This window comes from Sander vitreus, chromosome 6, assembly GCF_031162955.1.
Source record: "Sander vitreus isolate 19-12246 chromosome 6, sanVit1, whole genome shotgun sequence".
NCBI lineage: Eukaryota > Metazoa > Chordata > Actinopteri > Perciformes > Percidae > Sander > Sander vitreus.
The window spans coordinates 15,219,728-15,508,085 of record NC_135860.1 but is presented as its reverse complement, the minus strand read 5'-3'; the positions used below and the strand labels follow the sequence as shown (position 1 = coordinate 15,508,085).

At 41.2% G+C, this 288,358-nt stretch overlaps 8 protein-coding genes and 2 long non-coding RNA genes across 17 annotated transcripts in view; 3 read left to right on the top strand and 7 right to left on the bottom strand.

Annotated features, from left to right (window-relative positions):
- The window catches only part of LOC144518981 (transcriptional repressor scratch 1-like), a 4,940-nt gene extending 3,240 nt beyond the window's left edge, over window positions 1–1,700 (bottom strand). Inside the window, exon 1 of the mRNA XM_078251862.1 lies at window positions 1,586–1,700. Coding sequence (XP_078107988.1) covers window positions 1,586–1,700 — 115 coding nt within the window. The remainder of the gene's footprint in view (window positions 1–1,585) is intronic.
- Window positions 1,701–63,629: 61,929 nt separating this feature from the next.
- ino80c (INO80 complex subunit C) lies at window positions 63,630–65,844 on the bottom strand. The gene is made up of 5 exons (XM_078253027.1): window positions 65,564–65,844; window positions 64,931–65,047; window positions 64,719–64,830; window positions 64,183–64,250; window positions 63,630–64,080 (listed from the first exon to the last, which is right to left on the bottom strand). The coding sequence occupies exons 1-5, from the start codon at window positions 65,738–65,740 to the stop codon at window positions 63,949–63,951; spliced, it is 606 nt and encodes a 201-aa protein (XP_078109153.1). The 5' UTR covers window positions 65,741–65,844; the 3' UTR covers window positions 63,630–63,948.
- A 9,342-nt stretch (window positions 65,845–75,186) lies between these two features.
- On the top strand, window positions 75,187–118,465 carry galnt1 (UDP-N-acetyl-alpha-D-galactosamine:polypeptide N-acetylgalactosaminyltransferase 1). 4 transcript variants are annotated; one of them, XM_078253023.1, is made up of 15 exons: window positions 75,187–75,643; window positions 92,854–92,963; window positions 95,803–95,976; window positions 103,824–103,963; window positions 104,086–104,254; window positions 108,857–109,023; window positions 109,454–109,581; window positions 109,695–109,774; window positions 110,390–110,560; window positions 112,595–112,712; window positions 113,026–113,206; window positions 114,740–114,879; window positions 115,055–115,210; window positions 116,146–116,280; window positions 117,220–118,465. In XM_078253023.1, exons 3-15 carry the CDS (start codon window positions 95,855–95,857, stop codon window positions 117,364–117,366), a joined length of 1,854 nt encoding a protein of 617 aa, XP_078109149.1. In that variant the 5' UTR covers window positions 75,187–75,643; window positions 92,854–92,963; window positions 95,803–95,854; the 3' UTR covers window positions 117,367–118,465. The 4 variants fall into 4 exon arrangements, with proteins under 4 accessions (XP_078109149.1, XP_078109151.1, XP_078109148.1 ...); XM_078253025.1 differs by having other exon boundaries at window positions 75,187–75,647; window positions 115,055–115,153; XM_078253022.1 differs by having other exon boundaries at window positions 75,187–75,647.
- On the bottom strand, window positions 78,947–86,812 carry LOC144519692 (uncharacterized). The gene is made up of 3 exons (XR_013502129.1): window positions 86,720–86,812; window positions 86,222–86,422; window positions 78,947–79,635 (listed from the first exon to the last, which is right to left on the bottom strand). It is a non-coding gene; the product is annotated as an uncharacterized LOC144519692 (long non-coding RNA).
- Window positions 118,466–134,309: 15,844 nt separating the features above from the next.
- tmem245 (transmembrane protein 245) lies at window positions 134,310–148,889 on the bottom strand. Of its 2 annotated transcripts, XM_078253020.1 has the most exons (17): window positions 148,226–148,889; window positions 146,491–146,608; window positions 145,728–145,823; window positions 144,974–145,081; window positions 144,548–144,751; window positions 144,292–144,461; window positions 139,306–139,410; window positions 139,129–139,211; window positions 138,940–139,030; window positions 138,725–138,823; window positions 138,504–138,635; window positions 138,063–138,185; window positions 137,260–137,405; window positions 137,043–137,143; window positions 136,763–136,937; window positions 135,838–136,032; window positions 134,310–135,750 (listed from the first exon to the last, which is right to left on the bottom strand). In XM_078253020.1, exons 1-17 carry the CDS (start codon window positions 148,823–148,825, stop codon window positions 135,720–135,722), a joined length of 2,577 nt encoding a protein of 858 aa, XP_078109146.1. In that variant the 5' UTR covers window positions 148,826–148,889; the 3' UTR covers window positions 134,310–135,719. The 2 variants fall into 2 exon arrangements, with proteins under 2 accessions (XP_078109146.1, XP_078109147.1); XM_078253021.1 differs by lacking the exon at window positions 139,306–139,410.
- Window positions 148,890–150,974: 2,085 nt separating this feature from the next.
- frrs1l (ferric-chelate reductase 1-like) lies at window positions 150,975–154,856 on the bottom strand. The gene is made up of 5 exons (XM_078251861.1): window positions 154,328–154,856; window positions 153,831–153,915; window positions 153,499–153,637; window positions 152,556–152,802; window positions 150,975–152,463 (listed from the first exon to the last, which is right to left on the bottom strand). The coding sequence occupies exons 1-5, from the start codon at window positions 154,530–154,532 to the stop codon at window positions 152,291–152,293; spliced, it is 849 nt and encodes a 282-aa protein (XP_078107987.1). The 5' UTR covers window positions 154,533–154,856; the 3' UTR covers window positions 150,975–152,290.
- An 11,275-nt stretch (window positions 154,857–166,131) lies between these two features.
- Window positions 166,132–173,393, bottom strand: alg2 (ALG2 alpha-1,3/1,6-mannosyltransferase). Of its 2 annotated transcripts, none has more exons than XM_078253018.1 (5): window positions 173,243–173,393; window positions 172,207–172,378; window positions 171,934–172,071; window positions 170,520–170,687; window positions 166,132–169,682 (listed from the first exon to the last, which is right to left on the bottom strand). In XM_078253018.1, the coding sequence occupies exons 2-5, from the start codon at window positions 172,375–172,377 to the stop codon at window positions 168,942–168,944; spliced, it is 1,218 nt and encodes a 405-aa protein (XP_078109144.1). In that variant the 5' UTR covers window position 172,378; window positions 173,243–173,393; the 3' UTR covers window positions 166,132–168,941. The 2 variants fall into 2 exon arrangements, with proteins under 2 accessions (XP_078109144.1, XP_078109142.1); XM_078253016.1 differs by having other exon boundaries at window positions 173,224–173,392.
- Window positions 173,394–173,670: 277 nt separating this feature from the next.
- sec61b (SEC61 translocon subunit beta) lies at window positions 173,671–177,205 on the top strand. The gene is made up of 4 exons (XM_078253019.1): window positions 173,671–173,817; window positions 174,285–174,382; window positions 175,743–175,847; window positions 176,623–177,205. The coding sequence occupies exons 1-4, from the start codon at window positions 173,815–173,817 to the stop codon at window positions 176,708–176,710; spliced, it is 294 nt and encodes a 97-aa protein (XP_078109145.1). The 5' UTR covers window positions 173,671–173,814; the 3' UTR covers window positions 176,711–177,205.
- Window positions 177,206–177,670: 465 nt separating this feature from the next.
- On the bottom strand, window positions 177,671–261,525 carry LOC144519689 (uncharacterized). Its single transcript, XR_013502128.1, has 4 exons — window positions 261,136–261,525; window positions 258,924–259,000; window positions 207,130–207,294; window positions 177,671–177,758 (listed from the first exon to the last, which is right to left on the bottom strand). It is a non-coding gene; the product is annotated as an uncharacterized LOC144519689 (long non-coding RNA).
- Window positions 261,526–263,445: 1,920 nt separating this feature from the next.
- On the top strand, window positions 263,446–285,919 carry nr4a3 (nuclear receptor subfamily 4, group A, member 3). 3 transcript variants are annotated; one of them, XM_078253013.1, is made up of 9 exons: window positions 265,711–265,970; window positions 266,599–266,769; window positions 267,737–267,818; window positions 271,021–271,856; window positions 276,635–276,764; window positions 277,515–277,678; window positions 277,782–277,981; window positions 281,356–281,534; window positions 284,052–285,919. In XM_078253013.1, the coding sequence occupies exons 1-9, from the start codon at window positions 265,872–265,874 to the stop codon at window positions 284,312–284,314; spliced, it is 2,124 nt and encodes a 707-aa protein (XP_078109139.1). In that variant the 5' UTR covers window positions 265,711–265,871; the 3' UTR covers window positions 284,315–285,919. The 3 variants fall into 3 exon arrangements, with proteins under 3 accessions (XP_078109141.1, XP_078109139.1, XP_078109140.1); XM_078253015.1 differs by lacking the exons at window positions 265,711–265,970; window positions 267,737–267,818 and adding an exon at window positions 263,446–263,566; XM_078253014.1 differs by lacking the exon at window positions 267,737–267,818 and having other exon boundaries at window positions 265,711–265,974.
- The last annotated feature ends 2,439 nt before the right edge of the window (window positions 285,920–288,358 follow it).

Genomic DNA, 288,358 nt, shown 5'->3' with positions numbered 1-288,358 from the left:
GAAGCAAAGAGGCGGCACTAAACAATGAATCACACTGTCTTCACGATACCTGCAATGGGGCCCTGCTTTGTTATACCTAAAGAAAATACTGTTGTAAGATATTGTATACCAAGACAGTCCAAAAATAATGATCTGATTTTCATTCATAATCTGTTACCATTAACTCATATTCAACAGTTCATCTGTGACTATAAAGTGAGATAAGAGTCATGAATGTAAACTCTGTTTTTGTGGTATCCTGACAATGTAGGCTTGTAGCACTACTGTAGGCATATCATCATGCAAAAATCTGCAGACACTGCAAAAACTGTCATACCTTGACATGGAGCACAAACAATAAACTTATGTGGGCTATGAGCCTGTGATGGGGATACCTTTATATGCAAGCAAGAAAACACTGAACTGGGCCACTGGTGGTAATGTTTCTGGGCACAGCATTGTTACATAAAGGAGAACTAAACAAATGCTTTTTGTGCTGCATCTCGAGGTGGTTGATGGATAATATTGTACAGTTGTAAACTATTATCCAATTTTTTGTCAGTTTATTTTCTATAAAAAAAACATCTACACCTGACCTACAGGATACGAGGAAGTAGGTTTCATGCAACATCAGAAGCATGTTCAGACAAGTACAACACTTTGACTTTGACTGAGCTTTGCCTTTGTTAATTCCCCAAAACCAAGTGAAAGTGGACCAGATATTAATAACCACTGTCCTGTCTTTATCTCTTTTAACCTTACTTAGCCTGCCTGGGGGGGGGGGGGAATCCCCGCTGACTATGAGCCAAAATCTATGAAACATGGGGCGCGCTGGATTGAGTTGATTTCTCAAGTGACCTTTCCTCTCCAGTGGCAACTCCATTCTTACAACCGACCAAACACTTAAATCAAGCTTCAGTACTCCCAGTACAAGTGTTTGTGTGGGCTGGTAACATTGAGCAGGGTGTCATGGTTATTGAGATTGGCAGTTCTTATTCACAGTTTAATCCTGTCGATCTCATCTGATCATTCTTTGAAGTCATGTAGAATCATTTATTTTGCAGTGGACTACTTAGTGCTAGGCTTTGAAGCTTTTATTACCCATCAGAAAGGTAATAACTATGTGATAGCTCTGGGCTGCCTGCCACTGGTCTGTAATCAATGATTAGAGGCTACGTATCTGCCTGGAGTACACCCACATCACCCTACAGGTAGCAACAAGACTGTAATGTTGTTTCAAATGGAAAGGCTACGGTAATATTACAGAATATTATAATAGCAGGTGTAATACTACATGCACAACTGAAATAGACTACGCTCATTATAAATATTGATAACTACTGACACACCATAAGTCCCTGTGTGATTTATACAGTTTATCTTTTGTTGATAGTTAGAGTTCTGCAGAGATCAATTTTAAAGTACAGTCACAGGGAATCCCTCCAGGACACAACAGGTTAAACCGCCTTTTAGGCATAGCTAAAGTCTTTTTTTTGGAAACAGCATTGTTAGGCTCCCTCTCCCCGTCTGTCATCCTCCTCCTCTGTCAGACCGAGTTGTTTTTGAGACACCTGTTAGTGCTCGCTGTGTAGCCAGCCTGACCTACCTTTGTCATGGAGCCGCAGGCTGAGGTCTGTCCTGTGCCGGTAGACGTTCTCCAAATCCGCTCCGGTGGAGAAATCATCTAGTTTCACCTTTTTCACCAGGAACGACCTTGGCATGGTGGTGCGACACCGACACCGACACACACACACACACACACACACACACACACACACTCTCACAAACACAACGACACACACTCACAAACACAGCCGTTTGCCGACGGCCTGGCCAGCGTGCTGATTCACCCGTTACACACCAACAAGACAGGCGAACCGGAGGAAGATTGTCTTCAGATTTTGGAGGAAGCGCGAGCTGTGAGTTGATCCGGTAAAATAGTTGGACGTTCAACCAACGCTTAGTCTTTCTTTTCTGTTTCTGTCTTTCTGGCTGTCCTCTGTCTCCCTGCTTTAGTCCTCCTGCAGAGAGGGTGAGAAATGCAACTTCAGCACCGGACAGCTCCCACCGGGGGTGCCACGCGCACTCTGTGCTCGCGGACAGGGGGCAGAGGCTCGTGAGCAGTCAAAAAAAATAAAAAAATAAACAGTCGGTGGAAGGCACCCTGTAGCGCGTGCAGCGGTCCCGGGCTCCTTTAAAGAAGAGGACGAAGAGATGAGGGAGAAAGAAGAGGAGGAGGAAGGGATGCGAAGAAAATAGGAAGGGGAGAAAAAGAGAGGACGATTTTGGAAGCTTTCAAAAAATGTCGGACACCTTGCTCTTCCCTCTCCCTCCCGCAGAAATAGTCCTTAATTCCCGTAAATGACAACTACTCAGGTCGGTAAAAAATCACAATAAGAGTCCCTGCGGCCAAATGGATCAACAGCTTCCTTCTTTCTGTATCCCTCTCTCTTCTCTCTCTCTTCCCCTCGGTCTCTCTCTCTTTCTGCAACGTCCGCGAGGTGTTCCCGTGAGTGTGCCGTCTTCCGATCAGCTGTTGGCATTTATACGGCGCAGTGTGTGTGTGTGTGTGTGTGTGTGTGTGCGTGTGTGTGTGTGTGTGTGAGTGAGAGAGAGAGAGAGCGAGAGAGAGAGAGAGATGGATAGACACACGGGTAGAGGGAGTGCTTAATTTAATCCATCCCACATCCCCGGGGAGTGGCGACTGGCCCGGATGATTTATTGAAGCTGTTATCACCCCCCTCTTTCTCTTTCTTTCTCTGTCTTTCATTCTTTTTCTCCCTCCTTCCCCTCTCTCTTCATTCTTTGAGTGTGTGTGTGTGTGTGTGTGTGTGTGTGTGTGTGTGTGTGTGTGTGTGTGTGACTTTCTCTGTGTGTAAGGTGAGGCGCCATGTTTCAGGGAGATAAGAATGGAAATTGTTGAAACTCGTCGATTTGATTCAGCTATCGCAGCGTCCAACACGAATTTTAAATACAGTATTGTCCCATTGTGCATGATTTTTCATCCATATACTTCTTCTTTTTGGTTTTTCTCTTCTTTTATCACCTACTAAATCATATTCCATTTTGCTGTTTTTCGCGATGGCATTGATTAAATGGGGGGATATTAGCTAGCATGTTGAGAGCCTCGAAATTATCATTAATGGGGCCCCGAAGCCAAATGGGTGGAGACCAAATGGATTGTTTTACAGTGACTGCCGGATTAATATGGGAGTAGAGTAATATCTGCTACAGGGTCACACTGAGTTCACTAGCAAGGTCTAGGATTGTGTCTGCTCCGTGTCAACATTATGTAAAGAGAACAAACATAATTTTGAGAAATTAATCAAAATTAAATAATATCATTTTAATATAAAATTTAAAAATAAGAGACAAATGTGCTTCTGATGTGTTTGTGATCATTCAGAGGGCATAACAACAAGTTTGATTAAAGCATTCTGGTGATTTCATTTTAAAAGTCATGGACCATCTTAAACCTTGCTTTAAGCGATTTATGTAAACTACAGCCTGGGACTTTAAAAATGAATACTGGCAGGTTTGAAGCCGTTCATAATCTCACTTTATCAGTTTGAGACCCAGAATGGCAGTGTATAAATATATTTTAATTAGTCCCAGGGAGTGAAAGTACACATTACTGAACGGTGATTAAAACATATTGCTGTGTTTTAATGAGGCAGGTATACTGGCACACTGACTCAGGTCTTTGGGCTGTTAGAAAGTTGCTGAACATCTGTTAAAGGTTAAGGGAAGACTCAGATCTACAGAGATAAACCACAGATCAGGTATGCACAGTGAGAGGAGAGTTTGTCGCCACTCGCCCCGTCAGAGTATTGGAGATAATAGGGATTGTTGTTGCAGAAACTTGGACTTACTGAGTTGTCAAGTTGATACTTGAGACTTTAACTTGCACAATGGAAAATTAGACAATATGGGGAATTTATGTAAATAAAATACATAGATTATGAATTCAACTGTGAACTGCATTGTAAATGACTTCAAAGTCATTAGTTATTAATTACATTTTGGAATTGCAACCCAAATAAATACTTTAATTTTCAAAATAAATACTTTAATATTCCATGATATGAATATTTAAGTTTACTGTATTTTTTATCTACCCATTTATGTATTGCTGTGTAAGGTGTGTACTAATAACGAAAGATTCTCTTCGGTCATTCTTTCTATTTGTCGTTTTATTCAAAAATTGTCAGTGTGTGCTTGAGTCTGCTTGTTTGTCAACAGGCGGGAGAAAAATATTCATGAATTAAATATTAAGTATTTAGAATATTTAGAAAGTCGTTTTGCAACAAGAAAGGCAGTTTCTAGGCCAGTCACCTTGTTATTTTTGTTCACGTCATTCTTGAATGAGACTTTTACCTGTTGAATAAATTAACTTGTAATCTCTGTCAGTCAAACAGATGGAGAAGGACAGTGGAGATGTTGTGTTAGACATGTTGCGGAAGTTTTCTTGCGTAGTTGACAATGATGATGAGCTGGGTAGTGGTGATGAAGACTGAACTGACTGAGGCATCTCGGTCATTTGAGCATGATGCATGAATATCTAGGGGCCAGATATATTTCCACTCTGTGCATATTTAGTATTGATTACATGCTTGTACAATGTGTGTGTTCAATGTGTCTGATGATGGCTCATGACTGTGAAAGTATTGTGTGTGTGTGTGTGTGTGTGTGTGTGTGTGTGTGTGTGTGTGTGTGTGTGTGTGTGTTGAGAGAGAGAGAGTGTGTGGGCTTCCAGTCCATCTGTTGTCCTTAATCAGGGGAAGAGCAGATGAGTTCCATCACCTGGAGACTGGCTCAGGGAGGTCCAATTAAACACACGCGCTCATGCACACACGCACAACTGGCTTAACACAAACACAATATACAACCACCTCTACAACAACTGTCAGTCGACTGAAATAACCTACAACATTAACATATTTCATCATCATTACAGGTCACGTGAACACACACACAACCTAACAGCTAGGCACATATGGACAGAAACAAACATGCACACTTGTACACACAGAACCAGCATACATACCAACGGGTCTCAGCACATACACTCAGGCTTGCACATACATAAATGTAGATGTGTATCTAATGAAAAGTGTTATATGTTCTGATTTTGACTAAACACAATCATTGGCATCGGGCATTTTCAAACTTATATCAACTGTACAGTATATTCTTCCAGTAAAGACTGAGCACCAAACTGACAGTGAGTCACTCAATGTGTCTCTATCAGATTGAGGATGTGAGAGTAATTTCTAAAGATGGAATGGACAATATTTCACTGCAGCTCACATGAGTGCAAATTGCAGCCAAAATTGGAAAGCTCTGGGTGTTCTCTTATTGGTGTCATCCTTACACTTCGCTAACAGCACCTCACTTTATTTTTGGGACACACAGGAGATTTTTTTATTTTGTCTGCAGGCCTTGTGAACAACCCAAAAAGGATTGTACATATTTTGAGCTTTTATTGCTTTATGTCAACTGCAACTATAGTAGTTTTTATACAAATAATACATAAGTAATTATGTATTAAATTATATATACACGTATATTTATTATATATATATATAAAGGATAGAAGCAAAAGTCACTCCTACTTTATCCATCATCATCATCATCATCATCAAAGTGAGCTCTTAAAGCTACACTGTACTGTATAACAAAGTTGACAGTGACTGTAGAGCTAAATGTCAGTGAAAGACATAATTTACACCTCTTACTACACAATGATTTTCAGTGTCTGAATTATGTGATAGGATCAATTTGTGTGTGTGTGTGTGTGTGTGTGTGTGTGTGTGTGTGTGTCAAACGCTGCTCTAAGGTTATTTGTGATAGATGTCCTGTTTGGTTTAATTGATGCTGTGCCACATTGAAGGTGGACACATGTGTTGTCAACACCAAACACGGAGCCGCTGCCCAGCTGGTCTGTGTACATGTGTGTGTAGGTGGATGGGGGTGTGTATAAGGTGCATAGTGCATGTGACAGGCAGGCAGCTGCTGCTTTAAACATAAACACACACACACACACACACACACACACACACACACACAAATATCTTATGGTTCACGTAAGATATTTGTAAAACACCGTGCTTTCAGACATAAGACTCATTATCATGCATCACCCCTGACCCTATACAACACACACACTGGTAGAGTCTGACTTCAATAACTTCACTAATCTCTGTAGTATTTAAGTTTTTCTCAGCACCACAGTGAAAACAATAGATGATGCAGAAACTATTTATATGTACAGTAATACAAATCAGTAACAAATTATTTTGAGTGTTCTAATTACTTTTGTTATTTCTATTGTTGGGTCTGGACAATTCAGGCAACATTAAAGGTTTGTTTCTGTCCACAAAAGGTCATAACAGTCGTTGTTTTTACCCCTCCTTTTCTTGCTCGGGTGAGTTTACCCGAGCAGGTTATGTGAGGAAATGCAGGTGGTCTTAGTGTTTGGCATTGAGATTTAAATGAAGAATATACTTCTGTCTCTTTCACTCTCTGTTTGTCTCTTTTTGCCTCTCACTTCGTCTTTTCTGAAGGTGAGCCTTGTTCTGTTCTGTCCTAAAGCTGTTCTGTCGCAGTAACGCTAAATATTGCTGAGCAGCTCTTCTCATCAGGCAGGCACACACACACACACACACACACACACACACACACACACACACACACAAAGACACATGCACACGTACACACACACATGCACATTTGCAGACACATGCAGAAGTGCTGGGCTAGGGGAGAAATGTGGCCTGTTTCTTTGCAGTTTTTGATGACTCCTGCTGTACTGGTGAAACAGAATGCAGCGTACATTAGCACAGGATAGAGTGTCCCAAAACAGAGGAGAGGAGAGGAGAGGAGAGGAGATACCAAGTAAAAACTGCAGTTCCTTCATTGACAGTTTAGAACATAAAAAATTCAGATCTACTGTACGTTAAACATCAGGAGCCATTGTTGACAAAACAATCTCCACACATGGTCCACTTACTCGCTTGCGCTGGAGCTTTCAACACTATCTCACCATCTTCAGTAAGTGATGGAGATTTTGCAGTAGTACTTTCACAGAGAATTATGATTGCCATTATTATTATTATTATTATTATTATTATTATTATTATTATCTTAGCCATGTGTTTTTATTTAAAGCACCAACAAGAAAAAAAACTACAGTATAAAGCCTGTTTGATCAGTTTTCATACAAATGAATATTTACATCCACCAAATGGTATAAATTGGATTTACTGTCATTGCTTGACCCAGAGTACACGCTGTATTACTAACTGTGAAACACACACACATTCTCAGTGTTTTGTCTTTACAGCCTGATCTAGAAAACCAACAAAATGCTTCATTAGTTAAATGAATCTGGAAGAAACAGAGGATTGATGTGCTCTTTAGGAATTGATGAGCTCCAGTTAATAATTTCTTGCAATTGTATAATGTTTAGAATGAATCCATAACAGAAAATTTCACAGTCTGCAAAGTAGGATATGTATTTAATAGATTAATGCCCCTGGCATGTATTTCTGCTGTAGGAACATCACACATATTCACACAAATAAACAGCCCTTGTGCACATACAAACCACAGGTCTGGTTGGAAAAACACTGAAGTAGCCTTTCCCTCTTTCTCTGTGTATTTCCCTAAACTCTCTCTGACCCACAATGGCATTGCTAGAGATATTTCTTTCCCCTCTCTATCTTGGGGTAATTGTGTGAATCAGGAGAGATTGCATTTACCAAGACAGCTGAGTGGTGAGCTGGCAGGGTAATAAATGGCCTGATAACCAGCCCTACTCTGATCCCTCTCAACGCAGAAATAAGAACAAAAAAATCATTACCTGCTTCAGACAGGCCTATCCTGCGATGTCGCATGTGATAAAGAGAGACATATTTCGGAAACACAGAAAGGTGAAGGGGTGGGATTTAAGGAAGGAAGGAAAAATGAAAGGAAGGATGAGAGACAGAGATAAAGTGAGTGAAAGGGTTATGGAAACATTCCAGGTAAGATTTCTATTTGTTTTACATTGGGCCATTTATTCAGTGATTTTTGAGCATAGAACAGATAGATGATAGATAAAACACTTCAACCATGATTTAGGAAAGCAGATGGTTAAGAAGGGTCAGAAATGATCAATTTTACCCATGGGTTTTAACAAGAGTGTATAACTTAATAAAATTATTTTAGTTTTTTGTCCATTCCGCAAGCATATCAAGCAAATCACATATTTGAAAGCAAATTGTACCAGTAAACACACATAAAGTCTCAGTATTGTGTGCAAATGAAAACTTTGGCTTTGAAACTAACATTACTTATTTAGCTTGCATTCATGTACAGTACAAAGGCAGTCACTGCAGCATCAGGTTGATGTTTTTTAGGTTTTGTTTGTTACAGGACTGGATCACATGACTGCGAAGCACGAGTGTGTTTGTGCTGCAGCCAACAATCCATGTAAAATCAAGGCAGGTGTGTCATTACCTCAGGAATAAAAATAGCTTTTAAAAAACACATCCTGCACCAAAGCTGCTATAATCAATATTGATTTAAATAAAAAATAAATAATGAAATGACTTTTCTTACATGTCAAAGTAATGAACCCTCAGAGAATTATCACCTGACCCTGCCGTTTGACTCCTCTCTATTAAGCATATCTAGTCTTTTAGCTAATTGTTTAGTTTTTTTGTTTTGGACCAGAACTTTACTGTTAGGATTCACTCACTCTGCTCTCATAGCATTTTCAGCTGCAACAGACAGCTGTTTATAGTGAAAAGGCTCTAAAACTGTACATTACCTGCAGACAGACACAGTTAGAGCTGGTGAACGTAGTGGAGCATTATGCAGCTAAGGACCCAGATATTTCCACTCAGGAGAACAAAAACAGAGCTAAAAGAGAGTGAAAGATTTGACAGAACTTCAAATGAAAGCTACTGTTGCTCCATATCTGCTGGGTATGTAGAATACGCATATTTAAGGATGTTCCCTAAAACAAAGTATGTTTATGTTCAAGTGACAAAGCCTTTTAGCAGCCATAGTAATTATGACAGCAGTATTATCAGACTGATCTCATGAAGTGGCGTATGTATGACACTCCAAGTCGTATGTCATTATTGGTGTGTTATCAAGACGCATACTCACTTTTTAGTGTGTTTATAAACGCTGTTTGGCCTCTATTGACTTACATTACCTTGCGATTGCGTGTGAATTTTCGCCGTAGCGAGTAGTATGAAAGGGCGAAAATCCGCGTAGGGAGGTTGGTCGGGGTGGTAATGTGTCAAACACAGGACTTTCACCCAGGGGACCGGGGATCGTGTCCCGCGTTTCACGTTTCCTAAACCCAACCCTGTTCTTTTCCTAAACCCAACCCGCGTGTCACGTTTCCTAAACCCAACCGTAGCTTTCTTCTTATACTAAACCCAACCGGTTCTTCTTTTCCTAAACCCAGCCCGTCCACTGTATAAGGTGCTCAAAATGCGTACAGATAACACGCCACTCGGCTTTAGAAAGTGGCGTGTATGTTTACGCGAAGTCATGATGTCATGTTGGTATTATAGAGCGACAAAGTGTGTGCAAGGAGGGAGTCGAGGTAAATGGATGGATCAACTAAATATCAGACTTCAAAACAGTAGGCCGCTGTCCATTTCCACTTATCAAACTGAAGATAGTTCCTTAACCTTATCCACGTTTAATTATCATTGTAGCCATGATGACAAACGTCTCCTAATCTTAGCAAATTGTCACTTTAAACCAAACCACAATGTTTCCCTACCTTAACCAAGTAAAACCTAATCAAGTTGTTTTTGCCCTAAACCTAACCAAACCTTAACCAAAGCGTTGTCACATCATAAAAAAGATTTATTTTTCAACCAGGATTTGCGAAAGCTTTGGGAGGCACAGACAAACGATGCTGTCCTTAATTAGGAAGTCTAGTTTGTAAATGGCCAACTGTTTGCTAATACGTTTACCACATAAACTCAAAAGATAATACGTCAGTGTTGTGTTCATAAAATTGGTTATTGCAGGTTTAACTAATAACAATACAAAGAACTACTGAAAAACATGAATCCTGCAAAAAGTTCAATTATTTTTTAACTTCTTCTACTCAATGCTCTGAACAATAGACTATTCACAGCCCTCAGTGCTGTCGGTAACATGGATCAGATATATTTTATTTATTGAAAATCAGTAAAAGAAGCCAGCATCCTCAGTGGATTCAGAGGCTCAGTGCCCCTGCTTTCCTCCCTCCTCATCTCTGAGGGTTTCCAATATCATTCTCATTCATTTCATTCTTTTATTCCATCCACACCACTCTTATGTCTTAGACTTTTTTTTCATCTCACACACAAGCAATCTGTCTCTCAGACACACACACAGTCACTCATACACACATGTTCACACATACACATATACATGCTCACATGATTACAGCTACACATAGGCACCCTGCAGGGCACGTGCACCACACAAATTCATGCTCAGACACACACAGCCTGTATGTATGTATCCCTAAGGCGGTGCTGTAGTGTCAGTAGTCGCCTGATGTTTCATCAGCAGGACAACGCATTACTATTCTAACACTCTGCTGTTCAAATGTTCTAATGTTTTGTCAATACTGCTAAATCAACTTTATATGCCTCCAGAGGGCAAACAGTTTACAAACACATTTCCGTTATGAAGAAATGAAATGAACTTTGAATGAACCCATTACATAACTATATTTTTTTTATTCTCCTGTAATGTGATTTTTCTGAATACGTGTTAGGCCTTTTCCCATTTTCTGAGATTATTTTTATGTTGTCTCTGCTTTATGAAACAGTACGGACAGAATATCTTGTGCAAGAGCCCTCAGAGGCACCACAACGCTCTGTGTCGCCATATTCAACTTCACTGTGGATTTGATTCAAGTTTTTAAAACACAAAACAAAACATGACGTATAGCCAGAGATGTATAGTATGTATAGTTTTACTTGAGTACATATTTTCGATGAGTTTAATACTTTTACTCCGATACATTTTTTATGTGCTGCATCATTAATCGTTACTGTTGTGAATTCCTCGCGCTACGGAGACTGTGTAGGTTACAATGTGTGTAGTTACGGCTAGAGCTGGGCAATATATTGATATTATATCGATATTGTGATATGAGACTAGATATCGTCTTAGATTTTGGATATCGTGATATCGTAATATGACATAAGTGTTGTCTTTTCATGGTTTTAAAGGCTGCATTACAGTAAAGTGATGTACTTTTCTGAACTTACCAGACTTTTGTAACTGTTCTATTATTTGCCTTTACCCACTTAGTCAGTATATCCACATTACTGATGATTATTTAGCAAAAATTTAATTGTGTAAATATTTTGCGAAAGCACCAATTGTCAACACTACAATATCGTTGCGGTATCGATATCGAGGTATTTTCTCCACATCGCCCAGCCCTAGTTATGGCTACGTTAGTTACGTAAGAAATCCCAGAGATCACTTTGTGTTTCTTTTCATTACGGTCGCCTGTTCAGAATTCAGAGACAATGTAAGTTTGTACTCTTTCTATTTAGCTATTGTTAAGCGATTCCTGAGTTGTTTCAGTCTGCAATGAGTACTGAATGGTAACCGTTGTACCCTGTGATGTGAAGCGGCTAGTTTATCTGTATTTTGCTAGCTTGCCAACTTTCCTGTTCATCACACATGTTACTAGCTAGTGTGTGATACGTTTTTTTTGGGGGCTTTAATTGTTACTTTGCTGGAGAGGAGATAATTGTACATTTTATTTCAGTATTTGTTAATATTTGTTAATTTTTAATATAATATTATATATTTAATATTTGTTAATTCCTTTGGCTACAGCCTTGGCTAAACATTTAAAATAATATAAACAATATGATATTCAAACTTTTGACTGCTTTCTTTAATAACTACATAACACAATACTTGTACTTTTACTTTCAGTACTTGAGTAGTACATTTTAAAATAAACTACTGGCAATACTTAAGTACAAAAAATGTTGAATACTTTAGTACTTCTACTTAAGTGTGGTGCTTAAAGAGCACTTCAACTTCTACTCAAGTCACTTTTTTTGATAGAGCACTTGTACTTTTACTCAAGTATGGGTCTCTAGTACTTTATACATGTCTGCGTATAGCCGTATAAAGTATGTACAGCCAAACGAACCGTCTGGAAGTAAGTTTTGACAGGAAATACGTGAAGGAAAACATCAATTTACATTAAAGAGGAAAGTATGAGAAGGTGAACTGTATCGGTGAGTGTTAAGTGAGGACTTGACTGTTTCTAATTCTGGGACACAGGCAGTAAGGTTAGTCTCCAGGGTTTCCCCCAATGTTTGGAGAGTGTCGTGTGAAAATGTCACTGCCGTTGTGCATTTTGTGTGGCAGTGACCTTTTATGGATCACAAGGATGCAAGAGCTCCACTGTGCAAAGGAACAACACTGTTGAAAGTAAATTATGTTTAGGTTTATACAATGAAAAATACAAACTATCCTGTATAGGTATCATATTTTCTCCTTTACTTCTGCCTGAACATCTTTCCCTCAAAGCTGGAGCCAACTTTCTTTAGCTGTCTTGTTTGTCATTTAAGAAGAATTCCGGCCAATTTTTACGTTAATCTTGATCGCTATAGCTACGCGAGTACTTTCGATAGAAAAAAGCCCGACTAGAATCAGTGCAGGTAACACGGAGAAGCTGCAGCTACGTACTACAAGCGTCCCCTAAGCTAAAACGGCAGTGGTCGGGTCAAGTTTTAGAGTGCCTTTGTGCCTCTTAACAGACACAAAATGCAATTAATATGTCTGTGCCACATGAACAGGGCCCTTACGTGTCAACAAGATGTGTTTTCAACTCAGACATTGTGTGGCTATGTCCTCGTGCTCCTCGTCCATCTTTGTTGACACGTAAGGGCCCTGTTCATGTGGCACAGACATATTAATTGCATTTTGTGTAAAAAACTTGCCCCGACAACTGCCGTTTTAGCTCAGGGGACGCTTGTAGTACGTAGCTGCAGCTTCTCCGTGTTACCTGCACTGATTCGGGTCGGGCTTTTTTCTATCGAAAGTACTCGTGTAGCTATAGCGATCAAGATTAACGTAAAAATTGGCCGGAATTCTCCTTTAACGCTTGTTCACTTTGACAGATTTTAATACTAGTAAGACATTTCACAATAGTTATTTTAAAGTGCCCATATTATGAAAAAATCACTTTTTCTGGGATTTGGGGTGTTATTTTGTGTCTTTCGTGCTTCCACACGCATGCAAACTTCCATCCCTGCTGTTTTGAGTGAGATACAGGTTTCTGAATGTGTCCTGCCTTCAGTCTCCAGGTGAGCTGTTCAAAATCTGCAGGGTTTTCTACGTCAGTAGCTGAGACGAGGTGACATGCTAGCGCTAGCATGCTAGCTTGTTCTCAATAGCAATACACTGCTACAACCAAGAGCGTAAATCCCCCCCCCCCCCATCTAATGGTTGTCCCCCCCTAGAAATATCATTAAAACAATGCTGTGTATTGTAAATAACATAATGATGTATACTTAAAATATCTGTAAAGTAGTAAAACAATACAAACCCCAAAAAAAAGTCCCCCCCTCCCTTGCCTCACAGTGGTTTGGTCCACTGCCTGCTGTAGTCAGGATCTGCACTAGACTCACAATCACATCGGGTAGTGACAGGAATGTAGTAAGTAGGCAGTTCGAGGCAGTTTTATTCACGTTAAACATCGGATGAAGTTGTTCTTTTCTCAAATGTAAATTATGCTGAGTAATTAATGAATTAGTCATGACAAAAAAGTTCGCTTTGTTAGTGTAATATAATGTAACGTTACCTAACTTATTTAATAGCTTGTTGGATAGAAATGCACCCACTTTTAGTTAAGTGGCTGATCAGTTAAATATTTATCCTCTGTCCCAGACGAAACCTAATATTTATGTGGAGGACGCAAGATCATTTTATAATTATAATATGACAGCGTGGTGAACCTATGAAATTAACTCATATTTAGACATCTGATGTTAAAGATTTGTGTTGTTGTTGCCCAGATAAAATGACAGAGAAATGAAAAACACACATAAGATCCTTTTTCAGTACACCAAAACGCCAAGTAAGTACAATAAGTCCTCATATCAAGACAATTTGGTAACATCTTTATAAGAATGGGTGCTTATGGAAATAGCCTACTAACGTCACTATGTCACTGGCAAAGGAGACAGAAAGAACTGAGGAACAGGGAGACCAGGGACAGTTAGGTGGAGAGTCTCAGGTAAGTGTATTGAGCTTAGTTCATATTTGTGGAGGTGTGTGGCTGTCAGTGTGAGCAGATGAGCTTTACTAGTGGCTCACTAATTTACATTATGATCAGCTAATTTAACAAGTGTACAAAAGCATTGTATTTCTTTTATATGGGGAAATATTTTCAAAATAAGTCATTATGTTTTAAGGTATTTTTGTGGCTTGATTGTAAACAACTTAGAAATAAATAAATGGTTTTAAAGAAGAATATTTTGGTCAGTTTAGTCAGCTTTTTCATTGAATCGAGAGAAACACTGAAAAGAAGGATAATGGTAAAGTCTCCATGCTACACTAATGATAGTATTAAGGCTTTCATCTGCGTACACATGTCCTCTACGAGTATAATTGTGGCTGAATTATTTGTGTCCCCTTCAAAAATTGCTCTTCAGAAATGTTAGGTTTATTGTCCCCCCCTACTGTTAGATCAGATTTACGCCCATGGCTACAACACACACTAGTTCACCATAATCTACAAAAGAACTACTTACATGTCCCTATTCTGCAGGTATTCCATGCAAAATTGGAAGTGTGCCCTTGTTTAGAAGAAGTCTCCTGGCTAATCCTGCCTTGTACTAACTGAAGTTGTAGAAACAAACAGATAGCTGATGTGATCCTTACCTAGCTACTGTGCATGTGCGCCTCCCAACAAAGATGGGATAGAAGTGCAATGCCTCACTCTGTAGCTAAAACGGAGAGGTCAACACACAGGGTGAAAAGAGGATCTGCAGCAGTGTGCAGTACAACAAAAATATGGTGTTTTTTGAAAATTAAACCATGTAAACCTATTCTGGTACAACCTCAAAATACAATTATGAACCTGAAATGAGCAAAATATGGGCACATTAATTAATAAAAAGACGGAGTGATAAACTATACTCCGAACAATGGGGATGATAGAAGGTATCACATTGCAAAATCTATAATTCTTGATATGTATTGAATGAATGTAGTCATTACATTACATTTTATTACTACATGAACACAAAAAGCAGTCAGTTGGTAATGGAATATGTACACTTAATTTGCATTTGTGGGAAAATGTTTAGAAATTAAGATCAAATTGAAATCAGTAAAATGGATTTACAGTAGTAGATGCAAGAGAAGAAGCAGTGCCTGAACTATGAGGTCAGTTACACTTTAATGCAAATGCCAAAGTGAGCTGGTGGGTTGGACTACTCATAATATATGACAAATGAACCAATTTAAGAAGATGTCTGAACACTTTCTGAATGATTTGCACCAAGTCCTGGAGAGGAAGAACATGTCTACTGAAATCCTTCTTCTGCATTCTTTGTTAATTGAATCAAATCACTCTTTTTAAAAAGTTGTTTGTGAATCAACCACCATCTTCTCTGGTTTTATGCAAGTCTGCGTTCCATTTTAAGATACTAATGCTAATTATAAAATGACCATATGATCATCCATATGGCTCATTCTAATTGCTTCTCTTGTCATCTGCCATTACACACTGATAATAAGCCACAGCTTTCTGTGTTTATACCTGTTCTCTTTCAGTCCACTGTCTCTGAGTTGAAGGAAGAATCTGAGAACCAAATGAAAATATCACCTGGACTCGTTCCATTGTCTCCACTCTGCCTCACTCCTTATTATCTATTTGCCAATTTCTCTTTTATTATCTTTCTGTTTATGCTTGTTTGTTTGTTTACTTCTTTCTTTCTTTCCGCTCCTTCTCTCCGAAGATGCAGGTTTCCTGCCAAGACATCCGTGTCCTCCATAACATCTCCATGCACTGATGCCAGAGAACTGCAGAGATAAATTAGAAGTGCATTATTTACCAGTGGCCATGGGTGTCAGGGCTAACACTGAAAACTGCCTCATCCAAAATATTTTAAAGGAATAGTTTGACATACTCTCAGAAATACGCTTATTCGCTCTCTTTCTGAGAGCTATAAGATCAGATTGTCAGATTGTTTTCTCATCTAACTCTCAGAAAGTAAATATGTGTATTTTCCAAAGTTTTGTATTGTTTTAAAGATCGCTAGCTATTTAAGATTAAATAGTGAACAGTTTTGAAAGGCATTTGAATACTAACATTCATTACATTCTTTCCTACTTCCCTGGACTTTATTTGGCTATTTGACAAGAGAGTTAGCACTTAATTAAGGAGCATTGTGATACATTACAAGCAGATGTTGCTGCCTGTGGCTGACACTGTGTTCCCTGCTGTACCAAAGATAAATCCCACCGACTGTGGATCCATTAAATTTTTTTTTTATGTGGTCATCCTGCAAATATAAAACAATTGCATTCAGCTAAAGTATCATGTAATTTACAACAAAAGATGCCTCATGAAGCAACGTCTGTTCTAACACACTCTGATTACACTAAAATAATAATTATAGATGCATTCACAGTGCTAATAATGTGCATATGATTCTTGTAATGCTTTCTGAGCACCACAGCAGCTGCAGATGACGAACACAGAAGGACTGAATGCCAGACAGAGTCCAGGTGGGCAGTTGGTTTATACTAAAATATTAGTATTAGCAGTGAAATAACAGCCTTGGAATACAACCACTATATCTACCTATTTATTTATTTAGCTGTAGCCTCAGGCAACAGCAAACCGGTGCCCTGTCAGCTACATCAACCAGTGGAAAAGCCCCTCTGTGTATGTGAGTGTGTGAGTGAGAGTGTGTGCATACATTATGTCTTATTATATATAACCAAGGCAGACACAAGCAGAGCTAAAGCTGAGCAATAATAATTCTCCTCTACATATACTCGCCCTCTCTTCACACTTCCCCCCCTCTCTCTCTCTCTGTGTTCCTCTCTCACTCCCCATCTGTCGCTCACTCTCTCTTCCCTCCTTTCTCTCCACTCGGTCGGTGAAGATGGATCACTCTGTGTCTGTCAGCAGTAGTATCACAGAATGAGAATGTATTGTCTGCTGTCTCAGATAATAAATGCTGCTATCTACGCTACTGTTCCTGGTCATAATAGATGGCCCATATCTACACAGCTTCTGTTTATGAGATTATCACAGCCCTCTGCTGTCCCCCAAGCCCCCGACAGGAGAGATGGAGAAATTACTTTATCGCTAGGGGGCCCCGAAAGTTATCATTTGTGAGGAATTCGTCGAGTGGGAGCTTTGTGAATTGGCAGTTACTGCCACTTCTGCTGTGGTGACACACGCTCTAAGAGTGTAAGCACAGAAGCAGGAGAGGTTAAATTGTTCTGTGATTGCTCTTTTATGCTGCTTGAATCCGTGATGTGTTATTGAGAGAGGCCAACTGAAGGAGGGGAGAAAAAGATTAGCATCAAACCAAACTCTCTCCCTTCGTCTTCACGGTACATCACCATTTATCATTTTTTTTAATCTTGTTTTGATTTCTGTGAGCATGTACTTAGCACATGCGAGTAATCACATATGGATCTCACACTGTCGGGTTTATACACTTACAAAGAGCCTGGTGCTGAGTGCATTATTAAGATGTTTGGAGCTCTTTCCAGCCAGGATTTCTGGCTGCTCATTTAAATCAGTGCAGGCCATGTGATAAATGAATGTCTGGGCAGCAGAGAGAATCGGTCACAGTCACTGGTCACTGTTGGACAGGGTTGCCAGTCATTAAAGAGTGTGTGTGTTCGTGTGTGTGTGTGACATGTATTACTGCCGGTCACTGAGGGAGTCTGTTGACATTTGACCCCAGTCTTGACCGCCTGACCCCGGCCTGACTTCCCTGTCTGGATCCGACTGCAGAACAGAGGGTCTTATTGGCTCGAGCTGCTGACTGATGGTTCTCCTGTCCTCTCTTGGCTAAAAGCCTCGACCTGTGCTTGACCACAACAGAAAAGAGCAGGATGAGCCAACAAGGGCAGCTCCTCATGACCGTCATGTACAGATACTGTGCACTGTGTATGGGGGCCTGTGATACACAGCTAGTGATGTTTCTTTTAATGCCTTTTAGTGTTAGAATTAAGTCTTAACATTCACTCACTGTTGAATAATAAGCAATAAGCGAAGCAGACTAACAACATTCTGTCCTGTATTGGAGAGAGTCTTGGCTAAAATCACTGACCAATACACTTGCTGACCAATGGCTCTTATTGGCTCAGGACCTGAACAGGGGCTTTAATTGGCTGTTGGCCCTGTCCATATGAACAGAAGGGACAGTTGGCTCTAAGCCGCCTGCTCTGCTGCACATGGCTATTAATCTGAACTACTGTACGGTTTTGCCTGAATTTCATCTTCACACAAAGCACAAGTTCCAATTTAAAAAAAGAAAAAAGAATTGCATACATTATTTTTTTCTATAATCTTAGTACAATACATCTGATAGCATGACTGATTTTACTCCAAAGCTATAAGACAGGGGAGATGAGCCCTTTACTAATAATGGCATCATGAGAAAAGAGCCAATGTTTTGGAAACTGACTTCTTTGAGATATATCAGGAGCTTTTGACAAAGAGTTTATAAATAAGAGCGCTGTTTCTATGTTTACCCATTTATAATATGAAATTGTTGCCTTTCTATAAATAGAGCTGAATGCATAGTGACCAAGTCTGACTCAAATTATTGCCAAAAGCTTAAAGTTACATTGAAGTTTAACTTATAAAGGTCATCTGTGCTGCATTTGGCTTGCTGCCATGCAACTCTAAGAAGAAAGGGTTCTTATCTACAGTAGATAGTGCAGCCAGGGATATGACATTTTTTTAAATTTAAAATTTTAAGTGCTGTGTTTTATTACCCATAAAACATGATGGCATTATATCAACATGATTAAAAAATTATAAACCAACACAACTATTATTGTATTGAATTGCTTTAAGGAACAGAACACCCAGAGGACTTTAAAAAGACAGGGCTGTTTCTCCAGTACAGAGTTGCTTTAAAGCTTTCAGTCTGCAGCCGTGGACCTTGAGTAATGTTAGCTTTGCTGTTAACATGAGATGAAGGCTGCCAATCATTTTAACCGTACTGGTAATTGTTTACAGGCATTCAGAGATATCATATGACAATTATATTGTCATGTTTGTCATTGCTATATTACCCAGTTTCAGTTATTCCTGGCGTGTTGGTCTACAGAGCAACACACAATAAAAAGGAAATAGCAAAACAATATATATATATATATATATATATATATATATATATATATATATATATATATATATATATATACACAATATGAACATACACAATGGACAACAACATTATAATACTGTAAATAAATGCATGGGTGAAAGCTCTGAAAAGATATGTATGAATGTCAAATAGTAGCAGTAGTGGCCTCATGTCCTCATCATGCACTCTCTTGCGTCTTTTATTTTAAAACCAATTGTTTCCCCAATAAAAGTTTGTTGTCTTTAGATTAAGTGTTTGTTTTTTTTATATTGAAGTTCAGTCATAGATTCTTAAAGCCAACTGTTCACATCAATCAGAGGACAAATAACTTCAAAAAGTCCCAAATTCTAAGGCAGTTTGCATTGAAGAGATACATGTAAGGTAGTGTATAGTTGAGCCTGAAGCTACTTAGATATCAAGCTTAAATGTTAGGGTATCTCCATTTCTGCAAGTAGTACTTTTTTGCTCTTCAAGTGTTTTTCATTTCTTCATTGCTTAAACAGTCCAGAAAGGCCAAAGTTGTCAGTTATGAGCTTGTGTCAGGATTTCCTAAAGCTTTTAAGCTCATTGTTCAAAGAGGCAATAGTGTGCTGATATTGTAGTCCCCCAGTTGCCCATCTCCTGCTTTCTAGAATAAAAATGTCCCTGTTCTCTAGATCCTATTGCTTTGTAAACCTTGACAAATGTCAGAGCAGGCCAAGTTCAAAGCAGACAGCTCTACATTTTATTGTCATATATATGTTTGTTTACATTTCAGAAAACAGAGCAATGAATATGCACCACATGTCTTTGACACACGCTCATTCAGCTTGTATGTGTTGACTGCATGTGTAGTAATCAGCTAGGGAAACATCCATCTAACTGTCACACTATAGTCCATAGGGAGAGACATACACAGGCTAACACTGAGGAATACACACACACACACACACACACACACAAACCCCCTCATATCTGTCTGGCAGACCATTGGTTACTCATTAGATACAAAGGGTAAAAAGAAAGACTGGAGACAAAGAGCAGCTATGCTCTGATTTCCCCCTCTCCTTTCTCAGCAGTATAAATATATAGTATAAAATTATTATTTTCCTTTATCTGTATCACTCTCGTTTTTACACTATATGTACTCTGTATGCTTGTTTGTATTGAAAGTTAGAACCAAAGACAACATCTTTGTTAAAATCTGTACCCTTTTTATGTTAAGTTTATATCACATACTGTATATTCCCCTTAAACATCAACTTTACAACAGCTATGGCTCCTTTGGCACTAACTCAATCAATATGTCTTCATCGGATGTTGATCTAATGCAAAAATTGTGTGGATTAGTGCATTGTGAATGTGTTATGTAGAGCAAGCCGGTCATTAGTGAATACAACCCGACGATGCAGGACCCCGACACAAGGGGGCTTGAATCAGCCTGAAGACTTCTTACCAAATAAATAATTTGACACAAAATATTGATTAAAAAAAGGATTTTATTGATTTAAAAACAATTATATTGCCTCTGCTAAAGAAAATAGTCTATTCTATTTCTACAGTTGGAACACTGCGTCCATTGCAAAGTAAACTCTGTAGCCTAGCGTAATAATTCACATTAAACTGAAAACTTCCAATGATGGTGAAGTCAGACGAGGTGAATGGGACTTCTTTGAGAATATTCATGTTGACGTTTCTGTCCTCATTCATCCTGTTTCCTTCTTGCACAGGTGCTGCAATTGACACACCTGTAAACACAATGTTACACTGTAATGTAACTGTTGTCCCTATGGCTAAAGTTACTGCGTAGCGATCATAGACTGAATATGAAGATGTAGCGATAGGCGCTCACCAGATCTGCTGCAGTTGCCTGGTTTGGAGGACAGGATCTTGCTCCACTTTTCCCCACTTTTAGATAAATTACCGGACTTTTTTCTGCGAATTGATGAATGTCCTCCAGAGTAATCCGAACTGTGTCCATGGCAACGCACTGTTATACATGGCAACGGTCTGTTATACAGAATTAGCAGACCGCAGAATGCCGTGATTGACCAATCAGAATCAAGTATTCAACCAAGCTGTGTATTTAATAGTGAGTCAAATAATCAGCTACAGTTGCAACTGACATTATAGCCACTCGAGGTGCTGACCCCCGAGACTCTCATCTCATTTCCAACAGACTGAATAATATGGACTATTTGATGTTTGTAGTTCAGTGTGAATATTCATGTAAGACCTGAAGTAGAGAATATTAGTTAGCATACAAATAAGAGGATTAAGAAATGTTTGTAACTTACATTTTGATCACTAATTAGGCACCTGTAGTTGGCAAAATAGTACATATTCATCTTGATTCATCTATATGCTTGACGTTCCACTTCCGGGATTGCTCCGGTGCCGCAGGAAATTCCATCAGATGCATGTATTTTCGCCGATGCCAGTTTCCTTTCGCTTTCTTTGTGTTGGAATTTTAAACTCCGGTGGATTAATGAAGACTATGGTTAACTGCTCCTCAGATCTCTGCATGGTACATTGAGACAGCTAGCTAGGCTATTTGTCAAATCTGAGTTTTCTCTCGCACGACTATTTTACAGCAGCTCCTTGCAGGGCTTAGCGCTGCCCAAGATGATTGTGATTGGTTTGAAGAAATGCCAATGAACCAGAGCACGTTTTTCTCCCATCTCGGAATGCTATGTGGACTAGCCACACCCTTCTCCGCTCCGCAGCGTGTGGATGGTCTGGCAAAGCGAGACTATCTTGATACTAACCCTGTGTAATAAACAGTATTTGGTTGACCTTTTCAGTGCACTTGCATTTAATACAGTAGGTCCCTAAAATACAAAGATTAGGGTTTTGTATTTGTATTATTTCAAGCTACATAGTCTTTATGAGAGGCAAATGTCATCTTACGACAGAGTATGTTTTTTTTTTTTTTATAAAATCAAAGACTGGTTTACGGTGACATTACTTAAAGTCTTGAAGCATTTTTAAGCACTGAACATTTTTTAAAACTCTAGAAACTGCCTGTCAACATCTGGCTGATTAAAGTACTTAATATTGTTGTCATTATTAGATCCATCAGTCACTGTAATCATACAACTGCTGGGATGATGCATATATATGATTAGGAACCGGATCACCGGACAAGAATCGTTATTGGACAATTCTGCAAAACCCCAGATTATGTTAAATAATTACATTTTGTTACATTTAATGTCAAAGTTTTTAAAAAAATTCCTAATTTTTTACAATATCTGTGCATGGCGATGTTATGGTTACAGTTAGGAACACATTGTGCCAATGGCAAATAAACTATGGTTATAGTAGGGCTAAGGTTAGCCAATTAAAACACTTGGTTAAGGTTAGGAAAACAAAACATAGACCTCACATGCAATATGTGATAGGTCAGTTTAGATTAAATTTAGTTATAAGTATAGCTTTGTTTGTTTTTTAGCCCTGGTGTCTCCTCCTTTTCACTTGTTGCAGTGCACCCGTCTGCCTGCCTCATAAATCCTTCAACATGTCACCACATTCTGTCTCAAGTGTCAAGTTTACTGTCTTAGCTAGCCTCAGGGCAGACAGGCTTACTGACATTGTGGGCGGTGAGGATGTCCTATTTAAAGTTTCCTTTACTAATGAGACTTCTAATCAAAATGAAAACAAGCACAAAACTACACACACCTTGTGTTTACTGTAGATGGTTTACTTCTTGTATCATCAAGCTGAATGAGGGATAGAGTTGTGTGTCTCTTCACTTGTATTTTGTCGCTGTTGTATAAGAATATTGCTACTAAATCAAGAGGCTGAACTTTATTTGAACTTGATTTGCAAAAAAGGACAGGATTATACAAGATTCAGACACCATAGAGCAAAATAAGTGTTTATGGTGGACAGTGCTTGCATGTGCCTGAGCAAGCACTGTCCACCTTGTGTCCATCAGTGAGGGAGTTGAGGGCTATCTGATAGCTCTTAGTGGTCTGTAGCATTGTTGGAAATATATAAAGGATGGAAACAAAAGCTTAGCCATCACTGTGGGAGATTCATTCTTCTTAAGTGACGTGCAATGAAGCAATAATTTTAAAAGAAAGCTTGTTGAGAAAAGTAGTTGACCATTAGTGGGATACACAGATGGCTTGATTTGATATTATTTTGCCCCAAACTAACCAGCCATCATGTCATACAATGCTGTGAAGTTGACATTTGTATTGCTTATCACAACATTTTCATGTGTTGAGGTTTAACCCTTTGTAAAGTTGTTATTGCACAATTAGTCTAAACGTAACTTCTTCTTTTAGACAATGATTTAGAAACATTGGTGCTTTTTTTCCATATTTTGCACTTGCAGCTGTAATAAGTGCAAAATTTGTTTTGGACTTTCACTTTGGTCATTACATATACATATAGTCTGCCATAAATGGCATACACAATAACAAAAAACAGGTAGGTAATGAAATTATGAAGGACTTCTGGATTTGGAGATTTTTGCAGCCATAACAATTTTACCACCACACACACAATACTGTATAGTATTGTAGTATTGCAAAGAATTTGAAAACTCTTTTGCAAATGTTTAGAAATTGTACGCAGTCCACACATTTCAAATCAAAGTTAAAAAGTAAAAACTACACCACTTTGGTCGAAATAATCATATACCAAGTATGTCAAAATGCGGTATGCTAGAACTTAGAGGGAAAACACTGTAAACATATTGGAATGGATCCAGACAAAGGCCATTACCATTGCACCATAGCATTAATAATAAATGAACTATTATGGATGGAATCCATATCAGGATAACTTTGTTTAAAAAAAAAAAGACATCAAAGATTTGTGATTATGTTGCCTCTGTTATCTGAGGCTTCTGAAAGAATGAAAAAACATCTGACTGGTTTATTATTTATTTTCTTTTTTAAGCTTTGTTTATTGTTGCATGAATATACAATTGTCCTCAGTGCTTTTTATTGTTTATTATTTCTTTAATGTCAGTTTCATTGTATGTAAATGAGATGAGTGGATCGCCTTCAGAAGGGTCACTGATATAACTGACAGACTACAGAGGATCAAACAATGGCAAGATGTACATAGGCCGTCTGTTTTGAACTACACACACACACACACACACACACACACACACACACACACACACACACACACACCCTTACCCCATGTGGAGCTGCAGGGGGGTTTGGTGAATGGAATTGTTGGGATTAACATGTAAACAATAGTGTGGAAAAGGACACAGACACAAAGACACATGAGCACTGGCAGACACAGTGAATACCAATGTGTGTGTGTGTGTGTGTGTGTGTGTGTGTGTGTGTGTGTGTGTAAGTGTGTGCTTACACTTTTGTTTTTAGGGGGAACAATGCAGTGTCCCTCTCACCTCTCATTTCATGTAGATGATGAAATAACCCCCATCGCACACACACACATACACACACATTTGCAGTACATTAATGCACAGCAAAGAGGACAATAGTATTCTGTTAATTAAGGCCACTTAACTTATGTTTCTTTTTCATCTACACCTGGTAAAATGCTATCAAGACTCAATAAATGTGTAATTGAATCATTCCATCAATGTCTCTGTGACTGTATTCATGTTCTGAATGTGTTGTCTACTTGACTAGCCCTCTTGCATGTGTCAGGCTCTCATCACAGTCATCTCACTATATAGTCATCATGAAGCATCCTCACACTTTACAACATGTACAGTAGAGACATCTGTTTCATTTCCCAGCATTACTCAGCTTGAAGCTTGGGAGGTTATTTCCTGTGTTGAATTTAAGAGGAAATATTGCAGCTGCAGCTCTTTTTTGTTTGAAACTGTCCCTGAACAAGTCTCTGGATTATAGTAATGGCATTACTGAGTGTTTTCTTAGAGAGAAGTGTACAAGGGAAACCCCTGCCTTTATGCTGTGAGTGCTGCATCCTTCTGTGTTTCTATGTGTGTCCTGAAAGATGTTCTTTCAAACATAAATCATACTTCCAAGCGGCAATGAATTCTGAAGAGCTCCCATGATCAAGGTTATTGTCCTTGAGTGTGTATACAGCCTCAGACTGCATCATTCTATAAGCTAAGCTCTCTCTTGCCTTGGGACTTCATTAAATTAAAGGCATGCTGGCATCTCTTTCAAGACCACAGATCTCTGTGAGTACCGCTGAGCAAACTTTCAGTGTCTGTACAGCTCCTGTGAATGTCTTTTTTTTCATGCTCCTGCACACACTGCCAGGCAGCCCCTAACTTTTGTTTGTCTTTGAAGATACTGTTGTCAAAGGGCTTCCAAATGCCAGACAAGCAGAACAATAGAGTCTATGATTTAATTGATTTGACTGAGGGTCTAAGAATAGAGGGTTTTGTGTGATGTACAGATTATAAAGCACTTTGAGGCAAATTTGTGATTTTGGGATATATAGATAAAGTTGACTTGACGTGTCGCTTGGCGCTGATTGATTTAATTTGGTGTATTATATCTAAATGGATGGATGGATGGGCATACTAGGTGTCTGCTTTGACATCACTGGATGCTGTACTGATCCCATCTCCTACCAACAGTCAACGTTTGTTTCTTCTAACCAGGTGGTCTTTCCGTAACCTCGTCACATCAGTTGTCAAAGCATACCCACATCTTCACCACAGAAATCAAGAAATAAAGTAAACAAAGTACTTTTAACCCAAGCAGGAGGACATGTTGAAAACACTCATTCGTTCGTTTTGGAGGGTTTACAATATTTGCATTCACTGGGACTTGTTGCAGCACATGTAGCACATCTCATACGAAGTAACAAATCCGCTCACAGCCATGGCACAAGCAAGAGACATGCATCAAGAGTCTACTATACAGTATTTTACATATGGACTTTGCAAAATATAAAAAAGTGAAATACAACAAAGGGAGAAAGCAAAATCTTACAAATGATAATGTACTGTCGCAACAATATTATTGACATTTTTGTCAAATATTTAAAATAAAATGAAAATGTCTTAAAAGAGAAAAAGCTAACTTAAGTAAACGTGTGAGCACATGTACTTGTACATGCAAAATCATAAATCAAAAAACAGATCTCTAGTCTCTAGTATTACAAAACCAAAATTCTACTATTACTAATGCAGTTGTACAAATATTTATTTTGGAGGGGTGTCTCTGTGGTTTAGTGGTCAAAGTCTAAGACTCTAAGTCATGTACTAAGTAGTCATGACGTTTGAAACCTTTGTTGCATGTCATGCTCCTCCACTCCTAGTCTCGCTCAACTATCAAATAAAGGACAAAGCAAAAACGAAAGATATTTTTTTTATATAGATTTATCAGTTGTGTGTTACAAAAAAGTAGAAAGTGAAAGTGGTTCTCGCCATCCTGATATGAGGGATTCCTTTTTCAGCAGTACACATACATGCACACGAACCTCCAAGCATGTAACAGAGACCAGAACACAGGTGCAAGATGTAGGCTGTGATTACGCTTAGTAATGAACACATTAATCTGTGTGTGTGTGTGTGTGTGTGTGTGTGTGTGTTATGAATTGCAGCTTGGGGGTTGAGGGTAGAATGTCTCTGTGTGTTTTTCGGAGGGCCCCCCTCTGTGTTGCAACATGCTCTTGCACACTCTCCTATACTCCAGATGGTGTAGGTGACTCTCACACATGCATACACACACATTCAAACTGCCAGACAGACATATAGTAAGCAGCGGTGATGTCAATGATTACAGATTGGTGACAGGATTTGATTAATTAGAGTGAGTGTGCTTCAGTGTTCAGCTAAATGCATAATGATCCCCATTATAGCCAAAGACACACATACTGCTGCTCATATGCAAATAGTAAACACATAAACCTTCTCCGAGAGCTGCAGTGAGGATTTACTGTCTTTATGAGCAAGTATTTGTGTGCATATGTGTATGTGGGCTTCATGATACTGGTTCATTATGTCTCCAGAGCAATGGTGGAAGGAAAAAGAGAAACAGACGAGATGAAGTAAATGTAAAGACAAAGCTATTGGGATGACTGAGTAGATAGGAGAGGCTGTGACTACCTCTGAATACTTCAATGTGAATGTTTTAGAGTAGTAACCTTTTTGTTTGTCTAATAAAACGTGTTAAACAGTGAGCTTTAGAGGTGTTGGCAGGTTTTTTTTAAATCTTTGAACAAACCCAGGGTATTTGTTTCCACCTGCTTCCAGTCTTTATGTTAATGCTATGCTAGGCTTTAAGAGGCATGTATTCAAAAGAGAAAGGTATTATTTCCTTGACCTTTACATTGGACTCTTGTTAAACTTAACTTGTCTTGTTGTAGGTTTTATAATGTATTAAGCCCATCAAATGTTTTTTTATTCTTAATCATCCACTTAACTGCCAGGAAATAGATTTTGTATGACACATCCTAACAATATGTGTCCTTGTATTGGCAATAGCAAACATTGGGGGATAAATGAGCATAAAATGTGGAAACTTTTTTTTCCCTCAGTGTGCCCTGTGAAAGCAACCAACTTAGATTGAAAATGTCAAGATATCCCTTTAACAAGGCAGATGCAATCAAATTGTACATTCCCTGTTCAGCAGACCAGGCATTTGGGATTTCTGAGGATTATATTAAAGGTCTACTGTTCGAAGCAAGAACTTTAATCATGTCGCTCCAAAAACTTCAACTACCACTTTTCACAATGCATTTCTCTGAAAATCCAACAATTGTGCACAAAGAAAGAATTTCTGTGCCCTCTTTTTGTTTGAGTGAGTAAGTAAATGGGCCCTTTAAGGCCGAGCTATGTGACCATCGAGACAATGGGGTATTTTACAACTCCCTCCAGCCATTAAGACGGCTATTTCTAAAGCAGTGGCAGCCACTTTACCCGGGGTCCCACATGGTGCTGTGGGCGGATATGGATAGACAGGGCAATTACACTGGACTTTTCATACACACACACTTACGCACATACACATACTAACATGCACTTCTAATAGCACTGTGATTTCAAGAGGTGACTGTGAGACACACACTTACACATACACCGTTTGTCTCAGCTTTAAACCTTCCTGTGTCATCTACCGCGGTAATCTATGGCATCATTAACAGCAGTAATTAACATATGTTATCCATTAACATCTGATATCAAAAATTAACCAGTCACTCTGCCTCTCTCTTTCTTTGTCTCCCTCCGTCTTTGCCTGTTTTTCTTTTAATCATTTAAGAAAATAAGACATCAGCATCAAACCCACCTCTTCAGCAGCTCAACACCTCCTCAAAAATATAGTTTAATCTGCGAGTTCATAAATCCTGATTCTGCTTCTCTGGGTCATAGGAAGAAAATCTGAGATTGAGTGGTATGCCACTTAAAAATGTGGCTAAAGATAGTATTGTAGCTGGCAGGACCTTTCACGGTGTGTATCTGTGGGTGGTTTAGAAGCTCCTTTGAACCCCTGCTGTTATTCTGTAAAGAACCGAGCAGCCTGCAGCCGATAATGGCTCCACTGAATAGCTGCATGATTATACCTCTTTCTGTGAAATGTCTTTTTACCCTTTTCTGCATTTTTGCCTGCATCTCTCCTCTTTCTGTTCCATTCTTCCAGCTTTTATTCTTATTGTTTTCTCCTTTTCTCTGTTGCTTCTTCCTCTTTTTATTGTCTACTCCAACCTTTCTTCTTCCTTATTGACAGAGTTCACTTTACAATCAGACTTTAGCTCAATCTATCTATCCATTCATCTCCCTGTTTTATCCCCATTTACACAATTATCGTGCCTCGCCCCTCCCTAGGACTCTTCAAGCATAGCCATTTGAACAACTATAATCAATTTTGCCATTTGACATCAAGTAGTATGAATCAGTTTATTTGGAGCATACCGTTAAGACAAACCGACATAATATACAGTACATCATGTTTGTGTTTGTCTAACGGTTTAGGAAACCACAGGCAAATGATGTTCTGTCAAAAGTTTCTAGATCCTATTCTATTTTATTTGACCTTCCTGTGGCATTTGTGAAAAATGTATATCCTTTGTGAGATGACCTTGTGTGTGTGTGTGTGTGTGTGTGTGTGTGTGTGTGTGTGTGTGTGTGTGTGTGTGTGTGTGTGTGTGTGTGTGTGCGTGTATGATTGCTGCATCAGTGCAACTAATGCATGCTGCTACACACTCTGTTAAACCCCTTACCTGGTCCATCTTCCCTTCTTCAGTGTCTTCAGTAACCTTCTATTGTCTCTCTGTCCATATTCTGTCATCTGCTAATACATTCTCCTATACACACCACTGGCACATACATCAACACACAGGTACCTACACACACACACACACACACACACACACAGAACACAGTCACAGGCCTTTAAGTGCGCTCCTCAGACACACACATACACATCCTGCCCTCTAACACTCACACTCATAATGCATGCTATGGCATTATTATAACTTAATGCTAATCTTACAGCATTGCATTATTAGCTGTTAATGTATTCTAGGTCACTATTAGCTGCCAACACTAATACTATGGCACTACTAATGCTTAATGCTAATGCAGTAACAGTGAGAGTCCTGAGCTAGCCCACCCATCTAGGATTATGCGAAGCTTTATAATCCCTTGTTAGCTAGCAGCGGAGGCATACATCACACCTCCAAGATAATCTGACAATACACCTCGCCTTGTCCTCATCTACTCCCATAATCTACTCCTTCTGGGATAGTCACTCTATCAGCTACTTTGGTGATAATATGTACACACCACAGTTGTTGTCAGGATGAGCTCCCTTCAGTCTACAGCAAACTACAGAATCACAGTACAAACTGTAAAGTGTATATGTTGGCATTAGCCGTTTTCTGCTTGCCAGAGGGGGTCAAAAGCCATTATACGCACAATATCCACTCAATGTTATGTTATATAGCATTCAAAGCTTTGTGTAGTATATGCCTCAGGGTAATGTCTGTTCAGACAAACCTCTTCTGACTCAGTGGATAGATACATCCTTTCGCTCAAACAAATTTGAGCGAAATTTCTCCATTGGTGTTGTCGGAATCTCCCCCTCCACCTGACGGAAATCATATTACTCTAGAAAAGTATCATGGGAAAGTTAATGTAGTTTGTGGCATCCTTTAACATTATTTAGCAGCCTGTGGGCTGTGTTCAGACCAACAGAGCACTGCATAGCCCTTTCATACATTTCAACGTGGCAACACAAAGACCTCTGACAAAAAATGTTCCAGCAAAAAAGTTTAACCTAGCTCAACTTTGGCAATGGGGCGCCATCCTTACCTTATCCTTACCTGTACCGCGATGGCCAATCAAATACAAGCAAGCACACGTTCATAGTAGGTTACGTTGTAACATGAATTTCATCGTGAAAATATAACTGTTTACCTTACAATCATCGCGAAGGAGGATAGAATGATGATTGCCCACCCCTTCATGGCCACTTGCATTTTTTTTAACACTGCACTGTTTTGGACTATACACCTGTGCAGCCGGGCCTGCTTTGCTGCATAATTACTATCTACAGTACAAATGAAGCTCTACTGTATTACATTAGCCATTTTACCTCTGGCAATATTTACTCAGAACCAGTGAGTATAGCACAGTTTTAGTTTTACCAATTCTGGCAAAATTCAACAACCCTGAAAATGTATCTCTTCTGTAGACAATTAGAGTGGTTTCTCGCATACATTTCTCCCACATTGGGGCAACAAAGTAGTAAGTGTAGTATGAAGATCCATCAATCCATCCATTTTCTGTACTCACCCACTGTTCAGGGTCATGGCGGGGAGGGCGATGAATATATGTCTGGCAACTGGAGATTAAAAAAACAAAAACAAAGACGGGGGACGTCTAAGTCCAGTCAAACCAAAACAAAATTAAGATGAAATAAATATTTGCTTGTCTGAACTTCATGCCCTACAGTATGTTAGGTCAAATACTAATCATACGGGCTGAGTTGACCTTGTTGTATTGTGACTGCTGTATCAAAGTTGCTGTCTTACTCTGGCAGGCAAACAGATATATACTGTACATAAAAATATATCTCGATAGCCAGACATTTAGGTAGGCAACATACATACTTAGTATAGTAATGCCCTTTTCTCTTTTGGTTATCACACCGTGATAAGAAACAGCGGATGGAAAGCTGAAAAGCATGATAGGAGAGGAGGAGAGGACAGAAGAATGGAGGGAGAGAGGGGCAAAGACAGGCAGCAGAGGCGAGAGAAGAGAGGTGAAAGAGGGGCGATAGGGATGAGAGGAGGAGCAGGAGGCAAAAAGGGGGAAGGGGGGAGACCGGAGAGGAGTGGGGAGATAATGTACTGTAGGCTGATTAATGTCAAAGGCACTGAGTCCTGAATACTTATGAAGCAGATGTCAATGGAGCTTTACCCCGCAAGGTTACACAGAGGGAGGGGTGTGATGGGAAGGGAAGTCATGATCAGAGTCGGTAGAAGGGGATGAGGAAATGAAGGTGAGAATGAAACAAAGGAAAAAGTTGAATGAGAAAGTAAAGAGAAACAAACAGAGCAGGGATTGTGACAAGCAGGGAGGTGAGCGAGGCCATGTCCACAATTTGAAAACGCCAATCCAAAGTTTTTCATCCGCACTAGAAGTTTTAGATTTTTTTTTGCTTTAAAAGTTTGCCTTCTCCAATGAAACAGCAGAAAAACAATATTTTTTTGGATTGGTACAGACCACTTGAGCCAGCAACCATACCCCCCTTTGAATGCGAGCAGCTTTCTGCAGTCTTCAAGGCTTTGTTTGTCGTTTACAGCCAACGTGAAGAACAGACTGTACTGCAGAGACATTTTGGAGGTGTCGTGGATCAGATGACAATCAAACAATACTCATACATCAGCATTTTTGAAAAGCTCTGTGTGAGCGTCCACATTAAAAAGCAAATCCAGAATCCTCAGATTGATTCACTTTGAGCGTTTTTGAAAAGACCTGTGTTTCTTGGATGTGATGCCAAAAAAAGGAGACAAAATTATTCATTGAGGACATGAGGCAGGGAGAGCAAGTGGTCTAGACAGTAAACATGGTGTGCGTACGTACACAGATGTGTGTGTGTGTGTGTGTGTGTGTGTGTGTGTGTGTGTGTGTGTGTGTGTGTATGTGTTTTCAAGAACAACAAATCTGTGGACTGAATCAGTAAAGTCCGTATGCCTGAATAAGCCACCACATCTGACTGAACACCACAAGGTGAACATTCATCTTAAGCGAGTGGTTTCAACACCAAAAGGGCAACACATAGCGCAGCTGTAGTGCATAATGTATTCTGCGTTTAAAAAACTGTCACATACAAACAAACAAAAGCCAAGCTACGCTCCTTATCCCACTGATGTACCCCCCCCCCCATTTCTGCCTGTCACTACTTGTAGACAACAATAGACATTACATCCTGTTTCTTATTGATGACAGAGCAGCGACCTTTCACCTCTGACCTGTGGGAGCAGCCTTGACCTCGGGTTTGACCTCTTGGGGCAGTTGTAAATATACTGGGATGCATCTAATGACCCCTGGGCAGGAGAAAGCTCATTGATGAAAGGTCAAGAGCAGATATCCCACAGCCACAGTGACCTCAGGAAGGGACTGGATCTGCTGATTAACTGACCGGACAGTCGATTGAGCAGAGAGAGATGGCGAAGCGAGGAAAAGCTGGGCGTCTGTTATCAAAGATTACAGGTTAGCCCTGCACACAGATCATTCAAAGGGAGCTTTCTGTCTGAAACATGAGTCTTTTAGGTATTGAAACCAGCACAGTATCTTGTTTTCAGTATTGATACAAGCGTCAATAAGATTGAACCAACAAAAATGGATCTGTCTCATGTTAGATCACCTTCTGGGCCACATTAACACTCTTCACGTACTCTTTTATTCTCTGCTGCTGTTGTCTGCTTGCACTTGCACGTGCAGCGATTACCTGATTTGTTAAAAAAATTCACACTCATTTGTTTTTTGTTTTGACATCCATGTGAGAGAGTCACATGAGAATAGTGAAAAGAAATGCTGAATGTTTGGCAAATAATTTTAATGGTAATAAAAATGTATTCTGAAGTAGCCTGTTAATAATGCATTCAGCTCAAAAATCATGACACTTTGCTCACCCTATAAAAGTACATTAGCTGTTAAGTCTCTTCTAATTTTTGTGCAGATTCCCCACTTGAAAGGGATTTGATGCATCCACCCCGAAATAAAGAACTGGATTTCACTCAATGACCAAACACTTCTTTTCCTTTTTTCCTCCTTTTATTTTGGCATACTTCAGTTCAATTTGACAGTTCCATTTGAATGATTGCTTCAGCCAAGGAAGGCATTTGGATTGTTGTAGGTCTTTAAAGATGCTTAAGAGTTTAGTCTTTAGTAGTAGTAGCAGTAGCAGTAGCAGGTGAAAAACCAGCTGCCATTCGGGTGTTTTAGGTCATCAGTTTTGCATGCTTTAGCTGGCAATCACAACAGCTTTTTGAACAGTCTGACAATTGGGCCGCTGTCTGGCTCCCACCTTAGGTACATTACTGCCCCATAGGTGTGCTCACTTCCGTCAGAAAAGGTGACTGCCAAGGGTTTAGTTGTGGAGCAAGAGGGAGTCAGTGCCCTTTTAAACTTGACTTTGCCCAGTTGTTGATACTCTTCAAAGAGCTTAATTCCATCCTCCCTGAGTCCGTCTGAGAGTGCTGTGTCCCATAAGTCTCTGGCCGAACAACTTCCCTCTTTTGCTTTTTGGAAAGCTCTGCGTACCAGAATCACTCCCTTCTGCTTTACAGGAGCCACCAGGCCGATGGAATCATACAGCCCTGATACTTGGCTGAGAAGCTCTCTTCTTGTTAGGGTATTTGGCGTCTCGGTTCTGATTTGCTCTTGTAGAAGATCTTGACCAAGCCGCATCTTTTTCTTCCTTTTGGAGAAATTGATTCCCACCATGACGTGGAGCTTGTCTTCTTCAACAATGTAGCCTAGACCAAGTGCCTTGTTATCATCATCACGCATTTGGTTTGATAGGATCATTGTCTTTATCCTACTCTCCTCTACTTCACCACTGTTCTCCTTCCTCCTACTTTGACCCGACAGGACCCAAGGCTTGAGCTCAAAACCACCAGTTTTCAGGACCCGTTTCACATTTGCGGTGATGATTTCCAGCTGGTCGAGGCTGTTGTAGGATGTGAGAATGTCATCAACATAGCTGTCTTCCTGGAGTACCCACTGCTCTTCATTGAGGTGGGTGAAGGGATGAAGATTAGCAGTCTCATACATTGCTACTTGTGCAATGCAGCCAGCAGGCTTGTCACCAATGTTCACTCTCGTAATAGCGTACTCTACCAGCTCCTCATCCTCAGAGTCTCGCCAGAGGAATCTGTGTAAGTGTACTTCGCGGTCCTCCAGCCAGACTGAGTTATACATCTTTTTTATGTCTCCCAGAGAAGAATAGACTCCACCTCTGAATCTGAGGAGGACGGAGCGAATTTGGTTGAGGACGTCTGGACCTTTCATTAGCAGATCATTCAAGCTGACGCCATTGCACTTTTGGCTGCTGTTCCACACAAGTCTCACTGGGGTGGTGACAGAGTGGGGGTTTGGAGCAATGAGGTGACTCACATACCACACTGGTCCCTTCCAGTTGATAATGTCGTCTTCGGACAATTTCATTGCAGCTTTTCGGTCTACTATGTCGTGCACCTGAGCCGTGTAGGCGCTTTTCCATACAGGTTCTCTAGATAGTTGTTTCTCTGTCCTGAAAAATGTGGCTTCAACTGTCCTCTTGTTATTTGGTAGAGAAGCTGGGTCCTCCAACCAAGGATAGCTAGCATGCCAATGTGGGTCTTTGCTGTGGCTGTCTCCTGTGACATAGGTGAGGCCTTTCCTTACCACCTCAACCTCTCTTTCCTCAGCAAGGGTAATTTCTTTGCCGCCTGGCTGGCAGTTTCCACAGCGACACCCTCCGCACTTTGGCTTTCATGCTGCTCCAATACTATCCCACTTCCACCAGTCCAAGAAGTCATGATTTATGGTTGATGTACATGACTCATGGACCTTGACCATGACCTCTTTGCTTGGTGGGGGATGCTCAGGGTCTCCATCAGTGAGCTCCTCATACTTTAAAGCAGCTAGGGTCTCATTTATAAATGTGGCGTACGCACAAAATGGGGCTGAAAATGTGCGTACGCCACTTCCCACACAAAGGTTGTGATTTATAAAAAACAAACTTGACGGGAGAATATGCGGTTCTCCACGCAAACTCTGACCCATGCGTATGCACATTTTGGAGACAAAATAGGAATTGGCGACGTAGATGGTGAGGTGGTGAACTGAAGTCAGACTGCAGAAAGTAAATGGGAATAACGATTACTCGTAATATTTTCAAGTACTGATGCCTCACGCACATTTTTTCACTCCATATCATCCACATTACCATGAAGATTAAATCCAGCAGTGTTATTTGCGCTTGTACTGAGTGATAATTGTTCCATAAAAACCTCCAACTCAAATTTTAAATAAAACATTGTTCTTAATGTTTAATCAGAATCAGAATCAGAAAGGGTTTTATTGCCAAGTACGTTTTTTAACACATACAAGGAATTTGTTTTGGTGTTGTTGGTGCACGTCACACATTCTTTAGATTGAATATTAAACAATATAAGTATAGGTACAAACACTATAAGTATAAGTATATTCACACAGTATGTATTAAGTTAAAAAATAAAGAATAAATAAAGATATAAATAAAAAATAAAGAGCAAAGAGCATTACAGCAGAGAGAGAACAGTGGCATGAAGGTGGAGTGTCAGAGTGGTTTCCGGGCCTTGTTAATAAGGCTAGTGGCGGAGGGGAAAAAGCTGTTCATGTGACGTGAGGTTTTGGTCCTGATGGACCTCAGCCTCCTGCCAGAGGGGAGTGACTCAAAGAGTTTGTGACCGGGGTGGGAGGGGACAATCTTTCCAGCACGCTTCAGAGTCCTGGTGGCGTATAGGTCCTGGAGCGGCGGCAGATTGCAGCCAATCACCTTCTCTGCAGACCGAATGACACGCAGCAGTCTGCCCTTGTCCTTGGCAGTGCTAGCAGCGTACCAGATGGTGATGGAGGATGTGAGGATGGACTCAATGATGGCTGTGTAGAAGTGCACCATCATTGTCTTTGGCAGGTTGAATTTCTTCAGCTGCCCCAGGAAGTACATCCTCTGTTGTGCTTTCTTTACGAGGGAGCTGATGTTCTTCCCACTTGAGGTCTGGGAGATGGTAGTTCCCAGGAAGCGGAAAGACTCCACAGTGTCAATTGTAGAGCCACAAAGGGTGATGGGGGCAGGTGGGGCTGGGTTCTTCCTGAAGTCCACAACCATCTCCACTGTCTTTAGAGCGTTGAGCTCTAGATTGTTTTGCTTGCACCAGGTCACCAGGTGGTCAGCCTCCCACCTGTAGGCGGACTCGTCACCATCAGAGATGAGTCCGATGAGGGAGGTGTCGTCCGCAAACTTCAGAAGCTTGACAGACTGGTGACTGGAGGTGCAGCTGTTGGTGTATAGGGAGAAGGGCAGGTGGGAAAGAACACAGCCCTGGGGCGATCCGGTGCTGATGGTCTGTGAGTCGGAGACGTGTTTCCCCAGCTTCACATGCTGCTTCCTGTCAGACAGGAAGTCAGTGATCCACCTGCAGGTGGAGTCAGGCACGCCTAGCTGGGAGAGTTTCTCCTGGAGTAGAGCTGGGATGATGGTGTTAAAGGCAGAGCTGAAGTCCACAAACAGGATCCTGGCATAGGTTCCTGCGGAGTCCAGGTGCCGGAGGATGTAGTGGAGGGCCAAGTTGACTGCATCGTCTACAGACCTATTGGCTCTGTAGGCAAACTGCAGGGGGTCCAGGAGGGGATCGGTGATGTCTTTGAGGTGTGAAAGCACAAGGCGCTCAAAGGACTTCATAACCACAATGGTCAGGGCGACGGGTCTGAAGTCATTAAGTCCTGTGGTCCTTGGCTTCTTGGGGACAGGAATTATGGTTGAGGTCTCTTTATGCCCTTTATGGAGGGCATTGGTGGGGAGGCCTAGGACCCTGCTGAGGTGGAGGTGAAGCACAGTGGCTGTAGCTGTAGGGAGGTGTCGTGGGGGATGGTGTCACGACTGTCCTTTTGTCTTTCAAATCGACAGTAGAACTCGTTCAGGTCGTTGGCTAGGTGTCGGTCATTGAAGGAGTGGGGGGTTTTAGGCTTGTAGGTGGTGATCTGCCTAAGTCCTTTCCTGACAGTCGCAGAGTCGTTAGCTGAGAACTGGCATTGGAGCTTCTCAGAGTACCGTCGTTTAGCCTCCTTCACTGCCTTGCTAAACTTGTACTTCGACTCTTTAAATCTGTCTTTGTCCCCACTCCTGAACGCCTCTTCCTTAGTCAGCCTTAATCTTCTGAGTTTGGCTGTGAACCAGGGTTTATCATTGTTGTAACTCACCCTGGTGCTTGATGGAACACAGCAGTCCTCATAGAAGCTGATGTATGACGTCACAGCCTCTGTGTACTCATCCAGACTGTTGGTAGCAGTCCTGAACACATCCCAGTCAGTAAAGTCCAAACACGACTGGAGATCTTCCACAGCCTCACTGGTCCACTTCCTTGATGTCCTCACTACAGGTTTGCAGAGCTTTAGTTTCTGCCTGTACGCGGGGATCAGGTGAACCATGACGTGGTCAGAGAAACCCAGTGCAGCACGGGGGACGGCGTGATAAGCATCCCTGACTGTGGTGTAACAGTGATCCAGAATGTTCTCCTCTCTGGTCGGGCATTTAATATGCTGTCTATATTTCTCACCAACAGCAGTTGTAATTCCTCCAGTTTGTTGGGCAGTGAGCACACGTTAGAGAGGAATATTCCTGGGAACGGTGTGCGTAATCCTCGCTGGCGGAAACGCACAAGCGCACCGGCTCGTTTCCCTCTCCTCCGGCGCCTCGCTGCGTGAGCAAAGGTGAGCGCACCTTTGACCAGAATGTCCAAAATTTCCAGTGAAGGGAGAAGAAAAGTGGGAAATAAGTCCGATAGTGTTGTTCCCCTGAAGTTCACGAGCTTTTCAATGGTGATTTCAATGGTCATTACACTTAAAGTCCTCGTTATCGGTCCAAACTTTAATACTGTTTGCAAAACCTGCATGAAGAAAAGTGTGTTTGCCTATTACACTTTCGTCTTCAAATTGTATCTCGGGGTGGGGGATACCACTAGTTAATGCTGTCATTTTGGCAAGGTGTTAACAATCACAATATGTTGTAAACATATAAATTCTGCGGTGAACCCGTGCGTAATGCTGCATGGCACTGGCCCTGCAGGAGGACTAACCCCCAATGGAAGAATCAGGAGAGAGAGACTTCAGGGACCACGACGATGACTGGCTAATATGCCAATTTAGATTCCCTAAAGCTGTGCTCTTCTATCTATCTAGGATCTATGTACTGAATTGGGTCCAGTAGAGGAGGCATCGCGCCGGAACCATGCCATCCCGGTCCAAATACAGGTCACATACTGATCAGCATTCATGAGGTGCTTTGCATTGACTATTTATGGTTAAAAATGGGCGTGCACAGGGCGGGATAAGAGGCTGATCCACGTACGCACGCTTGTAGGTAATCTGTGATTTATAAAGGGAACATTGCTTACAGGTGTGCGTACACACGGTTTTATAAATCTGACTTTTTTTCGGCGTACGCCATTTTGGGCTTTTGGGCATACGTACACTTATAGTAAGGATCCTACGCACAGTTTTATAAATGAGACCCCTGCTCTCATTGACATTGCAAAGTGTGTTTTGGACATGTGGGCTGACATGCTAAGCTCCTCAAACAACTCATGATGACAACCTCCGACAGTCTTTCCTAGTGGTCCCTCCCACAGCACGAGATCTCCAACAGCTCTGTTCCTCTGTGGCGCTAGCTGACCTTCCCTGTGGCTTATGAGCAAATGTATTTCTTTTGGTCTCACAAGATCCTCCAGTGGGACGTCTGGAAAGAACTTTTGCAGTTGCTGTGATGTCACATGCTTGTGGACTTCCGCAATGCTGTCCAATCCATAACAAATCAACTGGTGTGACTTGAGTGTGCCCTTGGGAGTCTTTACTCTGATTTTTAGAAGGTAGCGCCTTGTCTCCACATGGACCTTCATCCCTACAACTCCATGGACAATGAGAGTGATGTCTTCACTCCTGAGGTTCAGCCTACTTGCAGTTCTGTGAGTTATATAGTTAGTATCTGAAGCCAAGTCAATTCATGTTCCAACTTTCGGTCCAGCATTTGCTATAACCTCCAAAAGCATAATTATCACTGGGTGCTCTTGCAATACATCTTGCTTCAGGAGGCTTTACTGATGCTTTGCAGTGTTGAAAGCTCTGGAAGCAGTGTTGGAGAACACATTTTGGCATTGTTTTGCCAACTCTGGTGGAAGTCTGCTGAAAAACTCCTCCTGCTCCACTGTATATTTCTTGCTGCCTCTATCTTCCTCTGGACCAAATTTACTTCTTCTCTGATCCATACTGCTTTTCCTCATCTCATAATTGGGGCACAGATAAAAATGATGCTCAGGAATTTTCTCATCCTTGCAGCTTTCATTATTACACAGAAATGCAGGTTTGCAGTATGAACCATCATCGTGAACTTCAAGACACTTTTTGCAAGCAACAGAGATACTGAAAAACTGTTGGGTTGCCACAGAACATGGCGAAAAGTATGACAAAAATAAACTGCTATTGTATGAGAAGTGTGCCACCTTCTGCTGGGAGAGGGGGGGTCTAGCGTAAGGCAGCTAACAGGTACAGTGACAAAAAGATTTCTAAAGGGGTCTAACTGTCTCACACTTATAAGAACTCCAGTGAGTTTAACTTTGCCAGGTGTGACATGGTGGGGGTTCCTCCCATGTTTGGTGAATTACTAAAATGTGGCTCTGCTGACATTACTATTCCTCTCTCATCTCTTTTTTCTTCTTCTTCTTCTCTTTCAAATCTCTCCTCTGCTGTCCTCTCCTCCACTCCTTTAATCTCTCTCTCTATTAGTAGTCTATTTACAGCGTATTCAGCCTGACAACACTTACCGCTCTCCAGAGCTTTATCAAGCCCCTGATAAACTCCACGTACACACATTTACATACAGACACACATGCATGCACACAAATGTATGGAGTGTGTGTCTGCAGGCATGCATTTACAGGACATTTGTGTTTGTGTTTAAGTGTGTGCGTAAATTTGTAGAGGTATATAATGCATACAGCTTGAGTTTCTGTGTGTTGTCGGTATGGATATATAAACGTGTGTATACGTGTGTTTGTATGCCTCCGTCTTGCGTGTGTCTGTGCACGTGTGTATATGTTATCAGCAGTGTCCCAGTGTGCTCGCCGAGGGCCAGTCTATTTAGTGTTCATAACAAAGCCTTTTACTGAAGCTCCAATCAGGATTAAACCCTTATCAGCACACACAGACCACAGGACATAGCCAACGAGAGAGAGAGAGAGAGAGAGAGAGAGAGAGAGTGAGAGAGTGAGAGTGTGTGAGTGTGTGAGTGTGTGAGTGTGTGTGTGTGTGTGTGTGTGTGTGTGTGTGTGTGTGTGTGTGTGTGTGTGTGTGTGTGTGTGTGAGGGGTGGGGTAAAGGGGATTATATTGCACGTGTGTGTATTGTATATTGTGTACTGTATGTGTACGTGTGTGTGCATATCATTTGACCATACAAGCTAATGAGTGAATGTGTTTATGTAGGTATGTGTGTCTCATTGTGATTTTGTGTATGTGTGCGTTTTGCATCTACTGCATCCACAGTGTTGCAGTTTATATGAAACTCTGAAACCACATTAAATCCAAATTCAAGGCTGGCAACCCCCCTGTGGGTTCGTTAATTATCATCTGTGTGTGTGTGTGTGTGTGTGTGTGTGTGTGTGTGTGTGTGTGTGTGTGTGTGTGTGTGTGTGTGTGTTCAAAAATAAGAAACCTGTGGACTAAATCAGTAAAGTCTGTATGCCTGAATAAGAAGAGAGAGAGAGAGAGAGAGAGAGAGAGAGAGAGAGAGAGATGTCTTACTCTATTTTAACTCTTAATATAGACAATATGATAGCAGAGAAAGAAAAAAAAGATGCATCCGAGATCAATCAAACAACAGTTAAATGGAACATGTAACAATTATTGAACATAAAAAGGTTTTACTGGAGCCCAATAAAACTTCTTGCAACAGTTCCTCTGTAACACACTTTATATATGGATTTTCATGTTCATACAGAGGCGCTCAGCTCAAAAACAACTTAGAGACAAAGTTTTGTGCGTTTGCGCCTCTCATGGCTGCAGATCCAAGGAGCTATCTCCACAGTACAGTCATCTTTGTTTTTTTCTAGGTCAAAGCTCAAAGATCTGATCTGAGGTCCACAGATCCTATAAAATATACTATATATTGTAGGCCTTTATTATTATTATGATAACACTGCATCTAATTATGCAGATTTGGTTCATTAATATGCATGAGCCATGCCGCCGCCAGGAAAGGAGCCTGCAACAGACACAACAATGAGCCGGCAAAATTAGAGTAAACTGAATCTATGAATAAAAATCAGAGGCCACAAAGGATTATTTACACCCGTCTGTCTGCTTACTGTGCTTACTGTACAATAAAGGTGCGTGACACTTTATTAAAAAGGAAACAAAACAGGAAACAAAACAAGAAATTGTTAAAGCTCTGTTGCTCTCTGCATGTCTTGTGTCTTTTTGTTTAGTAGAATTTATAGATAAATATAAGTCACATCATTTCATCCTGGTTATCTGTCTTTTTTCCCCATTAAATTAATTTCATTGAAAATCAAACATATTATGCTTATATTTTAAAATGTGCTAATTGCACTTACATTTAGTGGCACCGTGTTTTGTTTAGTTATAGAGTTATAGAAGAAAAATGAATTACATCCACAGAGGATCATGTAATATTGTCTGTCTACTCAGAGTCTACTGTATACTAACAGTGCATTAACCTTTAAAGAAAACACAATTTTGAGATAATCCCTGAAGAAGAGAATCACTCAATTCCAATTCCTCCCCAAGGCTTTTGCTTTAAAAAAATCACTGAAATTCAGAAACATCTAAAAAGAAAAACACAAGAAAGTATCTCTTTTCACGTCCACTTTCAAAGATCTGCAGACACAGGAAATTTGGTGAGTTGTATAAGTTTAATTCCCGATAATAATTATTCATATATCATATACTGTATCTCTTAGTTTTGCATTGCACTGCAAACTTAATTCAAATCTATCCCGAAAACTAAATAGCAGGCTACAATATATAAATTCACAGTAAAAGCAAGATAAATATATTTTTATTTGTACCTTCAAGTCAAAGTTATAATTGTGATAAACATAGTTATATTCAGTAGATAAATGATGAACTGAATCTATCAATGTCTCAGTCACAACAAAATCAAATCAATTATAATAAAGGTTGGAAAACAATTATGAAGATTTAATATGACACTTTCTGTCAGCGTGCTGTGTCTGATATACAATAAAGGTACATCAAAACAGAGTGAAAATTGGATGGGCCATCACAGTCCATTTGGATATAGGAACAGAATTAGGCTGAAATGAAACCATGAATAAATATCTGAGTCCTCAGAGAATCATTAACACCTGTCTGCCTGCTAATAACCACTATGGTATGCTAATGTGTTCTGCAGTTATGACCTGCTGGTAGCTTTTAAATGCAGAATAATGATACTCAGGTGTATTGTGAAGATGCACAGACTGGATCAAAAGTCTGCAGAATATATATTTAGTCACATTCAGGCATAGCACTATGGCCAAAAATCACTATGACATTAAACATTGATGAAGTGAATTTATGAATAAATATATCTGCCTCTGTGGAGAGTAAGGTTGACTTACTTCCTCTGTGCTCCCTGTTGCTGAAGGTCCACAGGTCCTGTGGAGCCACATAGCTTGTATTCTCATTTTTGGAACCAACGAAACGCTAAAATTGTGTTGTTTGGGAAAATGTGTACAAACTCTGTCTTGTATGCTTGCAAATACACTGCTTGTGTGTCTTTAACTTAGAAAACAGGGTAAGTTAGAGAAGAGAATATTGAAGTTGTATAATCTCCATAGAGAAAATGGGACATTACAGCCCCAATATTAACAAAACATATCACTTTTCAAAAGAAAGAAAATGAAAATAAACACAAATATAACTCTGGGGCGTATTTAAATAATACAATAAAATCAAAGTCACAACCAACAGTTTCAACGGGAGATGTGTTGTTAAAATGTGTGAATCAAAAGTATGAAAGATTGAATTAACGATGTAGCAGACAAACAATGTGTCATATTCAAATCATTCTTCTGGGAGCCATAGTTGTGAGGTGTGGGTGTGGCATTCAAAGAGGTGTTTTTTCCCCAAATTCTCAGCCTGATTATTTGTTGTAAATTTACGGTAATGAGTTAACGTAAAACATTCTCAGATGAGACAAACATCAAACACACTTTTCACAAAGCAGTTTAGGCGTATTCTTCACACGATGTCCATGTCATACATTGTTAAAAGAAAAAAAAGTTCTTATTTTAATATTTTCTAGGTCTTGCAGGAAGTATAAATCCTTGAAATGAATCAGGGTCTCAATGTTTTCAAATCAAACTGGTGTGATGTTGATTCTTTTAGAGATCTAACACTCAAAGACAGAAGGTGGTCTGAACTATTCAAGTGAGGAGAAGCTACAGTTTCAAGTTATCGGCTTTGTGTGTGTGTGTGTGTGTGTGTGTGTGTGTGTGTGTGTGTGTGTGTGTGTGTGTGTGTGTGTGCGTGTATAGGTGTGCTTGTTTGTTCTAATGAGCGTCTGTCAGTACAGACCTGATAACCACAGAAACACCCGGGGTGATTTTCTGCCCGTGTTCACAGAAGCTCTGAGGCTTTAGAGCGAGGTCAACATCTGGGCTAAAAGAACAACTGTCACACCCTGCAACACTTTAATAACTGCTTTCATTAAAATGTAGTAACACTGGTAGCACTGGTGTTTTCTATATGTGGTTTATATGACTTCTTTTTGGAAGTCTGTAGTGTGCTCGGAGATTCCCTACAAAAATTAGAAGTTGTGCAGAAAGTACAAAACAGTACCTAACTTTTTTTATAATGTATCACTGCAGTGGTGGGAAGTGCATTTACTCAAGTACTGCACTTGCGTACAATTTTCAGGTACTTGTACTTTACTTTTAAAGTATTTCCATTTTCTACTTAAACTCCACTACATTTCAGAGTCAAATGTTGTACTTTTTACTCCACTACATTCAATTGATTACTTTAGATACTAGTTACTTTGCAGTTTTACATTAATAATACAAAATATAATCAATAAAATGTGACGTAATATTATACAGGGGATTTTCAAGCTATAGGGGAAAAGTCAACTAAGTCACAAGTCTTTATAGGCAAATTGCAACTTAATTGCAATGTCTCAGAATGCTGACCATTATGATGGCAGACAAGGTGTGGGACAACTGAGGGACAGCTGGCTTCCATGAGAAGCTATAAGCCAAGTCATCATCATCACCAAGTTTCATTCTTTTGGTCTCCTCAGGTTTGGTTTTGTCAGATTGTGTTGAGGGCTGAGATGTATCAGCATTGTTGTCTGTTGATTGTTTGTTGTCACCAGCCGCAGCAGAACAGGATTTTTGATATGGTGAGTTTTATTGCGTATTTGTTTTCTGTTTCGTTACGCTTAAAAACATGATATAAAAATGTAGTTAACGTCAATGTCACCTTGTGTTTTTTATGTGGTGAAACTTTGTGAACCACTGTTTTACAAAGCTGAGACAAACCACTTTCACTGTATAAACCCATGGATTTAGTATTCAAGATGTGTGCTAATGCAAAGCCTGTCTGTCCCTGTCTTACTTGTTTTTAAGGGGGTCAAAACTTGAACTTTTGTTATTGCTTTCGCTGAACTTGACGTCAATTCTAGTCTTCAGATGCACAGCAGTCAAGTCTTAAGTCCAATAATATTGACAAATAATATAATGTTACATGATGTAACTTTCAATCTTTCTGTAAATGAAGACTTTCGTTTCTCTATTTCTTTTCTAAATGTTTTAATATGCTTAACACATTATACAGATGTCAAAACATTGTGCAGAGAGTGATCCACAATTGTTTCGCATCATTGTTGTACATTAAAGCTATAGTGCACAACTATTCATTTAATTCAAGTCATTGCCAAATGAGTTGATACAAAGCTAATTTAGCCTATCAGCTCCACAAAACTCTCTCGTATTTCTTTTGCGTCACGTTTTTTAATCCACCGTTTCCTCACAAGCCACAAAGGTTTGCGTCATGTGGATATAGTTGTTGTCATTACTTAGAATTCCTCATAGGGGAGACAGAAACTACGCAACATAGCTTTAAATACATATTAAATATATACAGTGGTGTGAAAAAGTGTTTGCCCCCTTCCTCATTTCCTGTTCCTTTGCATGTTTGTCACACTTAAGTGTTTCGGAACATCAAACCAATTTAAACAATAGTCAAGGACAACACAAGTAAACACAAAATGCAATTTGTAAATGAAGGTGTTAATTATTAAAGGTGAAAAAAAATCCAAACCATCATGGCCCTGTGTGAAAAAGTGATTGCCCCCTAAACCTAATAACTGGTTGGGCCACCCTTAGCAGCAACAACTGCAACCAAGCGTTTGCGATAACGTGCAATGAGGCTTTTACAGCGTCCTGGAGGAATTTTGGCCCACTCATCTTTGCAGAATTGTCCTAATTCAGTTACATTAGAGGGTTTTCGAGCATGAACGGCCTTTTTAAGGTCATACCACAACATCTCAATAGGATTCAGGTCAGGACTTTGGCTAGGCCACTCCAAAGTCTTCATTTTGTTTTTCTTCAGCCATTCGGTGGTGGACTTGCTGGTGTGTTTAGGATCATTGTCCTGCTGCAGAACCCAAGTTCGTTTCAGCTTGAGTACACGAAACAGATGGTCGGACATTCTCCTTCAGGATCTCTTGGTAGACAGCAGAATTCATAGTTCCTTTTATCACGGCAAGTCTTCCAGGTCCTGAAGCAGCAAAACAGCCCCAGACCATCACACTACCACCACCATATTTTACAGTTGGTATAATGTTCTTTTTTATGAAATGCAGTGTTCCTTCTACGCCAGATATACTTGGACACACACCTTCCAAAGAGTTCCACTTTTGTCTCATCGGTCCACAGAATGTTGTCCCAAAAGTCTTGGGGATCATCAAGATGTGTTCTGGAGAAATTGAGACGAGCTTTGATGTTCTTTTTTGCTCAGCAGTGGTTTTCTCCTTGGAACTCTGCCATGCAGGCCATTTTTGCCCAGTCTTTTCCTGATGGTGGAGGCATGAACGCTGACCTTAACTGAGGCAAGTGAGGCCTGCAGTTCTTTGGGACGTTGTTGTGGGGTCTTTGTGACCTCTTGGATGAGTCGTCGCTGCGCTCTTGGGAGTAATTTTGGGCGGCTGGCCACTCCTGGGAAGGTTCACCACTGTTCCATGTCTTCGCCATTTGTGGATAATGGCTCTCACTGTGGTTCGCTGGATTCCCAAAGCTTTGGAAATGGCTTTATAACCCTTTCCAGACTGATAGATCTCAATTACTTTCTTTCTCAATTGTTCCTGAATTTCTTTGGGTCTCGGCATGATGTGTAGCTTTTAAGGATCTTCTGGTGGACCTTACTGTGTCAAGCAGCTCCTATTTAAGTGATGCCTTGATTGTGAACAGGTGTGGCAATAATCAGGCCTGGGTGTGGCTAGAGAAATTGAACTCAGGTGTGGACAACCACAGTTATAGTATGTTTTAACAAGGGGGGCAATCACTTTTTCACACAGGGCCATGATGGTTTGGATTTTTTTTCTCCTTTAATAATAAACACCTTCATTTACAAATTGCATTTTGTGTTTACTTGTGTTGTCCTTGACTTTTGTTTAAATTGGTTTGATGTTCAGAAACACTTAAGTGTGACAAACATGCAAAGGAACAGGAAATGAGGAAGGGGGCAAACACTTTTTCACACCACTGTATATATATATATATATATATATATATATATATATATATATATATATATATATATAAATGTGTAATACATAGAGAATGACATTTAGTCAAGAGGCTTTTTCTGTTTATGTCTATGCATGTGACCCTATATATGGAATACTCAGGTGTGTGTGTGTGTGTGTGTGTGTGTGTGTGTGTGTGTGTGTGTGTGTGTGTGTGTGTGTGCGTGGTGCACAGAGGTGTGACTGTGAGCCAGAGGCAAAGGAAGGTCACCTCACGGCTCAGTGGAACAGCGCCTGGCGACTGTGCACAAGGAGCCCAGCACCAGCAGTCTTGTCCAAGGACAACAAAGTGCTTATCCAGGAGAAAAAAACGAGGAAGGCTGTAGAGCTCTCTGATCACACACACACACACACACACACACACACACACACACACACACACACACACACACACCTGAGTATTCCATATATAGGGTCACATGCATAGACATAAACAGAAAAAGCCTCTTGACTAAATGTCATTCTCTATGTATTATAATCTCAATCTGGGCTGTGTGTCCCTGCTGCAATGTCAACAGCACTTTTACACTTTGTACATTTAATACAGTTGAAATGGTTTTTATGGATGTTCATTACAAACTATTAAGTAGTGTTGGCTGGATTACATTTAGCTGCTTCAGTTTCAGGGTGCTGGCATTGTGCATGCTGGCACACTGTCACACTGCCATGACTTACTGGGACACTTGAATAGAGCGAAGCCATCGTTAATGTTATTAGTTACACCTGTGCTTTTCCTACTACAAGTCAAAATACTGTGAAAAAGGTCTGTTGACTCCAGGCGACCATCTCTTTGTATGAAGTGTTTACCTTTGTCAAATTCTCCACTGCAACTTTTTCCAGTGCCTCTGTGTTATCTTTCAGACCAGCCACTGGTATGATTTCTCGATACCAGCCGCTTCTATCTGTGGGTGGTACATGCCATGCAAGGGCTTGTCCTTCCATGATGGTTCCTCTTCTTTCCCTGCCTCTTCATCAGCGGGTTTCTGCGGCCCGATATATTCACTTAGCAGGTCATCACTTGGAGCCATCTTCTTGATGTACTACTGGAATTTTGTAGTTTCATCCAGGATAGTGGCTCTGACACACATTCAGTGGAGAACATTGTGTTTATTCTCCTGGCTTCTACTTCTGTAGTGTACCTCTTCAGGCGGGTAGCCAGAGCTGTGAATCTTTGTTTGGCAGTCTCCAGTGCTTCTGCTATGAACAGTTTGGTGTACTTTCTAGGTACCTCTTTCTTCATCACATCTTCCTGTAGCTCTTATGGCCTATGCCATAAGGAGCACTACCCTAAGTATAAACAAAGTTCAGAGTCACTATCTGTTGTTAATGAATTCCAAGAATGGGTTTAAGGTTTTGATGATCTGAGCAGGACTGAGATCATAAGTCTAAGTCCCCTCTAACGCTCCCCCCACCTACGCATGAAAAAAAAAACTAAGTCACCAAAATCTTTCAATTTTTAATATTTTCTGTAAATTTTGCTTTCCTGCATGATTGTCTAAATTATGTTTAAAAATCCAACATTTGTTTTTTGTTTTTTTCTCTTTTCAAAAATGTCTGCAAATTGCCACACTGCCCCAATTTTCAGATAGAATTACCTCAGTGTTCTCAGTCGTAACAGGTCCTCAGACTCTAAATATAACTTTCATAACTGGACAGGAGTTCCCAGCCAGTGCTTACGGTAAATGACAAAGGTGTAACTGATTTCCATTGTCTCTTGTAGCGTTGCCACCTGGCACCATAGTTTGTAAAATAAACTGTGCAGCAGTACATTCTCAGTCCTAATACCTATCATACAAAGGGCAAGTCTTTTAGTCAGGGACGCATTAAACATCCACCTCAATACTTTTTCTTTCAGTAAGTATAGGTGTCATATAACAACTTTCTATTTCCGTGCAGAACCTTGTTTTGTACAGTAAGTGGAGCTGTCCATTGCCTGCAACCCTCTTCACTCTCCTCAATGCCATCGGTGGTTCAGATGTTGTTTCTCATTATAAAAAACACCTTATTATGTTTCTTATTATCCCAAGCTGCTCCAAGCAACCAGTATGCTGTGTGTGTGTGTGTGTGTGTGTGTGTGTGTGTGTGTGTGTGTGTGTGTGTGTGTGTGTGTGTGTGTGTGTGTGTGTGTGTGTGTGTGTGTGTGTGTGTGTGTGTGTGTGTGTGTTTGTGTGTGTGACTGCCAAATGGAGACTTTATTTGCCTCCAACCTTCTATCTCTTTCTCTCTACTCAGGTGTTTGTCTCTTCTGTCCCCTCATTATAAAAAACTCCCCTCTCTTCTTCCCATGTCTTTCTTTTTCTCCCCCTCCCTCTCCTTCCCCTTTACTCTCAGCCTCCTTTTCTCACTACCCCTCCCTCCCCCCTTTCTCTTTACCTTTCTCTCACTCATTATCTAACGGCTTGAAGCAACCAGTCAGCCATATGTGAGTGAAAACTTCCACCACACACTATTTGCTTGTTTTATATAAAGTCTGCTTTTTGCCTTTAACTTTGCCCTAAACCTTTGGCTATTTATGTTCTTTTTAACAGTAAAACTAATTAAACGAGCAGCTCGCAGCCAGCGTTCAACCATATGTGAATCTATCTCATAATTCTAGCTGAATTTGTGTTTGCCTTAAATCGTTTCTATTGTGTTTTTTTTTTCTCAGTATAACTAATTAGTGAAGGAACTCCCATCAGCCGTGTGTGAACTTGTGCCTTGTTTGTACTGAAACTGTGTTGGCCACAAGCTATTTCTGTCCTGTCCCTCATTAGGGATACCATACTAAGTTGTGCATTTTTACATTTAATGTGTTTTTATTTCTACTTTTCTTAAAGCTATAACCAATATTTATATAGCAATGGATGAAACAATTACATGAAATGTGAAAGGTGTCACACAGAAAATTATCACAAGAATCTGCCGTTCTCAGCTCTACGGAGCATTTTATTGTCTTTTAGTTGGTTGTTTTGGTTTTACTGTCCACAACATCGTTCACTCTGATTGCTCTCACCAGAGAAACAAAAGTGGATTTAGTGACTGATGCTGCAAATATTTCTGTCATTTCTGTTAGTGGAAAGCAAAAAAAAGAGCTGAAAGGAGAGTGAATATTGCACATACATTTACCAGGTGGCCAGAAACACGACTCAAATGAATATCCATGTTGCTCTATGTCTGCTGGACTTGGGAGTAAGCGACTGTTGGCTAACGTTCATCATACCAACTTGATAATATATGCATGTTCTGTTTCTAGCTTGTTGTGCTGCCCCAAAGTGTCCAGAAAAATCAATAAATGCAAATGTAACAATACATTTCTGATCATATATCAAATATGTCAGATGTTGCATTCTCTTTCTCCTTATATACAGTATGTGGCATGGAGTGGTAATGTATCACAGTTTAGTTTAGTATTACATTTTCTGTATTTTTAATTTGAAAAGATTATGTTCCATGGAGTCTAAATCATGTTGACCGCTCTCAATCAGTTATTTTGAAAGTGTAGATAACAACAGGCTTCTATCATGGATTGTTCTTTAATTCAGATTTGACAGTTTGTCCTCTGACAGTCACTCAAGTGAAAGTGTCATTCAGTTCACTTCTACTCAGGTTAACAAGATGATTCTATTTCTTAAACAAGCAAGTCAGCAGTCTTTGTAAAAGTCCTCTCCACAACAGTGACAATGCTGTAATTCACTTCCTGGGTCCCAGAGGGTCAAGCGTGACTCGATCCAATCAGAAACCATGCCAATTAGACGCCTCAACTGGCACTTAATTACCACTCTGAAGAGGCTGATGGGCCATTAATTAGCAGGACATTAACGGGACTGATTGTTCATTAACAGCAGAGCATATTAGAGAGAGATAAGCCTCGATTGTTATGGACTCTGGTGGAGGAGAGAAAGGCTGAAGCTGTCTCCAATAGAATTAGATAACCTGCTACGGCAGTCAAGTCTGGGATAATAGTGTTAACAATGGCCATTAAATGGAAATACCACTTACTTATGTAGCTCAGCATAAATTCTGTCAGGGAGACTTCTATTACATTGTCTCCCTTCTCTTTAACTGATCAGCTGGGCAGTGGGTGTTACGGTTCCGTATACCATTTAGAATCGGGCACTTATGTTCTAACCAATCACAGCATACTACCATGTTTTAAATCTGTTCTCTCTCCTGCTTCTGTCAGTTGTATTTTCAGACGAGAGTGCGATTATAGTTGTTGGCTTATGGCACTTGTGTTTTTCATGTGTTGCGTCTGGTTCGGCGCACTCACCATGTCGGCTTCCGACTCTGATTCATTGGAGGTACCGGATCCAGGACGGCAAGTATCTCCTGAGGTTTATGCTGGTTCTCTGGATGGGGTTCGCAGGAGCTTCCGCCTGGCTGTGCTGCCCGGCTCATGTTCGGAGGGGACAGAGATTTTCCTGCAGCAACTTCAGAATCGTGGTATCACTCCAGCTCCAGGGTTGGATTCTCCTGAAATTCGGGAGCTGGCTACACAAGCTGGGTGTGTCTCACTGGTGCCTGTGCTGGCTATCCCGGCGGCGGCTCGAGTTCGGAAGCGGACCAGGAAGGCGGATCCTCCTCCCAGCGCCCCGCCAAAACGTTGCGGTGGAGGTTCTAACAGCCGGGCGGCTGCTTCGGCTGTTCCTAGTGGTTCCTCTGAATCCAGCCTTATTCTCGAATCTCTACAATCTCTGGGTAGATCGATGCAGTCTTTGGATGCAAGACTGCTGGCTGTGGAGTGTAACTCAACTGCCGGTGCTTCGGTGACTGTCAATGCCGCACTGGCCTCTGCGGCACAGCCGGTGCCCAGTTTTCCTCAGGCATCTGTGTCGGCCCCGGTCAATGTTAATTATTCCCTGGCTTCGAGTGTGGCATCGTCGGCTATAGGTAGGCCATATATTTCTGAAGCGGATAATGTCTCGGCCCGGATGAGATCTAAAATTCTGCTGGGGAAAGACATTAATTTGGTGAGCCTTATTTTGCCGTCCCCGGAGTGTGATAGGTCTCTAGTCTAGGGGATAATTTCTCTGCCGTGTTCAAATCAGCGGATCCCAGGCTTTCTAAGGAGCTTTCTATTGGGCAGTTTGTGGTAGCTTTCGGGATCTACCGTGATGTGATTTGTTCTGTGTATCCGGGCAGGAGACAGGAGTTTGATGCTTATTTGGCTCTTATTGCTGATCTTAATCGGAGATACGGTAGAAATGTGTTCTATCAGTATCACAAAGCCTTTTCTAGGAAGTCATTGCATTGTATATTGCCCGGTCCAATGTCATGATTGCAGGGGGATCTCAAGTGTTGGTGTGTGCAACTTGCGGTGTTGTGGGACATTTTGCCTCTTTCTGCCAAAGTGTGGCGTTTCAGAGTAATAACGCCGGGGCGGGTCCTGTGCAGCGGCCTTCTCTGAGAAATCCGGTTCCTGGTGTGGATTCCCGTGGCCGTCAGGTTCTTAATTCGAGATATACTCGCATTTGTAATAGTTTTAATGAAGGTGTTTGTACATACCCCAATTGCGTTTTTCTTCACGTTTGCAGCGACTGCCGAGATGCACATCCCAGGTCAGTCTGCCCACGGTGCCCGGCTTCAGCACGAAGGGGCAAGCAACAGTATCAACGTGGTTCAAAGACATTTTGAAGATACATCCGTCCATTCCAATAAATGTTCAGCATTGGCATTTGAACTATCGTTTCATCCTAATTCTGTGTTGGACCATATTCTCTCAGGTCTTTCTCAGGGTTTTCGGGTGGGTGTGCTTTCCTATCCTACTGTGACACAAATCTTCTTTCCGCCATCTCTGATCCTGATACCGTCTCACTACTGTTAGATACTGAAGTCAGGAAAGGGTATGTCATCGGGCCGTTTGATTCTTCAGCGTTTCCTGTGTTTCGTACTAGTCCTACTGGGGTCGCTACTGGTAAATATTCAGGCAAGAAGCGGCTGATTTTTGATCTGTCAGCTCCGCGCTGCGGAGATATTGCTAGTGTGAATAGCTTCATTCCGACTGTGCCTTTTTCTCTGCATTACGCTACCGTGGATAATGCCATCATACTGATTAAACTGGCTGGAAACGTGGCTTGGCTCTCTAAGGCGGACATCACCGACGCATTCAAAATTGTGCCCATTCATCTTTCACAGTGGCCTCTTTTTGGTGTTAGGTGGGAATCCAAGTATTATTTCGCGGTGCGGGTGACTTTTGGTTGTAGGAGTAGCCCGTGTATTTTCAACCACATCTCAGAAGCTCTGTGTTGGATCCTGCTTAACAGGGTTGGGGTGCCTTCGGTATTTCATTTGCTTGATGATTATCTGCTAGTTGATCCCCCTCATGATAGTGCTGGCTCGTCCCTGGGCAAACTGAGGGTTTGTTTTCAGTCCCTCGGTGTACCTCTGTCGGAGACTAAAACTATTGGTCCCAATACACGCCTGGAGTTTCTCGGCATCACACTGGATTCTGTCCGCATGGAAGCTTCTCTTCCGCTGAAGAAATTGGAGCGTATCCGTGGGATAGATGAGTCCTTTCTATCTGCAGGTAGCGTCACCAAACGGCAATTGCTTTCTCTTCTCGGACATTTGAATTTTGCAATACGCATTATTGGTGCTGGATATGGCTTCTTCTGTGCCGGATCTGCATGATATCCTGTCCTTGGATGACGGGTGCCGCTCTGATTTGAGTTTCTGGTTTCGTCTTCTGGGTGAATGGTATGGGGTTTCGTTTTTCTATGATGACGTGGTGTATTCCTTTGACGTGTTGCAGTTGTTTACAGATGCTGCCCCTTCTGCGGGGTTTGGTTTTTTTTTCCTCGGCCAGTGGTTTGCAGGCCACTGGCCTCCCGGGTTCACAATGTCTGATTCTTCTGTGTTGTACGAGATATATCCCATTGCTGTCGCATGTCACATATGGGGCGGTCATTGGAAGCAGAAACACATCTCCGTACTTTGCGATAATCAGGCTGTGGTCAGCGTCATAAATAGAGGGCGTTCTTCATGCAATAAAATCATGCCTTTTATGAGACGCATCACTTGGTCAGCTGTCATTAACAACTTTATTATCACTGCCCGTCATGTCCCTGGTCACTATAACACAGCGGCTGATGCTCTTTCTCGCTTTCAGTTTCAGACCTTTCGGAGCCTCTGCCCTGCAGCCAGCCCTGTACCAGTAGTGCTTCCCTCTTTGATAGATCTAGCGCTGTACTGAATCAATTACCCCTACAGGCTTATGTAGATTCTGTTAGGTTTTATATGAGGAAGGGTTTAGCTGAGTCAACTTTAAGAACATATGATTTTGCTTGGTGTACTTTTGCATTCTTCTGTGTTTCCATTGATGTACCGCTTTTATTTGCTACTGCACTGATACGCGTAAATTTAAACCTCAGTATACTCGTGGGTTACTTGCAGGCATACAGTTCAATGTCAGATGTTATGATCCCTCATTTCCAAGCTTATTTTCTAATCCAGCAATTAAACTTATTCTGAAAGGTATAGCTAAAGAGCATCCGTCTTCCCCTGACCTTAGACAGGCGATTACCCTCAGGATTTTACATATATTGGTATCAACGCTACGTGGTTATTTCCTCTTATGTTGATGCTTTATTGGAAGCTGTGTTCTTTTTGGTGTTTTATGCTTCTTTGAGATGTAGTGAATTTACCACTCCTTCTAAGATATTTAATTCTAGCAGAGATATCACGTTTTCTGATCTAACCTTTCATTCTCAACATTACAGCTTACAACTCAAACATTCTAAACGTGGAGGCGCTTGTTCAATCATTGTTGCCCGTACTGAGACACAGTTTTGCCCACTTATGTTCTAACCAATCACAGCATACTACCATGTTTTAAATCTGTTCTCTCTCCTGCTTCTGTCAGTTGTATTTTCAGAAGAGAGTGCGATCCGCCTCCTCCCCATCTACCTCCAGGCATTTTTGACGGTGTTCTTGGTCTTCTCCCGGCTGACAGCTCGTTTTAACGTCTTCGGATTTTTCTCACCACCACCAGTGTCTAGATGGGACAAACGAAACGAAAAGATAAATTGGGAAAAAAGGGGGTAAAGAACGTAGTCATTTAGTGTCATATTTCAAGTTGTGTTCATCCACATAGTACAGTCATGAGAAGTTACCCCGATTTTCCACCAGGCGCATCTGCGCTGCGTTCCGTAGGTGCCGCGACCCCGATGAGTAATTGCAGCCATTCAAGTCAATGCTTGATATTCCACCAGCCGCGACACAGCGTGTCCCAGAAGCGAGCGGAAAGCGGATCTCCGCTCCACTAAAGATATGCGCCAGGTCTATTTTCACACAAGGCATGGGGCATTTGAATAGCGGGGCAGGAAGTGGAACAACGGGAGCATCCAAGCGTCAATTTACCAAAACACACCCCCAATATCGTATAACTCTTCTTTACAACACCATAAGTCCCCTTCCAACCAGAGGGATTTTTGCAGTTCCTAGAACATAACGTACCTAGAACCCTTTTTTTCTTGTGTTCCGACTGGACCAATTTGGGGATTATTAAGTTCCTCTGACCGCAGTTCCTGTAACTCTTTCAGCTCCTACTTCAGGGCAGGGTCTTTTCCCTTTTCCGCATAAGAACCCTTAGTGACTTAGGAACATCTGAAACGCAAACAGTACATATTCTTCTGTTGCAATTCGCCTACGTATGCTAACTCATAAGACAAACATGCATTCAACCAGCTAATTGTTAATGCTAGTTAAACCTACCCGTGATTTCGTTTGCCTGTTGCGCTCTGTTCTTCTATCTTCTTCCATCATATTAATTAGGATATTAAGCTGGAGCATTCGTCTTCTGTGTTTCTCTGTTAAGTACTCCAGCCTAGTCTTTAAACGCCGCCGTTCGAACTCCGTTATTAGGATCCCGGCAAGGCACAACAGGAGCATTCCAATGGTGTCCTCCATGCTGGTTTGTTGTTGTATGTGGCGCTAAAGTCTAGTGACGACGCTATAAAGACAGTTTCCGTGCTTGCGTCACTCCCTTACCCCTCCTACCAGTTCCTATGGCCACTTGGCCAGTGCGAATGCAAATGGAAACAAACGGTTTTGGGGGAGAGTAGTTAGTAGAACTGTTTAGAAGTGGACTGTTCCTATAACGTATATCCTATACGTTCCTTTAACTACTTGGTCGGAAAGAGGCTATTGATGACGAGAGATTCATCTTGGAGGTGGAAAAACATAATACGACATCAGAAAAGAGAAGGCATGGATTTCTTGTGCTTGGAGTGGAAGGTAGATACTAGCTAATAAACACGTGATTGTTCTTTCAAGTACTACAAGTACTACAAGGCGCGTGGCGGATGACGGAACAAAACCACTGCGCAGCCGGAACGCAGCGCAGTCGTGGCTGGTGGAAAATAGGGGGGTTGGGAAACATCATACTCTACCCACCAGGGGGCATGCCGATGCAGTGAGATTAAATGTTTGGTTTTGGCTGTCCTGATCTATCTTTGCCTGGTCTGTGTCAGTCCGCCGTAGAGTTTCCCTGGGGAGGAATGTTCTAACATCCCCAACTCTTCATTTCACGCTTCATTTACCGTCACACTCTCCTAAAACACTAACTGTGTGTGTGTGTGTGTGTGTGTGTGTGTGTGTGTGTGTGTGTGTGTGTGTGTGTGTGTGTGTGTGTGTGTGTGTGTGTGTGTGTGTGTGCGCGCGCACGCGTGTGTGTGTGTGTGCGCGTGCGTGCGCATGCATTCATGCTCAGGGTCATTCTTTCTCTCCATGTCCATGCTCTTTGTCTCACTCTTTCTCTTACACAAGCAAACACACAAACACAAATAATGCACTCAGATACACTTGCTAAAAAGTTAAATGACAGTGTGTATGGGAGACCAGCTTACTGTATATCTGCTGCAGTCAATAGGTACTGGTTTGTTCTACAAGGGCAAGCAGAGCAGAAGGCAGAATGGACCAGAGTTCTTATGCGCAGTGATATGGATGGATGAAAGCTTTACGCACGCACGCACGCACACACACACACACACACACACACACACACACACACACACACTAAGCCAGTAACTGTTGTTTTACCTCTAAAGTCAATGCAATTACCTCTTTCCTCTCTCTGCGGTGTATCCAATGTATGAATATGGCTAGGAGACATGCAGTAAATGTGTGTGATTGTGTGTGTGTTTCTGTGTGTGTGAGAAGGTGGAGTAGTTATTGGAGACTGTAGCTCATAAAGCCTTTGCAGGAGCAATATAAACTTTCTTTACAGCTACAGGGTAGAGGATTTTTACAGCAAGGTGGTGCTTAATTTTTTATTTTGCAAAAATGCTTTTATTTACAGTTTAAAAAAAAGTGAGTTGTGATACGCCCATTTATATGCTAATGTATGGAATATAATGGTCAAGAAATCAGCATTATACACTTCCAGGGGAGATGGATCATTTGCAAGTTCATTCAAAGTCATCCAAGATTATGTTTTGCAGTCAGCGGTTGAAATTCACACAACAGCCATCAGACAGTTAATTGGATTTTGGAGCTGAGCTGGTGATGAAATATAAGGTCTGAGACACAGGTTCAAAGATACACACACACTTAAGCACAGTGAGGCATTAAGTTGCATCATTAGCAGCAGTGTGAATGGATGGGAACAATCATTACACGCACACAAACACACAATGGTAGGTAGGTATGAATAGATGGTCTGTCTCGTTGGTGAGATTGGTTCCATCTGTCGTGTAGAGGGCTGCAGGGTCACATCCCTCCTATTACATCTCTCTCCGTTCAATGACACTTTATTCACCTGAATGTAGGTTCTGCGATGGATGGAGGTAATCTGAGCAAAAGAGAAAGATGGAAAGGCACGTTTAGTTAGATAGATAGATAGATAGATAGATAGATAGATAGATAGATAGATAGATAGATTCCATTCTGTCTTATAGGGAGAGAATGTAACAGCATTTGCTGTAGTCGCTGTACATATCTAAAGTAAATGCAAACTCCTGTTGCTAGAAATGAGACTACATGGTTTCAGAAATACAATACGGTATGAATGTGCCAGAAACCCCTCTTCATGGACCTCAAACAGGCTTAGCTGAAAGTCAACAGATAGTGTAGTAGTCATTGTGTTATTTTCCACAGGCAACAGTCACAGCAGGCAACTTTTACACATACAAACAGGCCTAAATTAGTATCTCCACTACAGAAATAGTGGGCTGGACTAATGAGGATGAGGGCAGGGGATAACACAAACATACAAGAAGAGAGGCAGATAGACAGAGGAAGATGGACTGACAGAAGTCGTATCAATCAAAGGCTGAAGCAGAGTGCTAATCCTCCAGCCAACAGAGATAGAAGAAGAGCCAGGTGAGGAGCAAGACGACCAAGGGAAGGTGAGATAGGAGTGGACAGGACAGGAAAAGGGAGAGAAGGAGAAAGATAGCAAGGAGACTGTGAATGTGGACCATTGAAGGACAATCATTGTCTATCAACATGAAGAATTACCTTTCTCTCTGTCCCTTATGCCCACACGTGAGCGCACATACACACACAGGGGAACAAGTTGACCTGTGAAGGAACACTGATTGAATCTTCAGTGGGATTAACAGGGATTTAGCCCAGTGTAATGATATCTGAATGAGTTGATTAGCTATCTGATGACACTTTGCTGTTTGACCTCTACAGCCCAATAACAACTGGTAACTTGTTCGCTTAGGCTGCATTCAAACAGGCAGAGAAAGAAAAAACCTTGTATGGAACTCCTTGAGACGGCTAAATGAACCATGAAACTGTGTCACTGTGTGGGCAGCCATGGCATGATCAGTTATGGTTAAAGATCAGTTTTCATGTGGTTTGTCCCTGTTAAGACAGGGACACACAAGCCGTGACAAAGTACGACCATGATGGGCAAAAGTTTCCCAAGAAGGCAAAAGTACAACAACAAATATAGCTGCAAGCTGTGATTTAAGACGGCCACATACAAATTGTGATGATGTTGAGTGAAAAGGGGGCAAGAAAGAAGTTTCTAGAGAAAATAGCTGCCTAAGCATTACAAAATGCTATATTAATAATAAATCAACTGTAAGACCGTAAAATCTGTGAAAATGGGTATACTGCATTAAATACATTTTTAGTAGATTGTCAACTTCAAGTTTAAGTTTATCTTTATTTTCCTTTAGGGGTTAGGTTAGTCATGCAACCAGGTAAAACTATGTAATGTGGGGGAACAAATGCTAAAAACTACCACACAAAATACAATGAAAGGAAAGTCTCTATCAAACCTGGAGTAATCAAGCTGCCACCATACAACCCAAACATACAATAATATGTATACAAATCAATACAATACAATAATTAAGTAGATATATAGTCTGAACACGTTCAAACAAAGTAAAGTATTAAGTGTAAGCAGTCCTTACTACAAGACATCCATAAATACTATAGAAATAAAAAATATTGCATTTACAGGTATGTTCATTACCTGCGTTCTTGCGTGCATGCGTGTGTGTGTGTGTGTGTGTGTGTGTGTGTGTGTGTGTGTGTGTGTTTGTTAAATACCAGCTGTGCCACTGGGATTCAAAAACATTGGAATGGCGGTGCAGGGAAAGTTCTTCTTTTATCTCTTGACAGATCTTTTGTTCAGAACTTGATTTAGATTTCAGCTGCACTCCTCCCATCTCCAACACAGATGCTGTTTAAGGATTGTGGAGCTTTGCTCTTTTTTCACATGTACCTGCACATAGCCATTCGCTGCAAAAAGTGCATGTAACTGGTGTGACAGTGGGTTTCAGGAAGGAAGTTACAAGTCAGTAGTAAGTAAGTTTTTTTTTCACCGTCTGAACTACGATACATTTTAGTGGAAGTACTCTGCTTTCATTCTCATAGACGTCTTTGCCTGGAGATCAACTGCTGTGAGCTTGGTGCTTGTTTGCGCATAGCCATGTAGAAGATCATTAAAGTTACAAATCTGATCATTTTACATTTGTCTAAAGCTGATCACTGTATTTAGCTAGGTGTTCAATGTCATGTTGAATCTAATGCAGGACTTAGCTTCACCACCACCACAAACCATAAACATTGTGCCTCAATCGCTGTAACAAAATAGTTTATATGGTGAAGCAGTATCTAATAAATTGAGACTGTTATGTCTTTGTTAACAGGAAGTAAAGAAGTTCACAATGCTACTTCTGCTGTGCCAATAGGTCAAAAACATAAATATGAAAGTTCCCCTGCTGGCTCAGCAGGCACTGGAGTTGGTCTATCGATCAGCTTACCAGAGCTGGGGGTGCAATCCATTTCTCTGACTTGACATTTGAGGGTAGTTCTCATGGATTTAATGCATCATGGCTTCTATCAACAGCTTTTACACAGCTTGTTGTGAAAGGCTCATCCTTATGTCTGTACAGTCGTGACAGCTACTCCCTGCATGTGATGGCATGCTGAGTCATGTCTCTTCACAAAGAGAAGAGAAAATAAGAATGAGAAAAGCAGTCCAGGAAAAACTGTACTGGGAAGTGAAATAAACTATATAATTACTGTCTTTAGGCATTATACAGCACCGTAGCCATCTCCATCATCGCTAAAATGTGACAGTGACAAAAACCTGAGGGCAAACAGGCCCTAAATGAGCACCAAGATGACATTAGTTCACCCGAGTGCATCTCCCCAGTTTTGGAGAAACTCGCCTGCAGAAGTTCAGCAAAGTATACATTGGAAACAAAATCTAAGGAGGAGATTTTAGCAAGTCTGTCTGTGCATTCTGTGAAAACACACATCCTGTGAAATGCAGCAGGTGCAAAATCCTCCATCAAAGGAAGATGTCATGCACACGACAAGTTTAATGGTGATGGTAGTTAGGATTGAACTGTAGGCCTAAATTGCTTACATCCATTTCCGTTTAAATATTAAAATGTGTAATGATTCATGATGATTTAGTCATCTGCCTGTTTAAATCAGTGTGCTTGTGTTTTTATTATAACTATGGATACTATATATCACTTTTATCAAAGCCTGTTTGTCACCTAAACTTGTCAGCCTTTTGTTAACTATGCACCAAAACTATGGAATTCCCTACCCAAGGCTATAATAGATGCAAGCTCTGTGAACATTTTTAAATGGCAATTGAAAACATATTTATTCAGCATTGCACAGCCTTTTACTAGTTGGTAGTATTTATCAATCACCTGCTGATGAATGGATTTGAATGGATTGAATACATAGAAATTATCTTGCTTCGGTACAATTGGGAAATCTCAGACTTTGCTCAGAAATGGACACACTTGTGTAATCTGAAGGAGTCACTGTGGGGCTGGGACACCGAGTACACTCAGCAAAGTTTGGATGGCAGCCCGAGCAGAGCTCTGGCGCACCCAGGTGGTGACACAGTGTGACTGAGAAGACAGGTGTACCTTGAGGATTTGTTTGCTGCGTAATAAGTGAAAAACAGCTTGCATGCTGCTATTTTCCTTTTATTTTGGAGTTGATTGGCTCAGTTAAGCAGATGTATGCAATACATATTCATATAAAGATACTCATCCAAGGCATGTATACTACAGGTTTATATCGCTTCACTTGAGGGCTTAACCCTAACCTCATTCTGACTTTAGCCCTAAACACAAACTGATACTACCACTTTATACTTTCTTGGACACAGCAAAGATGCCCCAAAAACGCACGCACATGCTTGTAGACACACACAGACACACTGTAGCGGGTCATGTGCGTGGGTAGCAAAAAGCCCTGGCACTGTTCATTAATCACTATGTTGAGGTTTTGATACCACAGCAGGAATGGAAATGCAGGTCTGACTCTCATAGATATACTATACTGCCTTCATCAGCTTCAACAAAGTCCAGAGCTGGGAGAAGTAACACTCAGGCATGAGCAAAGACTGGTCATCTGCAGAAATACTAATATGTTTGTATATCTTTGGAACATATCACCCAGTGTCACTCATGTATGTTTTAATAGCTTTAATAGGCAACAATGGGATCTTATTATTCTTTATTGGTAACATATACAGCTGACTTATTTCAAACAAAGACTTCTGGTCAATCTGTATTCACAGGGCCTGTGTAAACAAAGCATCAAGAAAGGATTCCAGAAGAATTATAATCTAAATTAGCAAGTGTATCTCCCCATCTCAACAGGTAAGACATCATAGCTCATTGGTCAGAGTGGTGGGCTTACAGATGTTGTAGGTTTGATTGATATTTACTTAGGGCTTTTTGTAATTTTCCCAAGCGCCCAAGTGATCCGATCACAAGTGGTCACTCAGGACCCATTTGGAGACACATTCTACTAACAGGTGAAAACGCACGTACCTAGAGCTGTCCACTTGTGAATGGATCATTCAGGACTGATGTTAAAACCAGGTCGGAACGGGGCCTTAATGACCATGCTTTATTCTTAGTTTTTGCATAGGGATCATTCACATGGGAAATACAAGGGTCCTCATTCATCAAGTTTGTGAAGAATTGCGTAAAATATACCATGGAAATGATCCTGGATGCCTGTCATGTGTGATTAATGAGCCATCCTCACTCTACCAGTCAGAGAGTGAATCATACATCAAATGCAGCTGTGGAATTAGAACCATGTGGAACCAATTCTACATTTACATATGGCGCATGTGAAATTAGGCCTGCTTGGTGACTCCTGGCTAAGACTCCAGGTTGGCCCAGCTCATTTGCATAGCTTACATACATGCAGGCTACTGCAGAGAACAGACAATCCAAGAAACAGGAAAGTGCAGCAACAGGTGTGAATGTTCAGTGAAGGCAGAGGGGAGTGTTTTATATCAATGTCCAACAAGTTTGATTAAAGGTTGTCATAAGCACAATTAAGATGAAAAGTGATTTCAGCTACCGATTTTTTCTGTCTCAATCTACTAAGAAAATGTGTATTATACAAAGAAAAAAGAGAGACACTGAAATCCAACTTCAACAAACAATGCAAGTAAGCTGACTGACGATCTGAAATAGACAAACTCTTTCCAACAGCTTTGCAACATTTTTGTCTACTTCTCTCTAGCCCAACCTCACTGCATTTACACCACTGGAGCCAGATGTTCTACCACAAGGAGGTGTACAGCATCCTAGCCAGTAATACTTGTATTCAGTACTTGAGAAACAACTGTTTCCCAAGGATTTAGCAGGAGCAAATACACACCAAGCTCTCAAATTTGCCTCAGGGTTTATAGGAACACTTAATGGGAAAATATCATCAAGGATACTGGGAAATGTATATGAACAAATAAGAATAAGAAAATTATATTGCTGACTTTTGACGTATGAACACTTTTTGTCCCCTTAAAGAATAAAAAATGTTTACCAGACATTCTCGGATAGAGTGGCATTTTAATATCCAGTTATTGACAACAAACATGTCTCACAAATAAACTATGCAATCACTCAAACATTCGTTTTTTTCTAATTGAAAAAACAAAAACTTGTTGCATTTATTTTGTTACACAGTAACAATTCTGACTCAGATTGCCTTCTTAAAACAGCAGTGCAAATGTTTAGCAGTGGCCTGTGAGCTCCAGCTGTTCTGTCCTGTGCTCTCAGTGTCTCCTGGCCGGCCCAACAGCTTCTTACACTGACATGAGTTCAGTTCTGGTTTGAACCTGTTTTAGTTTTCAAGCCTTGCTCGGCTGTCAGGGCACGATGCAAGTTGCCTTTCGGAGGGCCAGGTAGCCTGTGACAACATCAGTGGGGAGGAGGCGGATGTAGGAGAACTCCTCAGAGGATGTGAAGCGTAGCTTTGTCTGAGGGTCTGTGTAGTTTGCCTGAGGAAAGACAAGAGAGACAATACAGTGTGTGCTTTATACAAGACTTAAAAGGTATTTTGTTTATTGTACAATAAGACTTTTTGCAAAGTGATAACTCACAGGGAGTCCAGAGATGTCAGAGTATTTCTTGGGCGGCTTCAAGGAGGGAGGGGCGTCAATGCTGTAGTCTGTGAACACAGAAAGCTCATAAATTAAACTATTGATTAAAACTGTCCCAATATGGGCAGTTCTTCTAAAAGTGACATGGACTTATCAATGCAGTCTTCTATTTATTATACAGCTTTGACATACAGTATACTGTAAAGAACTTTCAATGCCTCTTTTTGCCAAAACATTACACCATGTTGACCTAAAAATCATTTAAAATGCATTTAATGAAGACAAATTTGATGTATCGAGTCTTGAATTCAGTTTCAAATTAGTCATCGGTAGTATTAAAATGAAACACTGGAATTAATATAACCTTTTGCTTTAAAACTTTAAAAATGTAAATGTAAGATTTGTTGCACACCTTAGACATTATTCATGAACTGAATAGTTTATGCCTTGGGCATTAGGGTTAGAATACAGAAATAGAGCCTTCTAAATTAAAAACATGTACGTGTATCAGGTAAAAATAAGATACAAAAACTCACAGTTGGGATCGTTGAGCTTCCAGGGTAAAGTCCGCTCCAAAGCCATAATCTGTTTGAGATTCTTCCAGGTCCTGTTCTTTTTACCTGCTGCTGCTCCACCAATCCCAGAATGCTGCCGAGATTAAGAGAGGAAAAAAGGGAGGCGAGGGGAAATTGAGGGGAAAGTCACAGAAGCAGATGAACTTAAAACCCAGATGGATGCAGACACTCACCATAAATGTGGGGTCTTTGAACGGTGGAGGCTTTGCTGTGGACTCAGTGGTGGCAATTGGTCCGCAGTCAACTGTTCCCACTGCCTTCACCTCAGCCACCAACTCCACTGCTGTTATCTGATGAAGCGTGAAAGACAAACACACATTTTAAGCAACTTGTTTTGCATGTTTCCATGTAAACAAAGTGTAAACACAGTGTAACATAATCATAAAGGAACAATGACCAGTGACACTGATGCTTGTACTACATACCATATTTGTACTTCCTGCAGTTTTGTACACTGTGTGTTTGTAATGTACTGTTTATTTGGCTGCCTTTAGATCTGAAACAATTGCTATTAGCAACTATTTTGATAATTGATCAGTCATTTAAGTCAGTTTTCAGGCCTTTCTTTGTTTCGATTTATCAAGAAACGTATCTGCAAGATTATTCAATAATGAAAATATTTGCAGCATTGCATCTTAACAGCTTTGCATTTTTCTTGCACATTTCATTTGTCTAGAAGTACAATTGAACAAACCCAGACCCTGTTTGTATATTTTCTTATCAATTATGCTATTCTGAGCTCTGAGTAATGTTCAGTAATAACACTACAGGCAGACAGTGTAACAAATAGCATTACTGTCTATCACCTGTGTCTGTATTGTTGGTGTCGCTGTCAGCTGGCCTTTCTTCTTCTTGCTGCTGCTCCCGGTGGCCTGCTGAGCGGCAGAAGCCGCCAGACTACCGGGACGTTTCTTCCCCCGGAGAGCGGCAGAGCTGGCGGCTGCCGGCTGAGCCCGGGCGGTTATAGGGATCTGAGATGCCATTTGTGGAGAGCAAAGTGGTTGCAATACGATACGATGCACCTTTTGCTCTCGATACTTAGCATTAGCCGGCTAACATCCGGATACATCGCTTCACCCGGATATGAATTGTTTCACTTCTGGGAACAACTTTATAAATCGTTAAAATAATAATTATAATTAATAATAATTTATAAATATGGTTATAGGCCTAATATATATTTTATCTGAATTTAAAATGTGTAACTACAAAAATACACAAATACGTTTTAGTGTATGTTATAAATGTGAATGCAGTAAAACAAAACAAATATAACGTTATGGGCTTTATAGTTTTTATTTTTATGTATTCAGAGACTATAATACAAACAAGAGAGAGGGAGAGTCAAAAGGAATCCTTAGCAGAAACAACACATAACATATAAATAAATAAAAAATAAAGAACAAAAATAAATATATAATATATTATATATAATATAATAATAATATATATATATATATTGTGCACTTGCTTTTCTTTAATTAGCAGAGCAGAAGGAGATGGAGACCAGTCCTTGCAGTTGTCTTCAGCCTCCTTCTCACCAAGCAACCAAATTAATGCCTTCACTTTCGAGATTTGTATTTACCAAAGCAGTCGTTGTTTTTATTTGTCCTTGTGCAAATGCTGCAATTGTTCAAAGTTTTCACAGTTTAGTAGCTTAAATAGCACAGCCTGTTGATATGTTTCTAAAAAAATTTGATATTTCTAAGGGGGGGGGGTTCTGATGAAAAATGGTGTAGCATGTGAACTCACTGAGGGTGTTTTTCTTTATTAAAGTGAAAAACCAAAACCTTAAAGGAATACTCACCATATTTTTTAACCAAACATGTTACACATACAGTATGTATGTATTGTGGTTTGATGTGTGTCAACCACTGGACCTTGATCAGTCAATGAAAACAATGAGCTACAGTATGAAATCAGAGCGCAATAACCGACTTGATTTGTTTATGAGTTTTTCAAGTTTATATTCCATTTTCACCTGAATCTGGCATTTTTTATGTTGTTTATTATCATCATCATATGTTGTTTGTTATCATATATTTGTGAACATCAGCTCCCTCGTCAAGAAAGCACAACAGAGGATGTACTTCCTGCGGCAGCTGAAGAAATTCAACCTGCCAAAGACAATGATGGTGCACTTCTACACAGCCATCATTGAGTCCATCCTCACATCCTCCATCACCATCTGGTACGCTGCTGCCACAGCCAAGGACAAGGGCAGACTGCAGCGTGTCATTCGGTCAGCTGAGAAGGTGATTGGCTGCAATCTGCCGCCGCTCCAGGACCTATACGCCACCAGGACTCTGAAGCGTGCTGGAAAGATTGTCCCCTCCCACCCCGGTCACAAACTCTTTGAGACACTCCCCTCTGGCAGGAGGCTGAGGTCCATCAGGACCAAAACCTCACGTCACAAGGACAGTTTTTTCCCCTCTGCCACTAGCCTTATCAACAAGGCCCGGAAACCACCCTGACTCTCTCCACACCCCCCCTCTGGCTCTACATGCCACTGTACTTAATCTGCTCTTTTTATCTTAACTATTATTCTCTTATTTTTAATACATTCTGTGTGTGTATATATATACATATATGTATACTTATATTGTTTGTTCTGTTCAACCTGCTTGTTTAACTTATTTTAGAGAATGTGTGACGTGCACCTACAACACCAAAACAAATTCCTTGTATGTGTAAAAAACGTACTTGGCAATAAAACCCTTTCTGATTCTGATTCTGATAAGTAAATATTAAATTATTTGTTGAAGTTGTTTCATGATCAACAATGTTCTTTTGTAAAATGGAAGAATTATATTTTTATGTTCTTTTATACTCATATCAAGGTAGCACTTAAGGATTTTAAATAAAAGACAAAACAAGCAGAAATGATTTTTCTTGATCTTTATGGTTATGATTATTACATCCGTATAAATGCAACCAATTAACCTAAACTTCACATATTTTGTTTGGGAGGAAACCGGAGAGGACCCGGAGTAAACCCATGCATACACAGAGAGAATATGCAATCTCTGCACAGAGTCAGAACCATAGACAGTCCTTCCTCTGTGCGGCTACAGTGCTCACCACTGTGCCACCGTGTAGCCCTCAGACTGAAACCATCTGTGAATACGTAGCCGTTGTGTTGTGGAATTTAGAAGAAGAAGAAAGAAGACATGCTCTTAATGATCCCTAAGGGGAAATTACATAAAGTGTGAGAGTAAAGAGTGATAGAAAATACCAGCAAATGGCCAAGTGGTGTTGACAGCCACGTATCTCATCTTTTCACCTTGCAGGGAGGAGGTTTCGCTGGAAGTAGGTATGGTGAACCTTCACAGTACACCATACTTCCCCCTAGCATCTACCCACCCACCCTGTCCTCCCCTGCACAAGTGTCCCACCCAGCCAATTGGAGTAGATATCATACCTCACCACCCACTTACACTAAAAAATAAACCTAACACTTGCTGGTATTTTATGACTGCAAATTCCACAACACAAGGTTAAATTAAGCCTATTTATCCACAGATGGTTGGAATCTGATTTAATTTTATACAAATGCATACTCATCTGTCTCTGCACCCAGATGTTGATGTCCTGTCTGCTCCTTTGTGTCCTTCGTCTGCCAGCGTCCCATGGACCTTGAAACTGTACAGGCAGGTGTAGTCAGGACTGCCCCAGTTGGTCTCGACTTGCAGCTTTACATGGTGGAAGATACCTTTTTTATGATCCTAAAAGACGTGAGGAATGAGCAGAGTGAGTTAGTTTAGCAAAAACGACGAGGATGGAAAATAAGCAATATAATGAGTACAATAAGGACAGACAAACTGTAACTCTTATGATATATATTAGCTTGTGGGTGAAATAAAAAAAATGCATTTGCATGTGTTTCATTGCATGGTGTAATACTCACAGGCAGTTTGAAAGTCTGTGATGAGTCCCCATCCTGATCATAAAGAAAGGTTCCAAGTGGGGTTCCTTCTTCATCAAAAGTCTTCATGCCCTGCAAGAGAGAAAAATAGAGATCCAGTTGAACACCTTGTTGTTCTCTATGTGATGTGTCAGTGAAACACACAGGACATCTGCAGTGTAACAATGTTCAATTTGTGACTTACATAGACAGAAAACTCCTTGGGGGCGCTAGTAATGGTGCCAGTTGGGGACAGGTTCCTTGAAAAGTGACTCAGTGACACGTGGCTTATGTTGACTGGGTGGGACAGGGTGATGAATAAATGTCCACGCTCACCTGCAAAGGGCCAGCAGTGCCCTATAACTAGGGGTGAGCCTCCCTGAGGAAAGAAATATAAAAAGAGAGTTTAGATGGTATGTTGTATTAGGCAATAAAACAATCACAAACATAATATCATACCTAGCAATGTGATTTGTGTATGTAGTTCCTACCTTAATTACAGTCCCTGGTTTTGCACGTTTTAGCCACATAGGTATCCAGAGAAAACTCCAGCCTGCTTGTGCATAGTATGTTGTTGAGGAGAGATGAGATATAACACAGGCCCCTGCAGACAAAAACACAGAAAGTAAGAAAGCAATTTTAAAACAAAAAAAATAAAATGTGCAAATTACAATCTGACAGACGAAAATGATAACGGTGATTTAGATGTCTCACCTTGCGACTCCAGAGCGTAGTTGGGCATTGTGTCCGCCACCGGTAGCAGGTAGTTTTCTAACCTCAGCTGCTTGTCCTGCAGCTTTCTTATTTGCTTTGCTAGCTCTTCACATGGTGCAGCCTGTAAGTGAGTGGAGATTAATTTAATGATGCATGCTGACATCAATGTGTGATTCACATTTTGGTTGGGTGAAAACATTTTTGGACTGCAATTGTGTTTATACAGTAGGTGCACAGAAAGAATGTAAGTAAGAGAGAAAGCCAAGCTGCTTTTATGGGTCATACCATATTCGTATTGGTAACGTAAGTTGAGACAGGTGACTCTGAGGGTCTGGAGTCCAGAAAGCTGCTGTTCAGAGCCTGGATCAAGTATGACAATCCTGTTGGATGGAGAAATAAAGTATAGGATACCAGTCAGGGATGTTTTATTAAAAAGATAGACACTCAAACTTACAAGCTGATGAACTAGATAAAATTGTTTGTGGAAGGACAGATTGCTTACCAAAACACAGGGGGACTAGGAAGAAGAGAATGCCAAAAATCTTGAACACAGTGGAGGCCCTGCTGTTGGTGTTTTGGATACTAAGTGTGTTGTTGTTTCGGTTAGTGAGTATTTCGCTGTCTGTGTTTCTCTTTCTGTTCTTCTGTTCTTCTGTTCTGTGGCTGGTACTTAACTGAGAAGTGTTCCTACGATGTCTTCTGAAAATCCTGGATGAAAGGAAAATGAAGATGTATAATGAAGAACGTATGATATACCATACATATACAGCATGACTGTGGCATACACACACACACACACACACACACACACTCCAGCTTACCTGCACATGTTCTCCTTGTAGCAAATTAAGGGTTCTCCCTCATTGTCGTAGTATCCTGTTGAATTCAATCGAGAGCTTTTTCGTGATGTGACTGTCAACGAAACGAGAGCAGAGGAGAGGGTCAGTCACTCACTGTAACAAGTTATGTCATACACTTTGTACTGTTAGTTTTCTAATTATAAGACATCTACTATTGGAAGCAACTCAGTGCATGTCAATAGTTTTATGTTTTTAAGCATCAGATAGGCTACACAAGAACCAAAAAACTGTCAGAGATGTGTTGATTAAACTTTACAGTCATTTTTGAGGTTGCAGTTTGTGGTGGATAAGCTTTTTAACCATCTACTCTTCTTTTTGTGAATATAGTCTTCAACATAGACATAGAAATAACTTAATGTCGCAAAGTTTTGGGATTGGATTTTTTGTCAAATTAGAAACTTTGCAGCTATAGTAGGAAATGTACAAAAGCCATGACTGGATTACATTTTTCTTGAAAAGTGTGTCAAACATTTTGTCAAGCCCCATTTACATTGGACAACATTATTAGAAACATCTCTCTCACACAGCTTGCATTATAAATCTCCCAAAGGTATGATTTATCACATTAGGCCTACACATCTGAATATTTTATAGCAGAATCCATACCATACTGAGTGATTTACCTTCACTCGTCATGTCTGTAGCGTCGTAGATCAATAAGTCTTGAGTCTTGAGTCTTGTTTCCTTCAGAAGGCTAGTTTTGCGTTGTGTTCACTGAGAAATCAGGTAGCCTAATGAAATACAATCTATAAAGAATCCCTAAGCTAATTGTTGCGTTCCGCATTCTATTCGCGTCATAATGAACTGTAGAATGAATGAGCGTAGACCGTTCTCTTCCATGTGTAGAACGCGGCGCGCACGCACGCACGCACTCTCTCTCTCTCTCTCACACACACACGCACACACACACACACACACGCACACACACACACACACACACACACGGGTAATAATTGTATTATATTACATAATATATCCTTATTTAATTTGTTTAGGCAAACCCAAATATACAAAAGGCTATAGCCTACGTATGGCATAATAATACATTAAAACGCTAAATAAAAACACAATGAATAGGAAAATTAAATCAAGAAAAACAACAGTTAGTATTTCTAAAACCAATGTTAATATTGATATTACTGTAACCTGTAGGCTCAGCAGCTGATTGCCTTCTGTCAGTGGAGTGCTGTTGCCACCGTGTGTTTGATGGGAGGTTCTGCAACGCAGAAAGCAATCGGTGCAGACTCTAACAATCACATCACAGCCTAATGGATGAACATTCACTGTGAAGACAATTACTTTTTTAGCTCCGCAATGGACCCAAATGATAAAGCTGCTGATTTGTGATAGTCCAATTGTCATGAAAACGTGTGTCCTCTCTTTTTTTGGTAATCCCTAATGCAAGCACACACTGCTTACTCTTTACGTGTCCATGAGTTGTTAGCAGTTTGAACCAAAGTGATTTTCTCCTCTTGACCTCTTAGATTGTTTAATCTGAATCCGAATCTGAAACTGTTAGAGGCCTGAAGAGGTCAAACTATTAAGTACTTAACAAGAAAAAAGCAAAGATCAGATATTATATATAGATATATTCCTTGCAACCCCCAGGTTAGGAAGCACTGCCATAGCACACTGTTTGGTTTATATGTTAGCATGTTCAAATAATTATAAAAAGTCCTATTTTAATATAGCTATAAAAGCAAAGATACTTCCTTTGACCCAACCTGTGAAAGTGAGAAATCATTTCCTTCCAGGGATCTATAAAGTAGTTCAGGTAAAATTAAACAAGCTTACCTGTCAGCATTACTCTGCAGGCTGTAGTGGCCCCTGGTAATATGCTGGTTGATTAGAGCAGGATGCTATGTCTTGGGAGGTACATGGTTATAGTCTTGTCGTTCATAGTGTTTCGCACAAACACCTTTGAGGGGAAAGTGCCTCTAGCATATCCATCAGTCTACGCTGGCCCACCAGGGAAGGACCTGTCAGCATCCAGACATCTCCACACAAAAAAGATCTACATCAAAATTCAACACAGTGCCCTCTGAGCTGCTGCAGAGACCTTGATGCACTGAGGGATGCTAGTGTAATACTGTGGATGTATATTTGAGACACACACAGAGAAGCCTTACTGCTTCTTTGCTGTCCTTGTCCTGTCTTATACAGTAAATAGCGGACCACACACGCAGGGGAAATGCTGATTCAGAGGAAGGTCTTTCCAAATGTCTCATTCATTTTTCAGAGCTGACACACTGCTGCTGCCAGCTACATGAATAAAGTATATCTAGAGACTCTGCACAGGCTCAGTTGCAAACAGATATGAATGTTTTATGGGTGAAGTTAAACTATGAGCTATAACTGTGAGGCATTGGACCCCCACACCCCTTTCCTGAACACACCCCTTTCTGTGTCAGGCCAACAGCAGGTTGGAGCAGCATGCTGGAACCAGCGACATCAAAGTCAAAGATCTTGCACCAGCTGTACTCAAGCTTACAGTCTGAACACACCTGGGTGATACGCAGAGCTGCGCTGTCAAACAAGGGAAACTGTTGTGTATTGCTCAGCTGTCTGCGATGCTCTCAAAACCATCATGTTGCTACAAATAGCCATAGAAAAGGCATTTTCATGTTGAAGTTGATTTTCAAGTTGACACGCACACACACATATGCATGCTGCTAGGGATGCAATTTAAAATGAGATTATGTGCGTGTTGGTGGGGTTTTCTGCTCCAGTGACTCTGTGTTGTATGCAAGCCAAACATGTAAGCCACAGCCTGAAGCACAATGTATTGATCTGTGTCAGCAGGCCATTGACTGGTGCTGGATATGTGTCAATGTTTGTAATAGGGATGGATAGCTCTCACGTGTGTGTGTGTGTGTGTGTGTGTGTGTGTGTGTGTGTGTGTGTGTGTGTGTGTGTGTGTATGTATACAGTTGGCAGAGCCTACATAGTTTAAGGACATTTGTATGTGTGTAAAGAGTAGTGTATGAGTGTGTGTGGTGAATAGAAGAACATTTACACAAGAAGTGTGCTTTCAGCTGATATGCAAACTATATATTTCATAACAAAAAGAGTTATCATAGCTGAGCCCGTCTGATCTTTTTCAGTTTATCTGTCTGCTATACAAAGGATGTGGACAATATTTATTTCTAAAGAATAACAGAAATCAAATTGCTTTATTAAAATAAAGCCTTCACGGCTTTGAAGTAGCTTTGCCGCATCCCAAAAGTAGCTGACAGTAGGTATACTATTCCAAGTGAAAGTTATAATCACAGACAAAAAAAAACCCAGAGGCTGTGATAACCTTTTGCAGATGTATAATGACTAATACAAGATGGCAAGCTTGTTAGGGGAGACACATATTTAATCATAGACTGGGCTGAATCTCACTTTTGGAATCCATTCTGCATGACCTGACCTAGAAGTGCAGCTGTTTTGCAATTCGCATCTCATCAAGTCGAGGCAGAGTGTTTTCTGTCTGTGCAGGTAGAACGTTGACTGACTTCATTATTTGCAACAGAAGTTTGGCAGCAATGCTGACACAAACCAATTTGCATGTGTAACTCTGAAAAGTGGACTGACACCATATCTTGCACATTATATGCTGGCCACTGTGAATCTTTCACAGAATTACACCAGGGAATGTATTGCCAATCACAATGACAATTGTCTGTGGGAGTGCTGGGGTGGAGGGTGGGGAAGGGAACTTATAGGGACAATTTAGGTGGTTTGCTGATTGATCTACACTCCCTAAATAAAAAAAACAAACACAATTGACCATCACTGTGAATGAGCGGTCAATAGGCCTGAATTGGTATCAACTGAAGAAAATGAACTCACTGAGTCAGGCAGCTAGCACTGCCTGGTACCGCCAATGGTCTGAGCACTCCTGAGTGCTTCTCTTATTCTGGTAATAAATTGTGACAAAAAAAAGGGTTATTATGCCTGCAGTCAAGACATTTAAACACTCCCCTGATGGAACAAGTAATAGTGAGCAATACTATTGACACATTATTTATAGCGTCTTGTAACTGAGAGTATCCCATTTGCCATAAACAGCTCCCCTGTTCCTTGTGGTGGAAAGGAGGAGTCAATTTTCTTTTTCTGTCCAATTTTTCTCCTCAATATATAACAATTAATGACTCTTAGCTGCATAAGGTCTTATTGGATTGGTGGAATGTTTGCAAGTAGTGGTCCATAAAATATGTGAAAGTTATGGCCCTCTGTCATAATGACCTGTTGAACTTCCCATCAGTCCCATCAGTGATTTGTGGTGTGGTGCACACAGGTATATTTAACAGAAACTAAAACAAAAAGGCTTTGTGGAACATGTTGGTGTCTTCCTGTTGTACAGATGCTGTAACAGTCAAATTATATATATATATATATATATATATATATATATATATATATATATATATATATATATATACTTTTTTTCATCAGTTTTTTATTCAGGTATGGAACCTGATCAGGATAGAGATGCTTCAGGCAAATATCTTGTTTGTTTTACTGCAAGTATTGTTTGCTTTGAATGTGTGTTTTTTTCCAGTGAGGAGTTGCAATGCCCTCATTTGCATGGCTTGTTCAAAAATGAATATCAAAAACGTTTAACACATACAGGAGAAGGTTGAGGTGCTTGTATTTCACAAAATTTGGTGTGCTACCACTTGATTAAATCACTCTGTTACTCATGCAGTTCACCTTATTCTTAAACAAAACTCAGGCAACATCATTCTCATTTTGCATAATTTGTCAATTTTGATTAACCAAACAATGTATAAATTAATATATTGTTCAATCCAAATGTGTCTAGCCAATATCACTTGCAAAGACTAGATGCCATACAGATCCACCTTGATGGACGGTACAGCAAGCATTTGGATGCAGTTTTAACATTTTTGGACTGAAAAAGAGGATGGGATCAGATATAGTAGGCTATTTCTTCCGGGTTGAGGTAGTAAAGGGAGGGATGAGCACTGATGCTGCTGCCTCTGTTTTCTCCGCACATCAGCAGCGGATCTTCTCTCAGTCAGGCAGACTCAGGCCAGGCAGAGGCAGCGCGTCCGCCCGGAGAGAGAGAGACCTCACTGCATAGCGTTACTCCCGGATGAACCTCAATAACATTCACGGTCTTTTTAAATTGATGTCTCCTCTTATACCGCCTTTTGACACTGGACGGTGCTCTTGTATCCGCGTTCAACGCGAGGAACACCTCATCCCCGGCTTGGTTTTTGAGGTTTGTCTCGACGACACGGAGAGGACCACACTCCCCCCATCGTTAGCTCGCTAAGCTAGCTAGCCCGCTAACTTAGCTGTGATACTTTGTACCGTATCGGCGTCAGTTTTCTTCCTCGTAGCTAGCCTGCGGTCTCTTGCGCCACAGCAGTGGATTGAGGTGCCCTGTCACTGTAGGTAAGCGAACAATATATGTGAAAAACATTGCATTGTACTTGTTTTTTCCCAGCCACATTGTCAACGCAGGCTTGTTTCTGAGCTATGAACCACTAACGTTATCTAGTAGCAGACTGGCGCTATGGCAGAGGGCTTGTTGTTGACAGAAGCAGCCAAGCAACGGGGATGTGATGCGACTCACCGTTAAACACACATTTTTACTTTACTTCGCAGCTAATTAGCCGACAATTGCTGTTCCTCAACAAGCCTGAAGTATGCTAAATGAAAGAATGCCTGGTTAGTCGATAATATCGATGCTCATAAATACTTTTTAGCCATATTATGTTAGCGTTTACTCTTGACTGTCGAGTTGTCGTGAATGGGCCACTGCCAGGTTAATGTTATCTCACACTTGCCGCATTTGACTGCAGCGAGTTTTCCTAACGGTCTATTCAAATGACTGGACAGATAACGCCCAATAATAATACCCATACAAAAAGATTAAAAAGCAGCCGGTGTTTAAAGTTGAGAATAATGGTTACTATATGGATTGTATATGTACTCTTCCTGGTAGACGTTTCCTCATTTATCTATGAACATTTCTGATCTTCAGTGTTGCATCACAACCTGGAAAGATGAGCTGTGCGCCCGGAATTTAACCCCTGCCTGCTGCTTGCTGTGTCTCCTGTGTCATGATAGAGGTCAGATGATTTAGCTTAGGCTGATACAGGAGGAAAACAACTAATGGCCGGATTGAACGGCTTCCCTTCCTTGTTGGGCTGCATATTTTGAGGGCCCTCCTCTGTTGAACAGAGGTTCATCACATTTCATGTAATTCAGTCACTGAGAGACCTTTTATAGGGTTTGGTTGAAGCATGTGGGGCCTGATGTGTTTAAAAGAGAGACTCATTGAATGAATGAAAGAGGAGAGAATAAGCGTGCATGAGTGAGCATGCATTAATAATGCTGTAATTATCTCAAGAGATAAGAAAATGGATTCACTATCAATCCTGCAAGAGTCTGCAGTTGCGTAGCAGATGAAGCTAGGATTGACAGGGAACCAATTCAATTAATCTGTCATGTTCCTTAAATGGAAGGAAAAGAGGAGCATGTATTATTTATCCACAGTATGTGTGTGGCATTGCCTGTACGTGTGCAGTAGGATTATATGCTGTGTAGCTGGAGGGAATCTGCTGTAGCCTTGTGCTACCTGTAGCATTGGTCCCATGGTGCCTGAACATGAGCTGATTGCTTTGATGATGTTTTGAACAGGAATATCTGTGTGATACAGCTAAACTACGTAAAAGAAGCACTGACTTGACCACGTACGTCAACATCGTCAAATATAGTGTTTGTTGCCTTGAATTGTATATAGTACATGTAAATGCAAGTTGTCAGCACAGGATTTTTTCCTGATTTTGAGTTGTAGGCTGTGTGTGTCATGTTCAGGACCTTGGCTCAGAGCTGTATTTGAACTCAGCCCTGTGTTAAGGCATGACTGTCCAGCATTGAAAGGAAATGAATCATGTTCCTCATTTCAAGGCCGTGGAGTCGGCATGATGCGTTTCCTGCCCTGTGTGAGTGTGTGTTGAAGCCTCAGCAGATGTGCCTGCTTTCTGTATGTGTCCTATTCTCCTATACTTTATAAGGCGGATTTGAGAGGCATGCAAATTGGGAACATTTAGCCAATCTTCGGGACATAGATTCAGTTAGAGGCGCGTATTTGGATTGCGATAAAATTAGGTTCTGTGTCTAAGAAATAAATGACATCACGAGTGTGTTTCCACTGTGTAATGGTCATACAGGTGGTAATAATCATGATATTAGTATGCTTTGGAATGTAATTAGTTTTTATATACAAAACTCCCTTTTTATATGGCGAGTGCACAAATGCAACCAAGTTGTTTTACATGTTTCTGTTTGAAATCATGGTCAGACATTTGTAGTCCTTAGTTTTTTCCTTGATTTTACTGCTCAGGGTATTAAATTGAAAGTGCAAGATGTTAAGGTGAAAATCTCTGCTATCCACTTTGTTTGTGTGTATTGTCATTTGTGAGTTTATGTGCTTGTCATAGAGGGTGGCTGTGGTGCATTTATTGCTCCGAGCTGGTCTGGAACAATAGCTCTATTCTGGCCCATGTCTCCGGAGGGAGGCAGCAGCATTCGGCGTTCCCGACACTCTGTGTGCCAGCAAGGCTTGGTTTGGGATTGGGTTTCCACAGCCACCTGGAGCTCAGAGCACAGGAATGCCATTGTTCCTCCTTCCAGACTATGGCCGGATCAGACACACACACACACACACACACACACACACACACACACACACACACACACACACACACACACACACACACACACGCATGTACACACTTTCAGCACACAGCATGCAAGAGGAGCTCATACCAGCCTGCCTGTCCCCCAAAACTTAGGTCAACCTGCTTTGTTACGTTGTCATTGCTTACATAAAAAGACAGTGAAACATCAATTCTCTGCCTGCACATACAGCCACAGAGACTTGACATTACGTCTGAGTGGCTAGTATTTTGAGCTGCAAAGCACAGGAAATATCCGTGAGCTGAATTTATTGTAGTTCCACTTTTTGTTCTGTTGTTTTGGCTGTCTGATAATCTTCAACCTGCTGGTATCGGTATCGGCGAGTTAGAATGCAAGTGTATGCACCGATCCGATACCACGTTATTTAGCTCCGAAATAAAATCTAGTTTAAAATAGTTTATTTATGTTATTTTTTCATTATGACTGGCTGTCAAACTGGATAATAATAATAATAATAATAATAATAATAATAAAAAGTCCACTACGGCTGTGCTATAAATTAAATTTTGATCGTGATTTCAAGTTTACCTCCTAACGATCACAAAAACAATGTGATCGGGAAGAAAGATTTTTTTTTTTTTGCACATTACATTTTGCCAGTAAACCCTTATTTTGTCTTGTGTTCTGAAGGGGAAGGTTAACAAGTTCAATGGGAAATGTATTAAGGGACATTTCACAGTTCAAGGTGTTTTCACTGTTGATTTGTTTAATTGTTTCACTGTTTAAGTTCCATAAATGCAACATCTTTCCAAAAGTCAGTGAGTAACTGTGATTTCAATATTGACCAAAATAATTGTGATTTAGGATTTTGTTTCCATAATGAAGCACCATCCTACTGTGCGTCCCAGACTTGAGAAGCTGTGACATAGAAATTAAATTTAAATGTATTAATATGGATAACTCTTGTCATAGAGAGACTAGAGCAAGCGTAGCAACACTTCTTCTGTTATCTGTTTTAGCCGATGGGGAAAAAAAAAAAAGATTAGTTTACTTCAAAGTTGTCTTTTTAATAAATCCTCCTCTCACAAGAAAACATTGCACAAACATCAGCTGTCAGTAAGACATCTTATTACTGACTGGGGTTTGTTGACAGGGTTTTGTTTTTAATAATGTTGTCTGATCACAGCACTCATCTTCACACTTTGCATCATTGATTTTAGCAATGTGGCAGTACAGCAAAAATCGTATTGGCTTCTGACAGATATTATACCTTGACATTTTAGGGTGTTTATTAGCCGTTATTAGAGAGGAGACAGAGTGACAGAAACCGTGGGAATAGAAAGATGGGGGATGACATGCAAGAAAGGTGCTATGATTGCTTCATATTCGTAGCACCAATTCATATTGTAATTAAAAAAAGTGACTGTGGATGTGCTACCTGTTTATCCTGCCTTTGGTATGATTAGATTTGACTTTTTTACTCTGAACTGGCAGCCTAGATTAGAGAGAGAGAGAGAGAGAGAGAGAGAGAGAGAGAGAGAGAGAGAGAGAGAGAGAGAGAGATTTTTTTTGCCTCTCAGTCCTCTTGGGTTTGTAGGCAGGCAATTTCAGTTGTGCGTGTGTGTCCTCTGGCTTTCCAGTGGGTCACATTAGGGATAGAGTTGCACAGAAGTGGGTCAGCCAGTGCCACCAGCGAGTCTTGCCAGCTCCCTTCTCCCTCTCAGGCTGGAACCAACTAAAGACCAACACAAACACATATACCTTAGTTGTGTGCATGTGTGTTCAGTGTAGGTGTATGCACTGTTTGTTGGTATTTATTGTTGGTGTGTCTGTTTATACACAGAGTGATCTTTGCTGTTCTCATTCATTGAGATAACATGCCCCCGCCTTGTTCACTGTACTTTGACTCCTTATAAACAGCTTTGCTGGAAATACTGTAAAGCTGTGCAGGCAAAAAGAGCAGCAAGCCTAAGCTATTGCGCAGTATGTTTAGACTGCATATTGGGCCTCTACAGATGATTCCGAGCCTGTCACACACACTCAGTGTGTCTCAGCTGGATGGACACCGTGTTTCTGCTGGCATAATGATAAGAAAATAGGATTTAGCCCAGTATTCAGCAGAGGTTTATTTCATCTCCTAGATGCAGTCTTATGTTTTCTGCATTGGTTGTCCTCTGACAAGGAATCTATTTCTGTTCTCAGTTTGCTTGCCTATACCCCTGCATTGTTGAATTGAGGTGACATCATGAAGTAATAAGTATACAGCTGCATACTGAATTATTGCTCAATATGGCACAGGTCATACTTAACTTCCGTCCAATACAAATAAGCTGCTGCTCCAAATGAAGTTTGTTGGATAGCGTCGGAAAGCGATTTTCTAACATTGACCATGTCTTTTAGACACAGTCTGTGCCCACTTTCTGCCGCCGCTGGCCAGGTGTGCTTATGTGTGAAAATGGTTCAGGGTTTCAAGTGGTATTATTTACACGGCCTCTTTCTCCACAGTATTGACCACTCACAATAAATAGTTTTCTGGGAAGAACTCAAATCTCTGATGCATGATTGTGGATTAGAATACATAAATATTTTTGAAGAAGCAAGTCTCAACTTGTAAGTGATCCCGCATTCCAGCAAATGAATGATGAGTTCCTCACAAGAAAATGTGACATGCTTCTTGTTGTCATTGAGAACAGGGTAGAAACGTTATGAGCATGTAGAATGATTAACACACATGAGGCAAAGAATTTGCAGGATATCCTATGTAGGAGCTTTTTGTATAAATGTTTAAAGTGGCTACAAGAAGTATTTTTTAATCATACAATTGGATTAAATGACGTACACCTTACATGTGTATGGTGAAATGGCTTGCTCTTAGTGATGAACCCATAGAGAATAATCAGACGACGCATTTGCAGTTCCCTTCAGCTCTACAGAGCTTTATCACTTCCTTCATCTTATTGTTTTGCTTTTATCAGATGCTACTGTTTTTCTGGTTCATATATTATTCTCAAACCGCTCTAAAATCTGACTACACTACCTGCCCAGAACCGAATAACCAAAAAAGTTAAAGAGTAGATAAAAGGAGTATGAATATTGGACTTAGATTCACCAGGGGGCCAAAAACATAGTCTGGCTTATAGGGCTGAGACGATATGCTTTTGTCCTGATTCAATTATTTTGCGATACATGGGTGCAGTTAGGGCTGGGCGATATGGAGAAAATCAAATATCACGATATTTTTGACCAAATACCTCGATATCGATACCGCAACGATATTGTAGTGTTGGCTAGTGTTGCTTTCACAAAATATTTACACGATGAGATTTTTGATAAATAATCATCAGTAATGTGGATATAACTTCAATTTGTGTTTATCTGTTCTGTATTTTCAATGATAAAAAAAAAAAAATTAAAAAAAAAATTGATCTTAAAAAAGAAAAAGTAATGTGGATATAATGACTAAGTGGGTAAAGGCAAATAATAGAACAGTTACAACAGTCTGGTAAGTTCAGAAAATGACATCACTTTACTGTAATGCAGCCTTTAAAACCAGGAAAAGACTACACTTATGTCATATTACGATATTCAAAATCTAAGACGATATCTAGTCTCCTATCAAGATATCGGTACAATATCGATATATTGCCCAGCTCTAGGTGCCGATTTGTGTTGTGATTCTAGAAGTACTGCGATTCAATAGTATTGAGTATTGCGATTTTCTTTTCCTTCTTTAACAAAAACAAGTTGAATAATACACTTCTCGATACAATATATCATGAGACATTTCTAACTAATTGTTTTCTAAAAATAATGCACATCACGTCAGTCAGTCTAACATTTATTTCATTTGAAAAGAGTACATATTCTACTTTCGCTCTGTTTTGCTGGAAACCAATATAATATAGTCGTCGTCGCCGTTACCGTATAAATAAAAAAATATTTAGGTCAGTCATTGGTAAAAAACTAAAATAAAAAATATCGATTCTGTGGAAAAGAATCAACATATCAGGCATTCTCCTCCACTTCCGCTGTTTTCGCTTTCTATTTTTCAACGGCACTGTCCGTGATTCCGGAGCTTAGTAGACGATTGTGATTGGTTTTAAAGAAATGCAACATTCCTGATCCCTGAATGATAAGCAGTGTAGCCAGACCATCACAGGTCTGGTTATGCGAGACTACCAGAAACATGACTAGAAATATACATATGTCAATTTTGTGTTCACAGCTTTCCCCCAAGTGGCCAAAAAATCAGTTACTGCAGGTCTAAGAACAAAACCCAATCTGTGATCAGCAAGGAATTGCCTATCCCAATGGCGTAGATCAGTTAACTACACAAATCAAAAAGATGAGAGGCAGCTGGAATACTGTGGCTGGGGACAATGTGAAAAGAAAGTAAGTTTTTGGCACATGAATATGAGAGTGGGTGAGTAGAATGCACGAGAATCTAGGCTATGTTAGAAAAGACAAAATAGACATGCATGTCAATGTTGAACCCTACTTTCGTTTGCGTCATTAGTATAATATCCAATCTTATTTTTCCATGTTCCTTTTACACCTGGACATGTCAATGCAACTTTGTTAGCTTGAACGAAATCCAATTGGATTTGCAATTGACTTGTTGTTGCAAGTCCAGGTGGCTTTGACTTAGTACTTGGTTGACTTCATAAACAGATCCTGTGCTGGATAGTACGAAGCTTTAAGATGTACATGGAACACCTGAACAGAGTGAAATAATAAGGACTCAGGACAGTTCAGCCTTGTAGCATTGAGTAACTCTATAAACTGGTTTTAGCTTAGCTCCAACAGTTCCCCTCTTTTTAAGAGTGTGCTGTTCATGTGTCCGTATGTTGCACACAGCATCTGTTTTACTCTTGAGATATGACCCGACAGGAAAAGACCTAATTTCCTTGGCGACAAGGCCTGCTCCTTGCCCATCCCCCCCCCCCCTCACACCCGCCATAGGAGGAAGTGGAATATTTCCAATTTCTGCTGACTCTGGGAGAAACGGTTGTGTGAACCATACTTGCGCACACACACACACACACACACGTCTCTCTTCACTTCGGCCTGGAATGATTGTTTGTGTGCCTTCTTAATGTGTTTGACACTGTTTGTTTGTGAGTGTATGTTGGCTTCTCCATCCAGCGTGTCCGTCTGTTTGTTTTGTAAGACTTGAATAATGTCATGTAAATTTAAATCTCAAAAAGAAGAGTACTTTATGCTACAAAGTCTGTTGTTTTGCATGATGCTGATTCACATAGAATTGTCCCCGATTAAGATTTTTAAGACAAACCCATGATCCACTGCCGGACGAAACAAGTATAGCATACCCAGTCTGGGTATGGGAAGAGGTGAATGGATTTTGAGAGTCGTAGAACAAAACACCTACAGATGACAGGTGGATAACCAACAAGTGCACGCAAAATTACAATGGTGTGTTATAGTAAGCTAAAGTATAATTTTGCTGCTGTTGTTATGAATAGAAAAGCCCAATATGATGCCTCAGCTTTTTTAAGGTTAATGAAAAGCCTACTTATAGGAAAATACATATATTTTGTACACAACCTTTTAGTCATGTCCAGTGTTAGCTACACACATTTTTTTAGCACGCAAATAAAAATGGTACCAAATGAATTATCTATTTAATTTAGCTCATATTTAGTCATTTCTGATGGCAAATATTAAGTGGAAGAGACTAAGCTGCTTTTTAGCTGCGGTAGCATAAGTTAGTTATACCAGTAGAAACACAAGGGAACAAACATGCTTAAAAATGATGTATATTTTTGTCACTTCACTCAAAACACAGTCAAAAATGTTCTTGTTCAGAAATCTGGCCGGTAAATAAGAGCATTTTTTTGAACAAGCACAGTAGGTTGGGTTTAAATGGAATTAAAAATGTATAAAGTTACTTTTGCCTTTTAACAAGCGCAACATGGGAGTGGGATGAAAACTATTAACAAAGTCAAGTCACACTGGTGTTCATATACTCGTTCTTCATCTGTTCTTAACACCAAGTGAAGGTAAATAGCGGTGAAAACTAAAACCAAATCAACTGTGTTTTGACTAAAGTTACTGGCTCACAAATCAGATTGAATTTGATCTCACCCTACTACAACTCTTATTCTGTAGATTAGCAGTGAGTGAGTTCATGTAGCTTTGTTTACTTGTTCAGGGTTGCCCTTTAATGTGGGACTGTGAACCCAAACACATTGTTTTTCACTGAAAGAAGAAATCAGAAGTGTGACTACACTGTCAAAGCTGGACTCTCAAGGTTGTTTAGATCATTCGATGTTGTAAACATAACCGTAGGCAAAATGTGTGTCCCAAAGAGAAAAGTATCTGTAACTTTTGGATATAGAGAAAATAAGAGAACTAGAGGAGGGCAGAAAGGATACACCCCTGCTGTGGCAGCTCTGGGCTCTGTACTAGTTGTGTGACAGCCCCAGGCTCACCCTGATTAAGGTACAGCCCTCCCCTCTGGGCCCGCATACACACAACCATCCATCTCTACCTCTTATCTCCTACCAGGCCGCTACTCTTGAGTGTCTGTTTGCATGTGTGTGGGTCTGTGTGTTTGTGTGTCTTTGGACTCTTTGAGTGGAGTTGTTCTGGCCTGGTCACACTGATAGCCATATCAGCAGTTACTCTTAGCTGATGGACTGCAGAACAACAGGGCCATTGTTTTTCTGAGTGTGTGCACGTGGGCGGGTATGCTAAGCCATTAGAAATTCAAATTTGTGTGTGTGTGTGTGTGTGTAATCTGCCAGATGTGGGTTAGTGTGGCTGCAGCTCTGCGGGGATGGACAGCAGCAGGATACTGCCTCTGTACTTACTGTAAGGGGACTAGTCTGGGTAAAAACATGTTTCACAAAAATGAAAAGTAAAGCAGGCCAACCTGCGCTTATGATTTAGTAATTTAATTTAGCATTTTTTTCTGTGTGCTTAGATAGATGTGTTCAAAAACATTCAAACATATCAAAGTATATGTGCAGCTAGCCTTATTAGAATAGTATCGACAGGGGCATAGTGATAGGAATAGAGATTCAAATCTGTTACTTAATATACTAAGATTGGAAAACGGATTGCCAGATTAGTCATAGTGGATTTCACCTGCAGTCATTAACTCAAAGTTATTGCTGAACATTTGGAACAATGAAAGCTTATTGAAGGTTATGTAGTGTAACTAGGAGTGTGCGTGTGTGTGTGCGTGCGTGGGTAGGGGCTATTGACCTCATGATGGAGCTGCTTAAATGAAATGTTGATAGCGTTAGCCAGGTAAGGTGTGCGTTCGTGTGCATATGTGGAGTTGTATGTGTAGGCTATATTTAGAACTTTGCCCAGTAATCGATTGTGTATTTTGCTACAGCCAATACTATATGCTATTGAGTGTCCATTTTTTGAAATACAGTCTCATAGATCAAAAGATGGCCCAGTAGTGTTAAATTAGCAGGATTAATGAGGGCGGCGCGTTTAAATGATGGCACTGACTGCCAATGACAGACAGAAATGTTTGAACAGTGAAATGAAATTCTCTCCTGTGAAAGAACAACATATTTGCTTTTTGTTGAAGGCTGATGACGTAGATATTGTATATGTAACACTTGGGAGTGACTCGGCACACTCAGTATGCCAGTTCTATTATATTGGGTCTCCAGATGTCCGCTGCACATGTATCATGTCATCCTAATTTTGGGCATACTGAAGTTGCATTACATTAAATGCACTTTGCTTTTTGTGAAGTGCCACATGGAAAATAAAGTTTAATGTTCTTGCTGTGTATGCAGCTAAAAAAACAGCTTCTGTTGTAAGGATATTGTGTTAATCCCACATTTTGCCACCAGGAGAGGAGGAGATTGCGTGCTGTGTAGAATTGCTAGTCTGTCCTGGATTGGGAATGTTGCCGGGAGCGTTTGAGCCCACAGCTGGGGGCATGCACGTTCTTAAGCTTGATCTTGTTAACACGGCTGCTGGCCAGAGCAGGGACAGCAGGGAGATGTGGAACCAAGAACCAATCACAAGCCTCCAGATGTTACAAAGACACACCGAGATAGATGGGAAAGTTCTTACTCTGTAAACAGGAAGCAGATCTCTCTCTTTCTCTCTGTGACTCTCTCCTTTCATCTCTCCTTTTCTGACCGTCCCTTGGTCTCTCTTTCTTCCTCTACCTACCTGGCCTCACTCTGTACAAGTATAAGTAAGTATATCTAGAAAATGACAGGCCCCCAGCTCCCACAGCATGTCCTTATTATGGAAAGCAAAACAGGCTGTTGTTTGAGAAGTTTCTTTCAGGAAATGTGTGACATAGTAAAGCTGCTTCTTACCTATGTTCTCCTTGCTCTATTCCTGGCATTCCTGTTTTCCTCCCTGGGCTTCCCCTGGAAAGCTGTCAGAAATGGTGAGCTACAGCTACAGTTGCCTGTGAAACTGTTGTTGTCATCTTTTTGTTGTCTTTCCTCTTGTCCCTATTTAGCATGAGGTGCTGCAGGCCCCTCAAGGCCTTCGTTTCCCACACCACTTGAGACCTGAGGTGTTTGACAGAGCAGGGGGTCGAAGGGAGGGCTGAAAGCAGTGCAGTTTGCACAGGATTTGCACAGCACTGTTTGTTGTTGCTAAGACCAAAGATGTCATCTTTGGACTCCCTCTGTTACAACATACGCTACAAACAGAGTCACATAACATGTAGAAACCCTGGCTGGGAACCAAACACACACACACACACACACACACACACACACACACACACACACACACACACACACACACTTCATGCATAATAGCAAGCTATCACACAGTCTTAAGAAATCTTTTCCCTGTCTTACCAAGTTTCTCTTCTATCCTCTGTGTCTTTCTCCGGCAGACTTTAGAGAGAGAGCGAAACAGTTGGGTTTAATGCTTCGCCGTGGCTGGTTGGTCAGAGTGTGTTCATGCTGAGCCTGGGGAATTGTGAAGGACTGATTTGACTGTTAGTTTTAGCTCAGCCCACACTACCTTCTAAATTGTACAGAACAAAGGTCGTTTCAGAGCTCCTCAACCTTGTTTTGCTCCAGTCCTGCTTTGAAGTCTCAGATGCCTCAAGTTTTAGCATGGCAACTTTAGCTTGCAGTGTGTTATGTGGGTGCATATTTGCATAAACCACATGACGTGTGTATTAAGCGATTTCTGCTTGTTGAGTGTGCTTGCTAACAAAGATTTCATCATTAGTCCACCCATGAGCTCCTCCTCACCTCTGCATTTGTTTGTGTGCCTCAGTCACTGGTCTTTTGGATTTACAACAGGAATTATGTTGACTCAAACTGAATGGAAAGAGGCGTGCGTGGGAGAAAAGACTTTGTGAATTAGTAATCGGGAGTGTTCAGTAGGACAGAGGCAAGAGTAGGGTGGGACGATGAGGACCCAGCCTTTTCACTGCCATGCTGCATTCTCTGTGTTGGTTCTCCGCTGGTCACAGCTGAACGGGGCTAAACGCATAAAAACAAGCTCAATGCAGAAAATGTGGATTGCTCACATCTGTTCGATACTTGATCCGCTTAATAAGGTCTGTACTGGCACTGAGTCCAACAGATTGTATCGGTGTATTCCTACAGAGAATGGGGGTTTTGGGACAAAAGGGACAACTGCTATAGTGGAAACAGTGATCAGATCATAGGACAAACTCTGATGTTTTTATATTAGAACTTTGAGACTAAGGTACTTGGCCTTTACAACAACACCAGTCCTCTTAACCTGAAACAAAGTGGACACACAGTATATTTTTGTCTGTGCTCTCTGGATGCTTGTGTCAGTGCAGTCAGTGTTGGCTTTAATAATGTCATGTTCCGCTGGCACAGCTCACTGTTTGGACAGGTCCATCTCTGCTCATTTGCTCTGCATTACACATCTGACTAAGCATCCATCTGTTTGCCTAACCACTGAGGCAAGACATCTTGATGTACAAGGTGTATGAAATCAGGTGTGTCTTACAGCGGCAGTATTTGTAACAACTACTTTTTGTGTTTTTAAAGGACTGAGCATTTAATAAGAGAACAGTTAATACTAGGGATCAACCGATACGGTTTTTTCAAGACGGATACCAATTATTAGTAGTTAGTGAAACCGATAACCGATATTTGGAACCGATATGCATTTACAGTGACAAATGAACATTTTTAAGTCAAAACTTTGGAATGTTGTAAAACACAACACAAATCTTTGTTTAAATGCTTTAAGCAATTTAATAAATTTGGAAATGTTCAACATAACAGTAAAATATAGTCAGATATTGTTGTGGGCGGGACATTAAGTCAGACTCAGTGGTGAGTGAAACTGAAGCAGAAGGACGGACACAGAGCTGTAGCAGAGCCAAAGTAGCGCACTTTTTAATTAATTAACTTTACCGGTGATCAGGCAGATAAAATGCCGATACAGATAATCTGCAAACTGCCAAAAAATGGCCTGATAATCGGTCCATCCCTTGTCAATACTCAGGTGGAGGAAAAGCTGAGGTAGCTGTATATGTTGGAAGGCCTCCCAACGTTGCTGCACTGCTGGAGAACAGCCCAATACACAGACCTCTTTGTCATTCAAATTGTAAAATTCAAATTTGCATGGCAATAATGAAGTACAGTATTGCCAAACAAAGGTTTACTTCCTCATTCTCTGGCTCAATGTGTTTTATTTTTGTTTCTGATTGATAAGACATATGCAGCCACTTTCCTGAAACTGCTTGCCAAAAGCCACTTGCTCGTGTAAAGTTTGCACTAGCAAGTTAACAAGCAGTTAAAGGACAATTCCGGCACAAAATGAACCTAGGGGTTAATAACACATGATTACCGAGACGACCGTTCTCTGGGATATGTTTTCATGCTAATCGAATGTGACCAGTGTTAGCTCAAACTATTTCTATACCACTAACAAGCCTCAAAATAGCACCACACTTCCACAGTAGCATAATGAGGGTCCCTACATATAAACCGAAGCATTGAGAACTTTGTAAGTGTACAGACAGTTTATTAAAAAGATATTTATAAAGACAATACCATTCACATATACATGCGGGCACCATCTTGGGAAAGCAGTCACGACCAGTCGAACTACGAACGCCGTCCAACCAGTAACCAGTGACATAGCTAAAGCACGGCGTTCGTTGTCTGACTGGTCGTGACTGCTTTCCCAAGATGGTGCCCGCATGTATACGCAAACTCATTATGCTACCGTTGAAGTGTGGTGCTATTTTGAGGCTTGTTAGTGGTATAGAAATAGCGATTTCTTTTTACTTTACCTGTGCCCCGACAACTAGCGTTATAAGCTAATTAGCAGTTTGGGCTAAAACTGCTCACATTCGATTAGCATGAAAACATATCCCAGAGAACGGTCGTCTCGGTAATCATGTGTTATTAACCCCTAGGTTTATTTTGCGCCGGAATTGTCCTTTTAAGAGAAAAATTGTGTAGGCTATTCTTCTTTCACAGTGCAAAAAAAAATCTTTTTTTAATTACTTTTTTGTTTTGTTTTAATAATATTGTTTTGAACTATTTTACTGATGGTATTAATCAGTTGAAAATGTGTATGTTTAAACGGTTAATCATTAACATCCCCAGTTTCATTCTTGCACTTTTTGGTTGATTTTCCCTCCTCAAATACAGTGTTTGGAGTAACGCGTCTACCAAAGTAACGCAATTACAGTAGTATTGCTTTTTCGCAGTAATATAACACGTTACTAATAACATTTTGGTAATATTATACCCGTTACAATTTCAGTAACGCTAGTTCCAACACATTTTAACCCAGAAATAAAGTGGTGTTTTGTTTTTTTAAGAATTGAGCAACAAAGCGAACATTACGGCACCAGAGAAAAAAATGTTATCTGTGAGTAAAAGAGTAACATTATTTCCTGTTGCTGGAAGTAGATTGAATCTATATTTGGGAGAAGGACATACTCCCATTATTATTATTTTAAGGAGTTATTACGCTGCGTTGAAGCGAGGTGCTGTCCCAGAACCAGAAATGGACAACATCCGTCTCCCAACAGTTAACACTACAGCAGCGCGGACAATAGTGTGTCCGAGCAACTGACAGATATAAAAATGTCGGGAATTAACGTTTAGGCTTGCTACATGTTAATATTAGCATTACATTTATACATCCATTATTACATACATATCAGCGGTGCAAAGTAACTATATCATACTTCAATATAATTGTAAGGTCCTTTTAATTAAGTATTTTTTCTACTTTATACTTCTACTCCACTACAATTTAGAGTCAAGTATTGTATGTTTTACTTCACAATTTATTTTGTAACTTGTAACTTCACCCATGGTGAAATTCGCAAGCCACCTGCCAAGTCATACTTTTGCGGTTATTTTGGTGAAAGTAACTCAAAAGTAACGCAAAATAAGGCTGAACGAGTTTTGAAAATAATCTAATTTTCTTTTTTAACCAATATAGCGATTGCATTTATAATGTGATTATTTTTTAAGCTCTTTATCTGCTGTATTATTTAAAAAGACAAACAATAAATTATTGTATAGTATCACCAACACAATATTAGATAGATTAAACACACTGTAAACTGTTCTTTCCTGTAGGCCTGGTGTCTATGTTATTATATTGATGAAATTAGGTGATGTATGAATTTATGAATGACATATTATTTATTTATAAAATACTTCAATCACAGTGACTGATTTGTTGTACGTCCAGCCTTGTAAACATGTAATAATTACCATGACAACATAAAGCACTGACAAATAAGCCTGGTGTAAACATTAATATGAAAGTAACATCATGCTAAAGTGCAGACTGGAGCTGGGCAATATATCGATATTGTATCGATATCGTGATATGAGACTAGATATGGATATTGTAATATCGTAATATGACATAAGTGTTGTCTTTTCCTGGTTTTAAAGGCTGCATTACACAGTGATGCCATTTTCTGAACTTACCAGACTGTTGTAACTGTTCTATTATTTGCCTTTACCCACTTAGTCATTATATCCACATTACTGATGATTATCAAAAATATCATTGTGTAAATATTTTGCGAAAGCACCAATAGTCAACGCTACAATATCGTTGCGGTATTGATATCAAGGTATTTGGTCAAAAATATCGTGATATTTGATTTTCTCCATATCGCCCAGCCCTAGTGCAGACATGCTCGAGTAATTTCCACATTCTGTTCTGAAGTAAGCTTGTAATTTTTAGCCATGCAACTTTCATACATGGCTTTGTGATGTTAGTTTAAGTGGTGATACAGGTTAGTAGTGTTGCCCCGTGATGTAGCAATGTAGCAGGGCAGGTTTTGCACAATACCAACTTGCCAAGTTCATGCTTCTTCTGCAGACTGCTTTACTCTCACGTGTCATGTGACCAGAATGTAATTGCAGCCTTTGCGATCAGAAAATCTAATTCTAACATATCGCGATTTAATTGTAAATGCAATTAATCGTTCAGCCCTAACGCAAAAGTAGTGTAAAGCATTACACTTCAGAGACAGTAATATACTGTAATAAAACTAATTACTCTCAAATGACAGTAACTAGTAATCTATAATGTTTTGAAAGTAACTTGCCAGACACTGTCAACATACTGTACATGTATTGCACTCAATGACCACAGCATGAGACTAGCAGAATGAGGAGAGGAAGCGGCTTGCTCTGCAGACAGCGATAAAGATGGGTTGCTTGTGTGCGTGGTTCTGTAGGTTTATTTTGTGATTGTCAGGGGAATCTGATGAGTATTACTATTTATAGAAGCTCTTGCTTGTCCTGCTTCCAATTTGCAGATGGGTTTTATTCCACTCAAACTTTGTGGAGGTGTGTGCAAGATGAAGGGAGAAAAAAAGAGAGGGTTTGTGACATGTGAGAGAGGGAGAGAAAGGGAGAGAAAAGTAGGAAGGACAGGAGGAATGATGACTCACCCAGGAGGAGACAGACAGACACCTTTGGTGGCCAGGATCCTTCACATACTGAAGCATACCTGCACTGCAGTACAGCCTCCTCACACTCATTAACGCAGGAGTGTGTGGGCTGGCAGGAAGAGATTTATGGTATGGTTCTTCTTGTATTACAAACTCTTAATACACACACAGACTGGCAATATGAAGTCTCAGTAGACCAGAATGATGACTTGGCTTTAAAGTAGGCCAAGGACCAAATTGAAGGACACAGGCACTCTCACTCACACTCTCTCACACACACACACACACACACACACACACACACACACACACACACACACACACACACACACACAGAGTCATATTCACTATCATCTTTATTCTCTGTGGATTTAAAAAAAAATAGCAGATTTATCCAGTGAAATGAGCAGTTGCGAGAATCTGTCAGTTGTCCATCCTAATATCTCTCTACCCCTTCATCCCTCTGTTTTCTCTCTTTCTCTCATTTTATCCAGCTCCAAGGCTGGCAGAGTGTCTGGTTATGTTTGACCTTTGGGTGGGTGTGGAAGGAAGGGTGATGGATTTATCATAATACAAAGAGAGACAGAGCCAGGCTGACAATTTGCAACTGATTGACAACTTTCCAGAGTTCGCTATTCAGACGAGTTTGACTGAAAGATGACGCATTTCCACTAACACCGGGAAGGATTGGTGCAACTGGAAAAATGCCTGGTGACATTGTGACTCTGACTGTGTGATTATGTGAGAAAGATGAGTGTTATTATTGTGCGTGCGCAGCCAGGAAGTATGTTTGAGGCCATTGAGTGACAGCCTCTCTCGGGTCTTCCTGTGGTTGCTTTGTGGTGTCATGCCCATGAAGTGCGATCGGAACACTCTCGGTCTCTTTTCTAACCATTTGACCACAGTCAAAACTCTTTCGGATTATTTCTTGACTTAGACTCTCGGTTTCAAGAGCACACAAGGATCTTTGCATAACTACTTGCATGTTGCTCTGTCATATCTGTAGCGAAACAAGGTTTTTATTCTGTGTCCATTTCTCTCTCGTTCAAGGAGCATGATCGCGTGACGAGCGAAGGAGGAAGTGGGATCTCTGACGCTCCGCCCCTTCTGCTGGAGCACCCTGCACCTCTGACTAGAGACCTCTTTAGTCACTTGGACAGGTATGAGTATATGAATGATGGGTCTATATATATGGAGCATCATGTTACTTAAGTCTCATATTAGCTTCAGCCAAATGTCACATTGCGTTTTTGCACTGACCAAGGCCTAAAATACCAAACAAAATACATACAGAAAATACAATGAACTGAAAAGACAATTGATATAAAACAGCAGATACGTCAGTAGTTTATCATTCAAGAGTCAAATATAACCTGTAGGGGTGTAAATCACAAGTTTTATTATGATACGATATTATATTGATTCTTTGGACAACTATACAATATTTTCTGATATCACAGTCTGCCACAATATGATTTTAATTCAATTCAGGGGGCTGCCATCAATATGAGACAATATCATATGCCCATTTAACACAGTTACATTTATATCAACTCACAAAAAGCAACTAAAATATGATTCAACAATTTTATTATCGAGCTGATTTTTTTTTTTTAAATAAAATAATTACGAAGTGGGAATTTCATAATAAAAGCACATCTTAAATAGGGTTGGGTACTGAAGCCCGGTGCCATTCCTAAACGACTGGTATCTACCGCACCGCTTAACAATGCAGATTTCAGTGCCACTTAAATGAATCTGACTGCAGTAGCTTTGACAGAAAGGCATACAAGTTGTGTTAATCCAGCCAGTGCACGTACCTCTGTTTATTTCCTGTTTTCCGGTCAAATCCACACTAGTCGATTATCGAACTCATACAATCCAATATTCCAGTCAAATTTGCTGTGTTCCCTTGGAAGGAATCACTGCACATGGGTAGGCACTTGTAATGACTGTTGGGTGCTAACGCTAGCAGGGGGATAACACGGTGTAGGCAGCACTGATTGTTTTAGTTTTTCTTGCTACTGACAGCACTCCAAATTTCCAAACAGAGCTACGTGTTGAAATCGACCGGAATTCTCCTTTTAACAACCCGTTTAAAAAGGGTTTAAAAAAGGGTTCATTCTGCTCATTCTGCTCCATTGAACTCAAGCAAACAGTCATCTGCTCTCTCTACCCTTTAAGGGTGAGCAACTGGAACAATGACAGGACGTCATCACTCGTGAAGTCATGACAACCAAATAAACAGTATCGCAGTTTCTCCTCAGGCAGAGTGACAAATAGCAACGAAAGCCTTGACGGCTGATTGACCATGAAAACTGTGCGCACGCGAGTCCCGTAAAGTATGACGGCTACAGTAGATTGGAAAATAGTGTTATGGGCACTGCCTTTGATTAATTTACTGTTTATCAGACCCCTGATGAGACAAGAAGCTAATGTTAGCGAACCCAGCGGCCCCTCTGCCTTTGACTCCCAACTACAAGAGACGTTGTATTCCCACGACACGCTGTATTCACTTACTGATTAAAATGTTTTCCAGGTTAGCTGGGATGCATAGCGCTCAAAATCAACATGAAAATACTTAGTAATAGGGCTGGGACGATATGCTTTTGTCCCGATTCGATTCTTTCACGATACATGGGTGCCGATTCGATTTGTATTGCGATTTTCATTTACATACACTATTTAATGATGTAGTCACCAATCTTTCCTCAGTTTGGCAAATTGGTAACTTTAGCCTCACTTAATTCTGATGCATTTTTCCTTTTTCTAAGTTGTGAGCATACAATTAACTTACTTTTTCCAGCTTTCCAGCTGTTTTAGCATAATCTGTGACCACGCTCAGGTCCCACAACACTTCAACACCACAACACCCATCAAAACCACATTATCCTTTTAGCAATGTTCATATTTGGTTATTTTGTGTTTCCCTGGATTCAAGTGTCATTCATATCTTTGGCCTTTGATATATTTAATGTAAAGGATTACCAAGTTCAGTCAAGTTTCAAATCTCTGCAAGTTGATTTCCATACTATGTTGAAACCAATGTTAACCATGTTAGCTGCCTGGAAGAAAGGGGGGAAAAAGCATTTCATATATATATATATATATATATATATATATATATATATATATATATATATATATATATATATATATATATATATATATATATATATATATATAGGTGCTTCGGAAAATACTGAGCAATTTTGTAAATGATACATGATTTGTTGAGAAAAAACAGTCTTTTCAGTCTTTTTCAGTTCAGTCTTTTTTTTCATCAAAGGCTTCCCAGTACAATACCTTAACAATTCAAGATAATTTTTTCTTACAGTGTAATGCAGGGATGTTGCCAGGTACACGTCCTGTGTTCCGGAAGCAAAATCAGAAAAGATGCAGTAAACTAAATATTGACAACAAATCTGTGAATCTGTAAATCTACCAACTGGTCACCATTTTCTTACTGTCTGCACATCTATCTTGCGAGGGAGAGACTAAATGCCAAGGTTAAGGAGAGGAGGCTCTACACTATGAAATACAAGTAATCCTTAAGTGCTACACTCTTGAATTACAGACAGCTTTTTACTACTGTCTTAATCAAGTTTCATCTTTGGTGATTTCACATAATTTGACTCCGTTCATTTTCTTATCACTTATCACATTTGATTTACTTGGTACTAGGTAAATGGTCTTGGTGTTCTCAACTCAAGATGTGACAATTGTATAATGTTTTGTAAATACAGTTTTCAAATTTGGGATTTTTGGGTTTAATTTTCAGATACATTTTCAATATACCTGAATATAACCGTAATTATAACCATAGACCATTAAACACGAGTTTAACACAAAAAAAACCCACAAAGTTCATTGGTGTCCCACTCAATTCCCCTGGGACCCACTCAAATAACCACCCGTGGGTCCCGGGGATTCACTACAGTGAAAACCTATCAACATCACTGGTAATGTCTTTTACAATTTTCACATTTTTATGTTCAGAAAATCCAGGTAGGCTATTGAAGTGGTTAGTAGGCAGGGAAATCCTGCTGTGATGCCAGAGCCTCGTAAATCCTGCCTGCTTGGCATGAGTAGCGGTAGGAGAGCAGCGCTGAGAGCAGCTGACACACAACAGAGGCCAGACACACAAACCTGCCAGGTCAAACAGCTCAGACTGTAAGTATTGTGATTTGATCAGGGTGTGCGTTAATTAACACACATTCTGTGGCGGTGTGTTAATTGTGTAAATAGATGTATTATGCATTTTTTTATTTTATTTTTCAACTCTGTCAATCAGTGTCATTAAAGCCTCCACTCCGTATTATATGAGTTGTTAAAAGAGCAATTACAGCACACTGGCGTCACACAGACCAAGAGGCATGATGCTGTGGTTTTGTGAGTTCTTATGTTTGTCGTAATTTGTTTATTTGTATACACGTGCTGTGTCTGTGGTTGTCTGTTACTGTATAACCAGGCAGCTGCACTCTCCAACTGTCAGGGGAACACCCTGTGACAATAATGTATATTGATTTTGGCCGAAAATACCCAAGTGATTGGAGATTGAAGTGTTTAATTCCACTTTGCGCCTGTGCCAAGCTTTGCATTGGTAATCTATTTCAGTTTGGACTTTTATGCTGCCATGGGCAGTTCTGTCTGCTTCACTCTTTGACTTATTTACAGTGAGTTTTTAAACTTTGTTTTCTGACTCTGTTTCTGTCTCTCTCTCTTTCTAGTTCTCACTCTTAGTCCGACAATACTTGTTTTTGAGGCCATTACCAATATAAAATGAAAAATATGGTATTTCAATCAGTATACACTTTTTTATATAAACTCATAGTATGTTTAATAAGAATCCCTTACATTTTAAATTATTAATGTTTTAAATATATAGTCGATACAACTAAATTCATTCTTGACCTTGGAAATAGTACTTTGACAAAACAATCAACTTTAAAATCCATCTGTACACCTCACTTTCAATTATAAAGAAATATATTATTCACGACCTCCGCCCAGTAACGGTACAGTCTAGTGCACCTGCAGAGCAGCCACCCCATAATAAACTCGTACAGTATAACAGCCTACATGAGTCCCATGTTTAATCTGTTTTAATGCCTTTGTTCATCATCTGTGATGTGAACATAAGATTTCCACACAGTCAAAGAAATCAAAAGTGTGCCTCAGGTTGAAAGATCCTAGCACACTGAGGAGCGTCTTGCTTGCATGACAGGTTGTCAGCCGAAGTGTCAATCATACTGGACGGCAGTTGAGGAGGTTGTACCAGCGTCTGGTTCAAAAGTAGTGTAGCCGACTTCATGAACATTAAGCTCTGGAGCAAAGTGCGTCAGAGCAGCAAATTGAATCCATTAGCACTTTGCGTTACGCTGCCCTCAGTTTCCGTCACTGTTTCTGTCATCCTTCTCTGTTTCCATTTCTTCTCTGTTCTGTTAGTTTTATAGTTACAGTAGGTCATTTTGAGTCAAGACTGGGTTTGTAAAAGTTTATAGTCTGCCATGCTGTTATCTTGCGTTGCTCTGCCCACAATGGCATAGCTTAAAGCTGACTCGGAGTTGACTCAGGCCTTCTAGACTGATGATTTGAATCATCAGTCCCCTAAATCCCTATGGGGGTAGCCCTAATATTCAGTGTCCATAATGAGTCAAATTAAAAAATAAAACATACATAAATCAGGGTTTCCCCCATGAAAATATTTAAAAGAAGAAGGGGTGACTTTTTTTTTTTTAAAGATAATTTTTTGGGGCTTTTTCCGCCTTTACTTTTGATAGGACAGCTAGATGAGAGAGAGGGAAGACATGCAGGAAATTGTCACAGGTCCGATTCGAACTCTGGACCTCTGCATTGAGACATAAACCTATCAGTATATGTGCGCCTGCTCTACCACTGTCCCAACCCAGCCACGGAAGGGGTGACATTTTATTTGAGTTAGGGGGCTTTCACACCTGCCTTATTTAGTTAGGTTGAATCGCACTAGAGTTTGTTTTCCCCCTTGGTGCAGGTCGTTTGGGCAGGTGAGAACGCAGCAATCTAACTCTGATACACAGCAAAAGCGGACCAAACAAGCATAGCGACACCTGCTTGAAGAGGTGGTCTCGGTACGCTTTTAATCGAACTCTGGAGCGGTTCGTTTGTGGTGAGAACATGATCCGGCCTTGAACCGCACCAACTACTGTATGTGTACTCCGCAAGTCTGAGCTAAATGGCTCCTGTAGTCAGTTCTGATGCGGCAGAACATACAAACTGTAGCAGCTTGCATTGTTTCTCTCACAGAAGCAGACTGCGCTCATGCTCGTCGTCACTCGCATTTCCGTGGTCAAACCAGCTGCCGCTAAAGTTGGAGACAGACACCAGCACAGCAGAGCAAATTCTCAGTGACCACCTTGTTCTGTTTCACTTTCCTAATATTAGCATCTTCAGCATTCTGCTCCAGTTGAGAGGCATTGCATTTCTGAAAATCACCGCTCCCATCAGCGTTTCTTGGAAACTGTTTGGCTTTTTAAGCCCATATGACCCAAGGACAGATCACGCACTTGAATAGCACCATCTCTGGTTTTCTATTTTCTCATTGAAGATGCTTCAAACAGCAACATGCATTTTTACACACTTGTTTACGACGGAAAAGGTTGTTTAATTTAAGGGCATCTGGTTTCATAAAGAATAAACCAGGCTGTACAGAGAGCAAGCAAATGAACAGTTTGTAGTTTATTAAATGAATTAGCAGCACAAACATTGTGTTAATTAGTAACACATAAATCCTCCTCTCTTATTGGCACTTCTTCATATAAATAATATCTCTCCTCCCTCTTTATTTTCTTTTATACATATAAACATGAAATCCCCAGAAGGGAGGCTCCCCGCTTCCAGTAATAAATTTTAAAGCGAGTGCTGGATTCTCTTGCTCCAAAGTTTGTCCAAGTGGTTGTGAGAAACTCTGGTTGTGCAATCTCCAAAAAGGGATTAAGTCTGTTGAGAAGAGGAGATGGGGGGATATGGTAGAGACACAGAGAAGGATGTGAAGGGGGAAATTGTGTTATTCTAGGGAGGTAGTGATGGCAACCATGTTCTTGTAGGGAAGTAGTGATGGCAACCGCTCTTGAAAGGCGACGACATCACTAATAGACAAACAGGGGAGTGGGGGGTGGGGCAGCTGAGAGAGGGAGTAAAATGCCCAGGCTTGAGATAAAAATGGATGGAACATGAGATGTTAATGGATTAGGGAGAAAGCGCGGAGATGGAGATTTGTGTGTCTGTTTAATGTCATAGGGAGCCAGGCTGTTTAAAAGAGACTTCAAAGAGACTAGCACCCAGCATAAACTAAACTGACACACACTCACACAACACGCAACACACACAGAAGCAAGGCCTGGGGCTGCAGTGAGCACAGAGGAGACCTGAGGTGTCCTCTGCCATGCCTGATTAGAAATACATTGAGTGGAAAGGCATGGCTGAGAGACGGTGTGTTAGTCAATGCACATACATATAAATCTTCTCTGCTGCTGCTTGGAGCGCTGCTGTATACTTCTTTTACATCCGCTGTGATCAAATAGCATTCAGGGAAACCAGTTGACATCTCTGACAGCCTTTTGACACAACTTTGTGAGCAAGAATATTTGTGTGCGTTTCTGTGACGAGTGCCTAAAAGTCTCCGCCCGAGTGCGTTGTTATGTGTTTGGCATATGTGCATCGCTCTGCCTGTGTGCCAGGAAAGGTGAAAAGGATCCAAGTTCCTGCTGTGATGTCAGGTTGTGTCATGTTACTGCGTGGGGGTCAAGCAAGGCCGGTACAATAAACAGCGGTCAAAGAAACAGAAAGGAGGGAGATTGACGAGCAGGGTCTGTATTTTAGGCTTCCCACTGATCCTGGAATTTCAAGAATTTTGAGAGGAGTGGTCTAAACAAGCAATTTGACGATTTTTTTTTTAGGATATCCGGGAGGATCTGTGAATTAACTTACTGTTACTTAACAGGAAGATACCACTTTTTTCTTTTCTTTATTTACTCTTACGTTGGTTTCCCCCGCAACAGTCCTGACTGTAGTGTAACACCAACATGTCAGGGATGTGATGGGAACCCTAACATTTGAGAAAACCTGGGTATTTAACTAGGGCTTACAGTAAAATAGAAAGTAGACTTAAAAAACAGCAAGGGTGAAAGCTATTATAAGATACAGTTACATACCGTATGGCATGGCACATGTTTTAATAGCACCTAGCCCTCAGCCATTTGCTCTCTGTATACTGTAGAGTAACAGCAGTACCAACTGCAGTCAATGGTGTGAACATGCCACTACCACACACCACCAATAACACGTACAGAATGCTACGTGCGAAAATCACCTACTTCAGTGGTTCCCAAACATTTTCTGCAGGCCCCCCCTTTTGTAGATATACAGAAGATATAAATAAAAGATATACAATATTTCCAAGCCTCTCTTGAAAGGCTACTATATATATATATATATATATATATATATATGCCAATAATTCTTCTTCTTCTTCTTCTTCTTCTTCTTCGAGATTCAGCTGTTTCTCCGAAAATGGATAGTCAACGAGACATGACGCGATTCGACTGGGAGATTGGCAGTCAGATCCTTAGATTTAATTGTGGTGACCACTATGTATTTTCTTGCCTGTGTTTAGGTAGTTGTGGTGTTTGGTGGGGCTCATTGTCTTTATATTTATTGAAACTCTGGGCCCCCTCTTATAAATATTATAATTCAACTAGATTTCAGCAACTCTTAAGTGCTTTGTAAACTATTTGAATAAAAGAAACACTAGGGTTGCAACTAACAAATGTTCCACCAAACTAAGTATGAGATTTTCTGCTTATTATTTTCTTTGGTCTATAAAATGCCAGAAAATTGTGAAAATTGCACATCACAATTTCATTAAGCCCCAGGCGACCTCCTGACATTTCTTGTTTTGTCTGACTAACGGTCCAAAACCCAACAATATCTGTTCATTATCACATAAGACAAAAAAGCTGATGTGCTGATAAAGTTAAAAAGGCCACTGTCAAATGATCTGACATGAATGGTTCTTCATGTAGATACCAGGCTACTCAGAGACTTGTAAACTAAAGGTCACATTTTAAATTTGATTCAGTCTGCAGCTGAGTGCCAGTTTAAACTGCTGTAACATGGTGTATTTTCATTAACCTTGTCAAAACTCTTGTTGCTGTAGTTTACTTGATTTGATCAGACATTATTTTCTTCACTGAGAACTAGCAATCAGAGCGTTGCATTTACAGTCAGGTCCATAAATATTGGGACATCGACACAATTCTAATCTTTTTGGCTCTATACACCACCACAATGGAGTTGAAATGAAACAAACAAGATCTGCTTTAACTGCAGACTTTCAGCTTTAATTTGAGGGTATTTACATCCAAATCAGGTGAACAGTGTAGGAATTACAACAGTTTGTATATGTGCCTCCCACTTTTTAAGGGACCAAAAGTAATGGGACAATTGGCTGCTCAGCTGTTCCATGGCCAGGTGTGTGTTATTCCCTCATTATCCCATTTACAAGGAGCAGATAAAAGGTCCAGAGTTCATTTAAAGTGTGCTATTTGCATTTGGAATCTGTTGCTGTCAACTCTCAATATGAGATCCAAAGAGCTGTCACTATCAGTGAAGCAAGCCATCATCAGGCTGAAAAATCTAAACAAACCCATCAGAGAGATAGCAAAAACATTAGGTGTGGCCAAATCAACTGTTTGGAACATTCTTAAAAAGAAAGAACGCACCGGGTGAGCTCAGCAACACCAAAAGACCCGGAAGACCACGGAAAACAACTGTGGTGGATGACCGAAGAATACTTTCCCTGGTGAAGAAAACACCCTTCACAACAGTTGGCCAGATCAAGAACACTCTCCAGGAGGTAGGTGTATGTGTGTCAAAGTCAACAATCAAGAGAAGACTTCACCAGAGTGAATACAGAGGGTTCACTACAAGATGTAAACCATTGGTGAGCCTCAAAAACAGGAAGGCCAGATTAGAGTTTGCCAAACAACATCTAAAAAAAGCCTTCACATTTCTGGAACAACATCCTATGGACAGATGAGACAAAGATCAACTTGTACCAGAGTGATGGGAAGAGAAGAGTATGGAGAAGGAAAGGAACTGCTCATGATCCAAAGCATACCACCTCATCAGTGAAGTATGGTGGTGGTAGTGTCATGGCGTGGGCATGTATGGCTGCCAATGGAACTGGTTCTCTTGTATTTATTGATGATGTGACTGCTGACAAAAGCAGCAGGATGAATTCTAAAGTGTTTCGGGCAATATTATCTGCTCATATTCAGCCAAATGCTTCAGAACTCATTGGATGGCGCTTCACAGTGCAGATGGACAATGACCCGAAGCATGCTGCGAAAGCAACCAAAGAGTTTTTTAAGGGAAAGAAGTGGAATGTTATGCAATGGCCAAGTCAATCACCTGACCTGAATCGATTGAGCATGCATTTCACTTGCTGAAGACAAAACTGAAGGGAAAATGCCCCAAGAACAAGCAGGAACTGAAGACAGTTGCAGTAGAGGCCTGGCAGAGCATCACCAGGGATGAAACCCAGCATCTGGTGATGTCTATGCGTTCCAGACTTCAGGCTGTAATTGATTGCAAAGGATTTGCAACCAAGTATTAAAAAGTGAAAGTTTGATTTATGATTGTCAATCTGTCCCATTACTTTTGGTCCCTTAAAAAGTGGGAGGCACATATACAAACTGTTGTAATTCCTACACCGTTCACCTGATTTGGATGTAAATACCCTCAAATTAAAGCTGAAAGTCTGCAGTTAAAGCACATCTTGTTCGTTTCATTTCAACTCCATTGTGGTGGTGTATAGAGCCAAAAAGATTAGAATTGTGTCGATGTCCCAATATTTATGGGCCTGACTGTATCTGCTGGTGGTTTCTCTGCACTAGTTTCTTTGTCAACATGAGAGAGAAAGTCTTCCAAGGTTGCAAAACTCCTGTGAATAGCTTGACAAGAGCTGTGCAATTTTAAGTCTTGTGGTCAACTTGGCATCTGAGAGCAGTATTTTGGTTTATATCAAACTCAGCAGTTGCCATCAATTTGTCACAATTTAGTGCGCCTTCTTATTGACTGTGCTGCAGCTCTTATCTCTCATTGCAAGTAGTCATTACATAAAAGTCTGAGAAAAGACACATTTTCACTCTAGTTTTCTGCAGTGGATGGCACTCTGTGCAACCAGAATCCTGGAATCAGGTGAAATCTAGAAATGCTGCTTTGCAGTTCTCCATCCAAGCTAAACTTAGCTAAGCTAGCTATGCACAAACACTTCCTCCCAGGGGCACGAGAGAAATCACTGTGGCCAAATTAATTTTCTCCCTTCTGCTTGTGCTGCTGCAACCTGAGGGATCACTGAGGCAGAGAATCAGCCAAAGAGAGGAGAGATGGTGCTGGAGGAGAGAAGGAAAGGGGAGCAGAGGAATTTTAATGTGGCTATGTGTGTCTCTCGCTGCCTGCCAAAGAAAAGCAATTACTATCACAGCTCCTCTCTCTCGTGTGTGTGTGTGTGTGTGTGTGTGTGTTTTAGCACACAGGGATTTGGTATGTTGATTGAATAAAGGGTGGCTTGTACACTGCAGGGTGTTTGGGAACTCTGACACAGAAGATGCCTGTTTCCGCCGTGTAACTTAGCTTAAAAACTTGAAAGTAGCCAAAGCTTTGCTTAGAAACCTTGAAACATCCTATCCAAACTAAACTTTTACAAATGCCCTCATAGATTTACTATTTTTTTTCTGGAGTGATGTAAGATAGAAATCCAGCAATGCACAGTGCTCATTTTGCAGCTCTGTCTGAGTGTGAAGGTGACCATTTGGAGAGGCGCTGATAAACAGCTGACCGATAAGAGCCGACAGACAGACAGGCAGGCAGGTGGAAGGACAAATGGAGGAATTGGGAAGATACGTGTCTGTGTGGTTCACCTCAGTCAGAGCTTTAAATTTTCTCTCTTCCCCTCCTATCTCTCATTACTTTGTTAGGATGCGGAGGTTCGCCTATTGTAAGGTGGTTTTGGCCACCTCTCTGGTGTGGGTGATGCTGGACATGTTCATTTTGCTCTACTTCAGTGAGTGCAACAAGTGTGACGACAAAAAGGAGAGAGGACTGCCCGGGAGACAAGGTAAGTGTAGAGTGCCACACATATACAAGTGATCACAGAGACACACTCTCACATCCCTTCAGCTGTGTGTGTGTGTGTGTGTGTGTGTGTGTGTGTGTGTGTGTGTGTGCGTGTGCGTGCAGATGCCCTGACCAGGCCGCGGGACGGGCCCGGCGAAGGTGGAAAGCCTGTAGTGATCCCTAAGGAGAACCAGGACAAGATGAAGGACATGTTTAAGATCAACCAGTTCAACCTCATGGCCTCTGAGATGATTGCTCTCAATCGGTCACTGCCTGACGTCCGCCTTGAAGGGTGAGCAGCCTCCCTGCAGCTAATCATCTGTCCTGTCACTTAATCTACTCATTAAGGCTCAAAATGGCTCTCACTGGCATCCTCTGTTGGAATAGCCAGAAAGGAGTGTGCTTTCACAGCGGATAACACAAACTTGTTTTCCCGTTTAGTGTGTTTGATTTAGGCTTATGTGAAAGGTGAACTCTGGTGTGGACTAAACAACTGAAACCACCTGAAAAAGAAGGTTCTCAGTACCAAGCGAACTCTTGTGCGATTTGTTTGTGATCTGAAAGTAAACGAAACAAAAGCTTAGCTACTGTTAAACCATCTGCTGATTGTGGACTGTACAGGAAGGGATCCTATGACAAGTGAGCTGTATAAGCAATGTACATATTTATGCCATTCATTTTCAAACCACGATAACACGTATGCGTGTCAGCTGATCAAGAAAGTCAAAAGCAGTTAGCACTGTGGTGTGTTGTGCTTGTGTCCTATGTGTACTTTGACAGTTTATTAAGTCCATTAAAAAGTTCCATGGTGACCCCCCTCCATAGTATTGCTGTACAAGACACTCTTTTGCAGTTTATCAATACTATTAAGGCTTATGAATGGGTATTTCTTTCTGAGCTCTTTGTGACACCAGAGAACATAAATTAACACATAAGATGCATTAAAGTGTAGTATGGGCAGTCACTGGATTATGTTTTCCCTAACTAAAATGCAGCAATATGTCATTTTTGTCGCTTGGTCCATCTGGACCAAATGAACCAAACTACAGGTGTGAAAGTGACAGATTTTTGCGGTGTGAACACAGACTCAAAGCCTGCTTAGAATTAGTATGTAGTATGTCATTGGGACACAGTAAGCCAGTTATTTTATGTGGTGACCTAATGCTACATTTGCAGGCATTACTAAAAGGTCCAACCAATACAGTAATGACAGATTTCTTTAACAATCCCGCCTTTCTGCCTTTCTCACCATGACTAATAGCCCATTGGTTCACTCTAAAGGTTAAACCCTCGCTGGCCTGTTTCAAAAGGAAATACATGCTGTAATGCTGCCCCTTTTTTAATGTGCTTCAGTAATACTAGGTTGTATGTTCAATTCACAAGTCCTTCTCTATAATGAGAAGTTTAGTGTCACTTAAGTGTCTGTCAGTGCCAGCGGCTGCGGGTTGTTCAGTCATTAGACAGGCAGTCAGAACAGCAGCAGGCGTGCATCCGACCAACAGCTTGAAAAATATGTCAAGGTTAGTTCAAGCAGGTGGAAACCAGCTCGGCCTCCCTCCCCCCTCTGCCCCTTTGTGCGCTTCAGTAGAGGAACATGCATAGATCAGTAATGGAGGTTTTCAGAGCAATAGACAGAATGACTGACAGACATAAGACTGACAGGCAGGGGCACATGCCCACTAGACAGGCGGGAAAGACAGAGGACATTGATCCGTGAAATGGGTTTTAGTCTTTGAGCGAGAGTTGATTACTAGGTGTGTTTTCACTCAGCCTTCTCTCATCTATCTGCTTTTCCAATTAGGAGATAAGACCGAGTCAATATCGAGCATGTGTGGGTGTGGGTGTGTGTGTGTGTGTGTGTGTGTGTGTGTGTGTGTGTGTGTGTGTGTGTGTGTGTGGGTGGGTGGATCAGCAGGTTTAGGGAAACGATGAATGAATTCATCATTGCCAAGCAGGTCGCCATTAGCTGAAACTTTGAAGTGGAAACTCACTGATGATTTATTTTTATTATTGTCAGCAGTCGTTGGGTGTAAAAAACCTAAACAGGAGAGGACCGTGTGTGTGTGTGTGTGTGTGTGTGTGTGTGGATCTACTCCAGTATATGAAAAACACTTTCCATGACAACACCTTTCAGACAACTTTTTCTCCTTTTTAAGATTCTGGCTGTAACATGTTTATGAGAATGCATATATAGATGTATGTGTGTGTGTGTGCGCGTGCCTGAGTTTAATGTCGCAAGAGTGATGCAGTTCAGTTCTGCCCGCCCATTCTGACTATCCCCACAATCCACTGGCTGGAGCAACCGCCTGAAACTCATTACCCTGCTTTGCTGTTGCCAGATTTTGCTCCAGCAACTGTTTGGATACACAGGAGTCACAACCACTCCTCAGTTTTTTGATCATGATGTGGCACAATATATTTGTCATTGTGAGTAAATGCATGTTGTTTGGGTGGACACACAGAGGTCTTGTTTTCCATCAGCTGCACATTCAAGATCATCTCTGAAAAGTGGAAATTCTTGGTTGATCTGTTTGTGTTTGTGAGAAAACCTCAAAGGGTGTCTCTGTTTTTACAATGAATTATCTTGTGCAATCATCACCGTCTCTTGCAGAGAGTACAATTACTCGCGCATGCACACCACGGACTAAGAAGTGTGTGTGTGTGTGTGTGTGTGTGTGTGTGTGTGTGTGTGTGTGTGTGTGTGTTGTGTGTGTGTGTGTGTGTGTGTGTGTGTGTGTGTGTGTGTGTGTGTGTGTGTGTGTGTGTGTGTGTGTGTTTTAACATGCTCCAGCGGCAGCTGCAGGATGGAGTATATTCTTGACCTTCTCTCCTCCATCGCCATTACATTCCTTCTGTCAGAATCAGCAGCAGAGAGAGAGAGGAAGCATTCCAGTGCTCTGGATAATCACAAGGAGGGAGGGAGTTATGATGAGAGATCATATTCCATCTGGCTATTGTGAGGGTTGAATCTGTCAGAGGAAGGAAGTCTCAAGCTGCTTTCAGTTTTGTCATGAATAGATGACAGTTTCAGGAGCTTACTGAGCGTCTTTTGACAAAAACACTTGACTGTGAGACAGTTTTAAGTCAGAGAGCTTGCATGCAGGTATCATGGCAGGCTGTAGTGTTTGTTGCCCTACAGACGTTTGCCTGTAACTTATTCTCTAGCAAAACTGACGTGTGCTGCTTTTTTTTTAAGTTGGATAATCATACTTAACATTTCTTTGGAATTGTATTAGTATTCTGCCAGCTGTTGTGTAAATCAGTCCATCGTAATATGATGATTATTGTTACCAATGACTAGAGCATGTTTCCTAGAAAATCCATTTTTAATTTTGGTTGGTGAGATGAATATAATAGACATGTATGCCTGATGAAAAGGTGGATATGATTTGACAAACTTCTGTAAAGCTGTGGCGAAACGGCAATGCACTTTCTTTGTGACACGTGGTTATTTAGAGACATCTTTTATACATAAATATTGCAGTGCAGTGTTTTAATGTGTGGTATTCTGTGCAGCATCTACTGTAGTCTGCATAACACTGAAATAAAACTGCCATAAATGTCATCAATCACTCTTGTAGGAACCCGCAAATTGAAAGATTGTCTTTCTTGCAACCCCAAAATGGATTTTGTCGGCTAAAGTAATAAAAGTGTTTATAAGCTGCGATATGGATACAATCTTCTGTTACTGTATGTAGTGTATCATAAAATACAGCAGTACATTTTCTGGAAGTTCACTCAAAAATCCTTTTTATAGCTAAAATAACCAGATGGGAATGTGTGATGCTTTACCTCAAAATAGTGATATGTTTTTTGAAAAACAAATGCAACTGCTGTAAAAAGTTCACTATGTTGGACTAGCTACTTCGAGCAAGTTTCAAATCACTGCAAGCTGATTTTCATACTAAAATAAAATAAACATTAATCAATGGCTGCCTGTGAGATACAAAAGCAATCTTAAATCCATAACTATGCTTTGGAAAGTGGTCAGGTGTAATTTAAACAACACAAATGTATTTAATAGCCTAAACAAAGCAAACCAACCAGTATGACCATTGAAGTATTTCTCAGGGAATACTTTGGAGAGCTATTTAAATAAGTATGTGGCACTCATATCCATCTTCTCTTGTCTCTACTTATGACTGCTGTGCTCTCTCTTCCCTGTGTGTCTCTCAATAAGAGAGTTTGATGTTTGTGTGTGTGCTCTACACTGCTATGATAATGACTCACACTCTAATTAGCATCACTAATCACTAAACGGTCATCATGCTGACCCACTATTTCTGTGTGTCTGTCTTTCTCCATCTAAATTTGGAATATACGCTTGGCTGCTCGCTCATTATTCACCCTCAGTTTTCAGTGTTTGAAGTCGATAAAAATATAATTTTTCACAAGGCCATAATGATCTGATTAATGCAGCGATTTCATGACTGACTAATGCGGTTTAGTTGATGTTTAAGTCCTAGCTATTTCCTTCTTGTTCAGCGTGTGGACTCACTTTAGCTGCAGCTCTCTGTAGCAGTCTCTTACAATCAGACAGAGGCTGGAATGTGATGTCTCTACTAGAGTGTGTTTCTCTTTTCTCGCTGTCTCTGTCAGTTCAGTTTTGTCTGTGTTCAAAGCCTACAACTTCACTTATTGCACATGTGGTTGTCTTTGTGTAACCACGTCTGTGTTGGTTTTTCAATGCAATTATCACACTTCCTCTTGTTGTACCATGTGATTTTCTTTCTTTTTTTTTTCTGTCATTTTGGACAGTGTGTTGTCTCTTCAGAGTTGAAATGATTTAAAAGTTGCTTGGTATGCATATTTGTAGTTGCATTAAGTATCTTTCTATCATTCCTATCTATCAGTTTTTTGCAATTAAAGATTCAGTTTTGCTTTCTTTTTGTAGGTGCAAGAACAAGTTATACCCCGATAACCTTCCTCGTACCAGCGTGGTGATTGTATTTCACAATGAGGCGTGGAGCACACTGCTGCGAACCGTCCACTCCGTCATCGACCGCTCTCCACACACACTGCTGGAGGAGATTGTTCTGGTGGACGATGCCAGCGAGAGAGGTATACACACACACACTGCAGATAATTCCTTCAGTGCTTATGCCTCTTGTTTGAGGCTTAGCCTATTTTTTTTAGACCTACTGTATGGTTTTGCGGGGTTTGTGTGTGTAGCTGTGTTTGTGTGTAAGTGTGTCTGTGTTGCCCAAAAGCCAGTCAGCATATATGGCCTGTGTGGGCCACTCCACCCTGTGCAATACTGTTAATCCATGTTTGGGGGAGATTAGGTCTTTAATTTGCCAGCCACAGGGATTACACTCTGTTATTACCCTCAACCCCCATCCACCACCACACAGCACCATTTCACCCTATTGGACCTTTGGTTGGATGGTGCAAATCAGAGGGGTGTGTGTTTTGTGTTGTGACTGTCTGTGTGCTTATGTGTGTTTATTGATTCTTTTATTGCATATATATGTTTATTTGTATGTTTAAGATTTCCTAAAGCGGCCGTTGGAGCAATACGTCAGAAGGCTTGAAGTCCCTGTCAGAGTGGTGAGAATGGAGCAGCGGTCTGGACTTATTCGTGCTCGCCTCAAGGGAGCGTCCATCTCAACTGGCCAGGTGTGTGTGCCCCTGCACATATGTGACATCCACTACCCACTGACCTGCTCACCATATGATGATATATCTGTGCAATGTTTGGTTTGGCTAATGCTTTTTCACCATGTTTCTAGGTCATCACCTTTCTGGACGCTCATTGTGAATGCACAACAGGGTGGCTAGAGCCTCTGCTCGCCCGCATCAAGCAAGACAAGTAAGAGACACACACACACACACACACACACACACACACACACACACACACACACACACACACACACACACACACACACACTAGGGCTGCACGATATGAGGAAAACATGCGATAAGGTTGTTGAATATCACGATAATGATATTTCTTGCTATAAATAAACAGCTATTAAAGTGTACTCAGTTCTGCTGCTTTCAGTATTCTGCTAAAATACAACAAATTGCTTGTTGAATTTAAAACAAACGAAAGGAAATATTTTCCAACATTATTTTATTGAACAAATTTAACATTGAATTGAATATAAAAGGCACCACTAAAAAATGACAGTATTTTTTTAAACTGTAATTTTCTACTGATATTTTCTTTCAACTAACACAAAAAAATCTGAGTGTCTATCGCGATATGTCGCAGCCTTTCGCGATGTGTCTGTTGCGCCAGTTGATATTGCGATAACACACACACACACACAGCGTGGTCTATTGTTTAAATGCATTTGGTTCTGGAGGTGCCACACCTTGCAGATGAGCACTTAGTCGTGACTGATGACCACCTAAGGTTACGAAGAGCAGACTAATGAACGTGTGCGTGGTGGTGCGTTTGTGTGTCTGTTTGCTGTAGGAGAACGGTAGTATGCCCCATCATTGACGTGATCAGCGATGATACTTTTGAGTACATGGCAGGATCCGACATGACTTACGGGGGCTTCAACTGGAAGCTCAACTTCCGCTGGTACCCTGTACCCCAGAGAGAGATGGACCGCCGCAAAGGAGACCGCACGCTGCCTGTCAGGTGGGTGATAGAGCGGGACGATCAAGGCCTTTTTGAAGTATCTTTCAGCTAGTTTGTTAATCCCTACAAGCTCCAGGGCTGCTGTTATGCAACTGAACCTTACCCCTCTCTGTTGGGTCAAGTGAAAAAAGAATGTGCCTACAGGGACATAATGGAATCATTGGTAAAATACCGCATGATCATACACAGTGACTGTCAGTCAGCTGTTCAAAACATCTTATAGCCTGTGAGCTTTAGCGTTGCTGATAGGCATTCATTATTAATGTGCACAGAGTAATGGTACTTCACCATTTAATTTACCACAGTTAATAATCATAAAATGTTCTTAAGGCAAGAAATACTGAAAGAAAAGATTGAACTTGTCTGTGTAGCTTAAGTCGAGATGTTTTGTTCCTTGTATCATTTCTCATGGCTGAGGCCTTGGGACTAAAATCAAGAGCTTATTTCTGCCTGTCTATCATCTCTTCTTCCTGCTCTTGTTTCTATGCACGCTTGACGCCATTATTCAAGGTCACACACATAATATATCTTATGTAACACTCTGTGCCCGTTTTTAGTTGTTTTTCACAGCTGTGCGTGACAAAGTTTTCCTCAGGGTGTCTTGTAACTGGCTTAAAACACAAAATTGTTGTAGGGTCATGGTAGGAAATTAAGAAGTACTTTAGACTAATGACATGACTTACATAAATAAACCCTGTCCTGTTACGAAGTAGTTCTTTATTATTGTGAAGTTTTAAAAGCTATAGCTCATAAACAAGTTTTCAGAGTGAAGCTTGTGTATAGGTTTCAGTCGAGCACCAATATACTGTAGTTCACACAGTGTACAATGTGCTAGAGGGAAATAAGTAGATAGCGTAGCACTGATGTGATTTCAACTTCTCATATCTGCATTTGGTATTAAATGGCTGCTAATGTTACTATCTTGAGAGTTTTTCTTCATTAGCCGTGCCTAGCAAGCCACAGGCCTGCTGCTGTCACACTCTGAGGAGCCGCAGAGAGTGACGGTACAGGAGGAAACCTCAACTGCTAAAGTAGTTGTTAGGGGCTCATCTACCTTGTAATTTACAGTACTGTGCAAAAGTCTGAGGTCACTAAGAAAGTTTCTCTTTACAGCTAGACACCAAGGTCCAAATAAGACCTATGGAAAAACCTCTGAACATATTAAATGACCGTGTGTCAATTAGATGCTGTAATTCCTTCATACAAAGATCTGAGAGAATTTACCACAGGATGACCTGGGGAAAAAAAACATTTTAAATTCTTAGTACAAAATACATCCCTGTATTTACAGTTGTTTGTTTTTATTGTATTTATTTGTTTTATTATGTCAGTGTGGTTTAGGCAATAAACACATTTTATGTAACTCATTGTAAGTGATAGACACTCACTGTTAGACGAATGTCTTTAATTAGAAATAGTTTTGCACTGTAATTTACATCTTAGAAGATTCCCACAAATTAGTGGGTTTGGTTTGTTTTACTTTGATGTGTTTGAGTCTTGTAAAAAATATTGACTTAATTCCTAGCTGAAGAGTTTAGAGAGCTTGTCACTCTATTAATAACATTGCCAAAATGTGTGTGTGTGTGTGTGTGTGTGTGTGTGTGTGTGTGTGTGTGTGTTGTTCAGCTAGCTAATATTTGTGTTGCTTATTATTTTCCGCTCTCAGCCAAACGTGTTTGTATGCAAGGTATTGTGTGTTGGTTAAGTGAACTTGGACCTTAAGTGAAAGCAAAAACAGGCAGTAAAGAAAATAAGCCTGATCTACAAAAGAGGAAACCATTCTGTGAGGGGGAGAAATAGGGGCCGAGCCTTGAGGCCATTTAACACTGACACACAACAGAGAAGTGAGAAGAAAAAAAAAGAGGGAATGAAAAAAACAGGAAAACAGTGAATAACAGGGGGGTGAGAGTGGCGATACATAAAACTTTGATGGGATCTGTAGATGCTATGTGACCTTTTAGAAAGCAGGCCTTCAGTGAATTAAGTGCAACTAACCTTACTCCTATTTCCCCCTACTGTCCTGCCTCTCTCCAGGACTCCCACCATGGCAGGCGGCTTGTTCTCCATAGACAGAGATTATTTTCAGGAGATCGGCACATATGACGCAGGCATGGACATCTGGGGTGGAGAGAACCTGGAAATCTCTTTTAGAGTGAGTGAACACACCCGCAGCCAATTGACATGACTGTGTTCTTCCATGCGCTGGCAGGCATTAGTGTCTGCTCAAGGTCAGAAACACACACATGCACATTACACTTGTGAGTTTGACTTTTCTGACTAAATTGTTGACTTGACAAATACTTTGTCAGGCGTCATCCTGACTGGCGCTGAAACGTATTCAGACTGTCACAACATACAGACAGGACCAAAATGCGTCATCCATCTCCCAGCAGAGGCCTTACAGTATGTTTATTCTACACAGTATACTGTATTTGTGTGTTGATGCCAAATATGTTGTTTCACAGATATGGCAGTGTGGTGGGACTCTAGAGATTGTCACATGCTCTCACGTGGGCCATGTGTTCAGAAAGGCAACACCCTACACTTTTCCTGGAGGAACGGGACAGATCATCAACAAAAACAACCGACGACTGGCAGAAGTCTGGATGGATGAATTTAAAAACTTCTTCTACATCATCTCTCCTGGTGAGTTTGTGTGGATGTGAGCATGCGTGCGTGCCTGCATTTATGTGTGTTTGCGCTCATGCAAGTATGCATGCATGTGCTCATGTGTGAAGTTTAATCTCTGTGGCAGGTGTGATCTATCCATTAACCAGGTAACAGTGAGATGTTGCAGTGGTGACCCAACAGTGCGGGTTGGGGGGTGGCAAGTAATTTCACGCTACGAAGCATATATTGACTTAAACACAAATACACTCTGGCAAAGGAGAGACAAGTAAAAGTAAAGCAAAAGTCACTAAATAGAGACTATTTTTAGATGCAAACCACCTCTTAGAACTGGCTTGGAACTCAAAAACTCAATTACTCTATTTTTTGTTTAGTACACTGTAGATTCTCCACAAGGGGGAGCTGTTCTGTTATTGTCAAACCAGTTCTAAACATGCCAATGTTCATATTAAATGTGGACAAAGTTTCATATAATAAGTTTGTCCAATAAGTTTTATATATGGAAAAATAAACCCTCAGAGCCAAAACCTCAGATTTCCCACTGTTTTTTTTCTACTCTCAGCTCAGTATCACGTCAAACCAAGCTGGATTTCTATATATTGTAATTTACCATAGGCACGCTACTGCTGTGTTTACATTATATGCACTGCTACATGTAGCTACATGCCAATGTCAGGGAAGAGTTATTATGGATCCCACATAACTTCTAGGCAAGTCCCGCCCTACGAAGTAGCTCGATTGGTTGGTGCTAGGCATTGACCTTGAGTGGTTAAGGTTAGGATAGCCGATTTAGTCGGGATAGGACCTGAACAAATCGGGTTACATTACCTTGCGTAAGCATGGACGCCTGGCCAATAGTATTGTGTGAATGCTATTGAAGGGCGGGTCTTGCCTAGAAGTTGCGTGGGTTCCATAATAACGCGTCAGGGAAACCTGTAATCTTGGTTGCAGATGTTATTTTCTCCTTAATTTCGGATTACATTACTGCTGGAACATGTCCGTTTGTGTAGTTTTTGGTTTAGAAGCCTTTACTGGTGGTTTTTCACGGTATAAAGGCTTGCTATATACTTTGTTGCAGTCACTGCTCTGTTATAGCTCTCTCAATAGCTAGTCTGATCCCACACATCCTATTACAACATACAGCATGGGATTCCGGGATAATCTGGCACCATTTCTCCTAAAAACTAGGTATTTTTTTGGAATCTTTTGTAAAAGTCATGAATCCAAGCTGCTGCCCTCTGCAAAGGAGTAAGCTCCACCTAGTCTATAGAGACTTCATATTCAAGTGTCACCTTTTCAGGTTCTTGGCACTCAGATATGTGAGCTCTGCAGTTCAATGAAATTGGGTCTACATGCTTCAAATCAGTGTGTGGCCTCATTGTACTTTAACAATGACACACTTTAAATCATGGTTACATGGAAAAAAGGAATTTAACAGCCATGCAAACACTGTGTGTGTGTGTGTGTGTGTGTGTGTGTGTGTGTGTGTGTGTGTGTGTGTGTGTGTGTGTGTGTGTGTGTGTGTGTGTGTGTGTGTGTGTGTGTGTCCAGGTGTGACCAAAGTGGACTACGGTGACATCACATCTCGCACGGCTCTGAGACAAAAGCTTCATTGTAAACCCTTCAGTTGGTACTTGGAGAACGTCTACCCTGACTCTCAGATCCCCAGACACTATTACTCCCTGGGAGAGGTATACTCATTCACACACAAACATACATTATCTGACTCACAAAATTTTAGATACTGTAATTCGCTGTAATACAGACACAGATGCATCTGTGATTCACTGCCTTTAGGCAGACACAATGAATCTGAATCTGTTTGAATCTGTTACTTAATATGGTTTCTGTGTGCATTCTGCTCAGATCCGTAACGTGGAGACCAACCAGTGCCTGGACAACATGGCCCGCAAGGAGAATGAGAAAGTCGGCATTTTCAACTGCCACGGCATGGGAGGCAACCAGGTATCTGAGGAAGAAAAAAACAACATAAAGAAACAAAAACTGTCTAGGGATGCCACGGTGAGGAAGTTTTCCTACCGGTTAATAAACTTGTGATTCCAAATACACTGCAAACTCCCCATGGCTGTATCTGGCCTCTCCAGATCACCGGTCAAGCTTTTCCTACGCGGCCCATTTTGGCAGCCGCCAGGTTGAGACAGGAGGCCTGTGAGGGCTAATGCGGGATTATGGGATACCGAGCTATTGCTCCAAGCCATCCGGTCCTTGAATAACCAGAGTGAGAGCTGTGTCCGTATTCTCGAAAGAAAGTCAAGTCTATTTTTTAAAGTGTGTTGGCCTCCACCGGGATTGTCCCTAGTCACCAATTCTGTTTGTGATTTTTCATGGACAGGATCTCAAGCCGGGGGGAGGAGAGTGCCCGGTTTAGGGACCTCAGAATTGCTTCACTGCTATTTACAGATGAAGTGGTTGTGTTGGCTTCATCAGGCCGTGACCTCCAGCACGCACTGGGGCGATTTTCAGCCGGGTGTCAAGTGGTGGGGATGAAAGTCAGCACATTCAAGACCATGGTTCTCTGCCAGAAAACGCTGAATTGGTCCCTCTGGGTTGGGAGTGAGTTGCTGCTCCAGGTCAAGAAGTTCAAGTATCTCGTGGTCTAAAATGGAGCATAAGACCGTTGTGTTGAAGAAGGAGCTGAGCCAGAAAGCAAAGCTCTCGATTTACCAGTCGATTTACGTCCCAACCCTCACCTATGGTCATGAGCGTTAGGTAGTGACCAAAATAATGAGATTGTGGATACAAGAATCCAAAAAGAGTTCCCTCCACAGGGTGGCTGGGCTAAAACTTAGAGATACAGTGAAGAGCTCAGACATCCAGAGTACGGTAAACGCAGTTGGCCACAGTGATATTACGGTCATTCCTGGCAGGAATCATGTAGGAGGGAAGAAAGATGGAAAAGTGTTTTAAAATCCCGAATCTGTTTGTTTGACGTGCAGGTTTTTTCTTACACGGCCAATAAGGAGATCAGGACAGACGACTTGTGTCTAGACGTGTCCAAGCTAAACGGACCCGTCATGATGCTCAAGTGCCATCACCTCAAAGGCAACCAGCTCTGGGAGTATGACCCTGTGGTGAGTGGAATAAGTTTTGAAAATGTACATGTTAGGGTGTATGTGAGGACATGATAAATGCATAGATTTACTGGTAAATTAAATGTACACATATTAACATAGACAGAGGGTTCTCATGCAGGTCTTGTAAGGTACAGAAAATGAAGTTGTTCTTTACATCAGAAAAGCCTGGAAAGGTTATATATTCCGGAGACACGTGAAATGCTGAATTGAAATTAGTATAACACCATATGACGACATAGTAAAGTACAACAAGGATACTGATTTTCACCTTCATTTTATGTCCCCACACATCCAAAAGGTTGAGTATTTCCTGATAAAAAAAAAAAAAAAGACACCTCCCACTGCAGTTTACAGTAAACAAGGTCCTCTTGCAATAAGCACAGCTCAGAAAATACATCCCATGATAAAAAGTGAAAAGAAAAGTTGGGGAAAACCACAAATGAGATGCTGATTATACACCAAACTTCCTTTTAGCTATGTAAAGAAACTATTTTTAGTGTTTGCATTGGAAATGTAATGTTTTTCAATCATTTTCACCATCGTTTTCACCTTCATTTCTGTATTTATTAACAGTTTTTTAATAAATGTTTTTTTAAAGAAAATAAACACAGTGTATTCCCAATACACATAGAGTATGATAACACATTCAAGACCAGCTGTCATTCCAGTTAGTGGGATATTTATTGTTTTCAGTTTTAGGGTGATATATATCCGAGCTGACACATTACGCAACTCAACCACAGCATGCCTGACTCTGGGAGCTAAGCCCAAACTAAATTGAATCTCAAAATTAAAGTCTAAATTATTTTTTTATATATTGAAAATATAATCTACAGCTATAGGAATATGTATTTATTTACATGTCCTTGTGAATTTAAGTTAACCGGTCAAAAGCCTGATTTGCACCCCCTCACACCCTCTTTCCCCACTGTGCAGAAGCTGACCCTGATCCACGTCAACAGTAACCAGTGTCTGGACAAGGCCAGCGAGGAGGACAGCCAGGTGCCCAGCGTCAAAGACTGCTCACACACACGCTCCCAACAGTGGCTACTCCGCAACGTCACACTACCAGAGGTCTTCTGACCACACTCTGCACACTCCCAAACACACACACTCTCACACACACAGCGGCCCAGGGTAAGCAATCAGGGTAACAGACGTGTTTATTAAAATTGGGCACAAGGAAAGGAGAGACTTCCCACGAGGGGATTCGGGAAGAGAGGAAGACGGATTGGACGGTACTACCTCTGCCAGAGATAAGGAGGGAGGAGTGTGTTTGACCCTCCTCAGAGTGACAGAAGAGGAAAGACTCCCTCTAGGAGACGATGGCTGTTGTTTTAAAGAGATTTTAACCGCAGAGAGTGACTCAGTCGCTGGGCGCGAATTATGAGACTGGCCAGTGGAGTCAAGGTTTGCACTCACAGCTTCCCTGGACAAAACAGTCCACCCCACAACTCATCAATTAACGTTTACTCACTGCCTCTTATGAGAGTGTGTGCACTTACGTGCGTGTGTGTGTGTGTGTGTGCGTGTGTGTGTGTGTGTGTGTGTGTGTGTGTGTGCGTGCTCTGAGATGAATGTATGCTTTGAGAAGGGGGCTGAATTCCTTGTTGATTTTTTTTTTTAATTTAATTTTGTAATGAATTTTAAAAATGAACTCTTATGAAGAAGGGCGTGTGTGTGTGTGTGTGTGTGTGTGTGTGTGTGTGTGTGTGTGTGTGTGTGTGTGTGTGTGTGTGTGTGTGTGTGTGTGTGTGTGTGTGTGTGTGTGTGTGTGTGTGTGTGTGTGTGTAAGTGTGAAACTGTAGTGTATGTGTATGTGGGTCAGAGCCCCTCCTACAGTCCTGCAGCAGTGTATGTCTCCCTCTAGTGTTTCTCCTCGGCATCTCATCCTACAGACAAGCCTCGCTGAGGAATTTCGAAGGGCCTGCACATTTAAAAAAACAAACAAAAAAACACGAGGACCCGACATCTGCCATCCGCAGAGATCTAGAGATAGAGAAATATGTTTGTGATATCTTGAGATTTCTATGTCAAGTTTTTACATGGCTTTGTCTGTTTTTACTGTGAGAGTGCAACAGAGCAGTAACCCTAGTCTGTCTGTCCGTCTCTGTTGTCTTTAAAGATGTTTAACATAGAGCTTACACACACACACACACACACACACACACACACACACACACACACACACATACAGACAGAGGACTCTGCATATGTAACTGATATTCACTGCCTAATGTAGTGTTAAACTATAGGGAACTCCACCATAAGGCACTACATAGTCACACACACATCCTGTATACATATAAGAAAAAGGCTGCACTAGCCTGATACTTTAATCCATATTGTCATATCTTCTTCTCAATAACCTCTTAAAAAATACACTCCAAGGGCTTCTTTCCTTCAGTGGAGTGTGTGGACAGTTGTGTGTGTGTGCGAGCATGTGTCTTCAGTACTAATCCCCAGTCCATCAGCTCCCTGTTCACTAGGACAAACGGCTCTCAGATTCCTCGCTGTTGGACAAGCCCGTAGCATAGACTGACGTCAGATCAGCATATCCCTGCGTCCGTTGTACAAAAGAGCAAAATCTGCTTTTATTTTCTAAACATAGCCGAGTCTCTGCACTCTCCTGAGGACATATCTACAGTAGGAAAGGAAGCCTGGAAAGCTGTTGTCAAAGAAATGTCGCTGAGATGAGTAAGGAGACTTTATCAGAGACAGAATAATAATTGTAGAGAGCTGAAGGGAGTGAAAAGATGAACTGTGGATTACAACGAGCGCAGCAGCAGAAGACTTATCTTAATCCATAACTACATATCTCACTGTGCAAGCTCACCTGCAGTATTTCACTATTCATATCTCAGTTAGCCAGACAGCTGAACAGTTACATCAGTGTGTCATTTTCATTTCAACCATCATGCTTTCTTTATTCAGTTTTTTTGTATCACTCCTGCCAATCAGAGCAGGAGAGATGATTTCATAAAGGTTGTAACCATTTGGGCTTCCTCCAGTGGAGGAGGGGTTTACACATAGGACACTGGTTCATCTTTGTTTTGGACACGATAGTGACAGGAGGCCGTCGACTGATTTCATGTCAGAGCAAGTGACTGTGTAGGGAAGATGTGAACGTTTTTTGATTGTGAGACAGAGGGAGTGTAATGATTGTTCAGATTTTGGTGGGGGGGGGGTTGAGGGTTTGACATTAACTGACATGTCTAGGCTTCCACACTGAGCTGATCCAAATGTAGAAAATAAAAGTGAAAAAGTTTACAGAACAATACGAGGAAAATGTTGATTTCTGCTTTTTTTTGTCTGTACACACACTCATAAAACACACTTTCTCTTCTGTCAGAAACTAACAGTTCACAAAAATGTGAGTTAAAGTGCTCATATTATGCTAATTTTCAGGTTCATAATTGTATTTAGAGGTTATATCAGAATAGGTTTACATGGTTTAATTTTCAAAAAACACCATATTTTTGTTGTACTGCACATTGCTGCAGCTCCTCTTTTCACCCTGTGTGTTGAGGTCTCTGTTTTAGCTACAGAGTGAGACATCTCACTTCTGATCCATCTTTGTTGGGAGTTGCACATGCGCAGTACCTAGGTAAGGACTACAACCCAGTCAGAAGCAGAGTATGAGGGCGTCCCATGCTAGCAGCTAGGCGAGCATTATAACGTGTTACAAAGTGACGCACGTTCGTCACGGAAGTAAAGGCTGGACTACAATAGAGCTGTTTGGAGCAGTTTGTCAACAGTGTTTTTTTCAAGTCCCTTTGGGGTGGACTTTGGGCTTTTTCACTTTGTAAACCTATAACGTGAACAAAAAAAGATATATAACACAATAAAGGAAAGTGGAAAAGCCAAAAAGCATAATATGAGCACTTTAAGTTTGCATTCAGTGTTTCTCAGCAAAAGTAACTGTGTGTATCCTTGAGGCCTGACATGTCTTGAATCCATTTCCTTTCTCATAAACAATTTGAAAATTTGCTATTTAAAATCATTGTGCATTGTTTACATCCATGTTTACTAGCTTGCATTCATCTTCTTCACTGCCCAGTTCACATTGCTACGTTTCTTGATGGCTGCCAGCGACTGTCAATCATGGAATATTGCAAAACTGCTGGCGAGAGCTATATTGCGTCAGTGGTGTGCTTGTGCACATGCATGCTTGTCCTGGTGCATGTGCAGTATACGAAAAATGGGGACCCACTCGTAAAAACGTTTTTTTAACCGAAAGAAAAAGAGTTGGGCTGCAGCCACATGGTCATGTTGCCCGTGGCACCCATGGGTGTGAAAAGATAATAATCTCAAGTGTGATAATGGGACTCTTCTGTCTTTTTTTAATAAACATGACCGTGAAGTGAAGATAATAGAGTTGGGCAGTAGACTCACTGCATGTTTTGTTGAGTGGATTATTCAGACTCCTTGATTTGATCTGTTGAATTATTCATGTGTCTGGATTAGACCCACCAAGAGCCATCAGGAAGACATACAAGACAACAGTGTTTTGCATACACATCTTTAAGAAAGATGCTGATTCTCTGCTTTTGTTTTATGAAAGCATCTCCTGTATAGTGAATTAGATATTGGGATGGTTTTTTTTTTTATATTCTAGTTGAAATGTCTCCAGAAAGGCCAAAAAAGATATATCAGTGTCAAAAAGTCAATCTGAAGCATCTCTTTGCTTCTTCCTGGTCCTCAAAGACTAATGTGCTCTGTAGATCCAAGAAGAGTCTTCTTCAAGGAGACACCTCACCCTGTTCACTCATGTGTGAATAACATGAGTGGTTCTGCCGTTGAGGAGATTTCGAGCTGCGTGAGCTCAGGAAGACTCCACTCTGGTTTATGTGCTGCAGACTTCAGAAGAATTCTATGGAGTCTTTGATCTGAAGAAATGGATCAAAGCCGACTCATACTGCGGCCCGGTGGGAAACTCCCAAGAAAAGACAGAATATTGAAGCATGTTCAGAGGAACAGACTTAGACGTGTGTCCGTCTAATTTAGTCGTTTTAATATTTTATTTATCCTTGTTTGTCAAATCAGCTAACGCTACGCTAACTCATTAAATTAGACTCATCTTTGGTTGAGTGGAACTGGGTCGTATGTTGCTCTTTTTGGTCAGAATGGTTGAATGTTTTGGACAAAGAAATTAAGTTATAAATTGTGGATAATGATATGACAGATTATTACAATAATCAGAGGTTATTACTTCATAATATGAGTGGGTTTTAGCTCATAATATGTAGTAATGTTGACAATTTGGAAATGTATTTCTTTGACAGAACAAATTCATGTTTGCTGTTCATAAAGAGATGTTCTCATGTTTGACAAGCTGCTACATTACCACCAGATTTTACATTACCAGCTTTTACAAGCCACAGTGCTCATTTTAAACTGTTGAAGACTGAACCAGAGAGACGCCGACCAACAGCAGCATCCATGCGGAGCTTCAATTGAGGTTAATAAGATGTATTATTTTCTGGCCAATTTCTTCTTTCTTTCTATGAATTGAATAAAGTCTCCTGACTGTGGAAAATGGTCTTTTTAAAAGTAAAATTTCCTTAACATCATAAGTGTGTGAAGTTGTCTGGACGGCCGTACTTTGATTCAGCTTTAGCTTTCCGGTAGGATGATGTTAAATGTATTACTTTTTCGATTATATTCAATACATACTAGTCTAAGTGTGGCCATCATCAAACACATTAGCTTCACAAAGAACCTTTCTAGTCAAAATAATTTACTTTATTGCTACATTTTTGTTTTCTCTATTTCCTGCAACAAATACATGTATGTACAAAATATTAGTAATCTGAATATGTGAAGAATGTGTTTGTTAATTAGTTTACTGGAGACTTCAGTTAAAAGATGCCTGGCTTTACCAGCAGCTGTACTGCAGCATTGCATGGATTTGTTATTTATTCTGTCCATCTGTCCAGAGCCTTGCTGACACATTTACAATCTGTAAAGACTTCACAGCACAGATGACAGCGTCTGACTCAACTCACACAAACACAGAAGGAAGTTTTAACTTTTATATATCCAGGGAAAGTTCCATTTTGCTCCTTGTTCTAATCCCACCAGGAAGCTGCCCATTACAGCTCAGTCCTCCACTGCAGGCCAATTACCCATTTCTGAAGGGGTTGCTACTAGTTCCAGGGAAATGTCATACATTTTCTCACCTTTAGGCTGTAATCACAGGAAGAGTTCATAAACTGGTACCACAACTACCACAACTACTAAGGCATTGCCCATAATTGGCCCTAATGCTAATTTCACACAGAATGATAGTTACGTTATTGTAACTCCAGATTCTATGAGTGTAGGCATAGCCCTCTAAGCCACTCTATTGGGTTTATCCCTTCGCGCATGCGCAGTCGTGAAGATTTTCTTTCTCGCCCTTGCGTACCGCTTGGGCTTCAACTACGTCCGCAAATACTGTATATAAACAGAGCGGACCCGTTGCTCTGCTCCCAACCGAGGGGGTAAACTTTGCTTCAGAGCTCGAACCTTCTATGGCGCCATTTTGATGCTACAAAGCGATCACCCAACGTTAGCATTCCATTGACTGCCATTCATTTTGACAGCGAATAACTTTACATCTGAAGCGTTTAAAGACTTTATTTGTCCATTGTTTATTTCTAAAGAAACACAACAATGTATAAACGGACCATTACCTTGTACCTCACGTTATGGCTCCGTAGTAGACATTTTTGTAAAAATAGGCTAACGATTGTGTCATAACCACGCGACTTACTGTCGCATAGTAGAGGAATTACCGTATAGTACAGGAGAAGCTCGCAGACAATTTCGACTTACATTAGCTGTTTACGTTTAATTACTAATGTTAACTAGCATTTTAGTTAGCAGTAATTAGCCTGTGTCCATGTTATCTCCTTCCATATACCTACGGTCTCCGTCTCTGCAAGATTTGGAATGATTGAGATTTCTCTTGGCACAGCTACCAGAAGACTTACAACTGTATATATATATATATATATATATATATATATATATATATATATATATATATATATATATATATACATATATATATATATATTAGGGCTGTCATTCGATTAAAAAGGTAATCTAATTAATTACATACTCTGTGATTAATTAATCGAAATTAATCATTAATTATATATACACATATATATACATATACATATATACACATTAATATATATATATACATATATATATACACATACATATACATACATATATATACATACACATATATATATATATATTATATATATAATATATTATATATATTAGGCCTGTCAATCGATTAAATTACATACTCTGTGATTAATTAATCGAAATTAATCGCATACATAATTAATGGTGCCTGAACCGATACTTTTTAAGAAAGTAAAAAAAGAAAAGGAAAAAAAAGGGTACTAAACAACAGTTAAACAGTTAAAGAACGGCTTGTTTATTGCTAAGGCCATATGGTCAAAATTAAATGATTTAATAATAATGTATAACAATAACAATAACTTATTTCACTAGTAAATTGCTGTTGAACGACAAAAACAACCACCAGATAGGAAATGGACATTTACAATAACTTCAAATGCACCATGAGAATGTAGTTTACCAGTTTCATTGAACGCACCGGCTGTGTTGTTTCTCCGATGGCAGCTGCAGATTGTTACATCCCGGTGTTGAATCCTCTACAGTAAAACACAGTCAAACTTTACACCGTTTAGCGTTAGCTGTCAGCATTTTAACCGTGTTTAATCCAGCTACTAGCTAGCGGTAGGCTAACGTTAGCTGCTGTCGAGTATAGTGTTAACTAGCGTCACGTGCAGCGGTGTTTGTGTTTCCTGTAACGTCTGTTTCAGAGCATCAGAGAGAAGTGCAGAAATATCAGTGGCACCAGATTTTTATATATATATTCTGATGCTGGACACCTTCTAAATCTTTTTTTAAATATTATATTCTATTTTGCACATATAATAAGACATTCTTTTGTGAGGGCCTCGGTTCTGTCAGAAGATTTAAAAACATATTTTCTATATAATTATTTACATTTTTAGATGAAGTCCATAAAAATTATCATTACCGCAACATGACATTACATTAAATATATGGTTAAAAATGTGTGTTTTTGGCTAATGTTAAAGTAGACTCTTATTACTCATGCTCAAAGCTATGTAAAACTCTGGGGACATTACATTTCATATTTATTATTTTTTGTGATTTCATCATTTTCTCTCATTACCGAAACATACGTGATGATTTACAATTTCTTTTATTTAATTGTTTTACTAAAAGATAACATACACATTTGTTATGTAGCAGACCTTAAATAAGTAGTGTTTTAAAACAAAATATGATTATCTAATTATTACTTAATTTGTAAAAAAGATACATGTTGCAGTAATGAAAATGTCATTTCGGTAATGAGGATCAATGTTTCAGAAATGAGACTTAGCTCAATACATTCACTGTTGACAAAGTGGTTTGATGCCTAACCCTATTTTACATATTTAAAACACATACCATTTTTAAAAGAATATTTATTTCATAAACAGTGTTTCATTTTCTCATTTATCGTAATCATCACAGTACCATGCCTTGTGTTAACAAGTGTTGTGTATACAAGTTACAATCTTATGCTCATAAAGAATCATGTCATGTAGCCTACATTGTAGCACTAACAAATATACAACCATTAGTATACAGATTATCATTCTAGTATAACATAAAATCATGAGAACTTTTTCAATGTAACATACCATCATGTGGTCCTGAGAAACATTTAAATGTAACAGCATCATGTGCTTTTGTAAAATGATTTTAGTTTAGCTAAAAAAACTTTGGTCCTGACATTCAACCACACAACCTTTTTCTGAGAATAATTTCATGTGAAGAACTTGAATAGCAGCAACTCAATTTATGAGTTGGTCAAACAACTTAAACAAACAACTTGAACGACTGCCTTGTAGCAATCACGTTTTCCCCCAACTGTAACTCATTCATGAGCGTTTTCTGTGTTTTGCCCATATGTCAGGTAAAATGCAGAAATGTCTAGCACAGGAGGTGACAGGAAGTGGTTCTGGGATTATGTCCCGTATGTCCTGACGATAGTACCAGACCCTTTCTCCTGGAAATCTGATGCTCGGCACATAGAAGCGGTTCTCCCCTGCACAAGTCATGGTGTCGACTTCATACTGCCCTTCACCAATCTGTTTTAAGAAACATTTTTATAGTCTCTACACATTTTGGCTGGACAGCATGTACTATAATGTAACTGGAGAAATATTCACATATTAACAGAAATCTTGAAATAAAATTCACCTGTGTAACTGTAGCAGGGAACAAGTCACCATCATATTCAACCAGGACCCACTGTCCAACCTCTATGGGGGCCTCGGTTCTGTCAGGGTCCTCATCTCTTCCCTCAGAGAACATGTGGCAATTTGCAGAAAAGCACTGGCAATTTTTTCCACAAAAGCATGACACCTCCCGTGTGTTTATGACTCCCGGTTGTGTTGATGTCAGCAGTTAGGGTGGAATTCAAAAAGACAAAGATGAAGTGGAGTATCACACATTGACTAAGTTACAGACATTCTTTTGTGAGATTATTTCAGATACTGGTGTGGTCTGCTTTCCATGTTAATTACATGGGGAATTTAACTTATTTATTTAACTTCTGTAACTAAATTTACTTATTTAATTACATTTCTTCATATTTACTCATATAATTAATATAAATGTTGACTCACTTGGTGTATTTTCAGTGTCCCAGGAACTGTTTTCAGGTTGGTGGGGAACCAATTCACAGCTGGCCTTTATGTTCTCCTCTGATACTTTGTACAGTCACTGATGAATTGTTCTAATACAGAGACTGCATCAGGAATACTGGTCCCATAAGAAACAATTCTGTTCGCAAGATTCTTCAAGGCCCCACCTACTCCATCTGGTGCACCTTTGCCATGTGATGCCTCACTATAGTTTCAGGTCACCCATTGAAATCCATGCATAAAGGGCACAGTGGAGGCTAAATAGAAAGATGTTTTGTTTCTATACTGGGAAGTTGGGCCATCTGAAATGAAATGTAGGTTGTGGGCTTCAGGATACTTTCCTCGTATGTATCTCAGCACTGGGTCAAGATGAGCCCAGGTTTCCACTGCATCATGCTGTAGGCATACTGAGAGGGATTCAAAGTCTTCCACTCTGCCCCTACTGAGATAGAGTACCCCGGTGTGGAGGATTACCTGATCATTCCCAGTTCCAAAATGGGTGTCCTTGATTTCTTTGGCATATTTGCAGCTGTAATTTTCGCTGTAATCCACATGCACAGCAACAGCATCATCTGTCAGGGTATCTTTCATTGCTTTCAATGTCAAATATTGGTGCTTGACATTAAACATGTGAATGGCAAAATCTGGGAGGTGTTCTGTTGTTAGGGCCAGCAACCGCTCAATGGATGAGGTATGCTTTTTGAGGACTGTTTTCTTTGTCTGCCTTTCCTCTGTAGATCCATCCTTGAGGGTCTTTGTTACAGTGACAGACCTTGTGATCCACTCTTGCCAGATGACAGTGTTCCCCTGAGTGAGATGATCTAAGGATGTGGGAAAGGTCTTTTCAATGCATTTTTGACATCTGCCATACATGCAGGACATGTTGCCAGTGTCACACACACTGGACTGCACAAGATCCTCTGGGCTTGATGTTTCAATGATTCCCAGTTGTTGCATTCTTTTTATTTTAAAGTCAATGTTCTCGTGCATTTTACATGCACACGTCTCTCTGTTTTTAACTTTAGGCCTAATAATCCAAAATGGCCTCAATCTAAAGAACTGAGCTTTGGACACGGTTTGCTCAGGATGTTCAGCAAGGAAGCGTCGATGGAGTTTTGCCAAGGTGTCTGTGAGTGCTCTTTTTCTATAAATGTGTCCCTTGCGACGAATCTCTCCAGCCTTGCCATTTATGACAGTTGAGACATCATCCTGATGTAGGAACATGGTGACAACCTTGCCAAGTTGTTTCTGCTTGCTATTGATCGGCAGTCCCTTTTTAGCCTCTCTGATCTTGACCCTCTGTGAAATATTTGCTGGTAGCCTTGGCATTGCACTTTTTTGTCTATTAGCCGCCAGCCTTCTAATTTTTCTGTTTAGTGTCAGCAAACTGCTGTTGTCTTTGCCCCAAGTTTCTCTTCAGCATACCTTAGTTTTGCTCTTAATTTGGCCACAGTCTTTGATGCCCGCTCTCTTTCTCTAATGAATGGCCGTGTTCTCTGGGGGGTGGATGCCTCCATTGGCCCTGTCAGGTCTAAACTTTCTTCTGCTGGTGTTCTGTTCAGATTTTCATTATTTATGTCCAGTTCCTGTCTGTTATTTTCTTCATTTGCAAAGGAATTTTCTGCCTCACTTAATGAAGATGCTGGGGTTAGATCTAGAAGTGCTTGCTCTTGCTTTTTTTTTCTGTAATATTTTGCTGAATTTTTTTCTCCATTTTATTTTTTTTCTCTCATGCCGTCTACTTACGTTTCCAATACCTGGAAAAGGAAAAATGAATGAAAGGTGAAATGCAGTAAGCACTGATATATACAAATTTTGGACTATGATCATAATTGCACACAATTGTTCATTTAGGAATGGTGTGTGTGTGTGTGTGTGTGTGTGTGTGTGTGTAAGCACGCACACACATACACAGAGACAGGCATGCCTGTCTGTGTGTGATGTGTGTGAAAGAGTGTGTGTATGTACAATATATACTGTACAATTATGTCAGCCTTCACGTTTGCATGTCAGCATCAGTGTTTATGTACACGTGTGTGTGTGTGTGTGTGTGTGTGTGTGTGTGTGTGTGTGTGTGTGTTTGTGTGTATGTATGTACGCTTATTTTCATACTGCTAGCTTGAAGAAAAAGTGGGAGCAGAGCAACGGGTCCGCTCTGTTTATATACAGTATTTGCGGACGTAGTTGAAGCCCGAGCGGTACGCATGTGCGAAGGGATAAACCCAATAGCGTGGCTTAGAGGGCTACGCCTATACTCATAGAATCTGGAGTTACAATAATGTAACTATCATTCTGTGTGAAATTAGCATTAGGGCCAATCATGGGCAATGCCTTAGTAGTTGTGGTAGTTGTGGTACCAGTTTATGAACTCTTCCTTAGAGGGCGAAGCCTATACGGAATAGAACAATATTGTAAACTCACTTGAATATTCGTTTGATTATCGATTGTTGTGTCTGCTCTCCAGTCATTAGCCACAATCACAGAACACAGCCTCCCTATCTCCCCTTCTCTGTAGCTCTTAGTTATGCGGTTATAGTTCTAGACTACCTCCTTGGACACACTAAGCTTCTTTCTCCTCTCTCTTTCCGTCTGTGTGTATTCGTGTCACAGAAATGCTTGTTACTAACATAGCTCCGGGGAGCTTATTCCCCGGAGTCCTTATGTTCTTTTTCCACCCAGCATCATCATCTTGGATCATGATGGCACCTACATTATGGTGGCAGCTGTCGCCGTGGTCCTGCCCTATGCCCTGCTGTGCTCTATTACACCCTGCTACGCACTGCAATGCCCAGCTTTGACTTGCTGGCCAACGCCCTGCCACGCCCTGTTACGCCCTGCTGTGCTCTATGACACCATGAACTATTATAACTATTACAATATCTTTATTGTGACTATTATTGCCATTGTTCATCATACCTCCAACCGGCCCAATCAGACACCGCCTACCAAGAGCCTGGGTCTGTCTGAGGTTTCTTCCTAAAAGGGAGTTTTTCCTTGCCACTGTCGCACTTACGCATTCATGCATGCTCTTGGGGGAATCACTGGAATGGTTGGGTCCTTGTAAATTATAGAGTGTGGTCTAGACCTACTCTATCTGTAAAGTGTCCTGAGATAATTCCTGTTATGATTTGACACTATAAATAAAATTGAATTGAATTTAATTGAATTTGACAATGAAAGAACAGCAAAGAAAAAGTGCAATATCACCGACTGTGAACTACTGTGAGCGACTATATGACTATGACTTTTTAAGGTTTTTTTCATGATATATTATACTATAACCTTTTTTTAAGACATACTATACTATGGTAAGACATTTGTATGACATTTTATAGGACATACTATACTATGTCATTTTTATGACTTTTTATGACACTATTTATATGACACACTATACAGTTACTTTTTTAATGACGTTTTAACTTGTCAGGACATACTATACTATGACTTTTTATTTGACTTTTCTTATGACAAACTATACCGAAGACATTTTTATGACACTATACTATGAATTTTTATGACTTTTTATGACACACTATACTATGACTTTTTTATGACTTTTTATGACACAATATACTATGACTTTTGTATGGCTTTTAACAACATACTGTACTCCAACTTTTTCATGACATACTATACTATGACTTTTTCATGACATACTATACTATGACTTTTTGCGACTTTTTATGACATACTATACTATGACTTTTTTATAACTTTTTATGACATACTATACTATGATGTTTGTACGGACACTTACTGTGACTTTCTTGCGACTTTTCATGATATGCTATAATATGACTTTTTCATGACAAACTATACTATAACTTTTTATGACACACCATACTATGACTTTTTATGACACACTATACTATGATTTTTAATGACTTTTTACCTATTCATGACATACTATACTTTTTCATTGACTTTTCTTCTGACAAACTTTCCCTTTTTTATGACTTTATTTGACATACCATACTATGACGTTTTATGACTTTTTATGACCTACTATAGTATGACTTTTTATTAACACTATACTATGACTTTTCATGAAATACTATACTTAGACATCTGGGGTCCCACAGAGATCAGTCTTGGGCCCTGTTCTCTTTGTAATATATATAAACGACCTGCCAGATATGATACAGTCTGATGTTTACCTTTTTGCGGATGATACTAAAATTTTCAGAATAATAACAAGTGACACAGACCGAGCCCATCTTCAAGAAGATCTAAGTAGCATGGGCAAATGGTGTGGCCAGTGGCTATTAAAGATGAATCCCGAAAAGTGTAAACATTTACATATTGGGAAAATGACACTGTAGCCAATTATGTAGTTGGGGATATAGTAGTTAATCCAGTACAAGAGGAGAGGGACGTATGTGTTGTGGTGGATGGTTCACTTGAATTCCACACACATATTTCTGAAAAAGTTAAAAAAGCTACATCTATGATTGCAATAATAAAAAGAACTTTTCAAAATTTAAGCAAGGATATATTTTTACCTTTGTAAGATCTCACCTTGAATATGCAAGCTCCGTCTGGTGTCTATATAAATTAAAATATGTAGAAAAAATTGAAAGGGTCCAGAGAAGAGCTACTAAATTAATTCCAGGAATGAAAAACATGTCTTATGAAGATAGATTGAGGAAATTAAGTTTACCGACTCTCATATTTAGGAGATACAGAGGAGATATGATTCAGGTGTATAAGCTTGTACAGGGAATATATGATGTAACAGTTGAGCCTATCTTTCAGTTTTGGAACAATAGGTACGATATCACGAGGGAATTCTTTAAAACTTTACCCTAGAACATGCCTGTCTGAAAAGAGAAAGAACTTTTTCACACTACATGCGGTAAAATCATGGAATGACCTTCCAGAAGAAGTTGTGCGTTCCCCTTCTATTAATTCCTTTAAGAATAGGCTGGATGCATTTTGGTTGTCAAAAGGTGTAATGTATAAATATAAAGCTTGTCAGTAATTTATGTAATTAATTTATGTAATTTATTTATGAACTTTTAGAAAACTTCAATTATGAAATGAATGTGTTTTTATAGATGTGCATGTATGTGTGTATGTGTATATGTGTGTGTATGTGTATATATATATATATATATATATATATATGTATATATATATATATGTATGTATATGTATATGTATGTGTGTATGTATATGTATATATATATATGTATGTATATATATATATATATATATATATATATATATTTGTTTTGTGTCTTTTAGAGTCTGGGATAGAGGATTGTATATCCTGTACCAGAAATCTTTTCAATAAATTTCAATAACTTTTTGACTTTAAATGACAAACTATACTATGACTTTTTATGACTTTGCATGACATACTATACTATGACTTTTTATTTACCTTTTCCTATGACAAACCTAACCAAGACAGTTTCATGACTTTTTATGAAACACTAAACTATGAATTTATTATGACACACTATACTATGACTTTTTTATGACTTTTCATGACACACTATTCTATGACTTTTTATGACACACCATACTATGACTTTTTTATGACTTTTCATGACACACTATATTATGACTTTTTATGATACACTATACTATGATGTTTTATGACTTTTTGATGATATGACTATACTATAACTTTTTAAGAATTTTTATGAAACACTATACTATGACTTTTTATGACTTTTCATGACATACTATGCTATGACTTTTTCATGGCTTTTATGACACAGTATACTATTACTTTTTCTTACATTTTATGATATACTATACTGTGACTTTTTTATGACATACTATACTATGATTTCTTATGACTTTTCATGACATACTATACTATGATTTTTTTATGACACACTATACTTTGACTTTTTCATGGCTTTTATGACACTATACAATAACGTTTTATTACTTTTTATGACACACTATACTATGACTTTTTATTACTTTTTATGACATAATATACTGTGACTTGTTTATGACACACTATACTATGACTTTTTAATTACATACCATACCATGACTTCTTATGACACTATACTATGATTTTTTATGACTTTTTATGACATACTATACTATGACTTTTTATTACTTTTTATGACATACTATACTATGACTTTTTATTAACACTATACTATGACTTTTTATGAAATACTATACTTTGACTTTAAATGACAAACTATACTCTGACTTTTTATGACGTTTTTATGACACACTATACCATGACTTTTTTATGATGCACTAAACTATGACGTTTTATGACTTTTTATGTCACACAATACTATTACTTTTTATGACATACTATACTATTACTTTTTATTTGCCTTTTCTTATGACAAGCATTCCCTAAGTCATTTTTATGACTTTTTATGAAACACTATACTATGATTTTTTTATAACACACTAAACTATGACTTTTTATGACATACTATACTATGACTTTTTATGAATTTTTATGAAACACTATACTATGCTTTTTATGACTTTGCATGACATACTATGACTTTTTATTTGCCTTTTCCTATGACAAGCATTCTCTAAGTAATTTTTATGAATTTTTCATGGCTTTTATGACACACTTTACAATGACTTTTTGTTACATTTTATGATATAATATACTGTGACTTGTTTATGACACACTATACTATGACTTTTTAATTACATACCATACCATGACTTCTTATGACACTATACTATGATTTTTTATGACTTTTTATGACATACTATACTATGACTTTTCATTCGACTTTTCTTATGACACACTATACCTAAGACACTTTTATGACATTTTATGACTTGCTATACTATGACTTTTTATGACAGACTATACTTTGACATTTTATGATTTTTTTATGAAACACTATACTATGACTTTTGACATTTTCATGACATACTATACTATGACTTTTTATTTGAGTTTTTAACAACAAACTATATCTAAGACATTTTTATGACATGTCATTACATACTAAACTATGACTTTTTCAGGACTTTTTGACACAATATACCATGACTTTTTATGACACACTATACTATGACATTTTATTACTTTTTATTACATGCTATACTATAACTTTTTATGACTTTTGATGATGCAGTATACAATGATTTTTTTTAATTACTTTTTATGACAAACTATACTATACTATGACTTTTTATTTGACTTTTATAATTACACACTATACCTAAGACATCGTTATGACATTGTATAGGACATACGATAGTATGACTTTTTATGACCTACTATACTATGACTTTTTTTAATGACTTTTTACCTTTTCATGACATACTATACTATGACTTTATTTTCTTATGACAAACTATACCTAAGACATTTTTATGACTTTTTATGACACACTATACTTAGACTTTTTCAAGACTTTTTATGACACGCTATACTATGACTTTTTATTTGACTTTTATTATGACACACTATACCTAAGACATTTTTATGATATTTTATGACATACTATACTATGACTTTTTATGACCTACTATACTATGACTTTTTTTAATGACTTTTTACCTTTTCATGACATACTATACTATGACTTTTTATTTGACTTTTCTCATGACACTATACCTAAGAAATAGTTTTTATAGTTTTTTAGTTTTTTAGACATTTTATAGGACATACTATACTAGGACTTTTTAATGACATTTTTCTTTCACTTTTTTAATGGCTTTTGGCCTTTTCATGACATACTATACTAAGACATTTTATTTGACTTGCTTTATTAAAAACTACACCTAAATATTTTTTGACATTTTATATGAAATACTATACTATGACTTTTCATGACATACTATATTATGACAGTTTTTAGGTTTGTTTCATATCAAAATTTATGGAAGTGGTCTTTTAAAAAGGTATTACTTTTAACTTGAGGATTCCTACATATAATAAGTACTAAACTACCCAACAATATATACAGTATTTAAAATCAACTCAACCCACAACATTGAATTTACAGTTTTATGTTAATACATTATTATAATATAAAAAACACAGCCATTCATTGACTTAGATTTTAAATGAAGTACATTTACTTGACATTGTTTTATTGGTACTTTTGCTTGAATAAAAGAGCTTAACACACATTTGTACACATTGTATCATTGTACAATCAATGGATGGTCGGAGAAAATGTCACCTGTAGGTATAAGTGAATAAAAATAATCAGATTAACTGACAATGGAAATAATTATTAATTGCAGTCATAATTCCTAAAAAAAGCAAACTAGTAATAAGGCACTCAACAAAGCTACTGCAGTTTAAATTGTTTATTGTGTCAGTGAATATCTGGTAATTAAAAAACAGTACAAGCAACAGTACCAACTACAGTAATGTAGTAAAACAGTGAAAACGTTGCTAAACGCCTGTTCCAACCGAGAACACATCACAGCCCTCAAACAGCTAACATAGTAGCCATGTATGATCAATGTGTCACATTACATACACAATTCATCTGTACATCTCTTTGATTAAAGCTTCAAGTGATGTTAACTACTCCATACTCACTCAAGTGCTCTGACTGTGGGAGTGGATGAGGTCAGTAGAAAATATACAGACATTTCTAACAGATTTAAGGTGTGTGAGGTCAAAACTATGATGAAATCATGTGATGGGGATGACAGTCAGCAAACTCTAAAGTGCTCACAGAAATACTCAGTCAAACTTGTCAATATCAAGTTATTCTGAGTGTAAACATGCTTCAATACTGACATATCAGCTATGCATGCTTAAAATGAAAAGCTTGGTTGTATGTATTTGCACTCACAATGTGTAAAAAAAACAAAAAACAAGTTAAGCTTCAAATAAATTAAAATGTACAAACAGAATCGCTCAGTAATCCTCTGGTCTCGGATTCAGACCAAACTCCCTCAAAATCAGCATGTCTAATCGGATCCACTTAAGAACTTCCCATCAAAAAATCAGCGGAGGCATTTGCTGTGATTCAACCGCACATATACTAAAGAAGTAAAACAGTGGTAATGAAAGCTTGAACCTTTGTCAAAGCAGAGATCTAGAGTTGCAAACTCACAGCTGCTATCACTGAAACGTGAATGACACATTAAGTTAAACTAAAAAACAGTCAACAACTCCTCTTAAGCATTCACTACAAACTCTACTTGAGCCTCCATGAGGAGAGAGGTAAGGAGTCCAGTTACTTTACAACCACATACTAAGTCTGTAGCTTAAAAAAAACAGTGTGCAGGGTGGAAATCGGGGGCTTTGTAGATAAAATATATCATATTGTGATTCACCACAAACCGCACAGTAATTTTAGGCATTGTTAAACATTACATACAGTAATTGATTTAGGCACTGGGATTTCTGAGAGATGATGTGATTAGCATCAACGTCTCCACAATTCATAATCGTAATGCCTGATGTGACGCCATTGGTCCATGTTAGGGATCAGGATGAAAACTTGCATCTTTAAGTTTAGGGTTTTGAATGAGAGTGACAGGTGCCATGATGCTCAGAGAAACAGCTCTGGTATCTGACGGCATCATGGGTGACCAGCCGTTACACCGCCATCTCTTCTCGTTCCTGTAGAGCCAGGTGGCGTAGGGAGGAGCTTCAGGGAGTGGAGCGCTTCTCCCTGAGGAATCAGCCAATAGATAGCCAGGTGACATTCCACCGGGACACACCCTCTCACTCATTGGTCTTCTTCAGGACAGAGGCGTGGAGTCTGTGAAGGTCCTGAGAGTGACAAGCAATAATGGTTTGGTTGCATATTTCTGAAGATTTGATCAGCTCATTGAAAGCGTTGCAGATTTTTATCTTCACCTCATGGGGTGGAGCGGCCAGCTGGATTGCACCGGTGTCGGCGCTGCAGAGCTTGGGCTCATCAGCATAGCACTGTAGATGTTGGCTGCAACTACCAGGATGCAGAGGAGGATGGGCCCGATGATGGCGCCCTCCAAGCCCAGATAGTACGCTCCACCTGCCACCGCCAGACCTGTCAGATACGGGTGTCCACCCCTGAGACACGAGACAAAAAAACAGATCAACACAAAGAAATACCTAGAAAATTTATGAAATAAAAAAATAGAAATGCGTAGTGGATTTTTGTTTTACATATTTCACCTGACATATACGTAATGTAATGATGTGTATTGTACATGACTTAAAAAGTACAGCAAGCGTTTTTAGACTTCAATCACCTTAAAAAAAGTTGTCAATTGTTTTCTTTTTTACTATTTAACAATGTAGAACCCAGGCTATGAATGCAAAGTATGCTTTTGAAAACACTTAATAATGTAAATTATATGTTAATGAAATTTACAGGGCAATTTTACAATGTTTGTCTGTAGTCTGTTGCCCCTTACCTTAAGACTAATTCCAACTAGTCATTTTTGTGTCACCTAATCATAACCTAACATTAAACTAGTTAAGTCAAACCATGAAGGGCGGCTCTACAGGACACACTATTCAAAAGGGGAATAGACGTGGACACATGGCCAGGCTGCCAATAACAGCTGAGATGGAGCATTATTTGGCCCGCTGTCTGGTGTTGTTTTCATTAGGTCTATCTCAAACAGCTTTGCCCAAGGCAAATGGACACACTGTTTATAGCTAAAAAGAATGGTTTCCTTTTAAAGCCATATTTGGGTAGCAACCAGGCAGTTGGTTTGATGAAATGTGTTGGTCAAATGTGTCAACGCTACAAGGGGAAGCTCTAATAACACAAGCTGGTGTCACACATTCATACCCTGATATGTCAGAGTAGATAGCTGTATCTACAAAATATGTTGGGAGCAGATGGCAGATCAGCAGCAGCAGGGCCTTGGCGCCTTCGCCCTGCACCAACCACAGGTCGCATACCGCTGGCACCGCTGCCCAGTAGGTCCCCAGGAAAGGCACTGCACCCAGGATGGCAGCCAGAGCTTCAGGCCAAGAGAAAGGGATTCAAAGAGTGAGAAAACGCCGACTGTGGCTTGGCAGGTGCAGTTATAGTGACGTCACGATCTGCTGTGAACACGATGACTCACCAGAAGGAATGAAGACTATGTTGATGCCAAATATGGTGTGAGTTAGCCAAGTGTAGAGGCCATAGAAGCCAGCCATTTTCAGAGAGGCGTCAAACACTCCTCTTCAAAACAAACAACCACACACGGTCAAAAATGATCTCCGTTAGATAAATGTTTAGATTGTTTAAAAAATTTAGTTTGTGTGTGTGTGTGTATGTGTGTATGTGTGTGTGTCTACCTGATAGCCTCTTCTACAGACTGGCCTATGATATTTGAGGAGGCTCCAGGCTGGGAGAGGGGGGTCAGGCTGATCACCCATTTGACAGGTTTGTAGTATTCACCACTAGAGCTCAGCAGGTAGAAGAGAGTGGTCAGGAAAATCACCTGAAACAGCACAAATATGGGCAAATATGCAAATTCAGATGATTTAACGTGTACTTGTACGCTTGGAAAAAAAACAAAAAGGAACAGAGTCCCCTTGTACATGCGAATCCTCTACTTTACCACTAAAGCATGTCACACTAAGAATAGTCATGCCCTTCAGACATATCAAGCATCAAGATCTGTTGCAAATGCTTCCATGAAGGCCAGTCTGCAGAGGGTTTTTCTAATTTCTAGATCTCCAAGTGAGAATTAGGATGAAGGGATAAATAAAATGATTGGCTGCACTATCCAGACCAAGAATACATACGTTCTTTTTTTAAACAAATGCATACAGATGTATGTAATGGCAACCATTATAGGTCCCCCACCAACCACCAACCAACCAATAAGGTTGCTAAATGTTGGTGGACTGGGCAAACACCAGGGACAACAATGGGAATAGTATCATTCAATCACTGATAAAGGCTGATATGTCCATTACAAAAGAATAAAGATGCAGCAAATGTGAACTTCAAAAGACAATTTATTTTCTAAGTGCAAAGCAGTTTACCCTCAGTTGGAAATTTTGCTGGTGTTAACACAAATAATTAACCTCGTAAATAAATATCAATAACCCAAACCCATGTAATTTTGTGTTAGACAATTCAGTGTTCATACCAGGCTCAGGGCAAAGTTGAGCAGAGCCGTGCCGCTGTGGAACAAGACGGTGAGGAGAGTGGTCGTGGTGGAAATGAGGAGGCCGACATTTCTACTCATTACCACCCACAGAGACTCCATGATCTACAAAACCCCGAGGCAACAGTAAACATGTCATCCACAGGAAATCTGTACACCCCTTTGAGACACAGTTATAAACATGTCAATTATTTATAACCTGCAGTTATCGTAACGCCCACTGTAGACAAATCACGTTTTACTGATTCTCAGAAATATAATCTTTGACAACAAGGACAAACAAAGGATGTAACACCCCCTAGGCTTTAGTCAAACGTTATTCAACCAAGAGTTTTGCAAATGGACTGACAGATCTAACAAAGCAAAATATACGCAAATCATCTGCCTCATACAGAAGATGGTGTTAAACACACTCAAACTTACAGACAGCAGGGTCTCAATATTTTCCTGCAGAAAGGAGGCGACGTCCTTCCAGTCCAGGATGTCGCCTAGCCAGCTGTTCCCTCTCTGAACCACCATCTTCTGACCGCGGTGGCGTCCAGGGTGGGTCATGTTCTGGAAAATGCATGGAATATTTTGTGTATGATATTTTTAGAGGACAAATCTGTCCCCCAACATCAAGAAGTGAAATGGACTGGCCTGACCTTCACAAACCAGGAGTGGTACAGTCTGTCCCAGAGCTCCAAAACCTGTTTCTCAATCACAGCTGTGTTGTTCACCTTGTCTCCTAACATCTTATGGAGCTGCACAAAAGAAGAAAGATTCAATGCATAACAACTTACTAAAGTATTCGGTTTTCACTTCCATATTTTGAGTCAGAGATATCAGTGGAAAACATTTAGGCAATTATTATTCTTACCTTTTGTGTTATCCATTCTCTACCGTGTTGATAAACATTAGTAGCAGCTGAATTCAGAGCCTTCTGCACCACACGTGCCTCTGGAAGCAAACTAGAGGACATTGTGAGAAGAAAAGATGATGAGAAATTATTAACTCGAAACACAAAAGAAAAAAAGATAGAAATAAAAAAGAGAGTAAACTGTTATACTTGGCCCATTCTGGATGGTTAGACACAGTCTCGTTGATGAGGTTACTGGTTACGTCGATGATGTGAACACTTTCATGGTGAACCTAGAAAGATAAAAAAACAACGTTCAAGAGTCCACATCCAAGACGATGTCAGTGATTTGAAATGCGGTGAAGTAATTCAACAAGGAACAAAAACCATAGCGGTGAGTAGCAGAGCCATGAGCAGGGTCCCTGTGACCAGGAGGAAGATGATGAAGATGCTGATGATTTTATCTAGAGATCGCTCCAACCACACGACCATCTACGCACATAGAGAGGACACAGACCAGAAGAAATAGAAGAAAGGGGGGACACAGGGAGGTGACAGAATAGATACGAAGTCAGTACAATTCTGAAGAGGTTGAAAACATGCAGTGATCAGACACATAGAGAAACCTGTGTCCTTCCTATGTGAAGAAGACATTTTGGATCTGAAAGCTGCCCCCTTGGGCCCTGAGAAAAGCAAGGTAGTTGACTGAGTGAGCCAGGGTATCTGTACACATGCATGCACATATCCTTGCACTTTACATGGAAACATGCAAGTGACAAACTCAGGTTGTGTTATCTTTTGAATGCATGACTTTTCTGTCAGTATCTTTTATTTGAAAATTGTTACAAGCCCATCCATCAGTCTTTCAAAGTTCCTTCTGTTGAAATGTGCTGAAATTCTTAACTCAGGTTTCTCAATGCTCAAAAACTGCACCAACAGTCATCTTATCTCCATCTATATGTGTGTGTTAATGCCACACAAGTCATGTGTTAAAATCAAGTTACTGGAGTGGATGGCTAGTTACTGTTAGTGGACACCTCTCTCCCATAAGGCCATGTCCTAATGTTTGTCATTATATTGATGATGAAATGATATGGCAGTAAAAGTCCCACTGCATTTTAGCTAAACTATGCGATACAGTCTTAAAGTCCAGAATAAACAGTAGGGCTGGGCGATATGGAGAAAATCAAATATGATATTTTTGACCAAATACCTCGATATTGATACCACAACGTTATTGTAGTGTTGACCATTTGGTGCGTTCACAAAATATTTACACAATGAGATTTTTGATAAATAATCATCAGTAATGTGGATATAACGACTAAGTTGGTAAAGGCAAATAATAGAATAGTTACAACAGTCAAGTAAGACTAAAAAAAACTACACTTATGCCATATTACGATATCCAAAATCTGAGACGATATCTGGTCTCATATCACGATATCGATATAATATTGATATATTGCCCAGCTCTAATAAACAGTTTAATATTCTAGATGAATGTTGAACTTTTTTCTTATCGTCCATAAGAATGAAGCTTTACTTTACATAAGATAGTTGGCAGGCTGACTGATGTGGATTAAATTCAGAACAACAACAACAACAAAATGGAAACACCACATCAGCAAGGACTTATTCTTGATTTTAAAATCAGGCAATTCAACTGATAAATTAGTACAGTATGTTGATCACCAATTAGCAAAAAATGGCAACTCAAAACCACTAATGACACTTTGAAAAGGCCACACAGTCAGTCCTGTTTTTACAAACAACACATTTATTAATGTAGAAACAGACCTTAAAAATAAAAAATACATAATCAACATTACAAACGATGTATTCAGAAATCTCAACATTGCACCAACTCCTCTGTGACATTGTTGTCTCAACAAAAACAGGACATTATATGCTTCATGAATTGGCATTTGTGTTTTCAAAGCTAATGTACGACAACAAACATCCTAGTGTAGGGGCACAACCCGTAGACAAAAAAGGTTAGTGCAGTCTGATAAGTCACCGTTCACCATGTTTCCTGCACCTAAATCAGTTTATGTTTTAAGAGAAACCTGAGAAACCCAGTGGACACCTGGCTGTTTCTGAACAGCTTCTATCTTGTAAAAGTCAACAGGTCTCATACCTACAACAAATGCATTGCGTTAACACTTTTGTTATGCTATTAAGACTTCTTATATTACCATTCAACATGGGTTTCATGTCAAAAACCTGCCATGACCATGCCAGGATTCAAGATCTAAACTTAATTGAACTTTTAAAGAATAGTAAGGGACTGTTCGGTATTTATGGAATGGACCACCGGAGGAAAATAGGGGAGGATCATGTCTTTTGATTCTTTGTTGAGGGGAGGGTCACCCAAACATTTTTAGTCTAGGAGGGGGGGTCACCCAACTTTTGTATTCATTAAAAAAGCAACATTTCAAAGTGGCTTGTTTGGTGCATATTTTTTCATGTAGATCTTAGTCTCTGCCCTCCTTCGCTACCAGATGGGTCTGACCCATGAGTTTGCTGGGGGGCAGAGGGAGCACTGCCCCATGGTGGCTGAAACGGGTAATTGCATCGTTTAAAAAATTAGTGGAATAATTAATTATATTTGGCATGACCAGATATTTTATAAATATCTTAAATAACACAAAACAACTAAATGGTGGTAGATAATAAATCAGATTTCATATACTGCTTTAGTAAAAAAAATATTACCTGGCTGACGATGGGAGCAGCAGGACGCAAAAAACGAAAGTTACTGTTGCACTAGTCTGGACATCTTGCCGTGCCAACGTTGCAATAAAGGTTTCCTAAATGCCATGTATATACATGTGATGTCAGCTTACTAATTGATTGCGGGTTTTGTGTAGATTTGGACTTGTATACGTTTATTCCACTTTGTTTAAACGGCAAAGTGGAGAGGCCTCGTACACCTGTTTGGAGCTGGCTGGTGAATGTGACGATCGTATAGGCCTTGCTGGATACACCGTGTCATTTACCTTTTTGTGGATCTACTCATCGCTGTGGATTACTTTTTTTTCCGTGTCATTGGATTACGCCAAAATACGGATCTTTTTTCTCAAGGTGTCTTAACATATGGTGTGACTGCGCTTCATTTCTGCGTTTAGAGAGGCATCTCAACAGACTGTAGGTCCAACACTGATTGTTCACTGTTACATTTTAGTTGAATTTAAGTGTTGGGGCATTCCGCCACAGTCTGTTTATTGCGTTCCAAGACAGCCGTGCCGCGATTGGATTTCATAAGGGCGAATTGTTAAATTGTTACAATGTAATTTAAAATCTGCTTTAAAAATAAACATATGTTTTGGAATATAATGTTCAGCTTCGGCAGCTTTACCTATGTGCTAAAATATACAATGACTGAGGAAGCCTAGTGACGAGTCCATAGCAACCAGTGTTGAATTGATTATTTCCCAGTGTTTTTTGCTGAATGGTCTCAATGTTTTATTGTTTTATTTCATGTATGTCATGGCTGTAAAAAATCAAATGGCATCTGTACATCTTTGTTAAGCGCAAACTAGCACATAAGGGGAGGGTCATGCCTCTTTTTCAAATCATTTTGCAGGGTCATAGAAAAATTATTACTGGCGAGGGGAGGGTCAAGTCTTTTTAGCCTAAAGGTCCCAAAACTCCTCCGGTGGCCCCTTAAATAAATAACGAACAGTCCCTAACGGTATTTTTCTATACTCTCCTATTGTCAATACATTTGAATGAAAAGACCAAAATAAACAACATTTTAGTCCATCTCTCAATACATAACACACAGGCAACAATTTATTGTTGGTTTAGTTCTATTTATGGGATTTGTTCTTTTATTCCTAAAACACAACCTTTGTCCCTAAAAACTGGAGCGTCAAATATGTATGCTACAACATACAGTTAAAGCCTCATAAAAAAACACCATAAAGAGACGTAAAACTCTTCTAAAGAGGTCAAAGTTGGCCCAAGTTGGTTTTTATTTAGTGCTTAATGTTGACAAACTATTAGGTGTTTCCATTGTTTTGTTCATCCCTAGCCCCATTCCCACCCATAAAAGCTCCTGAAGCGTAACCACATCTCTCCAAGGCTTCCATGAAAGTCTTTCTCCTACACCTCTATAAAAACATAGTTAACATCAAGTTTATCAGCCAACATTTATTCAGAAACACTGCCTTCTCCTCCCACTCAGCTCTGCTCTGTCTACATCAGCCATCTCTCCATGCAGCTCATACACTCTCAAGCCAAACCTGCCAGTTAGATCGCAGCAGGGAAGGTACAGACGAGGCAGAGGGACCAAGGAGTCACACCTCCCCGACCGTAGCTTCCTGTAACAATATAAGCAGGAAGCAGGAAAGCAGCGAGAGGATGGACATGTAGAAAGGATGTCAGGGTAATGACGGTGAATGGGTAAAGCGCCAGTCCAAGCGTGAGCTAACGCCTTCTCACACACACCCACACATATACAGTATACGGGTTATTATCTTTCTTCTCTCGCTTTCTCTCATGCACACTCTTTCTGTCAGTCTCTCTTTCTCTCAGCATTCTGCTCCTCCAAATCATTACCTGCTTGTTAAGCCAATGCCAGAGCTTGGGGAGGAGAAAAAGAGACATTGGGAAGATTATTTTTGGAAAGATCCTGTGCAGCAGTCATCACATGTACCCGTGTGACAAGAACACATCCTCTTTGGGTACAGGTAGTGAGGGATCAGGAAGTGTAGCGTGGCAGGCAGGATTTGACTACAGTGGACTAGCTATACAGTGGGATGCAAATCATTGTGATTATAAACACACAACATTACTACATCCCAAAAACCTCAGGAGAAAGACATCTTTAAGTGTAAAAAGTGTCAGTTGTCGCCTTATAAAATTGTTATGGCAAACAACTGCCTACTTATACATCCATTACACACGGAGCAACATGATCATTTATTTGGAGTCTTGTTTGTGTTCAAAGTCCAATATTCTTACTCTCTTTTAGCTTGTTTTTTGGAAATACCGTAATCTCTAGCTGCTAAATGATCCACTAGGTTTACCAGTTAGTTGCTAACTTTGTCTATCTGCCATTTAGTGCCGAGCAGGTAGTGTACAATCGGTTTATCAGAACCTTTTTTTGAAGAAAAAAAAGCCGCCTGCTGTGTCTCTGCATAAGCGTCTCATAGACCTAATAAAGTTCGGTAGAACTGAGAGGAACTGCTGAGTCCGGTGATAATTCGGACATTGATGAATATACTACATAAACAACACTAAAAACACGTACCGGTGTAACAGATAATGTTTGCGTGCCAGGATGAAAATGTGTGAAATCAAAGAAAGAGGAAATAAGGAAAGCGCCTGCACCTGCGGCATCTGGAGATCGGTCGGAGACGTTACCTTGGTGTCGACGCGCAGCAGGAACTGAGCCAAGCCTTTGATTGGTCCGGGCAGTAGGGCTTCCTCTCGCTCCCGTCCATGCTTCTCCAGCACCACCCACCATGAGATGAGAGTCCGTTCTGCAAAGCCCTTCAGGCCAAAGTGGACCACCAGCTTCTTCAGCACCCACACTAAAGTATGAATGCAACAATAGTCTGAGTACAGTAGATCTGAGACGACACATGTGAAAGGGAGTGTGCATGCATGTGTGTGTTACCAGCCACAGGAATAGGCAGCAGTTGTAGGATCCAGAGGTTGAGCCAGACTTGAACCAGTACAATGGCCCAGACCAGTAGAATAAAGTAGATATCACTGGCTCTATGGGAGCTTTTCTCTCTCTGGAAGAGGCCGCCTGGTAATGAACGAGAGCCCCGAGGGAGACCTGGAGTGGAGGGTAGGGGGCCCTCAGAATGCACACCATCTTGGAGGAGATGAGGGAGAGCGCACAGAGGAAGCATAGAAAAGGATGAGAAAGAGAGAACAAAGTGGTGCAAACTACAAATGGGGAAGCCAAAGGAGAAGTGTCTTAAGCTGTTCCTAATTAATTGTGTAATTAAGTTCCACTAATTGCTGCTAGAAGATGGGCCAGAAAAATGTTTAATGTGTCGAATAAAACAACAGAGTTGAAAGTGAGCTCTCTTACCTGTGGTAGAGTTTTTACTAGGCTCAGTTTTCATCTGAAGGTTGCTACAGGAGATTGCCATGTAAATAGTGTTAGCAGCAAATGACAACACCTGCCCTGACAGCTCTCCTGGGGAGATGAAGAGAGACAGAAAATAACAGTCACACTGCAGAGCAAAAAGCTGTGTTTGTGTGTTGACCCACATGGTCTAATGGTCCAAACTGTGCACCTCAAGTAGCTTATGGTTTACGTAAAGCTATTGAATAACTTAATCTAAGTGCTAGCTGAGCTTGAGGACCAGAGAAGACAAATTATTATAACAATTATAAAAACTATTATGGTCAACAAGATTCTTTCCTAAGGCAGTTCATCAAAGTTAATCATAAGCTGATTTGACCCCCTCGACTTTAAAAGCGATAGTTTGACATTTTGGGAACTTGTTTGCTTTATTGCTGAAAGTTAGATCAGAAGATTGATCCCCCTCTCATGACTGTACTATAAATATGAAGCTACAGCCAGCAGCCAGTTAGCTTAGCATGAAGACTGTAAACAGGGGGAAACAGCTAGCCTAGCTATGTCCAAAGGTAATGAAATATACCTACTGTACCAGCACCTCTAAAGTTCATAAATTAACATGTTATATCTCTATTGTTTGATTCATACATTTACCCAGTACTCTTTTATACCATATTTACAGTATTAATGCCCAGTTGACAGGGAGCAGAGGCTTCTTACTGTGGTAAATGTGAATGTGTGTGTGTCCATAAATCTTCACCTCTGCCAGGGACAGGTGGCTTCTCCTGGGAGCCCACAATGACGAGTGTAACCACAACCACAAATATGGGCACTCTCCACGAGCCGGTCAGAGACACTAAAACCAGAAACAGAAATCAGGCTGGTAACGGCAGATTTTCTCGCTATTTTGGAGAAACATGTTGCTGCATATGTTTTTCTATTACTGGTTATTTCTTGGCAAAATGTTGACCTCGGGTGCATTACTGCTGAAACATATGTATTTTTGTGTAATGAACTTATAAAAATACATGAGGCTGTAATAATTACTGATACTATTGATAATTTTAGCCAATCCTATGGTAACAATTTTATTAAAGGCACATGCCAAACAGAACATTTTCTCAGATTTGCCCAGTCATGTGAAAACCCTACTTGCTCTCCTATTGAGCAGAACTTCTTCTTAATAGCTCTCAGTCACTTTTAACATTTCACGCCAGAAGGTCAACACCTCTTTACGGCACCCCTTAAGGGTGCTAAAAATACTGGAGACTTCCTCATCTTACTTTGTAACTCTGCATGGGTTCTGTCTGATACTAAAAAACAACTTCACTCCCTTGACTTTGGAAAAACACAGTGTTTAAATTTATTTTCTGAAGCCTGCTTCAAGCTGCCTGTTACCTGCCAAGTAGGCAAAACTTCAAGAAACCTTCCCAGGGGTAAAGAGGGAGATTGAATACAAGTATGGAATAACAACAAACATGTTTGAACAGACTCTGCAGGCTTTCCCTCTTTCCCACACTCACCAATGTAGAAGAGCAGGATAGCCCAGACAGGAAGAGCCAGGGCCCTCAGGTAGTGCTCAGTGTGGGGACCCCACTTGAAACAAACCGCCAACAAGTAGCCAACCACCACAGTGCACACCTGAGAGGAAAAAAAAGAGGCAGAGTGGCAAAACAATTAAAACTGAGGAGATGTTATGGGGTACAATCACATAAATGAGGTACGAGGGATTTTACCCAGTGTGGGATCAATAAAGTCTCTCTTATCTTATCCTATAAATGTTGTACATTGTGCTCTGTCGATGCTAGCTACTATCTCAATATTTTCCTAATCTTTTTCCTAAACTGTTTCACATTTCAAAAACATTTGAAGACCTTGAAGTTATCAGACTACTTTCTGTATTTCCCAGACTTCTGTTAACCAACAGACAATAATCTGCTGTTCGGCAGGAAAAGCATGAAATACGATGCTCCATCAGTAATAATCAGGAAGGTCTTAGCTGGTTCCACTCCACACAAAGACATCTTTTGTTTAATTGAATATAGTGTGTGATCCGTCCTATTTTTGGACAAGGGCTCTGTGTCAGTCTACCTCTGCATTTAGAGAAAGGACAGGCTGTCTGAGGAGGAACATTTAATACAATTAGTATCTAGTCAAAGCGTAGCTGGGCTCAGGCCCCTGCAGCTGTTTTGGAATAATAAGGTATTGATCGATCAGACACTAAAACTGCAGGAAATCTGATTAGCTAAGATACAAGTTTAGGTATATGTTCTAAGAAAAATAGGTTAATGGAATAACCCAGATGCATTCAAGGAAATGCAATTCAAACAATTTGCAGCGATTTGTCATTCTGCAATGCTTTTAATTCAGCCCGATTATTGATACTGATTATCATTCATTTATGGGGTTATGTTGGGATAATATCATATTGTGTCATCCTTTAACAACGTAACTTATACACATTAATGAATGTGAGTTCATTTGAATTAAACTAGGAAAATTAGTACTCCACACATTATTTTCTCAATTAATCAATGAATCATTTGGTCTATAAAATGTCAGATCATAGTGAAAATTGCCAATCACAATATTCAAAATAATTTACTATCATAGAAAACTCACAGCTATTTACACTGGACACTTTTACCTGGAAACTGAAGAACCTCCTACTGAACCAATCTGTACACTATGTCCTGTCGTTTGTTGTTGTCCATCAGTGTAAGGGTGTTTTGTGTTTTTTGTATGAATCCTGGCTGCAAACCAATTTCCCTGTAAGGTACAATAAAGATAATTTGAACTTTGGAGAAGCTGGAACTAGTGAACTTTGAGCATTTTCACTTGAAAAAGAAAAAAAGACCTAAATGACAAATCGAGCATCAAACTTGTTGTGGATTATTTTTTTGTCTATCACCTAATCAAATTAGTTGTTTTAGCTCTGTGTTTAACTTCTTGTTTTACATTTCTGAATTTTGCATCTAACATTGGACTACATCTAATGAACTGCACCAATTTCAGAATCGTATAGGGTGATTTTGCATACATGTTCCAGGCAGTAACATAATTAATATTGGAAAAAGTATTCCTATTAATATTGTGATATAAATTTCAAATATATTGCCCAGCTTCACTCTGTATGCAGCCTGTTGATGAGGATCCAGTTGATAGAGCTGACCTCACCCACAGTAGCATCCACAGAGGGTCTTTTGTCATCATTTCAGGGGGGATGTAGTTTCCAGTTGCCACTGTCCATTAACTCACCCACACAGTGTTGAAATAGTCCAGCGCTGCCCCGATGATCCAACAGATGTGCCCGAGGATCACCTGCATGCCGATGACGCTCCAGAAAAGGTAGAGGAAGTAGACAAGCGGCGCCCCGGCCCCGATCACCAGCAGCACTGTGAGCCTCTCCAGCACCAGCCTGCCCATCGCCTCTACCCCGTAGTTCACACACCACACAGGGATAAGCAGGGTCCCCACCACGATGGGCGTCCCGGTTTCCTGCAGGCCGCTTAGCCACGAGCGGCCGAGCCGAGCTAGGGAGTACTTGAAGGGGTGGAGGAAGGTCCCGCAGAGCACTGCCCAAAGCAGCGGGCGGAGGAAGGCCTCCAGAATGAAGTACACCAGGACAGTAGCTCCGCAGCATATAGCCACAAAGATCATAGCCCCCGTGTTGTAGAAGGCCTGTTTGATGTTTTTATCAAACTTCAAAGAGGACGGCTGGGTTAGCAGCTGGCTCACCATCCCGACAGCCGGCTGAACACTTTCGGAGAAAAAGACAGAGTGAGGCCGCCCAGTGAAAGGGCTCTCCTGGGGAGAGACGGAGGCAGGCTCCGGCGCCGAGTCCTCCTCGTCTGCCATGTTCCCCGATTCCGCCTCGGTCGGTCCACCCGAGAGATCCACCGCGTGAGGGAGGAAAACATGTGACGTAGCACTAACGAAATGCCAAAGGGCACCATGGGCAATGAAGTGAAGGCGAGAAAAAAACTTTTCCGGTGTTTTTTAATAGTATTTTTTATATATATTTTCTCAGTTTTCTTTCATTTTGTTGTTTTGTTTATTGTTGAATTAGTTATTTACTTCTATCATTATTTATAATATTAACAATAATAATAATAAACATTTGATCTACGTAAACAAATACGTTTTTTGTTTTACTTTTAAGGTGTGGTGCTTGCATAATGTATTGTAAGTCTATTATTTTAAAACTATTAACTTATATTTGACTTAACTTGACTATTTAATTAATAAAAATGTTCTGAATGAATTCCAATCTGGTTTTAGGAAACAACATAGTACAATAACAGCTGTTTCAAGAGTTGTAAATGGTCTGGTCAAAATCTTAGACAATAAACAGCACTGTGCAGCACTGTTTATTGATTTGTCAAAAGCTTTTGACACAGTGGACCATAAAATACTTCTTCAAAGACTCACCTCTATTGGACTATCAGAACATGCAGTGGGATGGTTCAACAGTTATCTATCAGGGAGAACACAATGTGTGCAAGTAGATGGTTTCACTTCTGCCTCCCTAAATATTTCAAAAGGGGTGCCTAAAGGCTCAATCCTTGGGCCGCTTCTTTTTAGCATTTATATAAATCAAACAATCACAAATTTACATTCTGCTTTTAACATCTTGCAACATAATTTGGCTACTTTAAAATTGGTTCTAAACTCTAAAAAAAACTAAAGTCATGACTTTCACTAAGGGAAAATCATCTAAAAACAATGTCCCAACCATTTGTACACTTTCAGGTACAGAAATCGAAGAAGTGTCACATTACAAATACTTGGGCATTATTATTGATCAATCACTGTCTTTTACATTGCATGTCCAAGGTTTGGTTAAACTGAAGTTGAAGTTAGGTTTTTTTCTTTAGAATCAAGTCCTGTTTATCCTTTGAAGCAAAAAAAACAACTTGTAAATGCAACTTTCTCGTCTGTTTTGGACTATGGTGACATTTTATATATGTATTCAACCTCCCAGTGTCTTCATGCTTTGGACACGGTGTTTCATGGAGCCTTAAGATTCATCACATAAAATCTCATACTCATCACTGTTTGCTGTACTCTCGGGTCAAGTGGTTCTCCCTCTCAATCAGGCGTTGGATGCACTGGCATCTTTTTATTTATAAAGCAGTATTAGGACTACTTCCTCCTTATCTGAACGCTTACATCCTCCCGAGGTCTGCAGGGACATATCACTTGCGTTCACAGGATCTGTTTTTATTGTCAGTCCCTAAAGCCCACATTGACTTTGGTAAAAAGGCTTTTAATTTTGCAGCACCATCTGCATGGAATCAGCTTCAGAATGAACTACAGTTGAAGGAGTTGGTCTCTTTTTATTCTTTTAAAGGCTTTTTAAAGGATCTTGCAGAAAGGCAGTCTGTCTGTCATTGTTTTTAAATTGATTTAGGACCCAGATTTTTCTTTATGATGACATTGTTGTTTGAATATGATGAGTGAAAGTGTGTCTATGTTTTTACTTGTTATTGTCTTTGTATTTATTTGAAACCACGCTGCTGCCACTTGCCAGGACACTCTTGTAAAAGAGATTTGTAATCTCAAGGAGTTTTTTTATCGTGGTTAAATAAAGGTTTTAATGAATGAATGAATATGTAGCATTTTTAATTTCACACTTTGGTGCCTCACAGTGGTAGTATTATAAAAAAAACATGGTTGAAGACAGCAATGCACAACACATATTCCATCAGATCAGAACAATTTTAAAAGATGCTATAATCACTTACCTTTTTACAGCGACTTTAATATAGTCAGGAATCAAATCAGTACTTTTTAAAATACTGATGCAAAGAGTCCTGCATGTGGCTGGATAAGAAGTGTTTTTATCTGATGTGGTGGGAACAATGATTAACAGTTGGCTTATGGTTACAGCCACTATATATACTACATTTTTATTAACAGGTCATTTTGTGTTAAGTAAATGTTGCATACAATTTGTGCATGGAAACCAAGGAAGCAGGCCCTTCGAAACAACATTCATGGTTGAATATATTATAAGTATAAGTTGGGGTAGTCACTGATGTCACCCTGGAAGAATTACCAGAGGTTCAAGAAAAGATTTCCACGCCTGATTTGCATCAAAATCTAAAGTTACACATAGTACCAGGTTGCTACAGCATGTGCATTCTCAAAATACAGAGGCCATGATATCAGGGTCCTCAATGGTAGCTAGGGGCTTATATATGTATATTTTTTATTTCTATTAATATCATGTCCTATGGTGGCCTTATACATGTACAGTTTGACTGACAGAGCTGTATGTTCATGCACAGCAAGATATGTACTTTCTTGTGTATTTTATATTGTTATTTCTTCACAGCTTATTGATAATAAACACAACCATAGCAGATTGTTTCAGTTGGAGGCGTTTTAACGTATCAATCAATTTTTAATACAGATCAAAAGGCTACAATAACAGCCCAGGGGGAAAATAGTCCAAGGCAAACAGTTCTTCAATCCACAGGTTGCTCCTGTTTAGTGTGTTATTGCTTGCAACAGTAACTCATATAGCAGTCTCTCTCTCTGTTTGTACTGAACAAACCCAACAACTACTGTGGTTGAGAAAGAGGAAACAATCTAAAAAAGGAAATTGAGGAAAAGTGAGATGAGCCAAGTGTTTGAGTGCCAAAGAAAAAGTTAATGAAAATCTATTGCATGGTAAATGCATATTGTATTGTAGACAGTCCCTAAAACCTTGGGAACTATATTTTGTGATAGTACGAACAACAAATATTGTATCTTTTGTTTTTGCAAAGCTTGATATCCATATAAACATAAGAGGGTAAAGGGACAGAAAGAGTGTGTGCAAACGGCTTTGAGCTGCTTCTTTTCTTTTGTCCTCTAAAAACCTTTGCATTTTAGCCAAGTTCAACACGTGGCACTGTCTTCTCATCACCGGTGAACAGCAGGTTTTGGAAATAATTTCCAGATTTCCCAGTGCATGCAGTATTTTGAAGACTTTTGAGATTTCTTTATTGTCATGTGTAGTAGTATTTTTTTAAATACTTGGAAGCTATCATAAATACTGAAAATAGTTGGCCTATTTAGACTATAACACTATCAGACCTCTTGTTTTGTACTGACACCAGTACATGACAACTCTACAATATAGGTTTATTAATTGTCAAGCTCCTCTGTATGAGTTCAGAGTAATTAATATATACTCTCTATCGTGTTTACTATATCTAATACAGTGTCTCTTTGTGCAAAGTGCACACTTGAATGTGGCATCAGACAACTTTTTTTATTGCTGCTTCATCTTCTCATCCCTCTTTTTCCCACTATGTGCTCTGCTGTGCTTCATTATGGTGTCCCCATTAGTAAGTAGAAGGTGAGGGCTACTATGAGCAGTAAGCAGAGGGGAGAGTTGAAGGTCTGGTAGGCTGTAGAAGGCATGAAGAGGTCCTCATACTTATAGATGCTGATCATGCGGTCGCTGACAGGTGGATTGTCGATGTCATGCCTCGTGATGGAACCTGTTAGAAAAAGTAAGATGATGTAAGATGTCGTGAAAGACCAAAAAAAAGCACAAAGACAGTTGACTTGATGCTAACGCTTGATCAATCACCTTGTATGGCAGGTCCCCATGCAAACAGGTAATACCATGACAGGTGTAAGTCCACAAGTGTCTCCTCTCTCGGGACGTATAACGGACGTTTGAAACGGCAGGTCACCCGGTTGTTCTCAAAAATGCCCTCTTCGTCTCTAGCAGGGTTCCTCTTTATTTCCTTAGCCCATTGGCCAACATTGTAGAAGTGATGAATCCGTACACGTCCATTATCGTCATGGACACAGCCCATGACATCGTCTCCTCCCTGAGGAAATAGGAAGGATAAAGAGCTTTATTCCAAATTGCTACACATTCATTTCTTGAAAGAAGGTTAGATTCTGATATAAAATTTAAATATAGTTATTGGGACAGATACTAATAATTGTAATGCAAGTGCAGTAAGCTCCAGTGTTTTCTGCCAAATAACTGTCACACAGTGAGACTGGAGACATATTTTGACTCTGCAACTGATTCTCTAAACTTTTATTAATATGGGTCATTATAATCAACATGAGTGTAAGTTTTCAAATTTTTTTTCCTGTAGGAATAGGCAACATAGGAAGAAAAAAAAGTCAAAACCTCCTTTAATATTATCAACTGAAACACTGTCTAGTTGATGTCCATCCCAATTGACTGCATGCATGTCAAACTCACTTTCAGCTGGCAGATATGCAATAGGTCATTATTGGGAGAACAATTTTGTGAGTGCTTCAAAAAGTGCATTTTTGTGTAGTTAATAATTTGGTTTCACAGTCTATTGACTGTATGCGCTTAAAAATATGCATCATTTGCAACACATCTATGTGTTTCATTATAGATTATAGACCATACATTTTGCAGTAACTTTGGTTTGATGCAACAAAAAATTTAAAATTATTGTGCTATAAAATAACACAAATATGTGTTATGCTGTCCCAAACCAAGTCCCAACTGTAAAAGTTGTTGTTGTGCAGCTGCTCACCATTTTTTTGTCAGAGGAGAAACCTACGGCCACCCAGCCATCTGTGTCTGCACTCATCTCATACTCCACATCTGTCCCGATGCGACGATAACTCAGAAAGTAGTCACACGTTTCTGCATCACACCCTGGCTTCCCATATCTGTACATAGACAAATAAATACTTCACTTTAAAGGCAATATTGACAAACACATTTGGAATATCATAATAACATAAGGGATTGAACTAGGGCACTTTATAAATGAATTTCCACCAGGTTTCAGAGAACAAAGACTACACAGTGGAAAAGGCCATGTTTAGCTCCATCAGAAAAAGATGTGTATCCTTCTCTAACCTTATGCAGCCTTTGGTTACTCCACAGTCGCTGACTTTGATCTTGGCAAAGGGATCCACTGGTGGGGCGGTGGGGAATGGATAACCTGCAAAATACAAAATCAGCACTCTGTTGGTTCCACACAAAACAATTGATGCATGCTTGTTTTCAAGACAGTCAAAGGGCCAACTAGGGGGAGGCCATCTGCTGTGTGTGGTGTGTGTGTGTGTGTGTGTGTGTGTGTGTGTGTGTGTGTGTGTGTGTGTGTGAGGAGGAGGGGTGGGCAGCTACCACCGGGGAGCTGGCCTGGGTGCTGAAAGGCCTTGCACAGTGGAGACAGGTTGGATACAAGACAAAATAAACAGCACACGTTAAGAGTTTCTGCTTACAGTTTCGCTTTAATTCTCCCTGGTTATGCTTTAAGCTTGCATGTTAGAAGTTTGTCTATTTCCCATGACCTGTAAACACAACCCACCAACTGGGAATCTTTAGTAGGCTACAATGCATTAGATCCTTACCGTCATCGGACAGATATCTGGACTCCAGGAACTCGGAAGCGAAGGTGGTGTAGGAGTCCTTGTGAGGCTCCTGATGTCCCGGCTCTCCGTGCTCCCCGTGGCCGGCCCGGAGTGCTCCTTCATCTGTGGGGCTCGCCGTAACCCCCCACCACCCGCTCTGGATCAGCAGCACCAACAGCTGCACGAGCCTCCGCAGGAAAATCATGGCCACAAATGTCAACAAAGAAGCGGTAAAAACGACTAAAGCAACGTGAATTCAAATCGGATCCTCATTATTGTTTTAATTTCGGTATCTTCGCAGGTACCCATCGCAGCGTCACCAAAAATCATCCCCGCATCCCAATTGCCCGTTTGGCTGTTTATTCGCAGGGGGGGTTCAGCGCCGATGACCGTGTGATTAAGAGGCTAATCCAATTCTAAATTACCCATATTTGTAATCGTACCATCTAATTCAGCTACACGCCCTTAATCCTCTTTGAAATCCGAATCTAGATGCCGAGCAGTGTCCATTAATCTTCACATATTTTCCAGTCGGAGTATTGCCCGGATGAATGGTTTCGCCCGGCCTCCCTCTCTTCTCCCTCCTCAGTCAATCACAGTAATAACCAATGAGGAGCCGCTACGTGCTGTTATAAGGATCAATCAATTGGGGATTATGCCCCATAGTCAGAGATAGAGAAGGTATTTCCAAAACAGTTTACACACAGTCTTTCAGAGATTTGGTGGTAGGCCTATATGAATCGTATCCCATGTAGCCTAGACCTAATGCTCAAAAAGCCAGACCATGGGTGAGAAAAAAGCAGGAAATAAAAAAAGAAAAGATTTTAGACTAGATCTAGATTTTAGATTAAGCTTAGACTCCTGACACAACAAAAATGAAGTCTCTAAAATTACGTTATTTGTGCAATTCTATTATCTGTAAGTTCTTCTAACACAAAGGTTTAAATGCTGTTTATTTATATAAATGTAGCTCAATTTAAATGTGCTTTGTCCAAACTATTGAAATCAGCCTATGAAATACCCACCATGTTGTTAATTGCTAATTGCTTTGTTTAAATTATTCGTATTTCCTGCTGCAAACAAATCTGGCACATCCCACAACTGTCTAATAATATGCGTATATTTTTATACAGGTCCGATTTAAAAATGTATGAGCATTGTGCAGCCTTGTATGCACTCATCAAATGCATTATTTATGTAATATTGTGCAGCTTTAATTTGTGTATTTAGTTCACAATGTCCCAATAAGATTCATTCCAACTGGAGCACTGCAGTACAGGTGACCCAGTAGGTGTACCTATAGTACTGGTGAATTTCTAAATTGATACACAATGTGTAGTCAGACATGCTTGTGTACATAGTGTGAACGGATGCATATGCATTGTTTTAACTGAACAAAACATCAGAAGCACCATCTAAACCGTCCTCACTCATATCCTTTCTGTTTCTCCATCCTCTCTTTTCCAGTGGTTGTACACAGTCCTGCCACTTGGTGGTGATATAAAGCCATGGTTTGTTTCATGTTCAGGTTGGCTTAGGGAGTCTTTTCTTATTCCACTATTTATCTTTTTCATTTTTCACAGAAAACCTTTCCAACTGATGCAGTTCACTATGTAATATATTGGACTGGTATGGGTTAGAACAAGATGTCTCATCAACTTTGGTTAAAGACAACTGACAAGCAAACGTTTACCTAAATATTTGTAAGGACTTCAGTCACTTCAGTGCTCTTGTGTCTTACAGCTGATGATAGCCTGGTTAATTATGAGTGTATTAGGCCTACTTAATCTATAGTTGAGAAATAAAAAAATCTAAAGAATCTGTAGCCAATGATAGATCATCATTACTGTTGCCATTGTACAACATTACATAATTGCAAATGCCTCTGACCCAGGAACACACTTAAGTGTGATAGTGACATTAATAGTTTTACACTTGCTCTGTGTCCAGTCATCGTCATTCTCAAATTTTCTCAATACTTAATATGTCATGAGTCAGTCCATTTAGTCAACAACCTCAGAACTGTGAATAAAACAGTGAAAGTTTAACACTGCTTGCAAGCTTAACAGAACATCTCAAAGGAATTTACATTAGCATCTGAATTTATCCAATAGAAATCATGACGGCAGTGACAAACAGATCTCTAGAAATAAATATATAATATGTTATATTGAATTGGTTTTATAACAGATGGTGCTGACATTAGACAATGATATTTAATGTATCATCACACACCTTTATGAAGCACATTTGGACTGCTGGTTTTGCTTAAACTAATGAAAATTACCTAAATTGATTGAATATATAATATAAAAAGTTACTTTAGTTGTTCACTTGAGTTCCAGATTTTTTTTAGCAGGGACAGCAGGTGAAGGAGGCACAAATAAGGCTGATAAATGTTGCCGTTCATGTCTGTGTCCCATAGGTGATGCTGGTGTTACACAATCTTAAAAAGTGTAAATAGACAAGGACAGTCAGAGAGATTAAAGGCTGACTGACATCCACAATAACACGCACGCACACACACACACACACACACACACACACACACACACACAGCATAGCAATGTAAATGTTTTTAAACATTCAAAACACATGAGGTCTGATGAATATCTGCACAAAGGTTGATAGGAAATAATACAATAAAAGCCATAACAACATAAACCTATGGCATGTGTTTACTTTTTACTTTTTCCATGTATGTTGTATCATTTCTGTGTGCATGTGCTTTTAAGTTTACATTGTGTAGTTTGCAGGTTTAAAGGGTATCCACTCATGCGTGTAAACATGTAGGGGGGGTTTTGTATCATGTGTGCGCACATACGTGTGTACATACAAGAGTGTGTGACCTTTAACCCTTCCTCTCTTCACACCGTCTCTCTCTGCAGACACAAATCAACCTGATCAATCGTTCCTCTTGTTCTCGATCCGCCTAATTATCCCTTGTTTATCCTCCTATTATTTCCACTTCTACCACCTGACCCCCTCTCTCTCTCTCTCTCTCTCTCTCTCTCTCTCTCTCTCTCTCTCTCTCGCTCTATGTCTCCTTCCCAATTACCATTCTGTGTAGGGGGCAATGCTTGCTGGGTAATGAGGGACTCTGGGCATAGCAATCTTATCTTAATAGCCTTAAAGGGCCACTCATTAACACAAACACTCACTATGTCTTACACACACACACACACACACACACACACACACACACACACACACCTATCCACACAAATCTGTCCTCACACATCATGCCATAGAGAGAGATAGAGAGACGGGACATGATGGAAAGAAAGAGAGAATGAGACAGGAGAGTGGAAGGGGATGGTGGGAGAGAAGCAATGAGGAGAGGGTGAGGCAGGCATGGTGGGGAGGGGAGGTCTGGTAAATGTCAGCAGTGGGTCTCCTGGGCCTGAGAGATGAGTTAGTGACAGGAGAACAATGGAGGCTGGATCCTTTCAGAAACACAGCTGCTATGAGTGCATGCCTGGATGTCTTCTGCTTATAGCCATCAACAGGCACTTGTAAAGTCAGAGCTAAACACATACATAAACATAAACACACTAATAGAAATATGCTTGGCTGGCACACATCCAGCCACCCACAATTGTACGTCTGGACACAAGGTAAGCCCTGAATGTTATGGAGGATCAGCAGCAATGTGGATGGCTTAGTCAGGGCTCTCAGTCAATACCAGCCCCTGTAGACTCATGAAGACTGGCCCATCGAACATACGTCCTACATACTCATACTTCTTCTCTTCATTCTGTCACCTTAACGAATAAAGCTGGCGATACTCTATATTTCTCTTAATGTCACCAAATCCTCTGAACGGACCAAAACCAACAATGAATTGATCAACCTACTAACAGAATTGTTTGTGTCGCCAAAGCCTGAGCTTATTCCTCTGTTGTCCAAAAACTATTAAAAATGCATACAATTCACCAGCATATGCACTATAACCTCTATACCTAGCTGGTTTTAATAAATTAATGAGCCCTTTAAAAAAATGTGACCTGTTTTTTAAAAGTTTTCTACTCTATTTATTAGGGAACAAATGGGTTTGGGGCAATTAAATAATATTGAGAGACATACTTCATATTGCTGGTTTTGCTCTTTTGATAGGCTTTATTGACAATAAGTATAGAACTTAATAGAAATATAGAATAACTTTATCTATATTTTATAATCTAGGTCTGCCTCCTCTTTGCCTGTATATCTCCTGCAGGTAAAATATCTCACCTCTGCACATTCCTTTTGTTCTGTTTGGAGGCTTATACTGTAAGTGTAATTGCAGTGGTATCATATATTCCCTCGTAGAGCTGCAGAAATAAACCCCTTAGGTTAAGTCTTATTTTGGCATCTGAACTCAATGTTGGATACCTCCCACCTCATTCTCTATCGGAGAGTGGGTAGATCACTTATCGACTCAACCCCTCTTATAACGCCAAGCTATTACCTCTGTCTCTAACTCTCTCACACACACAAACAGTCATAAAGCAGGTCTTTGATCTAGCTGCAGGTCACCCCACCCCCAGGGCTTCATTTAGGAGTTGTCAGAAATCACTTTACTCACAGAGGACAGTAAACACTACTGGCATGCTCTTCTGTCTGCAGAGCAAATTCACCTGCACGCCACCCCATCCTTCCCACCTTCACACCCACAAAGACACTAATAAATGCATCCTTACAGGTGTATGCTTATAACACTTATTGGGTAGTTCTCTGTAAAAGCGGGATATGAACAAAAGCATGTCTGTCTTTGTCTAATTTGCATATGTCGTTTGGTTTGTGCAGTTTGCCTGTTGGGGTCTTTGTGTGTACCAAAGGCTGAAAGCTTCCATTGTGCTGATGAAATGTTTGCTTTAGAGATAAGGAGGCACCGATGAGACATCGATCAGCACTCATTAAACACCTCCAACTGTGGTGACACACATTCACATGCACACACTCAGCCACATGAACACATAGAGCTGACAAACACAGAAAAATGTATTTAAGCTCTGAATGTATTTGATCTCATTCCAGCCTCTCATACATTGGTCTCCTGCCATCTGAGTGACTCTAAAAGCTTGTATTGACAGCTGACTTAAAATACTTGTTGTCAGTAGACTTATCCATTAAGCTGTGACACTGCTCTCTCTCTCCATATAGACATGCCGACTGGCCAGGGCCTTAAGCAGTGATTATGGTGTTGGGCATTGGGAGCTGGGGGATGCACCATCATTAGTCTGGTTAATCAGAGCCTTGCTCCAGGTTAAGCTCCGCAGCCTCGAGAGACAGGCTGATGAGCTGAAAGCCGTGCCCAGCCTGTAGTTCTCGGGTCTGGGCTCCAGCGGCTCCCCTGGCCCCTGTCTGCTCCAGCCAGTAATCTATAACTCTGCCCTGGAGCACCACGCGGAGACTCAGCCTCCCGGACAACACTGACACTCGATGCATGGTAATGAGACACACACAGAATGACACACTGTCACACACACCTGCTCGCACACACCCACACTTCCCACTGATGCAGTGTTAGCAATCATCACTGAGTTTCTATGAGTTTGCTCTGCCTGACTTCCAAGAGCAGTGTATAATGCTCAGTGGCACTCCAAAAACAAGCGAGCCCCTCTGTGTTTTACCAGTTAGCAGTGACCTTGACTTAATGACCGATGTGATTTGACGTCTAAATGCTTAACTACCCCTGTCCACAGAGCACAATAATAACCAGCTCAGCTGAATGAGTGTATAATGACCACAGGGACTGTTGGGTTTTCAAACAGGAACAACCCAAACACATACACACTCGTACACAAACAAATTCCCATGGGGCCACGAGGGTCTCAGCTCAGCAGGGACCCTCCAGAGAGCTGTATCTGAGCCAGGCCTGCCATTGGCTAGCCTCCTCTATTCAGGCGTCCCCTGTGAGCTCATTAGCCCCAATCATAACCACTTCCCTATGTCTACTTTACATGCTCCATCCATCGCCACCCTGCCACACACAAATTACACTCTCCATTAGGATTGGATGGATAGTGTATGTGTCTGTGACTGGAGGAGTGTATGTGTGTTTAAAGGACAAGGAAGGTCGGAGAGCCCTGTGAGCCCCCGACATTTCCCAGTGGACTTTGCAGACCCCAGTAGAGAGTGGAAAAATGGGTGGGAGGTTGCATGAGAAGAGATGACCGTGGGTGAAAAGTAGATTAAGAGGTTAAGAAGTGTGTTTTTTTAGTGATGAAGTGGATGACCAGGTATCAGTTCGGGGCCCCTGTACTGCTCTTTTGTGCTGTGTGACCCAGATGGGCTGTGAGAGAGAAAAAGAGAAAAGAGAGGGAGGCAGAGAGAGATAAAGAAAGAGGCTTTTCATTTAAAAAATTTGTTTATGCTGCAGACACAGGAAGGACCCTAGAGAACCGTAGAATAGGACAAGACAACAAAGAGCCCCATCATCAGTTTAGTGAATGGATCTGTCTATCTATCCCTTTTTATCTACCGCTACTCTCTTTTTTCAGCATCTCTTCCTCTCTTAATCAGCCTCTCATTGTGCCATTAGCTGAACCTGTAGTCTTAATCAGAGGCTTGGCACAGACATCATCGTTATCCACTGCCCTTCTCACACACCTACACACACGCGCACAAACACTAAATAAACACATTTTAATGCGACACCAATCATGTCATCTACTCAATGAGCCCTCCTCCCTCTTGTAGCCCACAACCCAAACATAATACATGGGACGCCCGTCTCTCCCGTCCATTCCCTGTGTGCGCACGGCTTTTTGGTGTGAATCCCGAGGGGAGGAGGGAGAACGAATTCAACTCAGTAACCCGAATCACCTCCTATCCCAAATCTTTGCTGCATGAATACTGTACACACACACACACACACACGTCAGTGAGTGTGTATTGATAATGTCCATTAGCATATTTATGATCATTGCCAGCCTCTTATTGTTTGGATGCTCCATTAATCTTCATCTGCTGCCTGCCGACTGACAGCTCAATCTAACAGGCCATCACTGGGCACTGGGCGCACACACACACACACACACACACACACACACACACACACACACACACATTAAATATGCATAGTTGTACATAAAGCATACTTGCATCAACAATTGAGGGGCATTGTCTCACACATGCAGACACACACACACACACACACACACACATTCAGACAGACGGCATGATTGACATTCACCCCTGTGAGTGTTATCGCCGGAGGTTATCATCCCCAGCTCTGTGGGGGTCTGCTCAGCTTCTCCACGTGCAGCGCTGTTGAGTCGTATCCGCAGGCGAGTCTTTGTTCCTTCTGGGCCATAGGTGGGCAGTGGTACCCCCTTGATCAGGTTGTACCAAGCCAGCCTCTCTCTGTACATCTGCCTGCATAAACACCCCACATATAAGTCATCTATCCCAACCCCTCCATCATCATCATTATAGACCCCTTCCTGTGGTTGCCCTAAGTCAGTCCCCACCAACTATCAAACGCACCCCTCAGGCCAACGTCTGTAAAGAAACTCTCCTTCTGAGGTCAAAAAAGCGTAAAAAAACAGGAAAAATGCACCAGTTAAGAGCACAGCAGAAAGACCCAGATTTCTACACTCACACCTGATTTTGTGTGTGTGTGTTCATGTAATGTGCGCTCAAATGTTAATGTGTTTGTTTAAAGCCAGTATGACTGACTGACTGACTCACAGCTGATTACTGGCTGAATGAGTGCTGGAAGCGAGCCAAGTTCAATGGGAGGTCTGTTCTCCTGTTGCCTCTTCCTTTTTCTCCCCCCTCCTCCTCCTGCATTACCCTGCTGCTCCAGGAAGAGCAACCAGGATGCCAGGTGTGTGTGTGTGTGTGTGTGTGTGTGTGTGTGTGTGTGTGTGTGTGTGTGTGTGTGTGTGTGTGTGTGTGTGTGTGTGTGTGTGTGTGTGTGGGCTTGTTTAACTATATTCGGGGTCCAAAAACCGGGAATACAGTATACTTGTGGGGTCCGGACAGCTTTGTGGGGCCAAAATGCTGGACCCCACAAGTTTAAAAGGCTGTTTGAGGGTTAAGACTTGGTTTTAGGATTAGGGTTAGAATTAGGTTATGGTTAGGGCGAGGGTAAGGGTTAAGGTTAGGCATTTAGTTGTGATGGTTAAGGTTAGGGTAAGGGGCTAGGGAATGCATTATGTCAATGATGGGTCCCCACAAAGATAGTGCCGCCTGTGTGTGTGTGTGTGTGTGTGTGTGTGTGTGTGTGTGTGTGTTCAGATCTAAGTTTATCTGAGATATAAATGTAAGATAGCAGATGAATGAAAGCAGAAAGTTCACAATATAATTTCTAAATTCACTTCTAAGTTGAAGGCTATTCAGCAGGTTGACCTGTCTTAAAGGAATAGGTCAACATTTTGAGGAATAATTTTTCACTTTCTTTGTGAAAGTTAGATGTCAAAATTGTTAACACTTTCATGTCTGTGCATCAAAGACTGAATTGCCATTTTGTTTCACTTCATTTATTCATTGTTACTAAGTGGGAGATATCTCCAACTCAGATTTAATAGAAGGCTGATATTTTCCGACTCGGTGTCTCGTAATTATGGTCTGAAAGATATGTCATGAAAGTTGCATAGGTAGTTCGCTAGCTAGGAAAATGGCTTCCCCATTTTGAATTCCGCCTTAAAGTTCTGATTGGTCGTTTGTTTCTCCAACTGGCAATTGTCATTGGAAACAACACCAGACCTATTTAAATAAGTAAACACATTTGAGATGTGGACAGCCATTCAGAGGTCTGGAAGCAGGCTAGGTTAGCCTAGTTTAGCATAAAGACTGGACGCAGGTGGAAACAGCTAACCTGGTCCGACTGTTTGTTTAATCTATAACTAAAAACATAAATGTCAAAAATGACAACTTGTGGTTTTAGGAAGAGTTACGCCCTGTCACTATTTCTTGATGAACAACAGTTTATACAGCCATCCAGCATCTTTGCAGCATCTCATCTGGTTACCTGGCAACTTCGACAAGACTCAATTGAAGTCACTGCCCTCGGCTGTTGATGGCCAAGTTATTATACAAACAGTATTTATTAATATTCACAGACCAGAAAATACACGTGTCGTCTCAGTTTAAATTAAACATTAACAATACACATCTGAAGCACACTATTGCTTTGTGGAAACTTTGATGATAATCTTATGAATAAGTTACATATTTGTGTACCAGAACAGTGTGCAACCAACGTTGTTTGTTTTTTTCTTTGTGTTGTTTCTTATCTGACTGCACTGCATCAGTGACAGTGGGCATTTCCTCATAACTTTACATCTGAAACAAGACTCCTTACATTTTTATGGATAAATCTCCTGTGAATAAGATGATGTATGAAATCTATGGACTCATTTATCTTTAAACTATAAGATGGTTTAAACCACAACGGGCAGGGTAGAACAAGTCGTAATGCTTCTCTTTTCTGGGCCATAAAGCTATCTTTATAGAGGCTATCTATAATATCAAAGATCAGAGATTATAGAAGTTTTATTGTGATCTCCCACATAGCGAAGAGTTTTATGTAGCTTTAGTAAATCATTCCTTACTTCTGTGATATCAGCTCCTAATACTGTTTTGCCAGTGTGAGTATAAGAGTTGTGCAGTGTTAACATTTATGAGGTGTAAGCTAATATATTTGAATAGTTTATGGAAGCAGTAAAGAGTGAAATACATAATTTGCTAACATGTACCACGTAAAACAGCTCTTAAAGACGAGCTGTGCATACAAATGCAGATTATCTATTGTTGAAGCATATTCTATCATTCATGACGAGGAAGGCTCTTTCTCCTCACTGCATTTACCAACAGTAAAACTCCTCCTGTCTCTTGTGAAAATATTTGGAGCGAGAATGAAGGCAATGTTATTTTACAATAATGCATCTTCACGCATCACAGGCAATTGCAGAATATAATCTGTAGATCCAGATTGTTTGATTGATCAGTGATTAAAACAGCTTTCAATACATCAAAGAGAAATGTTATTTTTGTATGTTTGTGTTTGGTCAATTTTTAATGGTTAAGATTCCGCAAAATATCCAAAGACTGGAACTGCACACCTCCCTTTTTAGTCGATATTGCACATCTGGTGTACAGTATTATACATCTAACTGTACTGTACAAACTCATACTGTTGCAAAATTATGTGTCAGACGTTAACAATTTGCACTATACTGCTGCACAACGGACACATTTTTTTTTTTTACAAATGTTTATATGTATTTAGCCAAGGGTTTTTACTTCCCTAATTCTGTTTGTGTGCTCCTGTTTAGAAATCTTTTTTAACTTTTAAAATGGTCTCCTCTATAGATGGTTATCAGAGGGGATAGAAACCTAAGAATTTTATTGTACAGTGAATATAGCTTTGAATCTTGAATGAAATATTGTATTGAGTAAGAAATATTGAGAAAGGATGGTTGTTGATGGTTGATGGATGTTGCATAACTTGTTTTTTAAAGATTTTTTTGGGGGCATTTTTAGGCCTTTATTTTCACAGGACAGCTGAAGACATGAAAGGGGAGAGAGAGAGGGAATGACATGCAGCAAAGGTCGGAGTCGAACCTGCGGCCACTGCGTCAAGGGGTAAACATCTATATATGTTCGCCTGCTCTACCAACTGAGCTAACATGTTTTTTTAATCTTCATTTATATTATTTTGTTAACTTTTTACAAAAAAAACAAATATCTATATATATATATATATTGTTACCATACGTTGCTCTACACAGCATCTGCTACTTGCATTATGTTTAAATCTCATTTCTCTGTTTCAGGGCAATGAGTCCATGACCTGGTTAGTGTGCTGGAGGTTCAGATTGATGTATTAACACAAACTGTGTTTCTCTCATCATCATCTGCATTTAGCCCATGATTAACTCCCAATCATATGGCGTGATTAAAAGTCAGAGTAAAAATATTCCATACATATTTAATATTCCACTAACAAGGAAACCAGCTCCCAAACTGCCAACAAAATAGATATACACCCATAACACGCACACACTGACACATACATCTCTCCTTTCCTCGCCTGAAAACACACCTAAACATTTCACAGCTATCTCCCCTACACCCTGGTGCTGGCTAGGTGGAATTAGAAAACCAAGCCCGCGGTCTCATTAATTAATTAAACACCATGTGCCAGTGGCACCTGGGTACCGGTTATCGCTGCCACTCAGACACACAGTGATCTCAATAACCACCCCACCACAGGGCACTGAGAGAGGGGAGGTGGGGTGGAAGGGACATTGATTCCATTTTCACAACTTTGAGGTAAAGACAGTTTCTTAAAAGAGTAAGGAAAACAGGAAGGGATAGAAAAGAGATTTCAGACGCCATCTTTTTGTGAAGCAGTAAAGTGGGACACATTTACACTGAAATGAGCCTGTTTGTGGGTCTTTCCCTCCTTTACAGGCTCCACAGGGCCTTTTTATCATCTTGCTAGCGGGGCCACTAAATCACTGCAGCAACGCCCTCATCATCATCTACTCTTAATACCTCTGCATGTGGAAACACTGCGCGTATACACACACACACACTTTTTATTCTTGCCCTAGTAGCCTTTTACATTTTACAGCTGCCTTTAAATATTTTGTGTGGTTAATTTCTGAGTTTCCCTTCCTTACTTATAACAACAGGTTTAAGAAATGTATAATCTGTATATTGTTCACACTGGAAACTGTTTTATAAAGGGCTTTCAAATGTTGTTAAAACGTTAAATATGAAGACAACATATACCTACAACAAATGTCACAGTTATAAATAAACAGAACTGGGAGTTACCAGCCTATACAGAACATACCAATATGCATAGATAATATAATCTTTTATTCTATTTGCACACATCAAATATATCTGGATCACTTACAAAAATTGAGGTCTATCACTGTGATATTCCAAATGCTAGACATTAGTATCTATTCTAAATTAAACCAAGGCCACCTGCACTAATTGGATCTATAGGGACAAATCATTTTCAGTTCTGAAAAACAAGTAGTATCGCTGTTGGTTTCTTTGCATTTCAGCTTCTGAAAATGACTCTGAAGAAATGTCTGAATCAATATGAGAAGTGGGAATTGAAAACTCAATGCAGGTACCACACATTTTAAACAAACTAAAGCAAATATCAGAATAATTTATTTTTTAATGATTGACTCAGTGCCACCCTGAACCTGATAGCAATAGAGCACATACTAGATTAATAGGTAACATATTAGGCTGGTTACAGCATCCCAATAATCGACTTTCAGTCCGTCTGTTGGCTTCAGCTAACAGCAACAATGGACCTTTTGGGAAACTGGAACAGAATTTTTCCCCAAATGACATGGAGACAGGTGAGCATTATTTAACATATTCAGAAATGTTTAACTTGATGCAGCAGTACCTACAGTCCTGTCAAAGTATGTGCATGTTTATTTTGTTTGTTGACCTGTTTAAGAGGTGGTATAAACACATCTCCCAAAGTAAAAGTATTTTGGGGACAAGAGCTAAGAAAACTCTGATAGCTCTAATTTAATGTGTGCTTCTCAAAATGAGGAATTCCACACATTAGAGCATGTTTTTGTCCGTATAGAGCTTAGTTATTTCAAGATCTTCAGTACTGCTGCAGCTCAGCTTTGTTTTATGAATATTGTCTCACTTTGACGGTCCTTTATTGTTACCGGTTGCTCTTCAAAAAAACAGTCAAATTATTTGATTTCATGTCCATCGTCTTTAATTTCCCAGTTTTACATCGTTTCTTCTCATAAAAAGGTGTGTGGATACTGTGCACTGCTCTAAGTTTGCTCTTGTTTTTCTTTAGATTGATCAGAGTGTATCCACAGCAGAGTTTGGAGACTTGATTGAGTTTGCACATCCATGGTCAGGATTGTCGCTTTGGGGTGTTTATGTTGGAGAAGGCCATGTTATCCATTTTGGAGTGGGAGGTAAGAAACTGAAATGTGACTTTATTTGAAAAAACATGCTGCATACGTACAGTTACTCAGAATGTACCAGGTTTATTTTACTAAAATTTATTTTATGTACTTTCTTACTGTATTTCCTGTAATTGTAAGATGAGAACATGACACAGAGAGCCTGCCGCAGCCTCCTTCAACAAATTGTTCTAAAGTCAAATGGTGATCGTGTTCTGAGAAAGACCAGAATATGCACACAGCGCATTACGGAGATCAAAGTGCCTCCAGGAACTCGCATCAGGGTCAACAACAACAAGCACAACATGGTTCCATCTCCACAGGAGAGGATGATTAATTGCTGCGATACTTTTCTGCACCAGGAGTTCAAATATGACCTGATGAACTTCAACAGTGAGCATTTCGCTACATTTGTTCGATACGGAAACGCTGTGTGCAACCAGGTTGGTTCAACGACACCTGAGTCAAAGAGATTGTGTGGTAAATATAAGATCTATACCTAATCAGCCTATAATTTAATGTTCCAATTATTTATTCTTTTTCAGATTCCCTTTGAGAAAAAGAATGGCACGCATGTTGATACAACTCAAACCCTGCAAATGATAATGCAGCAACGGATGGAGACAGAAACTTAAGATCTTCTGCGGCGCCTCTCATGTATATCTGTCACACTGACTTTGATAATGAGCAAAAATAAAACTCCTTGTCTGACATGTCTGAGAATGTTTCATTCGCAACTCAAGGCACAATCAAATCTGTTAAATTGAAAAGAAAAAAAGGTTGGCACAACATTAACAATGTTTCGGTGCCTCTGCACTAACACAAAATCCTTCGCAAAGTCTATTAAAGGCCAAAAAACCTACCAACAAAGCAAACCCCATAAGAGTCAGGAAAGTATGTGTCTTCTTGTTTATTAAGACTTCAGGAATGTCAATAAGAGCATTTCTATACAGTAAGAGGACTGAGAAGGCCAGCGCGCAGACACGACCTTCTGCTATTCCCCTCGATGATAATGACCCAGACAAAGCCACACTGCCCATCAACCAGACCTCTAATAAAGCCAAACACTCTCTATCATCTGCTAATAACCTCCACGTGGCAGAAAGAGTCATGAACAGGCCAGCGTCTTCTGAATGCGAGGACAGGAACAAAGCTCTGGGCAGACAGGAAGTAGTGGAAAGCATCCTGTTTATCGATCTGGGATTGTGCACTGCCTGATGGCACATGGTGGTAAATACATTCTTCTTCTTCTTCTTCTTCATCCCCCCAAACACAAAGACAAAGACTACTGCAGCAAAGCAAGAAAAAAACCCATACACAGTGCAAAACATTTCACTTCATTTGCTAGGCTCTTGGTTGCAGTACTGCTACACATGTACAATTACACACACCCACGTACACATTTGCAGGTGTGGTTTCCTTTCCAAGAGATAGGGTAGGTAAACTCGTTACTCTTTTCTTAATTGGTACAGAGATTCCGTCCTTTTTCTCCCTCTCAGCAACCCCTCCAGGGGAATGCTGATTGATTGTCCTCTGAGTCCCCATAACACCCCCACCCACCCAACTCCCTGCACATTTACACATACATTCCTTGTTAGACGACATCCACATCACCTCACTGCAGACCCCAATCGTCCACAGACAATTCACAGTTCAGTAGAGGATCATTTTTCCACCTGTCTCCTGCCTCTCCTCCAGGTTTCACATCACTGGCTCAACTTGACGATGTACCCGTACAGTTGGTCGGAGAAGGCCTGAAGAGAAAATTTATCTTGCACCCTCTTCCTCCCAGCTTGTCCCATGTCCCTGCAGAGCTGCGGCTCCCTAACGAGCCTCTCCATGGCCTTAGAGAAGGCTTCTGCCGTGGGCTCGCACAAGAAGCCCGTCTCCCCGTCTGCCACGCTCTCCAGGGGGCCCCCAGAGTTCACCGCGATAACAGGGCAGCAGCAGTACATGGCCTCTATGGGAACGATCCCAAAATGCTCTCTGCTCGGGGTGTACAGCACGGCTGTGCTGCCCCGCAGCAGCGCCACCTTTAGTGAATCAGTGGGGGAGCGAAGGAAAGTGACACAGTCCTCCAAGTGGAGCTGCGCTGCTAGCTCTTTCAGTTCAGTATAATGTTGAACATTCTCAGTAACTCGGTCATCGTAGCCCCCCGCCACCACCAGGTGAATACCTGCTCGCTTGCCTAGAGGAAGGCCACACCTCAGGAATGCAAGAGCCTCCAGAGCCAGCCCCAGGTTCTTCTTTCTCTCGTATCGGTTTAGAGAGAGAAACAGGCAGGAGGTTCCCTCAGGGAGCAGCCCTCCCAGGCCTTGTGCTTGACTGGACTGCTGGTCAAAGGTACACGTGTTGAGGGAGGGATAGAGGACATCTGTCTGGACTCCTCTTAGACCACGAAAGGTCTCGCTGAAGATGCCTGCGGTGAACTGGCTGTTTACTAGAATCTAAGAGGAAGTACAGAGAGATTAGTTCATAAGGATCTCTCATATATCACAAGCATTTTAATTCCCTATGAGTTGGAGGACAGCCTGCAGTCATTATTTTAAAGTCTAGACTAAAATTGAAATGTCATTTTCATTTATTTCAGGGCCCTTAGCTTTTACAATAGCTTGCCTGAGGAGATCAGGCTGTATCACATTTTGAATAATCAGTTTGGTTCATTCAAGCTGTTAAAAAGAATATACCTTGTATATTGATGTATTCTATTACTCTATAGTTTTAGCAGTTATCAAGTGCCATACTAATTCTCTCTTAACCTGTTAAACAACATCTGGGTCTGTAGTCGGCAAAAATGCAAAAACAAGGATTTTAAATACAAATTTTGAAAAAACTAAAATCATATTGTCCTATAAGTTTAGAAATTAATGTATTAGAAATGTCTCTTAAAAGACCTGCATAGTTTTAGCCCCTGGCTCTCCTTTAGACTGAAATCCCCAACATAGGACCCTCTGGCCATTCTCAAATCTGTGCATAAATCCACACAGCATTTACTACAAGGGCCCTTAAAACACTCAGACCACATTAAAAACATATTTAAAAAATCACATACAACTATTTTATTGTATTATTATTATTCAACTTTATTTAATTCATGTCTGGTGTTTTTGTACTGTAATGTGTTTTATTTATTGCTGGCAAAGCATTTTTAGCACCATACTGTATAAATGAGCCCTTCCATCTGGATAAAATAAAACTCTAACACAGACACACAATCCTGCCCTGCAATCAGTCCATCACAACCTGTAGAATGATACAGCCTTCATCCCTCAGCCGTTACGTACCATATCAGCCATGCCAGTGGTGCGTTCCTCCAGCCAGTCGATAGGAGTGCGGTAAAGCTTCTTCAGGGCTGACTTCCTCTGGGTCAGCAGCTGGTCTGGGAAGTGACAGTAAAACAAAACCTTCTTCCTGCGACGGGACAGTCGCAACACCGGGATACACACTGACACCTGGGGTGGAATGAAAGAGGTATGAACAAAAATGTACATGTCTTCCCTAAAAAATAAAAACTTCTTTCTGGCTAATCAGAAGCAAATATGGTAGCAGAAAATCTCTCTCATTTAAAGTGCTCTTTAATGTTTTATGTAAAGCACTTTTAATTGCCTTGTTGCTGAAATGTGCTATAGAAATAAAGTTACCTTGCCTAGCTTACAACCTCCAGCCTGTCAATCTGTCACCAGGGCATAGAGGACACTGTTGTGCCTGCCTGCCTGTCAGAGGAAATGTAACCGCACCGTGATCTCTTTCGGCTCGCCATTAATATTATATTGCAGCGAGCGCTGTCTGTGTGGAGTTTTGAAAACTGTAACCACTCTTGCAACCACTTTTTCGGCATTGCCGTGACTCACTGTGACTTAAACAAACTGCTGAGGCGACGTAATTTCTCGCTCCGTCCACACCTCTGTGCATTGTGTTGGAGCTGAGCCCTGCTCTCGGCCCTCACGCAGAGAGGACAGATAAGCTTGCGCTTACTCGCTCTCAGGTACCAGATTTGGCACCGTTTTATTTAACGTGAATCGGTCCTCGGTAGTACCAACGTAATTCGGTCGGTACCCAAAAAAGTACAGAGTTCGGTACCCAACCCTACTGGAGAGGTGCCAGTTCACCTCCTGGGATCTGCCAAGGTGCCCTTAAGCAAGGCACCAAACCCCCAAATGCTCAGGGTCATGGTCAGCCCCCTCATTCTGACATCTCTCCATTAGTGCATGTAAAGATCCTGGGCATGTGTGTGTATTTCAGCCTGTGTGTAATAACTAACAGAGTGAAAAATTGAATTTCCCCTTGCGGGATCAACAAAGTATGTCTTAATTTTAAGTACTGTAAAAGCGCTATGTGACCTTTATGACATGTTTTGGTTGATAGCAGTTTTAATTATTTAAAAAGTGAGGCTTCTTGTACTGTCACACTGTTAGTTGATCTGAATAATGACTTTTCTCTGTACTGTAATTAGGTGCAAGAGAAAGGTGATACCTGTGCGTATTTGTATGAAAAGCAAAACAATAGAAAACAAGCAAGGGCATGTCCTCTTCATGGCATGGTATAGTAAAAGGGTGTTGCACAAAAAGGGAGCTGGACCAGTGCTAACAATGGAAGCTATTCTCTGAGAAACAAAGACAGTTACGAGATACAGAAGGCTCCAAGGAACTCAAATGAGTGACGACCAAACAGACAGATAGTTCCTGTGTGACGACTCACTTGATCACAGAAGATGACATCGTACTCAACTTCGCTGAGAAAGACCAGATAGAGTGCCACGTAGATCATCCTCAGGTAGGCACACAGGGCATGCAGGTAGCCAAACACACTGGTGGGTAGCCAGTCACCAACACATACCTATTAGAGGAGTAATAGAAACAATGACACGTGTGTGTGTGTGTGTGTGTGTGTTTTCTGAATTTATACTATTCTTTGTCTTTGTTGTGTATCTTTGAGGGACAGTATTACGTAGTAAGGTGTGTTTTAACATACCACAGGCAGTTCTGGGTCCAGGGTCTCAGAGAAGCAGTGTGTTGGGTCGTAATGGGCCGTCCATATCTGAACGCCACATCCCTGAGACTTCAGAGCAACAGCAGCATCGACCACCAGTCGCTCTGCTCCACCAATACCAAGGTCTGGATGGAGGAACACGACCCGCACCATCCTGCACACAAGAATAAATAAAGCTCAATTTAAATCTGGAATATATTTCCCTATAAGAAAATGTTGGTTTGCAGACACACTGTACATCACTGAATCATGTAGAATGGCAGGATAAACTAATGAGCACAGATAGCCAGTAGACAGTGCAAATCATCCCAAAATCAGAAGTACAAAGGGTATAGTCACAACAGCTTAAACATGGAGGCGTGACGGCCTTAAACTGAGGTGCTTAAAAAAGCAAATTAATTTCCAATGGCATTCAAACAAATCTAAAACTTCATATTGGCGAAAGAAAACAACTCTCTCCAACACAGGTAACCAGAGATTTATAAACCCACTCTCTCATGCCAATAAGAAAAACCTTTCAGATCTGCGTTGTTGACAAACGTGGAATATTTGTGCTGTTTTTGTAAAATTATTGAATTCATAACTTTTACCCCTTGAAGCACTTGGCATGAAAATGTACCTAACATACATCTACTGCAAACCATTGTGGCTGTCATAATGCCCCCGAGTGCTCTGAGGAAAACCTTCAGCTGGCACTGAATTTGCGGATAAGTCAAACTGATGGCAAGAACAAAAATGACACTTACATTTGATAATAAAACGTATCCTTAGTGTCTTAAGCTAACTTTTTTGTCTGTATTGTCTTAAACTACGTTAAGTTAACGTTAAGGGTTACAGTAATACGATTATGGATGCTAGCCTATGTAACGTTTACGTTAGCTTATGAAATTATCACCCGTTTGAGAAAGCTAATTTAAGCCGTTGTCTTTGTTACCGAACACAACTAGTTAACGTTAGCTATATATCCGTAAAATCTAATTATAATGTAATTATGTTTACCTTTGGATCTCTTGTCTACCTTGTCTGAGTTTAGAAACCTGTTATTTTGCTCGTCTAGTCCACCGTAGATGCATGAACTGTAATGAAACTCTACCGTTTGGACGCCATGTTGGCTCAAAATCATCTATTGTGAGCAGGCTAATCGCGCTTTCATGTTTAAACCACAATGGCGCCTGTTTCCTCCAGGTTCCCTCGATGCGCTTCCTATGAGACACGTCTGCTTCAGAATCAAAGCGGACCGAATATTTGCCTTAAAATTAAAGTACAAGTAAACTTATACATTCAATGAACTAAAAATACAACTTAGTTTTAAAAATACGTTTCATTACAGTGGTACGAAAACAAACTCCTAAAATAACGTTTGAATAATTATTTTGTGGTTAATGCGATCACCCGGTCAGGCTTTTGCTAAGCCTCCTGCACTGGTCTTGTGTTTTGCAGTCGTGTCCTTTTTAGACAAGCGTCAGCTTTGTGGGATCTCTTCTCAATTTTTGACCAAATCACACACCGACTGTCTGCTGTTCATTGGAAGTGGACATCAACTTGAAGAGGGGCTCAGGGTTTCACCTTGCTTCGGACAAATAAAACAAAATGGTAAGAATCTCAACTATTTCTGAAACTGTTACTATTGTTGAAGCTAACCAGCTCTATTGCACCCATTTAACGTCAGACCTAACGTTTTGCTTTCGGTTAGCTAGCTTGCTAACGTTAGCTCATCATTTGTGGACGTGGATCTTTTTCAACAACTCAAACAGTCCCAAAACACATATTTAAAGCTGGCCCAGCACTACATTATTAATTCTATATGTTCGTGAACATATTTAGTTGAGACTCTACATGTTATCACTAGAACTTGAAAGCAATGAACAGTGTGTGCAGCTAGCAAGGCCTTTGCTATCAGTCTCTGACATAAACACACTGTACAGTTGAGAATCAAATGTTAGCTACCTAAGCATCATTAAAAGTGTGTGTGTGTAAGATATGAGACAGAATGTCAGAAAGAGGATATAATGGAGTTGAATCCTGTTAATGTGTATTCATTATGGTGTTGTAACCCTCAGCCTGGACCAGCAGCAAGTGCAACCAATGTTGGGGCATCTAGCCGTTCCCCCAGTAAGACGGTGGCTCCCCGTGCAGCAGGCTCCACTGTCAGACAGAGGTATGTACACGTACCCACACATACACACCAAACTTTTACTTCTACTCTTTATCCAGTAGACCGATTGGTAAAGTCTCCATAAGTGCATACAGATGTGCGACAGACCTGAATAAATGGGTGCAGTAACATAATAGATGAAGATCTTCCATGTAGGACTCAAGGCTCACTGAATTGTTTGAGAATGAAAATTATGTTTTATTATTTGCTACGGTTGTCCCAGAATCAGAATTGCTTTGTCAGAATCAGAATTCTCCCAATGTACATAGGAAATTGATTTGGTGATACAGGGCAGTAAAACAATAAAGTTAAAAGGTTGAGTTAAAAAGTTAAATAAAATTAAATACAAGAATTTTATAGAGTTAAGAATGATAAAAGTCACCAAATGTCAACCCATTTGAAGAACCATCAATGCTCTTGTGGCGACTCGAGGTCTTGTATACCAGTCACCTTATTAATTTGTTTTGTCACGCATCTGTATGTTACCCATGCCCACCACTGTGGAAAAAGTAGCTATTGAAGATCACTTTACATTATACATAAGTTATGTGGTCATCGCAGCCCGCACACCTTCTCAATAATTATTTGACATATAACCCCAGCATTGACCCCGCTTGCTCGTCATCATACTGTTACGAGTGATTGATTGATGATTTTCAGATAGCCCTTCCCTTTATTTGTTTTGGGTGCCCTGTGTAGATTAAAGCAGCTGATAGATGTTGTGCTGTGGGCTTAATCAGTGTGTAATCAGAGGCACGCTGTTACCCCTCTCATTATTACCCATTACTATCACCCTCTTCATTACCTCATTAACCTCCATTTAATCTCATCACGAGTAAAGCAGCCATGAATCACTCCACTCTTTCATCAGCTGCTACTGTATTTAGTTACATTCAGAATTTGGTGTATAATGGCAAAGATTGTTTTTCTTTTGATCAAAATGTTTGGTTTTAAGAAAGTGCTGGATGAGTAAAAGTTATCAGATTTTCACAAAATTATGTCCGTTTGCTCTAATCATCTTTTTGTTCCTATAGTGTACTTTGTTACATGAAAAATGCACTATGCGAAAATCAAATTTCATAAGGAAGCATTTCTCATGACAGATGTCATGTAAAGACCTTATTAATACGAAAAAAATGTAATGTCCGCAACACTGCTTTAAACTCCCATATTTAATATAAATGTAACGTTTCAATCCTACTGGGTCTTCTTCAGGCAAAAAAGACCTTATTAATAACATATGTTAAATCACGTGTGTGTGTGTGTGTGTGTGTGTGTGTGTGTGTGTGTGTGTGTGTGTGTGTGTGTGTGTGTGTGTGTGTGTGTGTGTGTGTGTGTGTGTGTGTGTGTGTGTGTGTCACAGGAAAGCTACCAGCAGTGGTACACGCAGCGGTGGCAGGACCACCGGATCGGCAGGCACTGGCGGCATGTGGCGCTTCTACACAGAAGACTCGCCAGGCCTCAAAGTGTAAGTGCAGTTTATAAAAGCAGAACACAAGAACATACACACTTACAAACAAATTTGGCCCCTGACATTTTTAGCTTCCTCTCACAAACGCATATAAGTCTCAGGATTTCCGACACTTAGTGTTATATATGTTCATCAGGTAGAATGGAGGAATGTTTAATGGCAGGAAATTGGGCAGACGTGCCTCTGTGGTAAAACAAATCATCACTGAGCGGTGGTTCAGCTTTTTATATACACACACACACACACACACACACACACAAAATTGTGTTTGGAAAACTCTCAACCTCAAACTTCTATTCTGCTACAACCTCGCCCCTAATATTAGAGAAGGCGTCCTGTCTCCTGGCCATAGTTGATCGATGGTGCTGTGGTGGTTATTGAGTGTGTCTCTGCAGCAGTTGAAGGAGGGCAGACTCGCCATACAGTGCTGTATATCGAGTGCGTGTTTGTTCCTGCGTTAGACGCAGGCCTCAAAGCTTCATTAAAGGATGCACTCTGAAAGGTCAACTCAATTACAGCCTTCTGACAGAGAGGAGGGGGCCGCTGAGGACATGGTTGGCATGGCAATGCTGCTACTTAGCGATGCGCCCCTCCACCCCACCCCCCCACTCGGTCCCTCATTCAGAGATGAGAGCGCCTCCTTGTTTCCTAAGCTCATCAATAAAATCAGCCACTCAACTAAGACTCTCGCTGTAGTTGGGGTTGGAACAAATGATGGGATTTTGGGTGTGTGTTAATCTGAGTGTTGATCAGTTTCTCTTTGTTGTGACAGCGGCCCCGTGCCAGTGCTGGTGATGAGTTTGCTCTTCATTGCATCGGTCTTCATGCTGCACATCTGGGGGAAGTACACCCGCTCTTAAACTCCAACCGATGACCTCTGACCCTGCACCTCGTCTTTTTAACACATTGGACCTGGACCAAACAACAAATGATCACAAACAATCTCACTCCTCTGGTTCCCTTCTGCACTTTCACTACAACACCCACAGACATACAAGACACACAAACTTGTTTTTTTATTTAACCATTTCAGTACATGATCATCATCTGCATTGATGTTGGTATCCACCCTTTTGCCCTTCCTGTGTTTTTAAGATCTGAAGGGGTGAACAGGAGGGGGTCATGCTCACCCATCTCAGATGAAATGTCTTAGTTTGTATGTGTGTATGTGGCCCTCCCTCCAAGCAGCAGTATGTTCCCGCCACTGCTGCAAAAAGGTTCAGTGCAGTACCCAAGGACATTGATGTTTTCAGGCCCCAGCAAACATTTCCTCTCGTAGCCTGAAGTGCATTTTTTGTTAAAAGCATTTGTACAAATGTAATTGTAATATTGTACAATAAAAAGGTAAAAATCAATGTGCTGTACATTTTGCCAAAAGCTATTCATAAACCTTTGTTTCAACAAAAAAAATGCTTTCAGACAGAAAAGGAATATGAGAACCACATAACTGGTAAGTGTTACATTTCAGTGTGATTTCTCACTTAAAGCTTAATGCTTGATTTAAACAAATTCCAGTGACTTGCAACTTATTTGACTGAGGTTTTTGGAATAACTCACTCCGTAATCAATATTCTTTTTAATTTGTTCAATCTTAGATGGCACCTAAAACCACATGTGTACTTGTTGTGTAATCAAACTTGTCCTAAACTGATCCTGTCATCCTATGGTTCAACAAGATTACACAGCACACACATACTCCAAAGCATATTATTTGCATGAGCAGAAAAGCCCAGACTTGTCTATACATATGTATACCAGCTGCTTTAAATTGATGTTTGACTGGATGACTGGATGGAAGTGTAACTTCTCAGTATGCTTACCTCTATAGAGGTTCAGAGGCATCAGCCTCCAACATGGGCTGCCCCAGGGCTTGTCCTCACCACCAGTACTGAAGCTTGTTTTGAAGCTCTAAAGAATTGCAGACAGGTAAAATTAGTTTTTGAAAAGTGGCAAGTCTTCATAGTGCTAGAGTAATACCAGAAGGCATTCACATCAGGAATTGTATGGCTTATGTCTGATGATATAAATGCCGAATGTTAACTATATAGTAGTTTTTCATTTTTTTCACATGGCTGGTCATTTGATTCTGGATAAGTGCACCTAGGACAATAGAGCATAACAATCATCAGCTGTTTTAGGGAAAGTATATACCTGCATATATCCAAAACACAAAAAAGAGTTTTTGTTGAAATCATTCTCTAAAGTTCCTTTCTTTGAGCCAAAACTGGCTTGCCATTGTTTATATTAATATAAATTCTTCTCATACTGCATTTAGGTTTTCCTGTAAAATCCCTCAGAGCCTCTTCATCATCTTCATCTTAATTTTGCCCAGATGTTTTTCTGTCGTTTCCTGAGGGGGGCGCTGCAGACTATTTTCTGAAAATCACTGGCTGAGAGAAAATCAAGATATAACTCTGACTTGACTGAGGGAGTGCATGAACACATGTTCTGTGTGGTGATTTTGTTTTTACCTAATCATATTATCATAATATCATAACCAGTTAATTATTTTTAGATGAAAATCATTATCACAGAGCAGAGCGGAACAAAAATGAATGATTAGAAACTGTTTCAGATTTGATTTGACCACATTAAGTCAAACAGCGTGGAAGAATTTATGACATGATGTTCAGTATGTTCAATGCTGTGAGCTGTTGGCTGAGTGTTTTGTAGTTGTAGAAGCAGTTCTAGCCCATCCTGCATCACCAGGTTACCTGTGTTGAATATGAAAGTAAGTAAGTGTGTGTGTGTGTGTGTGTGTGTGTGTGTGTGTGTGTGTGTGTGTGTGTGCGTGTGTGCGCGCGCCTTGTGTTAAACGTAGCATTCGGATCCTGTTCATTAATTCATTCTGTTGCTATGGCTGTGCTTTCCCACAGGCTTCCAGTGTTCGAGGCAAACTCAGGCACAACTGCCACATCACTCTCCCTGTCGTCCCTGTCCCTGTCCCACACACACACACACACACAGATACACTCACTAAGTCCCAATTCATGGTGGTACAACACGGCAGTAAGCCAGAATAATTCAACATAACAATTAAATATGAAGGAGCCGTGTCAAAGCTGTCCCTCAGTGTTCAGGAGTCAAACAGGCACAGGCAGCATGTGGAGCGCTCCACACTGCTGCAACCTGTAGTTCCAAACTCCTCTTGACACCGTCTACACAAATCAACTCCCAGAGTCCTCAGGCTTTATGTTTTGGACACACAGACACGTCAATAATGGTCTTAACTCACTCAGTATGTAAGCACTATGTTTTCTATTTTGTTTTTTTTTACTCTGGTGTTTCTCCAGTTTGTGCTTGTTGGTTTTAGATATGTGGAAACACATTTGTTGCTGGTGTTTATTTGACACACCTGCCAAAGTTAGTTTAAATTGTAACACTTTCCTTGAAGGTATCTACATAAGAGTGACATGACACTGTCATGAACACACACCCTAACTCTAACCCTATCCATAACTTGTCATGACAAAAACCGAATGACACTTACTAAAAGAGGCATTATGTCATAAATGTTTATGGCTTGTTTATAATGTTTATGACATGTTCATGACAGTGTCATGTCACTCTTATGTAGATACCTTCAAGTAAAGTGTAACCGTTTAAATGTTGGATTTTATTGTAAAGAAGGCATAAAGAAACCCTTTGCCAAGATCTTTAGAAGTTGATAACAATCATTAAGTCAGCGTTAGTGTGACACTTTTCTTTGTTGCACCTCACTAAACTATGTGTGTTTCCATTAATTCTTCGGCAATCACTCAATAAACATATTCAAATATTCACAAGGGTACAATAGAGGCAGCAAGAAGAGATTTCATCAACGTGCATGTTACAAGCGGAACCTCTATCTGTCTATTCTACATAAATCATCCTGAACATCCACGCGTGAGATGACGTTTGTCCCGTGGAAAGAAAGAGATAAGTGAGAGATGGGAAGAAAAAAGAGAATGAGCTTTCTTCAGAGTGCTTCCTCTCTGTGTCTTTTTCACAAGAAACCCATATCCTGTGAAGAAACCGCACGCTTTTACAAGGGATGGTCCCTTACATAGAGAGAGGTAAGAACGCACATGTGCTACACACACACACACACACACACACACACACAATTTAGGAGACCTGTAAATAGGTCAAATGTATTATGTTTTACATAGCACATGCTGCTCTGTGGTTTAGCAAAAAAAGTAAAAAATGTTTAAAGGTGCTGACACAACAAGAAGATTGTTAAGCATCTGTCGTCCTAGTTTGCACCGTCGCTACTCGACGAGACTGGTCGGCCTTCAACGGCTTTATTTCAGCCGATTGTTGAATTGATTGTGATTGGCTGTTCAGCTTAAGCGAATTAGCGCACAAGAAGAAAAATGGTAGTGAGGAAAGCAAGCACTGACTGATGACTGTGAGAGGGCATACACACTCTTGTCACAACATAGAATAGCTCATTGCTATCGCCAGATAAGTGACAACTTAGTTTGAGTCATTTTCTGAAACCAGTGTAGCATGAAGGCATGTTGGGTGGAATTAGCAAGCTAGCTAACTAGCCAGTGGCTGCAGTGGGCTGCTCTGTCCCTCCACTTCCCCACCACAGGGATACTTCTTTGCAGAGAGAACGGATTACAGCCCCGGAGATGAACAATCTGGTTAGTCATCTTCTGGTGTCCCCGGCAGGAAGTGAAGCACAGGGACCGTAGGGTTAGGGTTAACCGTGCTGCTGGCTGATTCAGGAGGGCAAACATTGTTGTTTATTTTATATATCAAGTTTCCCTTTTTGAATAACGAATAGATTACCACCGCCTGCTGGCATGGAGAGTTATTTCCTCTCACGCAGGCGCAGAACGTACATGGTAGTTGGCCGTTGACTGTAGTCTTTGCTCAAGTGGAACTTTTTGGGCAAGACACAGGCTACGTGAGGAGACGTGAGACGCCACAGTTGGCCTTCGTAGCCACTAGTTCTTTGCTGTCCGCTTATTGTGTCAGCACTCTAGGTCTTTGTCTCTCCCTCTCTATGGCTAAGTCACTCTCTCACCCATCCATCACACATGTTTATGCTGGTAACGCCCTGAAGGTAAACAAAGCTAGGATATCAGGTGCAGCAATGGGCTTAGGATTTGAAACTCTTCTTTCCTTTCAAAGACTGTGCAGAATATTCCTTCTTTAGATGAGTGTGAGTGCCCAGTCATGCCCGCATGTATGTCAAGTGTGTGTGTGTGTGTGTGTGTGTGTGTTTATTTTTGAACAGATCACATGGTTGGTAAAGCGTGGAAAGAATCGACTGGCGGGTGGAATCGATCCACGCTCACCGAACAGGTGAATCCTGAGCGATGTCCCCAAAACTGAGGGCTAGTTAAGGGGATGCGGGGACACTTGTGACGGGATCTACACTGTGAAACAGTATGAAAGCTGTACATTGGCCTGTTAGCGTGATCTGTCTAACTACATATGGTAGTAGCCTGTACAAGAATTGGCAGTGGTGGAATTAGTATTCAGCTCCCTTATTTGAGCAAAAGTAGCATTAAAATATTACAAAATACTTTATTTAAAAACAAAATCATGCATTCTAAAGTCAATATAGGTACATAGAATAAAAGTCTTAAGTGTCAAAAGTAAAAGTACTTATTTTAGGGAATGGTCCCTTTAAAGTGTACTGACAAAAAGTACTTAAATAATATGGTGGTCCATGTGATAGCAAAACTGATAATTTTATATACTGTAAGTTTTAATCCATGGTGGAGTGCATCATATTTCATGAACTTATTGAATGTTGTGCTTGAACAATTGTTACCTGCAAGAGCAAAGTGACTACCACCATTGGATAAATGTAATTCAGTAAAAATCAAAAGATCTCTACTTTAACTTTCCCAGTGTTACTTGTAAAAAAGTCACATAAAACAGCTTTTCTCAACAACATGCATTTTTTTTTACCTTTTATTGCAAAATTGCTTTTACATAGCAAATTTCTGTATTTCTGTACCATATTTATGCATTGCTTTATTGTGAATTTTAATTTGCTGTATACTTTTTTTACTCTATAAACTTATGTTAATATTTTTTTTTAGTACCTTAAAATGTTACCGGAATACAGTAACTAAATAAATGTACATAGTTTTACTCTTCCCATCTCTGAAGATCAGAACACTGAAGAAAGGTGTACAGCATATCATACATGTTTAAATCTTTTACATTCTTTGTGAATGTGCGTTCATGCAGTGATCAGGCAGTGATTAGTCAGTAGAATAGCAGTCAATTTGTGCAACACTCTGTTAATGGCCAGTGATCAGTAGGTCTACTGAGAGGTGAGAGCTTGTTCACTGTAAAATTATCTGAATCCATATTCTGCATCCAGACCACATGGCTGCTGTCTGAACTGTGTAGGTCAACTCGCTCAGGAGAGAGCTGTGTGTGTGTGTGTGTGTGTGTGTGTGTGTGTGTGTGTGTGTGTGTGTGTGTGCGCGCGTGCGTGTGCGTGTGTGGGAGGGCGTGTGCGTGTCTGTGTTGTGTGGGTGGGTGTGTCAGCTAGAGGCTCCCTGATTTTTACTGGACTGGAGAAATAAGAGTCAGATTCGGAGCCAAGGCTGAGTCTGCATCCATCAGTACCTCATCTCTCATTCTATAATCCTGTATGTGACATGCACTCACCTTGTGTGCATGTAAGATGAACAGCATGAAACCATTCAACTCAAAGGTGGAACTCTTATAGGAACCATTAAACCATTATCGTAGTGTTTTTATCTAGTTACTACACAAGTAGCTCCATTATACTATTCACCACTGTCAAAGATCAAATTCTCAGTTCTCAGACCAAGTATTTAGACGTGGTATGTTTACACTCTTACCATTCACAACCAAATACACAAATTGCAGCCATTCATCGGAGTTCCACTTTTTCCCCACAGTCTCTGCTCCACTGAACAACACAAAAGTGGACAAAACAGGATCAAATTAAATAAGGTCTACTTGTTCAAAAAATATATGCAAATACGAAAAGCATTATTTGGAAGCCTACATTTAAATGTAGGCTTAAATGTTTTTTTGTATACCAATCAATTAGAACAACATATCAAAGAATCAATGATAAAGTTAAATATTTCACAACAAAAGCACGAGATCCAGTACAAACGTTCAGATAAGAAACAAGAGAAGCATAAAGAACAACAAATATATCACAGCATATAGGACATAAAGAGAAAAAGAAAAAGAAAAAAGAAATGTATCAACAAAAAAACAGATAAATAAGACTAGAAGTTGTTTAACAACAGTCAATAGGTGAGTTAAATAGAAATGGAAATTGAGATCTTGAAGAAGGATATGGCTCTTGGCAGCAGTTGAGGTTAAAGCACAAAGGACATAAAACAAATATACAGAGAGTTGACAGAAATAGAGGCTGAGCAAAAGCAAGAGGTAAAACAAAGAGAGAAGAAGAGACACATGGTGCTGGAGAGAGATATGAATAACTACAGGAAGATGGAAACAGGTGGAGACAGTCTATGGTGGGAGAAATTGAACAGGTCTATGGTGATATATGCAAAGGACTTAAAAGAATGGAACAAGGCTGAGGCTAAACTAAAGACAATTAAAACCTTAAAGGAGTTGGAGAGGAAACCAAACATGATGAGAAGACAGCAAACACAGTAGGAGGGATCAGTTAAAATACCAAAAAAATAGTTGTATAGAAAAGTGGTTCAAACAGCAGAATATACAGTAAATGTCAAACTTAAGTGAGTGTGTGTGTGTGTGTGTGTGTGTGTGTGTGTGTGTGTGTGTGTGTGTGTGTGTGTGTGTGCGTGCGTGCACGCGCAGGGTGGTGTGATAAGGAGAATCCCAGAATGGAGGCCACGTTGGTCTCTGTGACCTTTTCACACACAATCCCTTCCATCAGCAGCGATGCCACGTCAGGCCTGGTGATGCCCGTGTGACTGCCACAGGCATGCAGGGCCAACTGGGCTGTGATGTCATAAGAATGTGTCCCCCCAGCACCCACACCCCAAAACCCCCTCATCACTAACTGCCAGCCTGCAGTAGAGCGGATCAGACTGTACCCTCAGGGACGGTGGCCACTGCTGGACTAATTTAAGGAGGAGGGTGGGGGTGACACCACTGCACTGAGTGTCTCAGGTGTCAGCCTTGTGCTGTCTAATATTAGACACTTGGTGTGTGTGTGTGTGTGTGTGTGTGTGTGTGTGTGTGTGTACCCATGTGTTTGTAAGTGTGTTGCTTATGTACAGTGTATTTTTAGGTGACTGTATTTTCCACTCCTTGTGCAGCGCTCCTTGTGCAGCGCTCCTTGTGCAGCGCTCCTTGTGCAGCGCTCCGGGGCAGCGACAGACGGGAGAGGTGAGGAAGAGAGAGGGAGGCAATGAAGCTGGGGTTCACCTGGCTCTTGTATAATAATCATTTTCATTAAAATATACTGATGTAGTAGTCTAAAAGATATTCTGAGCATGTTTTCAGTTCATTTTAGTACTTAATTGTTTGTAAATGGTTGCAATATTTGTTAAATTAATTTTAGCATTACAGCCTAAAATAATGCTGGGCTGATTTGCTTTAATGAGCCAAACATTATAAACCCACATTAGTAAAAGAAATAGTCCAAATAATGACGTACGCAGTCTTTCTTTTGAAGTATTGCTTAAAGACAGAGCGAAGAACTTTCATCTCTGAGTCATATTTATCATGTTCTTGGCTTGTTCATCTGTGCTGCGCTTCTAAATCGAATACATCCTACACATTACATGAAAATGAAACAAAAATTCTGTGATCAATATTCTGAATGTAAAAGAGCAAAATGAGGTGTAATTCTAAATGTGCTGAATGAGATGAAATATTTATTTTTGTCTCCAAGAAAATGATGCTGTCAGATTTATGATCTTGGCAGGAATGTGTGTGCATACTACAGATGCGTGGATTGGATGTGGTTAGTGGTTACCTCTTAATTTCAAGGGAAGATACTTGTTGTTTAATACAAGATGTTTCATTAATGAATGCCAACATTCAGAATATCTCAGTTTCTCTCTCTCTCTGCTCTGTACACTACAGGCGTGGTGGTTCTGTGGTTTATGATTTAATAAGCTTTCCACAGAATGAGCGGCAGAGCTGCAGCGCTGATGAATAAGGAAAGCCGGCTTCACATACAATGTGAGCAGCCTTCAGTCACATGTCTAGACAGACATGGAACATGATTCTTGTTGACTTTAGGTTTATTTCATGGCACGACTTTCATATAAACTAATAACATCACTCACTGAATAAAGTAATGCATGATTTAACATAATCTACCTCTGCTGCTGTGCTTCCCATTCCACTAAATGCTTTCCTAAAAGGTTGTAAAGGCCACTCAGGGGCAGCGGGAAAAAAGCTGTAAACAAAACACACAGCACAGACCAACATTAGCATTCATTTGAAGTAGTGTTTGTGTCAAATCTAAGTTCAATATTCACTCTCCTTTTAGCTCTGTTTTTGGTCTCCACCAACGCCAACACCTCCAACAGCTCTTTAGCCGCTAAATGCTCCACTATGTTCACCAGCTGTCGTGAACAGTTTCATTTTGTGCTGGGTAGGTAGCATAAAGTAGGTTTATCAGAGCTTTTTTTTGCTGAAAACAGCAACCTGCTGCATCTGGAACTGACGCTGATGAGAACAGAAAATTTGCCGAAAACCAAAACAACGAGCTGTAGGACACTATAAAGGTTGGTGTGTGTGTGTGTGTGTGTGTGTGTGTGTGTGTGTGTGTGTGTGTGTGTGTGTGTGTGTGTGTGTGTGTGTGTGTGTGTGTGTGTGTGTGTGTGTGTGTGAGATTGTGGTAGGTGAGAGTGCATTATGCAATCTTCAGTGTTCAGGGAGTAAAAACGCTTACAAAACTGCCACACGTATTTCATTCTTTTGTGGCAATGTCTGAAGTTCTATTATGGACTCTGTAACATTTGTTTGTGAAAAAACTGCCTTGGTTACCTTATTTCAAGCCATTCTAGCGTGGTATAGAAAGCCTGCAGGAAGACTCAGCTCGATTTGTGCCAGTTTTCAGTAATATTCAACGAGCTAAGCTGCTTGACTCTGATTGGCTAACAGCTAGCCAATGAGAGCCTGGCTATCAGCATCCTTTACCCAGCGCCAGAGCCATAGAGATAGTAAGAGTTGCGACACTCTTTGATCTCGCTAGTGGGGTGGTCACGTGGTTCATGTAAGCCTGTATAGTTCCAAAACATGCAGCGTGGTCATGTTCTACTATGGGACTGACAGCAGCGATTGCGATATTGAATGGTAAATATAAATAAAAACACATAGCCATGTACTTGTTTGATTGTTATTGCATATTTGTAAATGTCAGTTTTACATTTGGAGTGGTAGGGTGACAACTGAAAGCTATGTATAGATACATTTTTAAGTTTTGGAGGGAAAGCTTCACATCTGTGTTAGCATGGGTAGCACTAGGCTACTGTCTTGTCCTTCGTGTCACGGGGACTTGTTTAGTTTATTTACATTTTGTATTAGCATGTCCAAACATGTTCGTTCTGACATGTCTGGGACCCCCATGCCAGTTCACGTTAAATTACATCACATAGTACGCAAGGGTCACCGGGGGACCCGAAGCTCAACGCCAGGCCAATGCAAAAACGACAAAAAATTTGTGTCCTGGGGACCCGAAGGACAACACAATGGTTAACCTTAACCTTACTATCTTCTTCTAGCAATTGAGAAAGCAGAGTAGCAACAGTCCATTCAGCATTTAGTGTCCAGCCCACTTCTTCTGATGAGGCAGGAGTTGATCACACAAACATGATAATTTTAAGACTAAGCCATACACAAAGTATCACATATATTAAAGAATAACAACTCATTACACTTGGATGAATAAATGAAATGTAATTTTTTATTAAACAATGAGTTACACAACAAGAACAAGTACAGAAAAAGAAAGGAATACATTGGGGAAAGGAGACAATTAAAAAAAAGCAATACAAATAAGATTTACCGCTGGCACCACTGGTTATAAAACCCTTCAACAAATGCAGATTCTACTGCCCAACATCCGCACGCTGCAAAGGAGGATGCAGCATGTAAAGCTGGAGCCAGGAGTTTTGGGGGTTAGTGTTTGAGATGCTGAGTGTTTAATAAAACAAATCCTCTCCACATATATCAGGCTGAGGCTTGTGGAACAAAAAACAAGTGGGAACAAGTATGAATAAGAGCAATAGGGGTATCAATAAATAAAACAAAGTTAGTCATGAGTGGAAAAAGAACAACAAATGTGTGAACAGGTGTGCTGTGTATCTTACTTGAAAAACAAGAACAAAGTGAAGGAACAGGGGGGAATAAGTGATTAATTAACAAAAAATATCCTCCACATATATCAGGCTGAGGTTAAGGATTCAATCAAAGTGCATCAGGGCTGAGAGGAAGGTAAACAACTGTGATAAGGGGTACCTTGGCAGCAAGGGTCAGACTAAGAAGGCAATTTCAACACAGCAGACTTCCTCACCTAAGGTCGTAACATATAGTCCACTGCCAAACACCTTACTGGTTGCCATGGATGTATTTGGCCTCTCCATCCCCGGCACACCATCTGCAGCCTCCAGTCGCCTCTTATTTCAGCAGCCGCAGCCAGCAGCCACCACCAGCAGCCGTCGCCAGCACCAGCTAGGGCTGCTCGAATATGGAAAGAAATATGATCATAATTCATGACCGAAAGAACAAGATCCAGGGTACAAGCAGCCGAAATGGGTTTCCTCAGGAGGGTAGCTGGCATCTCCCTTAGAGATAGGGTGAGAAGCTCAGTTATCCGTGAGGAGCTCGGAGTAGAGCCGCTGCTCCTTCGCGTCGAAAGGAGCCAGTTGAGGTGGTTCGGGCATCTGGTAAGGATGCCCCCTGGGCGCCTCCCTAGGGAGGTGTTCCAGGCACGTCCAGTTGGGAGGAGGCCTCGGGGAAGACCCAGGACTAGGTGGAAGGATTATATCTCCAACCTGGCCTGGGAACGCCTCGGGATCCCCCAGTCGGAGCTGGTTAATGTGGCTCGGGAAAGGGAAGTTTGGGATCCCCTGCTGGAGCTGCTACCCCCGCGACCCGATACCGGATAAGCGGACGAAGATGGATGGATGGATGGATATGATCATAATTATTTTGGTCACTATTGAAATCACGATAATTTAACACGATTACTTGTTGACTTCTGGAAAGATGTTGCAATTATTGAACTTAAAAAACAGTGGAAAACGTTAAATAAATCAACAGTAAAAAAACACAACTGTGAAATTTGCCTTAATACTTTTTCATATTTAAACTTATGTCATTGTCGTGTCACTTACTGATATTTTTTGTGTGGAATAATTTGTATTCATACATGTAATCCGACAGCCCTTTCATGGGTATAATTAAACAAACGCAACCTTATTTCTAGACACACAGTACTCAGCTGACTAGTTAACACCATCAGGTTCAGCAGATAAAACTTAAATAAAATCCGTCCTTAATCAACCTTAATGATCCTAGTAATCCAACATCAATAACTAACTAAATAAAAGTTGTCAGAGATTCACTACTGAACTTCATAATTGTTGGTGTAGCGATACCTTCACAGCTGGCGAAGTCAAGCTAACAAACGAGCTAACGAGCTAACAAACTAGCAGGCAATCGGTCGGCTACCAAGATAAAAATATATATAATTACGCTGTGCACACATACAAATAAATATCAGTATATGCATCATGAAGGGCCTCTGATAAAATATGACAGTTGACACTTCAAAAGAGGTAGCTATTTAATCAACTTACCTCAGAAGTTACTCGACGGCCAGCAATGAAAATGAATCATGTCTGACGCCGTGAATGGATTGTTTGGAACTATGCGAGACTGCATACCCCAGAAGTAGGCGGCAAAAAGCGTACAACGGAGTCCAATGGGAGTGTCGCCACTCTGTCTTTCTCTATCACTCTGCCCAGCGCAACTGGTCGAGCTCATGAATAGTAATGAGCTCAGGCAACACCACATCAGACTGACCAGCTTTTGTAATTGGCCTGATTTCCACTTATTTCTTTTCAGTGGCTAGAGCTGACAGAGGAGGTAGCAGTTCATTTTCACATTCACGACATAACACAAACACATATGCACCTAACATAAATTTTAAAAAATACAAGTAAAAACGGTTTTGTGTGGCAGGGCACCTTTAAAGAGGGGAGACATTATGTCAATGGGTTTCTCATGCAGTGCGTAACACATAACTCTGTGGACAATTTTAGATTTTACAGCTGCTGTGCTTGCATAATTGTACATATCATAGAGGTCATTCCACGAGTGTTACTTGCATTTAGCCGTGGTCCTAAAGTCAGATTAAAGTATGTGGATGCAAAGAATGTTTGTGCAACCCCTTTTCAAAATATACTTTCATTCATAATTCTCCTGCAGCTGTCAGTGTTTTTCTAACCTCTCACCCAGTGTCTTCCTGATTTCTCTCTCTCACCTTCCTAACTGCAGGGAATTTCCTCATAATGCTTAAATGCAAATCAGGAGTGTTTAGGGGGCTTATGTGCGTGTTTGAGAGCATACACATGTCAAGGCCCCAAGCAATAGAGCGGATAATAACATAATGACAGACCAGTCCTCCAGTAGTAATTCTCTGATAGCCTCGGGGTGAGGTGTGTGTTTGGGTGGGGGGGGGAGGCTTTGGTGTGCTGGGAAAAAAACTGATAGGAGCTTATTCTTATTATATTACCTGCACTCTCGTTCTTTGCTTTCTCTACTTCCTCTCCCTTTCTTACAGTGGTGGAAAAAGTACCATGCAGTACAACACTGTAAAATACTATATATTATTATATTATATTATAAGTAAAAGTCCAGCATTCAAAATCATCACATAAAATTAAAACTGTAAGTAAAATGACATATGTAACTGATATATTGTCATATATTGTTCATACTGATAATGTGTCAATGCATAAGTAGCATTTTACTATACTGTTGTATTTATACTGTATACTGTATACTGTCTACTGTTGCAGCTAGTTGAGGTGGGGCTAGTTTTGATTACTTGGTATACAGTTTGTTAAGTAACATAAACTAGAAATACTCCAGTATAGTACCTGAGTAAATGTACTTAGTTACTTTCCACCACTGGTTTCTTCCTCCTCGTCCTTTCAGCTCACCCACTCTGGGCTCCTGCTTACCCCTGATGTTCACTAGTTGCTCGCATGAATAAATTGATGAGAAGAAGAACAGGTAAAACAAATGCAAAGATACAATCTGCTGGGGGTGAAAAATGCAGACTTGCAGATTTTTCTCACAGAAATTTGTCAGGGTGAGTGATGAGTGGGGACAGTTAACATGAGAGTGGGAGCGTGGGAGCATGGGTGTGTGTGTGTGTGTGTGTGTGTGTGTGTGTGTGTGTGTGTGTGTGTGTGTGTGTGTGTGTGTGTGTGTGAGCTCTGAGCATTGGACGTTAGCTGTTTCTCTATGTATTATTAAGAAGCTGAAGAATACAAGGAAACACAGGAGATCGTCTTGTTAAGCAGGCAACTTGTTTTTCTTTTATGAGGGTGTTTTATATTAATGACTCTTTTGTGAGTCAGTGATTTGTAGCCAAACAGAAATAACTTTGATTCAACTTCATGTTTGGGAAGTTAACAATGACCTTTTGGATACTTTCATTTGAAAATGTTTTCACAGTTAAAACAGATTAGACCGGATTAGTCACAGAATTACAAGGTTACACGCAACTGTGCGCGCATGCAAGTGTTTGTTTCTGCATGGCTCTGAGGAATGTTGGATTCAGGTTGTCGTTGGATGTCACGTTTAATATCATCACGTGGCCACTGGAGCTCTATTATTCATGAGATCAATGCTGAAGATTCAACCAGGCTTGATACAGTACAACCTTTTCCCCCTGAGGTTCTTCACCTCCATCCTTCCTCCTCGATATTTCTCAGAAGATTATTTTCCCTTCACAATAACTCTTTTCTGCTGAGATTGAGTTGTGAGAGCTGTGAACATGAAAACTGAGAGTGTTCACCTCAAGGGGATGACAGCCAGTGAGAGGCAATGAGATTTCTAAGCTATAGCTCTCGGTCACTCATTTACTATTACCTACATGATTAAACACTCAGTAGATGGCTGGATAGTGAGCAGTAAATAGAGATTTCGGACACTTGTGAATATTCATTGTTGCATCACTGACAGGTGTGGTGCATTGTTGCTTGATCGCAAACCGATGCTTTGTAGGATTTTGTGGCATGAACCTACACGAACACCACATTTCAATCTGATAATTTTTGTCAGAATCAAATAACCTTTCATGTAAATATATAATTTCTGTTAATTTCAAGGTAATTTATTATAGGTTTCTAGTTTTAAAATGTTTTACGGCCTAAAGAGTACACTGTAAAATGTTTTACAGTGTAACAAGTACAAGTAACCGTCACACAAATAAAAACATATTTTAAAAGAAAATACTAAAACTCTTACTCAAATGTAAGAAAGAACAATGTTATATATAACACTCAATATGCAACAGTTCCACCCACACAAACAGGCATATTTGTATGCTTCCATGTGGAAAACGGGACTGGTGTGCCAGTACCGGAGCAACAGGGACTATGCACGCATGCTGCTTGCTGCCTCCAAGGTCCATCAAATATGCAGACATGCATACATAAAGGACCACACAGATACACTGAAATCATAAACCAAGACTTAACCACTTGCCATCACTCATCAGTTATACAAATGTGAGAATCCGTGAACTTGACCCACACTGTGTGCCAGTTTTTTTTACACACATAGGGCTGGTTACAGGCCTTTTTTACAGCAGACATTTTTACTTGTCACAGTAAAAAAAAAAGCACAGGTGATAGCCAGTATGAACAATAACAGGACTCTGAAACTGAAGCAGCTAAATAGAATTCAGCTATGGTCGTGTAGGGCAATTAAAACAATCAGTCATATAAAAATCAAATAGTCAAAATTAGCTAAGTTTCATGATTTTCTATATGAAAATATAAGCAAACAAAGTATCAAGGTTAAATATCCAGCCCCATTCATGCAACATCTCAGCTGTTCTTCTATGTTGTACTCTGTCTCAGTGTCCCAAGCTATGTGTAGGCTTACCATATGTGTTTTTGGAACTGCAAATGAAAATGGGCTATGATATTAGCAGATACTTTCAAGCGGACATGTTAACAGTACAGACCACATCATTGTAATTGTTCACACTGAAATGCAAATTTCCGCACACTAATTCAATGCAAATATGCCTTTAATAAAATTGTGGTTCGTCCTGGGTGTACCACCAAACATATCAGTGTTTCATAGAAAGTCATAAATATTTCCAAGTCCAGTGACAATAATGCCTGACAACTACAACTCAGGCCCTGGGAACTTCCACAGAGAGAAGCCAATGCAACTGCGTGTCAGTCGTCTTGGCTGTGACGTCTCTGCAGCGGTGCGTATGCGCTGGTCTGAGCTGCCTGTGCGTGGACGCCTGGACAGTGATGTCAGGCTGTGGCTGTGGTCAGTGAAGTCGGGTTGATGTTAGGGACCATGTGGCGCTGCAGCAGCTGGAACCAACTCTCGAGGGAGAGCTGGGAAAGTGGCCACAAACCTCCCGCCCCAAGGGACACAGTGAGAGACAGAGATAGGGGACGACCCTGATGTTATTAGTGGATGCATTGTGATGCTGTTCTCTCTTTCTGTGTGCCACATTGTTGTTTTTTATCTTGTGTGTCTTGTTGTGTTACACTTGTTATACACAGGAAGCAGTAGTGACGCTCTCACACCGCCCACCACAGATATTACAATGGAAAGCCCAAGCTTCTGAGCAACTGTGCACCCCCCTGCCCTCTAACACACACATGGAAAACTACCATAGAGTTGTTCTATGGTTGTTGGCCAGCTGGTGGGTATATTCACTAACACTGGCTCAATAAAGGCTGAGTCAGGACACATTAGTCTCTGTATGTGTGTGTATCGGTGTGTGTTTGGGGACAGTGAAGAGATGATGGCAAAGCAAAGTGGTGTACACAGACATTCACGTGATTCTCTCTTGACACGTGTGAGGATAAACATCGATTTCCTTGACTGACATTGACACCATGTTGAGTAAACACACACCATAACTCACTCCATGGCAGCCACATACAACAGCCTCTGCACACTTAGACGCCTACAAGCACCTCGGCCGCGTCTACAGCTGTCTGGTCAACGCCGACGGGCCCAAGAAACAGCGCCAGTTCAGGGTTCAGAGCAGCTTCAGCTCTTCCACACATACAGCAATTAGCACAGCACATACCTGTGTTGTGGTTAACAGCCTCAGATTTTCAACACAGTTCACTGTCATGCCCCATAGGGAAATAAATAGACAGGTCACACAAAAAAATCTCACTCCCTCTTGTTTTTGCACTCACAAAATAAACAATTGAAAACTATGAAAACGACTTTTACTAAAGCCACTGCCCCCTGACCTTTACTGTGTATTATATGTGTACCTTGTTTATTCCTATAGTTCCCATTAAGAACATTCCATGCAGTAGGCTGCACATGACAGCTTTACTATATGCCCAAAGATCCATAAACTGATTCCTAAGCTAAAATAATAACACCTAACCTAAAGTTTCCTGGGGCAGGTAATATTATGTTAATTTGCTCAGTATAAATTAAAATAATTCAGGTCTTAAAACTAGATATTGACACAGTGACACCTTTACAAGACAGGGCGGCAGATTACTGTAGGTAACAAAGCATGACCCACCTTAGTTGATGCAAATTCCCTAACAAATCTAAATCAATCAATAGTCTTAAGAAAGCGGAGCCTATCCTTCGTGACTGTTCCTATCCCCTACTGTACATCCAAAGTTTTAGATTTTACCTCATGGTTCCCTTTTTAGCCTCTATTTAGCTAAAACTCACAGCTAAAAAAACTCTAATACCCTCCTCCATCTCTCAACTCTGTTGACTCTGGCTGTAAGGAAAAGGTGACATTAGCACATATACCCAAATTCTAAATATCTTATGATTTTACTTATTTTTAAATTGTTTTCATTTGTGTACTCTGTTTTTACCCATTTCTAATTTGTATTAATATGACATGTGCTTTGTGTTTTTATCATGTGTCTCAGTTTCACTGCTGCGCAACCAATTTGTGTACAAATAAAGTACAAAGTACAAAATACCCAAGAGACCGGGGTTCGTGTCCAGTTCTTGTCCCGCGTGTCACTGAAACGTATATTTCGTAACCCCTCAGTCAGTACGTCCTGACCCAGAGCGTCAAAAAGTGACACCAAGAGTCCCGACCAAGCGTGTCTAAATATGACGCCAAAGGAGACTTTTTGTGTCAATAACAAACGCCAAAAGCACCTGACCATGCGTCACTTTTTGACGCGATGGGAGTGAGAATGTGTGTTGGGGAAACTACAGCTATTTTATTAGAATGACATAAATAAACGTTACTAAACGTAACGTGAATAAAACTTGAATGGGTAAACTCGTCCGTGAACAGATGCATTCTAATCGGCGATGGTGTTTAACAGTTAAAACTACAACTCCCATAAATCCAGAAAATTACAAATTGTATGTTTAAAGTTACTGAATTTTATAGCTGTCACAGTTGTAAGACACTTTCAACTAAATGTTGTTACAGTTTTGGCTATCTATGATAAAGAAGGGCCTTTAGGCTTAAGAAATCCATTATATTTCATCTACACAGCCTTGTTTTTTCCCTCTGACATCGAAATACGCACAACAAACCCGAAAACTGAACCAGTTTAAGCAGGGAGATTACAAAAGACTGAATGTGAAAACAGCTTGTTGAGGCAAAAAAACATTTCACTTGAGGAAATGTTCTTTAAAATATTCTCACATGAATAGCACGATGGGATTTTGTAATGGTGTAAAGGACATTTTAGCTCCTTTCAGGCTGAGGGCTGATAAAAACATTGAACTCAGGATGTCAGAATTAGATGTGAAAATGTGTCTCTGGGGGCAAGTTATTGCACATGTTCCAGAACAAAATCTGAGAATTTTGGTGTTTAGCCTCTAGCAAATGTAATCAAATGCATAATTGGGTTTATTACAGTATTTAACTTTGTTTGTGTGTTTATTAGTGCACTATAAGACAGAAACAGACACACAGTAAAACAGTCCTGAGGGGGCAGTCATAATACTATGAATGAATTCATCTCCTGTACTAGAAACCTGAGTCAGCTGTGTGTGTATGAACAAAGTCAAGCCATGACAGAAACTGGGTTAAGTCCTACTTTATACTTCTACTCCTCTACAGTTTAGAGGGAAATCATGTCCTTTTTACTCCACTACATGTATTTTGCTTTAGTTTCTAGTTTCTTCACCTATTAACACCGAGTTTACATGCAAACATAGAATGATAATCTTATAAAATGTTCTTAGAGGTAATAATATAATGTATAATAGTGTAACACTACTATATTACCATATACTACTACTACTACTACAATATATAGCTTTTTTCCCCCTGAATTTAGAGTAACTTTTGATACTTTAAGTACATTTTGTTGATAATACTGACATACTTGAGTGACATTCTTTGTGTGTTTTTATATTGCAGTATTGCTACATTTACATAAGTAAAGGATCTGAATACAGTACTTCCTCCACCACTGGTCAGGTGTGCATGTTGCTGCATATGAACGTGTGTAGTCCTTAACCACATTAAACCCCTCCACTTACCCTGCCTGTTTTACCTGTCTTCTTGTCGTGTCTAATAGATCAATCAAGCCACGACAGAAACCGGGTTAAGTCCCTCTTCTCTGCTTTCATCTCATGAACAGACATATGAACTCAAAAGACTGAAAGCACACAGAGCAGTGAGGAGTGAATGTCCTGAAGGTGCGGGTTGGGGGGGGAGGTTGGGTTTGTGCAGGAACATGCTAGAGGATAAGGCGTATTCCCTTTGGCAGCACAGTGCAGTGTAAATCCACCGGTGCCATCTGATGCCTGTGTTTGTGACGGTGCAACAGGGTGCAGCAGATGCTGAGAAAAGATTTGGCAGCTATTAATAGGCTGCGTAAAGAGGCACGTTATAAATATAGTGCCCTGGTGTGGTGTCACTTTACACACCCCAACCCACCTCCACCCCCTCTTGGTCTCAGCCCCAGCCTCAACCGGACTCTATTTAACAGTTTCATAATACCAGAGTGCGTCATGAGCGCTGGAAAGAAAAAGACTTAAAAACACAGGAAGAAAGGGAGAAAGAAAGAAATAAAAGATGGGGGCTGGCAGCAGTGTAGTTATGATACTGTGTGTGTGCGTGTGTGTGTGTGTGTGTGTGTGTGTGTGTGTGTGTGTGTGTGTGTGTATGTGTGTGTGTGTGTGTGCGTGTGTGTGCGTGTGTGTGTGTGTGTGTGTGTGTGTGTGTGTGTGATGTAACCGAGGTCAGGATTCCCTGAGTCCTCTGGTATCTTTAGGCTTCCAAAGTACAAGAGAACAGAGGAGAAATATTGAGAGGAAGGTGATCCTCTCCTCTTCTCTTCTTGTGTCATGGATTCTCCTGTGCTCATCTTTTCTATCCCCCCTTCTCCTCCTTTCTCATTACTTCTCTCATCTCCTCGTCACCTCTCGTTTCCTCTCATTTCTTCTCCTCTTATTCCTGCTCACCACTTGCGTCCTCTCTTTTTTCCTCTCCTCCCCTCTCTTCTTTCTCTCCTATGTTCTCATTTCCTCTCCTTGTATCCTCTCCTTCCCCTGTTGCCTCCTCTCATCTTCTTTCATTATCCTCATCTCTCCTCCCTTCCATTTTCTTGCCCTTCCTCTCTTTTCCTCATCATAAACCTGTTGAGAAAGTGCTTTGCTGGGTGTGGTGTGGTCTGTTGAATGTGTGTGTGTGTGTGTGTGTGTGTGTGTGTGTGTGTGTGTGTGTGTGTGTGTGTGTGTGTGTGTGTGTGTGTGTGTGTGTGTGTGTGTGTGTGTGTGTGTGTGTGTGTGTGTGTGTGTGTGTGTGTGTGTGTGTGTAGGTGAATTTCTCCTATCGCATATAAAATCCTTCCTATGACATCACCCAGTGACGTCCCTTGACATTCAAATGTCCGCTAAGCCGGCTTTTAAGGGCACAGTTTTAGAGTGTGAGTGTGTGTACTTGCACATCTGGCAAGGATTTTCAAGAGCTTTTTCCTCTTCGTTCCTTTTCAGCTTGAACAAGTGACTTCTTTAGAAGACAAAAGTCGGATACACTGTGTGTGTCTCTCTCTCTCTCTCTCTCTCTCTCTCTCTCTCTCTCACACACACACACACACACTAAGTGACGCAACAGACGCTGGTCATGTTCCCAAGGTCCTGTTCTCAGAGCAGTCTGACTGGAGGCCTTTGTCTGCGCTCACTTTAAAAATAAAACTGGAGCAGGGTTACCACACACACACACACACACACACACACACTCTTTGTGCATGAACTAAGCCTGACCTGCGGTGGAAAAGGAGCCCACTGCCAAAACATGATGCTGTTTAAGTAAAGTGTGTGTGTATGTGTGTGTGCACGTACATGTACTCGCATACTGTATTCGTGTATATATTATTCCACTCAGCCTCGTCCTTACAGTGTAATTATGGGCTTGTGTAACACCCATTTGTATATGAGCACACACATACACACATGTGTGTGTGCCTCGAACATGATCACACCACCTGTCATTCTACGACTGTGCACAGAAACACGAACCCCCCACAAATTACAGGACCCAGATTAAACTCTTCATAACTTGGGGAGACTTTCTGTTCCTACAGTGTTACTTACTGGCCCTCCCCCAACACTCCCATTACAGTACTGCAGCAACATCTCGGATCAGCGCCTGGAAGGAGTTCAGGGTAAGAATCAATATCCAGTTTCACCATAACTTCAACCACTGACATGTCATCACTGTCTGCTGAAGATTTTATAAAACAATTTTAAAGATTTGGCATTATAAAATGTTAAAGTTTCAATTGAAACATAGTCCTGAATGGGATGAGATAAAACTCTATGACTCAGTAGATACACTTGAAAAAAAAAAAGACGCTTTAGATCCTTGAAAACTTGAAAGTTACGATTTGAGCGTTAAATAGCTGGTACACCTTCTGGCAAATTTGTATCCAGATTATTCTGAGAGCACCACGAGTACTTACATTTCCATCATGGACACCCACACAGGGGTTCAAACCCTTCACTCTGCCATGTTTTACCAATTGAGAGACACTCAACTCAAGACACACTTAATTAGCTTTGTCTACTATCTCTGAAATCCCTTCCCTTTTCCATTAGCTTCTACTCCAAAAACACCTCAGTCACAAATGAATCACTGCCTTCCAGAAGGCTTCAAGGGTGCATGTTGCCACCAAGCACAGATGATACCCAGTGAGAGCTCTCGCAGATGATTAGCAAATCTTTGCCACAAGGCCACAGAGTTCCAGATCAATAATAATAGAGGAGGCAAAGGGAGAAGTAAACGGAGAGCCAATTGGTTAAAAAAAGTCCCTCTTTAAATATCCCTTTGTATTTATTTTTAATATAATGTAATGTCTTATATGTTTTTCCTTTTATCATAAAGAATAAGATGGCAAATATTAATTTTAAAATTATATTGTTAATGTGCCTACATTTTTAATTTAATGTTGTTGTTAGTTGTTTATATCGCTTTTTAATTCCATCTCTTTATTGATGAAATATCAATAAATTGCTTTATAAGCATTTTAAGGCTCCCTCCAGAGCTCTCAGTTGACCTTTGACTTAAAAATATTACTCCCCTGGTTTCATGTTATGTGTGAGTGTGACCCCCTGGCATGTCAACGGTCGGTACACATCACAAGGCAAACCCTCCTCAGGACACTCCGACACTTTTCAAGGAGGGGACACCTGCTGAGTCAGGCGCTTCTACGCCACAGAGTGTGATGGAAACTGATCCACTAATATCAGCCATGCGGTTATTTGTGTCCTGTACAAATACACTGCTGTCTGTTAATACTGTAACATGGCACACACACACACGCGCTGCTCTATAAATGCATACTCACGCGGTGGCTGTCACACATACCTGATCTGGTTTCAGCTGCACAAACCGCCCCGGCAACACATTATACAAGCGAGTACACTGGCCCACACATGAAGATACACAAACAAATACACACACACACACACACACACACACACACACACACACACTAGTTGGCCGTGGCTTTCAGTAGTATGCTGTTTAGCAGACACTTGAAAGGACACCCTAGAGAGGGGTCCTTTTCACAGTAATAGTGCCCAGCAGCACTTAGCGCGGACCCGGTGGCTCACTCCCACTGTAGTGAAGGGGATGAGGGTTCTCAATTCCACGGCAGCCCACTCTTCTCTTCCTGCTGAGTTGGGGGGGAGAAGAGTCTTTCATGGACACAGCACTCCACCGGCTGCACACTCACGCACACTCACGCACACTCGAAAGCACTCACTTGCCCGTCGTTCACTGTGGAGTGCAAGATCTCAAATTTGAGTGAACAAACAAGTGGGAATTGGGGATGAGTGTGAAATATTTCTGATTATATTCAAATGGTTCACACTCAAAATGCTGAAACTCAGCTGCCACAACAGAATGAGTACACAAACAAATGCCCAGCACACACATACAGATGGGTGATCAATTGAAGGAAAAACCAAAATACAGCATCTTAGTAAGTTGTTGGCCACCACAGATTGACAGAGCAGCTTCGGTGCTTCTTGGAATAAACTCCACACAAGTCTCTAAAACTCTACTGGAGGGATGAACAACTTTGTTTACCTTGAGATTGTTAAGACGGAGAATAACATAATTGTGACCATAACTTATAATAATAAAATTGTTTCTCATATCATTATGAAACACTGTTGTGTTGTGGCAGCAAATAAGCCTTTAAAGTCATGGATCTACTACTAAAAATTGACATATTTATTGTCTCACTGGTACCTAAAACAACAGGTCTCTCACCGACACGTCCTCTTGTGTTTTTTAATGCAGTGATGTTTTCACTCTTTGGTACAAAATCTCCCATAGGTGTTCAATTTGGTTGGTGACCTCAAAGGCAATAATACAAATAATTTTCATACTCACCGAACCATTCTGGGATCACTGTACCCTGCAGGGAAGTATCTGCATTTGTAAATTTTTCTATACAATCTAGTTTTCTCTTGTCTATACATGAGGACACAAATCCAAATAATATGGCCAAAAGTATACAAAATTTTATATACATATGCTAAATACTAATATGTATAAAAGTATGACACGCCTGTTTACATATTTTCTATGGGACTGTTCAATGTTTGCTGACACATTGTTTGGGCTAATCACCTTAGTTCCAGTTAAGAAAATTAAATACATTTTTTTCATGCCCTGGTAAATTTTGAGATTTTGGGCTATTTTGCTTCCACAACATGTTTTCATTCAGACTAGTGAAAAGAAAAAAAAGAAAATATACATTTAGGTGTTCATTATACTACACTTTGTCTATTTGCGCTATTTGCGCCTCTAGATTTTCTCCTATATTCACCAAAAGTTAACATTGAGATAATGCTTTTTTGCATATTTTTGCATAAAAACTTCAGAAAACTTATAATCCAAAAAGACTTGTAAGTAATCAACTGGGGAGGTTTCATGGTGATATCTATTAGTTAAAATGTTTCCCTCCACTGTCTTAAGTGATATGTGTCCTTTCAACTTTGTGGTAACAGTTTGAGGGAAGACCCTTCCCTGTTGAAACATGACAAACACAGGTCCATAAATAAATAGTTTTCTGTCTGAGTGTGGTCCTTAACCCCAAAAAACACCTTTGGTATGACTTGAAACACCGACTGCAAAACATCAGGGGCTGACCCCACTAATCCTCTCATGGATGAATGGGAGCATATCCCTGCATCCAGGTTTCACAATCTGGTGTAAAGCCACACTTTACCCTCACAGTGGAAAAATTACCCTGAGAGCCTGTGAGTCTGACACAAACAGGCATGAGAGCAGCGTGAGGGTAAGAGGAGCTATGGTGAAAGCCTACCTCTCATCTCCACAGCACATATTTGAGTTAAGCGAGACACCATCTTTCAACAACAGGTCATCTTTTATCTTTTTCTCTTCCTCCGTCTTCCTTCCCTTTTATCTTTCCTAACCATATTGCACATATTCTGTTGCCTCTGTGGTATTCCCATGTGTGTTTGCCAGCTCAGCATTACCGTTGGAATTCATCACTCGTGGTTTGGCGTGGCCAGGATTACAGCAGCATGCCCTGCTGCTCAGTCACGACATAAATTCAGCTCATCCAAGTGGATATCTGGGCTTTTTTGACTGTGTTTCTTGGCTGAGGATATAGACAATCCTGTCTAGCATAATACTAAGCCTTTAGGAATCAGGAAGATAGTTCTCGGGATGCCTTGAATTCCTTCCGGAAACCTTGCTGTCTGACATAGAGTGTGTATTAGAGTCCAGCGTGTGTGTGTGTGTGTGTGTGTGTGTGTGTGTGTGTGTGTGTGTGTGTGTGTGTGTGTGTGTGTGAGTGTTTGAAACAGAGAGAGTGAAAGTGAGAGTTACAGCAACTATCTCCCCCTCTCTCTCTTCCTTTTGAGGAGAGCCGGCTGTATCTACTCACAAGACTAGAATTATGGGACAGTTCTTTAGAGAAGCCTATTATGGTATGAGGACACAACACATCTTCCCCCCACACACACACACACACACACACACACACACACACACACACACAAACAAACACACACACACACACACACACACACACACACACACACAAACACAGACAGAGACAGTTACACCATCGCAGGTGATAGGAATCAGGCTGTTCCAGTGTTATCAGACCAGAATGATGCTGTGGATTCCTCAGATACCTAAGTGGTCAGGTTTATTCCTCACTATAGACGGGTTGCAGACAATTGCCTAATAGCAGTCCTAAAATGCAATAAAACATAATCTATGATTCTGCCATTGCACTCATGAAGTCATGCAGAGGAAAAAAGAAAGGCGTTCACAGATGAACGGAATGCAGAGGGAAGGTGAAGAGAGGGACAGAGGCTGACTTTGTCAGAGTAGTGACACATTTTCTTTGTCCCTCTTACCATCAGTTCAAAACCCATATACAGTGTGTTGGCATCAGAGACAGACAAGTGTTTACACATGAATGTAAGGCCAAACTACAAAACCATGCCTTAAAGGATGACTCCAGTTTATTAAAACTTTTTATTTTAGTCTCATTTTCTAAACTGTGGTCGTTTTTATTAATTGTGATAACATTTTACACACCAAAGGAATTGCTGAGATTTGAAAACACACTACAGCAATCAGACAGGCTATGAACAAGCCAACAACAGTTTAGCCAGTTTATCCAAACCACTTTATTTGGAGGTGAAAGTAATTCCACATTGAACAGAAAAACTTGTTTGTGCGCATGCAATAAGTATGGTCGGTCATAGTTGAACCAGTAAGTTGGTCTATATACTGTAATGAATGTACAGCAGACACTTTGGGAGATGATGTTATTGTTCACCCTAGTTTCTTTTCCAAATAAGTGAGGATCTAAGCAATTTAAGGGTGTTCTGCAGCAATTTTGTATCACACATCCATTAGGTTCGAGGACTTGCAGAAGACAAACAAAATAAATATCAAAGGTGGTGCAGCAGAGGCAGACATATAATGACTTTTAGTCTGCAGTAGGGGTCTAGCATTTTTCCAGACTTTACAAAGCTCCTCCAGAGACACAGAAGACATTATGCAGCTATTTTCACAGTTAGCAGTACTAACAATGATATGCAGTAAACTGATCTGCATGAAATCAGTGGAGCACACCTTTATCTTGGAGTGTACAATTTTATTATTACTCATAGAATAAACTTTGAAAATAAACCACATTTATCATTTTAAATGTGGTTTAAATCTGTTTATCAGTGTGGTTCTGTCCTTCTATCTATCATCATTTTTCATCAACAGCTGAGACAATGGACATGGATCAGGTTCAGGAACTGATATTAACATGATGTCAGAAACGGCACAGAGGCACACCTTGCAGGACGTTGAGCGGTTTTGAGGGAAGAACATGACACGCATGTCTTACACCACACAAACACACACACACACACACACACACACACACACACACACACACACACACACACACACACACACACACACACACACACACACACACACACACACTTAACCACATGTCTGTACAATGCCAGAGTCAGAACAAAGACATAATACATTCTTACTGCATGATGGCGAACGAGCAGTCCATTTGTCCAATTCTGATTTGTTTTAAATCATAATGTACCACACATGCATCCACCCACTACTGGAAAAGAATAGTGCTCTTGAGGTTGTTTTCTTCTTTTTTTATGGTGCAGTTTTTTTGCCATTTTCTCCTACTTCTTTCTTTGTAGTGCCAACATATTCTTCTTTAGACTGCATGTTTTTCCCCTTTCATCTTTCACACGCAGAATGCACTGGAAAGAATCCCTCCGTCACCAGTTCCCACAACTCACCTACAGTAGCCCATGAGGGACAATAGATGCATTCAAGTATGAATAGCAGGCAGCTTACCAAAGGCGTTTGAACAGGGTGAAAGGATACTTCTAAATTGCTGTGCTATAAATTCAGAAAGGTCAGAAAAATGTGTTAATTCCTTTTCTGCATCTGACAGAGCATACATACCTTTATCTGTGTGCAACCTCCAAGTATCTCTCTATTGTACTGAGTAGGTTTACACTGATGCTGCATCTTTCCTCTTACCATCCTCTCAAACGCAGACATCATTACTTTTTTCATTGAAGACCACAGAGAAGCAAATGCAGCGTCTAACAGCTGACTGACAGGACTGCTTATTCTGTTTCTTCTAATAAATTGTGCTGAATGCTTCGATCTCAAAATGACTTACTGATCATCCATTGTGTGTGTGTGTGTGTGTGTGTGTGTGTGTGTGTGTGTGTGTGTGTGTGTGTGATATCGTCACTTAGAGGCTCCCAGCACTATTATAACGAGCATACGGTTGGCATCACACACAGCTCATAATAACCCGTTGGCTCTTTCTGTGTCTTTCTGTGTTTGTATCTTCGTCTACATTTTTACAAATGTACACACACATTTTTATGTACTCGTGCGATGGCTAATGTAAGTGTTTTTACTCATGTTTAAATCTCTGATTATGTTGAGTGAGTCAGGGAGAGAATGAGGCAAAGTCTTTGGCTCAGAGCTACGACTTGAGTGGTGCCTCGCTCTCCTCATCTCGCCTCATCATCCATCTTTATCAAGCCCCGCACCCTTTGCTCACTGTCCTAAACTTTTGCGGTCAGTGCCCCGAGAGAAGTCAGCCATGCACCCAGAAAACTCCCTCACACTCCCACAGCCGCTCAATAAGGACTATTCATGGTTTGACACTATAGGCAGTATAGGCTGTAACAGAACAGAACATTGTGCCTGCACACATTTATGCCATTGTAAGGGTGAGCCAGAGGTGAGCCAGAAAAACCAAGAAATCCCAATTCAGTTTTACGGAGAAGTATACTGCAGAAAAAAAATCAGCAGCATCACAATGAGATGTTTCAAGTGCAAAGCTTCAGTCTCTGAAGAATTGCAGTCAAACATCCCGACGGTCCCACACTCCCCTACCCGCTTGAATCAAGATCCATGAGTGGCTCCTGCAGATATCTAACTTGGCAAGCATATGAGTGTGTGTCTGTGTGTGTGTCTGTGTGTGTGTGTGTGTGTGTGTGTGTGTGTGTGTGTGTGTGTGTGTGTGTGTGTGTGTGTGTGTGTGTGTGTGTGTGTGTGTTCCTCCAGCTGTCCCACAGGGGATACGTGTGTCTCGTCTGTGAGTCACAGGCAGGGTCTGTGTCTGTGTAAGAGTCCATCAGAACACATCAGCATCAACATCCCCTAGTTTACCTCAGGCAGGCACACACACACACACACACACACACACACACACACACACACACACACACACACACACACACACACACACACAGTACATTGTTAAACCTCCCCAGGGCTATGTGCTATCCCCCCACATCCCCTCAAGCTGAAACCTCAGTTTCTCCTCTCCCTTCACTTTCCATGTCAGACAGGACGTTCAGTCACACTGGACAACTGCTAGCATATGCTGCTCGCCTGGGATACACAGAGAGCTGTCCGGGACTGGCTGAGACACTTCATAACATACACACATACACACATTTTTTCACCAAAGACAAACTATGTTATGTATAACACTCCAAAAAGACCAAAAGGTGCCCAGATTTCTTAAAAGCAGTGCTGGTTTAAATTGATTTTCACTCAGATTTTATGTCTACACACCTAAAGATTGTTGTGCAGCCTGCTGCAAGAAGACGCTGCACATAACAGGTTTACAGTAAACAATGTCCCCTTGTTATAAGCCCAGCTCTGAAAATCTTCCAATTATAGAAATTGAAAAAAAATGGAGAGAACACAAATGAGCGGCTGATTGTGCACCAGAGACCCTCTAAGAAACTGACCAAAAAAAACGATTAAACAATGAGTGTTTGTCCTGCAAATAATATTTTTGAAACCAAATTGTCACACAGATTTTTTTTTATTTGATCTAATGTCCACAATTGTTTAATAATAAAAAAATAAGCGAAAAAAGACATCATCACGTATTGGCTCCGCAAGTCATTGTCATTGTCAGTCATCGTCTGAAACCCGCCCCATATGGGTTGGAAATCTGTCTGTGGGGGGTACCATACATATCTCCCAGAGAAAATAAAAAAACATTGACATTTTTACTTACTGGCACACCATAAGGAAACATATTAAATATATAGAATTCCAGGAAGTAAAAATAATAAGGTTTGACATTGAGTAAAACGAAAATGTTGTTTTTCGTGTAAATTTGTTAAACTGTTTTCGTTTCTTTGTAAGTCCCTACAACAACCTGATGGTTTGTAGAGGGAAGACAGCAATGGAGACAAAGAAAGACAAGATAGACAAAGGGAAACAGACAGAGACAAATAGGCAAGAGGAGCAGAGCGTAGAGACAGAGAGGCAGACACACAAACACAGACAGACAGAGACATGGAAGTGTGGAAACGGACAGATAAATAGAAACAAAGATAGAGACAGAGAGACAGAAACAGTGGAGCGTACAGACAGAGAAGCTGACTGAGTGGACAGCTGGGCTTTACTCTGAGTGCTTCAGCAAGGCTCTCTGCGCTGAGAGTCATTATCGTTCTTTGACACAGATGAATGTTACATTAGCATAAGGGAGGACCTGACATGTCACATGGCAGACACAACTAACTCTCCTTTTTATGAGCTTTTCTTCACCAAAATTGGACAGTGACATATTTTTCATGCATTTGTTTGTTTGTCTGTTTGTGTGGCATATTCATGTGAGTGTGGGACTTAAACATCCACAGCACAGTTCGTCATATTAAAAGAGGATAGGCCATTGAACTCAATCACACTTCCTCAGACAGCCGTTTATACGATATGCAGCGTGTGTGTGTGTGTGTGTGTGTGTGTGTGTGTGTGTGTGTGTGTGTGTGTGTAGAAGATAATAAATGAGAATATAACAGCTCTGCAGAGCCTCACAGTGAGTGTTAGTAAAGAGCCTCTGTATGGACTCGTGGCCTTGTTTGGAGTGTGCCCTCATTCTGGTGTGTTATTTGATGAAGAGGCTCTTAGACAATACACATATCCACATACACATGCACTCACTATGAATGGTATCAATAGTTTTCTAGCACATGGAAAATGAGTGCATGTTTGGTGGGTGAAAGCAGCATCCCAAGGTCTTCCATCCATTGATTGTTCTTCGTTCCTGTTAATAATTTCCATGAGTGTATATGTCCATGACTATTCCTGGCGTGTGATAAGGAGTTTTGTGTAGACAGAGCTATGCGTAGGGGAAAGTCTCCTGGCTAAGCTCTGGGTTTCCGGTTCACTCTCTGCAACTCTGCTGACATAGTGGAAGTCGCTTCTTGGCTTCTTCCTCGTCTTTGTTGACTCACCGGGCAGGCAGCGTGTATGTCCATGAAAATAGTAAGGGGATCCTTTGTGCGTATGAGGTGTCCTCCTGATGCAGTGGCATAGTGCCACTTAAGCACCTTAGAGCTGGGAAACACTGGGATTGCCCCGGCCTATCCATCCACTTATAATTCGATCAGCATTTGTCCGATGAGGCTCTGGCCAAGCTGCCACTAACTAATGTCCTAATTGGATTAGTGAGTGTTGCTGTGTGTGTGTGTGTGTGTGTGTGTGTGTGTGTGTGTGTGTGTGTGTGTGTGTGTGTGTGTGCGTGCGTGCGTGCGTGAGTGCATGCGGGCTTCCCTAGCTTACCGTGTCTCCGGTGTGTATAGTAAAGCTGCTGGAGTATGACATGCATGTAACGTCACTCTCTAAGGCAGCTGTCCGCTCAGTGTTGTGACCCCATGACTGGCTTTTTCCTCGCTGCAACGGCAACACCAATCAGGAGATTCCATCAGCAAAACAAGCATGCTGTCACTGAGCAAGAAGAGTATAGACACAGAGAGGAAAATATTAATTTGCCTGACAGGATCCAACTGAGCAAGCTATTAATGTGTGAAGGAATGGAGCCTCCTGTGTGGGACATCCCAAGAATCCTCAAAACTCAACAAAGTAGGCCCATTACCATGATTACAAAACCCAGTCAGTTAAGTTCTACTTGGTATCACAAATAACAAATATACTGACTAAATGTGTATATATTTTTAATAAAAATGTTCACAATCATGTATTTTCTTTGGCATTGGTGTTGTGCTGCGTTTTTGTGCAGGTAGCAGGTTAAATTGCCTGTAGGTGGAAATGTGCAAACCCTGTGATTTATTGCTAATATGTCCAGGGTGTACCCTGCTTCTCCCTCAGTAATGCTGAACTCTCTGAAACCCTAAACAGGTTAAATCAGGATCAGAAAAGGATTTATTGCCAAGTAAGTAACGGAATTTGCCTTGGTGGTTGGTGCATACATAAACATATTAAAAGAAAATAAACAATAAATGTAAAAGAAACAGTAACATAAAAAAGCAAATATGTACAATATAACTGTGTTAACAATAAGAAAAGAAGGCTTTATGGTTTAGTGCAAAGAAAGAAAGCTAACTTATGTAACTTTTGCTGAACACAAGTGACAATTATGGGATCATGGTTAATGCCAAGATGTAGTGTAACTGTTGCAAAAGTAGAGTCATAGAGTCATTGAGTCACTAAACTGACTCAATAATGTTGGTATTACAGTAATGTCTACCTAAAGTTTGCTCACATAAGCCAACTACTGGTCATACCAGACCAAGTAATTCTGTAGCAGCAAACCCCCTGAGTGTTTTGAAATAATCAAGGGTTTGTTTTATTCAATACACTGGATTTGCATTTGTAAAAAGAAGAAGTGTTGTTCTTTTTCCACGAGTTGCTTTAAGGTTTTAGGGAATGGGTGTATTTCATTAATTTAGCCCATCTGTCATTCTTAACCCCTACTTTTATTCAATGTGTATCACTAAAACAAAGCCTGGAGGTTGTAGAAGCTTCTCAGTACAAGTCTACCTGCCACTGGATCATTGATGCAGTGACTCCACAAAGGACAAACCCACAGACTTTTCTTATGACTGCGTGTGGTATCAGTATGTTCTTGAAGGAACAGCATGTTCTTCTAGTCCACAACCAAACAATTGTTCATGAGGGCTTAAGGTTATAGCATATGCTAGGCCTCAAATTATTTATCTTGATTCCTAGAAGTTCAACATCCATGCACAAGTATACACAAGAAACACATGCCTTGAAGTGACTGAGGCATTGCAGTTTGTGTTTGAAAGAGCTCTCTGTGTGTCTGTCCTTACGTTCTCTACAATGTACGAACCAACAACACAACACTTGTGTGCTTAATATGACAGGACTATTGTCACAGGGTGAGTGCGTGTGTGAGGATGTATGTGATGGCTGAGTCTGGTGATGGCACAGTGGTGGGTTGGATCTTTGGGTTTTCACGGGGGTTTGAGGCCCCTGATTATGAGCGGGCGGATAAGTCGAGGGTCCGGCTGACATCCTGCGAGAGCTGTGAGAGTGACGGAGGAAAAAAAAAAAGAGCCAGGCACACGCGGCACGCTGCATCCCGGGGTCTGCTGCAAGAGAGGGGGAGACGCTTTGTGGGAAAGCGAAGGGGTGGGCTTTCAGTGAAGTCTCTCTTTTTATTAATAGCATTGAGTTTCTACATTTGAGGAGGCGATCCTCACTTCTACCTGTTACCACCAAAATCATCGGAGAAACCAAAAGGAACTTTATACATGGGAGAGCCTTTTATTTGTGTTTGTGTTTTGCCTTTTTGTTATTTTTATTTGCATGATTGCATGGTTTGTTGTGTTTGAAGTGGATTTCATTTCAAGATTTAGTTTGGCTCATCCCTATGTGTAATATAGATTTAGGATTCCACCTTACCGCCTATAAACTCCTGATGTAATTTAGGATTGAAGTAACTTGTCTGAATTGTCACCTTTTATACCCGCCAGTTGGAGACTCAAGGCACAAGGGGTGGAGACCTGTTGCAGCCTACAGCCGAGGCCGCAAGGGAGCTGGCTTTGAACCGGAGTGGACAATAACAGAGACAGTATTTTATCTTTTAAGGGAGATTCTATCTCTTTTATTGGACTTTTAATCTGTGTCTTAATTATGTCTTTTAGTTACAATAAATTAAGTTTGTTTTAAAAAGCAAACTCTCTGTCTGCATGTTGTTTGTGTCAGCAAAATTCCCCAGTAGAAAAATATATAGAACTCTTATTAAAAGTCACACTCCACCCCTGTGACACTATTGTCCAGCTTTTTTAGTGTTACTTATGTATGCAAAAATGCTCTGACTCAAAAAGTCCAAAACCTAGTTTGTTCCTGTGTTTGCATGTGTGGGCGAGTGAGTGGGGGCAGGGATACTGAATGTGTCAATCCATAAGCCCCATCGACAGAAAAACTACTGTTCCTCAACCGGAAAGAGCAGTGGAGGAGAAACACTCAAACTGGATGTCCTCAAAGCAGTTCAAACACACACAAACACACACAGCAGGCAGGAGAAGATGTCAATACTGAATTTTGGCAAAAGAAATATTGGACAGTGTAGTGAGTGGGAGACAGAGCAAGAGAACTTGTTCTAAAATAAAATCATAGAATGTCATTGCAGGATATTTTCATACAGTTTTGAGTTAATCATCAAACACAATGACTTGTATTTCAGTATTCTTAACCAATAAACAGCCTTGAAAATTATGAAGGATAACACTACAATGTAACTTTTAGCTGATTGAGTCTCGCTACAAACATTTCCCTCTATATTCAGTGTTGTTTGGTTTTTACTGTACATTACAACTGCAGCCTTTGAGTGTTTGTTAAGTGAAGTTTGTTAAGTCTATTTAATAGGACTGGGACGATATGCTTTTATTCTTTGACGATACATGGGTGCCGATTCGATTCGATTTGTATTGCGATTTTCATTTATTGCGATTCTAGAAGTACCGCAATTCAATTGTATTGAGTATTGCGATTTTCTTTTCCTTCTTTAACAAAAACATTAGGGCTGTAATCTCCCAGTCGACTAGTCGATTTATTGGTCGATACGTTCTGGCTCGACCAAAATTCTGATTGGTCGATTTTTTGCCGTGTTAATTTCTTTCTTTTTTTTCTTTTTTTTAAATTTATTTTTATTTTTATTATTATTTTTTGCCATGTTAATTTCATCAGGTGGAAAGCACTAATTTCAGAGCACCCCTGTTTCACAGGTAACAGTCTGTCTTCAGAACACCCCCCTTGTTTTCACTTTTTGGATCAGCCCAACCCACTGGAAACAGAATGAAGAAAGTACTAGAAGGTCTTGGTCTGGTGGTTTGCTGAATATTTATTTAATCGTGAGCGTTGAATTTATAGTCAGTCCTCCTCTACCATGTCAAAGACATCGGCAGTGTGGCAGCATTTTACAAAAATAGATAATGGAAAAAAAGTCGAATGCAAAGTTTGCAAGCAACAGTTTGCATATCACAGCTCAACTACAAACATGGCATATCACCTAAAAACGGTAAGCTAACTTGTCTGCCTTAGGTTGCCCCGTCTGTTTTGATTAGGCTATATATAGGCATATTCTAATGTTTTAGTCTAATAATCGTTTTATAACTGCAGGCGCACCCACCCGCAACTACGGTAGCATCCCCCAGGGTTAGCCACGAAGCTGAGCTCCTATGTTCAGCCTCGCTCTGTGCAAGGACATGCACAGAGCAGCTGAAATGATAGTGTCTGTCAGTTATTATAACAAAAGACAAAAACAATTGTCTTATTGTATATTATTGTATAGTATTATGTTGCATATTCCTCAACAGTTCTTGTGCTGATATCACTAGTTGACATAGTACTATTTTCGGAAATCATAGGCTATGATATTGCGCAGGTGCACGTGATGCAAAGCTGTCAGAGCTGACAGTCAGTGTGTCATTTCAGTGCAAAATAATTAGGTTAAAAAACGATTTAATATACTGCAAATAGCCTACTAGTTTTTTATGTTTATATATAATTCATTTAGGCGGACAAGGCTACCAAGTACTGCGCAGCTAATTAATCTAACACTTTTTATTGCGCCAGATGCAAATCTAAAATGGGTTGGTCTGAAGTAGCTACATTACTCATGGTGTGGTTTGGGCGTAACGTGCAATATACCAATCAGAGCGTTATCTCTAGGGCTGTCAAACGATTACATTTTCTTAATCGCGATTAATCATTGAATTTCTATAGTTAATCGCGATTAATCGCATGTTTTATCACATGATTAAAATTCTATTATTTTGCATTTCAGAACAGTTTTTAAGTACATATTAACAATGGAAATCAATTCTTACCAGGGTATCTTGATTGGGAATCAAATGAATGCAAAGAAAATGACTTTATGAACTTGATTTTAAGATTTGTATTTGTTTATTATATATTTAATCTAGTCACACATTTGAATCTAGAGTCAATATTAGGGTTGGGTATTGTTGGGTTTGGATACCGGTGCTAAAGCGGTCCTTTTAAAACGGTACCGGTGCCTTAACGGTGCCTGAACTTTTTAAGAAAGTTAAAAAAAGAAGGGTACTCTCCAACAGTTGGCGACATTAAAGAATTGTTTATTGCTAAGGCCATATTGTCAAAATTAAATGTTTAATAATAATGTAATCACTATAACAATAACTTATTTCACTAGTAAATAGCTGTTGAATGACAAAAACAACCACCAGATGGGAAAAGGGTATTTAACAACAACTTTGAATGCACCACGACGCTGTAAATTACCAGTTTCATTGAACGCACCGTCTGTGTTTTTCCGACAACAGCAGCTGCAGATTGTTACATCCCGGTGGAATCCTCTACAGTGAAATACAGACAAACTTTACACCGTTTAGCGTTAGCTGTCAGCATTGTAACCGTGTTTAATTCAGCTACTACTACTAGGCTAACGTTAGCTGCTGTCGAGTATAGTGTTAACTAGCATCACGTGCAGCAATGTTTCTGTTGCCTGTAACGTCTGTAATATTTCAGAGCATCAGAGAATAGTGCAGGCATATCAGTGGCACCAGAATGAGGCACCGAAATCCGCGTTGCTATTCCTGCAGCAGCAGGATGTGTTACGAGGAAGTACGGCAAAATAGTAGCCTGTTAGGCACGACGCAAAGTCGAGTGAAGTGAAAATAAATTAATAAATGGCAGCATGCGATTAATACGATTAAACAAAATTAACGTATTATGCTCGGCCCTTAATCGCATTGCGATTAACGCGTTAATGCTGACAGCCCTAGTTATCTCACATTCCCTTTAAAAGCAGGCGCGCTTGTTCCATGGCGGATTGCTACTATAATACAACCATGGGCCCACGCCAGGACGGTTCACAGCCGAGGAGACCAAGGTTTGCTATTGATTTTTCGGAATTGTTTTCTGAAACTGCAAAATAGCACTAGGGAACGTTTGCGCCGGAACACGTCTCCTCTTTTTGCTGAACCACCCCCGGGAGCGCAAGTTCATTCCCTAATTTACCAACGTGAGTCTGTGGAGGGAAAAGTCTGCTGTATGTCGGTGTACAAAGTCAATGCGCTGGGTGCAAGATAGGGCACATGATGTAGTTGCCGTTGGCGGTACAGTGAAAATATTAAGGTGAATCATGGTAAAAAACTGTTTTTTGTCATTTTGGTGATCTAACCCTATAAAATTACATATAACTCACTTAAACATACAGATTAAATATGATATACAGTGACATAGTAATGCACTAATCTCTTTAGGACACACGCATGCACTCATGCACGCGCGCGCACACACACACACACGTACACACGTACGTACGTACACACACACACACACACACACACACACACACATGGAAAAGTGTTTGTCCACAACAGAACACATTGTGATTGATAAGTCACAGAATAGTGTACAATAAAGAATACCAGTTACATTATTGACAGCTTTATTGTGTGAGCGTACAAGTGTGTGCTTGTGTGTGAGCGTGTTTTAAGCGCTATATGTGGCTTGCTACCACAGATCTTTTATGGCATGCTAATTAAACATTCAGCTCTTCATCTGAATCGTCCAAGAAGCAACATAACACTATAGGGAATTCAAACATGAGGCTTCGACTTTCTATATGTTGCATTTCATCATAGTCACATAACAAAGGCTCAAGTGAACGTAACCATGACACCCATGCCCTCTGACTCATTTTAAACCCCAACACTACAAGCCCCACTCATTCACACATCAATCAACACACACCCACACATAATAATGCAAAAACACCATTAATTTGCATATTTATAGTACATGGATATTTAGGTACAGGACTGCACCTGCCTTGAACATTATCCAAAGCGTGGTGGAGAAATTTAGAGTATGTGAGCGTAAATGCCTTCCAGCGTGTTAGTGCATACCTACTTTTTTGATTGCTATGGACGAAGTAACGTTACACGCTGCGATACACTGGTAAGAGCAAATTATGTTTAACCATTTATCCAACTAATTTAAATAGCTCACATTACTGCATTTTGTGAACAATACACTTAATTTAATATTGTATGTTTCCTTTTGTGGGGTGCAAATGTTCCACCAAAACAAGTTCTTTCCCAAGACTATTTTGCAGAGGCACTGTCGCTGCATCCAGAATTTGTAGCCGCCCAAAACGATTGTGATTGGTTTAAAGAAATGTACACAACCCAGAGCGTTTTTTTATTCTATCTTAGAATTTATGTGTGGAATAGTCGATTTTTTACAATAAAAGCATCCTGCCAGTTTGTAATCTGGAGGATTTAACATGGATCATAGATAACAGGAAGTGTAACTTAACACAATGTGAATATGTCTGAGAATGTAATGAATGTAATATTATTCATATTAAGGCATATGGGGAAAATAATACATGTTATTCTTCATTCAGTTGTTTTTGTTATTCCCTCTCTTTATTACAATTGCATATTATGATAACATTCAGAGGGCAAACCTCACCTGTTGATTAAAATACTTGGCAATCTTGGTCCAAGACAACCTTGTATACTGTAAAATGAAGTGATCATTGTCTTACCGCTATAGGTCCCAGAAACAACAAATCTTCAATTGGGAACATAAAATCTGGATGAAAATCAATTTAAACCAATATATATATATATATATATATATATATATATATATATATATATATATATATATATATATATATATATATATATATGTATATATATATATATATATATATATTGTTTTCAATTGCCATTGAAAACAACAAATATGCAATATTAGTGGTCAATTCAGTCTTTGTTTCATGGTTGAGTGATGTAAGCTTGATGTAAGTTGCAAATTACTTGATAGCTGTGAGGCTGCTGCTGTCATACTGCATATTAAAATATGAATTTGTTCTTTTTGGTGTGGGCTGTGTGACATCATTTGGAAAAAAATGTTTTAACTGTTTCTCTCACCATTGGAAACAGGATGTGTTTATCAATTATCTCTAAAAAAGAGGCCCGCTGAGACCCCTCAATGCTCTGGCATACATCCATATATGTGCACACACACACACACACACACACACACACACACACACACACACACACACACTAGTACTAGTACTCCCACAAAAAACACACACATTCACAACTACCTCAAAGACGCACAGCCTTTGCCATTGAGAGGAGAGCCTTAGCCAATGAGAGGAAGCAGCAGGGCGATAGAGGAGGAAGTTAGTGTGGTCACACTGTATGTGTTCATCATCAGCGCTGACAGAAATAGCTCTGTCAGAGAGTAAACAACACATCCCATTCATAAAAATAAAAAAACTGCCAGCGAACAAACGCCTACTCCCCTACAGTGCAACCAGAGGCAAAGCAAGAGATAAAGACAGAGAAAGAAACAGATAGACATGTGCACAGAGAGACAGATACTGCACAGAGACAGACACAAAGAAAGATGGAAATATAGACAGAGACAAAAAGAAAGCGACAAAAGAGTAGTGTGAGACGTGGGGCCGCAGTTAGAGTTAAAGAAAGCCTGCCGATGACATCACATGCTCGTCACTGCTGGTTCCACTTCTTTGGTTTGGAAAACACCAGAAACCTACGTCACGTGGTGAGACACCACTTTCCAACTCTCACTCCCTCAGTAAGAGAGTCACACACACACTCACACACACACTCACACACACACACACACACACACACACACATATATATATATATATATATACATATGTACTATCACAGATGTACTGTACATCCTGTATAGAGTAACCCTTTGTAACACAGGACTCTTGGCATCCATGCGTGTTAATTGGAGCCACCAGCTGTTTCCCAGCCCACACATTGTGCCATTACACCAAACCACTTTCCACTCACATACACACACACATACACAGGCACAATCAAACGCACATGGTTACCACGCAATGCCAGATAAGGAAATTGTTAAGCGTCGTTATGTTAAATGCATCTATATGTGTGTTTGAGTGCATGCATCGTGTGTCATAAAGAGGAAGTGATGCAAGCTGCAATGGAAGGTATATTTTTAGAAAAGAGCGGAAGTGTCCATTTCACTTCTCTTTCCAGGATTAGCACATACACAAAATACAGACATGCACACACACACACACACACACACACACACACACACACACACACAAGAGCAAGCAGTGAAAGTGCATACTTCCTTGCCACAAACACCAACACAGTCTTCCAACAGTACACGGTGATGGATCTGATGCAATGTGTGTAGAGGTTTTAAATAATAAAAAAAACAAAAACAATCATCACTTACAGGTTATGTTCTTCTAACAATGTGCAGACATGCAGTCAACAAACATTATAGTTTTTTACAATCACTTTGCTATTAATTTCAGAACCTTGACGTCATTTTTCAAAACTCTGGACACAAAACTCAAAACAATCATCACTTGTAACACAGGCTGTCCAATGTTCAAAACATTGCATTGTGCATTCATATCTTTAAATAAATCTTGCACATGCACAATCATTGGTTCAAAAAACTAATTTATTGTGAAATACCATTGAAACGTTACTTTAGATCACCCACACACAAGCTACCCATAGTTTCATTGGGTCATCGTTCGTACAATCATTAAATATTGTAGTACAAAATAGGTGATACATGTTTCATCATGGTACTATATATAAAGACTTCCCTGTAAAAGTACTGCAGTAGTAGAGCAAATACTACAGACAAACCTGAAATGTATTGATGAAAAACAATACAGTACGATCACAACATAGGTTTATTTGAATCAAAGCAAAATAATTAGCTACAAAATAGAAAAGAAAAGACAGTACTGTAAAACATCGAATGCAGTGTTCCTCAACTTGCTTGTATTGTAAAAAGCAAAACAAAGAAGTGATTACTGTACTTCTACATATTCATCAACTCTGTCTTGTGGATTTGGCCGCAGGTTCTCATCTACATTGCAATTAGCCAAACATCTTGGAAAAAACCTTTGGGCATGGCGAACAATGTGGTACGAGTATATATAAGTATATGTATATGTATATATATATATATATATATATATATATATATATATGTATATATATATATAAAAATGTGTATTTTGATCATTGGTTGTAAGTTTAGTGTCTAGAGTTTTGAAAAATTACGTCAAGGTTCTGAAATTAGTGCCAAAGTGATTGTAAAAAACTTTAATTTCCATTCATGTGGTAGAAAACAGGTATGAGAGCATTCCCTGGTCATAAGATACAGCAACTTCATATGTACGCAGACACACCTACACACAGTCTCAAATCGCCTCACCAACCAATCAGCAACTTTCTAATCCTACTTTCTGAAATAACCTGCAAGACTACCAGGTGATAATAAAGCTGTGTCATTGCAATACTGCTGTCATATGATTGTCATTTCACTGAAGACAGAGTGGGTGTTTTCACTTCCATTTACATCACATGGTAACAGGATGAAACTAGCAAGTGAGACTTGTGTGGGCGACGTTGTCACTACCTTGATCACTGGACCACAAACTTGCTCTCTATGCGACCAGAGGGTTCAAAGGAAAAGATGGCAAATTTTCTGTGTGATCCCAGTCTTACAGTTAAAACCTCAATCCCCACAGGATACAGAACAGACCTCGTTCTCATGCAACACATTTAGTAAAACGTAGGTGTTACCCAGTCCGTTCTGTGTTTTCGTTTTTCACTTAAAATTCAGGCCCAAAACACACTGCATGCTGCCTTGTTATTGTAAAGCAATACATGAAATAATCATAAACTACTACTGCCATTAAAGGACCACACCATATCTTAGGCCTTTATCTACAAATCACATATTATTTATTATGTTGAATACCATTTTCTGAGCCTCTCCGGGAACCATCACCTTATCGTGGTGGAGAGGTTTGTGTGTCCCTATGAAACTGAGGGCTGTGTTGTCTGGAGCTTTGTGCTCCTGGTAGGGTCTCCCAAGGCAAAGTGGTCTCGGGTGAGGGGCCAGACAAAGAATGGTTCAAAAACCCTATGAGAAATCGAGGTAGAGATGGAGTGACCGTGCCTGGAGGAAGCCCGGGGCCCCCGTCTGGAGCCAGGCCCAGATGGAGGGCTCGTCAGCGAGCGTCTGGTGGCCGGGTTTGCCATGGAACCCAGCCGGGTATAGCCCGAAAAAGCTACGTGGCAGACATCTCTCCATCCCATGGGCCCACCACCTGTGGGAGGAACCGCTGGGGTCGGGTGCGTTGCTACACGGGTGGCAGTGAAGGTTAGGGGCCTCGACGGACCAGACCCGGGCAGCAGACGCTGGCTCTGGGGACGTGGAATGTCACCTCTCTGTGGGGGAAGGAGCCGGAACTTGTGCGGGAGGTGGAGCGCTACCGGTTAGATCTGGTGGGGCTTACATCTACGCACAGTCTTGGTTCTGGAACCATACTCCTGGATAGGGGTTGGACTCTTTTCTTCTCCGGAGTTGCCCAGGGTGTGAGGCGCCGGGCGGATGTGGGGATACTCACAAGCCCCCGGCTGAGCGCCGCTACATTGGAGTTTAACCCGGTGGACGAGAGGGTCGCCTCCCTACGCCTGCGGGTTGTGGGGGGGAAAACTCTGACTGTTGTTTGTGCATATGCACCAAATAAGAGTTCAGAGTATTCTGCCTTCTTGGAGACCTTGAGTGGAGTCCTGCATGGGGCTCCAGTGGGAGACTCCATAGTTCTGCTGGGGGACTTCAACGCGCACGTGGTCAATGATGGAGACACATGGAGAGGCGTGATTGGGAGGAATGGCCTCCCTGATCTACACCAGAGTGGTTGTTTGTTGTTGGACTTCTGTTCTAGTCATGGATTGTCTAAGGAGGTAATAGGGCGGTGGAAGGAGCACTTTGAGGAACTCCTAAATCCAACTAATACGCCCTCTATGGTAGAGGCAGAGCTGGAGGATGATGGGGGATTGTCGTCAATTTCCCTGGTGGAGGTTGCTGAGGTAGTTAAACAACTCCACAGTGGCAAAGCCCCAGGAATTGATGAGATCCGTCCAGAAATGCTTAAAGCTCTGGGTGTGGAGGGGTTGTCTTGGTTGACACGCCTCTTCAACATTGCGTGGAAGTCTGGGACGGTGCCTAAGGAGTGGCAGACCGGGGTGGTGGTTCCCCTTTTTAAAAAGAGGGTGTGTGCCAATTACTTCTCAGCCTCCCCGGTAAAGTCTACTCCAAGGTGCTGGAAAGGAGGGTTCTGTCGATAGTCGAACCTCAGGTTGAAGAGGAACAATGCGGATTCCGTCCTGGTCGTGGAACAACGGACCAGATCTTTACTCTCGCAAGGATCCTGGAGGGAGCCTGGGAGTATGCCCAACCGGTCTACATGTGTTTTGTGGATCTGGAGAAGGCGTATGACCGGGTGCCCCGGGAGATACTGTGGGAGGTGCTGCGGGAGTACGGGGTGAGGGGGTCCCTTCTCAGGGCCATCCAATCTCTGTACGACCAAAGTGAGAGCTGTGTCCGAGTTCTCGGCAGTAAGTCGGACTCGTTTCAGGTGAGAGTTGGCCTCTGCCAGGGCTGCGCTTTGTCACCAATCCTGTTTGTAGTATTTATGGACAGGATATCGAGGCGTAGTCAGGGTGGAGAGGGGTTGCAGTTCGGTGGCCTGGGATCTCATCGCTGCTTTTTGCAGATGATGTGGTCCTGATGGCATCATCGGCCTGTGACCTTCAGCACTCACTGGATCGGTTCGCAGCCGAGTGTGAAGTGGCTGGGATGAGGATCGGCACCTCTAAATCGGAGGCCATGGTTCTCAGCAGGAAACCGATGGAGTGCCTTCTCCAGGTAGGGAATGAGTCCTTACCCCAAGTGAAGGAGTTCAAGTACCTTGGGGTCTTGTTCGCGAGTGAGGGGACAATGGAGCGGGAGATTCGTCGGAGAATCGGCACAGCGGGTGCGGTATTACATTCAATTTATCGCACCGTTGTGACGAAAAGGGAGCTGAGCCAGAAGGCAAAGCTCTCAATCTACCGGTCAGTTTTTGTTCCTACCCTCACCTATGGTCATGAGGGCTGGGTCATGACCGAAAGAACAAGATGCAGGGTACAAGTGGCCGAAATGGGTTTCCTCAGGAGGGTAGCTGGCGTCTCCCTTAGAGATAGGGTGAGAAGCTCAGTTATCCGTGAGGAGCTCGGAGTAGAGCCGCTGCTCCTTTGCGTCGAAAGGAGCCAGTTGAGGTGGTTCGGGCATCTGGTAAGGATGCCCCCTGGGTGCCTCCCTAGGGAGGTGTTCCAGGCACGTCCAGCTGGGAGGAGGCCTCGGGGAAGACCCAGGACTAGGTGGAGGGATTATATCTCCAACCTGGCCTGGGCACGCCTCGGGATCCCCCAGTCGGAGCCGGTTAATGTGGCTCGGGAAAGGGAAGTTTGGGGTCCCCTGCTGGAGCTGCTACCCCCACGACCCGATACCGGATAAGCGGACAAAGATGGATGGATGGATGGACCATTTTCTGATGCATATCATACTTTTTTATTTTATTTCCCGCTTTCCATTTGTTTCCATTTATTTTAAGATGGAAGGTCCACACTTAGAGCTGCTGAAAGGCATTGCATTCACAAGTTACGTACGAATGTGTCAGAAAATCAAAAATCAAAACCAAAAAAGTAAGGAAAAGATAAGGGAACGTAGACATCATGTAAAACATGATGTAATTGTGATAAAGCCGTTTATTGCATTAAAATGGTTGTTGTTGGCATTTGATGTCGGAAGTTGGAGTTCCCCACAAGTGCTTGAATGCATCAACAAACAAGGAGTTAGTAGTTCTGTTTCAGAGCTGCATCACTACATGAGGATGCGCAACGCTGACAAAATAAAGACAGCTCAGTGTTCGTCAAGATGGACCACGTGTCTCAACAACCTTCAAGATGATTTTCATAGTATAATGAAATGAGTGGAAACCAATGGCTGGAGACCAGTACAAAGACATTTGTAAAGGTACAAAAGATACTGTCCATTGATTTTATATTTCAAAGTTACACAACATGGGGAATACCCATGTGAAAACAGCAGTGTAATGTCTTCTGTGGCTGTTGGGGGGAGTTTTGTCAAGTCTGAGAAAATTACTCAAATAACATCACTCATATCTCAGCATTGAATAGGAAACATGCAATACAAACTGGGGATGTGAAGTTTGATAGAAGTGGGCACTAATCAGGCATGGAGGGTCTAACAATCAGATACTATAGAGTTGCATTATGAAAAATGTAGGATCGAGTGTTTTTGGAGCTTGACCCATACAGCTAGGGAGTAACAGTCAGGATATCCCGGTTTCTGTTAATTTTGAATGTTCTTTGTCTCTTGCAATTCCCCCAACTCAATGAGGGTGCAACATTAAATTACTGGAGTGCCTCATTAGTGGACTAAACATTAAAATACAACTAAATATACCAGTAGAATTAAGAAGGAAACAAAAGTGAAATGTTTTCTGATGTTCAGGGTGCAGGACATCATAGCATGGGAGAAAGAGAGAGAGATGTTTTCGATGCAGAATTGCATTTTTTCAGAACCAACTCCAACCTTCCACATACAAACACGCACACACTTACAAGTGCGAGGGCCAATCCCCTCGCTCCCCTGCAGTGTACCTCTGGGGCGGTTAATGGACGTACTCACTCACCCTGATATTTTCCTCCCCCCTTAAGCTCATCTTCCACTGCCCCTGTCCTCCCACTCCCCTCTTATCCCCACTCCACTAGTGTTTTCCACCCCAGTGGAAACAAGGAGGGGTGGGTGGCAGGGCCACTCACCAACGTCTACAGTGTACACAGGAAAATGGGTCAGATACAGGAATGGGTGAGGGGGGGCTTCTATCTCGACCATCGAGCAGTGTATGTGCTAGGGGGAGGGTGTGTGTGTGTGTGTGTGTGTGTGTGTGTGTGTGTGTGTGTGTGTGTGTGTGTGTGTGTGTGTGTGTGTGTGTGTTAGAGGTGACTGGGATGAGCTGGTGGTAAGAGCCCCAGGGTGGCATCACCATCAGGCACATGTTGCTGGTGCTTCTCTCTCAAAGACACACTTGGCGACAAAAGCAGTATATTATCAATTCTTAAAATAATTCTGAATCACTATCTTTTAGTTTTGGATTTATATATATTGCTGTTTAATGTAAAAAGAAGAATACGAAACAAGTATGGCTGCAATTTTATATAAAAAGAAGCCAAAAAGAATGCGAGTGAAAACTAGCTGTAATCAGGACCTCTCATGCCTGAGTAGGGTTAACAACACACTAATTTTATCTCATAAACAAGTAACTATTTTGACACACTCAGTCTTAAATCTGTCGTTTACGTCGTGCGTGTGGGCGTCTTTGTGTGTGTGTGTGTGTGTGTGTGTGTGTGTGTGTGTGTGTGTGTGTGTGTGTGTGTGTGTGTGTGTGTGTGTGTGTGTGTGTGTGCAAGCGTTTGCATGAGTGCATGTATGAATAGTGTTGATGCGTAGGAGACAGTTACGTGTTTTGGCTTATCACCATGGCTGTTGATGGCTTAAGTTGTCATGACAATTTTTAGTAGGACTTCACCATGGTGACCATGACTGGACACACACGCACAATTTTAATCCACTGCAATGGAATATTTCTTAAATAAGTGAATAACACACTTTTGTCTATTTTTTTTTTTTGTTTGTTTTTTCACAGATGCCTGACCCAGTTTTTAGAGAAGAAAACTGTTTTTTTGTTAAAATGGCTTCTGTTGGCACACCATCTACTACTGACCATTTTTAAACCCAGATCAAAACTGCTCTTAATATAAATATTAGGGTATTTTTAGGTGTCAATAAGTCTTGCACCTGAGTGGATCCAAATGGGCTCGCTATTTTTTCAGGTGAGTGTGAACTATGAAGAGCAGTGGGAAATGACTGTTTTCTACTTGGGTTTGTTCGGGTCCACCATATTTTTGATTGGATCTAATTATCCTCTAGAGCTATTCGGAACCTGACTTTCCTCTGGTCCCTTTCGGATCAGGTGTCTGTCTTTTTTAAACTAATTTATTAGGGCTGTCAAAATGAACACGATAATAACCAGTTAACGCAAATTCCTAGTAACGGCACTAATTTTTTGGACGCGCGATTAAAGCATGCACGTTCTGTGACTTGGGCCTCATGCCGCTCTGTATTTTGGGAAATCAGGAAGCCATGGAGAGATGCGCTGCACTCACCGGAGACTATTCACAGTTACCATGGGGTCACAGCCAGTGCTCGAAGTGGTCCGGTACTCACCAGTACGCAGTACCGGCACTTCTACATTTTACTCTTAAGTGTATCTGCACTTTTTCTTGTGTACCGCTACTTCTCACATGTAGCCGGTACTCTACCACTGACAGAGAAAGCGTCTGTGTCAGAGAGATTGACCCTAACGTTACATAAACTACACTACCCAGAGGGCACTACATGACTTACCTCAGTTCGGAAAAGCTGTCTGATGCCTGCAGCCTGACCGTAACAGATTTTTCACAGCTGAAAACCTAGAAACTAAAAAGAAGTGTGTCGAGTTTGTAAGTCATTATGTTAGCCTGGCTTCAGAAAGGTACTAAAATAACTTGTGTGCCAGAGCCAGACACATCAACAGAGGTCCAAGTCCAACCAGAAACATCAGGTACGATTTATGAGCTTCAAACTAATGTTAACGTTGATGTGAGCGGAAGCTAGTGTTAATGAGGAGTCTGCAGCTACCAACCTTAACGTTACCTTAGTCAATGACACCAACGTCAACAATAACGTGAGTAACGAAATACATGGATGGCCTGACTGTTGGTCAAGGGACCAAATTATGTATTTTTGCTCCACGAACAGCTGGCTCATTTTTAAAGATAACAAACTGGGCTGCAAAACAATTAGCAGCATCCCGTCACTTGCTGGCCAGACAGAGAGGGGACTAAAGCTGTCAAGAGAATCACACATAATATACATACATACATTTATGTTGTTAATAAATAACAATAAATTGTTGTTGTACCAGCAATATCTCCAAGTTTTGTTTTTCACTGTAGAAATCTGAAATGTCAATGATTTGCTAATGCAAGAGAGTACCTGCACCTTTTTTTTCCCACTTTAAGCACTGGTCACAGCACATTATTTTGGCCTACAGAGGGAACTTCGGTCGCATGCTTTGATTATTATGAGGATAAGGGTTAGGCATTTCGCCGACGCATGCACCGAGCACTTTCTGCAAGTAGCCAGACAGTGGGACATTGAACATAAAGTCAGCACATTGACCACTGATAGTGCACGCAACATGAAGCAGCCAGGCAACTCACGTTCAAGGATATATGCCTTGCGTCGCACATAGCCTCCACCGAGCCATCACAGTTTCTCTCACACTTTATTCATTGTTTGAATTTATTTTTTGTATCACCCTGTTTTGATCCCACTTAGTAGAAGGGGATGCTTTTGTGAGCCTTTATTTTCCCACATGAGAGGTTAATCACAATTACATTGTTACATTTAGCTGACCAATGTACTTGTACAATGTGTCTGTTGCTGTAAAGCATAAGGTCCATTGTTTTGTGTTGAGCTGCTTAAAAACATGGGATGTTTACACATGTAAAGTGGGACACTACATTGTGTTAGTACGGGTAATGTTACATTCAGGTCAAAATGCCCATCTATTGTTGCTTGATGGGCTTGACTTTGCCATATTATGCTTTCAGCATATTTTTTGAGCATACAGTACTTTTGAGGTTATTATGGAGAATATTCTAGACAGTATTTGTCATTGTTTTGGATTGTTGCAATAATAAACATTTGCATAAAGCAAGCATATTTTTCCACTCCCATGTTGATACGTGTGATTAATTCGCAATTAATAACAAGTTAACTATGAACAATCATGTGCTTAAAGGTACTGTAGGTAGGATTGGGAAGATCCAGGACTTAGCCCAAAAATTTGAACATCAACAACTTCTCAGTCCCTCCCCCCTTTCTGCTAAAGCCCAAAACGTTCTCCTAAGCCACTCCCCCCACAAGGGAGAATGAATGCTGTCAGTACACGATCCGTACCGCCTGTAAGATCCGTTCTGCGCATGCGCATAATTACGTAGTAGAAAACTAACAATGTCCCTGTGCGATTTGTACCACGCATGCGTTGAAACACTTTACGACCAAACATCACAACTTTTTTATTAAATCTTTATTATACAATAGTCATAGCTACAAACAATCGAGACTTGTCACTGATCCAAAACCGTGTAGTGACGTTGTTGTTGTGTTGCTTATGTTAATGTTTTTACTTTTAATACTTCGTCTTGACTAATAACCATAGACTGTCTATTATTAATGCGATGAAGTGTAAACTGTCGTAGGGCAGCTGTCCTTGGGGTGTTTGTGTCTGTTTCTCTCTCCCCTTTTCCCTCTCTGTTTTGCCGGAGCGGCGGAATGTAGGTCAAGGGGCGTGGCCGGGCGATCTACCTACCTCCACTGCTGCTGGCGATTCTTCCATCTCATCTGCCCAGCTGTTGCTGATTCTCCTAATCACGGCTGCAGTATTTAGCCCGGTTGGAACCTGCATTCAGCGCCAGATCGTTACGATTACCAAAGTGGTAACTTGGCTCTCTGTTGTTGAACTACGTTGTGACTCCTCTAAGTTTTTTGCCTTCCTTTTTGTTCCTCGTGCTCCGCACTCATCTGTTTCTCCTCTCTTCATTCAGACCGACACTACTACACCTGTTTGCCGTTTTCTGCTGTTCTACCAGCTCCTCGCCTCTCTGCCGTGCCACCCTCAGCTGGGATCCCTGTGAATGTTTTGGACACACTACACTCTGCTTCGCCCGCTGCTATCCTGTCCCCACCACCAGCGCTGCAAGCTGTCCCTGCCTTCGTTGCCTTTTTTTGTGAACATTCATTAAAAGACACTTAAATCTTCCTCTCTGTCGTGATCCTCTGTGTTCTGGGTCTTAGCCACAGCCTTAACAGAATGATCTGGCCATGGATCCTACAGAGGCATCACACACGGCTAAGGAAGATGGCGTCCTGTGCGCCATCCATTCCTAGGGAGCTCTATTAGGACAACATGATCGGTTAATCCGTTCGCTACTAGACAATAATCAACAATTACTAGATCAGGTCACCAAGTTAACAGCTGAAGTTGCTAATCTGTCTGCCTGCAATCCTCCTCTCCCTCTCAGCCTTCCAGCCCTCCTGCCGTCTCCGCAGATATGGTGGCGAGTCTGCCTCATCGGGAACCACCTGTAACACCGCCCGAGCCTTTCACTGGGGAACTGGATAAGTGCCGGGGATTTTTGCTTCAGTGTGGACTGATATTCCAACAACGACCGCTGTCGTTCACTACAGAATCCTCCAAGGTACATTATACACTGGGGTTGCTGAGAGGGAGAGCGTTGGCTTGGGCGGAGGTGGTTTGTTCCAATCAACAATTGGTGGGATTAACTTTTGATGATTTTTCTTCTCAGCTGAGAACCATTTTTGACCATCCTGATCATGCAGGTAATGCATCCAAAAGACTGATTAATCTGAGACAGGGCACGGACAGTGTGGCAGAGTATTCAGTGGAGTTTTGGACTCTAGCAGCAGACTCCAAGTGGAACGAGGAAGCGCTACGAGGAGGTTTTGTCAATGGTTTGAATGAATCAGTCAAAGATGAACTAGCATCCAGAGATGAACCTAGTGACCTGTTTTGTTTCTTGGCTATCAAATTGGATAATAGGTTACGTGAGAGGCGCCGGGAGAGAAGCAGCCGATCACACAATTCTGGACGAGTATTTACACCACCGACCTCCCGTACCTCGACGGCACTCTTCGTCACCAGACCCCTTCACTAAGCCCCGGGAGGAGCCCATGCAACTGGGTCGTGCTCGGCTTACCCCTTCTGAGTGGTTGCATCGCCTCCAGGCTGGTGAGTGTTTGTACTGCGGGGACGCTTACCACTTTCTGGCCAAATGTCCTAAGAAACCAAAAGACCAGGCTCGCTAGTTAACGTGGGTCTACTAGTGAGCCTAGAATCAGATCCTGAACCCACTATCCCCAGACTTCAAATCCCAGCTACTCTCCAATACCAATCTTTGTCTCTGCCACTTTCTATCCTAATTGACTCCGGTGCTGAGGACAATTTTATTAGCCAAGAGCTAGTTACTCAGAACGCTAATTTCATTGAGCCACTCCCTAAACCCTTCCAGGTCACCTCCCTAGATGGATGCCTCCTAGTAAAAAATCTCTCATCATACCGTACTGCTACGTTAATTCTGTCAGGCAACCATCATGAACTCATTCGTTTCAAGATTATGTCCCCCTCAACCACACCCATCATCCTCGGTTACCCTTGGCTTAGTCTACACAATCCTCAAATCGACTGGACTCATCATGCTATTCACGGTTGGAGTAGTCACTGTCATTCAGAGTGTTTAGGTTCAGCTGTGCCACCTACTCCGGGTAAACCGGTGTCCCTGGTTGACCCCCGACCTGTCTTCTGTTCCCGTGGATTACCATGACCTTGCTGAGGTTTTTAGTAAGGACAAGGCGCCTCGCATACCCCCCCATAGGCCTTACGATTGCGCCATTGAGCTGCTTTCTGGAGCCCCTTTCCCTTCTAGCCGTCTGTATAATCTGTCCCGTTTCTGAAAAAAGAGGCTATGGAGTAGTACATAGGCGACTCGTAGGCGGCCGGCATTATCCGCCCTTCATCGTCCCCTTTGGGAGCCGGGTTTTGTTTTTGTTGACAAAAAGGACAAGACCTTACATCCCTGTATTGACTTCCGGGGGTTAAATCAAATAACAGTCAAAAATAAATATCCCCTGCCGCTAATCAACTCGGCTTTTGAACCCCTTCAGGGGCCACTGTTTTTTCTAAACTGGACCTTCGAAATGCCTATCACCTCGTTAGGATTCGGCAGGGGGACGAGTGGAAGACTGCGCTCAACACGCATTTGGGACATTTTGAATATCTAGTCATGCCTTTTGGGCTTACCAATGCCCCTGCTGTCTTCTAAGCACTGGTAAATGATGTTCTGAGGGATTTTTTTGGACCATTTTGTTTTTGTGTATTTGGATGATATTCTCATTTTTTCCAAGTCCCCAGGAGAGCATGTGACACACATTCGGCAGGTTCTTCAGCGCCTCCTGGAGAACAAACTGTATGTGAAGGCGGAGAAATGTGAATTTCTACAAGCAGTCTGTTCCATTTCTGGGGTTCATCGTCAAGAAGGGACAGTTTAAGGCGGACCCCGAGAAAAATCAAGGCAGTGACAGAATGGCCCACACCATCAACCCGTAAGCAACTCCAACGTTTTTTGGGCTTTGCAAACCTTTACAGAAGGTTCATTAAAAACTTCAGTCGGGTGGTCGCTCCTCTAACTAAACTCACATCCCCCAAGGTGCCTTTCCTGTGGTCCCCTGATGCAGAGCAGGCTATGTGTGTGGTTAAAAAACTGTTTTCCACTTCACCTGTGCTGATTAACCCTGACCCTGCTTTGCAGTTCATTTTGGAGGTGGACGCTCGGATTCTGGAGTGGGAGCCGCCCTCTCGCAGTGCTCCCCTCAGATCAAAAGCTTCACCCCTGTGCTTTTTCTCGAAGAAGTTGTCACCCGCCGAGAAGAATTATGATGTGGGAAATCGCGAACTACTGGCAGTGAAGCTGGCCTTAGAGGAGTGGCGGCACTGGCTGGACGGGGCAGAGCAGCCGCTTGTGGTCTGGACAGACCATAAAAACCTGGAATTCATTCAATCCACCAAGAGACTCAACTCTCGCCAAGTGTTTTTCAGCAGATTTAATTTCACTCTGACATTCAGACCTGGGTCCCGTAACATTAAACCTGACTCTCTGTCCCGCCAGTTCACGGATTCTGAGGAGACTGGCGAACCGGAATCTGTCCTAGCCCCTCCTGCTTGGTGGCTGCAGTCCAATGGGAGATTGAGTCACTCGTTAAAGCTGCTCTAGCCATGGACCCTGGACCGGGAGATGGACCCCCGGATTGTCTTTTTGTTCCTGAGGCGGTACGGGCTCAGGTACTGCACAGGATTCACACCTCTCGCTCGTCTGTCACCCAGGGAGGCAAAGGACCCTAACCCTGTTAAGAAGACACTTCTGGTGGCCTGCTATGGAGGCGGATGTCCAGGCGTATGTATCGGCATGTTCTACCTGCACTCGTGGAAAAGCATCTCATCAGTCTCCCTCGGGTCTTCTTCAACCTCTTCCGGTCCCCAGTCGTCCCTGGTCCCATATAGTTCTGGATTTTGTTACCGGCCTGCCTAAGTCTGAAGGTAATGATACTATACTTACCATCGCGGAGAGATTCTTTAAATCTGTTCACTATATAGCATTACCAAAATTACAGTCTGCCAGTGAGACAGTGGACCTCTTAGTCCAACATGTATTCCGTCCCCATGGAATACCTGTGGACATCGTTTCTGACAGAGGCCCACAGTTTACCTCTCGGGTGTGGAAAGTGTTCTGTGCTGCTCTAGGTGCGTCTGTTAGTCTGTCATCAGGTTTTCATCCTCAATCCAATGGACAGACGGAGAGAGCGAACCAAGATTTAGAGCCGTCTCTTCGATGTGTGGCTGCTCAGCACCCAACTTCATGGGCCAAACATCTCCCCTGGATAGAGTACGCTCACAACTCCCTTACCACCTCTGCCACTGGCCTCTCTCCTTTCGAGGTAGCCCTGGGTTACCAGCCCCACCGCTTTCCTGCTCAAGAGAGGGAGTTGGCGGTTCCTTCGGTCCAGGAGAACCTTCGCCGTTGCCGTAAGGTTTGGAGTGATACCCGGGAGGCCTTGCTGCGGACCGCCGAACTGAATAAGATGGTGGCAGATAGGCACAGGACCCCTGCACCCCTGTTTCAGCCTGGGCAAAAGGTATGGCTCTCTTCCAAAAATGTTCCTCTCCGGACAGAGTCCCGTAAATTGTCGCCTCGATTTTTGGGATCTTTTGAGATCGAGGTCATTGTGAACCCTTCCGCTGCCTACACGGTTCGGAGACTCTTGGACGCCGTCAGCGGGTAGGGGTCTTCAGTACTTAGTGGATTGGGAGGGTATGGGCCTGAGGAGAGAACTTGGGTACCTAAGCGTTTATTCTGGACCTCAGTTGATCAAGGACTTCCACCGTGACCACCCTGATGGTCCTAGCGGACGCCAGGTGGCGCCCGTTGAGGGGGGGGGTACTGTCGTGGGGCAGCTGTCCTTGGGGTGTTTGTGTCTGTTTCTCTCTTCCCTTTTCCCTCTTTCTGTTTTGCCGGAGCAGCAGAATGTAGGTCAATGGGCGTGGCCGGGCGATCTACCTACCTGCACTGCTGCTGGCGATTCTTCCATCTCATCTGCCCAGCTGTTGCTGATTCTCCTAATCACGGCTGCAGTATTTAGCCCGGATGGAACCTGCATTCTGCGCCAGATCGTTACGATTACCAAAGTGGTAACTTGGCTCTCTGTTGTTGAACTACGTTGTGACTCCTCTAAGTTTTTTGCCTTCCTTTTTGTTCCTCGTGCTCCGCACTCATCTGTTTCTCCTCTCTTCATTCAGACCGACACTACTACACCTGTTTGCCGTTTTGCCGCTGTTCTACCAGCTCCTCGCCTCTCTGCCGTGCCACCCTCAGCTGGGATCCCTGTGAATGTTTTGGACACACTACACTCTGCTTCGCCCGCTGTTATCCTGTCCCCACCACCAGCGCTGCAAGCTGTCCCTGCCTTCGTTGCCTTTTTTTGTGAACATTCATTAAAAGACACTTAAATCTTCCTCTCTGTCGTGATCCTCTGTGTTCTGGGTCTTAGCCACAGCCTTAACAGAATGATCTGGCCATGGATCCTACAGAGGCATCACACACGGCTAAGGAAGATGGCGTCCAGCGCGCCTTCCATTCCTAGGGAGCTCTATTAGGACAACATGATCGGTTAATCCGTTCGCTACTAGACAATAATCAACAATTACTAGAGCAGGTCACAGAGTTAACCGCTGAAGTTGCTAATCTGTCTGCCTGCAATCCTCCTCTCCCTCTCAGCCTTCCAGCCCTCCTGCCGTCTAGGCAGATATGGTGGCGAGTCTGCCTCATCGGGAACCACCTGTAACACCGCCCGAGCCTTTCACTGGGGAACTGGATAAGTGCCGGGGATTTTTGCTTCAGTGTGGACTGATATTCCAACAACGACCGCTGTCGTTCACTACAGAATCCTCCAAGGTACATTATACACTGGGGTTGCTGAGAGGGAGAGCGTTGGCTTGGGCGGAGGCGGTTTGTTCCAATCAACAATTGGTGGGATTAACTTTTGATGATTTTTCTTCTCAGCTGAGAACCATTTTTGACCATCCTGATCATGCAGGTAATGCATCCAAAAGACTGATTAATCTGAGACAGGGCACGGGCAGTGTGGCAGAGTATTCAGTGGAGTTTTGGACTCTAGCAGCAGACTCCAAGTGGAACGAGGAAGCGCTACGAGGAGTTTTTGTCAATGGTTTGAATGAATCAGTCAAAGATGAACTAGCATCCAGAGAGGAACCTAGTGACCTGTTTTGTCTTGTTTCCTTGGCTATCAAATTGGATAATAGGTTACGTGAGAGGCGCCGGGAGAGAAGCAGCCGATCACACAATTCTGGACGAGTATTTACACCACCGACCTCCCGTACCTCACCGCCCTCGGGGACGGCACTCTTCGTCACCAGACCCCTTCACTAAGCCCCGGGAGGAGCCTATGCAACTGGGTCGTGCTCGGCTTACCCCTTCTGAGCGGTTGCATCGCCTCCAGGCTGGTGAGTGTTTGTACTGCGGGGACGCTTCCCACTTTCTGGCCAAATGTCCTAAGAAACCAAAAGACCAGGCTCGCTAGTTAACGTGGGTCTACTAGTGAGCCTAGAATCAGATCCTGAACCCACTATCCCCAGACTTCAAATCCCAGCTACTCTCCAATACCAATCTTTGTCTCTGCCACTTTCTATCCTAATTGACTCCGGTGCTGAGGACAATTTTATTAGCCAAGAGCTAGTTACTCAGAACGCTAATTTCATTGAGCCACTCCCTAAACCCTTCCAGGTCACCTCCCTAGATGGATGCCTCCTAGTAAAAATCTCTCATCATACCGTACCCGTTACGTTAATTCTGTCAGGCAACCATCATGAACTCATTCGTTTCAAGATTATGTCCCCCTCAACCACACCCATCATCCTCGGTTACCCTTGGCTTAGTCTACACAATCCTCAAATCGACTGGACTCATCATGCTATTCACGGTTGGAGTAGTCACTGTCATTCAGAGTGTTTAGGTTCAGCTGTGCCACCTACTCCGGGTAAACCGGTGTCCCTGGTTGACCCCCCCGACCTGTCTTCTGTTCCCGTGGATTACCATGACCTTGCTGAGGTTTTTAGTAAGGACAAGGCGCTCTCGCTACCCCCCCATAGGCCTTACGATTGCGCCATTGAGCTGCTTTCTGGAGCCCCTTTCCCTTCTAGCCGTCTGTATAATCTGTCCCGTTCTGAAAAAGAGGCTATGGAGTAGTACATAGGCGACTCGTAGGCGGCCGGCATTATCCGCCCTTCATCGTCCCCTTTGGGAGCCGGGTTTTGTTTTTGTTGACAAAAAGGACAAGACCTTACATCCCTGTATTGACTTCCGGGGGTTAAATCAAATAACAGTCAAAAATAAATATCCCCTGCCGCTAATCAACTCGGCTTTTGAACCCCTTCAGGGGCCACTGTTTTTTCTAAACTGGACCTTCGAAATGCCTATCACCTCGTTAGGATTCGGCAGGGGGACGAGTGGAAGACTGCGTTCAACACGCATTTGGGACATTTTGAATATCTAGTCATGCCTTTTGGGCTTACCAATGCCCCTGCTGTCTTCTAAGCACTGGTAAATGATGTTCTGAGGGATTTTTTGGACCATTTTGTTTTTGTGTATTTGGATGATATTCTCATTTTTTCCAAGTCCCCAGGAGAGCATGTGACACACATTCGGCAGGTTCTTCAGCGCCTCCTGGAGAACAAACTGTATGTGAAGGCGGAGAAATGTGAATTTCACAAGCAGTCTGTTCCATTTCTGGGGTTCATCGTCAAGAAGGGACAGTTTAAGGCGGACCCCGAGAAAATCAAGGCAGTGACAGAATGGCCCACACCATCAACCCGTAAGCAACTCCAACGTTTTTTGGGCTTTGCAAACCTTTACAGAAGGTTCATTAAAAACTTCAGTCGGGTGGTCGCTCCTCTAACTAAACTCACATCCCCCAAGGTGCCTTTCCTGTGGTCCCCTGATGCAGAGCAGGCTATGTGTGTGGTTAAAAAACTGTTTTCCACTTCACCTGTGCTGATTAACCCTGACCCTGCTTTGCAGTTCATTTTGGAGGTGGACGCTTCGGATTCTGGAGTGGGAGCCGTCCTCTCGCAGTGCTCCCCCTCAGATCAAAAGCTTCACCCCTGTGCTTTTTTCTCGAAGAAGTTGTCACCCGCCGAGAAGAATTATGATGTGGGAAATCGCGAACTACTGGCAGTGAAGCTGGCCTTAGAGGAGTGGCGGCACTGGCTGGACGGGGCAGAGCAGCCGCTTGTGGTCTGGACAGACCATAAAAACCTGGAATTCATTCAATCCACCAAGAGACTCAACTCTCGCCAAGTGTTTTTCAGCAGATTTAATTTCACTCTGACATTCAGACCTGGGTCCCGTAACATTAAACCTGACTCTCTGTCCCGCCAGTTCACGGATTCTGAGGAGACTGGCGAACCGGAATCTGTCCTAGCCCCCTCCTGCTTGGTGGCTGCAGTCCAATGGGAGATTGAGTCACTCGTTAAAGCTGCTCTAGCCATGGACCCTGGACCGGGAGATGGACCCCCGGATTGTCTTTTTGTTCCTGAGGCGGTACGGGCTCAGGTACTGCACAGGATTCACACCTCTCGCTTCGTCTGTCACCCAGGGAGGCAAAGGACCCTAACCCTGTTAAGAAGACACTTCTGGTGGCCTGCTATGGAGGCGGATGTCCAGGCGTATGTATCGGCATGTTCTACCTGCACTCGTGGAAAAGCATCTCATCAGTCTCCCTCGGGTCTTCTTCAACCTCTTCCGGTCCCCAGTCGTCCCTGGTCCCATATAGTTCTGGATTTTGTTACCGGCCTGCCTAAGTCTGAAGGTAATGATACTATACTTACCATCGCGGAGAGATTCTTTAAATCTGTTCACTATATAGCATTACCAAAATTACAGTCTGCCAGTGAGACAGTGGACCTCTTAGTCCAACATGTATTCCGTCCCCATGGAATACCTGTGGACATCGTTTCTGACAGAGGCCCACAGTTTACCTCTCGGGTGTGGAAAGTGTTCTGTGCTGCTCTAGGTGCGTCTGTTAGTCTGTCATCAGGTTTTCATCCTCAATCCAATGGACAGATGGAGAGAGCGAACCAAGATTTAGAGGCGTCTCTTCGATGTGTGGCTGCTCAGCACCCAACTTCATGGGCCAAACATCTCCCCTGGATAGAGTACGCTCACAACTCCCTTACCACCTCTGCCACTGGCCTCTCTCCTTTCGAGGTAGCCCTGGGTTACCAGCCCCACCGTTTCCTGCTCAAGAGAGGGAGTTGGCGGTTCCTTCGGTCCAGGAGAACCTTCGCCGTTGCCGTAAGGTTTGGAGTGATACCCGGGAGGCCTTGCTGCGGACCGCCGAACTGAATAAGATGGTGGCAGATAGGCACAGGACCCCTGCACCCCTGTTTCAGCCTGGGCAAAAGGTATGGCTCTCTTCCAAAAATGTTCCTCTCCGGACAGAGTCCCGTAAATTGTCGCCTCGATTTTTGGGATCTTTTGAGATCGAGGTCATTGTGAACCCTTCCGCTGCCTACACGGTTCGGAGACTCTTGGATGCTCGTCGGCGGGGTAGGGGTCTTCAGTACTTAGTGGATTGGGAGGGGTATGGGCCTGAGGAGAGAACTTGGGTACCTAAACGTTTTATTCTGGACCCTCAGTTGATCAAGGACTTCCACCGTGACCACCCTGATGGTCCTAGCGGGACGCCAGGTGGCGCCCGTTGAGGGGGGGGGGTACTGTCGTGGGGCAGCTGTCCTTGGGGTGTTTGTGTCTGTTTCTCTCTCCCCTTTTCCCTCTCTGTCTGTTTTGCCAGAGCGGCGGAATGTAGGTCAAGGGGTGTGGCCGGGCGATCTACCTACCTGCACTGCTGCTGGCGATTCTTCCATCTCATCTGCCCAGCTGTTGCTGATTCTCCTAATCACGGCTGCAGTATTTAGCCCGGTTGGAACCTGCATTCAGCGCCAGATCGTTACGATTACCAAAGTGGTAACTTGGCTCTCTGTTGTTGAACTACGTTGTGACTCCTCTAAGTTTTTTGCCTTCCTTTTTGTTCCTCGTGCTCCGCACTCATCTGTTTCTCCTCTCTTCATTCAGACCGACACTACTACACCTGTTTGCTGTTTGCCGCTGTTCTACCAGCTCCTCGCCTCTCTGCCGTGCCACCCTCAGCTGGGATCCCTGTGAATGTTTTGGACACACTACACTCTGCTTCGCAGCTATCCTGTCCCCACCACCAGCGCTGCAAGCTGTCCCTGCCTTCGTTGCCTTTTTTTTGTGAAAATTCATTAAAAGACACTTAAATCTTCCTCTCTGTGTCCGTGTCGTGATCCTCTGTGTTCTGGGTCTTAGCCACAGCCTTAACATAAACGTACATAAGTGTCCTTTTGAAGACGGGATGACAGCTCTTCCAGCCACCACTGCTGTATACCACTATAGTAGCTACATGCTAACAGCAGTAAACATGTCATCTTAGCTGGCAATGTTGTTAAATTCTCCCCAATTCCTGGTCACATTCCTGCTGAAACATGTCCAATTGTGTAGTGTTTGGTTCAGAAGCCTTTATCTGCGATTTTTTACGTTAGAAAGTGCTGCTTCATTCCACTACAATCTAACGTTAACATACTCATAGCTAACTATTGTAGCTGCATGCTAACGCGACATAGCGGAGCATATATAGCTAGCTATGTATATAGCAGGACTTTGTACCGTTAAAAAATCACCAATAAAGGCTTCTAAACCAAATACTAAACAAATACAAATACAGTAAAGTGACCGGAATTTGGGGTGAAATGTCCAGCATTGAGCTACATAATAGTTTGCTAGGAGTTAGCTGGTCTCTCACAGAGATCTCATTTGTAGCCCTGTTTTTACCTGATACTTTCATAGAAGTACAAACACATGAAGTGAGAGGTATACACATGCTTAAACTCTATTTAAAGCATGATTAACCTGAAGCAGGACGGAGTCATGACTTAAAACACTAAAGCAAGGCTTCTAGCTCAGGCTAGCTAGCATAAGCAAATTACCTTCAAAGTTGCAAAGAAATGATGAAAGCCTTTGAAGCTTTTATTTAATTTGCTACATGGTGTTGTACTGGATGGCCGGACAACCCTCCGTATATCATTAACAGATACTTTAGGCAACTCCAGCAAACACCTTGTAAACTTCATCTCTGCCATCATAACGGTCTACTGTCACTGTCTAATGTTTTCTTCTGGTAACCAGAAATATCCAAACATCCTTACGCCAATGCGTGCATAGAGCTGTGAAGTTTGCCGGTGTTCGCGCAAGCGTAGAACTGATCAGGCAGTGTCGTAAAACACGTTGAGTTTCTGCGCATGCGCTGAATTATGCGCATGCGCAGAACGGATTTTACAGGCGGTACGGATCAGGTACTGACAAATGCGTGTGCATGAGCAGTGATTGACACACAGTTAGACACCCCCCGCTGGCCCTGATTGGTGCATCTGAACAGGGAGCTGTGGATTTTTGCAAATCGCACTACAGGCTGTAGGTGGTGCTAGAGGAGCCAGATTTTGTTTTTTAATTACCTGCTTCATGTAGTTCTACTCGAATATAGGGTCAGTTTCAGCAAATATGACAGAAAGTTAGTTTTATATGTCTTACCTACTGCACCTTTAATCGCGATTAAATATTTTAATCCATTGACAGCCCTATAATTTATGCATGTTGTGTTCAAGTAGTTTTTCCTTTGTTCCATGTTGGATCAGGTCAAAAAACCTTTACTCTGATGTACTATTAACCTAATACCAAGCATAATTCCAATTCTTCTCTAATTTTGGCCATCAGTCAATAAAATACTCACTAAATTGGTTGGTGAGATCTGGGAATCTGGCGACATCCCTAAAAAGCATTCAGACAATCAGACAGTTTTTAAACAAACTCCAGACTAAGCCAGGCTTATTTGGAAGAGAAAAAGAAGGATAAAGGTAAAATTATTACCCAAACTGTCTGTTGTAAACATCCATCCTGTTTGCATACCGACTTTGCCATAGTTGTGTACACACACAAATTTTCCTTTGCTGTGATTGATTATTATGGACATTTCTAGTGCGCTCCTCCCTTTTGGTTTTAAAGGTGTAGTCCACCGATTTTACACATCAAAGACTGTTTACAGGTATTAGGGAGTACTACTGCATTTTTAAAAGGGAGGGGAAGCTGCAGGAAAGTCTGATAAACTGACTCAAGTGATGTCACTTGGGGCAGCGTCGGTGGGGGCTGAAGACTACAAGTTTAAAAATGAAAAAAAAAAAATCTGGAGGCCTGGAGTTAGAAAGAAGTCAGCTTACCAGACCTCTGTAGCCCTCACCTCGTCTCTGCTTGAGTCTAGCCACTACTAGCATAATACACCTGTATCTCTGACCCAACTGTTGGCGCTTGAGTTGGATTGTGGGTAATATAGGCACCAGGTATTGACAACAAAAAGAAGATATCTCTGGTTCTGCTGCAATCCTTTTTTTTTGCAGCCTGTCTGATTGTCTGACCTATCCTGTTTTTTGCCCCATCAGGCTTTGGTGTAGCAATGTCACCAAGTACCAAAATCCAAGCAATGAATGTGCTGAGTACAAATGTTCCCATAGCTTATATAAATGATGAGCCAAAACTACACAAATAAGAACCACATTGTAATAAACCTTATCCTTTAAAACACAGCATCATTAAATATCATTGTAGGTTTAACCGTCTCTCCTGTGCCCTGATCTTTCATCTCTGGAGCTACAGACAGCACTGGGTTAAACTTTAAAGTGCTATGTTTCCATTTTATCACACACATGCCTGCATGAGTTCTGGGTCAGTAGTGTATCTGTATCAGCGTAAAACGCCCCCGTTTTACACATTTTACACTGCGGTGACAAGAAAAACGTTTGTGTCCTACTGTAGAGTAAAAGGTTACAGATCAGTTGACCATTTTGACCACAACTCTTTGTGGCACAGAGAGCAACAGTCACTCACATAGTATCTCCCACATACACAGAACGCACTTAGACGTCAGCCAATCACACAAAACAAAGCTCTGACATCATGGCTGACATGACAGCTAAGCAGGAACAGCTGTCTAGTAGTTACAGGCCACACCACAGAAGAATGACGCAACAGTGTGTGTGTGTGTGTGTGTGTGTGTGTGTGTGTGTGTGTGTGTGTGTGTGTGTGTGTGTGTGTGTGTGTGTGTGTGTGTGAGCGTAGGAGTGTGTGTGTATGTGCGTGCATGTACTGTATGAGAGTCTAGGTCAGCACTGCGTCTGTATAGGATAGACGGCACTGGTGTGGTCAGCGTGGGAGAGATGAGTCACACGGTCAAACTGAAGTTGCATTCCAGTGAAAGGAGAAGAAGAACTGAGAAGTCAGAGTAAGTGAGAGCAAAGAAGTCAGATAGAGTAGGAAAAGCAGACTTGACAGACATACAGCGGCAGTTTATGTTTTAATGATTTGGTAACACATCCTCATGTAAATGACATTTTTGGACTGAGTTGCCCCAAGCAAAGATCTCATGAACTGTGCAATGAGGTTAAGTCCACACAAAAAGGACAATGTGTTTCCATGCTCTGCTGTGCTACGTGTTCATGTTGCGTACAGATAGTCGTGTGTGAATGGTCCGCTCCACTGGGGAAAAGAGGGAATCCTGCCCAGACATTCCATGGCAAATTCCCAAAGAGTTTCCACTACAAGTAAGAAACACACTCATATACACACACACACATGCTGCCTCTCAGGATGAATTCCTGTCTAATGTAGAATGGGAAACAAAGAAAAAAATTAAGAGAGGCACAGCACAGGCACTCTGACAGCTAATAACCTATTGGTATATTAGTGTCATGAAGAGTAGCAAAGAACTAGCACATACTACTACCGCAGCCTGCACCCAGCATGCAAATCCTTAACAAGACACAGCTCCAAATGGGGCTTCCCAAATTGCAAAGTAAGGGCAGCCCCTCCGATACAGAAGAAAAAGTTACTTCTGCACACTGAAATACACTATGCTGAAATATATGAATATATTAACACATATGTTGTTAGTTTCAAAGTCATCACACTTCATCAAACAAAAGACGAAGGAGAGAACTGAAAATAGCCCACTAAACATTTGATTTGCATGCTAGTAGGACGATGTCATTTGACTTGCCACAAGACATCAAGTAAATGATGTAAACAAACTGAAAATTATAGAAAAATAATGAAAAATACATGTATTAACTATAAGCCCATACACAGAGGATAAACAAAATTTACAAAAATGTAACAATTTAAGCTTAACAAAGGAAATATTTATTGATGGGATCCTGTATTGGATTGGTTAGACAATTGAGACCTTTCATAATCAACAACCTCATGAACAACCCATGCTTTAGCGTACACAAACCAGCAGCCAAAATCAAGCTATAACAAAAACTCAACTGCCAATTTGAACTGTACAGCAGTGCTTTGAGCCTAAAGCTAACATCAGCATGCTAACATGCTCACAATGATAATGCTAACATGTTTAGCAGGTATAATGTTTACCATCTTTAAAAAAAAATTTTTTTTAAATTGGTGTCCTTGGTGGTCCTCCAACCAAGATGGCGCGGTTCAGCCTAGTCGCCTACCTGATCGCTCCATATAGACTGTGCGTTTATATAGCTTTTTGTTTGTTTTTTACATTGTGGTTAGTACATAGGACAGGTGCACTGATAATCTATTATAGGGCCACTTTGCTACATATGGGAAGGCAGACGAGCAATACTTTCTTAGCTGATCCGTTGTGGCCTGCAGAGCTACTCCACTCACCTGGCAAGGCCGAGGACCCGGCATACCCACGAGTGCGCACAAAACACAGAGGAAAGAGGGGAGGTATGTGGAACAGACTTCAGACACAAGCCCACCGCTGCCTAGTATCCTGCTGTCCAATGTGCAATCGCTGGAGAACAAGCTGGATGACCTCAGAGCAAGGGTCACCTTCCAACGCGATGTGAGGGACTGCAACATCCTCTGTGTAGGAGCCAAATATGTTGTTTCAAGTGGTCGGATGTTGGGTGTTGTTTCTTGTATGTACATTGGGTGTCACCGGCTGGCGGACATCGTACCACCGGATCATCGAACAGCGCCCTACGGAGGTACGAGTAAGCTACACTTGAATGGCCATGTAAATGTGTGCACACATAAAGCATAAACCCAATGCATTGGTCGCTAAAGAGCGCAAACAATAAGACTTTCCACTGACTGCTACTGTGAACCTTTGACTCATGTGACTTTTATCATGGATCGTAACGCAGCGTCGGACATAACTACTTGTGTGCGTAAAAGTAAAGTTACCGCTGGTAAATCCAGTAGTGTGACTGGTGGGCATGAAGTACAAACTGAAAAACGGGTGGTTAAGCTTATTGAAACGGCATTTGCTGGTGAATTGGATAGGTTACAAAATGTTAGAAAGGCGAAGCTAAACAAGGCAAGTGTGTTAAGAAAATCACTGCAAGGGTTGGGTTTAAAGAGTGACACAACACAGGTAAAGAATGCTCTTGGAAAATTGATTGATGTATGTGATGAATCAAAATGCATGCATGAATCTTTGTTGCGTCTACTGCCACATGATGAATGTGAAAAACATGAAATATGGTTTAAAGCAAAAATGCTGTTTAATGATGAATGTATTGCTGATACAAAAATGTGGATTTCAAGCAATGAAGGTCATGCAAATTCTTGTGTTGATGATATAAATCCTAATGACAGCATTTCACATGTTGGTAGCAAAGGCTCAAAAAGGAGTGTCAATAGCAGTAAATTAAGTACAACATCCTCTGCAAGGAGAAAAGCTGAGGCAAATAGAGCTGCATTGGTAGCTCGTGTTGCAGCGTTAAAGGAACAGCATGCTTTGGAGGAGCAGGAGCAACATCTAAGGAGGAATTAAGAGCAGCTTGGTTGGAGGTTGAACTCGCTGCATCTACTTCTATGCTGGCAGTATTACAGGCCTCTGATGTAAAAGGTTCTTCTCAAGCACCCTCAAATGGCATGAATTCATATCTGAAAAGGGAAATGAGGAAAATGGAAACTGTCAATGTATTAAACCCTATGGCAAGGGAGTATAAGCCTGGTTCAAGGAAACCTAAACAACAAAATGACTTGACAAGAGGGTCATTGCCACCTGATAAGTATATATCTATGAATGTGCGACGGAAGGAAACTGAGCAATGGGTTAAATCTGCTGCTAAACTCAGTGCAGTATGAACAGCAGAAGGAAAGCAATATGTTGGGAACATTGCATCATTCTCAATGCCAACCAACAACTGTGCAAATGAGGAATGATGAAGGAATGCAATCCAAATACACTCATCAAATCAGTCCAAATCCACCAGGAGACATACTTCACATCATGCACAGGCAAAACAAAATATTGGCTGCTTTGGTGCAGCAGCAGCATTCGTTGTCGCTGCCACCAAAAGATATATCCATCTTTGAAGGTGACCCTCTCCAATACAGAGCATTTATCAAAGCTTTTGAGCAAGGAGTGGAGGAAAAGGCAGGAAAGGCATGTACTATTTGGAACAATTTACCAGAGGACAGCCACAAGAGTTGGTGCATAGCTGCCAACATATGGAGCCTGAGCGCGGCTATATAGTGGCAAAGGGTCTACTACAGGAGCACTTTGGCAATCAGTACAAAATTGCAAATGCATATATGGAAAGGGCGTTGACCTGGCAAACAATAAAATCTGAGGATGTAAAAGCACTTCAAGCCTACTCCTTATTCTTGCGTGGCTGTGGCAATATGATGGAGGAGCTCCAGTACATACAGGAATTGGACATACCTGTTAACATGAGAGCCATCATTTCAAAGTTACCATTCAAAATGAAGGAGCAATGGAGGACCATAGCTTATGGCATAATGGAAACTACTAACCAGAGAGCTCACTTCAATGATCTGGTCAGATTTATTGAGCGTCGTGTCAGCATTCTTTCTGACCCGCTGTTTGGTGACATACGTGATCCATCGCCTGGCATTGCAGGCATTACTACTTTCACCAGGTTTAAATCTCAGCCGAGGAACAGAGCATATGGAAATATTGTCGCCTCCACAGTAACATCTATGGACTGCCCGAGGAAGTTAAGGAGCCAACATCGTATCAAGGACAGGAAAAGAAAATTGGATGCCTTTGCTGTGCTGGTATGCACTCTTTGGAAGAATGCAAACAGTTCAATGGAAAGCAGCACAAGGAAAAGATTCACTTTCTGAGGGAAAAGGGAGCTTTGCATGTTTAGGTGATGGTCACATGAGCAGGGATTGTGACAGGCGCTTGACATGCAAGGTTTGTGGTCAAACTCATCCCACTGTGCTACACATCAAAAGGCAAAGTGCCACTACGGAAGTGTTAAAGGAACCAAGTAATAACCAACCAACTTCATACGAAACATGTGGTCCTACAGGGGCCGGTAAGGATCAGTGTGTTCTATCCATTCTCCCTGTACAGGTGAAGTCTACAAAGGGAAATTGCATCATTAAAACCTATGCTTTTTTGGATCCTGGAAGTTCAGCTACATTCTGCTCGGAATATCTAATGCAGATGCTGAATATTACAGGCAGAAGAACCAACTTCCTGTTGTGCACGATGGGGCAAGAAAATGTTGTTCCAGCCTATTCCTTGACTGGTTTGGAGGTATCTGGTCTGGATAGCAATGTCTTCTATATGCTTTCAGAGGTTCTCACGCAAAGGAAAATGCCGGTTACAGCTGACAACATGGTGTCGCCTGAAGACCTGGCTAAATGGCCGTACTTGTCAAAAGTACACATCACAAGCCTACAAGCAAATGTCGACCTGTTAATCGGAACCAACGCTCCCAAGGTGTTGGAACCTTGGGAAGTCATCAACAGCTGTGGGAATGGTCCGTATGCTATTAGAACTGTGCTGGGATGGGTAGTAAGTGGGCCAATGAATGGAAATATTGGTGCTTTGGAGGCGGAGCTTCCCTCAGCTATGGTGAACAGGATATCTGTGTGTAAACTGGAAGAAATGCTAACCAAGCAGTACAACCATGATTTCAATGAAAGGAAAACAGAGGAGAAGGAAATGCCCAGAGAAGACCATAGGTTTCTTGAAATTATGGATCACGCAGCAGTACTTCAAGATGGGAAGTATTGTTTGAAATTGCCATTCAGGAACAAGGAAGTCTATCTGCCCAACAACTTTGTAGTGGCTAAACAAAGGATCGAGAGATTGAGGAAACGGTTCCTTAAAAACAAATGCTTGCACCAGGAGTATGCAGAGTACATGAATAACCTCATTGGTATGACCTATGCGGTGCAAGTACCGAAGCAGGAGCTGCGTCATGGGAATGGGAGGGTGTGGTACATCCCTCACCATGGTGTCCACCATCCAAAGAAAGGATCCCTTCGTGTGGTGTTTGACTGTGGTGCCATTTGTCAAGGAGTCTCATTAAACAGTGAGTTCTTGCAGGGACCTTACCTTACCAGCTCACTGCTAGGAGTTTTTACCCGCTTCAGGCGGGAACCTGTGGCATTCATGGGTGACATTCAAGCCATGTTCCACCAGGTGAAGGTTGCCGAGGGAGACAAAGACTTTCTTCACTTTCTATGGTGGCCAGATGGTGATGTCAATAAGGAGCTAGTGGAGTATAGAATGGTGGTACACCTGTTTGGCGCTGTTTCATCTCCTAGCTGTGCAAGCTATGCACTGAGGAAAACTGCTGATGATAACCAGGCGGAGTTTTCGGCCGAAGTGCTTCAATGTGTTACGCGAAATTTCTATGTGGATGATTGCTTGAAGAGCTCAGCCACTTAAGATGATAAGAGATCTAATTGCGCTGTGTTGAAAGGGAGGCTTCATCTTGGAAAAATGGATCAGCAACAGTCGCTTCGTTTTGCAAGCCATCGCAAAAGATCAAAGGGTAGTCCCTCCAGGATTTCGCGGTCTTTTTTTGAGATTGTTGCGGCCCAAAATGCCTGATTTCACAGGAGCTTTTGTAAAAAATTCCGATAAAAGTTGCGATGTCTTTTGTATGTTTGTTGCAATGAAGTTGCGGGAGACAGTGAAAGTTGCAAAAAAGTTGCGATTTTTTGTATAGTTCTTTCAAAAGAAAAAGGAAACTTGTTTTGGGGAGAATACAATTACTCTGGGCTGAGTTTTCCTAGTAACCTTAACAAAAAGGCTCAGGATGCTGTAAATGTTGGTATAATATGAAAATGGCTGGTGGATTTAAGACAAAAAATGTCTGTCTGAATACACTCACCGGACAGCAGCTAGCAGCTAACAGCTAACGGCTATCTGGCTGTATACACTCACCAGAGGGCAGCTAGCAGCTAACAGCTACTACCGCACTACTGTTTTTTTTAGGGGGGAATACACTTCAAGACGTGACATGACCTGTCCTCTGAAGGACATAGCCACACCACCACCGCTCCATGGATTGTTATTGGGATGATTATCACAGAAGCCTGTGTGAATACACTCACCGGACGGCAGCTAGCAGCTAACGGCTAATGGCTATCAGCTAGCAGGGCAAGCTAGCTACCGGCAGGATCGAGACAGGGACCAGGGTAGGTGAATTTAAACAATGTCTGAGTTGAAAACGCATCTTGTTGACACGTAAGGGCCCTGTTCATGTGGCACAGACATATTAATTGCATTTTGTGCCTGTTAAGAGGCACAAAGGCACTCTAAAACTTGCCCCGACCACTACCGTTTTAGCTCAGGGGACGCTTGTAGTACGTAGCTGCAGCTTCTCCGTGTTACCTGCATTGATTCGGGTCGGGGTTTTTTCTATTGAAAGTACTCGCGTAGCTATAGCGATCAAGATTAACGTAAAAATTGGCCGGAATTCTCTTTTAACCAAATAAACATACTATTATTCTGCAATGCAACATAGTCAGACCATTCTTGAACGCTACACAGCATGTTAACATCATCGCGTCAGCCAGGTCACTCCTGGTTAAAACCACCTCAGTAGTTACGGTATCAGACCGAACAACTTAACACTCTGCTTCACGGAGACATGGCTATCCCCCATGGCTCCAGGCATTGACTCCGTCAGACTCCTTTCTCTTATTCCGCATGGATAGGAATGAGGCATCCAACAAATCAAAGGGTGGAGGCGTCTGCCTTATGGTCAACCACAAATGGTACGAGGCTAGCGGTGTCATTTCATCGATCATCTTTACAGTGGTCTATATCCCACGTGACGCGACAGGAAGGCCCTCCAAAGAGTGATCTGTGCTGCTGAGCGTTGCTTTCCCATCCCTGGATGAACTCCATCAGAAGAGATGTTGGAGGAGGGCTGTCAAGATTTTAAAAGACACCTCCCACCCTGGCAGCTGCCTATTTCAGCTGCTGAAATCAGGCAAGCGATTCAGGAGCATCATGGCTAATACAGAAAGACTCAGGAGGAGTTTTTATCCACAAGCTGTTAGGCTCCTGAATCAAAGCATTACAAACTGCACAATGCACCTTGCACTTTAAGCCTTGGATCTACTTTAGTGAGCACTTTAGTAGTACAAGGTTTTATTATATTTATGAGTAGGGGTATTCTGAGTGGTATATTTTTTATTTATTTTTACTTATTTATTCATGTTTCTAACTTAACTTTTATTCTATAACTTAATTAGTTATGTGATAGCACAGTTGGAGTGGAGTCAGGAATGCATGTGACAAATAAACTTGAAACTTGAAACTTTACCATCTTAGTATAGCCTGTTAGCATGCTAATGTTTGTTAATTAGCACTAAACACAATACAGCTGAGGCTGATGGGAATGTCATTAGTTACCATAAAGTACTGGAACAATTGAAAGTTTGATCTGATGGGTGGCACTTGAGGAAAAGTCAGGGGATCACCAAAGTCATTAGGATTCATCCTCTGGGCACCATAAATGTCTGTACCAAAGTTCATGGAAATCAATCCAATAGATGTTGACATATTTCAGTCTGGACTGAAGTGGTGGACCGACTAATAAAACTCATTATTGACAGTATACAGTTACTTAACAAGAACATTTAAAGTTTGATCTGCTTTTTTAGCTAGTTAACGCCATGTTGAACTATATGCATGTAGCAACAGTCACAAAAAAACAAGAAACAAAATAAACTGTGACAGTAACATCACATAAGCCTGTCACTTCAACTTAAAGCAACTAAGTGAAAACTGAGGAGCTCTGGTTTACATAAGATTGAAGTAAGCACAACTTTTCCCCTCTCATTTTGCCACTGTCTTTTTGGCAATGCCACAGTTTAACAGTTCCTCTTCTCCATCCAACCATCAGAGCCCCCCACTCCACTCCCCATTCATCGATCCACCTCTCCACCACTGTCCCCACTGAGTAGAGTGGGGCAGTGGAGCATTTCCACAGCCGTGGCCAGGAGAGCTTCTAAGGCGTCACGGACACACAGACTCCCATACAATCACACAAAAGCTTTCCAGATACACACACAGAAACTTAAAGCGCCAAGAATTATATAAGTCCCAGGCATATCTTATATAAAGACCAGATATGTTCATGGAGAAAAGGAATATCTTGACTATGGAAAAAGCATCTTTGACAGTCACATATGCCTGTACACACACACACACACGCACGCACGCACGCACGCACGCACACACACACACACACACACACACACACACACACACACACACAAGAACACTTCAAAATAACAGTTTCAATAGAATATAGCAAAGTAGACAGAAAACCTCTGTTTACAGTATCCATGTTATCATGGTCATTGTTGAGGTAATGGCTACTGCTTACGCCAATGTGGTTGGCTCATGTATTCTTTTTCTATTTCTGTCTGCTTTGAATAGGATGACTCTTACTGTGTGTGTGTGTGTGTGTGTGTGTGTGTGTGTGTGTGTGTGTGTGTGTGTGTGTGTGTGTGTGTGTGTGTGTGTGTGTGTGTGTGTGTGTGTATTTCCCCAAAGCTCCTACCTACGTCTCTTCTCTATCCATTAATGCTGATAACTAGCCAATTATAGCAGGTGTCTTTCAGGAGAAGATCAAAAACAACACACACAGTGACAGATATAGACCTTTGCTTTGCATATTGCATTCGTTTCGGATGTCCGCTGGCTGTTTTGAACAGGAGTGCCACTAATGACAGACCGTGAGATAAAAAAGGGATCTTTCTCTAATGTCTGTACCATCGTGCACTGCCAGGTGCTATTTGAAATTATTTGTAGGGTAACAAGAAAAAGAAAGTTATGCAACCAAAAGCAAAAAGTCATTACACTATGGTGTGAGTCAAAAAAATAAATGTACATTGTGTACATATGTTTGTGGAAATGTGTGTGTGTGTGTGTGTGTGTGTGTGTGTGTGTGTGTGTGTGTGTGTGTGCGCGTGCGTGTGTGTGTGTGTGTGTGGATGCAGTGACATGAAGCCCAGCTCCCCCTCCCCTGCTCGGTGTGGAAAGCAAACTGGGTTATGTAGCTGTGTTTCCACAGTGGAAGTCTGTTCCTGGATAGAAGCTGCAGTGGAAGTTCCCCTCATGGAGCAAAGGAACACAAGGAGGGAAAGAAGAGAGGGGAAGAGGAAAGACAGAGCAGAGGAAGGACTGAGTGGTGAGTTTAAAGAGAGGGCAACAGAGAGAGGAGAGTGTAGCCAGAGACGGTGATGGTGAAGGGTTGTGGCGGAGGAGGAGGGGGCTGTTGGCATACTGGCTAAGTGGGTCAGTGTCATGACCTGCTATTGACCTGAATCTAGTCTAGCAACAGTCAAAGATGTCTAGAGCAGCCTCTAGACCTTATGCTGCCATGTTCAGACAAAATATTTATATACACATATAAAAAGTTATTTAAAGGTACCCTGTGGCGTTTTTGACCACTGGTGGCGCAGTGGAGCAATATTTTCCTATTTTAGAAACACACACGAGGACGTGGGTGACTCGATACACCAACAATGACCGAGAAGAATAATGCAGATTTGTAGCTGCATGCAGACAACCAGGGGCCACAAGATGCAGAGGACTGTTTAAACTGAAGAAGACGAGCTATGTTTTAGACGCTGTTTGACGATTCCAGAATTACTTCATTTGAAGAATACACACTCTTAAGACTGTAATATTGATTGGAGAAAAATAGAGATGCACCAGTGAAAAGCGAAAAATAAAGGTTTTAAAAATAAAAATAAAAAATTCTATTAGTTTTGTAATGTGTGTATTTTAATCTAAGTACAGTTTTGTCATATTCTGGGTCAACATGTCAATCATGAGTTTTACGGCATATTCTACTATTAAAGGAGCACTCCACCAATTTTACAACAAAGTTTATTCATCACCAACTTTATGGAACTGATAAAAATGATCGCTTTAACTAAAATATGAACTATATCAAACGTCCAGTTCACATCATGCTTGCATGTGCTTACAGCCATTTTGTTTCCAATGATGACAGAATGAACAAGTTATGCAATGGTGAAAATATTTGTTCCAAAAAGTTTTAATGCTAGGACAAAAAAAAAACATTAAAGCACTTGAGAAGGTGCATTCTCTATCATACATTATACCATATAAACTATTTTAGTTTATCTATCACATGTTAATGATCAGGGTTCAAATCTCTTTGCTTAATTTACTATGATTTCCTATATCTGTCACATATCTGTAACTTTAAGCAGTCGATCCCAGAAGTGCAAGGACACCCTATCTAGAAAGCAGTGCAGGCAGATTGAAGCAAAGAACAAGCAGGTAGGCGTTTGGATGTAGGCGTACTTACAATGAAACAGATTTTTCATTTCTAATATTCCTGAAAATTATAAATTCAGATGCCGGAATTCCCTTGGAACATCTTACATCAGCAACAAATGATGTCAACAGGGCACTCCACTCCCACACAAGTCAGTACTTCCAGTCATTGGGAGCGGCACGCGTAAATACTTGCTCTTCAGGTATGCAGCAGGCCAAGCATCAGGAGGGATTCTTATGAAAATTTCTGGGAGTGTCTATCAGTGCACACTAATGGCTTCTTGGAAGATCACAATGGCACCCATGGGTGGTTTGGGTTTATTGCTAGTGCCCACGCAGTAGCCATGAAATGCCATAATGCAAATACTAACATTCCCGTACCCAGGTAATTGTAGTTGTTGCACTGGGTTTCAATTGTGAGAAGAAGATGAAATTTAAAAGTTAAAGTTGAGATGCGGTGAATCATAAGATGTGATCTTTTTAAAAGAAAAGGTCAAGGCTAAGGGGAAGCCAACTTAAACAACAAAATGAATCATCTTGTGCAACCCAGCGCGAGATGTTAGTCACGTTATCACGTTGTAGCACAATGACTTTAAGGTTCTTCAAAAAAAAGAGTGACCAAAGACGACTAACACGATAACAAACAAGAAAGAGAATACGGAATCGAATATTGTTAAACTTATAAGAGGGTCCTTGTTGCCATTGATGATGCCGAGGCAGGTAGCATTGAGGGCGACTGCATGAGGTTATTCAGGTTCACTCCTTGATGAATTGTGTCTGTATACAGAAAACTGTGTACAGTGTATCACTGGGTATTACATTTAATTATTATAAATTAATTCATATAAGAGTATCTTTTACCTTTAATTTCTTTTCTTTTTTCATCATTGTATGTTCCTTTTTAGCATTTATTTTACCTGCCCTATATATTCTTGTTTATCTGTTATTTATTTGTATAAGCCTATTTGCTTCCTTCCGACCCTGCACATGTCCATTTAGTTTTTATGTTATGTTATTATTTATGTTATTTATGTATTTTGCCATGGTGTTTTAATTGTGCAAACAAATAATCTTTAGTCATAAAGCGAGACGAGAAAGCATGCTGTTCTTGTCTTTATAACATTCATATTTCGAACCATTAAAATCATCACCATTTAACAGTTTTTGCATGTACTTGTGTATTAATGGCACACATGCATTAATCTCAGGCCTCAGTATATGAAGTTTTTACTGCAAACACACATACAAATGGTCTGGTATTACTGAAAACAATTTCAAAGTTGGAGAAGATGTATATTGTTTGTTGTTTACGTTTGTACACTACTTAAATATTTTTGAGAAAATTCAAAACAATTGTAAGCATGGTTATATTACTTTATTTTGAAACCCTGAAAGACCAACAGCTCTTAAAATTTGACCCAAATAAGACATTAACATTAACAATAACTGCAGCCTCATTTAGTGAAAACAAGGTTTCACTGGAACTTCATGAGCATGAGGGTTTGATCTACATGAACCACAATATGCAGGGGTGAAAACTCCCTAAAGATTAAAACCTTTAGGTGATCTGCAAACCTGACAAGGATTATTGAATTGTATCACTTAGAAGTTTCTTTTTTTATGTTTGAATATTTGCAACTGATACAAACAAAATAATCTGGGGCGGCCTCTAGCTCTCCCAGTAGAGCATGCGCCCCATGTAGGCTGAGTCCTTTGCAGCGGCCCGGGTTCAAATCCAACCTGTGGCCTTTTGCTGCATGTTATCTCCTCTCTCTCTCGCTCTCTCTCTCTACCCACTTTCCTGTCTATCCACTGTCACTATCTAATAAAGGGAAAAGCCCCAAAACAAATCTTTAAAACAAAATAAAATAGTGGCCGGGTTGGCTCAGTGGTAAAGCTGGCGCACATGTACTGAGGGGTTTATGCCACGACGCAGAGGTCTAGGATTCAAATCTGACCTGTGACGATTTCCTCCATGTCTTCCCCCTCTCTCTCCCCTTTCTCACCTAGCTGTCCTGTCAAAAACTTAAAGGCGGAAAAGCCCAAAAGAATAATCTTTAAAAAAAAATTATAATAATAATAAATAAATAAATAACCTGAAAGCAGTTGCTACCTGTAGATCCCCAAAGGTCAACCATCCGTTTATCAAAGGATAAATAGTAAAACTGTGACACTACATTGAAAAATGATTTTAATCCCATCCACCCACACTATACAAAATATCAAAAGGTTATTCGGTTTGAAAATGGAATGACAGCTAGTGAGTCAACTTGTAAAAGAATTAATTAAAAAAAACTAAACATATATTACATGCCCATGCAAACAGCCACGCACCAATACAAATGTGCACGGTCACAGACAGCCCCAGGCAAAGACATGATCAGACAGGTTCCTCCTTACAAGCAAACATTTGCTGTTCCCTCTCTCTTAGCTAAGCTGCACATTCCTGATGGTTATAAAGCCTAAACTTATTATATCTCATTAACATCAGACTCTCTGCACAGCCTTCCAAGCATTTCATTCATGCACTGTTAAGAAGAGAGTAAACGGAAGCTTGGCTGGTAGCGTTGTTAGTATTTGTTAAAGGGGTGGTTCAGAATTTTGGACATAGGACACTCATTTCCAAGTTAGCCAGTGTGTTATTTATCAGTGGAGACCATTTTCAACATGTTTCATCCAGTCCTTCCAGTTGCAGAGTTCGCTGTTGTTAGGCTAGCACAAGTCAACAGTATCTGCTAGCCTGCCTCTAAAAACTTACCCACTCCACAGTACACCCAAGGCAAATCAATTATAACGCCAGACTATTGATGTAAATGTCTGTGTTGATAGAATAATGTTAGAAATAAAACTACCCTTGCATCTCAGTGATCGCATTACATTTTGAGGGACTAGTTTCTCAGCAGCGGCAGAATTTTACTTTGCTCCGGTTAGTAGTACTGCGCCAAAAAGTAAACAGAGAAGCGCACTACAGTCGGGACACCTAGTAGTAGCCTGGTACATTGATATTGAAGCATTGGATTGGAAACTAAGGACTAGACAACATGGTGATTCAGTGTGCATTTAGAAATTGTAAAAATAAACGCTACAGATGGGCACCACAAAGTTTCCACAAATTTCCATTGGGAGATACACTCTTGGTAGATACCTGGCTGGGCTAACCACTAACTAAGGTAATTGCTGACAGAAAAGTCAGGTAAGCTTGGACAGTTTAAATGCAAATTGCAGCGGCAGGTAAATAAACTTGTGTGATTGTCATGGAAACCGTCTTTCTCAGTAGCCTAGGTAATATTATATAATAATAGCCTATAGTTTTATTTCTAACATTATTCTATCAACACAGACATTTACATCGATAGTCTGGTGTTATAATTGATTTGCCTTGGGTGTACAGTGGGTAAGACTGTTTAGTGGCAGGCTAGCAGATACTGTTGACTTGTGCTAGCCTAGCACCAGCGAACTCTGCAACTAGGACTGGATGAAAAGTGTTGAAAACAGTCTCCACTGATAAATAACACACTGGCTAACTTGGAAATGAGGTCCTATGTCCAAAATTCTGAACAACGCCTTTAACCCTTGGATGTATAATTTAAAAATAAATGAACATGTCTCAATGCAGGTCTATATATTGGGAATACAGATAATTACCAGAGTCAGTGACAAAACCGAATACTAATACTGCAAGTCAAAAAGCCCTGAGATTTTAAATGGCTGCCAGTTAATATGCAAACATCAACATATACTGCAGAGGGTGGTGAAAACTGCCCAACGCATCAGCGGTTCCTCACTCTGCTCCATCAGGGCTATCCAGGGTCAAGCGATGCTTGCGTAAGGTGCATCAGCATCATCAAAGACTGTTCTCATGCCAACCACAGCCTGTTCACCCCACTCCCCTCCGGGAAGCGTTTCAGCTCTCTCCGCACCCGAACCAGCAGGTTCAGAGGAAGCTTCTTTCCTGCGGCTGTCACCCTACTGAACTCTTGCTCTGCATCCCAGTGACAATTAACCTTCTAAGCCCCCACCCCCCCGACAATTTGCACTACCCTATCCCACCCATACTGTTCTATTTATTTATTTACAAATGTACATACTGTAATTACACCTATACATAGCCATATTCTACTGCTCTTCATACTATTCATCCTGCACATACACTTATTCTTATTACTCTTATAATGTTACCACACTGCACATAGCTGTACATACTGTACATATCTGTCTATATGGTTCATTCAGAATATCCATATTTATTTTGTTTTTCTTATTATATATTCTGCTAATACACTGCACATATCTATATTATTCTTACTACTAGTATAATGTCACTGCTACTACATTGCACATATCAGTAAATGTTGTTCATACATTGTTCATATTACATAGCCATATTTATTCTGCTCTTATAACACTGCAATATATTTCTTGTCCTGCCTATGCACCACCTGTCTATACTTTGTATATCACATTGCACTTTTCTGCTTTTTTGCACTTCTGGTTAGACGCAAACTGCATTTCTTTGTACTTGTACTCTGCACAATGACAATAAAGTTGAATCTAATCAAATCTAATCTAATACTGTGATGATGTAACACAGCAGAAAATATGATGTTGTCCCTTTATTGTAAACATGGTATTAAACTGCAAAATGTCTTACATTTCTTTAGTTAAGTTTCACTGAGAGCTGTTTCTCTCTCTTCACACCCTGTTCACATCACCCAGTTACACACTTTCACATCTCAAGGCGGCACAACCACAGTCTGATCTGATGGCCGCCGAGTAGCTAAACTTGAGCAGTTGAAGGTTCAGGGCCTTGCTCAAGGGCACCTCAGTTGTGGTCATTTTCCCCGTACAGATTTTGCTAATTTTTATTTCTATAAAATTTAAACTAGGGCTGCAACAAACGATGCAATACAAAATGATTTTTCTTTCGATCGACTAATCGATTGATAGACTTATTGTTGCAGCTCTATTTAAAATGCATACAGACTGAAGTACAGGCTATTAATCTACTTTAAAATAGCACGTTATGTTGTGAAAATCACGCAAAACAAGCATGTTATTATCAATCAATCAATCAATTATATTTGTCACATGAAATCGTACAAGGTACAATTCCACTGAAATGTTATCCCATCAGCACCTTCAACTTGTGCATGATTCATCATAAAGCAGAATGTGATTGCCAAATTGGAAGACAGAAAAAGAGTCACCCGGTTGAATAGTACCGGGTGACAGCAAGTCTCGGCGAAAGGACACCACAGCTCCTGACATCTTGCTGGAAACTGACATAGGCACTTTATTTTAGGCAGACACTATATATTATTATTAGTAGTAGTAGTAGTAGTAGTAGTAGTAGTAGTAGTTTCAGTTTTAAATATTCACTTTTAATGACAGAGTGAAATATAACACATAGATGCTGCCTTTTTAATGTATTGTACCAGAGTAGGACTAGGAATAAAAGTAATAGTAGTAACTGTAGTAACTGTAGTAACAGTAGTAGTGGTGGTAGTATTCAGGGTAGATTCAGGGTGCTGATTCAGTATGTGTGTTCCTGTCAGTGAGCAAATGGTAAGAGAGGGAAAATAGTCAGGATGTCTGTAGTCTCAGCAGGTATGATGTGACTCCACTGTCCACTACAAGTTGACTTGGCATTAGAAACGCTTCAGATACTTCAAAAAAATATCAAAAGTGTCAGCAGGGGGGAATAGCCCAAACAAGGAAACTTTCCACCTCTGCCCACGACTGTGACTCATGCAGAAATGCAACCACTTGTTTATCTGTAAGTGTAAGTGTGTGTGTGTGTGTGTGTGTGTGTGTGTGTGTGTGTGTGTGTGTGTGTGTGTGTGTGTGTGTGTGTGTGTGTGTGCGCCTGTGTCTTCCCGTGCACATGCCCATGTGGTCAGTGCGTGACCCAGAATGACATTACTCTGAGCCACAGTAAAGCGTCAAACACCGAGCACATATTTAGACCCCATACGCAGATTAAAAATCACAGAATACACACACACACATTCTGCTCAAGTGTTGAATAACTGAAGGGCAACAAAGTTGACTCACCTACCAAAATGTCATTACTCCTTTATATGAAGCCTGAACTACAATTACAAGCTGTCAAGCAGGTACCTGGGCTGAAGTTGTGGGAGTGGAATAAGCTGGGGCAAAAGTAATGGAGGTGAGCAGGGCACTCAGCCAGAGTGCACAAGTGTCTCCTCAAAGCAGGACCCAGATGTGAATAACTAAAGGGCAACGGTCTCACACAAATACACTGATATCAATCCTCAAATACATCTACACACACTTCTGCATGCAGCCAAAATTCCCAAACTTTAAAAATAGCATCTGCAGGCTCATTCCAGGCCCTCGCCAGCATGTTTTATATCACGGATATTTGTAGCATGCAAATATTTAGTTAATCCTCCATCACTTGCTGCACTGCTCAACATGTCTTTAGAAGTGGACACCTACTGAACCTCAGCCTTGAGGAGATTCTACCCATTTGTTGTCTGGTATCTTGATCTAAACACTCTAAGAGGGGGAATCCTGCAATGTTTCAACTCAAATGACAAAACCACATCACACACGTTAACATACACACACTTATACACTAATACATGTCCCTGTTTCTAGAAAATGGGCTTTAAACAACTGCCTACACTAAGGTGACTCTTCCGCCCACTGTTCACATATTTCCACACACTATCTTACAATTTACACCCACACACACTTAAATTCACCAGTGGTAGTTAATACCTACCAGTAATGTAATTTGTTGTTTCCAGTAACCTTACATGACAGGTAAGCGGCTATGCTTCTGATTGGCAGGTGTACAGGTATTGATCAACAGGATTTTTTTCCCTTTTTTAATGCAAGATGACCTAAGTGACCTCAGACAAAGGGCATAATTAAAAAACAAGTCCAAAAACCAAAAACAGAAACACCTGGGAGGCGTGCTAAAAAATTTTCATCTGTTGCCATTGCTCAATACCAAGATTGCTTAATGTCATAATGTCATCAGGTTCAATGCCTTCAAGGAGATTTGTGTGTTAATATAAACCATAAGCATCATGGGTTTATAGATTCCGCTCAGACATGTTTTAAGAAATATAAAAAAAATACTAATAATAATAATTATTATTAAAATAATGTGTCTGATATGGTTTCCCCCCTAAAAAAGTTAAACCTTTATTCCATCATTGAAAAATCCACAATCTCTAAATATGCAAATTATGTAACTGCTGGACAAGATGTCTCATACTCGCAGGTTGCATGTTGGACCATGTTGGCTTCCAAAATAGATGTGATGTCACAAAATCATGCTTGTATGTACATGTCCTAAACTCAAATTCAAGGTAAGCGCAGATAAACTTTTTCCCTTTAACAGATGAATATGAAAAAAAAGCCTTCTAGTGTCTAGTGTAACTCTGCACATACAGGACATCATTCTTCAACATCCAAGTGAAGTAGCAATAAGCGAGTGGAGGGGGGACTTTGATTTAATGACAAAAATCTCTTCTGTGGATCTGCTCTGACAGTAACATTTGCATGACGTACTGATGTTTATTGCACCATCACCCACATGGGTTCCTTGTTGTTCACAGCCTGTTTGATCTTTGTGGAACTGACATGACTGATATCCCCATCCATTATTGGTCCAAACCCCACAATACAACTCTTACATTTAATTACTGCTCTACTGTTGCTGCAGCGTCTTATTAAACATGGAACGACTTCTGTTACCCATTTGGTTGAATACTGTCTTCATCTGCAACTGACAGTTGTTCCGCCCCAGCATATAACTGCAGACTGGATAATAATGGAGATATCTGCTTTGTCTGCCAGTACACCCAGACTTAAAGGGTGTAGAAAAACTTTCAATACTCACAATAATAGTTATTATATAAGGAGTCAAACCAGTTTCACATCACAAAACCTGAGAATAATACAGAGTTGCTATTCCACCTCTAAACTTAAATGTTCAATCACATTAAGATATTATGCACTTATTCATACCATAAATATTTTTCTTTCTTTAACCTCATATTACTAAACTGATGTAAAGAGAATTACACCACATAATAATAATAATAGTAATAATAATAATAATAATAATAATAATAATAATAATAAGTTTATTTGATATAGCACCATTTACAGACAAGGTCACAAAGTGCTTCACATGATAAACATTTGTAAAAAAATATAGTACGATAAGACAAAAAATAATTGAAAAGGCTAAAAACAATTGTTTAAAGATTAAAACCTAAAACCCAAAATTACAAACATGAGTCAAAAGCAAATTTAAACAAGTGCGTCTTCAGCTGCTTTTTAAAAGCTTCAACAGAGACTGTAGAACGTAAGACAGTAGGAAGGGCGTTCCACAGGTTTGGAGCCACCACTTCAAAGGAGCGGTCACCTTTAGTTTTTAAACAAGTGCGTTTGACCACCAGTAATCCCTGGACAGAAGACCTGAGGGACCTGTTAGTAGTGTACAGATAGAGCAGGTCCGAGATATAAGCAGGTGCCTGACCATGCAAAGCTTTATAAGTCAGAACCAGAACTTAAAATTTGATCCTGTACTTGATCGGAAGCCAATATAATGAATATAAAATTGGAGTGATGTGCGACATCCTGCTGGACTTGATCAGCCTTGCAGCAGAGTTCTGGACCAGTTGTAGACGGTCCTGGGATGACTTGCTGAGACAGGTGAAAATGGAGTTGCAGTAATCAAGCCGGGATGATATAAAACCATGAATGATCATCTCAAGCTCAGAATGCGATGTGTGTGACATAAGGACACTGCACTCTTTGACCTCTGTCAGAACAAGCCTTGATGTCTCTTCCCCCAGACTCTACACATGTGCACATATGCTTGACACAGATGATGTGGACTTGACACCAAACATGCAGAAGCTTTAATGGATATATTTCTTTATAACCATGCAAATAATCCCACTAAAATAACCCACACTTGCTTGCTCAACTATCACGCTAATGCTCCACTCTGAAGAAAAGTATGGATGTATGGTGGAGGTCTTGTAAAACTGCAAGTACAGTACACATACAGTACGTAAACACATAAACACATGCGCAGATAAATGTGCTCCAAAACAAAGAAAACAAACAGGGACCTGGGTTTTCACTCACACTGCCGCACACAGACCAAAATGTATGTGAATCATGCTGTTAAATTTCACTGCAGGGTAATAATAAGAGAGGTGATAAATCTGCCATCAAACAACCGAGGGAAACTACAGAACATTACAAGCTGCTGGGCATTACCCTTCTCTCCCTCTGTCAACACACACACACACACACACACACACAAAGTGTAAAAACACATCATGATAACATCACAAAATGGCCCACAATCCCTGAGTGATATAAAGTACACCTCCTGTGCCGTGGCTCATGGAACACTTCTCTACACTCCTCTCTCCTGTCTTTGTGCACTGGTGTGATAAGGCAGTGATGGGTTGTATTTCTACACTTGGGTACTCCCGGGGGGAATCCCCCTGGTGTGTGTGTGTGTGTGTGTGTGTGTGTGTGTGTGTGCGTGTGTGCGTGCGTGCGTGCGTGCGTGCGTGTGTCCACAGAAAGGGAAGAATGCCACCATTGAGCACCCTGCCTTTGCGCCAGCAATCCTCTCCCCCGCCCCTTCCCGTCCTCATTTGCACTCTGACGTACAGTTGGAGCAGATTTGGTGACACGAAGATAAAAGCCTTCCTCTGTTTCTCTGCTTTCCTCTTTCTCCAGTGTCACCAGAGCACTGAGTGCTGGTGCCTTGGCCGTAGACATAGAGAGCTCATTCAAACTGACACAATCACTTTTCACTTCTGCTTTGTGATAAGCCAGAGTTCAGAGTGCCTCGGTGCAATATGCCCACCATATAGTCAGCGGCTCGGTACAGGAGGCCGAAAGATGCTACACCACTGTACATACTACAGCTGTGCTCTAACAACTGTGACACGCAGCCCCACAGAGGCACATTTATGCAAACTAACTTCCTCTGTCATAAAACTGTCAACTCTGACAAGCCTGCAGAAGTTTAACAGTTCTATACAGAGGCAGCAGACACTCAACCTGTCAGTGCAATTCTTTATTGCGGGGATAATTAGTTTTAGACACAGTAAGAAAAAGAGGAACAAAAAGAATTCATTGGATTTGGAAAATTCAATTTGTCTGGCAGGAAATAGTGCTACCAAAAATTCACTCACCATTCATACTAAGATGTTTTCGCTGTCTGGCACAAATTGGCAGCTTTGCATGGAACTCAGTCAGAATGAACTTTACCCTGCAAAAAAAGCAAGAACAATGTCAAGCAAATTTCAGAGAGAAGATTGGATTGACCTCGTCTTTAGCAAGTTTTTTTTGTTCCCTTTTCTTATCTTATTAAAAGGAATATTGCATGAATGACAGTGCAAGGACAAAAATAGAGGGTACAGAGGACAAAGTGTTTGATAAATAGATTTATATTTCTTTAACTTGTGGAATGGTTATGTTTGTTCACAAAACTGCACACCCTTGTTCTTGTTCCACCTGCCTTTTGCCAAATAAGAAATATGGCCTTTTCTGATTCTGCTCTGACCACAGTATAAGGCAGGGATGGGGAATCGTTAAGGACATAGGTGTCCTTAAAGTCCAAAGTAAAAAGAGATGAATTCTCAGGGACACATAGAGAGACAGGAGATTTTTTTTTACCTCTGGTTAAAATTAGGGTTAGATTTAGATTAAGCTTGTATTGGTTATGATTAAGGGTAGAGTTAATCTCCAAGGAACTGAATGTAAAGCAATGTCCTCCTTAGGGACAACAACAAGCGCTTGTTCTTGTGTGTACGACTGTCTGTGTATGAGTCACCTGACACGAGACGCTGGTGGACGCAGTTGATTACCCACACGTCCAATTCTATTAAAAGGACACGGTCCTAATCTCTAATCACTTCCATGTCTGGCGGAATAAGAGAGCAGGTTAATCTGGATTACACGTCACCATTGTGAGGTCACAGCCGAGGCAGTTGATACACTGACCAGTCAGGAAGAGAGACCAGGTGAACAGGGAGAAGACAGGAGACAAAGACTAACAAAAGAAGCTGATGAGTTATAAAGGCAATTAGAAATGCATAATTTTTAAAGAGAAATTATCCATTTACAAGACTTTACTTTGCATGACCAAAGCATGCTTATAGATACTGACAGGGAACTGAACATGAACAACTAAGTTATTGACAAGCAGTAGTATTTGCCAAATTTCACAATACTAATAGAATTATGACAGCCCCATCCATAAAATAAATTATCCATTTATAAGGGCTTAACCTAGCCTGGTTGACACCAGACCTTTCTCAGTTGTAACTTGCAGAGAAAATCTCAAATTTGCCGGAAGTTCGTCAGGGTTTTCCCAGGCTAGGTTTACCCTGGATGAACCGGACATACAACTCTAATAAGAGTTTTAAAGCAATGTCACATGACATGATGAAGAACTTGTGATCTATTCCTACTGTATATGTTATGTTTTACCCTTAATTAACTTAACCACAAATCAAATGAAAAATGTCCTGATAAGATGGCACATGATGACAGACTGATGAAACCCATACAAATCTGAGAGCTGAAAAGAAAATTGAAGTGATGAAGCCAGGATTATCCTAAGGTGTAATATTCACCCTGCAGTTAATGCACCTGCACTGTCACACACTTGACCAAACCAGTGTTCACCCCCATCAGAAGAAACAAATACTACAAACTATTCACAACTGTTTCAAGAAATGTGAATTAAAAGGGGGACATTTAAAATTTAATTAAATTACAAATCCATGCACTGTCAATCCAGGAGTTTTTTTGTTTGTTTGTTTTTAGCTGAGTCCTGGTGGCATGTGATCTGCATCCCCTGCAGCTGATCCCGGCACTGTGGGACTGACCGTGGTCTCCAGCATTAATCACCACTCATTCTTCCAAGCATGTTACAAACTAATTTAGCATGACTGGAATGTAGGATCGTCTGCACATTTCGGTGCACACTCGAATGTGATGAATTGGGACAATTTGAGTTATTGTATGTTTTGGTGTTCAAACAGGGCTGTTCTTTATATGCTGAACATAAGCAAATGTATGGCTTTCTTATCTGCAGGACAGAGAGTTTGAAGGTGTAACACACAGGGATTTCCCGAGGCAGACGGGTTCACATGAGTGGATCAAGTGTGCACTCTTCTTTCACGGCTGTTTAATTGCCTTTAGCCTACAACTTTTCGCACTAAATGCAACAACGTCTCCTGCAGCAGCGGTGTATCCTGAGTCCTGACTACAGTGTTTTTTCCCCGAGTGGTCCTCTTAGCTAAAAAAAATAAAATAAAAAAGGAGTCTGTGCTCAGCTGGTGTGGAAGAAACAGCGCTGATGTGCGAAGCTTGCAAGCCACCATCACATTTACAAACCTGTTGTAGCTATGTATCTGCTTGACGAACCGAAGGTTATTTATCTTCGGGGTCTACGGTCTTTTCATCTTTGTCCTTGTCCCCGGATAGAGAGAGAAGCTGTGAGCAGTGGTATTTACTCTGTATAGTTGTGTCTCTCTGGGTATGACGGTTTAATCAGCTGACTGTACTCTATCCCCTACTGAATAACAGGTTAACACTGAGGGTGCTGATTTTGGCTCATTTCAAACATCCTATATCGCCCAGGTCGCTTTTGCCAGATGAAAACGGGGACACACTTTACGGCTAAAAATACCTGTCTACGACTATATTTGGCTTGGCTGGATCACAATCGCAACGCTAAAATAGTCGGGTACACCCAATGAATGGGCTCTCTGCTATCTCCCTCTGCCTCTGTCGGCCAGGTTCTAAATTTAGTAACAAGGCTTGCGTCAATCACGAGCCTCAGTGCGTCAAGGCTTCCCCCGCCCCCCGGGGATCGTCATTGGTTAGAATTAGGACGTTGACCGAAAAATACGCGACTTGTGATTTGCTGTTGTGAATTATTGTTCTTCGCGGCTCCGGAGGCACTTTTTAATTTTGAGGTTGCTGAGTACGCTAGGAGGATGGCTTCTTCTTCTCATACCTTGTCGCCCAGAAAAGTGTGGTTGTTGAAAGTATTTCCTCACTCTTGACCAAATTTATCTGCAATTAGATTAACCACAATTTTATGCGAGTTGCAATGGCCCCCGACTGAGTCAAATGAACTTAGCCACGTTTTCTTTTTGTTATAGGACTTTACTTTTGTATAAGCATACATAATGTTCTAGTAGACTAAATATATGGGAAGCAAATCAAATGTTTTAATGACAAAAACACCCATTTTAACAAGTCAGGTAGTTTCATTCCAATCAGTCTTCAATAGGATGAGATAATCACATTTGCTCCCGCTGCAATTTCTCTCGTGCCAGGATTTTTCCTTAAATAAGTGTCAATGTCTTGACAGAAACAAGCTGGACACTGCTGTCTGATTTTAGTGAGATTACTGAAATAAATTGATTTGTATTGGGGAAAGGGAGAAATAATCTAATTAGATCATTTCACTTCACAAAATATCATTTTAAGACCTGATAATGGACTGAATATATCGTTACGATGCATGGGGATTTTAAATAACCAGAGTTAAAGAAAGGTCATAAAACTAGCCAGAAAGAAGCAATTCAGATATCCTGTCAGCTGATTTAATTAAAGCTGCTGATGGTCTGTGTCATGATGATGATGACAAGATAGCATGACAGAGATTTATTATAATCTGAAGGCACATTATTTATATTATACATCTGATAAAAACTCTGGATGAAAAAAGTGCAATATTTGTTTCTAAAATATAGTAAAGTATAAATATAATAAAATTGAAATACTCATGTGAAGTGCCTCGAAATTGTACAATAACCTACAGTAGCCTACTTGTCACCACTGATAGACTACTCTTACGTTTCTCATAGAAAAAGTCAAAACATGTCTTTTGGCCTTTTATTTATGTGAATGTATAAGTGTACAGTGAAAGTGAAGTCTTACATGTCTCTGATAAGATTTTTTTTATTTTTATTATTAGTTTTTCAAGCCAATTAATAAAGTTTTTTTTTATTTAACCTATTTTACATTATAATGATAGAGTTTGGACTAAAAGCCTACCAAATGCACAAAGTGTATGCCTTAATCAGTAGGCTAATGGTGCAAGCTCGCCCGCAGGATCTCCCTCGGCTTCCTCACCTGCAAACATCAAATCAACCGTCTCTCTTTCTCTCTCTCTCTCTCTCTCTCTCTCTCTCTCTCTCTCTCTCTCTCTCTCTCTCTCTCTCTCTCTCTCTCTCTCTCTCGCTCTGGCTCGGCGAGCGGGGCTTATGTGTCTGGTCGACTACTGTGGAGGCAGAGAGAAAGAGAGAGAGAAAGCGAGAGAGAGAGAGAGAGGGAGCTCTACTTTGAGTGACGTCACCTCTCCCATGGCGTCACATTGACGTATCGCATACCAGCCGCTCTATGTGGAGGCTCAGCCCACATAAATGCACTATTTGACTTTCTCCCCTCAGACGGCTCACATAAACAAACCCGCGTTACAACTCCACACTTTGCAAATCACCCATCAGCACTGACACACTCACGGGAACGGACTCAGACACGCTACTTTATACCCGGGAGTTTTTTTTATTTTTTAATGTTCTGTTTCATTTTGTTTCTACTTTTTGTAGCCTACTTTAGAAAAAGTAAGAAGAAGAAACTCTTTTGTCGCCGATGAATCCTGATCCCCTGCAATCTTACTGAGAGTTTTTTATAGGCTATATAGGCTTATTCTCTCCATTACTTCGACTCTTGGTAATTATTCTGGACGGAAATGGGATATTTCATGCGAGGTTATTACCTCATGTAAAGACGGAACCGCTACAGCAAACCAGTAAGTAAATTGTGAATGAATGAGTCTGATATTCTGTCGAATAGCGACAGGGCTATAGGCTACTTGTTAGATTGCCAGACTCAAAACCTAGGCTATTAATGTATTAATGTATACACATGTGTAGGCCCTATGTATGTTTATATTAAATCATCACATATGTCATGTTGAATCTATAACCTACTCTAATATCATCATCTGTGTCTGATCTGCCCAACTTTGTGCGTCTAACCTGTTGATATGCCAAAGTCCAATACGCTGCTCATATCGTCTGTCTCTGTGTGGTGTCTCCAAAGAGTAAAATTAAGCTGAATTTGAATTTAATTTGCGCTGGTGAGGTATCATATCCTTTCTGGTTGTCATGGAAATGAGATGCCTCTCACTCACAATGAATAGTGGAGTCAGGCGCACTAATGGTCTGAGTGGAGAGTAGTCTAACCTACATTCAGGCAGGAGCTGAGAGAGAGGAGAGTTAAAGCTCTTTGATTTCATGCCATTTATGTTGTTTTTTTGTTTTCCCCTCATGTTGGATGTTCTTGGGGGTTGTGCTGTCAATGAGTAATTTACATGGTGTGTTGTGGGATATTGGGTGTGTTTGTTGTTTATACATTGTCACTGATATTACATAAGTAGGCTATATTGTTTCACAAATGAAGCCATACAGCATTATGATTCTTAACCCTGGCTTGCTTTTTAGGATTAAAGCTCCACATAAAGGTGATTGATGTTTTCCAAAAAGCCATATAATCTGAGCTGTTGCCTGGGGGCCACTCGCAAATGTCAGTTGTCTCACTGTCTACTGTCTCTGTGAGGACACGGTCTCTCCTCCAATTGATCGCAGGAAAAACACCCTTAGCCGTTCATCATAATGCCACATGAAATTTCTGAAGCCCTCTGTGAAGTAGACTATTTCCTAGAAACATCCGATGGCAACACAGACACTGAATTCTACAGCAGCTACCAAAGCTCTGGACTATCCGTGATATGTGTGATAAGAAACTACCACTGCTGAGTTCTTGAGTAACTTTCTTTTTTTACCTTTCTTTTCTTTCACACACTCAGGTTTACGCACGCACGCAACCGCGCACACAGGAACTTCTGACAGTCTCCCTCTCAGAGCTGATTTACAGTACTCACATATTTCTCTGGTCTCTCCTTTATGTCCTCTCTTTTCTCTGTCTCTGTTTGCTGGAAGCCTCGCGCTGTCCGGGGTTATTGGTGCGAGGGGCTACCGGGGGCTACCGGCGCTCCGGGGCGCGTGCTTTGCAGCTCTTATGTCGTTCTCTTGGTTACCGGTGCGCGCAGGGCCAGAGCCCCATCGACCGGCTCGGCCTGAGAAGAAAGCGAGAGGAGATCTGTTTGCTTATTTAGAAAGAAAAAAAAACAGACTGAATGTCTCACTTTGCAGAAACATAGGCTATATATATAATAATAATATTATATATATATATAATTTTGTTTTTTTAGTGAATATGGTAGCCTACTATTTTCACTCTTTTAATTATCCACAAAGGCTGTGATAAAAGCACATTTACGCACATTTACGCTCTTAACTTCATAAGCTTATGAAATAATGAGGTTATTTTGGCTTGTATCAATTCTTATTTCTACTGCTGCCATAACCAAATAGGCGTAAATGTTTATTTCTGCACTCAAATGGTTCCACACAGAATTGAATAATGACTTAACTGTTCCAAATCAACCCTAATCAAATAAGTGCTAGGCATACAGCCTGACTTGTTTGATTACTCTGGTTTGTCTTTTTCCCCCTCTTTATTTCAACATATGTAAAGGCTCTGTGGGGCATTACATTGTATAAAAGCCGTATCCTGACTATGGAGCCATCAAAAGAGTTCACAGAGGCCCAATGTTTCATCTCAGAATTCAACAGAATTGGAGAAGAATAAGAGTTTGGAGAAAAGTGCTGCTCTATCACCAAGTGGACGAGTTTGATCTGTTGACACAAATATAAGAGATGACAGTAGGCTGCAGGTGCCTGTAGCCCTGAGTGTCGGTTATGGGGGCTGTGGCTTGTCAACAGACAGTATTGAGATCGAGTGGTCTTTCGACCTAACCGTATCCCAAAGGGTCTGTGTCTGGCAGTGAGATAGAGCGTATAAGAGCGAGTGTGTATGTGACAGAAAGGGGGCGCTCTGGGCCTTGAAATCTAGCGGCCATGGTGCGCTCTGCTACAGTGAGTTGGAGCACGGCGCACAAGGGTCCGCTGGTTTGGTATCAGGTCCGACTCTCACATGTCTAGATCTCTCTCTCTCTCTCTCTCTCTCTCTCTCTCTCTCTCTCTCTCTGAATGAACCCTGAGCGTACGAATACGGTGGTGATCAGAGACAAGAAAAGCGATGGCCTGGAGGCACTGGCACAGACTGCTTTTATAAAAGTTGTCACTTCTGTAGGTCTGTATTTGTAGAAGTTGTTTACAGTTTTTAGCCTGGTTGAATTGGTCTTTTGTAACGCAAAATCTAAATTATAATAATAACGTCGCATAGCTTAGTGTTAGAATGAAACTTGTCACCCACGTAAGTGTTAGTCTTGAAATGAGCTAAAAGTTCTCAGTTGTGGTTCATAATATTCCCTTTGTAGCATGGATTCAGTGTCATATTTAATGCCAACATTTGGTCTATGTTTCATTTTAATGTGTAAATCTGCCTTTTACGTTGTCTACCAATGGATTTACATCTTTCTGCTTCTTTTCATCCGATTCATTAGATTTTTCGCAAATAATTATCTCTTTTTAGTGTAAAATCAATTGTTGCTTATCGTTTTAAAATGTACCAACATTTATCTGGGTTCAAATGTTTTGAGGTGGTAGGAATGTTGTTAAATCCAACCTCCAAGAATGTGCTAAATGAAGTTTAGGAAGGCAGTGCTTATCGGGGAAAAAATGGTAAAACTGCATTAATGCTTCCCTCTAAGTGTGATTGAGTTTTTATATTGCTTATGATCATCGCTGAGTGGAGATGACGGTTATTCCGCCTGCCGCCACATCACTGGCTGTAACCAAGACATCTCTCCTCCAGACACAGGTTCGGAAGAGCGCGCCCGGCCGAGCTCGGAGCCCCGGCAATCGGACACTTCCTTTACGACGCCCGCCGAGTCCTCCTCGCTCCAGGAGCCCTGTCCCGGTCGCAGCCACGCCACCCCTCAATTCCGGACACTCAGCACCATTCAGCGCGAAGCTCTTTCACCAGGTACGGACCCCAGCCCTTTAATTTCATCAATTCTTTTACTTTCTCTTTCTTTCTTTTTTTCTTTTTTTCTTTCTTTCTTTCTTTCTTTCTTTCTTTCTTTCTTTCTTTCTTTCTTTACTAGGCTACTTACAGTAGGCTAATCTCTTTTCTCAGATGATGCTTTGTAAGGGCAACTGTTGTGGCTCAGGTCTGTTTTTGTGCACCTATTGTGGTGTGATTGGTGTCTGGTTATGTTTTATTGTAAGAAGAAAAAAGCTTAGAGGTTAAATCAGAATTGAACTTAGATAATAGGAGATATTTTAGCTTCTGTACTCTTATTAAAATCCAACAGCAAATCATAGATCTTTTCTTTGTGCGCGAGAGTTTCAGTCCGTGTGTCCTTGTGTAGGCTATGTGAGTGTTTGTGTGTCGGCTGACAAGTGAGTTGACATTTCAATCGTTAGACGAACTGGCAAAAATAAGACACTTTGGAGACCAGGCACACCTAAATCCAGAAGCTGTGGGCGAATCATATAAGGTCATAGACATCGATACTCCTGATGACTCAATAATGTCTTCAAAAGCCTTTGTGACTAAAACAGGGCAAATTATACGGTTATATTTTTGTATTGTTTTAGTTATATATGTTTTATTTATTACTTTTTCCTGAACCTGCAAATGAACATTCAATTTCCACATGATTTAATTGTTGTCCTGGTTAAATTAAACAGATACTAAATCAAATAAAAGGCTTAAATATATATATATGTATCTCTGCTTCATGTGTGTGTGTGTGTGTGTGTGTGTGTGTGTGTGTGTGTGTGTGTGTGTGTGTGTGTGTGTGTGTGTGTGTGTGTGTGTGTGTGTGAAAATCACTTTACTTATTGTGTGAGGCCACTGAATTCAAACAATTTATCTCATAATTCACATACAAAAAAATCCTGTGTTTTTGTATTTATGTCTGAAACTTCATGTTTTTATTTGTTAGATCTATGGCATTCTGACAATGAACAAACGCGCTCAGTTATTGGAACAGCTGCAGTTTGTCCAGTTGAAATGCACACCTCGAGGTTAGAGACTATTTCCCTTCACCTCACTATGCTGCACCACCTGTGTCTGACTCTGCTTGGGATGTCTGTCCTCTTGCTTGCACACACACACACACACACACACACACACACACACACACACACACACACACACACACACACACACACACACAGACAGACACACACACACACCTGCTTGCATGTGTAATAAAGACAATCTGTGGTGTTGGAATGTAGAAGGTTTCCTAGGTTTGCTTCAGTGGCATAAAATACACTCAACGTATACACAATGTGTGTGTGTGTGTGTGTGTGTGTGTGTGTGTGTGTGTGTGTGTGTGTGTGTGTGTGTGTGTGTGTGTGTGTGTGTGTGTGTGTGTGTGTGTGTGTGTGTGTGTGTGTGTGTGTGTGTGTGTGTGTGTTATTGTGAAAGCTAGGCACACCATCAAATATGAAGCACCAAAGAGGATGACACGTTTTGCAGACACAAGCAGTTTTACAGGTTCCTTTTAGGATAAGGGTGCATGTTATTGGGGTAATGAGCATATACAGGTTTGTGTTGACATCTTGAACATCATAAGTGATGAAAACATGTGATGTGTCTGTGTGCCTTTATATGTGTATGAAAAAACAACTTATCATAAGCGTCTTTCCTCACCTCACACACACACACACACACACACACACACACACACACACACACACACACACACACAGACAAACAAACATCACAGTCCATACAGTTTGAAGTAACTTTCAGCTGCCAAGTAGACTCTATTTGTTTTACAATATTTCTCAGCCTCTCTCTTTTTGTTTTTCATCTCTTTTCAGGCATATCAACTGAAAACCTTTTGTATTTAAAAGTATATGTGTGCAGCATATAGCTGCTGATAAAATATTGTATATTGCAGATGCAATAACACATGCACACATGCACACACACACACACACACACACACACACACACACACACACACACACACTAACACTAATCTGAGGCTTGACCTACTGACACAACACAGAGAGCCACAAAGTTCACCACTGTAGCTCTTCCGCTCACAGTTAGATTTTTTTATTTTCTCTTCTTTCTCTGATGCCTCTAATCAATTGCAAAAGTACTTTAGGTATAGCCCAGAAAGGCCCCATGACGTCCATAATGCTGCATGTGTGTTTTTCCACGTGGGTTAAAGAGCTGGTCACTAGTAAAAGAAAAAAAAAATGACGTCAAGCATACGTAGGCCTAGATCGTTACTCATATCCTCAATTTAAAAAAAAATCTTGCATCTTAATATTACAATTAAGACATACCGTAGGTTTGCATACCATGTCTGGTGTACCTACTTACTAGTTAATTTTGAGGACAATATTGTCAAACTTTAATTTTGCCAAAGAAAATTGTGGTTTAAATTAATTGTAGGATTTTTAGGCTTTATGCTATCTTTCTTTCTCACCAGGTCAAGTCTGAGGGGTCAGCTCTCTTTTGACCTTTTGTCTCTAACACGAACGAACGAATACAAAAATAAATAAATACATAAAGATTTTTTCTTTAATTAACGCTTTGAGTCATCCTTTTGTTTTTCGAGATCCCACAGCCAAAACGCATTCTGCCCCTCAGATATAATTTAATTGTGTTAGAAGAGCTCAAATTAATGTGTCACTCAGTCTGCTTCCGCCATGAGGGTCATTAGTGTAGGCTTTTAGGCATGACCGCAAACTAAAAGTTGTAGGCTATTTTCAAATAAAATAAATAATTATTAGCCTATAGAAGTAGAAGAAGAAGAAGTTGCAGGACTTTTATCTTGTTAAAAAAGGAATGGAGCCGTTTTTTATGTATCACAACAGGAAATAGTCTGTAGACTAATTCCCTGACCGAGCCTGATTGCGTCCGTTTGGGTGGTGGTATTTGTGAGGGCTTTGACAAGAGCAGGTCCCGATATATCCCGTATTTGACTAGACAAACATGACGCGCGATTACGGCAGAGCGCGCGCATGCTGGGCGTCAATGGGAGCAGCGCTGTGTTGACAGTTCCCTGCTCGACGAGCGACGAGCAAACACCACAAAACCCTGGCTGCGCTGACACTAATGACTGATGGGGCCCGCACACACTCATCATGCACACACACACACACACACACACACACACACACACACACACACACACACACACACACACACACACACACACGTGCACGCTCAGAGGCACGCACGCAAACGCAGGTGGAGTGTATTACGTAAGGGGTTTGATAAGACAACACCATATAGTAGGCTACACACACATAGATGATGAGGTAGTGGCCTGCTGCTGTGGCAGAATTAAATCAAGGGGAAAAACTCAAGACATACCAACTGGCGTCTGCAGCAGTTAGAGGAAACATATTTGTCTGTGTGTGTGTGTGTGTGTGTGTGTGTGTGTGTGTGTGTATGTGTGTGTGTGTGTGTGTGTGTGTTGTGCAGCAAGCATCCAGCACCACCATGGGGTTCCATTATTATTTAATGTTATCTCATCTGCTTAGCCATTTGACTAACCAGAGTATGGCCACCCACACACACATGCAACACAAACCCTGCACACACACCCTGGTCAAAGATACTTCAGCATATCAGTCTGTAGAGAGTGGGTCGGATCTTTACTTTGACTGCTTTGCCTTAGATTTGCGCACTGATGAACTGCAGCTTCTCTAACTGAGCTAACAGTGGGAGAATCAGCCGTGTCTGGGGTTGTGTGTGCATGCTCCAAATGTTTCTACTTATTCGGCGAAGTGCAAGAAGTGTTAAAGCAGGAAATTGAGTAAATGGAAAGATTTTTATATTCCTTCAAAGGTGCATTCAGAAAACTTTGAGAACATTGCGAAATCTCTGACACCTCAAGAGCTGAGAAAACTGCCTGTTCCAATAGAGCTGTGCAGAATTTTTTAGTCATGTACTGTTTAATTGTTGACCCTGTTTAGCACTACCCTTGTGTGCATGTGCCTCCAGCAGAGTCTGCCTTCATCCTGATTTACTGAAGGGTTGTTCCTGTACTGTGCTTCTGTGGGCAATCTCTTTTATTTTTTTAAATCAGTGGTTAACTAATATGTAATTTCCTTACTGACTAATGATTTTTGCCATACAGCTATACTCTACTAACAGCATTAAAATGCTTTTTGAATAAAAATGTTTTAAAATACATGTGGTCTGATATGCCACGCAGCTCTAACCTATGTGTGTGCTCTGTGTCTCTGGCAGACATGCCCTGTGTGCAGGCTCAGTACGGGCCCGCCCCTCCAGGCTCAGCCTACTCTGGCCAGTCCTTCGGTTACCAGGGCGAAAGCTATAGCTCTGATCTCATGACCCCTGACTACACCAAGCTGGACCTGGGTGGTGGTGAAATCTCTGCCGCCGCCGCCACCACCTCCCTCCCCAGCTTCAACGTCTTTGTGGAGGGGAGCTACGAGCCCAAGTCCTCTTGCCTCTACCAGATGCCTACACACAGGCATATCAAAAAGGAGGAGGAGAGCTACCCGACTGCTCCGCCACTGGAGGCCATGGCCTCTTCCACTATGTACTTTAAACAGTCTCCCCCCTCCACCCCCACCACCCCATCTCTGCCGCCCCAGCCTGGCACCTCCTTCCTGTGGGACGAGCACCCCCTGGCCCCTCCGTCACACCCTCACTCTTTGGGCTCCAGCCTGGAGACGGGCCCCCTTAAGTCGCCCCGGTTTTCGCACTTCTACCAGCACTCGCCGCCCCACAGTGGCGGCAGCATCAGCGGTTACGAGAGTCTGGGTGGAGGACTGGTTCGCACCTCCTCCTCTTCCTCCTCCTCCTCATCCTCGGTCTCCCATCCTCACTGTCCACCCCTGGAGCAGCCCATGTACCAGCTGCACCGTGGGGCTGGGGGCAGCAGCCTTGCCTTCCGCTCCCTGGCTCTTGGGCCCTGCGGCCCCCTATTAGGAGACAGCCTGCCATCGCCTCCCCCACGTGGCCCCCAAGGTGAGGGCACCTGTGCGGTGTGTGGGGACAATGCGGCCTGCCAGCACTACGGCGTACGCACTTGTGAGGGCTGCAAGGGCTTCTTCAAGGTAAAAAAACCTCAAAGCAAATAGGTCATATAAGAGTATTATTCCAAAAAAAGATGCCTTGTTGCAGTTTCAAGCTTTCAGTTTTACTTTTACACCATCATCAAAGCTTAAAACTGCCACGATGCCTCTGTCCATTTATTGAGTAACTCTACTTCTATATGTTTTTTCTTTATATTCCTATAAGTATTTTAACGTACCCACTCCTCTTGTTCCACCAACAGACACACAACCAAATGCACACACTCACATTCATATGACATTGACATTCCACCTTAAATATCACAGAGTATCTGTGAAGTAGCTGCAAACTGACTGACGTATTTGTTTTGAAACTATCTACTTACATTTGCCTCGCTCCCACTCTGCACCCGTCTCTGCGCTCTCTCAATCTTCTTGAGAGTCATCGTGAAAGCACAACACACCCACAGGGGTCGTCTCTCCCAGCAACCAAGTGGGCAACTTGTGTGCATGTATGGTATGTGTGCGTTTGTGTGATTGCTTGTGTAACATGAGAACTCAGGATGATAAAAACACACGCTCTCACTCTGACAAACAGGGAAAATTGCTGTCCATGCTTGATGCTCAGCCTCTCAGAAATAAAGTGTGGTAAGAGTCCAGTGGAAAAGGAATTCTCCTTGAAAGCAAAGTTTCTTTTCAGATGTTTAAAGGGAATTAGTGGCCACTAAATTAAATTCACTGACATAATACTGAGGACGATATGAGTCAGTTTGAGATTTGGCCCTTCAAATGATTCAATCTAACACTACTCAACTCTGTCTCACTTCCCATGTTACCGCACATGCTCACACACACAACTCATAGTTTAACATCACCAAGAGACAGTTTTTAGTCAGACAGATTTTTTCATTTTCCTTGTGCACGTCATAAAACACTATAGATATAACAACAAACTCTCTCTGACATGTGCATGTGGTACATTACCTCATTCATTCAAATAACAGTATACTCACACTCAGCGACACTGAAGTAATTTCTTTGCACAATTTTTGAATTTTAACATTTTCCGGCACGCTTGTTAAGCATTCTATTGGTTGCATGAGACAAGAGAGTGAAATTAAGAGACAGCAACGAGTGTGCAAACACAGAGGTAATTGAATAATGCCTCTGGTAGGTGGAAATGAATTATCCTTCTTTTCAATTAGTTTCACAATTTGTTTTTATTTAGTAATTAATGAGAGTAGCGTCTGGTGGCAGCAGGCCGCGGGCTGTCTTCTTGCTGCAGCGCTCAGCAGCCACACAAGACTGTCAAACCTCACTATGTTTCCTTTACACACATGCAAATGCAACCAACCATGCACACACAACATATGCACACAACCACATGTTCATTTCATACAGGAGCATGTACATGTTTTTCAGTCTGTTTCACCCTGAATCCAGGATGCAACAGCAGACACTGAAGCATGCCTTTCACACACCTTTCATATTCATATTATCAGGCACATCGCCTCCATTATCTTGATGGTTTTATTGTCCCTCCAAAAAATATTTTCCTGATTGTATTTAATTATCCCTGAATAGTTAGTACACATGAGGCTTGCTGTAAATTGTTGTTATTTCATTAGTCCAATTTGAGGCACATTTTCACTGCAAATTAATTTTAGCTCTTGAACAAATATTTTGTTTTTTTTCCTGTTTATTATTTTTGGCAGAATAATGTAGTCCATTCAGTGGTTTCCATTAATTTAGTGAACCTATTCAAAATTAGATTTAAAAAAATGTAAGTCTGCATCTCAGCTGTTAGTATACATTATGCTAGAAACAAAAGACTGACATTAAAAAGTGACCTGTTTTATGCACCTACTGTCCTAACCAGTGAATTACTTTGGCTGTGCTTTTATTAGTCAGAATACACGGTCAGCTCAGCTCAGTGCACACCATTTTTTTATTTTCCAGTGCTTGCACAGCATGCAAGTCATTAAAAGATTGGGAGGTGGCACCTAGTGGTAAATGAAGACTGAAAATCAAGATGGTAACATGCATATAACTTAATCACTTAAATGTACATATGATACATATAAGTTGAACATTTCATTCATTCAGGAAATGCAACCAGATAAACAGACATATCTATGTGTAGGTGCATGGCTTAGCTTTGAATCAAGTTATACAACTTAAGTTTTTTTCCATAAAGAAAACAATAAAATCAGCTCAGAGATCTTTCACTACAAACTACCCTTCCTCTACAGACAGCAAGAGAGATTGCCTCTGATTAAGAAGCAGGGGGTAGAGGAGAAAGAGAGAGGAGAAGGCGGAAAACATCCCCAAAAGCTTTTAATTTAAGCCAAAGCTATTAGCACATGTTACATGTCAAGAATCTGCCTCTGAACACCTCCATCACAACACCTACAGCATGTGAGCTTCTGTCAGCGTGTGTGCGTTTGTGAATGTGCTTTCAGTGCATATAAATCTTCAACTCTGACTGTCAACGTCTAAGTGAGCGTTTTTTCACTTGAATTAAGTCCTTGCCTACACAAACATTACTGCCACCTTAAAATTTCAGTTTCTGATACCAAGCAAATTTTAAATGTCATCATAGGGATTCAGCCACTAATATCAGGGTATTACAAGAGAGATGAGATGAATTTAACTAGAACAAAGTATACTCAACGCTCTTACACACTCACTCATACACACACACACACACACACACACACACTGTAGGCTGGCCTAAATAGGTACAAGAAGGATGTACAGATTTGCTAGCCATATTGAGATAATTTGATCTGACTATCAGAGAGTTAGTTACAGATTAGTTACAGAGTATTAGCTCTGATATGTAGTGTCTCTGCTGAGACGCCAGTCATGCCCCACGCTGCTTATTAGAAAGCAACAAAGTCACAAGAGCCCCAACCACACAAACACACACACACACACACACACACACACACACAGCAGTAGAGAGAGACAGGAGACAGGCCAGCTCATGAGAGCTTAATTTATCAGAACCTTAATTGATCATTTCAAACTCAGGCTTTTATTGGAACCAACTATCTCATAAATTAGGCCCTGAGGTCAGTGAGGAGAAGAACCTCCAACTCAACCAACCACCAGGGTCAACTTAGCTTACATCACTTTCACCTGAACCCATAGTGTGCTGCAGAAACAAAAAAAGAAAAAAGAAAACAAGCTTATTGCAAAAGATGAGTTTGAAGAAAAATGAATCAAGGTTACCCTAAAATCCCAAGTAAGGATCATTACACTCAAATAGTTGACAGAACACAAGCATGTTTAATTTGTAAAAGAAAGACTAAAAAATGTATTTAAACTTTGTGTTGACTCTGGTGCATGTGAATGTGAAAATACATGTTAAGGCTTTGTGAGTCATCCAGCCTTTCATGCAGCTTTATGTTTAGTTTGGACTCCCACTAAACGGATGCTATTTTCCCTTAACCAGATTAATGACCATAACTAACTTATCCCCGCGCGCACGGGTCACTGAACATTGAAGGGATAAGAGGGAGACATTCAGAGCGATCTGTGGTGCCATGGCAACGGCTCTCATCCGGCGCTGGCGCCTATTACGCGCCAGTTCCGCACTCGCGCCGAAGCATATGGAATAATTGGTGTGTTATTGGTCTCCGGGGGGCACGAGCATGTGTGGCGCGAGGGGTTCCTAATTGGATTTATTTGTTTTGATGTGTTTTAGAGGCGTTAAAGAATAGGAGAAGCTGCGACACTTTCCGTGTGTTCCGTTTAATTTACAGTTTGTTCTGGTGCTGTTTTGCCCGAGTGGACTACTGGAGTTACAGCATGACAGAGTATTAATGTAAACACTTTACAAATGACAGCAATTATAGTGTAATTGTAAGCTTTTTTTGGCCAATGTTATCGTTAAGTTGTAACAGAATCTGACCACCTCAGGCAAAGGTCTGCCCAAGGGTTTTGATTGGCAACATGCCCCAGGAGGCCTCAGGTGCCACAGAGTTACACAGGCATTGATAGTATATATCTGTGGTTTGTTTATTTAAAGATTAATGACATACTTTAAATATGCTTCTCATGCATTCTCACACTGAAGGCTACTATAATAAATGAAGACGCTGTAGCCAGTGTCTAACTGTGAAAATGCCTCTAATTCTGCTCAGGGAAGTTTTTATTGGGTTATTCCACATTGAGAAGAGTTGACTTTGTCTTTTTACACAACTTCAGCCCCAAGCGCACGGGATTGGCCCATTGGTGTGCGCGGCTGCGCGCACGGGAGCGGACAGGCATGCACTACCATCTCTGTTATTATTGTCTTTCATCCACGCGGGGAGCGCACCCGACCCCCACGTGGCCCGTTTCTGATTTCATTTTAATAAGGTCAGTAATAATCGCGCGAGCCAGCCGAGGAGAAAACAGCTCCCGCGGGGCCCATTGAGAGAGGCGCGATGAGCGAGGCCCCGGAGGTGCCACGAGCCGACCCGTGATCTTCACAAACAATCTGATCACGCAGCTCCTACGGCCGCTGTCCCCCCTGTCTCGCGGGACCCGCCTCGGCACGCCACGCGCTCGGTCCCCCCCATTGTCAGCTCCGGCGCTAATAAAATTGTCCCTCCTGCAGGCGAGGCTTGTTGGAAAATTAATTTTATCTAATTATACTGATGTCAACGCCGCCTTTCAGCGCGTAATTAAAATCTGACCTGCGAGCTTCTGCTTTCATTCTTTGATAGGGAAGGGGGGAAAAACAGAAATTGAATTAAACAAATCAAATATTAGGTGGCTGATTGTGTTTGGAGGCTGATTATCGGAATGCCTTTTCCTTCTCTCCCCAGCGCACCGTGCAGAAAAACGCCAAGTATGTGTGTCTGGCCAGTAAGAACTGTCCTGTGGACAAGAGGAGACGCAACCGTTGCCAGTACTGCCGCTTTCAGAAGTGTCTGAGTGTCGGCATGGTGAAGGAAGGTAAGGGAAACGAAGTGACCACACGTCTGATACCCACACAGACAGGCAAGCACACACTAGGATAGTGCATGACCCCCAGTCCATGATGATAAAGTTTGTCTCTGCAATCTAATAGGCCGGTAATGACATGGCCTGTGGCAGCATCACACTCATCCTTGGAGCAGTACTTCCTCTCTCTGGTGGAGGAACAAAGTAGAAAATACATTACTATACCAATTAGAAGCCTACCTGTCACCTTTTAAACCCTGAATTCAGATGATTTTAAAGCACTGAAAGAGACACAAAGGTGAACATCCTGCTTAAACTGTCTCATGCTAGCTGACAGACTGTTGCTGCATAGCAGCAGAGATGTTTTGCTGATGTGTAGCATGGCACTCTTACTGCCCTCTTTTCCCTGAGGTTTCTCACCTGTTTCACACACACACACACACACACACACACACACACACACACACACACACACATAAATGCAAACAAACCCACACACTTCTCTATCCCGTTAACTCGTGTGCAGCCCATAGAACAGCTCCACTGCCATCTGCTGGCTAGTGGCCACCTGTGTAGGAATTTTGGGAAGGTTGGAGAGCTCCTGAGGAAAAGCCTTAGTCATGATTCTTCCGCAATAAAATACTGCTAACGCTAAAGCCTATCAGTTAGAGAATAGAAGTTATGCTGTATACATATTACCAGATTTAACTGAACAACCTCTTCATTATTGCCTGTTGTCTACTCTCTTTCTCTGGTTCACAGTGGTACGTACTGATAGCTTGAAGGGGCGCCGAGGCCGTCTGCCTTCCAAACCAAAGAGCCCCCTGCAGACAGAAGCGTCTCCTCCTTCTCCACCCCTCAGCTTGCTCTCCGCTCTGCTCAGGGCTTATTCCCACTGCACGCCCCGTGACCTCGACTACAGCCAGGTACCCCCAACACCCCTTTTTTCATTTAAGTCAAAGTAATGCATGCGTTCAGTGAGAAATATGGCCGGTTTACTCAATTGTTTATCTCTGTCCCTCTCCACAGTTCAGTGCTGCAGACCCTCCCTCCTCCTCCTCAGATGCGGAGCACATACAGCTCTTCTACAGGCTGCTCACCATCTCGATGGAGACCACGCGATGCTGGGCTGACCGGCTTCCCGGGTTCTCCGAGCTTCAGCGTGACGATCAGAACCTGCTCATAGACTCTGCCTTTCTGGAGCTGTTTGTCCTGCGATTGACCCACAGGTAAGAGTCTGTTTTGGTGCCAGAACAAAAAGCAGATGGATGACAATTTTAGCACATTTAACTTACACAAGTATCCATTCATACGTGCATCTAAAACTTCCTCCAAAAGATTTCAAAGACACACTACAACTTTATCAGAAACTTTACTTCTTTTGGCATCAGAACAACAGGCAGTTAGTACCCTTTACCATTACAGTACAGTGTATACTGTAACAGTGCTGGCTAAAGCTGTGTGCTGCTGTGTCGGTGTATCTCCACAGTAGGAGGAGTGGAACTGAGTAATTGCCATATGAACCAAATTACGAATGGAGTCTGTAGCTATGACAGCAGCTACACCCACAGAGTTCCGCTCTGCTCGTCTGATATCTGACGCACAGAGAGCTCTGTGTGTGTTCTGTGGGCTAAAACTGTGCTAACATTGTGGACTGTGAATTGACAGGATCAATTCCATTTAAAAGCTAGTCAGCTGAGAAACTGAAAAGGGCTATTATGGAAGGAAATACATATTTAATTCAGCTGACTGGAAAAAAAAGGGAATTGACTTAATTTACCTGATGTGTCCAGTGTGTGTGTGTGTGTGTGTGTGTGTGTGTGTGTGTGTGTGTGTGTGTGTGTGTGTGTGTGTGTGTGTGTGAGTGAGAGAGAGAGAGCTTGTGTCGCCCGTTGATACCTGTGGTGCCATTATGACTGCCCTTGCCCATCTTTGCCTCAGAATTGCCCTGGGTTACCGTTCTGCTCTAGTAAGGCATGTGGCTGGTTAAATTTATGGGGAGGACGGAGGTTGGACTACAAGCTCATCCCTTTGTCTGCGCTGTCGTCTAGGGCAGAAAACACAGTCACACACACAAGCACACTTACTCACACACACTCACGCACACTGATGATGTAGAATCCCAACTTTCTCTCCTCCTCCCAGTGTATAAGTCCAGGTGCAGGGTGGGTAGAGGATGGCTGGTGGCATCACAGTCCCAGCAGGAGGGGGATCAGGCTGGGACTCTGACTCACGCTAAACGGTGGACTAATAGGGGCCTCTATCAAACACACACATGCTCACAGACACTGTTCATCTTCCCACCAGCCAAACTCCCACGGAACAGAGGAAAACACACACAAACACAGCACTGTCTTACTTTGTCCGTCTTCCGTGAGAGCAAAGGATGCAGTCCACGCTCCCATCTCATTGTTGACGTAGCCCTGCATTGACCCGGTGCTGAACTCGGATGCCTTGCGGACCCCTGCTCAAGCGTATGTCTGTATGCTTGCGTGAGTGTGTGTGTGTATGTGTGTGTGCTCAGTGTGTGCAGAGTAAATTTGCTCCGCTGTTCTGGGCCGGCATTGCTGTAAGCACCCCGTTACCAAACAGTTTCTGTGGTTATTGGTTGATTACCCTGGTGACAGTGTAGTCAGGAGTGAGTGGAATGTGTGGCAGACATCCAGCTGTGTGTGTGTGTGTGTGTGTGTGTGTGTGTGTGTGTGTGTGTGTGTGCTTGTTTTTAAGAATATGTTTTGGCCATTTTTTCCCTTTATTTGACAGTGGCGAGAGACAGGAAATGTGGGGAAAGAAAATAGGGAATGACATGCAGCAAACAGTCCAGCCTGAAATCAAATCAGGTGATTGGCTATCAGGTCACCTCTGTCTGTAGTTGTACTCATGTGCTTCTATCAGACAGGGGTCAAATAGTATTTTAAAACTCTTAGTAGTAACTTAGTTTATCTACACGTACGCATCCTCTTCAACTCTTAAATCTCTAGACTCAAGTCTATCACTCCGCTTTGAGATTTATAACCAGTAATGTCTATGGTACACATTATTTTATTTTATATGACAGGGTTGGATGGTCTTCACTCCAAGAAAGACATGATACTCACTGGTATCTCTCTATCTATAAGGCCCTTGTTGGAAAACTGCCATCTTATCTTCCAGAACTACTTTTTCATTCAGAAGGACATTATCAGACTTGCTCTGCTGATTGGCTTTTACTTGTTCCACGAGCTCGGTCTGAACTTGGAAAAACTGCTTTTAGTTTTAGTGCTCCCGGCTCGTGGAACAAAATAAACACTTTCTTAAAATCAACTCACTTGTGCCTTTTGGACATTTTAGAAATCTTCTAGTTGTAATTGCTATACATAGTTGTATTTCTCTTGCATCCTGGTTGTCCTGATCATCATTTTTAATGCATTGTGTCAAAAAGCATTGTTCACAAACACAAACCCTTAGAAATTTCAAATATGCACATATTTTGTGATGGAAAAGCTGAATCAAATATATGAATCTAAGATTTGAAGACATTGAAATTTGGTAAATTTACAGTAATTTTAAGCAATGGGCAGATCGAGAATACACCATAGCATTGAGACTCCAGAATTTACATAAAATATTGAAGCCAATTAAGTGGGAATTTAAGGGAAATGTCAGAGTTTCAGGGGTCAAAATACTATGACCATTAGCATAAAAAAACTATATCAGAAGTAAAGGAAGCAAGATGGCTAGTTCTGATCGTTTTTGTGTTTGTTGAATGGTATTTTTGGCTCTGTATTATTGACAGAGCTGGTGCTGTGCAAGAGCATCTGTGTGCATGTGTTCTGCTGATAGTGGGTGGTGTACCTCTTTTAAACTGCAGTAAGAATAATTAGACATAACTAGTACTTCATCCTCCTCTCATAACTACTAAACCAATGTTTGTGCAGGGTGTAATTTGAGGCTTCCCCTGTTTTCACTACATCCCCCCTCTCTCTCTTTCTTCTATCAGCTGTTTTTCAAGCACACACTTTCTGCCCTTGTCCTGTCTGCTTCAGATCTTCCACCTAAACACTTTTTCTAGCTCTCTGAAGAAAGCCACACTCTTCTTTTAGACACTAATAAAGACTTGTCATAGCCCTCGCTCCTTCACTGCTTGCTCTCTTTCCGTCTCTGCTCGGTGGTAAAGGAGTGGGATGTTGTGTGTCGTGAGTAACTGATGGCTAAATATCTGAGAAGCCTTTTCATTTCCTCATTAAGGCTTTGTGTTTCCACTGCATACCACAGCCTGTGCACATTAAAGCCATAACAGTTTACCTATCTGAAAATACACGCACACATAGAGCAGCCCTCTGCCCTAACCCCTCACCCCACCCTGCCGAAAGGAAACACAGGAATGTTTTAAAATGCTATAATTTGGAAAACACAACCTTAATCAGCTACATGCCTGTGTTTGATGTGTGTGCCATTTGTGTGTGAGTGCGCATACTGCCAGGTTTTCTCATTGTTTTTATTGTAACTGTTTCCTTGCCCCAGTATCACAAGCCATTTTTACAATGCGTGAGGGAAAACGCAGCGTTTCATTGGAAGCAAGATCTAACCAGAGTCTTCATCTCCTTTTCCCTCTGTGTCTCAGGTCGATGCTGTCAGAGGATAAACTAGTGTTCTGCAACGGCTTGGTGCTGCACAGGTTCCAATGCCTTCGTGGGTTTGGGGAGTGGCTAGACTCCATCCGGGACTTCTCCACTCACCTCCAGAGCCTAAACCTGGACACTTCGGCCTTCGCCTGTCTGGCCGCCCTCGTGCTGCTCACAGGTAAAAACCCAAGCAAGTAATATCAAATTTCAGATTTCAAAATCACCATCAGGAGAAAAAGAAAATAAAAAAATACAGTATATATGAAATTGGCAAAAATAGCAGCCTGTTTTCAGTCCGCTGCCCCTCTCCCCTATACACAAACAAATCATACAAGCTGCTCATGCGTAAATATATATGGATACACACAAATCCACACACACACCTTCTTTCCTTTGTCCAGAGCTTTGCTCGTTGGGGGATTCAATGTGACAGTGTTCAGGTGGATACATCCACTAACGTCACACATACGCTTAAAGACACATGTGAATGCTTGTTCTCGCACATCTCTTCCTGAAACAAGAACCTGATACCCAGGAGCACCTGCTGCACCTGCCACACACCTGGCCCTCTAATCAGTGTGCATGTGTGAAAAATGGAGGGAGAGTCGCAGCTTTCTCTGCGACGACACGTCAGAGACAAAACAGAAGAGACAAGAATTTAGTGGTCATTAGAAATGCTCGGTCCTTGCCGCAGTGGCCCTTTTCTGCATGTCATTCCCCCTCTCTCTCCTGTTTCACATATTGGGCTGTCCTGTCTAATAAACGTAGCCTAGAAATCTAGACGCACCCTAGTGGCAGCAAATTTAATTTGCAGCCAGGGGGGTCTAGGCATTCTCCGTTGGCTTGCGAGCCGGAAAAACCACACTCCAGTCAGGCCAATCACATCGTGTATAGAGTTGGTGGGCGGGCTTATGGCTGCTGCTGCTGGGAACAGCGGTCTTCTGGAAGACTTGAAGTTAAGCTTTTCTTTGAGAAAAGAACAAAGAACGGCACTGAAATCATTCTTAAAAAAGGAAGATGTGTTCGGAGTTTTGCCGATCGGATACGGCAAAAGTTTAATCTATCAACTAGCTTCGCTACCTTCTTCGTTGCTCTGCCTGGTTGTAGCGCTATCCTATTGCGTGCAGAGGGAAATTGAAAGACAACCGTTTATCCCGCCCCTCGGATTGAGCCCTGTCAATGGTGAGTTCCCAGACCCAACATCTGGATGTGGGTCTGGCTTGTCAGGCTATAAAAAAGGCCTAAAATGCCCAAAACAAAACAGAAGAAGAAAAAAGAAATGCGTCAGATATAATAAATTACAAATGTAGCCCAAGGTGACAGAGGACGCCTTTGCAATTAAGTGTTTAATTTTTTACACCTTCACGTAAGAGTCAGAAACTGTAGCCTATATAAGTGTGTAATGGGTAAACACCCCTCCCCCCTACGCTCAGCTTCCTTACCTCACCCTGCCCCCGCCACCTCCTCCTCTTCCTCCACCTCTTCTTCCTCCACCTCCTCTTCCTCTTACTAAGCCCTCCAACCCCATCCTCACTCTCTGGGGGAGCACTTAACTCTGTGCCTGATCGACCAGCCCACCGCAGTGCACAGCTCTGGAATGGCGTCTGCGCTGTTCTCAGTGGCGCTCTGCCACCTCGGCAAAGCACACAGCACACTGCCACGACAGAACCGCCAGAGCCACCAGGCGATCGACCGCTTCAGAGTGGCCTGTGCAGAAAGGCAGTCATCGATCCCTCCCTGGGAGCTCGCGCACATAGAGAAAGAAGGGGATAGGGAGAGCGGAGAGAGAGGGAACGAGAGTGTGTGAGAGGTCTGAAAGCCGCAGTGAAAGGAGGACTGGAGTGACTCTGTGGCAGCAAACACAGAACAAACAAAAGAGTCACATAAACAAACAATAAATAAGCTTCAGATAATAGATACCTCAAAGGGAGACCGGTCTTAGTGACAGCCTCCCTGCAGAATGGCTTGTGTGTGTGCCTGTATATATATATATATATATACTGTATATGTGTGTGTGTATGTCTTGCGTGCGTGCATGCTTGCGTGCGTTCATGCGTCTGTGTGTGTGTGTGTGTGTGTGTGTGTGTGTGTGTGTGTGTGTGTGTGTGTGTGTGTGTGTGTGTGTGTGTGTGGGGCTGGACACCCTGTTCTCTGCAGAATGAGTTAGTGTCACATTAAGCCTGGTACGGGTGCCACAGGAGTTGCTATGGGCAGCAGTGTGTGTGTGCATGTGTTTCTAATTTCATTTGGCTGCTCACAGGGCCGAATAATCAGCTAATTGTTGAGCACTTTTGTTTCTGTCAATGTCTTAAATTGCAGGGACAATTTCTGTGCCTGTGTGTGTGCAAATGTTTATAAAAATGTGTGTGTGTGTGTGTGTGTGTGTGTGTGTGTGTGTGTGTGTGTGTGTGTGTGTGTGTGTGTGTGTGTGTGTGTGTGTGTGTGTGTGTGTGTGTGTGTGTGTGGACGTACAAGGGGCTTATTAGGTTAGACTGTGTATTGATCTGTAGTGAGTGAGACAAGTTAAGGCCTTTTAAGAACATTAGCCATACGGGCTAATGAGGTGGAATTCAATATAAAAGAAGATGTAGCAAAGGCTCTGTCAGATGAATGAGCTCTGTGTGTGCATTTGTTTTTTTCTGCGGATGTAATTTTTGCCGTTTAACGTATAACGTCTCTGTCTGTCTATCCACAGAGCAAGTCCCAGGTCTGAAGGACTCAAAGCGGGTTGAGGAGCTGCAGAATAAAGTGATTTGTTGTCTCAGAGACCACCTGGGTTGCGGCCCTTCTTCCTCCTCGTCCAAGGCTGCGCCCCCTCTGAGTCGTATTCTGGGTTTGAGGGCAGAGCTCCGTTCCCAGAGGACCCAGGGTCTTCAACGAATCTTCTACCTGAAGCTTGAGGATCTGGTACAGCCCCCTCCGTTGATTGACAGGTTCCTGGACACTCTGCCTTACTGACGGCCCAGGCTCAGCACACGTCACGTCCTGTTCAGCCCCCCCCCCCCCCCAGGAGCACGCACACACATCCAGAGAGAGACTTGCTCCCCACTGACTGATGCAGAGCAGAGAGCCAATCAAATGCTTTTCAACAGGGCAACCAATCAAGAGCACCTTTCACTCAAACGGACAACCAACTAAACGCTTTTCACCAGTATAAAAGACAATTACTCAAATGCTTTGCCACTTTTGATTTGATCCTCCTGTTTTTCTCATGTGGGGGAGGATGACAAGGCTGAGATGGACGACAAAAAAATACTTTTTACTGTCCTCTTTCTGTCTGGGTGGCAGCTCATCCAGCAAAAAATAAGGACAGTTTATGAGTACTGTGTTATCTGTGTTTTGGCCTGACTCATTCAGTAAGAGGACTTCTTTTTAGTAAAGAGGGAAAGGGTTGTGTCATTGTGTTTGAATGTTTTCAAAGCTAAAGATGTCCCAGTGAAACACAAGTCACTGTGTATTCTAGTTCCTTCTGCTGAAAGAAGAAAGGGGGCCTTTTTTTATTCTGAAATGTACTGATATGTCAGAGGTCAGACAGCGTAAGGATAAACACGCAGAAACACAGATATTTCATAAACACATGGAAGTGGCTGTTGAGTTGGGCTCTTGATTCCAAGTGCAATTTCTTAAATGCTATCTCGCCACAAAAGGAGGAAGCTGAGATGGAACGGTTTAATTTCAAACTCTAAACTATTTTAATACAAAGATTTGTCCTGTACAGTCAGTATAGCTGAAAGAAAGAGGGACAGTCTCCACCTGGCTTTAGAAAGCAGAGGAGATACTGTGCACTAACGATTGATGACTGAGTCACCTAGACTTGAACTTAGCTCTAGTATGTTTTTTTTTTATTAACTCATTTTTAAATCTTAGGTAGGAATATGGAGGAATGAACATTGACAGAAATTGGCTTTTGAAGCACTTACACCCTGAGAAGGGCTAGAAGCACAGACACACACCCTACCTGCTCCCCTGCAGGACGCCGGAGAGTCGGGGGAGAGGAGGGTGCTCGACAGATATGTCCAGGGGTGAAACATTCCGCAGTCATGTTGTTTTCTATTTGTTTCTATTGTGGAGGCCGTGTGAGAGTGTGGAGGACATGGTTGCATACTGTCTTTGTGTGTACGCTTAGAGAAGCCAGGATCATATGCATGGTGTGTTATAAGCTGTCAAAAGCTGCCATAGCCTGTCAAAACAGCTCGATCTGTGTTTGTGTCTCAGACTGCGGCTCTATGGGGATCTCCCTGGGCCTCCACCACCCACTCACACTCACGGCAGCAGTTTGAAATATGAAAAAAAACAAATTATATAGATATAAATATATATATATATATATATATATATATATACAAAACTAATATTTTGAAGTGTTTTTAGCTTTTTCAAATATTGTGGTACGAGTTGTGCATTGTTTTTTGAAGAAGAGAAACAAAAAAGAAAAAAAAGTTGCTGTTTTTCAATGTCCCTCTTTGGTTTGAGTTTCCTGTTATTTTTTTCTTTCTCTTTGGTTCACTGGATTTTCTGTTCAGCACTTTGAAATCATAAACTAGTTCTGATTATTCTGCCCAACTGCGTCCTGTGTTTTTTTTATTAAATGGCTTTCACTCATATTGCAACAAAAACAATTAAACATTACAGTGATTCAAGACTCTTTAAAAGTAAAAAAAAAAAAAATTTGAGCTGATTTTAATCAGAATACGTGTGTGTCTGTCTGGTCAGACACAAAAGCCTCTTGACAGGTAAAAGGCCTTGCCTCTCTCCCGAGGGACCCTTGGGCTCTCACAGAGAGTAGAGGGGGATTAGGAGAGTGAGAAGGGGGAGGAAGAGGGAAGCGAGGACAGCTTCAAGTTAGCATGAGGTCCAGATCAGCCTCCAGCCTCGTTAAACACCATCGATCGCCACGGTGACATTTCACAGCACATGCCGCCTATACTGTCACTGCTATCACTCACTCGTCCTCCTGTGCAACAGCGTGAGCACACACACACACACTCTCGCTCTCTCTCTCTTAGACAGCCAAGTGATTGATAGTAACTGTGGTAGTGAAATTATGAACATCTCTATCTGTGTGTGTGTGTGTGTGGGGGGGAGTAGTGCACCAGAGTAAAGTTCAGTGTGAAGTGCACCGTGTTGAACACACTCCATATAAAATCTATGATATGACACCAGACAACGCAAAATATTTTTTTAATTATTTGTCCCTTTCTGAAAAACAATTTAGGATGCAAAAACACAAAATGCTTTTAGAGGTAAATAATACAGGATGTGTACTTAAACATTGTTTTTCTGTGTGTAGAGGAAAAGACCATTCACACCATGTTTGCAGTGGTGTGAGTGTGTATGTGTGCATGTGTGTACTATCAACATCTTTGAGTGACAAGTTAAATAACATGACCATGAAGCTAAGAGCTCTGCTTGAAGCATAAAACACACACTCAAACTTGCACATGCGCGCACACACACAACAACACAGCTGTCAGTCTCCCGCCCAATCGATCAGTGCTGACAGAAAGCAAATACCCCCAGAGTCTTAATTAGAGGTCCCATTAGAACATATTCACACACACACACACACAAATACATGTGCATATGCACACACACACACACACACACACACACACACACACACACACACACATATTCAAAGCTTTTCCTAATCCATTCAGAAATGTAAAATGACCACTTTAAGACTGAGGATATCAACATGTGTAGATGTGAAGAGACACCTGCAGGTTTACAAAAACATAGGTTGTGATCTTTTTCACAGAATATATTTTGACATGTCATAGTATTAAAAGCACAGATGTGGTTAATAAAATGCATGATGGCTGAGTTCCAATTAGCTGCTTCAGTTTCAGGGTCCTGGTATTGTGCATGCTGGCTCACTGTCACAGATTCATGGCTTACTGGGACATTTGAATAGAACAAAGCCATCCTTGATGTTATTAGTAACACCTGTTCCTACCATGACAAGTCAAAATGTCTGGTGTGAAAAAGGCCTTTATCCACTAAGCCATCAGGATGTGCTGATCACACCTGCATTAAAAACAGTAAGATGCAGGAGGTAAGAAGTAAACGGGGCTCCCTGCTGGCTTCCTCTCCTGCTGACAAACTTCCTGGATTAGACTGAAACGAATGGCACCTGAGTCCTCCTGGGCCTAACACACACACACACACACACACACACACACACACACACACACACACACACGCATACACACACGCACATATACGCAGATACATGAACCCAAACAATTTTGATGATTTTCTATTTAGACTTTCACTGTCAGCTTTGTTCTTCCCCCTTATCTACGACTCTGGGAGTCCCCTGGAAGTGGACAGACAGACACACACAAATACATGTGCAAGTGCACACACACACACACACACACACACACACACACACACACACACACACACACATACACACACACACACACACACGTACAGCACCAGGGGAAATCCCCTATAGCTGGGGACTGTATCTTTTACTGTGGCCCCTCGCATGGAGCATCCGCTGAGGGAAGAGTGTGTGGGGGGTTGGCCTAAATGTCAAAGGTAAAAGGTGCCGAAGAAGTGGAAACATGCAATAGACCCACTCACACAGGCTGATCTCAGAGTAGAGGAGGGGGAACCCCAAATCTCTCTCTCTCTCTCTCTCTCTCTCTCTTTTTCTCTCACACTCTCTCCCAAACACAACACAGACAAAAACATCACACTTAATGTTTCTTTCCACAGGTTTAATGTTGTTTATGGATGCAACCAACAGTGAGAAGCTAAATGGAAATGACAAAAAAAATAATTTTTGCATAGATGTCAAATTAATTCAAATAAAATCACTAATCTCTTTGCTATAACCTTATTCAGATAATTACTACTTAATAATCAGATCTGTGTTATTTAGTGATGTTGGGACTGGGATCTGAATGGGAATTTCTGATATATTGCCACTGCTTGAAATATTATGATGTTCACATTATTTTGATAGTCTACTTGTCATGAGTAATT

Bases quoted from the DNA above. Each gene is read 5' to 3' on its own strand.
- sec61b (XM_078253019.1), top strand. The intron at 174,383-175,742 runs GTATGTACACGT...TGTGTGTCACAG, and splicing joins GGCTCCACTGTCAGACAGAG to GAAAGCTACCAGCAGTGGTA. The intron at 175,848-176,622 runs GTAAGTGCAGTT...TTGTTGTGACAG, and splicing joins GACTCGCCAGGCCTCAAAGT to CGGCCCCGTGCCAGTGCTGG.
- nr4a3 (XM_078253013.1), top strand. From the start codon at position 265,872: ATGAACCCTGAGCGTACGAATACGGTGGTGATCAGAGACAAGAAAAGC. The intron at 271,857-276,634 runs GTAAAAAAACCT...TTCTCTCCCCAG, and splicing joins GCTGCAAGGGCTTCTTCAAG to CGCACCGTGCAGAAAAACGC. The intron at 277,982-281,355 runs GTAAGAGTCTGT...TCTGTGTCTCAG, and splicing joins GTCCTGCGATTGACCCACAG to GTCGATGCTGTCAGAGGATA.
- frrs1l (XM_078251861.1), bottom strand. From the start codon at position 154,532: ATGATTTTCCTGCGGAGGCTCGTGCAGCTGTTGGTGCTGCTGATCCAG. The intron at 153,638-153,830 runs GTTAGAGAAGGA...GTCTATGTACAG, and splicing joins GTAACCAAAGGCTGCATAAG to ATATGGGAAGCCAGGGTGTG. The intron at 152,803-153,498 runs GTGAGCAGCTGC...CTATTTCCTCAG, and splicing joins TCTCCTCTGACAAAAAAATG to GGAGGAGACGATGTCATGGG.
- alg2 (XM_078253018.1), bottom strand. From the start codon at position 172,377: ATGGTGCGGGTCGTGTTCCTCCATCCAGACCTTGGTATTGGTGGAGCA. The intron at 172,072-172,206 runs GTATGTTAAAAC...CTCCTCTAATAG, and splicing joins TGGACCCAGAACTGCCTGTG to GTATGTGTTGGTGACTGGCT. The intron at 170,688-171,933 runs GTGAGTCGTCAC...ATTCCACCCCAG, and splicing joins ATGTCATCTTCTGTGATCAA to GTGTCAGTGTGTATCCCGGT.
- tmem245 (XM_078253020.1), bottom strand. From the start codon at position 148,825: ATGGCAGACGAGGAGGACTCGGCGCCGGAGCCTGCCTCCGTCTCTCCC. The intron at 139,031-139,128 runs GTATAACAGTTT...AATGTCCTCTAG, and splicing joins AACCATCCAGAATGGGCCAA to TTTGCTTCCAGAGGCACGTG. The intron at 137,144-137,259 runs GTAGACACACAC...TTTGTTTTGAAG, and splicing joins TCTGTAGAAGAGGCTATCAG to AGGAGTGTTTGACGCCTCTC.
- ino80c (XM_078253027.1), bottom strand. From the start codon at position 65,740: ATGGCATCTCAGATCCCTATAACCGCCCGGGCTCAGCCGGCAGCCGCC. The intron at 64,251-64,718 runs GTGAGTTTTTGT...CTGTGTTCACAG, and splicing joins GAAGCTCAACGATCCCAACT to ACTACAGCATTGACGCCCCT. The intron at 64,081-64,182 runs GTGAGTTATCAC...GTCTTTCCTCAG, and splicing joins CTGACATCTCTGGACTCCCT to GCAAACTACACAGACCCTCA.
- galnt1 (XM_078253023.1), top strand. From the start codon at position 95,855: ATGCCAGAGCCTCGTAAATCCTGCCTGCTTGGCATGAGTAGCGGTAGG. The intron at 104,255-108,856 runs GTGAGCAGCCTC...TTCTTTTTGTAG, and splicing joins CCTGACGTCCGCCTTGAAGG to GTGCAAGAACAAGTTATACC. The intron at 114,880-115,054 runs GTATACTCATTC...CATTCTGCTCAG, and splicing joins ACTATTACTCCCTGGGAGAG to ATCCGTAACGTGGAGACCAA.